General features: G+C 48.8%; 1 protein-coding gene, 1 long non-coding RNA gene and 1 pseudogene across 2 annotated transcripts in view; all 3 read right to left on the bottom strand.

Moving 5' to 3' along the window:
* Window positions 1-18,719, bottom strand: part of LOC119461920 (cell division cycle 5-like protein) — a 137,334-nt gene extending 118,615 nt beyond the window's left edge. Inside the window, 1 exon segment of the mRNA XM_037723286.2 lies at window positions 18,211-18,719. Within this exon segment, the coding sequence (XP_037579214.2) occupies window positions 18,211-18,719 (509 nt within the window).
* On the bottom strand, window positions 8,434-8,543 carry LOC119462933 (U2 spliceosomal RNA; annotated as a pseudogene).
* A 36,095-nt stretch (window positions 18,720-54,814) lies between the features above and the next one.
* Window positions 54,815-183,562, bottom strand: LOC125939744 (uncharacterized). The gene is made up of 2 exons (XR_007463111.1): window positions 183,506-183,562; window positions 54,815-55,178 (listed from the first exon to the last, which is right to left on the bottom strand). It is a non-coding gene; the product is annotated as an uncharacterized LOC125939744 (long non-coding RNA).
* Window positions 183,563-288,358: the final 104,796 nt, after the last annotated feature.

Here is a 288,358-nt window from a genome sequence, read left to right as displayed (position 1 = left end):
TTCTCGTGTCGTCTCCTTCCACAGCTAGCTCGTTGGCGCCCCTTGGCGCAACCGCGCGCTCGTGCCACAGCTCGTCATTCCAGCGCAGAATTTCACTTCTGTCGTCGTGGAGGACACGTACGTTAAAACGGGGGTGTGAGCCATCGCTTAAGGGGGTATGAGTCATTCATTGTCTTTCGTGACGGACAGATTTAATTTTGAAGCAATTTAATTTCGAAGAAGCGCAAGCAGCAATGCGACAACGGCGGACTGCGGACATACCGTCAGTGACGTCGTTTTCTCCGTCGCAGCCGAACGTGTGTGTAACCTCATTAATACATACAAAAACGTAACCAGGTAGCACGAACCCATCTAGAAGACGTCTACATTTGGGCTTGTTCAAGCCAAGAGGTTGTCTACAATCCGGTTTGTACAAGCTAAGCAATAGCCTTAGAACTCTACAACCACTCCTGAAGCCAAGCTAATGCTCCCTCCGTATTCGTCTCGGGGAAGTCGTGGCAAGCTGTTCATTAGACTTTCGTTAGACTATGTGTAGAACTTGCGTATGAAGGCTTATTTTGCTTGCCAGATGAGATATGCAATCTGCCTTGAAAAAAAAAGTTTAACTAATGCAGATTGCTGGTACTCATGCTTCGAACCAGTCGTGTTATTCAGCATTTCTAGGAAATGTACATATATTGAATGCGACTGGCTTTAACTTCAAAACTAACACACACCAAAAGCTACTAAGCTGAAAAAGTTCAGTATTATGGTCTAAATGCACGCTTTTGCAAATGCATAAATATTAAAAGCAGCTGCATAGATTCCATAGTTTGTAATAAAATCTGTGAAGGTATAACATTGAAACGCCGTGTCTGACATGCAATTTTTAAAGCGCTGTTCACTTGCAAAGTGCAACAATGCTCTTGCGAGACTATTCATTTCTGAAGAATGTTATTTCGGTGCATAAACAACATTGTTGCCATATGTATATATACATGTTTGCATGTCGCAGATGGGCTCTCAACATTATACCTTCACAGATTTCATTACCAAACTATGGAATCTATGCAGCTTTCAATATTTATGACTTTGCAAAAGCATGTATTTAGCACATAATACTGAACTTCTTTGAGATTAGTACCTCTTCGTATTTTTAGTTTGAAGTTAAAGCCTGCCGCATTCAATATATGTACATTTCCTAGAAATCCTGAATCACACTACTGGTTCAAGAAAAGAATACCAGTAGCAGTGATCTACATTAGCACACAATTAATTTGGGTATACTACTAATATAAGCAAAATTCATCCAGCACACAAGGTGTTGAGTGAGGCACATTGAAAGACATCTTGTAAAATGCCTCTTCCAAAGCCAGCATTTCATAACAATGTTTAAGAGGCAGCAAAATCAGCAAAATACAAAATTTTATTTTTATAAATTATGTACATGTGCTTGCCTTGCTTTCATTCTGACTAAAAATGTACATAGGAAATGAATGGCATGCAATGCCTTGCACTGATTGACTAGACTGCATATATTATGGATGGCATGTCTAGAAAAACTGACCCCACATCTTAACAGGACTATGGTTCAGGACTAAGGAGGAAGAAAGGCATGTCAGCTGGCAGCAGGTCCAGTATCCTTAGAAGAATCTGCGCCAGTCAAAAAAAGAAAAGGAAAAAAAGACCTGACTCACTCAGAGTAAGACCAGTAAAATCTGAGTGCTTAGCATAAACATGACTGAGAAATAATCTCTACATATTAGAAAAATTAGCAAAGACACTTTGTAAAATATACTTTTCTCTCGGTGACTACTGTCAAGGATATATAACTATAGTTTCTGTAATGCACACACCACTTTCAAGCATTATAGGACTGAAGCCATGCTTGTTCAACATGCCAGTTATGAAATTACAATATTTTAGGACCTCAATTAGCACTCATGATGCATAGTTACTTGTTTTAAGCCTGGCCTTTCAGTGGCTGTCCTCACAAGACTGAACAATGGCATAAAAGAAACAAATACAACACATAAAAAACTGCATAAAAACTGCAGGCATAAGCGTAGTGCCAGAAGACAGGTATAATTGACTCTACAATTTAAAATGCCTATTCATGTTTACCTAAAGCATCTCCCATGCCCTTTAGCTACCTGGAAGTAAATAGTTATTATAGCTTTCTTTTACATTGCATCTTGTAAGAAAGTGGCCCTTAACACCAATTACAACAGCAATAACTGCATGTCATACTCTACTTGGGGTTCCCAAAATTTATTGTATAAAGTAGAATTCATCAGAATGTATACAAGTTTCCCTATGACCACAGTAAAGCATGATGTCATAACAGCATGCATAGATGGTCCTTGTGAGTTATCTGGCCATTGTGAACAGGTATTTGAAGATCACATGTAACAGTTGATGTAAGTAGAGTTTATAACCCCAAGACAAAATGTTAATCCCATACATACCATGCACTTCTGATATAGAATCAACAGTCGATTTTGTCAAGATGTAAACCTGCTACATGATGCTGACTCAGTTAATAACGTAAGTGTATTTTAAATTTCTGTATAAGAACTACCTGAACACTAAGCTTAACGTAACATGCTGACTTTTTACCCCCTCACAAACTGCAATTCTTCAACCAGGCAGCTGCTGCTTGGCGAATGGCATGGGTCATCACATTTTCCCACCTGGTATTGCTTTGAATGGCTTCTGGAATACCAAACCATCTAGTCAAACAATGCAAGTAGCAAATGTACACGGTATCAGCAGTTGTGGCTGATATCCGAATCACTGCTACATACGAACAGATCTGCAACCCATAAATAAAATTTGTGGAACATCAGTTCTATGGAACTGCAAGGGGGAGGAACGCTCATAAAAGACAAAAAATATCTACGCGACTCAGCTACACTGGGTGGATAATTTTCTATTTCAAATGTGTCCATCTGTTTTTATAGGTTTTTTTTTCATTCCAAATGGCTTTTGTAAGAGTCACGGCACTTATGTCCAGTAAAACAGCAGCCCTCTAAACTTACTTTCCATGACACTGTAGACATGCATGTCCCTGAAGCTCTTTTTGCGCCGCTGCCTGCCCTCGAGTGTAGCTAAAATTTCCCCCCAAGCTGTCTGAAAATAGTGGGTAGGATGCGAACAGTAAAGCTTCTTAAGTCCCGACCCCCCATAACAGAGAGCCGTTGTGTCTGAAAGAAAAAAAAAAAGAACATTTTGCACGAGGAGAGAAGGGATCCAAAACCGAAAACACCAATGGCTGCATGAAGGCGGGTATGAAATCCCCAGAAAAGGTAAGGCAGCACAGCAAATGACACTGGATGATTATACGTTCAGGCAGAAATTATTTCTGCAGCAATATGTGCACACAAAAACTCCAAGATGTAAACAGCCATAGTATAGAAAAGTATTAGCTGAAACTATAGTTTTCAATAAAATTTCAATAAAACAATGAAATCACTTTAACATGCATGCAATTAAAAGGCATTAGTTACATCTGGCATGAGTTATTTATAAAAATGTGCTCATGTAGTTAATTCATAAGCTTTTACTTACGAGGTGTCATCAAAAAGCAGGATTGGAGCTCCGCTCGAATTCTAATGCGGTCACGGTTTCCTTGTTCTCCTAAGGGCAGCTTGTAATCAGGCACTGCCATTCTGCCAGTTTCGTTGGGGTAACTGAAAGCTGCTAGGAGCCTTTCATCTTGACGTCTTATAGTCTTTCCATGTCTGTCATTAGTATGTGCATGTCTGAAAGCACGTAAAAAAGACAGACAAGAGTCATGCACATTCTGAGGTGCAACCTGTCTCGAAATTATGTCAATATAGTTGCTATTCTTCGCTGAAATGATGGCCTCACTGCCCCACGGGTAGCATTCATCTGGAGGAGCGCTTGCATTGGGCAGGCTGTCATACTTTTGCTGTTCAAGGCCTTGAGTACTACAAAAATGCATCAAAGCATATCTTATAGAACGGGCAACTAACGGAGTTCGCACCAAGTCTAATTATTTTCTTCTTGTGCGCCGCTTTGCCTTTGGATAACGTAGATACAGCGTAACAATTTTTGGAAGGAAACAATGAGACAGGAAAGCACGCTGGTACAGCGTACTAGATAACGTAGGTACAGCGTTCTTTCTTGTCTTCGTTTCCTTACAAAAAGTGTTGCGCCGTACCTACGTTATTCAGTATGAACGAACTCGCCCAAATCAAGCTGTTGTTGCTTTGTTTTTTGTTCTTCACAAAATGAATGCAGCGGACGTATATAAAACGCACGTGCTCACGTCTCCATGCAATCAGTCAGAGCGACGCAGATATATTATTCGCATCGTGATGCAGTTTTAAGACCGGCAACGAAGTAATATAAGACAATAAGCGGCATAGCTCGCGTTTATATAGTTACAGCACCAGCTTATTAAAGAATTCGCAACCTTCGACCACGAGGAAACTAGGCGGCGACTCCGCGAGAAGCGGTTCCCGATGTAACAATTTGGCACGGACAATCGATTCTAACGGCAGCGCATGATACCACACTAACCAAAAAAGTTGTCGCAGTTTCACCTGAAAGGCGAAGCATCAATTGCGATAGCAAATTTGAAGAGAGCTATACGGAGTAATGATAGCAGCTTTATCAGCTGTATAAACTTGGATATGCAGCAGCACCGGCAACACGCAGAACTGTTGTCGACGCCGCCGGCGTTTTGCCCGCGTTCGCTCAAAATGCGTGCGGCGTTGGTGACTGTTGCCGGAGCCTCTGATATAAATAGGCACTTGGTGCCGCAGCTAAACGTCGCCTCCCTTCCCTGCCCCTCCCCCCCCCTCCCCCACAGCCTTTCGCGCGTCGGAAGAAGGTACGTTTACTCTACATATATGGTGATTGTAGAGGAGGAAAGAGACGCCTACTTCTGCAGCCCTCAAGGGAGCACAGCGCAGAACGCGCGTTTGTTTTTCGCCGTGCGTTCACTCCCCGTGAAAGCGCGCGTCCCTCGCGCTCTTTCACTCGCACATACAGCGTTCGGCGGTGCGCGGCGACGATTTCATCTCCATTGACGTCATACGGAACCTCACGGCGACGGCGACGGCGACGCCGACGGCAGAAATCTGCTTTTGAGTGTCCATATAATTGCCTATCGCAATAAAATGCAATCCCACCAACCTGACGAGCTTATACATTGAGTCCGTAACCTCGACCGTGCAGCGAGGAAATTCGAAACAACAGCCGTTGCATGTGAAACAATCAACCAATCGTGCCACAGAGCTTTAAGAAGAGAGAAAAACTTTGATCACTTACCAAAATGAAGCTGCGCCATCAACGCAGAAACACAGAGAGAATGCGATGTGCGCACGAAACCGGCCCGTTGAATCCGTTGCAAAGCGCGGCTACGGTGGCGTAGCGGCGCGGCAGCAAGCGCGAACGGAGAGACGCGGGAGACAACCATTCTTTAGGAAATACCCTACGTCATACCCTACTTTATCCTACACAATTCTTTATTACCCTACATTTTACCCTACGCCTAAAATAGCACAGTGCAATAATAATAAGTTACAGACTATACTTCACAATACGACGTGATAGATGTGCGGTGGCGTTAAAGTCGGTAGCGACGGTCATCGAAATAATTAGCAAAAAAAAAAAAAAAGCGCATATCAAAAGCGAGCATATGTGCCTTAGCGCACATCGTCTTCCAGAAGTGGAAGGGAGCGAGAGAGAGATTAAAGTCTTTATTGATCAAAAGATTGTAGTGTGGCTTGCTAGTCCGGTGTGGGTTGTTGTGTTGCATATAAGAAAAGGCAATAATAAAACGTAGCAAATCAATGTAAGCAGAACAAGACCACAGAATCGGCGCGCCGCGCAATTAGACAGCTCCGATTCTAACGGCTCCTAAACTGTACTCATATAAAGGAAAGTAATTAAAAGGTGGGCGAGGTGGTTTGGTGTCATGATGTAAAAGACAGTGCAAACAAACCAGGGATGAAGTGAAGAACTACACAATAAAATGCAGTTGCGAGTTCAGTGCCCGTCTTGATCTTTCTGACGAGTGAGTGAGTGAGTACGAATAACAATGCTATATCACAGAGATATGTGAGGTCTGATCTTCGACTGTGCCTTATGCTGGTGAGACGTCAATTAAAACAGCTCCTATTTTATACAAAGAAAGATTTAGTTTTCGGATCTGTGTCGAGAATAGTACTGTCAGAGATCTCGCATCGATTGGCTAGCTTTTAAAGTCACTTGTCAACGGTTCATTTTTCGCTGATCGTTGACGAGCAAAAAGTTCTTTCTGGGGTTTGATGTGCCAAAACCAGTTCTGATTATGAGGCACGCCGTAGTGGAGGGCTCCAGATTAATTTTGACCACCTGGGGTTCTTTAACGTGCACTACAACGCAAGCACATGGGCGTTTTTGCAAAACGTGAAAATTACCCTACGCCTGGCTAAGAAAATCGCATTACCGCCCTACTACCCTACGCTGCCCGAAAAATTTCGGAAATGCCCTACAAGTAGGGTAATTACCCTACGGTTGGCAACACTGCAGTAGCGCACAGAACACCCATACCATAGAGTTTCTCACTATAGTGTGAAACTCTATGACCCATGCAAACTAGGCTAGCGTTCGAAGAGGCCAAGCCGTAGTAGCGCACCAACTGTTGCTCCACGCCATGTTATACTAGCCTGTGAAACTCCCTTCAATATGCTTTTATTAAAGCTTTTACGAATTCAGTAATAACGGCACACAGTTTTATTGAAAGTTTTTGTTGTATTTCCATCACGGTCACCCGAAACTATGGCCCGGCTTGCAGTTTGAGCTGACGCGGTAGGTTTGAATTGGCTGATATTGGTACGCGCGCTGTCACCGTCTAACTAGTATACATATAGTCTATACGAAATAGTACTCGAGCATATACCTTGCAGTACACTGGTTGTACACTGTATTGTGCGGAGCGCTGTTATATGACGATAGCATAACGATGTAATCATTCCAGTGATGGTGCTGTCGAGGAATCGTTGCAAGCTCGTGGTAAAAATGTAGGCAAATTTTGCTTGCAAGACTTGGAGATCGACTTTAAAAACGTATACCATAAAAACGTATACGGCTCCACCAGGTCTTACAGCAGAAGTCTTCAAGACATCTAATATAAGCTGTACAAAAGACGTCTAATTTAGAGCTTCACTTAGCACTAGTTGTGTCAAGCTGTATCAAGCCGAGTCAGGAACGCTTGTAGCCGACTTTATTGCAATAATTGAGAAAGGCTTTAATATACCGTCGGGATTAACCCAGTGGTAAACACCGGGGCCGCACGTTTCAGCTTCGCTGGTTAACCATCTGTAGGGAGTGCTTGGGCGGTGATTTTTTTCCATAATCCTATTGCTCTAATTTTTTTATGATTAGGCCTCAAGATTGTCACGTGACGCTCCCTCCTAGTTTTTTACTTTCCTTCATGGCAGGACGCTTGGAAACTCGACGGGAAGGACGAGACAGCCATTTCAGGAATCGCCCAACGTTTGTACGCAGGCGTGAGTAAAATAGGTGCGAGAGCGGGTGCTCCTTGAACGAGCAAAGAAACTTCTCCGTAGTACCTAGGCGAAGTCAGATATTCAAGGAGCCCCCAGATTTTCTCTCTCGCACCGGCGTTTACAGGCGCCTGCGCACAAGCATCGGGTGATTCCTGAAATGAGCGTCTCGTGACGGGAAGGTCGTGTGCGTACAAGAAAACGATGCCCTAAACGTAAGTCACATCGTGTTTTACAGGGAAGCTGTACAGGTATATGGCTAATTTAAAGCGGATCGATGTCCGTAGACCAAAAATCCCGAAGAAAGTGAAATACCGGTCCAACCCGCGGCAGAGGTGAAGCAGGCGGAGTGCTTGAAGAGTGCTTGAAGCATTCAAGCACTCCGCCAACTTGCAAAAAAATTACACCATCTTCCCGTAGGGGAACCCTGAATAGTATGCGAAGCAGCCATGGGGTCGACTCAAGGTAGTTTTATCAGCTGTATAAACTTGGACATGCAGCAGCACCAGCAACGCGTAGAACTGTTGTCGACGCCGTCGGCGTTTTGCCCGCGTTCGCACCGAACGCGCACAGCGTTGGTGACTGTTGCCGGCAGCGTTACTAGATTATCTAGTAACGTTGATTACCTCTTAATTACGTTGGTTGCCGGTGCCACTGGGGCGCCTACCGTCGCGTCTCTAACCTAAGCTGCTTCGCATTATCGCGCGCGGAGCCGTAGGTGTTGCCATTCGTTGCGCAATCCGGAGAGGAGAGGAGCGTCGGAGAGGAGAGAAGGAATGCCGAGAAGGAGGAGATGAGACAAAGAGAGGAGGGGGAGGGAGGAGAGGAGATGAGACAAGGAGAGGAGAGGAGGGGGAAGAGGATGTGCATGCGCAGTAGGGGTGTGGACGCCGTACGGCGGATGGAGGGAGGGAGTGACATAGCCCCGACCATAAGCTGCTTCGCATCTAAAATAAATTTAATACCTTGGGTCCAAATACAACCCGTATCAATTATTAAGCTGATAAGTACAGATACTACACTTTAACTCGCGTCAGCCATGTATACGTTCGCACCATCCCGCGTATTCAAACTAGTGCATGCCGACCAATCTGAGTGTCTTCTGTTTCCTGACGTCATGCTCTACGTAGACTCCTTTCCTCAGTTCTGCTCTGACTGTGAAATGGGTAGGTCACGTGTTGTACAGTCTGAAGAAGAACAGCGTGTCTACCAAGAACGACGGCGTGAACTGAAAAGGGAATGGGCGCGGCGGCGGCGGAAGGAGACCGCCGACGACGAGAGGGCCGCGGAAAGCGTGCAGCCCGCCAGGACCGCGAGGCGGAAAGAAATGCCAACCGTCCATGTGGCCCCGATCCCGCAAACTTGGAACGTTTAACCGAAGCAACGGTCAATCACCACATACACAGCTTCGCTGGTCATCCAGCTTCACATAGTGGAATGGCGCACTGAATTTTTTTGCTGGGTTCGCAGGCGCAAGAACTTCAATACAGAAAAAATGTGCGCTTTTCGTAACTTCTTTTTTTTTCTAGTCGCCGCAATGTGGCGTCACGTCGCTGAAGCTAACGGAACATTAAAGATGTGTGACGGCTAAAGGTAGCAGAGCTGTGATGAAAAATACGTGGAGTTACAATAGGTACGAAGAGGGATTTGGAAAGAGGTGATGGTTTGAATTTCGGCAATGCGGTCCTGTGCATGCGATCAGAGGTTCGAGCAAGGTTGGAAGTTAAGCAGCGAGGGGTAGGTAGGCTTGCTTTGGGAGCACACGGAAATACACCAAATTAGGGGGGTACAGGGTGACATGGGATTGACATTATTCGAGGGCAGGGAAGCTATAGCAGCAAGATAGAATTGGAGGAGCGATTGAGAGAAAGGCGGTGAGCTAGGAAAGTTTGCAGTTACTGGTACATGAGGAATGTTGAGACATAATGGAGGAAACAAACCAGAAAATTGTCAAGCAAATATTTGGACAGCAGCAGGGGACCCCCCCCCCCCCGGGTGGAAGATATATCGGCCAAGCAAATAGAAAAAAAAAACTTAGAGGGGTTTGTGGAACATAGGAGTGAGACAAAATCGAGTACCCTGTCGAGTCAAGTACCAAGGGATAGACACGTTGTGCGGTGCGTGTGGACAGGAGAAAGAAACGGCTGAACGACTGATACTTTTAGGGGCGAAGCTCCTTAGGGTGTGGGTCGTTCCCTCCTCTGTAGTAGTAGTAGTAGTAGTATGTAGCCACCTGTAGTTTTATGAAGTGTTCACTAGATGGCGTTCCGGTTCCGCTTCCACTTCCGGTTCCGCTTCCACTTCCTGTTCCACTTCGCGCGTTCGGTGCGAACGCGGGCAAAACGCCGACGGCGTCGACAACAGTTCTGCGCGTTGCTGGTGCTGCTGCATGTCCAAGTTTATGCAGCTGATAAAACTACCTTGAGTCTCTCGTTCCCGACATGCGCTCTCTTTATGTCTCGTCCGTAGCTGTGGTTTACCCGAATGATCCCCCGGTGCTTCGCCCACTCATCATCATTCACTTCGTGGATATGCTGTGATTTTTTTCTGTAAAGGGCTTCGCTCTGAATTTCAAAGCAATTAACGGGGCTGCTTTTTTCAAAGCATTGGGGTTTAGGGAAAGTGGAGGTAAAATAGACTTTAGGCGGGTAGAAATAACCAAACGGAGGTCATCTGATTGGTGGATTAAATCAAGGCCACCCGATTTAAAGAGTTCAGCCTCGTCCGTCCAGTCCAACTACGCTATACCGCGCACGAGACAGAAAACTGTCCTCATGGGAACTTCCTTTTTCCTTCTTCAGCGGTTGTGAAACTATGCAAGGGGAACCTCCTCGACATAACAAGGGGAATTGGTGGATAAAATCCCACCCGATTTAAAGGGTTCCTCGTCCGTCCACACACTTACCGCGCACGAGACAGAAAAAGTTGTCGCAAACCTCGGAGTAATACACGGAGTAAGACGCTTAAGAAAGAATGTTGTCGAGGCGGCGTTTTGCCCGCGTTCGCAACGTGCGGCGTTGGTGACTGTTGCCGGAGCCTCTGAAACGCGCAATCGCCTCCCTTCCCTCCCCATTGTTGAGTGATCTTGACCGCACAACTTTGTTCTCCGCCGTGCGTTCACTCCCCGTGAAAGCGCGCGTGGCCCTTTCACTCGTACAGCGTCGGCGGCGCGCGGCGATCATCTCCATTGGCAAATGGCGACGGCGACGGCGACGGCGACGCCGACGGCAGAAATTGCTTTGGATACTTAACGCGGAACTTCCTTTTTTCCTTCTTCAGCGGTTGTGAATGCAAAACCTCCTCGACACACTTATAACATTTAAGAAAGAATCCGCACAACTAGTTGGCGGTCATCAAGGCAAATGTTATACTTAACGCGGAAAAATGCAAAGTTATAACATTTATCCGGAAACGATCGATTTCAGACTACTTTTACTCCCTCAACTACATCATATAAATACCTCCGAGTGCATCTCACAGTAATGCTAACCTAGGCAACTCATATCGATAAGTTTACTGCGAACGCAACGTGCACAGCACACCGTCTTTCACTCGGAAAATTGCATATTAGTCATTTGTTCGACCGCTACTCGAATACGCTTCTCCTACATGGTCCCCTCATCAGCAATATTTAATACAATCTCTTGAATCCGCTCAGAACCACGCCGCACGTTTTATTGGCAAGAAATGCGACAGAAGAAATTCCGGTGTCCCTCGTATCAAATAATCTTTGTTCCTCCCTTCCTGAGAATCACGCAGAACCCACCTTCGCTTCTTTCCAGCGAACAAGCAACAATTCCTCCCCCTTTTCAGACCGCGTCTCGCGCGTCATGTCATTTACATAATCATTCACTCGCCTTTTTGGCCGCATGCCAGTGAACTATGGAACCGTTTACCTGATGACGATTCGTGAGAACGAGAAGTTGACACATGAATCCATTGATGACTAGCAGACCGTGATCGCCGGGTATACGCCCGTTCCTGCGTTAAGCGTCGGGGTTGTCCCTCAGCGTTGAAGAATGAAAGAGCGAACGCGGACGGGTGATGAAAGACTGCGAGTTTGTTTACTTCGGACAATCATGTATTCCGTGGACGCTGGCGAAAAGGCGAATAAATGCCTGACAAAGCGCCAGCTACCCATAAGCACAACACGGAGTGAGAATAACAAAAAAAAAAAAAGAACAGTCATCACTAGATACAGAAGCAAAAAAAAAAAAACCTCATAGTGTAAAAAGTAATATATATATCCCCACCCAAGCACTCCGCATAGATGGCTAACCAGCGAAGCTGAAACGTGCGGCCCCGGTGTTTATGACTGGGTTAATTCCGATGGTACATTAATGTCTTCCTCAATTATTGGTTACGTTTTTGTATGTATTAATGAGTTTACACACACGTTCGGCTGCGACGGAGAAAACGACGTCACTGACAGTATGCCCGCAGTCCACCGTTGTCGCCATTGCTGCTTGCGATTCTTCGAAATTAAAACTGCTTCAAAATTAAGTCTGTCCGTCACGTAAGACAATGAATGGCTCATACCCCGTTAAGCGATGGCTCACACCCCCGTAAACGTACGTGTCCTCCACGACGACAGAAGTGAAATTCTGCGCTGGAATGATGAGCGGCAACTGTGGCACGGGCGCGCCAACGAGCTATAGCTGTGGAAGCAATGATAAATATGTAATAAATAAATAGATGCGGGTGACTTCCACGCGACAACGCCGCAGCTCCAACTGCTTTGGCCATGACATGGCCTCTTAGGGGTGGGTGGATGTTCCCCACGCACCCTGTTCCTCGGACTGAGCTCAGTGCGACTTTTTTCTTGAAGGTGGAGGTCCCACTCCGGCGGCACGAGCCCCCCGTTTTCAGTACTTTTGGAGCAACCGTGGCGGCGGCTCTTCTACTTAGGATATGAAGTTGTCGTATAAACCAGAAAAAGCTTAATTCTTGTATATTCCAACTATATATAATATAAAGAAATTGATTAATATGATTTAGAAATAAATGTTCAAGAACATGCATGAGATACATGAGGTACATGAATGAAATTTTGCATCCTACAATGGAAATTCCTTGAACTCTCACTTATCCAAAATTTAGCGTCCTTGAGCGTGTAGTTGCCATGCTGTTTACAACAGAAGTTTGCGATATTTGGCAATCTTCAAAAGCAAATTATTGAAAAAGTAAAAACTCAAAATTATTTTGCTGCATCTAGGAAATAGATAAATATGTCCTAAAGCTACAGAGCAAGCCGCAATGCTGTAAATGCAGGAGTTTCTTCTAAATATGGTCACAACTTAAACACAGTTCGCAAAACCCATGTATCTCAAGCTTGCTCTTGAACATTTATTTCTAAATCACATTAATCAATTTCTTTATATTATATATAGTTGGAATTTACAAGGATTAAGCTTTTTTATGGTATATACCACCACTTTGGTATATACCACCAGCGTGTGTGTGTTTTTAATCTTCTCCTGTTTTGTAATCTTTTCTGCGCTTAAACCATCCCCCCGTGCAGAGTAGCCAACCGGACACTTAACCTATCTGCCTTTCGCCTCTTATATTCCCTCCTTCCTTCCTTCACTTCACGTCCGAACCCATTCCAGTGGCGTTTGAGTGGTAATCTGCTTTCGCGGAGTCATTGTCATTTTTGCTGGGTCATGCTCATGACTATAACTTCTACCATCCTCCTTTAGTGTTTCCTTCATTTAGTACCCACGTCAGAACCCATTTCAGTGGCGTTTGAGTGGTAATCTGTTTTCGCTGAGTCATTTTCATTTTCGCTGAGTCATGCTCATGACTATGACTTCTACAATCATCCTTTAGTGTTTCCTCCACTTAGTACCCACATCCGAACCTATTTCAGTGGTTTTTGAGTGTTCAGTTTTTTTCTCGGGGTCATTGTCATGATCTACATGACACGAATGTCATGACCTATCATTTATGTTCGTCATACACTCCTGTCATACTATGCCAATTTTGGTACCTACCAAGTTAACGAAACGACCGTGAGAGCACCAAGACCTAGGCGGCTGTTTCATGTCCTACAATTTACGTTCATCATACACTATTGTCATACTGTGGCAATTTTGGTACATACCAAGTTAACGAAACGACCATGAGAGGACAAAGACGTATGTGGCTAGATAGATAGATAGATAGATAGATAGATAGATAGATAGATAGATAGATAGATAGATAGATAGATAGATAGATAGATAGATAGATAGATAGATAGATAGACACTGTCAAAGTGGCAAATGCTCGCCAAGAAATGCTTCGCATGTAATACAATAAAGGAAGGAGACATATCCTGGTGCACGAGGTGAAGATAGATTCGCAGGGGACATTCAATAGCATTAGGCTGCTCCCATATTTGCTTCGAAAAGTGGGAGAAAAGGTTTGACAAGCGTATTGACTCGGTGATCATTTTGATGAGAACTAAGTGTTCTTTGTCCTACATGATTTTTTTTAATCGATTCCCCCTCGTATCCTGAAGCGTGGACCACTCGCTGGCGCAGACAACCACTGAGGAAGTCAGTGGCCGCCACTTTGAGGGCCATAAGTCAGTGTGCTTGAGCCAGCCTTCGGGTTTGTGCGCTGACACCGAACTCGCAATTGCGGGATTCCCCATCTATAGGCACCGTTACACGACGCATCGAGCGCAGCGCGGCCGCTTCCTTCCATCGCCGCGAACAAAGGAGCCGGCAGGCGGCACTTTCGTCGCCAGTGCGCCCCGTCGCAAATGCGACTGTTTGCGAAGCCTTTCCCTCATCGCCGGAGCGTTTTACAGAAACGGTGAACACTCAGAAGCGGGGAGCAAACACGGGCGCGAATGGGACTCCACCTCGTTCCACTTTTCGGAACCGCGCGCCTAGACAACTGTTCGACTTGCCTAGTGCCCGCTCATTCGGCGTCTCGCTTCTACCGCGTCTCTCCTGAATAGAGCCACGACAGCGCTTCCACGCATGCGACGTAGGCGAAAGGCTTGCCTATATATAGCGCTGTATTATACGTGTGAGACCGGACTCATAGCGCAAGAGTGTTCATTCGAAACATATGGCACCTTGCGATATGTCGGAAGGGGCCTTCCAGACACGTTGCCACGGAATGAGTTTTGTCGGCTGTCCATTGGCCGGGCTCGAATCGCATATTTGTGCAGCTGCTGCCGCTACAGAGACCGTCCAATGAACTCACGAGCGTTTATAGGCATACTAGAAACATGCCCTTCCCCTGCCGAGAAAGTGGGGGTAGGCGAAGCTTGTCGTGTGTGTATCTGACCTTCGTGGTGAAGATCTTTCTCTCTTCCTTTATCCGTTTCTCTTTCTTTCTCTCGTTCTTTCTTTCCTTCTCTCTTTCTCTCTCTCTCACTTTCTCTCTGTTTTTGGTCCCTGGTATGTGCCATTGAGCTTGGACCCTTTCTGCACTATCGCCAGGATCGGCCCACTTTTCAACGTGACACCACCACCACCGCCGACACTTGTGAGCCTATAAAGCTTCGCTTAAAAAGAAGTAGTGAGGCTGTAATCGTCAAGAAGAGAAAGTGGCTTTGCGTGGTATAATGCTAAAATGGAGCTGCCGTTTTAGTTTTGTTCTATTTGTTCACGTTATGCCTACTGTATAGTAGAGATGGGTCGCTCAGGAGTGAGCCGGATCTTGTGAGCGGCTCTTTTTAAAGAGCGAGTGAGCGGTGGTTCAGTAAAAATGAGCGGCGGTTCTTTTGGAGAAAGGGAGCCGGTTCTCTCGCGTTCAGAAAGCCGTGCCGATGCGTTCCGTCAGAGCCGTGTCTTCTGCTGGGCGCGACTTCTGCGCCATCTATTAGCGGTACGAGAAAGCAACTGCCCTCCCGCCCTTCCTCGCAAGAGTTGCCTTCACCCCCTCGCCTTCGGCTGAAGAACGAAAGAACCGCCGCTCACTTACTGAACCACCGCTCTCTTCAAAAGAGCGGCTCAAAAGATCCGGCTCGCTCCTGAGCGCTCACCGCTCTTTTCGCCACGGCTCCCTCGCTCTTCAAGAGATCCGGCGCCGCTCTTTTGAAGAGCGAGGGAGCTGTGGTTCAGTAAGTGAGCGGCGGTTCTTTCGGAGAGAGGAAGCCGGATGGGCTCTTTCTCTCGTTCAGTGAGCGTGAAGAACCGTTCCTAGAAAGCGCTCAGGAACGAGCCGGATCTTTTGAGCCGTTCTTTTGAAGAGTGATTGAGCCGTGGTTCAGTAAGTGAGCGGCGTTCGGAGTTAGGAAGCCGGTTCGCTCTCCTTGAATGAGCCGTGCTGAACCGTTCCGTCAGAGCTGGGTCTTCTGCTGGGTTTCGATTTCTGACCGACGAATGGTGGCCGGTGTGGGCAGGCTCGCGCTACTGGTACTCGCTCGCAGTGTGTGGTGTGAGCAGCACTCCCTTTGGTTTTTTGTGCGTCCTATGGTGTGGCACCCAATTCCACCGAGGGGAGAAGTAAAGAAGTCTTAATTGGCAAAGGATGGTACCGTTCGTTTCCTGCTGCTATTCGAACGATGTCTCACGACTCTCACCAATCGCACATCGTGCGCTGGTCCAATAACACGTCGAAGGTGGTCTTCCGTGTCTTTAAAGACAACAGGTGAACGTACAGTTTACGTCCTGGTCTTCATTTGTGCTAATTAGTGTAGTCATGAAAATGTCGCCTATGACATCCACTTCAGTGCATTTTCTGAGCGTGTATCATTAGCACGTCATTAAAACGAGGTCAATGATCTCTTGTGTTGTAATAGAACTTCATTTCTTCTTTTTTTTGTCCTGGCGTATGATGGCATGATCGCCAGTATCGCGCGTGCACTCAAGAGAAAAAAAAAAAAAAAACGAAAGGTACGTGCGGCAGTTTTGTGGATCTTTCGTATGATTTTTGTATATTACTTCAAGAAATGATTTCTACATTCATTTTGCATGGCATTACAGCTTCCTCATATTATAGTGAACGTACGTATGTGAATACATGAATAAAGTTGAAACATAATGTACAATCATTGTGTGTATTTATTTTGACAAAAGTTGATTTTAAAGTACCACGAAAACAGACAAGCTTCTGTAATGACGATGAAGTTACATTTTTTTTCTGAAAAAAGTACGCCGCATTCTGCCTGTCACAGTATCATAAGCATTTTATCCCCAATATCAGAAAAGAAAGTTTCATTACAACTAAAAATTCACGCTCTTAATATATGTAAAAATATTCTCTAAACATAGCGAAAATACCAATAACACGGTTATTAAATTATGCACATATAGTTTTTTTTTCAAAGCCAGATACCTATGGAATATGCATAACACAGGTTACACGTTTATGTGAACTGGTGAGCCGTTCAAATGAACCGGTTCATTTCAGTGAGCTGAGCCGTTTCGAGCCGCTCACTGAAGTGAGCCGTTTTGCCCATCTGAACTGTATAGTTACTTTTTCACAATGTGGGAGCAAGCATTCATGGGAAGCGATAAACGAAAATACATTCCCGTTATATGTATATGGGCTCAAGAAAACCGTGAAAATCTGTTAATCTTCACACAACAGTGATCCCAAGAACTCTAAATTTACTGTTCCTGGCGTACCCAGATATTCATGATAAAATTATAGATAAGACAGCATTCAAACTAAAAGGCAGATATAAAAAGAGACATTTGTTGCAAATTGACTGATACAAAATATTTTTTTTTTTGGGGGGGGGGGGTATTTCTCTTAAGCAGTACGTGTCATACGAAGTAAGGTGAGCGGTTTTGGTAGCAATATGAATTGTAGTAAACATGAGCTGATTAAGTAAGCAGGTGTTCTGCGGCGTAAGTAGACCGACATGAAGAGAGACTCGATGACCACGAGAAGGCGCGTGTGAAACGGTGGTGTTGATGAGAAGCGCTTCCCATGGGCAGCGCGTGCGAAGGGACACACGTGTAGCGCTGCACTGCCGATCCGGGCAGCATTGCATGTGTAGCGTGCGTTGGAAAATGTGGCCTGACTAACTGAATGAACAAGCGTGTTGTGAATGCGCACAAACAAACATGAATAGATCACACCGAATGACTGCAGACGACTGTCAAAACGCTGGCAGCAAGCGCATACGCCGCAGCGGGCGAAGGTACGTGCGGTCTATCGCTTCGACGGAAATTGAGCGGCGAATGCACAGCGCATACAAAGGTCAAAGCCGTGTGGAGATAAGAGACGGTGCGGGCGAGCGACGAGCGCGGTTGTTGGCAAAGTAGAAGTCCCCCCCCCCCCCCCCCCCCCCTCCCCCCGCTCCCTCCGGCGCTGGCTTCCCGCTTCCTTGCTTGCGCGTGGGAGATTGCGTGCGTTCGCTCTCCGTGATAGCGCGCGTCCCCGCACGCTTCCGCTCGGGCATACCGGCGACGGCGAAGACGACGGCGACGGCAGAAATCCAGTTGCAGTGTCCATATAATTGCTATCGCAATAAAAAAAAAAGCCCAGCTGGTAAGAAGGGAAGGCGGCACGACTTACAGCCGTGAGGAGAGGTTTGTGTCCTCCAAGTATTCGAGTAGCGCCGAGAAGGCGCGCCTGGCAATGGATAAAGGAGTTGCCGGGAACAAGAGTGCCCGTGTGCTGTCGGACGGCAGCTCGAGGCGACGGTACGTGGTGGCAAGTGCGCCGCGTTCGGCTGCGTGCGCGGGGCACTGCAGAAGAACACGGTCGAGGGTCTCAACGTCGGCGCACCTGACTCAGAATGGCGAGCCGCTACCCGAGAGTCGGTGTATCCTCTCCGCCGTCCGGCAGCAGCCGATGCGGAAGCGCAGGAGCAGAACTCGATCTTGACGGCTCAAGCCCCTGCGCGGCAGCAGCTTCGGGGGATTGCCGCCAGCGACGCGCGGGTCGGGGTGCCGTGTCCGGAAGGTAGCCAGCCATGGAGTGGCGGGCGAAGTCGAAGGGCGTCACCACGAGCGACAGGGGCACTGGCGAGGTGGGGGCCTCCCTTGCGAGCCGGTCGTTCCCGGGCAGGCCAACGTGGGAAGGCACCCACTGGAAAACGAGGTCAAATCCCCGCTCGCAAACATCGTCCAGCTTGCGGTGGAGCCGCTGGATAAGCGTGTGGCCGTGGTCATCTCTGGCCAGCATGCACAGAGCCGACAATACTCTCGAGGATCCATTGTTGTAACTGTAAGTAGAGGGCCGAACACTGCGCAACCGAGCCTCGTCAACTGTGGCGTGCACACCCGTACCGGCGAGTGAACAGAGTAGGCTCCAAGCCATGGAGGAAGGAAAGCGTAGGAGACGCCCCGGTCAGCAGGGACGTGTTGGAGAAGGTGTGGCGGAAGTCACGTGCTGTTTTTAGCAAAGGAGCACTGGGACAGGTTCCCCCAAACGTAAACGTTGTCATAGCAACCGCGCTTCTGAAGCTCTCGCTGCTGCTCTCGGTCTCTGAAAAGTGACAAGATTTTGCCGCCGGTGTTATTCTCGCAGCACATTTTGTTCGCTAGAAATGCTGACTTTGGAGTGTGGTGTGTAAGATTAAAATTTGTGTTTTGGGTCTGTGAGTGTGAGTGTCAGCCAGCAACAGATACACTCAAGCAATCACGGAGCGGCTCTTCGTCGTCTTCTTCAACGTGCCACGGGAAAGCACAGAGCGCGTCTACTTCGCTAAAACTGCTAGTTTCGTAGGCTTTGTTTTCGTAGGCTTTGTTTCGTAGGCTTTGTTTTGACGCGCGTCAGCCGCACACACTTCCGGCGGCTGGTAACAATGCAAGCTCAAATATTTTAGGGACCATAGTTCAAAGCTCACGCCCTGCTCGCGCCTATCTGCTCCGGCGAGCTGATTGGAGCAATACCACCTGGATTAGTAAACTTATCCAGGTGGTGTTGATTGGAGGCGCAAAGGGCAATGGCACAGCAATATGGCATCACTTCCGGCTTCAATAACGTGACGTCAGGGCCTCTCCTATTTTGTTTCCTTCCTTCAAGCTAACATAGCGGCGTGCCAGCGGGCGCGTCGAGGTGCACGCGCCTCGGCGACAAACTGCGTGACCTTGGGCGTTTGACTTTGGCTCTGCCTGGGCAAAGAAATGCTTCGCATTGAAAACAGCAGAAGTCTGATTCAGGTCTGCCGGAAATGGTGTCACGTTGCCCGTGAATAATAGAACCGCAACGCACATTTCACACTTGAAAACTGCACTCGGACGAAGCGAGACTAAACTGATTGGTTACTCCTTTGAAAGGAGAATTAATGTACTTGACGAAGCTGAATTTATAAGTGTTACGGACAGGCGAATAGGTCACGCAATTTTTTCTCTGTAAACTTGCCCGTAATGGCAAAGTGAATGGATTGCGTCATCGAGATGTTTACGAAATGGGCAAACCGCAAAGAGAGGTGTGGAAGCCTGACGCTGGAAGCAACGCGCGCAACGCACCGCAACATGTCTCAGCGCCTCAGAGTGAACCACACACACACACACACGCTAGAAAAACAAAAGACTAGAAATAATCAAGAAGGCGGAGAGGAAGCATTGGCAGCAGAATGCAAGCGCAGAAGAAAAGACACACGTGCCTTTATACAGCAAACACAATAAATCCAACTTTAGGTAATACAACACCCAACTAAGTGTTTATAAATAGCCCTGTCATCATCGTCATCATCGGCCTATATTTATGTCCACTGCCGGACGATGGCCTCTCCCTGAGACTTCCGAAAACCCCTGTCTTGCGCTCGCTGATTCCAACTTGCGCCTGCAAATTTCCGACCTTCATCACCCCACCTAGTTTTCTGCCGTCCCCGACTTCCCTTCCCTTCCCTTGACACCCATTCTGTAACTCTAATGGTCCACCGGTTATCTACCCTACACATTACATGGCCTGTCCAGCTCCATTTGTTTTCTCCTATTGTCAATTACAATATCGGCTATCCCCGTTTGCTCTCTGATCCACACCGCTCTCTTCCTGTCTCGTGACGTTAGGCCTAACATTTCATCAATTATATGGACACTCCAAGCGGAATTTCTACCGCCGGCGTCGTCGTCGTCGCCGTGAGGTTCCGTATGAAGTCCAACTGGCGCTGAAATCGTCGCCGCGCGCCGTATGCTGTATGTGCGAGTGAAAGAGCGCGAGCGACGCGCGCTTTCACGGGGAGCTGCGCACGGCGGAGAGCAAACGCGACTTCTTCCGTCGTGCGAAAGACCATGGGGGGACGGGAGGGAGGGAGGGGAGGCGACGTTTAGCCGCGGCACCAAATGCGTATTTATATAAAAACGTTGCGAGGCGAGAAAGTGGTAAAGACTTCCGACGCTGCTCGACGAGTGTCCCGTTATGATCTCGTCGAAAACTTCCGAGCCGCCGCCAGAGGCACCGGCAACAGTCACCAACGCCGCGCGCGTTCGGTGCGAATGTGGGCAAAACGCCGAAGGCGTCGATATCAATTCTGCGCGGTGCTTGTGCTGCTGCATGTCCAAGTTTATACAGCCGATAAAAATACTATCCTTACTCCGTATAGCTCTCTAATAATTTGCTGTCGCAATTCATGCTTCGCCTTTCGGGTGAAACTGCGACATTTTTTTCGTTCCGTCCCACTTTGTGCGGTCCTTAACTTGTTCTCAAGCTTCTTTGTTAACCTCCAAGTTTCTGTCCCATATGTTAGCACCAGTAGAATGCAAAGATTGTACACTTTTCTTTTCAACGACAGTGGTAATCTCCCAGTCAGGATTTGGTAATGCCTGCCGTATGCACTCTAACCCATTTTTATTCTTCTGTAAATTTCCTTCTCATGATCAGGGTCCCCTGCGAGTAATTGACCTAGATAAACGTACAGACACTGGAAGGCTGACTGGCGATACTGAATTCTTGTTCCCTTGCCAGGCTATTGGACATTATCTTTCTCCTCTGTATATTAATCAACCCCACGCTTACACTTTCTCGGTTAAGGTCCTCAATCATTTGGCGTAATTCATCCTCATTGTTGCTGAACAGGACAATGTCGTCTGCAAACCGAAGGTTGCCGAGATATTCGCAGTTGATCCTCACTCCTAAGCCTTCCCAGTCTAAGAGCTTGAATACTTCTACTAAGCATGCAGTGAATAGCATTGGAGAGATTGAGTCTACTTGCCTGACCCCTTTCTTGATACGTAACTTCCTACTTTTCTTGTGGAGAACCAAGGTAGCTGTGGAATCCTTGTAGATATTTGCCAATATATTCACGTATGCCTCTGTACTCCTTGATTACGCAATGCCCTGTGACTGCTGGCATATCCACTGAATCAAATGCCTTTTCATAATCTATGAAATCCATACAGAGAAGTTGATTGTACTCCGCAAATTTCTCAATTACCTGATTGATGACATGGATATGATCCATCGTAGAATATCCCTTCCTGAAGCCAGCCTGTTCTCTTGGTTGATTGAAGTCAAAAGTGTTGCCATGATTCTATTGGCAATTATCTGGGTGAATATTTTATGCAATAATGCCAGCATATCATATGTGAAATGACTCATGCAGTTTTAGACAGAACACGTTAATTATCAATTGTCAATTTTCCTTGTCAAGTAGATTGGTAAGACAGCAACGAAGAGTTTTACATAGGAACTGAAAAATGCTCACTAAGTCCCGTGGCATGACATTGCAAGAACTTTATTTTGGTCCAGAGAAACTAGGGCCCGAGGGCAAAAGCCCCCAGGCAAAGTCGGTGGCTCCGCCCACATAGGCACCGGTAGGCCAAAGGCTTTCCCGATGTCGTAAGCTCTCCGGACGGTCAGGAGTTGATCTTGGAGGACTTCGCTTCATAAGCGTAGACTCCAGTGCTCCTTACTGTTGAGGTCCGAAGCCCTTTGGTTGGGGCACAGCCAGCCCATTTGCTTTCGTTGCCACCGCATAGGCCACGTCGCTCGCCACTGCCGCACCTCCTGGACATCGCCGTATTCGAGCTACTTTTCCCCGTCTCCTCTCCCATATGCCGACCCTCGCCCCTACTCGCCTCGCCGTATGCCTTCTAGCTCTCACGTATCCATCGATGACAGTCGTCCCACTCGCTCACCGTCACCTCAGCGCCGTCGGTACCCGTCGCCCCAGCCACGCCGCTATTCGTCGCCGACCAATTATGGACCCTCCCGGACGGAAAGCTAGGCCATGCAGCTCTTGGAGGTAGTGCTGCATCACGTTCGTCCTGTCCAAATCCTCCGTTGACGCTCCTCACGAACACGAACCTAATTGAAGTAGATGTAGATGGTGTCCCGTTGACGGCATTGATTGATACTGGAGCGCAAGTGTCCATAGTGAGCGCTAACCTATGTCGTCGCCTCAAAAAAGTTCTTACGCCTGCCGTCACTCGAGCCGTACGCGTCGTCAATGGCGCCACTGTTGCCGTCTGTGGTATGCGCACTGCTCGCGTAGGAATTGCTGGCCGCCAAGTTACCGTCCTGTTCTCCGTGCTGACCAGTTGCCCTCACGACGTCATCTTCGGGCTCGACTTTCTGACGACGCATTCTGCCCTCATCGACTGTTCCACCGGTAGGCTGTGCCTCGAGCTTCCTCTTGTTTCCGACGTTCGCCCCGAACAACCGCACACCCTATGCACTACAGCGTTTGTTCGGTTACCTTCAAAAGCCCTAACCTTCGTCGAATTGGCCTCGACGGCAACCGTGCCTGATGGCGACTATGTCGTCGCCCCTATTCGTGATGTCCTCCTGGCGCGCGACATCTCTGTGCCACACTCCGTCGTTACCCTTGCCGCTAATCGGATGTGTCTCCCCGTTGTCAATTTTGGCTTGACGAAGCAAGTGTTACCTGAAGGCATAGCGGTGGCCACGCTCCGGTCAGTGACAGACGACCACGTCACTGCTTTTGCAGCCGACGCGTCTCCAGATCCTCCTGATAACCCGCAGGATGCCTTGAACCTCGACGGCCCATTACGTCCCATGGTCGCTCCGGACCTCGCCCCTGGCCAAGCAGCCGCCCTATATCGCCTTTTGCTTTCCTATCGCGACATATTTGACACTGACAATCGCCCACTTGGTCAGACGTCCCTTGTTAAGCATCGGATAAACACTGGTGATGCTGTTCCCATTCATCGCCGACCGTATCGCGTGTCCACGGCAGAGCGGCAAGTTATTCAGCAGGAAGTCAACAAGATGCTCGCCAAAAGGCATTGTTGAGCCCTCGTCGAGCCCTTGGGCGTCGCCGGTGGTGCTCGTCAAAAAGAAAGATGGCACGTGGCGTTTCTGTGTTGATTACCGCCACCTAAACCGAATCACTAAAAAGGACGTTTACCCGTTACCACGAATTGACGACGCTCTTGATTGTCTTCACGGTGCCAAATACTTTTCGTCCATTGACCATCGATCTGGTTATTGGCAGATTTCCGTCGATGACCAAGACCAAGAAAAGACCGCTTTCGTCACTCCAGATGGCCTCTACCAATTTAAGGTTATGCCGTTTGGTTTATGCAATGCCCCCGCCACGTTCGAACGGATGATTGACTCTCTGCTTCAAGGTTTCAAATGGTCAACTTGCCTTTGTTACCTCGACGACGTCCTTGTGTTTTCTCCTACGTTTGAGACGCACCTTGAGCGCGTCGCAGCTAGCTATCCTTGACGTCATCCGCAAGGCTGGGCTCCAATTAAACTAATCGAAGTGCCACTTCGGGCGCCGACAGATTACAGTGCTCGGCCATCTCGTCGATGCTTCCGGAGTACAACCCGACCCGGAGAAGGTTCGAGCAGTAACAGCTTTTCCTGTACCTCAGTCTGTCAAAGACGTCCGGAGTTTTGTGGGGCTCTGTTCTTATTTCAGACGGTTTGTGAAAGATTTCGCAGCAATCGCTCGACCACTCACTGAACTTCTGAAGAAAGACGTGCCTTTTACGTGGGGTTCCCCTCAGGCTGCCGCATTTTCACGCCTTATCACGATTCTGACCAATCCACCGATCTTGGCCCACTTTGACCCGTCCGCACCTACAGAGGTCCGAACCGATGCCAGTGGTTATGGGATCGGCGCAGTCTTAGCGCAACGACAACACGGACACGACCGCGTTATAGCCTACGCTAGCCGGCTCCTGACAACTGCAGAGCGCAACTATTCGATTACCGAGCGCGAATGTCTTGCTCTCGTCTGGGCTGTTTCAAGTTCCGCCCATATTTATATGGCAAGCCCTCCTCAGTAATCACAGACCATCATGCGCTGTGTTGGCTTTCGTCGCTCAAGGATCCTACTGGTAGGCTCGGTCGTTGGGCTCTCCGACTACAAGAATATCCCTACACAGTGACGTACAAGTCGGGACGCCAACACCAGGACGCAGATTGCCTCTCTCGCTACCCAGTCCAAGACCCGACCTCTACTTCTGATACTGACACTGACGCCTGCGTTCTCTCTGTTTTTCCACTGGTCCATGTCGCCGACGAGCAGCGCCGTGACCCGTCCTTGCGTGTCATCATTGACCGCCTGGAATCGTCACTTGCCGACAGCTCCCTTCGCTTATTCACACTTCAAGATGGCGTACTCTACCGCCACAACGTTCACCCCGACGGCCCAGCATTACTCCTTGTGAATCCCTAAACACCTTCGCTCGGCTGTTCTCCACGAACTTCACGACCTCTCCACTGCCGGTCACCTCGGTGTGTCACGTACCTACGACCGGATCCGCCGACGCTTCTTTTGGCCAGGGCTTGCTCGCTCCGTTCGAAGATACGTAGCTGCGTGTGAGAAATGCCAGCGACGCAAGACACCGTCGACGCTCCCTGCTGGGTACCTTCAACCAATTGACATTCCCGCGGAACCATTCTTTCGGGTTGGTTTAGATTTACTTGGTCCTTTTCCTCTTTCTACCTCTAGGAACAGGTGGATCGCTGTGGCCACAGAAAACGCCACGTGCTACGCCATCACCCGAGCGCTCCCTACAAGCTGCGCCACAGATGTTGCCGATTTTCTTCTACGCGACGTGATTTTATTACATGGAGCTCCGCGACAACTTCTCACAGACCGTGGCCGGATATTCCTGTCAAAAGTTATCGCGGACATCCTGCAGTCCTGTGCCACGAGGCACAAGCTATCCTCGTCATACCATCCGCAAACGAATGGCCTCACGGAGCGTCTTAATCGCACTCTCACAGACATGCTCGCGAAGTATGTGTCTTCCGACCACACTGACTGGTACCTCGCTCTACCGTTTGTCACCTTTGCGTATAATTCCTCGCGCCACGACACAGCCGGTTATTCGCCATTTTTCCTTCTGTTCGGCCGAGAACCAGCACTGCCCCTCGACACAACTCTCCCTGTTCACGCAGCACCCACCAGTGAATATGCACTTGACGCCGTCGCCCGCGCTGCCCACGCAAGGGAAATTGCCCGTGGCCGCCTTCTGCACTCCCAAGAGAGTCAACGGCATTTGTACGACCAGCGACACCGCGACGTGCACTTCCCGCCTGGTTCTTTGGTGCTTCTATGGTCTCCGCCGCGTCAGGTCGGCCTGTCAGAAAAACTGCTGTCTCGTTACACATGGCCCCTACCGAGTGATTCGTGCCGTGACTCCCGTCACCTACGAGATCGCCCCTGACGCCCCATCTGCTTCCCAGTCCAGTGATATCGTGCACGTTACACGACTGAAGCAGTATCACCCTCCCAGTGATGACATTTAGACGCTCCGGGACGTCGCTTCTGCCGCCGGGGGATTATGCTACACGCGTGTGGTATTTGGTTGTTTGAACGAGGCGCGCGGGCGCCTAGACGAAGAAGACGAACTGCTCTGGGCTCTCGAGCTATCGGCTGATCTGGCCAGCGCTGCAGCTATCTTTTGTAAATATACTTGTAAATAGTCTCCTGTACTTAATTCATTCGTTCGCGTAACAATATGATCAAATAGACTAGGAGTGTGTCCACAACTTTTACATTCCGCGGGAAACTCCTGGTCAATTTTGTTTAGCACGAAATGTGTAGATAAGATTTAGTTTGAATCATTATTAATGTGACTGCCTGAGCTCAGTTCAGTTTCTGATGAGGGGGGAGGAAAAAACCTCCTGCCGTCCTTATAGTGTGAGGTGATCTCGTGAAAAGTACTAAGTGGGCCTTTGTAGGAGTCGCAGTCATCCATGAACAGTGCCTGATCTGATGCGCAACATGAGAGATCACGCACAGCAGAGTGAGCTTGCTCGTTAGGATTGCAGCCATTGGGGCTGACCGAGTGGCCCTGATGAGCCGGAAACCAGGCTAGGTGTGAGCTATCCAGTTGCTCGTAATTAATACTGTGTATAAGTAACTTGTGTGCTTCCATTGAGACGAAGCCAGCGGAGTAGTTCCTAATAGCTGTACGAGAATCGGAGAAAATCGCTTCTCCTCATTGTAATTGCAAGTGCTATGCTTGCTTCTTCGGCGGCATGAACTGAGCTCGTTCTTAGTGACGCCGCGCTTATTAATTTACCGTTCTCATCGACCACGGCAATAGCGTAGCGGTTGCCCGATCCATGGACAAAAAGAGCTGATCTTTGTTGTTGGTGCAATTTACCCAGAATGCATTTGGCCCTGGCGCCCCTTCTGCCCCTGTTGTGGACAGAATGAATATTTCTAGGTATGGGGTCCACAAGTAATTGTGTCTCCACCTCCTTGGGTAGTTTGAACTTAGAGACGTTTCTTCCTCGAGGCAGAATTCCGACTTCATCTAGAATTTTCCGCCCTGACTTGGTGTTGGATAGTCTTGCAATTTGTGACATCGAATGCGCCTCGATGAGCTCATCTATAGTGTTGCGAAGTCCTAACTTGTTGAGGAGTTCGGTACTCGTTCCGTGCGGGAGCCCCAGAGCCCTTTTGAGTCCGGAGCGTATAAGTGCGTTCAGTAGCCTTCTCTCCTTTCCCCCAGTTCAGATATGATGCAATGTACGTTACATGACTGATGAAGAATGCCTGATATGCTCTGATGAGATTGTCCTCCTTGAGACCTGCATTTCGATTTGAGACCCTGCTCGGGAGCCTTAAAGTACTGTTGGCCTGCCCTGTGGGACGGTTTAGAGCCGTAGCATTACAGCTCCTTGCGTCAGTGAGAAGACCCAGAATTTTAATTGCGTCTACTCTGGGTATGACCCGTCCTGTGTTGACTGTGATTTTAATTGGCAGAGTTTCTAAAGGCGCAAGGTTCCTAACACCCTGTCTCCCCTGTCTAAAGAGCAGCAGCTCAGATTTACTAGGTGATAGCCTGAGTCCGGTGCCCTTAAGGAAAGATTCTGTGCTGTCTACGGCTGCCTGTAGTGTCTGCTCTAGTGCAGCGAGTGACCTCCTGGGGACCCACACTGTGATAGCGTCAGCGTAGATGACGTGCCCCAAGCTCGGGATTTTGGCCAATTACTCCGAGAGCCTGTGCATAGCAATGTTAAAGAGGAGTGGGAACAATGCCGAACCTTGTGGTGTGCCGCTGTTGCCTAAATTGTATGGACCGCCTGTGACTGTCCCGAGTTTGACCCGAGCTGTCCGATTAGCTAGAAAGGACCTCATATAATTGTAAAAATTGCTTCCCAGGTTGAAGATTGAGATTTCATGCAGGATATATATATATATATGTTTATGTGCCACCGTATCAAATGCTTTGATAAGATCCAGACCCAAGGGGCCTTTTACGTCCCTGCTAGGGTCGTCAATAATAGCACGTTTGATCATAAGCATGTCCTTTGTGGATAATGCCTTCCGAAAACCTATGAGATTGTGCCTGAAAAGCTCCTGGTTTTCTGTGCGTTCTACTGTCCTGTTATGAATAGCATGTTCGGCTACCTTGCCAATACATGACATAAGTGATATGGGTCTGAGGTTCTCCTTTGTTAGTGGTTTTCCGGGTTTCGGTATAAACGTCACCGTGGCCTCCCTCCATTCCGGTGGGACCATGCCGAATCTCCAGTGACTTAATTTTGACCGTGATTATGTCTATGGCATCATCGTCCAGGTTTCGCAAAAGCTTATTTGTGATGCCATCCGGACCCGGGGCAGATCTGCCATTTAAATTAAAGAGTACGTGCCTTATCTCAGCTGCAGTGAACTCACTGTCCAAGTCCGGTTGCGATATTCCGGAGTAAGGTGCGCTTATTCCTTCTTCGTTCTCATATTCATTTTTAAGTGGCAGGTACATGTGTGCGAGGTCGTTTGCGACCTCTCTTGCTATCCGCCCTATAGTTGCTTGCTTATTGACGAGTCTGTTTACGGCGAGGTTTGTAGTACCTCTGAAGAGCTTGTCATTAAGGAGGCTCTTCAATAGATTCCATTTGCCGCCTCTGCGCAATCTGCCGTCTGTTTCCGAGCAAGCTTCGTCCCATTGTTGACGTGAGAGTTGAGCCGCGTAGGTTTCAATATCACGATTAACTTGGGCGATCTTGGCTCTAAGTCTTCTATTAGGTCTGTTATTCTTCATCTGATTAGAAGGGAATTCTTTGCCTCCAGCATGTGAGCTAGCTTGGAGTCCATTTTCGGGACTTCGATTTCTGTAGAGACTGTTTTAGTAACTTTTTAAACCGTTACCTTTAGTTGATCTAAAAGCTCTTCGTAAGATTCGCCATCTATACTGGTTTCCTTACGCAACTTACGAAAGAGATCCCAGCTCCATGTACTCGTATTTCCTTAGTGGTGGTGGTTGCGTCTGTAAGATGACTTCAATTATGTAATGATCACTTCCTAAATTCTCCTGCAGATTGTCCCACGAGCCTTCAATTCCCCGAAGGAATGTTAGATCCGGGAATGTTAGCTACTAAGTCCGGTAGCCTTCAGAAATCGCAGCAATGCTTTTGTGGCTTATCGTAACTGCGATTTGTGTGGCCAAGATCTTGCTCAATGTGAAAGGTTTCGCATTGGAAGGAAGCCTGTGAGACTGGCTTCCTTTTGTAGTACACGACCTAGTTCTTGTGCCACATAGGCCGGCGAAGTAAACTGAACTCCCTGAAACTCACTCAAAATATATCTTTAGCATCATCATCATCATCATCATCATCATCATCATCATCATCATCATCATCAGCCTATATTTATGTCCACTGCAGGACGAAGGCCTCTCCCTGCGATCTCCAATTACTCCTGTCTTGCGCTAGCGTATTCCAACTTGCGCCTGCGAATTTCCTAACCTCATCATCCCACCTGACTTTCTGCCGTCCTCGACTGCGCTTCCCTTCTCTTGGTATCCATTCTGTAACCCTAATGGTCCACCGGTTATCCATCCTACGTATTACATGGCCTGCCCAGCTCCATTTCTTCCGCTTAATGTCAGTGAGCATAGGCTCACAAAAATCAGATTCAGCCTTGCTCACTCGCATTCACACTCACCGGATATCTGACTAAACCTGCTATCTAGGTAGAGCGGTGGCCAAACGATTTATTCCTGCTGTAATGACGAAGTTAGCACAAGCGTCGCTGTGGTCGCATGGCTTCTTAAGTGAGGAAGAGAAACACAAAAGGGATCGGTGTCGCTGGCTTTGCCTGGCGCTGGCGTTTGGCTGGAACTGCTCGGGTGCTCTTTGCGCTGGACCTAACGGGATTAAACGCCAATAAACCCCATATAACTGCACAGAAGTACCGAAGCATGCCAGCCTTACAATGTACATGGGAAGGTTATCAACAGCAAGTGGTGCCATCGCGTACATGACAACGCCGGCTCACTCCGCGAACTAGACTCCTGGACAGACACAAAAAGCAAACCCAGCCAGACTTACTCGAACGTAGACTAACAATTGTCATTCAACACCACCAACTCAAATATATCCCTGACTGCTTTATGTTGCCACAAAAATGCGCTAAAATAACACACAACATACGAGGCTTCACAAACAAGTGCAAGCAATAATTTGCAGCCGTAAGTAGAGGAGCGTTCTTGTAGAAGTACAACGAGGAATAAGTACGCAAGTACGTCTTGTCCTGGCAAAAAAATACTTGACGTGGTAAAGAGGCGGCACAAACAATATTAGATATCTGTAAGGATTTTTGCGAGGCACTGCACAAATATTCCCCTGAGAACCTCGTTGTTACAACACGAACTGAGAAATTGACTTGGCTCATAATCTACCGCAGAGGGGGTCTGAGAAAAATTAAGCGACATGTTGGATAAAAGCACTGAGTCGTGCAATAACAAGTATCAGGCTGACCGGCAGGAACGCTCTGACTGCAGGAGAGCTGTCACGAAAACAAACAAGTGTGATCGAACCAGTTTCTACACATGCGTGCACAAATCAATATGATGAACGCTTGTGCCTGTGCCCCACGTGCGCGGCCCCCTTGCGGTGGACGGGAAGCGTCACGTGGTCAAAGCTGCAGCACGGTTGAAACCACACTGACTTTAAGCACATCCATCATCAGTATTGCCCAGTGGAAGAATTCGCTCGTGACTTGATCCCTATAGCAGTGGGTAGCAAGGCCGCTCGACTTTAATGCCTTCTTTTATTGTGTGCGACATAGGCAAGAATAAGCGATATGAGTGGAAGAACACGCGTAAAAATGCCAACACGTTTTGCTTCTCGCTATACGGGCCCCCGAGCAGTGGCTCGTTGCGGTTGGTGCCCGCTTGATCGCACCATCGCAATGCCCCTGGTCTATAGGCAACAAATCCTGTTGCACGCCCTCTTTCCATCGATGTCGAGTGATTGCTGCTGCTTTCGCGCGCGGCTCCCCGGTCTCTCGCCGTGGTCAACCGAGCACGGTTTGTTGGCAGTAGCAGAAGGCACGCGTCGCGATTCCTGATTACCACTGGGGCCCGGCCAATCAACGCCCGAGTTGGGCCGCGGGCTATTCTGATGACACCAGGGCGCCAGCACAATGGCCTTTCCTTCGCGCCGAAAATCTACCATTCGCGGCTTTCTCCCTATGGGGGAATCGCTCTGTGTAATTCCTTCAACCGCCTTTGCTTTCGTGCTATGCCGATCTCATTTTAAGAGAACTGTCCCTGAGACGGGACAGGTGATGTCTGGCCTGTGCCTTTCAAAGCGCACGCCACATCGAATGTCACGTCTCACTTGTGCCCTCCTGTCAGGTCGCGCGTCGTCTTACTATATAGCGTTCTTTTTACTGTTACTAGGTGTTAACGTAAATATTTCAAGACAGGCTAGCAACTGCTTTCGAAAGGGATCATTCCACACCAAACGCACCATACACTGAGCTCGACCATTATCTGTCGATTCCCCCCCCCCCCCCCCCCCCCCCAAAAAAAAAAAATCTTGATTGATCTCGCTACAGCTATAAGGTTCCCGTCGTGTATGTACGGCAAAAAAAAAAAAAAAATAAAACCGTTCGGCTTCTGGCTGCCATTTTGTTTTCGCGGATGCGGTGAAAACGTCACTCGGAAAAAAATAGTAAAGAATCAATTTCTTCCTGTATCCATATAACATTTTCTTGCACGATTGATAAATGACCATTTGTTGAGATGTCATTTGCTGTATGAGTATTGTTTAATTTTCTATCTGTTTACACCAGCTAGAAAAAGCGAAAAATAAACAAAGCTTGTAATTTTGAATAAACCTTTCTGTTGTCTACAAAGTGTATTTGTTATTTTTCACCGTTATGTATAATGCGAACAAGAGAACAAAAATATTTCGCTGCTCGAGAGCAAATGAAAGTGCACACGAACAATCTTTACAATCACCAATAATAGCGCAGTCGTCTCATGTTTCGCAGCATTAGCCAGAAAAATGAACATATATTTCTGACAGTTTATTCAAAAGACTTTATGTTTTAGGTGAGACATGATCACTGGCGCATCTACCCGGCGTGTTTGCGCAACGTTACCAACTAACTCCGTCGAAATAGCGGAAGGCAGAAGAGGACTGCGTGGTTGACATTCCTTTAGCTATCATCTGCCACATTGTAAATAAACGCGACCCATTCACAGTTGTGGTGCGGTGTAAGCCACTGAATAACATGGCCGCTCGATAAAAACGCAATAGCAATGTGCCCTGTATTTAGCGCATGGTCGTTTGTTTAGACGTGTCGCGTAGTTGAATCGTACAGTGACATCCGCCGTGTTAGCTTAGCGGTAAGTGCATACGTGTAGCGTCGCTAAGCTCGACGACGCGAGCTCGATTCCCGGCCATGGCGGCGACATTTCGATGGGGGCGAAATGCAAGAATACAGTTCTTACCATGTACTTAGATTTTTGTGCACGTTAAAGAACCCCTGTTGGTCAAAGTTATTCCTGAGACCCTCCATTACAGCGTGCCTTATAATGATGCCTCATTACAGCGTGCCTCATAACGTAAAACCCACGAATTTAATTGATTGTACTGTTCGTTCACTCGCGATCGGCAAAGACGAGCTCAAGATAATTATATACTTTTTCGAAACGCTGCAACTTAAATTCCTAGTTGTGCAGGCAACAAAAGGGGCCGCACGTTACTTGTCTTTTGTGTGGTGGCAATCCGCATTTAATGCAAGCTGCGGTCATCACGTGCGTCGGTAAGCGGCAGATTGGAAAGCAGCTGCCCGAGACGCGCGCATTATGTTTGTTGCTTGGCCATGCTTTCTAGGTTCACAATATCCAAGCATACTTTAAAGTAATTGCCACCTTGCACATTCTTCCTGCTTCACTCTTCCTGCCAAGAATCTTCGTTTCGCGTAGTAGCCAGTCATTGGTGTGAGCTTACTTTAGCTGCAGCGGTGCATTCGCCTGACGATAAAGTAGATTTGCTTTGATGAGGCATGTATCGATATCGCTAATTCTTGCGCTCGTGCTATGGTCCCAATGTAATCGCTGGTTACCGTGACCTGGGTTCATTTCGCGGAGCAGTTTGTACGAGTGATTTCTCATGACCAGTGAAAAGATACCTTGCTCAATAATGCAATGAGTTGTCATGACTCTAACGTCTGCATTGAATAAGGCATGATATACATTAAATATTTCTACAGCATGATATAAGGCATTATGCACATATGTAGAACTTACATCGTTGATTAATTTCATTGGCTTATTGGTGCCTAATGCATGTGTTCTTTCTGTGCTGACAGTGCTGATGCCACTCCCTAGGAGCCAAAATGAGAGCAGCCGTGCGTGCGCACCCAGATGCCAACGAAACCAACGGCAATCGTCACCGTCTCTGCACATCTCTGCAAGCATGCATGACCGCTTTGTGACTGCACCATCGAGAAATAAAAGTGACTAAATTACTGAACTCGGTGTATACCTCTAAGTCGATGTCGTATACAATCTTGTTGGACAACTCCGACATGCACTTGGCTTTCACTGACACATCACCGCCCACAATTTGTTCAACACCACACACGTGTGGAAGCAGACGCTCCCCTTTCTTGAGGTTGCCGCCACGAAAAAAAGCTGTTGGCGTCGGCAACCGTCTTAAAACCGCATTGCAGTCTTTGCATCGCTGTTCAGCAAGCAGGCGATCTGCCGCCGTCGAAAACGGAGCGCCGTGAGCATGAGCAGCGAAGGAAAGCGCGGGCGAAACAAAGTAAACAAAGCGGAGACTGCACCACGGCGCGACCGCGCTGCATTGAAATTTCCACATTGGGGGCGCTGTCAGGAGGCGCAGTAGTAGGGTGCCTCGACGCCAGCGCTGGCGCTGGGCATCGAGGCACCCTAGCGCAGTAGCGCCCAGCCTTGCTGCGCTGCCTCAACGTGCTGGCTTGAGGTCAAAGATGAGCACATTTAACTCTCGAACCTGTGCTGCTCGTAGTGGGGTAGTGAATTTATCCAGCGCGCCTGACGCTCCGCTGCGTGAGGCCTTGAAGGAAAACGCTAGAATCTGATGTTGGGATTCAGGCCTTCTTGCTCTTGGCAGCCCACGACGCAGCAGTAACGACGGTGACGCTTTTTTGAGGCTGAGTTAGGTCTCTCCGGATCAGCGTCGCCGATTCCTTCTGCTTCCAGCATTACGTCCCACGGCACACGGGGAGTCCGTTTTCGTAAAACTAGGCTGCGGCCAGCTCGCGGCATGGTCTGTCAGAAGTGATAGGGCAGAAAAAAATGTCACAGTTTCGCCCTAAGGGCGAAGCGATGAATGCGATAGCAACACAGCAATGTCATACGAAGTAAGGTGAGCGGCTTTGGTAGCAATATGAATTGTAGTAAACATGAGCTGATTAAGTAAGCAGGTGTGCTGCGGCGCAAGTAGACCGACATGAAGAGAGACTCGATGACCACGAGAAGGCGCGTGTGAAACGGTGGTGTTGATGAGAAGCGCTTCCCGTGGGCAGCGCGTGCGAAGGGACACACCTGTAGCGCTGCACTGCCGACCCGGGCAGCATTGCATGTGTAGCGTGCGTTGGAAAATGTGGCCCGACTATTACTAACTGATTGAACAAGCGTGGTGTGAGCGCGCACAAACAAACATGAATAGATCACACTGAATGACTGCAGACAACGACTGTCAAAACGCTGGCAGCAAGCGCATATATACGCCGCAGCAACGGGCGAAGGTACGTGCTGTCTATCGCTGCAACGGAAACTGAGCGACGAATGCACGGCGCATAAAGGTCAGAGCCGTGTGGAGATAAGAGACGGTGCGGTCGAACGAACGACGAGCGCGGTTGTGGGCAGCGAAGTGCCCCCCCCCCCCTGCTCCCTCCGGCGCTGGCTTTCCGCTTCCTTGCTTGCGCGTGGGAGATTGAGTGCGTTCGCTCTCCGTGATAGCGCGCGTCCCCGCACGCTGCCTCTGGGGCATACGTTGCGCGGCGAAGATTTTATCTATACGGAACCTCACGGCGACGGCGACGCCGACGGCAGAAATCCGGTTGAAGTGTCCATATAATTGCTATCGCAATAAAAACAGCGAATCAACGCAAAATTCGGGCTAGAAACGTGATTCGCCACAGCCAGGGCTCAATACTATATACCCAAGCTGGTACTATCCAGCTAACTTTTCTCGCCGCCACCAGGCGCCGCTACTATACCTCAAACTCCAGCGCCAGAGGCCCATCGCATTAATAATACTACGAGCTCTGCTGATCACAACCATACTAACCGCGTGCCGCGGCTCGGGCCCCAATTGCTTTTTTTATTGAAATTAAAATAAAAGAAAGAGTTGTAGTCACCCTATAATGGTGACAGCTACTCCTTTTCGCATAGCAGAATCAACAATATAAGAACCAATGTCGCTATGGGCGATGTACTAGCGGATGTCACCTTCCATTTTCGACCACCAATATCACTGCACTGTCTTTCGGAACGTGTCTCGCCTACCGTTGTGTCCCCCATCGTGAGTAGCGTGGGTGGTGTTCAAAACGCGGTAATCGAGGGATTACGATGACTTGCCTTCCGTTTGTTCTTGCTCCAGAGGCGACGGAAGAAAATCTCACCTTCTTGAACAAATTTTGACTGCTTGCCTGCTTCATCGAGGTGTGCAAAAATAACAGCAAGTCCGTGTCTTCTACTTGGGCATAGGACACGCTCTCTTTAAAGAATAAGTTCCAGGACCCACTGTTTTGCGACATGTTGCAATCGATCAAGTCCTGTGACCTAGCTTCGGCGGTATGGGTGACATTTTCGCCGTGGTGGCAGTTAAATTGCTCACCCTCCGGGCTCTTGGTTGAGGTAAAACCCCTCCATCCACGCGCCACCGCCGCTTTTGCTAAGTAGCGACAACCTTTGATGTGCGCCGATGTTGCCTGATTCGTCGCTCAAACTAGTTCCACTTCCGCAATTTCCGCTACCGGGGGTTTCCGGTTTCGCTGCTTCCGGGATTTCCGGTTCCAGAATTTTTGCTTGTTGCGTTGTGTGTGGCCACGTGTGTGTATAAATCTGCTCTGTGATGTGGAATAAACCTTAGTTGTGAGTCGGCGCTTGTGTTCGTGTGTTCTTTCGTCTGTCGTCTTCCTTGTTGCGCCGTTCTGAAACCATGCATCCGTACCAACTCGCCCAATTGTCAGTGCTACTCGCACGCACAGAGTTTCTCACTATAACACCTAGACGGTAAACTGGCGCCACCGCCTATGCGAGTTTCTTAAAGGGCTGCCGTGCCCTCATGGGAATGACGGGATATGTATCTGCGAGGCTTGTGTTGGCTGGTGTTGTACGAGGCTTCGTCTAAAACGTGGATATGGCTACACAAATAACGCGTTCTTAGAATAAAATCTACATAAAAGGCTTTCATTCACCCATTTTACATCTCTCAATAAAGTTTACTCACATACAATGCAGCATCAAGCGAAGAAAAGCAAGAACAGATGACAAGTTGTTCCAAAGCGAGCGAGAATCTTGTCGTCTGCCCTCCAACTTTAGCGTCCAGCTGATACTTTTTACGTTTCATAGAATTGTGCATCCAATAGTATGTCTTCAAAATTAAACAAAACATGTTTTTTGTGTAATAATAAAGCTAACGTAGTTTTTTACGTCCTGTTTTATAAGGAAAATAATCATTGTGACAGACAGAACGGTGCTAGCCAGGCGCGTCTTCAAGGCGTTCTGGCTCTCCAAGAACGATGCCAATCCGAATCCACAATATACCGGCATTCCCATAGATACCACAGCGCAGCAGCGCCACATTTCTCTCTAGGTTTTATAGTGTGAAACTCTATGGTTGCACGCTCGCACCTCTGCACAGTAGTGACGTCGCTTCCGCTTAAAAACAGAAGCTGGGCTACGTAGGTCCCGCTTCACGCCGGAAACTGAGGGTTGAGCGAGCTGAGTTGGATACGCTCCTGTGAAATGGTGATCACGGCATCATCGTGTAGCAAATAGTCGCTCCCCAAGATGACGTCAGCAGTAGGGTTCTAGAAGACTGGCACGGCAGGGATGAACGTGCTGTCAGTAGCTGTTCGTATCGTTAAAGCTAACGTACCTACTGGTAGGACCCTGTCTCCGATATAATGCGATGCGGGCTGTGTCCAAGATTGAAGTGTGGGTGGAGCATGGCGTCGAAATATTGTGGACCGTTCGACGCCTGTGTTCACAAGAGCAGAAAGGTCACCGATTCCAGCGACATGAACTTGTAGAAAGGGAAACGAGTCTGTTCTGTGTAGCTGCGAACGCATGCAGTTGATGTAGCTGTGAGTATAACTGTCGCAGAAGGAGCTGGTGTGTTGGTGCACTTGCGATGAACCAGCTGCCGGCACAGCGGCAATCATACGGCGACTTGCGTTGAGCTCTAGCTCTGTGGCGTTAAGGGCAAAGACATCTGATGTTGCTTCTGCATGATGGGATGCCAAGATGGCAGCGTGAGCAGAATCCAGCAATCCATCCACGACGTACGTATTGCCTAGCATCTCGAGAGCGCCATGTAAGGTGACATTCGTCTAGGAGTCTCAGTTTGTCGTAAACGTATGTAGTTACGTCTTCCTGTGGGACCTTGATGTCGAGATCGCATGCATGTGAAGTGATCGTCATCAGTGAAAAAAAAAAAAAGGGGGGGGGGGGGAAGCCGCTGAAGGCACTTACGAGAGATATACTCCATTCTGCCCACATACAGTAGGTGCTACCCTCGTACAGACTTTGGCGGCATCCCGAAGTTTCCGTTGGGCGACCAATATCTTGACGTCCTCGGACCAAGCACAACGCTCACCTAAGGAGTCAACGGTCCACATATCCACAGCATAGGGTTGTCCTGGAATCCGTGAAATTCGGGAACTGTCGTCTCGACCGGCAGGGGTTGTAATAGTTGGGTGACCAACGGCTGAAGTAAAACAGCTGTCCATATCTTGCCGCTAGTTGTGACAGCTCAGAGACCGCTTGGGTAACGGCCACAGCGTTGTCCAAACCGAAAGCCGCCGTGGATGCCCTCCCCGGGCGCGGGTTCCTGCGATGGTGGGTGCGAGTAGTGCAGCACTCGTTCACTTGCGAATCCGGCGGAGGACAACGTCCGCGAGCCGGTCAGTAGCGTGTTTCTGGGAATACATGGCCAGGGTAGCGGGCACTACTTCCATCCGTGGAATCACGGTGGGGTCCCTCACGTCCTGGGGCGGTATTCTGTAAGAGTCCAATTAGTGGACCGTCCATTTAGGCTTTCGCTGATTGGCTGCTGCTTCACGTGCAGGAAGGTGCCAGCCAGCCTCCTTCCTGCGCGTGAAGCAGCAGCCAATCAGCGACAGCCGAAATGGACAGTCTGCTAATTAGACTCTTACAGAATACCACCCCTGGTGACAGAGTAGGAAGACGCTTCCGAAGCTCCGTGCTTAAGAAAAGGCTGGTTCGCCTTATTCCTGCTGTTCGCCGACTACGCCATTGTAATGAAGAAACGAGACGGCGCACTGATGATGATGATGCCTTATTAAATGGCACAAACCCACTGTGGGGATAGGCTACGAATCGATCGGTAACACGACTAAAAAAAAATGGGAAAGTAAAAAAATAATCGAAGAGGAGAAAGAAACTGATAAAAAATAAAATAAAATAGTGTATAATAAGGTAGTCAGCCTTGCACAGACAGATTGAGTAACATGAACGTAATATTAAAAATACCTAAAGTAACGGGTCGACGTAAAGCACTGTTCCCTCTTAAAGTTGTGTTTACTCTTCTTCCTCGTCGTCTTTCAGTCCCTGTTCAGTCATCGGTAAGCGGGCTTCCTGTTACGCGCGAGAGGTGTCCAAAGTAGACGGCAGTTCGGCCGGCGCACCGCCCACCGCACGACCGACGGTCCAATCGACGACCGTGAAGCTGCGCGCCTACGGGCCACCGCCGACGCAAACATCGGCTACAGCTTCTGTTCCAAACGAAATAATTTCCCCTAGATAAAGTAATGCGTAAATTGTACATTTTATGAAAAACGATATCCACTGTCAAACGTGAAACACGAACGAGAGCTCCGACACTTGTCGAGTTCAGCTGCAGTGCACGGCTACCGACGGCAGACTGACCGGCTCATGTGTGCTCGCATCGCAGCCGACGGCACCGCTAATATCAGCGTATTAACGCGACAGTGTTTAGGGCCCCGTGTCGCAGAAAATCCGGCGTCGGTAACCGGCGTGTGATCGTGGGTGGCGGAGAATATCATCCAACCACATCGACCGCGCAGGCCCTTCACGTGGTGCAAGGTTTTAGTGAACAAAAATTTGATTTCTCAGTGAAATCCGTTAGAAAAATGGTACAGTACGACTTTACCATTCGGCGTCGGATTGTAATTTAAATGTACGAGAAAACCTAATTCTGCTACGAGGAAACTCGAACATTTGTACCAGACCTGCGCGCGTCGGGGCAATAGCAAACAATTAATAAAATAATAAAAAAGGTGCTAGGGCCTTCACATTTTATAAGACCACTTATATTGCCCCTGGAAAAACGTCTTTCCAGCAATGCATTTCAGTTTAAAAGTGAAGCCGACTTTAAGGGGATCAGTGTAAGCAGTGGTCTTTGTAAGCTGGCTTTCCCTCGTTCAGTGTTGAAGCGAATGAAGTCTAGCTTGCCGTATGCGAACGATGCGATGCGAACGAGTCCCGATAACGCTATCGCGTTCTACTCTTAAAGGCGAAGCTTAAGCGTCTTCCAGGTTTTTTTTTCTTCTTTGTGTACAATTATTACGAAGAGCGACAACAACGGTAAGAAAATAATGCGGCGTGTGAGCGTCGGCGATTCATTCCGAAGCGCCGTTCGCTTTAGCTTTGAAGTGAACCGGAGAAGGCCTAGCGGCGATATCGGCGCCGTCGAGCGATCGGCGGCGGTGGCGGTGAGGCTGCCGCACAAATGGGTCCCGGTATCATCCTCTCTACGGCAAGGAAATCTCGCCGTTCGCGAGGAAAACCGCCGTCGAACGGCGGCCCGCGAATGGCAAACGGCGTGCGGCGAGTTACCGTGACGGTAACGTGGACGGGCCTTATTAGCCGCGACTCAGCGCTTCTCGGCTACCCGCTGTTGCTGCCGTGCCGGCCCGTGCTCACTGCGAAACGTGCCGCTATGGACCATGTGTTGCGCGCACCTCTGTAAAGGCCAACACAGTCGCAATCTGTTCGCGCAGCTAATCAGACCGCTATGCACGACTGTATTGGAGCGTGACTGATTTGGCAATTGCGTTGCGGGCTGTAATTACCGATTCGCAAGTGCGCACACGCGAGCAACACGACGAGGAAGAGCAGGGGGCGCGCGTACCTGCTAGCAGACAAACCGGAAGTCGTAGGTTCTTGTTCGACCAATGGGCATCGTCAGCGCCGTTGACATCACAAGATGCACCCTGCTGACATCGTGACGACCGCTGGGGATAGCGGAAAGGACAGGAGAAGAGGACGGCATTGTTTTAGATGCGAAGCATCTTATGCGCGGGGCTGTCACTCCCTCCCTCCATACCTCCCTCCATCCATCCAACCGCCGTGCGTCCACATCCCTACTGCGCATGCGCATCCTCTTCGCCCTCCTCTACTCTCCTTGTCTCATCTCCTCTCCTCTCGGTTCTAACTCAGAATATTCTAACTCAGAAGGTTCTAACTCAGAATAGTCACGGCTATATCTACGACCTGAGACCTGTGTTAAGGTAGGACGTAATAAGACAGCCTCAAATGCCATAACGATCGAGTTTTTAGATGCGAAGCATCTTATGGTCGGGGCTATGTCACTCCCTCCCTCCCTGCCTCCGCCGTGCGGCGTCCACACCCCTACTGTGCATCCTCCTCCCCTCCTCTCCTCTCCTTGTCGCATCTCCTCTCCTCTCGGCATTCCTCCTCTCCTCTCCGGATTGCGCAACGAATGGCAACACCTGCGGCTCCGCGCGCGATAATGCGAAGCAGCTTAGGTTAGAGACGCGACGGTAGGCGCCCCAGAGGCACCGGCAACAGTCACCGACGCCGCGCGCGTTTGGTGCGAACGCGGGCAAAACGCTGACGGCGTCGACAACAGTTCTGCGCGTTGCTGGTGCTGCTGCATGTCCAAGTTTATACAGCTCATAAAACTACCTTGAGTCGACCCCATGGCTGCTTCGCATACTACTCAGGGTTCCCCTACGGGAAGATGGTGTATTTTTCTATATATTTTTTTGATCTTGTGGCTCGCCCGCGGCGCGTAGCGCTGCAACGTTTGATGGTGACGGCATTCTGAACTCGGTGCGCGTGTTTACTTGAAATGTTCAAAAAATATCTGAGGTGGTTTAGGCGGCCTTTAGGGGTGAAGCTTACGCGTCCTCCAATTTTTTTCGAGGATCGGTTAACATTTTTCGGCGACGAAATTGACCGTTACGCTATGGGTACCGGGAGGAAGCGACGGACACATCGAGACAACGCTGCAAGAAGCGGTCAATGACATCGAGGAGCAGCTGGACGGGTCTGGACTCGTCTGCTCTCCGGCCAAGTCAGAGCTGCTGGTGATTCCACCGAAAGGAGCGGGCAGGAAAAGAAAGAATATGGAATTCAAGTACGAGCATCCCAAGATCACGATCAAGACGGCGGGAGGACAAGTAATACCGGAAGTCGAGAAGATTCGAGTGCTCGGGCTGCTCATCGAGCGAAATCGAGTCAACGGTGAAACGGTGAACAAGCTCGCGGGCAAAGCGGCCGCGGCAATGAGACTCATCAAGAGGGTGTCCAACAGAAGAGCGAGGATGAAGGAGGAGAGCCTGACTAGGCTCGTTCAATCCTTTGCAGTTAGCCACATAACGTACGTCGCCGCCTTCCACAACTGGAGGCCGAGTGAACGTAACAAGATAGACGCCACCATACGCAAAGCGTATAAGGCGGCACTCGGTCTCCTCGGGAGCACGAGCACCGAAAAATTCATGGCGCTGGGAGTCCACAACGCGCTCGACGAAATAGCCGAGGCACATAGAACGGCGCAACTCGAACATCTCTCTGAAACGAGAACCGGAAGACAGATACTGCGGGACCTTGACCTCGAGCCGAGGGAAGGCAAGCAGCAGAACAACGTACCTATACCGGATAGCATCAATAGAAAGCTCAGGGTCTGCCCGATCCCGAAGAACGTCTACCCCGAGCACAACAAGGAGCGGAGGTTGGCGAGGGCCAGGGCTCTCGTGGACCTCCATGCCAGAGAAGAAGACGCTGTCTACGTGGACGCGGCGGAGTATCGAGGCAGCAGCGACGCATACGCGGCTGTGGTCGTCGGAGCATCGACGGGTGCAACGAAGACCGCAGCGAGCGTCCGGACTCGAGAAGCGCACCAAGCGGAGGAGGTGGCTATCGCCTTGGCCGTCTGCGACCCCGGATGCACTACAGTGCTGTGTGACTCTAGAACGGCACTGAAGAACTATGCCAAGGGTATGGTATGTAGTGAGGCCGCGCGCATACTGCGCAAGGTCGAAGACATCGGGCGCAAAAGTGCTGCTGTGATCAAGTGGTTTCCGGCCCACATGGGCAGTGACGTGTCGGAACGCGGGAACGCGAACCACAACGAGACGGCCAACGCGGCCGCGCGAGGACTAACCAACCGCGCGGCTGCGAACACGGCCGACTCGGAGTGTTGGTCGCGGTAAAGTGCCAAGGACAAAATGACCACCTTCAACGAAATAGTGAAATGGTACAGATTGAACAGACAGACTATGCCCCCACCTCACCCAGGGCTTACCCGGAAGGAGGCAGTGTTATACAGACAATTACAGACAGGGTCCCTGCTCACCCCGGTGCTAGCTAAGTACGTGTGTCGGAGTGTGTACACGAGTGACGTGTGTAGACTGTGTGCGAAGGAGAGAGCTACCGCGGCTCACAGCCTTTGGGACTGTGGTGTAAATCCGAGAGAAGCCAGTGAGAAGACGACGATCCCGCCGCAGCTAGAGGCTGCAACGAGGATCTACGATCAAGAGACACAACTCAAGGCCGTCCAGCAGGTCTCGGCAGCTCTAGGAAGGCAGCGACCTAGCGAAACTGAGGATAAGGGGGGCGGCACCCCCAGGAAGGGGGCGGCGGCCCTCTCGGACCCGCGGAAGTAGCGAGGGAGCAAGACCTCGAGGAGCATAACGCACGAGACTGACGTAGTGGCCACGTCGCGATGAAAGCTCGTCCTCCCTGCGTGGAGGGAGCCTAATCGACTCTGCAGGCATTCTCAATAAAGTTATTCTCTCTCTCTCACGAAATTGACGCGTCCTTGCGCAAGACCTAGCTACGCGGCTTTGGCTCCGACTGAGCACATAAATGCTTCGCGTTGAAAACAAAACACTCTTTATGGAACAGTGGTCTAGTGTTTCAGTGCAAGCACACAAGCGACAGTTAGTTGATTATGGCCCGAAATATATTTTCTGCCCACATGATTTAAGGGAAAGGGTAGCCGAAAGTATTTTGTCGAAGAGGGAGAGACGAAACTTTATTTTAAGGGGGCACGGAGAAGCGTCGATCTCCGTGGTGGGTGGAGCCTTCAGTCCAGGGCCCCAGAGGCGGTGGCAGCACTTTCGGCTCTGGCGATTAGCTTTCGCTGATCCTCCAGTGCCGAGCTGGTCAGCACCATCTCCCACTGCTCGCGCGTTATGTTTCGATTTGGGGAGTTATTGGGAATATTTTGGCATGCCCATGCGGTGTGGTAGAGGGTAGCTCACTCTGTACAGAAAGGACAAAGGGGCTGATAAAGGGCGATAAGCGTGAGGTGAGGATAGGTGTTGGTCTGGAGTTGACTCCAGGTCGTGGCTTGAGCTCTAGTGAGGGATGGGTGCGGTGGCGGCATCGTTCTTCTCGAAAGGCGGTAGTGCTGCAGTATATCGTAATCGTAGTAGGTGTTTAGCGTTTCTGGAAGAAGAGAAACTTTGGAAAGTACATCTTCGGCAGTTCGGAGCTTAAGCTAGCTGCTCAATTTCTTGCGGGATTGTGGAGCATGCGCACCGGAGGGTGACGTCAATACAATATCTCATGAAACACAGCAAACCGAAGACAATAAATGCCACACTTCAAAAAAGACATATGTAGGGCAATCACAACACTCACGCGATATGAAAAACACACTCAAACATCGTAGACGTTCGCTAGCTGTTCGTATGAAGCTGTTCTCGGTATTATGTTTTCTTTACTTGCCAGTTGTCGGCACTCGTTGCAGCGTCGTCGGCAATTGTATGTTAAAGCATGACCTATTCAATCAGAGACCCTGACCCTGATCATGAGAAGGAAACTTACAGAAGAATAAAATTGGGTCGGGCATTGCCAAATCCCGACTGGGAGCTTACCAATGTCCGTTGAAAAGAAAAGTGTACAATCACTGCGTTCTACCCGTGCTAACATATGGGGCAGAAACTTGGAGGTTAACAAAGAAGCTCGAGAGCAAGCTAAGGACCGTACAAAGAGTGATGGAACGAAACATGTTCGGCCTAAAGTTAAGAGACCGGAAGAGAGCGGTGTGGATCAGAGAGCAAACTGGCGATAGCCGATATTCTAATGGACCTTAAGAGAAAAAAAAATGGAGCTGAGCAGGCCATGTAATGCGTAGGATGAAAAACCGGTGGAGTTACAGAATGGCCACCAAGGGAAGGAAAGCGCAGTCGAGGTCGGCAGAAAACGAGCTGGGGTGATGAAGTTGGAATCAGCGAGCGCAAGAATTGGAGGCCTCGGGGAGAGGCCTTCGTCCTGCAGTAGGCTGATGATAATGACGATTCCAACACTTAGCACAATAAGATGGAAAATTGGGCGAGTTGGTGAAGCTACAGCGAGCAGACGGGAACACAATATGGCGCTGACTTACAAGTGAAGTTTATTGGAAGAAAATAACGAACACAGTATAACACGCATCACATGGCCAACACCCGGCCTCCGTGGATGCCCATAGCACATCGTTTGGAGCTATGAAAAAAAATCGTTATCAACACCGGCTGACTGTTTGAAGTATGTATTTAGCAAGAGTGACACCTTCATGACTGACCCAGACGTCAGCCATAGGCGGTTTTTAATCGACCTCAGATAATTATGAAGCAACATCACCGGTAGCGGTGAAAAAGAAACAAATTGAACTGGTAAAGTCTCGCCAACAATTTGGTACTCTCGGTCGTAGGCATGCCGTTTGTTATAGGAGACTGGTGATCGAGCGATGCTTTCTTTTTCTGGCAGGGGGAACTTGCAAAGCTCGAGGTCGGCTTTATCCCCTCATTCTATGCTGATAATGTTTGTACTCGACGTGGTGAAATAAAAAGCAGCCCTAATTATATACCTGAGCCTCGCAGTCTACTGCTGAACTTAAATGTAAAGAAATTGAGACCCAGAACAACGCCACCTACAGAGGCGCTGCGTTCTCGCACTGTGACCGGAAGATAGCCTGTTCTGTGGAAACCGAATGACTGACAGAGAATCGGAAAAAAAAAGCAGGACTGTGTGTTACTGCTTAGAAAAGCAAAACGATGAAAAATGGGTATCATTTACGGGCGCGCTTATATTTTTAAATATTCTGGCGTGCCAAAATCACGATCTGATAATGAGGCACGCCGTAGTGGGGATTAATTTTGACCATCTTTAACGTGCCCCCAATGCAAGGGCGCATTTGAGCCCGTCGAAAAGCGGCCGCTGCAACGCCGCTAAGCCAAACTTCGAGGACGCCTTGCAGTCCGTGGCCTGGCCGGAAGATGGAGAGGGGGCATTCACCTCCATTTGTCTGCATTAACGCCTGGACCCGCCATTAACATGTTGATGAACTGCTTGAGCACGAACCAAGAACTGTGTGGCCGCACTCATTAATTCAACGCGCATATTACGGTGCTTTCTCCTGACTCTTAAACGACATTTGATTACACCGTAATCATTTGATAAATGGGGCTAGACGAACGCTGGACACTATGCCTCTTTATGCTAATACTCCCCGAGGAATCCAAAATTCATTAATCACTTTCTGCGGTTTTGTTGTCTTGGACGCGCATCTGCAAGCGATTCGGATACGGTGATACGCATCGGTTTGGCACTTTCACACCTCACGCAGAGAGGTAATTGACCGCGCCAAGCAGAAAGGCGCACTCCATCCACAAGGCATTACGCCGTCCGTTCATTCATGCTATTCAAGTTTCCCGAATGACGTCACGTAGATTAAAGCAAGACAGCATTTCAGTAAGCGTTCGCTCGTGTGCTCGGGTAAGTCAGGGCCTACTGCGTCCTTGCTGGAACGGTGTGCAGGCAGGGCTCCTTCGCATTACTGCATCGGCTTGAATCTTGGGCCGCTCTGAATGCTGGGATGATAAGCAAGGCTGAGTCACAAGGCGCGTCTACATACTGAGCATGCATTTTTCTTCTCCCCGCTGCCGGGGAGATGGCACGTGGCGGCAGCCGGCGACAAACGATCGAAGCGCGGCATCCATCGATCGCCTCGCTTGTTCGCAGCCGCCGATCACGGCAACACAGGCGAGTGGAGAGCAACGCCAAACAAATGATCCCGGTGCGGCTACGTCTTGCTACCGCTCTGGAAACTCGTCTGTGCTCCATTCGCGGAGGGCAGCGGTGGAATCGGTTTATTTCCGCGGAGTTTGCGAGACGGCGCATTCCCCTCCGACGCGGCCAAGTGCATCCCAAGTTGGGGAGGGAGCGAAGAAACGAATAACCGCTGTTCGCTCGGCGTGCGTGCTCTTGTTTTGGTGCCCGCGTAGATTGATTTATAAGTTGTATTTCCAAATCGAGTGAAGAGATGAACAATCCGGGAGCACGACGGGAGGATGCGATGAAAACTGCTACCGTGGCCGACAGAGAAAAGAAATGAACAAGGTGATGGCCACCAGGAGAGAAAGGTGTCGGCAAATGTGGGAACTTGAACAGAAGCCGCCGGAGGCATGCGAGGCAAGTGGTTTCTGCGGGCGGCATAAATTTCCCAGTGATCGGGGCACGTTGTGGCCACAGCAATGGACGCAGGCGGCGAAGCTTTTTACCACGGTGGGACTAGATCGTGAACCCTCTCTGCCGTTCTGCGAGCGCCAACATTAGGTCGGTTTCTGTGGCTGATGAGGGCGCGCCACCGCGCGTGATTAGTTTGCCCTATGTGTCTTACACCCTTCGGATTCTCTGGCGATGCCTCTTTGCTGCAAGGGCTCCAGTTTCTTGCCTCTGTTCTGGGCCGAGAGATGATCTCGCTTCAGAAAAGAAGTAAAACGAGGGAGGAGAAATGTCGGCCTAAAGTTTTCTTCTGCTCAGCAACCCACCATCGGGGCGGGGTGTCCAGATGCGGCGCCCCGGGTATAAACGTGCGGGGACGGTAGTGTGGCTCCACGTGTCCAAATTGAGAGCTCTTGGTGGGCGTCGCGGCTGCAACGTCACTTCTACCGGGCATTCTTCCCAAGTTCTCGGCAGTTCTGCACCCTGATTTCGCACGTTTCGCAGGCCACTGCATGCATGTCTTACGGATGTGCGACTTGGGGCCGAGAGAATTAAGGCATCGTCCACAGTTCCAATCTTTTGTTTGTCCCGAAATAGCTGAAGCTGTACCGTTGACAGCCATTGCAAGGACTATGGCAGGCCTGATAACGATAACGACAATGACAGCATGATATTCTATTTTCGCTGCGTTGTATATAGTTGCAAAGCCTTCACGCCGCTTTGAATACGTTCACAACTTTTCCAAGAAGAGCACAATGCTCATCTGTGCTCTGTGGTTCTTAGCTAAATTATTGTATAATAAAATGTGACGAATCAAAGAGAGGGAGAGATAATTATTAAAAATCAAACATAAAGGCATAAATTTCGCATTCCTACGAAGCAATGCAAAGCAGAATCGACGGATGAAACCAGTGCAAACGCTTGGAATTCTGGGCACTTGCGTGCCAAACCCAGACTCTAATTATGCGGCACGCCGTGACGGTAAACACTGGACTAATTTTCACCACCCCACATCTTTTAACGCTCACCTAAATCTAAGCATAGGATTTCATGTCGCCGCATTCGAAATACGGCCGCAGCTGCCGGGATCAAACCCGCAAAGCTCCAACGCCAAAGCCACTAAGCTACGCGTGGCGCGTCATTCCAAGGAAAGCGTTACCGGCTGAGACATCGCTGTCACCATTGAGCTGTGAGTCTGCGCACGCAATTACTGCCCAACCACCTAGATGCCAGACTCCGTCGATGTCGGGTCCCGCGTCATTGAAAAAAGTAGGTTGGCCTGATGCATTGAATGCAGCCGATTTGAGTCTCTTTTCAATTCAAATCCAGCGCTAATGCAGCTCCACTAACGTGAAACCAGGGGAAGCAGTGATGCGCCGGTGCTGGAGAAGCGCTGCGCTAATGCAATGGTAAAGTGGGCGGTAATCCAGTTCCACTCAACGTGAAAGCTGGGAAATTGAGGAGCAGTGACTCGCCAGTGTTTCCCTTGTGCTTTCCTCGTGCTTATCTTGTGTTTAGCAATCCATCATCCGTTTGGCACCTGTGCTAAGGCGCAACTGGTGGGAAACCGCCACGCACATGGAGCCAAAGTATTTGCTAATGATAGAAGCGATTTTAACAAATTTCTGTTAATTAATGCGCTTAATGCTTGATTATTCCTGTCTTTTAAATTATTCTGAATCCTGTTAGTTTATTATGAACCGCTTTTGATAAATTCTGCACTTGTTCTGACCCTGTTTTGAGCACTTGTTTTCGAGCGTGATCAAGCGGTAGACGCCGACGCCGACAGCCCGGGCCCCTAAAAGTGCTTCGCACTTAAAAAAGGAAAGTATATATAGATAGGTAGGCCTACAAAAGGAAGGATAAATATCAGGAGAGGAAGGACGTGCATCCGGTAACGGTCTATCTAAAGCCTCGAGTACAGACCGGTGTTCTGCAAACAGTCCAAAACAGCAGTCGTAGTTGCTTTTGCAGCGGTACGGTCACATCCAGGATAGCCGCTTCCGATGTTCGCCTTGCCTATGCTTGCCAGCGTAGAGGCAGACGCAGTGTCTACCACTATCGAGAGTAGACAGGGCAATGCAAAAGACCTGAGTCTCATAGAGCATTACAGACTAGCAAGGGCTAGATACCCGGCAGCACATTGCTCGTTAAACAAGCGGCAATCGGTGGCTTGGCGACTAATACAAACCAACACATTCCCCAACCCCATTGCCTTCAGTCACTATCACCCAGACGTATACACAGACATATGTAAGCATTGTAACAACCGAGCAGAAATTGAACACATAATCTGAGCATGCCCAAAGAAACAATATAATAGCAATAACTGGTCAAAAACACAACCAAGTTTAATAATAACAAATGAGGAGCAATGGGAGACCGTGCTGCTCAGCTAGGACCCGGATGTTCAAGCAAGAGTAGTCCAAATTGCTGATGACGCCGCCGTCTAAAGGGGGGAGGCTTCTAGTCATTACCCCCTCCTCTAACCACATTTTGGGCAAAATAAAGTTATTTCTCTTGACAGTTCGGGTGGTCCTCACGGACAGTGGTGACAGGCGCCGACTACCTCCCAGTCCGAAGTGTTATTAAGTTCCGCCTAGGCCCGGGGCATGATATGACAAGAACTTTATGTGAGTCCTGAGGTCTAGGCGAGCCGAAGGAAGTCGGTGTCTCCGCCCACGATCAGTCGCTCAATATATGTGTCAGGTCTGCTTTATGGGCGTCGCAGATCTTGCATTTAGGTGAGAAGCAGCCCGGATATATTAGCGAACATGACAATGACAATGACTTTATTTCCAACAAACATTTTAGGGGTCCTCCAGGCGAAAAGCTGCGACATACAGCTTGAATGTGCCTGAAGGCATCGCAGCAGTAAGTCTCTTATACATACAACATATCAAACACTCTTTTGTTAGGATATACAATTACAGTGTAGCAGAACAAAAATGAAACATGTAGTGCAACATTCATCTTTTCAGATAATTATATAGCTTTTATAAAAAATAAATTACGCTGAGTGAACACCAAAGCTAAGATGCATATTGTATTACACATCCCAAATGATGTCTATCAAATTTCAAAAAGTAAGCCCAACAGTCAACGTGTCTAGGATGCACCACATTATGATACATTGGATTATGAAACACAGTGCAAGCGGATATTACATACAGTAAAGAATGTAAAATAGAAATTACGTTTCTCTTTATTTATTGTGGTATTCAGCCCAGTTTGCAAGAATGCGCTCTAATTTGTTTTCGAGTCAAGGTACTTACGATAACATTTTCTTTCCCTAATTTATTTACCACTGCAGGTAGGGTGTGTCTTAGTGACTGCAGGAGCTCATTTGTGCGCCTGTATGGTACCTGCCTTGGCTGCGGTCACGCGCGTCACCTTTTTCGCGTTCAAGTCGTGACGTATGTTTAAAAAGGTTCTACAATTTTCGGAGCAGAAGGAAAAAGAATGCAGTAGCCGGTATTCATATAGATTAGTTACGCGTATTATGTTATATTTATAAAAACGTTGCGCAGTAGAATGGAAATAACGTAGATTCGCTATGTGTCGAAGTGCTCGTTTCTGAAGTTGCACGAAGAGCTTGCTTCGTGGTGGTAGCCCACACAAGCGCACAATAATTCAGATGCGATTCAAACAAGGCATGATGTATTTGCAACTTCACTTTCTCTGAAAAAAAAAAAAATGACGGTAACGGGATAATACACCTGCGGCAGATGACAGTAATTTCATAACTAGTTCAATGTGATATGTCCAGTTCAAATCTTCGGAAAGTGTTACACCCAATACTTGGTTTGTATTTGCTCAACGCGCGCCGTCCAAGAATAATTCTTGATTTAAACAAGACTACTGTAGGAAGAACGTGACGGCGGCGAACGAGCCGTGCCGTCGTTCCTACTGAGAAGGCGGCCAGCCGAGCGGAGGCCGCCACGACCAGCGTCTCAAGCTCCTGGAACAACACTGCGCGTGCCGAGCTTGCGCTTCGAGCACGCGCTGCATTTCTTTTTATTGTTTACTTCCTTGACAGTCGGCGCGAAGGCACTGGTTGGGACCGCCGACCAAAGCGCCGCGCGTTGCAGCGTCGGTGGGCGCTACAGGGCTCCCCGCCCAGACGGAACGTCGATGAAGGAAGTGAGAGAAGCTAAGTTGGATCTTTGTACGCCAGCCTGCATCTTAGGTGTACCTGTGGCTGGCGCACGCACAGACGTCCTTGAGGCAAGCGGCTCCGGCAGTGTGGCATTCGCTGTTGGCCTTGCAGGGCTGTCCAATACGTTTCCGGCGGTGGTCTGTACCTTGTCGCAGGTCTTGCCGTCCAGCGAGCGGACCAACTCGAGAGCACAGTCACCGATCAGGTGGTCCGTGCAGACGCCGTTCAGCAGGGCGAAGACGCACTGCTCGGAGTAGTCGCAGGGCTAGCCGAGGCCGGTGGCGGTGCGGCAGGTCAGGTGCTTGGACTTAGGCTCACGGGCTCGGATAGCTTGTAGAGGTAGCGGCCCTCGCTGCGCGAGGCCCCGCGAGGCTCGCGCTGGGCGTTGCTCGTGCACGTGTCCTCGAAGATGGAACCAAGCGCGATGGTTGCCGTGGTGACCGGCACGTCGATAGGGCCGTGCATACAAAGACAAACTTGCCGTTGTCGGAGCGAAGCCTCTCCCGTTGGTTGATGGCGATCTTGGAGATCTTAACGGGGACGTCGTTCTTCACGGTGTTCAGGGTAGGGCGGTTGATGAAGTTCTCCAGGAGACGGTCGTGTACGGTCCAGGTGATTGTGGCGTAGTACTTGTACAGGCGCGAGAGCTGTGGGCCCCTGAGAGGAGGTTACCAGTGTGCGGGATTGCGCGCGCTGTGGGCAGCGCATCGATGCATCACTCGAGGTTGAGCCGCGCAGGCCGGGTTGTATGTAACCACCTTTGCAGGCTGAAGGGTTGTTCGAAAGTAATCCCCCGAGGGGGACGGCGGGGTTAGCGGAGCTTCTCCCAAGCGAGCACCCCTGAAGAAAGCCGGGCGTCTGGCCGGGGGTCGCTTGTGCTCGATTTGTATTCCGGTGGGTAACCGGCGGCCGCCTGGTTTCGAACCCGCGAACTCCCGCAGCCGAGGCGGGCACTCCACGACGAGGTCACGGCTGCGGTGACTTACGGCGCTGCAGCTTTCCAATATCGAACACGGCGCCGGATCATTGGTAGGACTAGTGAGGCTTAGCTGCTGCACGGGCGCCCGATGGAACGGTCTCTCGAGCAGAGCCCGCTGACGGTCCGCATCGTAACGGGCCGCGGACCGTAGGCTGTTGGCGTTCCCGAGCCGAAACTGGTCCTCGTAGAAGTCGCCTGAACCATCAGGGCTAGGGTCAGGCCAGTCAGCGCTAGGCGCCGGGCCATGATCCGAGGAGTGAGAGTAGCTGACGTGTCACCGCTCCGCGTGGCCGGCGTGTTCGTACCGTGACCGCGTGCTCGTACCGTGGCCGGCGTGCTCGTACCGTGGCCGGCGTTCTCGTACCGTGGCCGGCGTGCTCGTACCGTGGCCCGGTGAGCGCCGTGGCCGGTGAGCGCCGTGGCCTGGTGAGCGCCGTGGCTTGGTGAGCGCCGTGGCCGGTGCGCGTCGTGGCCGATCACGTCCGGGTCACCATTGTAGGAAGAACGTGACGGCGGCGAACGAGCCGTGCCGTCGTTCCTACTGAGAAGGCGGCCAGCCGAGCGGAGGCCGCCACGACCAGCGTCTCAAGCTCCTGGAACAACACTGCGCGTGCCGAGCTTGCGCTTCGAGCACGCGCTGCATTTCTTTTTATTGTTTACTTCCTTGACAGTCGGCGCGAAGGCACTGGTTGGGACCGCCGACCAAAGCGCCGCGCGTTGCAGCGTCGGTGGGCGCTACACTACCTTCCTCTTGCCTTGAACAAGATGGCATTTTATTTGGCGATTTTGATTTTGTTAGAGCGTTATTACGAGAGAAGCCGACAAATTGCAGAGAATACTGCGAGATCTCAGTAACAGACCATCAACATCACGGCCAGAGGCAAACAGGCTCGTATCGTCAGCGATTTCATTGATATCGTTTACATAGATATTAAACAAAATCGGGCCCACCACGCTACCCTGTGGCACCCCTGATTAAATTTCCCTATACGAAGAGTAGTATTTTTCGATAGCGACGCACTGCGTCCGCCCAGACAGATAAGATAGAAACAAGTTTGCCACGCCACGGATACCATATCCTTCTAGTTTACGTATTAAAATTTGATGATTTAAACGATCAAATGCCTTGCTATAATCAATAAAAATACCCAACGTTAGTTTTCCCACAGCAAAGTTAGTAATTATTAGCTCCTTTTGAAATAACAAGGCTGTTTCGGTTGACCTGCATGCCCGGGTGCAATCCGTGTTGACACTCAGAAAGAATGTTATTATTTGCAAAGAAATCGTTAATACGAGCAGAAATCAACTTTTCTAAACCCTTAGAAAATGCCGATAACATAGTTCCCCAAGTCATTTCGGTTACCACCTTTGAAAATAAGTGACACCCTTGCTTTGTTCATAGCTGTTGGAAAATGACCAGATTCCAGCACAAGGTTAAACACAAACGCATTTGACACCATCTGTCATAACAGTCTTTCTTACAAGTTAGAAGCTCTGGGCATTCGAGGCCCTAGCTCTTACGCTCATCCGCAGTTATTTGACTAACACAACACAAGTTGTAAATTTCGGAGGTTCACTATCACGTACTAAATCAGTCACTAAGGGTGTCCCACAAGGCTCGCTTTTAGGTCCTTTACTTTTCCTGGTGTACATTAATGGTCTTCCTCACTGTTTAACCAGAACTTCATCTATACTGCATGTTGACGACACCACTATATTTACTAATAGCAAATGCATAAATACCGTAATAGACCGACTAAATTCTGACCTAAGCAACTTGTCAGCGTGGTGCACAAGTAACAAACTTCACATCAACCCTTCGAAAACTCAGTTTATGCTTTTTCATAAACGTATCATCGCGCCCGCGCCACGACTCGTCTTACAAACTCATGTTCTCTCACCTGCACATGAATTTGTCTTCCTTGGCGTCAAACTTGACCCCCAACTTAAGTTTAACTTGCATGCTGACATGGTGTCAAAAAAATTGCCTTTGGAATAAGAGTACTAATTCTAACGCGTTCGTATTTTCCACAAAACGTAAGAACTTCACTTTATTACGCATTTATTCAGTGCCACTTGCAATACTGCCTCTCAGTTTGAGGAAACACATATTGCTCGCACATAACACATCTGCAACATTTACAAAATCAAGCCTTGAGGATCATCAATTTCTCCAGTTACATGTCACATGCAGTACTAATTTTCAGTACCTTAAAATACTACCATTACGTTACATACTCCAGCTCAAATTGGTTTTACTAATATACCGCACACTAAATCATGAAATCATTTTAGATACATTTAATAGGTCTGCTCTTACCAACACTAACAATACGAGATTTTCCGCTAACAACAATTTTTTACTCCCTTGAATAAACACTAATTATGGAATGTTTACTGCTCTTTTTACGGCCATTAAATACTGGAACAAACTACCACCCCATATTAAAGCCTACCGCACAACATTAATATTTAAGAGAGATACGAAGAAATATTTACTAACGACACTACTGGCTACAGACTCATTACTATGAGTCTATATTGTGTACAGAATTATGTTCCAGTTTTCAATGTTTCTGCGTTTATCTAATGTATTGATAGTTTTTATTTATTTGTTATTCTATATCTCCCTTTGTCTTCCTTTCTTTTTCGCCTTCTTTTTAGACGTTTGGAATTTTTTGTCCCATAGTCTATATAACACTTGTACTTTGCGTATTGTGAGCATATATTTGTTTCTAATTATCTGCTACATTAACCTCGTGTTCTTTGATATATGTCATTCCTATGTTTCCATAACGTGTCAATTACTACTTATTTATTTATTCATATGCGGTATGTATTTCATTTGCTTGTATTTTGAACTTCAATTATTGTAAGCACCTTTCTTGTATTTGATTATTTGCTCCACTAACTTCGTGTATTCTGATGTCTGTTGCTGTTATGTTGCCATAATGTATTAATTACTGCATTGTTAAATTACTAATAGGAGGTCCCCCTGACAGTTCTTGTAACTCCGGGACCTCTTTCTGTACTAATGATGAATGATGAAATAAATGAAAATGAAATACAAAAAAAATGCAAGATTGACTGCGATGACGTCAATTACACATTTTATAGGTTTGATTTGAATATCATCTGCCTCAACAGCATTGCTGTTTTTTTTAAGCTAAGAAATGTACGACAAATTTCAGCATCGTCAGTCGTCTCGAGAAATATGCTATGCACACATCTTTAAACAGCAGTGCCCGTGACCGCGTTGTCTGATGATGCCATCATGTTCACGAAGTGTTTATTGAAACATTCAGTTAAAGGGACGCCCGACATCTTTTCATTGTTAACGATTATTTCATGAAAACTGCGGTTCACATTTCTTTGTCTGATTGCATCATTGATAATTTTCCAAGTCTTTTCTTGATTTTTTTTTTCTCTGCACAGCTGCAAGAAGGCTCTCGTAATAAACCTTTCGCAGTTCTTTATTTACTAGATTCCTTAACATCCTAAATGCAGCAAGATCACTTTGCTCACGCGTGCGCGGAAATTTATTGAACAGCCTGATCTTTTTTGTTAATCATTCTAACATACTGAGGCTGCACCCAAGGCTTTCTAATGCGTTGTTTTACCTTTCCCATTTTAAGCGGTAAAGACAAGTTGTATAGGCGACTGAATATGGAAATAAATTCGTCGTACGCGTCACTAGCATCTTTTTTATTATACACAGAAGACCAATCTGTGCGCAGAACAAGTGCGCGAAAGTGTTCCATACTTTCGCCCGACAGACATCTGTAGGTGAACGTGGTATCCTAGCTGATAGTCCCGGCGGTGAAAATTTCAGCACCAGCGTTAACAATGAAATTGTCGAGAGCATACGGACAAGTTGGTGTCACGCGAGTAGGCGTTGTAGTAACGCTGCAGAAACAGGAATAATTGATTACATTACTTATTGCACGAGTCGACGCGCTGTCATCAAGCATGTTAATGTTGAAGTCCCCACCCAGAAGCACTTTGTAATTGCATGTGAAAAGTAGCATGCTCTAAAAGTTTTTCAATAAATTCCAAGAAATTAGTTATATCACCAGTAGGTGGTCGGCCGGTACATCACAACAAACAGGTTGTTGTCAGATTTAACGCTTAGCACTTCGTAATGTGGCGTGAATTCCTCAAGCATATGCCGCGCTTAACATGCAGTGTGACACCGCTCCCACCTTTGAAAGCACGATCAATAAAATGTGTGTAGCCGTCTATGATCAGCATTTCACTGTGTTACTGATACCACGTTTCAGAGAACATAATAATATGTCAAACGAAAAAGTAAACTTGGAAAGAAAAGCAGTAAGTATGTCTTGCTCATGTGAACGTCATGTCGTCGAAAGTAAACAAAATTCAACTTCTTTAGACCCCGTAATTCAGGCGATTTTTCGAAGTCTGAGGTAATGTGGATGGCCTCAGTCTTGCGACTTTCCCATTTCGTGTCCACACAAAGCGCCATTGACGTTCGCGCTTTCTTGCTAATGCCAGCGAAAGAAGACGCTTCAAAGTTGGACAGAGGTGCTCATTACCCAGGCATCATCAGGAATTCCAACCTGGTTGTTTCACACCCTAGCCTTCCACGCTTTTTCGAGAACACTGTCCCTCTTCTGTCTGCTCCTAAACTGGACAACTACGTTAGATTTGCCAGCTTCTCGGGTGGGCACACGGTGGCAAACTTGGATGTCAGAAGAAGTTATGGGCTCACCTTGTACATCGCCAATTTTCCCAACTAGTTCAGCAACGCGTTCATTGTCCTGTTGTACAAGTCCCTTAATTTTTATATTGGACCTGCGTGAGTATTGCTCAGATTGAACAACTCTCTTCTGAAGTTGTTGAATAACGTTTTCATTTTCCTTGCACTTAGCACTTAACTCTTCATTAGACTTTCTCAAGGCTTCCCTTTCTTCTGTGGCTTCTCTGAGCCTCTTCTTCATGTACTCAAATTCATCGCTCATAAATTTAACGCTGTCTGTTAGAGACTTCATTTGAGCACGAAGTTCCCGGATTTCGCCTCGGCTTTCTCTGTCAGTCATTGATTTGGCCCTGTCTTTGCAAATCGATAACAATACCAGTGGACAGAAGATATAACAAATAAACAAGAGATACACAGCAATACAGAAAGGCAGTAGCGACAGCATAAACTATCTGATTACAAGGCATGTATAATTTGTGCACCAGTACAGGTTTTCAGCGGTGCGCCGATCAGCTGTCACTGCGGCCAAGTGTCGGTCCAGCGAAGGCTTTTGTACCACTCGTCCCGATGACGTCCCCAGCGGAAGCACGGCCACGGAAGCGACGCAAGCAGACCAAGGCTCCCGGCGTGGGAATCCAGCAAGAGTCGTGATATCTGCAGTACAGGATAGCGGTGCACCGATGAACTGTCACTGACTGGCAAATGAGCCACTTTGCAACTGTCTCCAGGTCACTTATTTATTTATTTATTTATTTATTTATTTATTTATTTATTTATTTATTTATTTATTTATTTATTTATTTATTTATTTATTTATTTATTTATTTATTTATTTATTTATTTATTTACAAATACTGCATGCTGTCTCTATTTCGAGACATAGCAGGAGTGGGTACAAGATTTTAGTACAAACAAACGAACAAACACTAAGATTAAACAAACAGACTGACAGGCGATATGGTTAGGTAATTGTTCAATGAACTCGGCAAAAGGCAGAGTTCATTGTTGCAGTTTATCCAGTGATTTATGTGGAGGGGAGTATTTTGTCTACCTTCGCGGTAGTGCATAGTAATTTCGTAGAACGTCATCATGCGATCCCTCGCTGAACCCAGGTTGAGGCCTCCCACCACCCGGCTGACGAAACCTTGGGCATAATTGTGGGCAGCCTCGTTTCCTGGGTGTGAGGAATGTGCCGGGACCCAGATGATTTGGATCTGACGATCAGGTGATGGATATGTGTTTAGAGTTTGCATGGCCAGTTTGTGGATATTGCCACTGGCAAAGTTTCTAACTGCAGTTTTGGAATCGCTAAAAGTGATTTCCGCGGTGGTGCCATTTACAGCCAGGGCTATAGCTGCCTCTTCTGCTTCCTCTGCATGCATGCAACTAATTGTTGCTGTGGAGCGGGCCTGACCTTGATTGTTGACTATGCCTATAGAGAATGCATCTCGACTTGGGTATTCCACAACGTCGACGTGGACTATAGGCCCGAGTAGCGTTTATGTAGAGCTTTAGATCTTGCTCTCCTTCTGCCCTTGTGATGTTCAGGGAGCATGTTTTTTTGGTATTGGGTCTGTTGGAACTTCGTCTTTCATACGTCTAGCAGACGATCGTTCATCATCATCGTTTTGCGCCTCACGAGCTCCGCTCGCTCGAGGACATGAAGCCATTTTTTTCATAATTCGCTGTTCCACTAAAAGAAGAGTACGCGCTTAAGATGTGCCGTCTCTGTTTCATCAAGACAGCGTGGTAGCCAGCGGACCTTGAGGTCCAATAACATGGTGCCCCCTGGGATCTTCTGAACGATGTCAACCTCATCGATTCACGGTATCGTGCTGCGATACCTGTGCATTTGGCGAAGAGTTCCCGGCTGCCAACTGACTCATGGAACGGCTACTCCGACGACGCCAGTGCCTATACGCTCGCAATTGGACGACATCCTCAAAGAAGCGGAAGGCATTCTACGAGAACAGCAAGAGCCACCAACATCACAGGTCAACGTTTTACATGACCGGATTAACGGACTCTACCTGCAGATAGCCAAAACAGATGAGAGCATTTTAAACGAGACGCCTGACGATCTAATTGAGAGCGAGACGTTAGACGTGAGCAAATATGGAGACAAGGTTGTAACAATGACATCAAAACTTCGTTTCGAGCTTCAAAACAGCCGTACGTCCCAAGCTTCGCGCCAGATGAGCAGCCCAATTTCACTCAGTGTCAAGTCTAGACTGCCGCAGTTGGAACTGATGAAATTCGATGGCAACCGAAAGAAATGCCACCATTTTTGCACACAGTTTTCGACGGCAGTGCACAATAATGAAGAGCTTAGCACTGCTGACAAGTTCAATTACCTGAGCACCCTACTCAGTGGAGCAGCCGCTTCGGCCATATCTGGACTCCAGGCAACGGAAGAGTGCTACAAGGACGCGATAGATATTCTCAAGAAACGCTTCGGAGATGAAATTATAATAGTTCAAGACCACATTCGAAGCCTTTTAGATTTGAGACCTATCTCGTCGTCCTTCGAACTTCGAGATCTCTATGACCAAGTACAGTAAGGAGCCTCAAAGCTCTTGGAACGAGCCCTTCAACGTACTGTTCCATGCTACGGGAGATTCTTTTACGAGTCTTACCGTCAGACTTAGTGCTTAAATTTCATGAGCTTTACAAGCCGACGAAAGCGTCCACAGCGGTATCAACAAATGAAGCGGAAGTTGACTCAGAGCACCGGATGACAAAAGCAGAGAAAGAGTTACAGAGACTTCTGGAGTACTTAGATCATCAACTTCAGTGCCTAGAAGCTGTGACAACATATACGTCTGGGAAAACGCCAGAAGTCGTCCAGAAAAATAGAGAGACATCGCGAACTGTTCAGCATCGCAACGTGTCATCAACAGCGGCTCTACAAAATGTGTTGGAGAAGCCTGACCTGTGCCTGTTTTGAAAATCATCTAGACATAGAGCTGAAGTCTGCGACAACAAAGAAGTGAACTTAACAAACAAGAAACAGATTCTCACCAAGACCGGACGATGTTTTGGTTGTCTAAAACAAGGTGCAAGGGACTGTAGAGGAAGACGGAGATGTGATCGATGTTCTCGACGTCATGTCAGCTCGATGACAAGAAGAAAGAGAATCAGGCTTCTGCGACAGCAGTTAACCTTCTTTCTCAACAAGCGAGCCCCGTTATATTATTGCAGTGTTTGACGGCGAGAGTGGCAGGCACGGCAACTTCAAAGCATTACAGGATACTCTTCGACGGCGGAAGCCAGCGCAGCTTTATTACTATAGATGCATCACGCACACTCGGCTGTCAGTTTCTGGAAGAGGAAACGGTGAATGTAGGAGTTTTCGGAGGACGGAACACTCAGAAAACAATGAGAAGAGTTCGCGTGATGGTCTTCCCAGAAAAGACAGATAAACCTATTGGAATCGAAGCCTTAGAAGTGGAAGACATCTGTAGCGATCACATTCCCATTCCAGATGAAGTTATTAAGAAGATGGAAGAAACTGGATTGGATACACGAGCCCTCTCTTTAGGTGGAGATAACGGAAATTCTGTAGATATACTTATAGGTTCAGACTACTACTGGCAACTTGTTACTGGCGACGTGAAAACCGTGTGGAAGAAATGGAAGGATCTAAAAGCTGTGCCCACTAAATTAGGATGGAGTGTGCAAGGGCCACTTCCTTTCCCAGGCAGCATTGTTCACTGTTCCAGCGTCATTGTGCTCCGAACATGCGTAGAAGAGGACACTGTCTCAGGAGGTTCACTCGAGATTTTGGGACCTGGAAAGTCTAGGTGTCCGAGCTGATGAGCAAAGCCTGCTTGATAGTGAACTGACGCTACAAGAGTTCGAGAAAAATATAACTAAAAGAGACGGTCGCCATCAAGTTAGACTTCCTTAGAAGAAAACGGTGAACTTGGCAGACAGTTTCTCTGTGGCCACTAAACATCTTGGCAATTTGATGCGCAAACTCAGTAAGGACTGCAGCCTATTGGAAAGGTACGACAAGACTATTCGTGGATATCTGGAAGAAGGATCAGCAGAAAGAGTTTCCTATTCAAGTTCCACGAACAAATTTCGAATTTACTACATGCCGCATCGAGTGGTGATCAAAGAAGACCGGACTACTACAAAGATTCGCATCGTTTTCGACGCATCCTCGCATGAACGTGGAGCGAAGTCATTGAACGAAAATTTGGAATCCGGGCCGAGCTTAAACCCAGACGCAGCCGCATTACTTTTGCGTTTCCGGCGATACAAGGTAGCTATGACAGCAGATGTTGAAAAGGCCTTCCTTCAAATCGGCCTGCCAGAGGAGGACAGAGATTCACTGCGATTCCTCTGGTTTACAGAGCTTCCTCGGACAAACCAACCTTTACCAGAAATCTGGAGGATGACCAGAGTGCCATTTGGAGCCACTTGAAGTCCTTTTCTTTTGATGACCACGTTGCAACATCATTTTCGGTGCGCCGAGGATAACTACAAAACGACAGCTTTACTGCTTCAGAAATCCATGTACATGGACGACCTTCTGATTGGAGCTGACACAACAGAAGATGCCATTAGGATGCATGAAGAAATAATTAACATATTCAGAGATGCTTCTATGAACATAAAGAAGTGGAAAAGCAATGATCCTACTGTGACTGCCAATTTGAAAGATTCAATCGCGTCACAGGAACAAGCACTTTGTTCACCATCAGGAACACTGGATTGTCCTGGAATACGGAAGTTTTTTCTTCCATCCAGTGAACATCTTGCACTTTATTTTACAGCATGAAGTGACCAAGCGTATCGCCCTGCAAGCAGTGGCAAGATTTTATGACCCCTTAGGTCTATTGTCTCTTTTTGTTGTGAGAGCAAAGATATTTTTGCAAGACCTTTGGAGGGCCAATTTCCGATGGGATGAACCTTTACCATCCCATCTAGCGGACGCATGGATAAAATGGAGTCAAGAAATATCTCAACTTCAAGACTTGAACATTCCCAGATTTTTGAGCGCCGGAAATTTCTGCGGTATATTAGGGGTACATATTGAGGTATGTGTGGATCCATATCGGATCCCCCAGATCCTCCAGTAGCGTCTTCCGACTTCAGTTTTGGATAGCCACTCCAGCTGGGCTAGCCTGTGTGCTTCGACCAGCTCCTCTAGGGTATTGTGAATTCCCAATTCTAAGAGCTTCTCTTTAGCCGTGTATCTAGGGAGGTGAAGGGCTGATTTGTACATTTGTTGCAGCACGCACTATATGCCGCACGAGAGTCTCTGACGTATGGCCATTTTTGCAAGTCTCTAGCTCGACAGTGATGTGGCAATGAAGCTTACATACCACGCGGATTGTTGGATGCGAGAAACGGCTTTGCATTTTCTCCCTTTTTCGACAACAAGCGTCATGACCAGCACCATGGTACATGGCTGCGGAAACCTTAAGCCTTAACAGGTTGCCAATCATTGTGTTCCACATCTATATTCCAGGACGAGTATGCTGCTGCAAAATATGCACGACAGCTTCTTCAGAGCTGAATGAGCACAATATCCAGCAATATAGGCAACAAGCTCCATGCCGTGCTTCGGGCTGGAAATTTCGTCATTAGAGATGTGAACCGAGAAGTTGTGAAAATTCTGTGTCATTCTCGCTGTTGCTGTGTGGCTTTTGCAGCCGGATTTTCTTTTCAGATTCTAGAAGCTGCCACACGGAGAGATGATACTGTGCGTCAGCCAGCTGACGGTAGCGACCGAAGCGATCTTCAACTGTGGCTGTTTAAAATTTTGCTAGCAGAACATGCTTGAATTTGAGCTCTTCTAAGCAGTACCGCGACAACTCGACAAGAAAGTAGCAAATTAGTCTCAACGCAAAATGGGTTTCCCTCGTCAAGCAGCCACTGTTGATGCTGACGCTGTCCCAAGCGTCCAGCCAGTCTACTATACCATTAAAAAAAAAAAAAAAAACGGTTGTTGATCCACTGTGGAATTCACTGGATTTTGCAAGGTGTCGTTCAGTCGGCGACCTTTGGAAGGGGTTGTGCGATTTTCCACCACGTCGTTATAATGTTGATGAAGAGGGCTGTTGAACTAGCACATGTGGTTTTGAGGGCTTCACCACGCATCTCAAGAGCGTTTGAGACAAACGGATTCATGACGCTTAACACCAATTTTACATTTTCTCTCTCCATAGGTGTTGGATTGATGGATTTAGAATTTAGCTTATAGTCAAGCTTGAGAAGCGATGTCTGCTCCAATGAATATAGCTGCCGTACGGCTTCAAATGATGCAGCTTTCATTCTGGGCGGCCCATTGGGCAATATTCCAGACAGGCTCATTTCAGGAAAGTAGAAGCATGTTCCTTGGTTTTTCTGGGGCCGTATTCTGAAACATTCCACTTCGGCGATATTTCGCTTTTCGCTTTTAGGCGCGCGCTGATTGGCTGGTTGAGTAAAATTGAATGACGTCGGGCTCAACCAGCCAATCAGCTCATCCAATTTTGCTAAAACAGCCAATCAGCGCGCGCCTGAAAGCGAAAAGCGATATATCGCCGAAGTGGAACGTTTCAGAATACGTCCCCTAATATATCAAGTTGTTCCTAATGCCTTTAAATATGTGCACAGGGTCGACGACATAAAAAAGAGGATGATTTTTGTCGGCTGGATGAGAATACACAATGCTTACTTCATGGTTCTCTGCGAAAACGACATTTTGTGGTTGAGTGAATTGTTGTCAGTAACCACGCCAATGACCCTGAGGCTCATAGATTCTACTTGTAAAATTATCTTCTTGCAGAACTCATGTAAGATTTAGGCGGTTATTTTAGATATGGGAAGAATGTGAAGCACATCTTTGTTGGATGACAGGAGCGACTGAGCCATGAAAACATGAGCTGTTGTGGCTGCCTCTTGAGAATTGGCTGCAGATCCTGCTACCAGGCCGCTCGGTGAAACGCACGATCGAGCGGCCGTGCTACTATGCTGCAACCTTTATAATCAAAGTGATATAGATTTCATCTCTTTTCGTGCGGCTGAATGCACCTTTCTCGAATGAAGCAAAGGAAGTTGGCTTTGTTTTGCTCCTTTAGTGGATCGCCTCCATACTTGGGACAAACGCGGCGCAGAGTTGCAGGATGTGGTAACGTCAACGCTGATCTAGCAAAGTTATAGGCGTGAGGAGAACTTGAGTTCAGGATGCTAGAAAACACTAATGTTTCAGCACTGTAGCGACGAATGGGGGCAGCCAGTGCGAGAACAATTTGCTCATTTAGCAGACGAAACAACGCACAGTGTTCGTCTGTCGTGTCACTGTGTTGTAACAGTTCATTCAGCAAGGCGCCAACACTGTCGCTGTTTTCAACGCACTTGCAACTCCTGGGGTCTCTATCATGTGGTTTTCTAGCTGCCGGAGCAGTAAGGATGTCACGCACTGCGTCTGGAACTGCGCAAGGTAATGAAACCAGCGTGATCATACCTGCTGAGACTGCAAGTGAGGAACACCGTGACGGAAAACCTCACATGCGGTGAACGATTATCCTCGATGCGGAGAAACTTTACACAACGATCGTTGCCCTTGATGGTCCAGAAATCACAACTGCAGACAGCAGGAAGCTTGCCTCTGGAACTGCGGTTTGTCCGCAGTTCGGGGAAAAGAATGCATGGGCGCGACGCGTCAACACCACCTAGCCTATTGGACACGTCCGTCGCGTTTGTCGGGACGCGCGACGCGTCCCCACGAGACGCATCCCAATCGGACAACTAGTGGCGTATGCCGTCTGGAGAGAGGGGTATGAATGGGCCTTGTCGATAATCTGGGTGGTGTTGCTCCATCTCGCTCCGATTTTCTATTTCCCTCTCCCCAGCATTGCGTGCGCCGCGCGCATGCTCTCCAACCCTCTCCTTAACGTCCCATGTCAAGGCAACGTGTGCACGGCACGGAGAGGAGGCGAGACACACGCCGCTCCACGAGGTGGTTGCCAGGCAACGCAGTGACGTCATAGCTCGGCGAGGTTTTGCGACAGCAGGCGCAACTTTTTACGGTTAGCTAGAACAGCTTCGCTGTTAAGAAAAAGAATCGGCAGAAGCCATCTCACTTTTTCTTTTCTTTATAGGGTGTTTTTACCTGCCAAAACCAGTTGTGATTATAAAGCACGCCGTAGTTGAAGGCTCCGGATTAATTTGGGCCACCTGGAGTTCTTAAACGTACACTACAACGCAAGCAGACGGGCATTTTTGCATTTCGCCTCCATCTAAATGCGGCCGCCGCGGCCGGGATTCGATCCCGGGACCTCGTGCTCAGCAACGGAACGCCTTAGCTAATTGAGCCACCGCGGCGGGTACCCGTCTCACGATGACTGTACACATTAATGCACTTAGCATCGAAGCAATGCAGCGACACAACGTATCGCTACCGTCGAAACGAATAATCTAAGGTGCAGCGGGACGGCTCTTTCGCGCTAAGAAACACTCGGCTCCATCTAGCGAAGCCTGCGCATGCCCTCCGGAGTGCATGGCGCGCGTGCGAACGCTCAGAAACGCGCCATGCAGCCGCCGGGCTCTCGCGCTTCTTTAACATACATGCGAGCACAGCGCTTGCATGTAGGCTCCCTATTCTTTCTAAACGCGTTATGCCATCTATAGTGGCGCTGCCGAGAGGTCCGCGCGTGACCTCAGAGACGGTGCGTGCGAATGCTGAGAATTGTTCACTCGCTTGCCGCCCAACCACCCATGTTGGTTCATCGAAGAGCGGCACATGGCATTCGTGGCGCAGCTCGCTAAAGAGTTGGCGTGAAACAACTTGATTGAAACACTGAATTTGGGGTGCGGCATGCTTATGCGCTTGAGGAACCCTAGTGACGTGGGTTCGGTGCCGCTCGGCATCGGAGAATCCTTTTCGTAGTTGGCATCAACGAGTTCATTTAAAGACCACTGCGGTAGGCGTCAAATAGTTTCTTCGAACAGCGGTGTCTACCCAGTTCCGCATCGACCCATGTCGGTGGGAAAGAGCTTCGTTGAGAGCCGCACATAGAGAGAGAGAGAAGACAGGGAGGTTAATCTCCGGTTGGCTACCCTGTACCGGGGGAGGGGGATGCGACAGGAGAGAGTTGGTCCAGCGGTTGGTTTCGAACCCTCAGCACTGCAGCCCGGTGCCATTCGACCATGGAGTGACCCAGGTTAGCTAGATACAAACATACATAGTTAGCATCCGTGTTAATAAATAAATAATTAACCTCGAACTAAGATGACATGACGCAGCAATATAAAATGTGGTTAGTACATAAGGAGAGCAGCATGCTGAAACAATGAAATCACCTGTGCATGACGTATTCGATACGTCGTCACTTGCCGAGAAAATACTGCACATGATCCGTGAACGCGAATCATGTAAAGCTAAGCGGTGATATAATTTCGACCGGGTGAGGTGGGTCGTCACCGCAGGAATCAGGAAACGACGATGAAGGCGGGCATAGTGATGATGAAAAATAGAAAACATTGTATTCACTTCATTGGTACATGGTTTTGACTCTATCTGAGTCTCGAGCGGTTCTGATTAACACGGGGGCCAGGACGGCCTTAAATCCCCTCGTGGTGGCCGGCGTTTCCTTCGTGGAAGTCCTCTCTCCGGTGGTCAAGTTGACGACCTCCTCGCCCTCGGGTCCCCCTTCTTGGTAGCTCGCCGTTTTCGTCTACTCCGTAGAGGTGAGAGCTCTCTCGGGGCTGAAGGGGATTATCTCGTCACGGGAAAAGCGCTGGGGCTTGCTTCCCACATTGGAGAGATACAGATTCCAGGCATAACCTGGCGATGACACCTTCGGGGAACTTGTGGAAGTGTCAGACATCTGTCGGGCGGTCAAGTTGGCGACCTCCTCTCCCTCGGGTCTTCCTTCTTGGTAGCTCGCTGTTAGCGTCTGCTCCGTAGAGGTCAGACGCTCTCTCGGGGACGAAAGAGGATTATCTCGTCACGGGAAAGGCGCTCGAGCTTGATTCCCACATTTCACAGGTGCAGTTCCAAGCCGATCATAACAGCGGCTTCAAAATAACGTCGAAGAACGCTTCCTGGCATTCCGAGTACGCACGTTGCCTACTTCAATACTACCCTGTTTTAATACTATGCAGTTGCTCGTACAGTGAATAAAATATATTGTCACGAGCGGCGATCCTGTGGTCGGTGCTTGGACGATGACGACGACGACGGGTGGTTTTTCTGGTGTGCACGCGCTCCCCTGAACGATTGCTGCAGCGTTGTGCGCCTTACCCTGTAAATATATCCATTCTATATATATTCTCCCCGTAACATCTTTGGTGGAGGCGCGGGGTAGTCTACACAGAATCTCCAGCTCCAGCTGCGTACCATCCCTTGTCGGCTTCACAGGTCAAACAAAAATGTCTCTATGACCGCCGACACCGGGAGGTGAACTTCCCTCCAGGATCGCTCGTCTTGCTGTGGTTCCCGTCACGTCGCGTTGGCCTATGCGAAAAACTTCTCTCCCGTTATGCTGGCCCTTACCGCGTCGTACGCAAAGTCACTAATGTGACCTATGAAATCGCTCCGCTAAATCCTACGTCGGCCTCTGCAACAATCGCGAGTGACATAGTCCATGTCACGCGTCTAAAACCGTACCACTCTCAGCCCGGGCCCTAATTGCACCGGGACGGTGCTTCTGCCGCCGACGGGTAATGTCACGAGCGGCGATCCTGTGGTCGGTGCTTGGACGATGACGACGACGACGGGTGGTTTTTCTGGTGTGCACGCGCTCCCCTGAACGATTGCTGCAGCGTTGTGCGCCTTACCCTGTAAATATATCCATTCTATATATATTCTCCCCGTAACAATATCATCTACAAAAAGAGAAAGAAAGGTCACAGTACATAAGTGGTAAATGATAGTGGATAAAAGCTGCGTTACAGCAACTTGGCTAGGCCAGCTCTCTCATTCACTGTCTGTTACTGCAACTTCCTCCCCGACACTTCAGTGCAGGGGCGTCGGCTATCTGCAGGAACTCTGAGTTTCTTATTTTTCACCGTGTGCCACTTGAACACTTCAGTTCCCGCACAAAATAACACTTATGGTAGTTTAATGTTATTATTCAGTTATGCATACGAACATAAACCGATTTGAACTGGTTTGAACCGTTATGTTCTCGCTCCGTTCTCAAACCGAAAGTAAACCATAATCATCGAACCAGAACAGAAGCCGGAACAAGATAATTTTTGGTTCGGCACCCTCGTCCTAGGGCGAGAGTTGCCAAAAGTGATCAGTGGTGAGACCCGCTTCTTCTGCGTGTCGCTAGGCGGCCGACCTGGGTGAAATAAAATAAGCAAAGTACACGACCGCGCTTGGGTTATCATCTTGGTGGCGTTGTGAACTTCAAAACTTGTGCGGCCATCGATCCATCAGCATCACCGAGGACAACGCGATGCGCCGGCGACTGGCCAGGTCTTGAGAAAAAACAATTAAAAACTAACGGAGAACTACGAAGATACACAGGAGCAAACCTTGAATTGAAGCGATTCAAGGACAACGAAACAGAAATCTCTTAAACTGCACGATACAACAAACAAGTGGAGGGTTCTTCATGTCGGCTTGCAAAGAAGACGGAAGACTTTGCATCATTTATCGACTCTTTCGCGTGTTTAAGAGCTTCAGGGAAACATAAAAAAGGCAGGAAGCGGGAGCGGATACTTCTTAAGGGATTACGTCGAGGGATTCGAGTTGAAGGGATCTTCCACATCGAGGCCCCGCGGACAGGTACCCGCTTTGGTCGATGGAGGTGAAAAGTAAAGACTGAGCCTCGTCTCGTATTTTTTTTTTCAAATTGGTGCTCGCTGAGAAAATAAAGAAAATATTAATTGCTTTGTCATTAATCCCCCGGAAGCTGTCTCTATAAGTAGTCGATGACCCCCCCCCCCCCCCTCAGGAAGTTCTCTAATGCGCAATCGTGTTCGGGAGGAAAATCACACAGGAAAAGCAAATGATGTTTAAAAACATTCCAAAACTAATTGCTTTAACTAGGAATCGATTGCAACAAAACATGCACTGTTTCAAACACAGTGTAGAGGTAGTTCAGCCGTACAGCGTTGTGTTGCACACAAAGCTGTGCATGCTACTGCAGCGAACTACAAGGATCACACGACAACTTCTATGAAGTTGTCGCGGGTCTTGCCCAAGAACATATCCAGCGTCCGGCACCAGAGCTTGCCCATGATTTTACTTCCGGTGATGCGGCGCCGTCCTTTTCAGAAATCCTTGCCATTTTCAAAACGGCACGGAAAGAACGTCGGTCTGCCTGCTTTGGCGCTGGACAGAGCGGGGGCGTATCGGTTGTCAAAAGCGAACGGCGCCCAAAATATATTTTTAAAGCGAAGCTTTCTCTGTCTCCGTGCGTTTTCGGCGTGAGCGCCGAAAACACACTGTAGGAAAGGCAACTTACACAATGGAACTATCTGCGCATCTGCGCACACAATAGAACAACGGCTGCGCATCTGCGCACACAACGGAACAACGACGCACGACATACGTATCGTAGAACACCACAGTTTACACTCGCAGTTGTAACGATAAGAACGATGGGAAATGCAACGCCATGCTACCCAGACGAACTGTACATTAGATGCGAAGCATCTTATGGTCGGGGCTATGCCGCTCCCTCCCTCCATCCATCCATGCATCCGCCCTGCGGCGTCCACAACCCTACTGCACATGCGCATTCTCCTCCCCCTCCTCTCCTTGTCTCCTCTCGGCATTCCTCCTTTCCGACGCTCCACTCCTCTCCGGATTGCGCAACGAATGGCAACACCTGCGGCTCCGCGCGCGATAATGCGAAGCAGCTTAGGTTAGAGGCGCGACGGTAGGCGCCGCATAGCTCGCGGTATAGTGACGCGCGTGCGCGCTCCGCTCCTCTCATTCTCCTCCCGCAACGCCAGAGACATCAGCAACAGTCACCAACGCCGCGCGCGTTCGGAGCGAACGCGGGCCAAACGCCGACGGCGTCGACAACAGTTCTGCGCGTTGCTGGTGCTGCTGCATGTCCAAGTTTATACAGCTGATAAAACGACGAACTGAAAACTAATGGGAACTTGAGTCGAACCCCATGGCTGCTTCGCATACTACTCAGGGTTCCCCTACGGGAAGATGGTGCAATTTTTATTTGCATTGCATTACGCGCGTCACGCAATGAATTGCCCGGCCGTCACCATGGGTAGGCCGCGGGTGCAGTGTACGGCAGAAGAGGCTGCCGTATGCGAACGTAAGCGCGAGCGCGATCGTGCCCGTAAGGCCGTTACCGTGTATCGGCAACGGCAGAGCCTCTGACCGTCTACCACAGCGATCACAAGGCAATACTGTGCAAGTGTAGAGTCGTCCGTGAAAGTGTGAGTGTGTACTCAGCGGCTACATGATATAAAATAAAGGCTATGCAACTTAACGAAATGTGTCTTCACTCAACTTCAACGTTCAAAAAAATACAATCCTAAAAAAGCAATCAAATCCCATATGCATCGCATCAGGTCGCTCAGCATTTCTTAGGTTCGTTGCGTGGCCGTTGGCTTTGGACTTTGACTGATTCAGTTTGCATGGGAGAAAGCTTCGCGTTCAACCATCTTTCTTTAAGAAAGGGGCTTTGATTTTTTGTGTCAAGGTTCGCTCCTTTCAACTTCGGAGCACCACCCTTTGCCTGCAAACACCTCAAGACCAATCATGAATCGTATGCCTCACGTCTGCGCCGATGAAAAATTCCCAGATGTCCTTAGCTATCGCCTAAGAAACGCGAAGGCGAAAGCATTGTAAAGCCTACTGTAATTCTCCCTAATCTTCCTTAATGTACATTATTCTACCTTAATCCACCATAATCCTCCTTAATACACCTGAATTGACCCTAATCCACCTTAATCAACTTTGATCCTCCGTAATCGACCTTAACCCACCCTAATCCTTCCTAATATATCTTAATCGAGCTTAATCCACCTTCCACCTTAATCCAATCACTAATAAATTGTTCATTTACTTTTCTAATAAAAAAATTATGGGGTTTTACGTGCCAAAACCACGATGTGATTATGAGGCATGCCGTAGTGGGGGACTCCGAAAATTTGGACCACCTGGGGTTCTTTAACGTGCACCTAAATCTACGTACACGGATGTTTTCGCATTTCGCCCCCATCGAAATGCGGCCGCCGTGGCCGGGATGCGATCCCGCGACCTCGTTATCTTTGCTAATCATTAATCATGTCTTATACACGGCTGGGCATGCTTTGGTTCGTTTCTGGCCTTCCTTGGGTCACGTGACTCTCTGTACGTTACAACGCGACCTTGAAATAAGCACATCTAAGGTTTTCGCCTTAAACATTTCAACGCCTGCAGGACCCCTCCATGTGGCCAAGAAACTGCTCATCTAAGATTGGGAGGACCTCTCCGCGAAAGTGCTTCATGCAGCCGAGAGCGAGATCCTGGTCAAGGTCAGTCAAGCAACGACGGCAGTCCCGGTCGAGATTCGGGTCCCGCCCTCACACAAACCAGGACGTAGTGCGGACCCAGGAATTTTATTGCGATAGCAATTATATAGACACTTCAACCGGATTTTTGCCGTCGGCGTCGCCGTCGCCATGAGGTTCCCTATAGATAAAATATTCGCCGCGCGCCGTATGCCCGAGCGGAAGCGTGCGGGGACGCGCGCTATCACGGAGAGCGAACGCACTCAATCTCCCACGCGCAAGCAAGGAAGCGGGAAGCCAGGCCGGAGGGGGCGCTCTTCTACTCTCCCAACAACCGCGCTCGTCGCTCCGCCCGCACCGTCTCTTATCTCCCCCCTTCTGCGACTCCAAGGCAGCCCTCCTCGGCCTGCAGAGGCCAGAAAACGCCAGTCTTGGAGTCGCACTGCTGTCCACCCGGCTGACAGCGCTGCAGGACGCAGGCCACCCAGTGTCCCTGCACTGGATCCCCGCCCACGTAGGGATCCCGGGCAACGAGGCAGCCGACACCCTGGCGAAGGACGCCCACCACATCACTGTGCCCCTCAGTCGGGCCGTGACGGAGGGCGACTTCACAGGACTGAGGCTGCGGCGACACCTGGCGACCCACCACCCAGACAAACGGGTGGCACTGGGATGCCCCCCACGTCCACTCCCCCAGCGAGGCCTGGCTCGCAGGGAGACCTCGCTCCTTCTCCGGCTCCGCATCGGCTGCAGCTGGACGGCAGCACGCAGCCACCGACTAGGACGAGCGACGTCCCCGGCCTGCTCTTCCTGCGGGGAGCCGGAGACCATCGAGCATCTCCTGCTGGCCTGCCCAGCGTACCTCCAGCAGCGGGGCCCACTCCTGCAGGAGTTCCGCCGCCTGGGCCTCCCCTCTGGCAAGGAGGAAGACCTCCTCTTCCCCGGCCGACACCATCTTCCTGCACTTCGAGGCGTCGTGGAGTACCTTGACTCGTCAGGGCTCTCCGCACGCCTCTAAGACATCATTTCTGCAAGCGGGACGGCCTCGCGGCCTCCCATCCCACCCCGGGCCTAACAGGCCCGGAACAACACCCCCTGCAGTCTCTGCAGCACACCAAGGCCTTCCATCCCGGCCTGATACGTGCCGCCACAGCCTGCCGGTTTTGCTTCGCCCAGCCATGGCGACTCCACCCTATCCTCCTTTCTCCCCCACTTACCCCTTCCCGTTGGCGCTGAGCCGTGCTCCCTCAAGGGCTGCAGAAGATAGCGTCAACATTTACCTTTCCACATGAACCACTTACTGCTACTACTCTCCCCACGGCTCTGACCTTTATGCGCCGTGCATTCGCCGCGCAGTTTCCGTTGAAGCGATAGACCGCACGTACCTTCGCCGCTGCGGCGTATGCCCTTGCTGCCAGCGTTTTGACAGTCGTTGTCTGCAGTCATTCAGTGTGATCTATTCATGTTTGTTTGTGCGCGCTCACACCACGCTTGTTCATTCAGTTAGTAATAGTCGGGCCACATTTTCCAACGCACGCCACACATGCAATGCTGCCCGGATCGGCAGTGCAGCGCTACAGGTGTGTCCCTTCGCACGTGCTGCCCACGGGAAGCGCTTCTCATCAACACCACCGTTTCACACGCGCCTTCTCGTGGTCATCGAGTCTCTCTTCATGTCGGTCTACTTACGCCGCAGCACACCTGCTTACTTAATCAGCTCATGTTTACTACAATTGATATTATTGCGATAGCAATTATATGGACACTATAACCAGATTTCTGCCATCGGCGTCGCCGTCGCCGTCGCCGTGTGGTTCCCTATAGATAAAATCTTCGCCACGCACCGTATGCCCGAGCGGAAGCGTGCGGGGACGCGCGCTATCACGGAGAGCGAACGCACTCAATCCCCCACGCGCAAGCAAGGCAGCGAGAAGCCAGCGCCGGAGGGAGTGGGGGGGGGGGGGGGCGCACTTTTACTCTGCCAACAACCGCGCTCGTCGCTCGCCCGCACCGTATCTTATCTCCACATGGCTCTGACCTTTGTATGGGCTGTGCATTCGCCGCTCAGTTTCCGTTGAAGCGATAGACCGCACGTACCTTCGCCCGCTGCGGCGTATGCGCTTGCTGCCAGCGTTTTGACAGTCGTTGTCTGCAGTAATTCAGTGTGATCTATTCATGTTTGTTTGTGGGCGCTCACACCACGCTTGTTCATTCAGTTAGTAATAGTCGGGCCACATTTTCGAACGCACGCTACACATGCAATGCTGCCCGGATCGGCAGTCCCTTCGCACGCGCTACCCACGGGAAGCCTCATCATCGATCCCCAGGAGCGGATGGTGAAGCTGCGGCTTCACTGGCTATTTTATGGCGTCGAGGACGATGATGTGAAGACGCGTTTGCGGCCTTTGACAAGGTGCGAAAGTAGAGCGCTGGCGCGTCGAAGGCGTCAGTGACAAAGGCTCCACGACGAGGTCTGTGTTGTTGAACTTCAAGAGCGGTGTCACCGTGGTTCACCTGCCTCATCAGATCCAGGTCGCCGGAGAGCTGGCTCTCGTAGTCGCCCCTGGATGCTGATGCAGCGCTTGCGCTCCGAAGGAAACGGCCACGTACGTCACGACTGCAAAAAGCGCCCCGATGCTCACTCTGCAGACCAGTAGTGCACCCAGGATCTCTGCCAGGGGGGGGGGGGGGGGGGGGGTTAAATTTTTGTGTCGGGAGGAGCAAACACTTTGCATAATATGCAATTTCCTTACTTTAGCCAGAGGAATCCAACAGCAAATACAATTTCTAATAATTATAATAATGGCACCAAGAATGATGACGATGTTTTATTTCTTCAGCGTTCTACTCAAAGTAATGTAAGAGTGAATCATTAAATACGAGACAGTGATGGAGTGTTTTTGTAAATCCGGAAAATTCGACCTCAAGCCACCTCCTGAATTGTAATGACAATGTGAACATAGCGCTGAAGGTACACGTTGGTCTGGTGGAGCTGGGCGCGGGGGGGCCTCCGTCGGTGCGGCATTGCTGCAGACATTTCGGACATGCTGACTCCAAGTGTGAGTGGTCTTACGCCGCAGTGGTTGGCCAGGCGGAGAGTGACAAAGCATCAGAGCAAACCATGGACGTGGTTGAGGCCAAGGACGCGGTCAGGGCACAGAAGACGCAGCGAGCCTAGAGGAGGTGACCACCACAGTGGCACTTGCCGAGAAGGAAGAACATGGGACGCCTAAACCTGCGACTAAATCAACGACACCGGCAACGGAAGAAGACGTCGCGAAAGAGAACCATCTTCCTCAAGTTGCTGCGGTCGGCGCTCCGACCGCCAAGACCATACAACGTACGGGACCACCCATACGCCAGTTGCTGGTGCGGTTGTCAAGTGACCGATGGAGAAGGAAGAAGACCTCAACGGTACCACTGAGGCAAGCAAGACGGACGGGCCACCCGCATAGCGCCTCTGGGTAGGCGTTCTGGCTACAAGCCAATGTCCAACTTCGCGACAGGGAGGCAGACGGGGACAAACCGGCGTCGCAGCAAAACGACACCGGGCAACCGGACAAGCACGGTGACGCCTAGCTATGTGCTAGACGTTACAGGTAAGCACCACGCTTCGGGTTCTCTTCTAAGACTGTTAGTGAGCGATGGCTTCGAACCAGCCTTTGAGTTTCTGTCTCAGATCTCGGGGGCGCGGATGTTTAAGAGATGGACTAAGAGACGTATGACGGCGCCAGCGCAGAGGATTTAATAAAAGCAAACCAAAAAGCAAAGATCCCCACTAAAAAGCAACCAAGAATAATAAATAAACTAAGTATAACATGTACAAGTGGTTCTAACACATAGCCAAAACTAGCGGCAAATTAAGCTGTCCTTTAAGCCAGTCTTAATCCCTGCACTCCTAACATTCGGACATCTCTAGCCTATCGGCCAGCGTCGCTGCTTACGTGGAATGTTCTCAACGTTTTGACGCTGACTCATGTGGATCTTCGTCCAAGTCGCGTCGCGTCTCTTCCGGAGTCGCTACTCCCGACGATCCTGAGGGTTTCGCCGCCTTGGTAGACGCCTGTGTATCTCGGTCGCCATCGCTGACGCGGCAGAGGCTCCCGATGAGTTAGGCCTAGCGACGGGTTCGGCTGCTGCTTCCGTCCGGCGCCTTACTCAACAGGGGCGGCGCCAGAGGGGGGCACGGGAGGGCAGCAGCCCCCCCAGAATTTTCGCCTGCCCCCCCAAGAGCACCGAAAAGCTGACCCAAGGTAGGCGGTAAGAGACAAAATGTCACTTTTGATGTCTTACAACTTGGAGGCAGATGCATGAGAGCAGCGCTGCTTACAAAGGACGGCCTTGTTTAAGCATAACAATTTAGTACACAAAATTTCTGATCACAAGTAATTACCCTCTCGCTTTTGATAGAATAGGCGCTTGAAATACAGCGCGAACTGCCGCAATAAGATAAAAATGGTTCCAACGGTTCTAAATAGATTTAAAAATAGGCTACACTTCTTCGTTGTTCGGTGGTGGTGGTGGTGATGTTGAAGCCGGCGGGGTTAGCCTAGCATATATACATATCCGGCAATTGTTCCGCCTGATCCTCCTTCGAGTTGAGATCGGTGGTGGTGGTGGTGGTGAATTGTAGCAACAGGCGGGTTTAGCCTGGCGATCAAGGCCGGCAATTGCTCCGCCTGAGCGTCTCTTACAATATCGCTGAATGGTTTCACCATATGTCCATCAAACCAGTCTCTCTTAAGAATTCCATAAGGAGACGTGAAGTTTCGTCTGCTTGCGTGAACGGGCAAGTTCGTGCCTCGGATGCAATATGCTCTTTTTCAGGCGCCTTCCGCTCACAGGCCTCTTCGGCAGAGAATAAGCTTCACCCTGCTGAGGTCGCATAACCGCGAGTGCCGTGTAACCGAAGGCAGCGCACGCATACCATGCGGGATACACGTGTCGTCTTTATGCCGCGCATAAGCGGCAGAACACAAGCACAGCAAACAGTGTCCGCTCGAAACTATAGATGTTCACATATGGAGATGGTTTCAATACCTTTTCATGCGAACTCCGCTCGGCTACTGGGCAGAGTTGAACCTTGACCATGCGGAGATCCCAGTCACATCGCTGAAGCGCATAAACTAGCGTTCCACGAACTGCACAAGCTAGGTGTTTTCGCCGTGACGATACCGGAATCGTCATCATCTCGCGAGCGCACGTTTTCGTGCCTTCGAAGATTGAAGACTTATCCTCGCAGCAAGATGACGAATAACCGTCTGAGCGACCTAGCTGGGCTTGCGGTCGAACGATCTTTTGCCAATAAGATATATATAAGGTCGATTCACATAGGTCGCGAAGCTTCGGGCGAAAAGCGGTTCAGAACAAATTGTCACCGACATCAGCAAGGGTGGTTATGGGAGCAGCGATTGAAGCGCGACTATGTTTGGGGGGAACAAACATTCTGAAAGAAAAAAGCGTGTTATAAATGAAGAGATACAGAGATAGATTCATTCAACGAAGATAAAGTTCCTAATCAATTTTATATACGCGTGTAAAAAGAAGAGACAATTCTGTTTTAGTTGATCATTATCAATAAATACCTTTTTTCAAAGCCCACCGTAAGAGCGCCCACCGATAGCGGCGGGCGTTCACGCCGCTATCACTTGCAATGCAATGCAGCTCTTGAAGTGTGCAGAAAGGCGCGCTCGCAAAGTTCACCTGTTACAATACGCCCCCCTCACATGTTGTGTTGTTTTGCTTGCCGACGTTTGTCTGAATTTGGTGACGCGGATAGTTTCATTGTTTCTTAACCTGTTCAGTCCAAAGCAGTAAGTTGCGACCGCCAAATAATTGTTTAATTTAGTTGTTTTCGTGCGACAGCGCTGGCTGATGGGCTTGGCGTCCGACGAAAGGACGAGCACTCTACGCCCAAAGCGTTCGTCGGCCTCCAAAGAAAGTATGTTACGTGCAGCGATGCGATTTCGACACCCGTACGACTGAATTTTTCCTGCATCGCTTTTCGCGCTGAAAGCTCGGAACGCCCAGCAAGTCGTATGGTGGGGCATTTGAATATACAGCTGTACCGGCAGGCCTCCGAAAACAAATTTCGCGCCTTTGAGAACAAAATGACGTCACTTCTGTTTTAACGGATGTGACGTCACATTATTTTTTCTTACGCCGGAAGTGTTCCCTCCTCACACAGATGGCGCTAAGCCCCATGAACCGCCGATGAACCGCCATGTTTTGAACGTATGGGCTTCTATGGAAGCTTCGCTACCAGGTATATCTACCTTGATATATATTCAGCGTGTTCTCGGCATGTTTGATGCTGCGCACAGTAATCGACGTATACGTCTGCACTAGTATGCCGGTATAATAATACCCCATCGTATCTCTGCGGCGCTTTCGCGGGAAAATTGTGCGGGCACGGGCGTAGGACCCAAACCTGTATCAGAACATCCGCTTCACCGTCGAATAAATCCCGGCTATATGTTTTGTCTTTTACTGTCACAGCGCAGGCACTCACATTTGTGGTTGTGCCGAAACCTTCGAGCACTTCATCTGTCCCCATCATCGCTTTGAAAGACACTCCATAGGGTGCTGTCCGAGGCGACGTCTGTGCCCTAGCTAGTGTAGTGCGTTTGTGAAACCTGCTGTAGTGTATGGCCAAAATTGACATTGACTGACATGCATGCCTACTGCGTCCTCTATTTTTGCAGTTCTCTCCTCTATTTGCTTTTGTTATTTATTTCCCGTATATCTCCTTGTCATTATTTTCTTATTTCCAGCGTTTAGAATCACCAACCGGCGCCACAAGGCTGTTTAATATATATATATTTTTTTTGTAATCTAGCGCGTCTTTACCAAAGTTGGAATTGATATGCACATTGCTTAGTGGTGTTCTCTCTCCTGCTGTGAAATTACTCTTTTGAAGCAATATTATGATCTAGTTAACTGATGTTATTTTGTTGCTGCTGGTTACCTGGTTTTTTTCATTACTTAATACTGTTTTTTTTTATATGTGCGCTGTACGATGTACCATACAAATTTTCGTTTTCTTAGCAAGAGCACTGCTGTGTAAACGTGATAATTTTTAATTTATATCTTACTGCGTTGCTGTAATAGCTTATTTAGACTGCAGTATGTATTTAGAACGCCTTCAGCCCATTAACGCTGCTGTTAAATGATTTTAGACATCGAGCAATTTGCATCCGTATCGCAACCCTGTTGTGCTATCGGATGAGTGTGTTGAACATACCTAAATAAATGTTTACTTTTTTTTCACCTGCTTTCATTCTTAAATGACGCAAAGAAAGCACGCCAAATAACTACAAAGTTCAGATCATTCAGTTTAAAAAGTATAAGAAAATAAGAAACACGTTCAGAAATAGTGGGAGAATTTGTACTGCACAGAAGCGTTGGGCTGAGCAATGATTGACATCTTTTGAACACGCGCGCAGCCTGGATATCTACTCTAAGCAGAACACCGTGTATGTTTATTGGAGTCTTGAGCGGCTGAACGAAGCGTAGGTGCCATGCAACAAGATTTATCTCGGACTTGCAATTGATTGATTTGAACATTGATAAAGTAAGAGGAAAGTATAATGGAGATAGTAAAAACACAACGCATGAGTTCACTGAAGTGCCGACGTCGCGTCCCGGGGACACGTTGCCGCTCAAGTGGAGTGCCTTCCTCGGAGAGGCCGGTACTGCCGTGAGAGCAGGTCTAAGGAGCTTCGCTCGAACGCCTCCTGGACGGCCAGCGTGACGGACTCCTCCATGGCTCCCGTCGATGCAGGCGCCACAACCTTGTTGGCCCAGAGCCGCGTCGACAATGACAGCTTTTCTCGCGGCTCGGGTGACGCGCTTCGTGCACCGCGTGCTCGCTTCCGCGTGTGTTCGTGACAGTTTCGCCATGGGCGAGGACTGGCCGCCAAGAAAAAACAGGTCTACCGGCTTTTGGTGGACCAGCACCTAGACGTGTTGGCAGTACAAGAAACTAAAGTGGCAGGGGAGCATGCGGCTTCGTTTCACGTCCAAGTATTTTGTTGTTGTTAGCCGTGTCGTTGGAACATCCGCGGGCTGCATTATTTTTGTTAGAAAGTTACAGGGCCTTGTGATACAATATAATTTTTCATGTGTGTCGGGTAGGATTGTGTCATACGATTTTTCGTTTGGCGAGCGTGACTGGCGGGTCATTTGTGTTTATGCGCCAAACGCGGTTAACGACCGAGTCAGTTTCTTCAAGTTTCGGAAATTAAGAAACATTTCAAGGTTACGAAACAACTGGTTTTGCTAGGGGATTTCAGCTGCGTACTTAGTGGGAGAGACAGAACGACAAAAATTGGACCGAACGATATGAGCGCCGCATTTCTGAAGGAACTGATATACGAGCATGAAATTGTCAACGTTGCCGAATGTCTCGAAGGGGAACGCGAGGTGCAGTACACGCATTTTAGGGCTCTAGTCATGCTCGCCTAGACAGTATTTACGTGTGCCTTCAAATCATACCTAAATGTAACATTTACAATGTATTACCTGTTTCTTTGTCGGACCAGTGCTTAGTCTAATGCGATGTGGGCGTTAAAAAAAGTAATAGTTTTAACTGGGACCTATGGCAGCGCAATGCTCTTACGGGAGAGGCCTTTTATCAATTTTGTGTCTGAAGCAATGCACGATGTTAAACTGAACGATAACAATCCCATAGGTGTATGGACTGGGAACTACTAAAACAAAGCTTTGAAATAAAGGCAATCGAAAGAAGCAGCGTGTTAAAATACCGAGAAAAGATGAGAGAGAGTGCGTTGAAAGCAACATTGCAGAAAATAACTGCACTGAAAAGCAAGCAGCCTGGTATGTTTAAATATGACCTAATCCATATAAAACAACAGCTGGAGCACATCGAGGATCGCGGCGCTCTCGTTCGAGCCAGAGCATGGGCCGTGGGTGAAACGCCCACGAAACGTGCGCTAGGCATATCGAGAAGACGCATGCACGCCGCAACGAAGTAGAAGTGATGACCAAGGGTGACCGAGAGATGCGCTTTTCACCGATATTACAAGCCGGTGGATATCGAAGGGTAAAGAGAAAACTATCTCTCACGTATGCCTCCACTATCAGCCAAAGCGAAGTCACTTCTAGAAGCACCCACTACCCCTGCCGAAATTGAAAACGCTATAGATAATCTGAGTCCTAATAAGTCGCCAGGTCCGGATGGTCTTAGTGCAGATTTTTATAACGCGTTCAAGAACGGGTTGGTGCCTTTGTTGACAGCGGTGTTTGACGAGGCATTTGCGACCAGCGCATTGTCACCGTCATTCTCGGAAGCACATACCGTCCTTATTCATAAGGCGGACCAAAAACCCCAGGATATTTGATGGGACATTTCCACATGATATGGGAGATATCTGCTGTCTGGACAGGGCAGAAGCGACACTTGGGTGTCAGGTATGTGTCGGGAAAGAATAAGTGCAAAGTGCGTGGGGTAAGAAAAGTGCGAGTTTGTAGTTGGCGCCACAATATTTCTCTCTGGCGCGTGCTCGACACAGAGAGAGGTGGATACGTTAGGCGTTGGTGTTTGTAATGTGTGCAAATTTCATGGAATATGATGAGTGCGTCTTTATTGGTGTGTTGTTGGGAGTCATTGGGTTTTAGGGTAAGGCCCACCTTTCCGTCCACTCGGTCCGTGAATCCTCGAGCAGCGGCATGAGCCATTTCGTTGCCTGGTAGTCCTTGATGTGCTGGAGTCCAGATGAGAGCGATGTAGTTTTTCCGCGGGTGAGCGACTAGTAGAGAGTGCGCGAGGTTTGTAATGTAGCCGCTACTGAAGTTCCGGATAGCAGTCTTCGAGTCACTGATGATGACATCGCAATCAGGTAGCCCCGATGCGAGTGCAAGGCCAGCTCTTCTGCGTCGCCCGCTAAGGTGCTCTTGACTGATGCTGAACGAACAGTGTTGCCCTGCTTGTCTACGACCGCTAGAGCATAACGATGTTTAGTGTTATAGGCTGCGGCGTCCACATAGTAGACTCCTTCCGCCTGTCCATAGCTACGTTGTAGCGCCTTGGCTCGAAGTTTCCGGCGTTCGACGTGAAATTCGGGGTACATGTTTCTGGGTAGGGGTTGGATGTGATATTGGCCGTGTATGTTCGGAGGAAGTTGATGTCGCTTGTTCTCGTTGAGTGGTGGAGCGTAGTGAAGTTGTCTCAGGATCTCACGCCCAGCTTCAGTGGTGGAGAGTCTGGAGTATTGCGATGATACATGTACTTTGGTTAATACTTCAAGGGTATTAATTGTGGCTGTGGCCATCATCCTTTGTGTGGATGCTCTAATCGGAACACCAAGAGCGACTTTGTGTATCCTGCAGATCAAGCAGTTTACAGTATCCGCTTCATTCCTAGAGAGTGAGAGATATGGTAGTGCGAAGGTGAATTTGCTTAGGACAAAAGCTTGGATGAGCTGAATCAGTTCCTTCTCTCGAAGCCCTCCGTGTTTATTGGAGATCCTTCCTATGAAGCGTCGCGTGTTATCTGCTGTTGTTTGTAGCGCTTGCAAGGTACGCTGATTTGCTCGGCTGCCTTGGAGGTGAAGTCTCCTGTCTACCTGGGGTATGGAGTGCGCTTCAACCGTGAGTTAGATATTCGGGGGCGATATCCTGAAGCGTCTCGTGGGGGGCCGGAGGAGAAGCTTTAATTTGGTGGGGGAGCACCGAAGATTCAAGTCGTGACCTACTTGTTCGATCTGGTCAATGGCTGCTTGGAGGGTGTCTTGGATGTGCCCGCCAGAACCTCCGGTCATCCACAGCGTAATATCGTCTGCGTACAGTGTGAATCGGAGGTCGGGAATCTTCTTGAGAGTGAAAGCTAAAAGTCGCATAGCCAAATTGAAGAGGAGAGGGGAGAGTAGTGCCCCTTGGGGTGTACCAGTGCTTCCTAAACGTATTTGACCAGATTGTTCGCTGCCTAATTGGAGCGTTGCAGTGCGCTTCGTGAGGAAGCTGCATATATAGCGGTAGATTCGGTAAAGAAGAAGGATGGCACTCTCCGCTTCTGTGTTTATTACAGAAAAATCATCAAAGCCACAAGGAAAGACGTTTATCCGTTGCCGCGCATAGATGACTCGCTCGACCGGCTTAGGCTAGCCAAATATTTTTCCTCCCTTGACTTGAAAAGTGGGTATTGGCAGATTGAGGTAGACTAGCATGACCGGGAAAAAACAGCCTTTGTCACTCCGGATGGACTTTACGAGTGCCGAGTACTTCCGTTCGGGTTGTGCTCTGCTCCGGCAACTTTCCAACGGATGATGCGCACTGTGCTTGCCGACCTAAACTGGCAAACCTGTCTCGTCTACCTGGATGATGTGGTCGCATTTTCATGCAGCTTCTCCGGACATCTGAAGCGACTGCGGAAAGTGATCGAGGCAATCCGATCGGCTCCTCAGAAATGTCACTTCGGTTATGAAGAACTGAATTTCCTTGGACAAGTCGTGAGCGCGGAAAGCGTCCGTCCCGATGCCGAGAAAACTGCTGTTGTAGCTGCTTTTCTGACTCCTACCGACAAGAAAAGCATGCGACACTTCCTGGGACTGGGAGCATATTATCGGCGCTTTATACGCAATTTCTTCTAAAATTGCTGAACTACTTACTCGTCTCACTAAAGACGACACGCCGTTCATCTGGAGCTCTGAACAAGCAGCAGCTTTCACCAAGCTTCGACACCGCCTGGCACCAATTATTCCTAGGAGCAAGCTCATAGATTTTGTACCGTCTCTCACACCATCTTCACAGATGTATGCCTATTTGAAAAGGCGTGTACATCAAGCTTGCCTCCGTTTTTTCTTTTAATAATTGGCTTACCTTTAAAATTTCTTTGGGATGCTGATGCAACCCCCTTTTTTTTTATTTCTCAATTGGCATCCATGCCTGCTGTACCTACCTGGTGGTGCAGGCTTCCCCACTTTATTTTTCTTTATTTTACATATTTGGGGGCACAAAAAAAAAAGAAGAGCCTGGCATCGTCCCCTGTTCTTGGGCATTTCGACGAGGAAGCCGAAACGGAAATTCATACCGACGCCAGAGACGTCGGTCTGGGTTCTGTGCTCGTACAGCGGCAGCAGAACGGCGAAAGGGCTTACGCCAGTCGCCCCCTTTCACAACCTGAGTCCAATTGCACTGCCACGGAGAAAGAATTCTCTTGTCGTCGTATGGGCACTTGCCGAGTTTCGACCTTACCTCTATGGCCGCCCATTCAAGGTCGTGACGGATCATCACTCCTTATGCTGGTTGGCAAATCTAAGAGACCCTTCTGGACGACTGGCATGGTGGAGCCTGCGCCTGCCCGAATACAACATGACCATTGTGTGCAAGTTAGGCCGCACGCACGGCGATGCCGACACACTGTCGCGCGCGCCTGTTGAACCTACCGACGTCGAAGACGACAGCGGCGTTTCTTGGCGCCATAAGCACGGCAGCGAGCAGACTCTGAATTGCGACCTATAATTCAACATCTAGAAGGCCGCAACGTATACCTCTGCCCCTGCAAATTGCTCGCGGATTGTCGTCGTTTTGTTTACGATAGGGCTTCTTATACAAGAAGAATTCTGCTGCCAGCAACAAAACCTATCTTTTGGTCGTACCAGCAGAGCTTTGTGACGAAATGCTGTTCGCATGCCACGACGAGCCTGCGCCTGGCCACTTGAGCTTCCCTCGCACCCTTGATAGGGTATGGACTACTGGCCGAAACTCGCCACTTCTGTTAAAATATACGTCCAAGACTGCCGTCAATGCCAGCGCCTAAAGTCGCCGAGTGTGAAGCCTGCGGGATTGCTGAATCCCATCGAGCCGCCTCGAGGGCACTTGGATTAGGTCGGCATGGACCTCTGGGCCCGTGTCCGTTGTCCGGAAAAAAAGTGGATAACCGGACTATTTACCCGCTATGCTGAAACAAAGGCTCTTCCCAAAGGCACAACTTCTAAAGTTGCGCAGTTTTAACAGCGGAGCTGTTTAAGCTTTTCGTGTACCCGCGTAGCGTTGGCAAAAACTCGCCTATAGCGATGACGTCACTGCGACCAGTTGCGCCTCGCTTCGCCTAGCCACTATAGTGCAATCTACGCTAATTTTTTCGTAGCACGTCATGGCGCCCCATCCTGTGTCATCACAGATCGAGGAGCGGCGGCAAAGCTGCTTGAAGAAATTTTTCAACTGAGTTACGCCACGCACCGGAAGACGACTGCCTCAATTACATGGTTTGACCAAAAGGCTTAACAAAACGATGACCGACATGCTGTCGATGTACATAGACGTGCAGCATAAGACGCGGGATGAGGTACTACTGTACGTCACATTTGCGTACGACACCGCTTTTCTTTCTTTTTTTTCTTCAACTGCGAGGCTTTGCTTTCGAGGAACCCGTATGGGTTTCCTTTGTAGCAATTTCTACGATTGGGTGGATGTCTCATTTTCCCTTTAATTACTTCTCTCCACCGGGCGGGTTTCCGCTGAACTATTACGTCGAACACTTTGCTTCAAGTTGTTGATAAATTCGACTTCGCCTGCCATTCCTGAACACTCGCTCACTTCAAGGGAAAAGTTACCATAAATGGAGAAACGCTGCGCGAGGAAAGATGCCATGAATACTCACTTTATTAACGCCTATGTTTTTTCTTGTGAAACAGAATACGATGATGGCGCTCTCGATGCAAATACAATATTTCAATCTATCTGCATGATCCCTACAGACCCAGAAGAAATATCAAATGTAATAAAACAATTAAAGAATAATGTAGCGCCAGGGATCGATGAAATATGCCCAGCTGAAATAAAATTCATTGCGCCGTTAATTTGTGGGGTACTTAGTCACATCGTTAATCTTTCTCTGTAAAAAGACGTTTATCCGAGCCAGTTAAAGAAGGCGAAAGTTACTGCGATCTATAAAGGTGGGGGTGTAAACAACTTGTCGAACTATCGTCCCATATCTGTATTTTCCACAATATCAAAAATTTCTGAAGCCGTGATTTATGAAAGACTCCTGGTATTCTTTGAAAAAACATCGACTAATAGCCGAAAATCAATATGGTTCTCGAAAGCACAAATCAACTGAGCAGGCTCTAGTAAATATCAAAAACAAAATAATCGAAAACATTGAGGCAATATACGTTTGGTTTGTTTTTAGACCTCAGGAAAGCCTTTGACTTTATACAATTCGATTTATTACTAAACAAATTACCCAGCTATGGAGTCGGAGGCATTGCTCTTGATCTTCTGATAAGCTGCTTATCTTATCGTTTTCAATTTGTAAAAAATAACCGAGTATTTTCCACAGAAATGAAAATAAAACAAGGCGTCCCTCAGGGCTCCATACTTGGGCTACTATTATTTATCATCTTTATAAAGACATTGTTTCTATCCCTGGTACCTCTGACGTCATCTTGTGTGCAGATGACACAAATATATTTTTTTCCTCCCATAACCTTGCAACATTTGATTGAATGCGATGCCAACGCATATCTTTTTCATCTATCCAAATGGCTAAAACGGAACAAGCTGACATGACATCCCTCCAAAACTACAGACATAATATTTCGTCCTACCAACAAACCATTACACAGAAACGTTATGCTAAAATTTGAAGAAAGCCTAATTAAACATGTTTAAGAACAAAAATTTCTCGAGGTATGGTTTCAAGACAAACTAAGTTCGACTACACATATAAACTACCTCATTTCAGATTTAGCACGTACCGTTGGATGTTTGTACAGGATAACCCACCTTATACCACTTTGGCTAAAGCGAACTCTTTATTATTCTCTTTTCTATTCCAAACTTACATATAGGCTGCGATCGCGCAAACAGCTCGCTTTCCGCACGTTCGGTTTGACTGCTGCGTCACAAAGTGGGAAAGCTGCTCTACCGCCCCGCTGTCTCTGACGGCCGCTGACGCAATCCTGACCGATCACGCGAAGGAACGGAAAAGCGAGCTGCGATCGCACTTGTCTGGGGTACCACTACAAAAACAAATTACAACAAGCTTGTTATACTTAAGAAAAAACACAGATTTTACGGTCTTTTGAAAATTATTATGGTAAAGTGCAAGATTTAAGAACAGCTCCCTTATTTATAAAACATGGTATACTGCGGGCAGACCAGTTATATTGTTTCAAGCTATGGCAATTAATACACAAAAACAAAGCTCTACACAAAAGATGAAAAAATCCCTAGCTAATGTCTCAGATTCCAAAAACGACGCACTCCCAAAATACGAACTGAATACGGAGACAGAAAATGGAATATCATGTAGCTTATGTATTAAATGAGCTCGATGAAACATTGAATTTCCGTACCCCTATAAATATTTTCAAAAATAACATAAAAAATTTAATAATCATTTCTGAATTAAAATACTCTCAGCAATAATGTTTGCTATGGTTCTTTATCCACTTCCTTTCTGATTTTTTTTTGGTGTGTGTAAATATACGAATGCGTGCAATATGTATGAATGTACACAAATATCTTCGTATGCATAATAATAATAAAAAACACGCACGTGTAATGTATGTTTAACGTATATATGTACTTCATACAGTATGTCAGTAATATAGACATGGATAGACATTGATACGTTTTTATAGAAGTGTAAAATGGTTATGTTCGGTGTGTTCTTTCTGCATTTTTTGTGATGAAAGCGTGACTGTCATCTTTGCCTAAAACCGCTTACCAAATTGTAAAGGGTCAGAGGCCTTTGTCAGGCATTTTAAGCCTTTAGCCTCTGGCCCTCTAGTAGGCTCTGTATTAGATCTGTTGAAAATAAAGGTGAAATCAAAATCTGCTAGCCGCCTGGTTAGCTCAGATTGTAGAGCGGCTGCCCCGGAAATGCGGTGGTCCCGGGTTCGAGTCCCGGACCAGGACGAATTTTTCTTCAACTGCGAGGCTTTCTTTCAAGGAACCCGTATGGGTTTCCTTTGTAGCAATTGCTACGATTGGGTGGATGTCTCATTTTCCCTTTAAGAGACCACACGCTTCACGCCGTTTTCTCTTGTTTACGATCGTGAAGTTCAGACGATGTTAGAGGCCATGTTACCCTGTGACACTTCTGACAATCTTGATGAAGACACCGAGCGTTTCGTGCAGCGTGCCGAGGAAGTACGCCAACTGGCTCGCGTGAACATCAGGAAACAATAGTGTATTGACGCGCGACACTACCACCTCCGCCACCGACGAGTACCAACCGGGTGACCAAGTGCTATATAGTTTGGACCTTTCGGAAGGCCTTTTGGAAAACTTCTTAGTGTGTACTTCGGCCCTTACAAAGTGCTTGGGCGAGTGAGTGACCTCAATTATGAAGTTCTTCCGGACGGCACCCAACCAGCACGACACCGACAACCACTGCCCGAGATTGTGCACGTCGTGCGGTTAAAACCATATCGCACACCATAGCAGTCATGGTTTCCGGGCATTACGTTTGTCTTGGGAGAAGTCTTCCTGCATGTCAATGCTCCCACGAGAGCACCGACTAGATGATGTCCTGGGTTAATGCCAGGCGCTTGTGCCACCTCAGAAGAAGACCATGACGGCTCGCGCCTTCGTCTTTTGTCGGTGCTGCGCTGCCCTTGACGACTCGCATTTTAACGTCCTCTTGTAGACTACCACCACGCCTATTGAACGTGACAACATTATGCAGTCTGTGCTGCAAATCGTTTCAAGAATGCATTGGAATTCCATCTGTACCCGCGCTCCTTTTGTCGTTTAATTTACGTAGCACAGACAGAACATCGTCACTTGTTATCAGTAGTATATCCGACTTGGGAAATTCCTTCTGTGTGACATAGATGTCCTTAGAAAAACAAGAACACGCAGTGTTAAAGTACAGGTTAAATGCGTGCGCCATATCAGCTGCATTAGTTATAAGCTGATCGTGTATTGAAAATTTTCCAATACCTTCTTTTGTCTGCCCGTGCTTACGCCAGAATTTTGAAGGATCCGTTGTACAGCGAAGCTGTATACCTCTACCCCCCAATGTATTTGTCGTGTCCGTGGTCGAAAATTGAACCAATCAGCGGGAGGCGTGCGCCGATAGTTTCCTTGCAGCACCACGAGATGGCGCTCGCCTCCGCGCATTCGCGGAGTGGACAGTCGTGTTGGACGGACGTATTTCTCCGTGGTGGCGACGGTGCATTCTTTGCGCTTGCTTCGGTTGTTAGATTCGCTGGTTTTTTTAAGCCTTTATATAGGTTGGAAGCGGCAGGGCTATCAGATAACTTTTGTTTCCTTCTTCGTGTGTGTATCAGGTGTATTTCGTTTTTTAGGACAGTCAGAACGTCGTTTCCTGACACGTCTTTCAACACGTGCGACCGCGTGGTACGTTAAGTCCTTTAGTCTTGAAATAGTAGGTTGGAAGTCTCAGGGATATTAGCCATTAGTGTTTTTAGCGTGTGTGTATTTGTATCGAGAATATTGCTTTTGTAGGGCAGTCAGAGCGTGGCCACGTGTCCGAACACGTGCGAGCGTTTGTCATGAACTAAGGTTGCTCGACATTTTGTGCTGATACATTGTGATTAATTGCGGATAAATAAATTCTGGCATTTTAAGGTTTTAGGTTCTGTGCGTATCGACCTTTTGTAGGTACGTGCTTCGGAAAGTTCGCTGATAGCATTTGAGAACGCCAAGTGCAACATATGGCGAAAAATGCGGGAAAGAGAGCAGGGTGCGGGGGGTAGACCGATGAGAATAGCGTGGAAACTGAGCCAATCGACAGACACTGTGATGTCAATGATAGGCTAAAGAAAATGGAGGATGCCCAGATTTAGCTTGTGAATCGGATCGCAGAGCTGCGAAATGAACTCAATATGGAACGTGATGCACGGAAGGCAGTGGAAGAAAGACTGCAAGCAGCCGAGGAACAATTGAACAGGGCCGCCATTGCGAACGAAAACGGTAGCGACGATGAAACACCGGCTCCCAGCGAGACAGGACCGGAAGTGCCCAGAAAGCACGTAGACATGCGTGGAACATGCTGGAAGGAGGGTCACCTAGAGTGACGCTGCAGCGAAGGGAAAGCAGGGGTCAATGCCCTCTGTCAAATCCGAATCAAGGAGGACAAAGGGAAGCAGGGTGAGACCTCGTCAGGAGGGGAGAGTGAAAAGGTCATAATCACCGGTGACTCAAATCTGTCGAGGTGCTCAGGCAATTGTGGAGCGGGTGAAAGGCGACAAAAGAGTGGTGGTAGGGACGTTCCCAGGGAGGACATTGGCCGATGTCATGGAGCGAGCTAAAGAAAAGCTCGCGGAGAATGCGCAGGCACGCAACCTTGTCATAGTAGCGGGCGGCCTAAATGACGTGCTGAGCAGGAAAGGGGCGGGAATTGCCCAGCATTTGGCAAAGGGTGTAGACGACCCACGCGAGGTGTCTCCACGGGCGCAGATTGTGGTATGCACTATGCCGGAGGTATCTGTACGTGACACTAACGTACAAAGAGCAGTTGTGGCCACTAATGAGGCGATTTGGCAAGTGAGCCGAGAGAAAGGTTTTGAGGTTGCGGAAGTCAACAGGGAAGTGAGAAGGTATGCATGGTGGCTTTCAAAGAGACGGAATCCACTTCGATCACAGGCTTGGACGTGAAGTGGGCTCGCGACTCGCTGGTCGTGCAGTTGATTTTCTTTTTTTTTTTTTTTTTGGGGGGGGGGGGGGGGGCACGGGCGCTAAGGAGGCCAGGCTAAGTAGTAATTAAGAAGGTTCCTCAGGGGAACCTCAATAACAGCACCGGTAGCAAGAGAATAAGGAGAAAGAAAAGAGCTCGCTGTACAATAGGTTATATAAACATGCAAGGCGGTAGAAGAAAAGTGGTTAGAGATTGAGGAGCAGTTAAATAGAGAACAAATAGGTGTGTACGCGTTTACAGAAAGGCACCTTAGAGACTTAGAAGAGCCAAAAATGATTGAGAATTATGTTTGGGAAGGGTGCTACCGAATCAAATTGGAAAGGAAGGGAGGGGAGTTGGAATGCTCATACATCAGGGGGCCAAGTGGGAAAAAGTAAATTCAAAGTGTCAAGAGCATCTTAGGCTATCAGGCACAGTCAGTGGAAAGAAAACTTAGCTGGGAGTGACGTATTTATGGACAGCGAAAAATTGCAAAGAATAGAATCAAGAGTTAGTGAAATGCCTAAGTGCGGATATTAAGAGTTTCGGGATGGAGGTTATACAGTTGGTTATACTGACAACAACGGGATATTAATGTTAGATCTCTGTGAGCAACATGCCCTCGTTATCGCGAACACGGGGCCAAAATGTGATGGCCAGATCACATGGGAAGGCGGAAACAGACAATCGGCCATCGATTACTGTCTGATGACAGAAGGAATTTATGATAAGTTGAAAGAAATGGCCATTGGCGAGGAAGGGGATATCAGCATAGGGAGTGATCATAAACGCATCATATTGAAAATGGGATATGTAGTTGGGAGAGAGAGCAAGGAACGAAGAATGACCACGCGGCCCAAATTTGAAAGATGAACAAATCGCAAATATAGCCACAAGAGTCGAGAAATAACTTGACAAATGCCTAAACAAGGAGTGGGTATATGGTGAGCTTTTAAGTGTAATGACGAAAGAAATGAGGAAAGAGAAGCAACACGCTTGTTGGTAAGGAAAAAGGAAGCCGAAAAGCTGGTGGCACAGGGAGATACGGGAAGCGATCGACGAACGAAAGAAAGCATCACGAGAACACAGACAGGCAAAAAATTCACACTTGCCGCAGGATGCAATAGACAGAAAATGGGAAATATACCGCGGGGGAAAAAAAACATGGTTGAAATATTAGTTCAAGCAAAGATGAAGATGAAAGTGAACGTGTCAGAAATACGTGAGAAAAAGAAGGCCGCACCTAGAATATTTTGGAACCACATTAACGTATTATGCAGGAAGTTGGGAACAGTACAGCAACATATCCTTGACGAAGATGGAAATAAACTGGAAGGGGACGCGGCGTTAAAGTATGTTCGAAAATTAACAGCCGAATCATTTCAGGGCAATGGCGAGGTGGTTTCTGAGGAAAAAGAGAGAATGAACGAAAACCAGACGGGAAAGGAGTTGGTGCTGAGTAATTTCAACTGGAAGAAAGCTGAAGAGAAAATTCCTAAGCGCACAGCCATAGGTTTAGACGAGGTTCCTGTTAGACTGATTAATGAGCTAGGACCAAAAAGTAAGGAAGCTCTGTTGAAAGCAGTAGCAAAATGCTTACAACATAGGCGAATACCAGACAGTTGGAGACAAAGTAGGATGAAATTAATTTATAAAGGTAAGGGGGGAAAAGATAAAATTCACTCTTATCGACCGCTGACCATTACATCGGTAATGTACAGGTTAGCAATGCAGGCGAATAAATTGAAGCTGCAGGCATGGGCAGAGCATATTGGCATATTGGGAGAACTTCAGAATGACTTCAGAATCGGTAAGCGGCTCGACGATAATTTATTTGTCCTTACTCAGTGTATTGAAATATCCAGAAGAGAAAGGAGACCACTATATGTGACTTTTCTAGACATTACCGGAGCGTATGACAACGTAGATCGCAGCATTTTATGGAATATTCTAGAAGGGGAAGGTATAGGCAACGACTGTATGCAGCTATTGAGGGAGATTTACCGAGAAAATACTGTTTGCGTTGAATGGGAAGGGATGACGAGCGAGGATAAAGTTGATATCAATAACGGACTAAGACAGGGCTGCCCTTTATCCCCGCTGCTGTTTATGATGTACATGGGAATGATGGAGAGCGCGCTAGAAGGAATCAATATCGGGTTTAACCTCTCATACAAACAAGCTGGCACAACAGTTGAGTAGCAGCTTCCAGGTTTATTTTATGCGGACGACATTGTGTTGCTTGCTAACAAGCAAAGTGATATGCAACGTCTGGCTGATATCTGTGGAGAAGAATGTGAGAAGTTAGGATTAAAATTTAGCTTTAATAAATCAGCTGTTAGGGTATTCAATGAAAAGAGTGAACAGACACAGGCAGTGTTGATTCAGGGCCAGGAAATACCTCGGGTAAAAGAATACAAATACCTTGGTATATGGATAAACGAAGGCGATAGATATCTCGAGACACAGGAGAAAACAATAACAGCAAAAGGGAAGAGAAATGCGGCCATAATGAAACACAGAGCGCTATGGGGATACAATAGGTACGAGGTGCTCCGGGGTATGTGGAAATATGTAATGGTTACAAGACTTACATTTGGATATGCGGTTGTTTGCTTGAAGTCAGGAGTACAATCAGGACTCGATGGCAACCAAAGGTCAGTGGGACGCCTCGCATTGGGCGCTCACGGGAAGACTACTAATGAAGCTGTGCAGGGTGATATGAGCTGGAAAATTTTGAAGCAAGGGAGGCTCAGAGTAAAATTGATTTTGAAGAACGACTGAGGAAAATGGAAGAAAGTAGATGGGGTGCAAGACTGTTCAGGTATTTGTACAGGCAAAGCATTGACTCACAGTGGAGGAATAGAACTAGGAAGCTTACCAGCAAATATGTGACCGGTATGGCCAGCAACACGGCGACAAAGAACGTCAAACGCAAAGTGAGCGAGGCTTAGACAAGGTTATGGGTGACGGCAATGGAAAAGAAACCTGCTATGACTAACTACCTCAAAGGAAAAAAGGAAATCAGGAAAGAAATAATTTATGAAAACTCAAAGGGAAGCTCCTTACTTTTCGAAGCGAGATCAGGATGCCTTAGAACGCGCAGTTCTAAAGCGAAGTACACCAAGGACGAAGCCGCGTGTGTTTGCTGTGGTAAAGCTAGAGAAACGGTGGAACATGTTTTATTGGAATGTGAAGAAATCTACCCAGCTGAAAGTCTAGGCTCCTCTGATCTCCTTGAAGTCCTTGGGTTCAGGGATAGCATGGGCAAAGTAAACATGTCAGCTGTGGAAATTAGTAAGAGGCGGTTGTAGGTTTGGTGGCAGAAAAGTCGGGAGACCACAAACAACGGAGACGTACAGAAACAGAGTTCCCAGTAATGGTTCAAAAAGGTTTATGCTTGGCATTCTTTGTATTTGTGCGTTTCTCAAAAATAAAGGTAGGACATTAGGCAAAATAATAACAAGAGCTCGGTGGCGCAACCCACCACCCCGTTTCAAAGAGGACGTTCATAGCATCCATCCATCCATCCATCCATCCATCGCGGCCGCGCCGGCAGTGCGGGGGAAATAAAAAAAGAAAGAACCAGAAAGCTCGGCTTCGCGCATAGCGTTCGCCGCAAGCGTTTCCCGGTAAAGATTACTGTTGCATAAGTTGCAGTTGCCGGGAAGCGGCAACTATAGCACACGAAGGAGGGAGTGACGTCACTACACTTTCGTATGTAAAAGAAGCGTCGTGACAGTGCTATGAAGTGCTGGTGACAGTGCTATGATATTTGTGTTGTGACAGTGTTATATGGGACGGCCACGTATAGCGAGGACTCCTGAAGAGCAGCGTGCGTACGAGGTGCGGCGAAAGTGGGGTTAAGTGTATATCTCTGGCGTTGCAGGTGCACAGCGGCGCAAGCCAAGGCCATTGAAACGGCTAATAATTGGCGAATCTGGCTATGTGAGTAATTCCAAGCTACGTCGCAATGGGTCTCGATGTCGTTTACATGTCCAACCAGCTTCACAGCGTGCATTGGAAACCACATTTTTTTATCAGTTCAGGAAGCGTAGAATTGAAATAACGACACTTAGACTGTTGCATTTTGGTTAACAAATTATTTTTCAATTCAATGACAGTGTTCACGCACATGTTCTTCTTTCTCATTCGTTTTAATTTACGCTTGATGTGTATTATTTCATGACTAACTCACGGGTTATTGCGTTTTTTAGTAACCCTTCTCATAGGTACATATTTTTAGTACAGGAAAAGACAACTTCTTTAAATTGAAATGATGAGTTATGAATATATTCAGAACATTGATATAAATTGTTTTCTCCAAGTAGGCAATAACTGATATCTTACGTTCAACATTCCTAAACGTCGGTCAAATTACACTGAGTGCATTTTGCACCACAGTTACATGACCAAGAGATAGATAGCTTAGGGTCCAACCACTGGCATGCGTCGGCACGCTACAAGCCAACTTCGCGCCGGTTGGAGAAAAAGGGCACGCAACACAAGCTCTGACGCGCGCCGACGCTCGCTCCTCGGCCGCGGTGCACTGTTGCTTGACATTTTGTCTTCAACCGTCCAAGTCCGGCCCAAAGCAGCCTTTCACTTTCACTTTATTTCCTTAAAGATCCCTGTTCGCGGTATTACATAAGGGGTGGGTTACAAAATATGAGATACAAAGAGTAAAAAAAAAAAAAAATGTTACAAGGCATAATGCGAGGCAATTTCTTCTATGAAGGCAGATGAGCAGGGTATGTTGTGCGCAAGGAGCCTTTGGCTGTTCGAGGGAAAAAAGAAGATGCAAAAGTACGCGCACGTGGACGAGCTACGTCCTATGCGATGGGATATGCGTGACGGTGGCAAGATATATGGTGCACGATTGAGTACGCTGTGGTAGAATTTGTGAAATAATGATAAGCTAGCAATTAGACGGCGGTGGGAAAGAGTTTGTATGCCCGATTCCGCTTTTAACGAAGTTACACTGACACCGTATGAAAAGGCGGAGTGAATGAACCGGATGGCCCGATTCTCAAGTGCCTCAGCTTGAACTGAGGCTGCTGTAAACTGAGCTTGAAACAATAAGTTAGTGATCTGTATGCTCTTTTAGATATATGAAACACGTTTGATTAATGAATGTACGCCTGCCGCAACACTTTCTTTTTACCTTTGAAGTGACAATAGCGCACAGGATATCGACATCAGCGCTTGCGCTCGCTGACGGCGTCGTCTGTCTACAAGATCGCTTTGCTAACACCTGCACGACCACGCCATATCATATGAAACGCTGTAGTACGATTTCGTTTCTTGTAGTTCATTGCCCAGCGAACTATGTATGAATTATGTGTGCAAAGTATCAATGAAATATCTTTACTAATAATATAATTATGCTTGTGGTGTATAATAGAAACGCGAGAACGTGGGTTCTGAGAAAATCAGCAAAAAAGAATTCATACACCTGTAAGCGCTCACAAAATATTTATAACAGCTAAAATTTGTCAAATTCGTACCTTATCCCCTGATTCGTGTTTCTGTCTAATCCGTGGAGCATCTAATTTATTTTTCTAGGTTGTTTTGAAGCATCAACACCGCTTTCGGACGCCTTCACATTGAGCGGCATTGTGTGTATTGCTAGGAAAGTTTTCACTGGGTAAAGGCCATGTTCTATTATAACAGGTTTCAACATGTCAAGTCTGTTTTTCTCGACATTAATAAAGTTACATGCCATCAGATGCTACAGACTTGAGAATCGAAGGGTTCTAATAGGTTTCTTTCGTCGCCCTTTGCCAAGTCGTACTGTTGAAGCACTTATTCAAATGGATGGGGGCAACTCAGTTGCATAATATAAAAAAATATAAATAGGTGATTTTCACAATTTATACACGTCACGTCTCCACACAAAAAATAAGAAATACCAGTTTGTTTTCAGCCTACTATGACGTTTTGATAAAGACATTAAATTTGTTCTGTGAGGCACGTAATAATTGCTGTGTGATATTATTTTATTGCACAACACTGGACATTGTAGCCAACTTTTATTAAACCTCAGATGAAATTATTAGCACAATGTATATGATCAGGCAAATAGCGTTTTATTGCACTTATATGATGGTTTAAAAAACTGTCACACTATGACAATATTGGACAAAATCTACTGAACTGAAATAATATAATAGTAAATATTAAAAAACAATTTTATACTACAATAATACTAATAATCAATCAATAAATAAATAAAATATTTGTTATATTGTCCAGGAACAGCTAGAGAGCCTTCGTACTGGTGCACTTAAAAAGCAATATGCGAGACAAAATGTACAGCGATCGCAAATGTGGTAGACAAAACAAGGCGAGATAAAGAAACAAATATTGGGGAAAAAAACAAGGAAGCATAAAAGGACAGTTAATTTTACAACATGATTATCTACACATATACAAAACACAGGAAATCAACTCTGAAATATGTCAATACAGGCACAATTCTTATATTTTTGGGGGGAGTCGAGCCTTATATAGGACAGTGTTTAATGCAACAAGGCTAGGCAGAGAATGCGGAATGTTGCCTGATATACTGTTGCAGAACGAAAAATTGCACATGATCAAGAAGCCTTGGGGAATGTATAATGCCATGGACCACCTTATACAGGAACAAAAGGTCTGATTTAATAAGCCTTCAGTCTAGAGGTGTGAGTTGAAGTATATTTGAGAGGGCTGGACTATGGTCACCAGAATGGCAAAAGTGGTGCTTGAAGATAGATATCAATTTATTCTGAACGCGTACATTGAGGTCAGAATTAGATTTGCACGTTGCACCCCAATCTACAGAGACATACCCTAGTACTGGAAGCCACACAGCAGAATACGATTTCAGAAACAGAACAGGTGAGTGGAAATCATGCAATATACGTAGTGTTGTTCGTTTTCGGGTAGAACCTGATTTTACCCGATTTTTACACCCCGAACATGTTTCAGGAGAATCAGGTGAAACCCGATTTCTCCCCGAATTCCAAAACCGCATACGAACCTATTAACTACCGACCTCTCTTGATTTCCGTGACCGACGACGTGGATTCGCTTCACGACGAGTTTGCTTGCTGGAAGCAAGCCCCACTGACAGCTGTCGAACTCACTGAGCCTGACCCCTGGCTGGCAAGTGCTGCACTGACATTGCTGTGTCTAGCTAGGCACAACAACCCTACGTATATTGCAGGATTTCCACTCACCTGTTCTGTTTCTGAAATCGTATTCTGCTTTGTGGCTTCCAGTACTAGAGTATGTCTCTGTAGATTGGGGTGCAACAATGTGACGTGAGATACGTGATGCGAACTTATCTCAGCTGAGATACGTTCAAACATCGCACAGGTCTGGGATGGAGATAATTTATTAGAAAGGCAGAGAGCTCGGCATGAGACTGGCCTGCTACTGACCTACATGTTGCGCATGCAGATGATAAGGTATGTTAACAAGGATGTGATGACCAGCTTTTCGTGAATAAATTGTTTAATTTTCTAGAAGTTATCGTTGTTCTGTACTGTCATTATTACTTATTAATTTCCAAACAAACGCCGAACTTCGTAGTATTTGCTAGCAAACCCTGATGTCCCCCCGATTACCAACTTGAAACAGATCCTTAGTTTTAATGAGTAAGCGTTAAGGAGCTCGGGATACCCTCCGGTGCGTGATGCATTACTTAGTACATTTCTAAATTTAACCCGAAAAAAAAACGAAATTTAGAAATGGTTCCACAAAAAGACCGATTTCTCCCGGATTATCAGCTTGAAAAATAGCACCTGATTTTTACCCCCCGAATTAAAAAACAACTTTAAAACCCGAAAACAAACAACCCTAAATATACGACATACAATTCTAAGAGCGTGAATGGCACGTTGTGCATATTTAACGGGGGAACAGAAGCTTAGCGTTTTGTCGAAGTACGCACGAAGATCTTTTATTTCATAGACCCTGGGCAGTGGAGCAACCCGAAGGGTGTATGAAAATTGCACATGGCGTGTTTTGCACGTATAAACTAATAGGATAGTTTTGGAGCATTTAGGAGCACCTTATTGTTTCTGCACCAGTTTGAGAGTAAAAAAATGTCTTTTTGGAGGTCAATGCAGTCTGGAACGCTGTGGACAGTCTTAAATAGCTTTAAGTCGTCGGCATGCAAAGCCATGCTGTTATTAAACTAACAGAAAGCAGGGAATGCAAGACCGATTCAAACACTTTTGACGCAGCGGAGTAGATAGATATAAGCAGGAAGTTAGTAACTGCACTTATAGCACCCAATTTGTGCACGGGCAATATCCCTGCTACCTTCCAAGTGCTAGAAAACATACTAGACTTTAGGGAACTACGGAATATGCTTGTGAGAACAGGGAAATGTCCTCTTCGATACGTATTAGACAGGTGGGAGGAATACCATCAGCACCAGAAAAACGGGAAGGTTTGAGGCGCTTCATACACCTGAAAACTAGGTCTCCATTGACTGATAGCGTACACACCGTGTCAGACCGAGAAGGAAGGTTACTTGAAGCATCCTTTACGGAACCATATACAGAACGGAAATGTTCTCCAAAGGCGTCAGCAGTGATCAAGACAACATCACCATTTGCATTAAGACATACATCTTCGGCGCTTTCTTCGGAAGAATGACTGCTCACGAAGCTCCAGAAATATTTTGAATTACGTGTCATGCTGGCTTCAACACATTCCATTCAAAGTGGTCGTAGGGATCATAATGATGATGATGATGATGATGATGATGATGATGATGATGATGATGATGATGATGATGATGATGATGTAGAGAGGTTTATTGGGCGAGTCCAACAAACAGGCGGTAGCTCGGAACAGTACGCAGGGAGAACAAGATGGTGGTGTTCGAACGCAGCTCTCGTGCCTTCTCCTCGTGATGATGATCGCTCAGCCCGGGATGTCATTCTCTTCATTTATTCATTATATTAACACTAAGCTTAGGGTTCAGAAGACATGCGCTCACACCTGCTCACTCGCAGAGCACGTCACACACACTTATAGGGCAACAACTGGGCAGTCGACAGGTGCACAACGCGCAGGAGCGCCGATTCAAGGAAGGGGAGTCCGAATGGCCAGGGGGGTGGAGAGAAAGCTCTGTATGCCTGGGTCAGGCTGTCCTGACAGCTTGTTCAAACGGACTGAAGAAGAAAGATGAGTGCTGTCCGGAGAGCACCCTGCAGAATAGATGGACTAGTGCTATGTTGCGCTGGTATTGCAGGGTGTGCTACTTTTGAGGCGATCCTCGTAGGCTGGCATGAGCTTGCGACGACCGAAAAGACGGGAGTACAGGGTTCGTGTTGCCCGGCGCTGAACAACCTCGAGTTTGTCAGAGTCGATACGGGGACTATACTGATGAACAGTACTCAAGCTGTAGCAGAATGAGAGATGTGTAGAGTGCTCTGAAAACCTCAGGTCCACAGGGAAGGGAGACACGGGTCACGAACTCCAGAATACAGTGCTGGTGACACGTGTGGAAAAGTCCAGAGAAGGGCTGAATATTACACCCAGAATGTGAAGGTCCCAAAAGGTCTTCATAGGGGTAAATCGCAGCACCGTAGGGGTGCCTCCGAGGAAGTAAGTTGGGCTCGCAGCAGTTTTGTTGTGGCTGATACTCAGCGCAGCACTTTTTTCAATGCTAATACAAAGTTTGCTATTGCGAGTCCAGTCGTTAACCTTTACAAAACGTATTTATATCAAGCGCATATGCTGCACATTAGCATAATGTTAGAGTGCAAGTGCTAACGTGTTAATTAAACACATTCCGCGAAGATGCATTAGAATTTGGTTTTGAGTAGACTTTTTCCTGACTGCTGTTTATAGTACCACAGCGAGAAACATTTTAGTGCAAGCTGAAGAGATTTGGGCAGCTCAAGCAAAGCGACTGTGCAAAGCTCTGATGACACCCTTTACCCTTCCCTGCAATGCACTGACACCATCCGCTCTTTCCATAAAAAGAAAAGAAAAAAGAGATCAACAGCCAACTACAGTTTCATTGACTAAGTATGTGCTGCTTCTCAAGCAGGCATCGAAGCAACCCTGGTATACGCGGCTGCATGCATAGGTCTTGTATGATGCAGGTCCTCCTATGCATTGCACACGGTTCAGATATTGCAAACGGATCAGTCTTTAACAGCGAAGTTGTTTAAGCTGGAGGTAGTCCGGTGGTGTACGCCCGAAATGTGGGCCGATCTAGGAGGTCCAAGCGCAATGGCACATACCATTGTGAACTAGTGAAGCTGGGTAAGCTCGAGGATGATCCGTCGAGTGCACGCCGCAAAACCTCCGCCTGGCGATGACGTCACCATGCGTCGCCTAGCAACGCTTCGCCCCAGCTGAGCCGACCGCACCGAGCCTCGCCACATCTGCGTGAGCCGTCACGTCATCGCGCGCGCTGCCTCGCTTTGCCTTGGCTTTGCCGAGCCATGACGTCACCGCGCCGTGCGGAGTGGTTGCCCCACATGGCCGCGAAGATGGGTCGGTCGAAGAGCGTCACTCCCGAAGAAGAGGAAGCGCTGCGCGAATGCCGCTACTCGAGTGAGACGACTTCGGTTTGATCCCGAGTATCGCGCCGCCGAAGCAGCGGCGAAACGTCGGCGATTCGCAGAAGATCCGGAGTTATGAGCCCGCGAAACCGAGCAAAAGCGTTTGAGCATCCAGATATACTTTAATGACTGAGTGTTCGTTGCTCCTTGGGTTGTCGATGGTTCCGGGATGATCTTGCGCAAAACGCGGCCGAGTCTCGAAGCATAACCTCGCAAAAACTTGGCCGAACCGAGATAAAGCTAGGTGGGGTCGCCAGCTTCGCTGTTTGTTCCGTCTTCGCCCCACTAGTGTAAAGCTGCCCGTAAATTTTTTTGTAGTGCTCTAGCACAGGGACGCACAGACTCAAACATGACAGCGCTGTGTCACATTTCTTTCAGTGCGTTCATGAGTGCTGCACGAACGATTTACCCCCAACTAGCCCTTAAGACGCCTGCACTCGAAAGACGCCAGTGAAGGAGTAACTTGTATTGAACATGCCGAATAGAAGAGCGCACTGCGAGCTGGCTAAAGATTGTTAGGCTACTTTCGCTTTCGAAAGTTATATTTGCCGCTGGAAACAGCGCAGAGCTCGCCCGTTAAGCTTGAGTCACCTGAGGCCACAAATTCACACACGAAACACGCCACCCGAAGTTCCACACAGTTCATTCACCTCACCACACGAAATCAGGAGTGCCATATCTCAAATCGCTGCAACGCCAAATGGAACTGAAAATTAATTTCCTTCGGCAGAGTTTCTCAGCTGGGCTCGTTCACCACCGATTACGAACTCGACGGACGCGCTAGGCCTACGCGTAATGTAAACATCGGCGGTAGGCGAGTGCTTATTATCCAGACCGGACTTCGTGAGCATGTTTCCATTCGTTTCGGGCACAACAAAATATACATACAACAAGCACAGGCGTTGCCGCAATCGTGATTCGGTTGGATGTTTTAGCAGACGATCGCATTCAGACCGGCGGTACCCGGCGGGCCGGCAGCTTGTATTTGTCGGCGTCGTTCGAACTCGGCACAAATTCTCGTTGCACTTTCGCCACTCACGGTCGTCGGTCGTGTCGTTGTCAGCCTAGTATCACAACACTGTCTTTAAGGAGCGCTGTCGCGCGCGTCGTGCGTCGAAAGAACTCGGACGATCATTGGTGTCGGAGTCTTCGCATCGGCGGCCGTCATCAGGCTTGATCACGCGTAGCAGCCAGAGGCATCGCGGCCTTTCATGGTGGACATCACGTCGCCCCGTGTCGCCGATTTTCTAGCATCGGCAGCCGGCAAAATCCGCGCGTCCGGACGCGTCACCCTGTTCGCGACTGACGCTTTTGACGCATTGGCGCGTGTCGACGCTTGCCGAAGCGTGCCAGTGGTTGGGCCTTTATGCTTCGAAATACCCGGCTCATCAGCAACAAACCCAGCTTCTGCGCATCGTAACTTGGCATAACGCTTAGCCGATTTCGTCCCAGCTTCTGCGTGACGCATAGCAGGGACCACCTGACGCTGAGCCCGCTTCGCTTCAGCCACTGACCGACGTTGGCGATCTGCAGCATGCTTCCGGCGCTTTGCTGCATCCAAACGAGCTTTACGGGCTTCCTCTGATTCCGCCTGCCGTCGCATCTCCTCGGTCTCACTTCGGCAACGTTGCTCACATCATATGGACGACCCGAGTGGGAGACAATAGTTGGCTGCTGGCGTTCGCATTCTTGTTTGCAGCGTGAACTTAATACACACACACAGAAAGAAACAAGTAGACTGGACCAGCGCTTGTCCGGTCTACTTGTTTCTTTCAGTCGGAGAACAACAGCAGATCCTCGAGCACGCAACGGACACTGCCCAACAGTACGCCAGGCAGACTGGCTTACAATGCTCGTCATCAGGCAGATGCAGAGACACCACACATCAACCTCCTTCTAGGTTGGCAGCCCGAAGCTCACCAGCTCCGCATCCTCGGCCTCCAACACAATGGTGGCGGCGATACAGCCATCCAACGTATAACCGTGTCGCAAGTGATGAAAATGTTCGGCACATTCACATCACGCTGACACGGCCTCCAAGGAAGAAGACATACTATGTCTCATATTATCCTTAGTCAAGTGGCCTCATACCTGCCACTCACACCGGGGGAGCTGGAGAAAGCTTCTTTGTAAAGCCTATAAACAAGCTCTCGTACTTCCACCAGGCAACTGGACGCCCTGGGGTTCCATAACATCGTCAGATAAATTATACTAGTAGAAGCCGTCTTAACCAGTCAATGGGAATGCCTGGTCCTCACCTCACCAGACTGGCAAGTACTCCTGGGAATACTCAACACAAGGCTCCGGACATGCAAGCACCCCCCTTTTAATGATTGTCCCCAATGGTGAAGCACTGGTAGCGATAGCAAAGTACTAGACAACTACAGAAAGTAAGGTTCGTAGTTTTACTGGTCGTATAAATTGCACTAAACATCGCTTACTAATAAATTACCAACCATGGTGCCACGCGCGCACCGGCAAGCATTAACAGATCTTGCTCGATGACCGCAAACACTCGCTGTCAGGACACTGGCGTGTTGAAGAGCTCCAGCAGCGGTGAGAGATCGCCTCGCGCTGCCTCCCGCTCGTCTCCGAAACTTGAGACTGAGCGACCCCCAACTCAAGGCACGCGGGAAGACAGTAGACGTGAAGCCACCAGCCATCTCGGTTCGGCCAGTGTTTGCACCTGCCACAGATTACTTCCAAGACGGGGTGCGCGGGCGGCGTATACGCTTAGTCGCGCCATGCGCAGCCACGGGCAGGATAGAAAAAGAGACGCGTGCTTGCCTGCCTTCCCCTAATTGCTTCTATAGCGCGCTCCTCACAACGTAAGCAAACCCACTAGCGCGCCTCCAACACTGAGAAGCGCGCGGGAAGCCACCATCCAAGCCGCCTTACATAGAAACGTCAGAAAGGAAACGAGAACACCGCTTACTGTGTAGCGTTATGCAGGCCGAACCTATTGATATGCACCAGCTAGCCCAGCAGAACACTCTGGAGTAAGCTCGTTGACAGATTGGGCTCCGCGAGTACAACGGACGCCGCGTATCCTCGGCGGCGAGGCAGGTCGTTGCTCTGTTCACAAGAAAGTCTATCTTTTAAGCGCTGTATACGGAATTCCCGAAGCGTGGCATAAGTAAAACGCCACCCACACTGAAACACCATATTGTTGCTAAATCATAGTTTCTTATATTATGGCTCAGTGCAGGGGCACCGTTCTGCTTTTACTGCGTTTCGCGCCTTGCTGGAGTAATGAACAGCAACATCTGCGTCTGTATTCATTACTGCGTGCAGATACTACATGCTAGTGCTTGAAACATACTCTTGGCGCCGTCGGTGACGAATAAGAATAGAGAGAGGGGGAAAAAAACCAAGGGCGATTTAGCGGCAAATGCGAGAGAAATACGTTAGTATTACGTCACACCTTGAGATCCCGGACCCATGGTTTAAACCGCGTTCACCACATTGCAAAGTGTTGTTCAGGAGCTCACTGCCTCTTCGAGAGAGGGAGAGATAAAACTTTATTGTGTCCATGGTGGCGTCTGGGGCGGCGGCGGTTGGGAGACTAACCCCCGCAAAGTGCAACTGACGGTGGTCCGGACCAGTTGCGCTATATAAATAAATAAATAAGAAAACACACTCTCCTCAGATCTGCCTCTCTGCTTCTACCACGTGAACGGCCTCCCACGGTTCACCACACAGGTACACTTTTCCCCCCACTTTGACACCCCTAATGCCGGCGCATTCTAGAAACGCTCACAGTGACGAGCTCGGTACGCCTTCCTGAGTGCACTTGGGCGCAGGAGCAACAGCAATTATCGTACAAACCGAAAATTTTCGAGAACGCGCCTCACGGCAAAGTCTTCCTATTTAATGGCACGTTGCCGCACTGCATGGGCGCCGCTCGGTTCCACCAGGCATGGCGTTTCCGCACGCGACGAGAATCACGCTCGGGGCCCGGAAAAAAGAGTAAAGGGCCGGGACAGTACAAGTGCAATTCGTATTCTTGCCTCGCTGGTCCATCGCTCGCTCTTTTTTTTTTCACATCGCAATCACTTTTTTTTTAATTGCTTGTTTCTCCGTACGAAGGGACACTCACTGTTTTCCTGGCAGGCATGATAGTCTGCCTGGGCAAGTGTGGCGGCGCCGCTGGGCTACACAGACGCCTTCCGGTGCTCCACTCAGCCGCGTGCAACCGCAGCCACGCATTTTTTAAGCACCTTCTTCGTTTAACGTTTCTCTGCTTATGCTCGTTACGGATGTTAATTGCACCACTTTTTTGCCCAAGGCAAAGATGTGGGACGTTAAGAATTCTCTAAGCGATATGAAAAGACGGCAGCGAGTGACTCATTGGGGAAAATTAAATTGCGGGTAATAAGATTTTTTCTCGAATGATTGCTGGTGCAAGAAAAAGGCGATCGATCGGGCGTGGAAGAACTTCATTAGCGCACGCATTCCGCGCCAGTGCGTTTCAAATGAGTCTGCTTCGGCTAACCAGGAAATATATACATTCTTATCTGTCTAGCATTTTGCCAATATCTCCTGAATATTTTCCAACTTCCCTAAAGCTTCTATATCTACCTTGAACAGTTATATATAGGCTTGCGACAGAGCCAGTTCCATCAGTCCCTGCTTTTTTTCCACCAATACATTAAACGTATTTTGCTTATCTCGACTGCTGACCGGTTGATGCTTCCGTCCGCTTAAATCCCAGAGTTTCTGGAAGGCGAACGGATTCGGAGAACGCGGTCTTGCGCGCACTGGGTTCCACCGATGGTCATAATAGGTCCACGCAGACAAACCTCGAGTGCTGTACGCGGCGTTAAGGCTTCCGAGTCCCCCTGCTGGCTAGAGACGGCGCCGAGGTTTATGGCCTAGCAGTGTTGACCACATGTTGCGCGTACGGAGCGGGGGTCCACTCCCCTACGCGTCCGGGCGGCAACCACGCGTGTCTTGCTTTGAGCGCTGATGAAAGCCCGCGTGGTGTCGAGTGACAACTTGCAGTGCGCGCCGTAGTGGCGCGGTGCGCATGCGAAGATCGCGTTCGGAGAACGTCGTCTTGAGAACACCGAGTCCGTATGCCGCCAACGGTCATTATTTTTCCACGGGGAAAAACCTTGAGGGGGGACTGTGGTACGCGGTGTTGTGACACCAGCGCCCGAGGCCCCTGCTGGCTAGAAACGCCGCTGAGGTTCGAGATGGTCTCAATAAATCGTGCGTGCCTGGCGTGTTTGCTGAGGCCATCACTGACCACGTGGAAATAGGAGAGGGAAACGAAGTTGTGGGAAGAAGGAAAACAGGGTTGTTTTCCAATACATTTACTTTTGAAAGTAAGCCCATCCCTTTGGGCTGTGGCTCAACAAACTTTCAACACTCATTGGCAACTGCTTCTGTGGGATGGGCCAACGGTCCTACCGCCATTTTTCTTTGTCTATTTCACCTATAACAATCCAGACGAGGTGCTTGATCCCCAGTCTAGGCTGTAATCACTAAACCTGATAGACCAGTAAGACTTCGTACGATGCAACGCTAGTCTGGGCCGTAACCACTTGGTGGTAGAACAGTGAGACTCGGTTCGTCGTATGTAGTGACAGTTGTCCTAGGCTTTAACTTAAGAAAAAGTAGAAGAGTAAGGCGCTGTTTACTTGTGCGTTTTGCATCAGCGTTGTTTTGCGAACTCTGAATCTGACTGTGTAAATATTTTCCTTGCAATATATCTCCATGTTCGGTTACCTCTAACCTGCCTCCTGCTTCATCAACGACGATAATCACCTTGAAGAAACTTTCATCGACTTCAAGGACAAAGAATAAACTTAACTACCCCCTTTCCTCCACGACCCCCCCCCCCCCCCCTAAAAAATTACTTATAAATAAATCGAGCAGAGAAGAGCATGTGCTTGTTATACGCGTAATTACGTTTATACAACTAAATGAGTATATTTATTGCTTCATTTCTTTTTAAGGGCTTTGTCCACAATTGCTTGTTGAGGAAAGGTACACATACTGGACGTTGCCGCTAGAGCGTCGATGCACTACAACAATGATAATTTGATTCATTTTTAAGGATAGAATTTCGTGATCTGTATTTACGCTGGAAAAATCGGGCTATATTTAACCCAGCAGGTGATTTGCACCAAAGGGGACACACCAACACTTGGACTGTTTGTCCAGTATAAATGAAAATTATTACACTCATCTAATTTGAAAACATCACTGTCATCAACGTAACAAGTTTCTCTCAACATGATGATATCAAATGCGTCCTGTAATTCGGTGAATAACAACTCCAACTGTGCAGTCTTGTTCTTTGCAGACTGGACATTTAGGTGAAAGATTTTAAGTCAACTGGAACATTGTTCCCGGGAAGGACGTTACAAAAAAGTCACAGTTTCACCCGAAAGGCGAAGCATCGATTGCGATAGCAAATTAGTAGACAGCTATACGAAGTAAGTATAGTAGTTTTATCGGCCGTTTAAACTTGGAAACATTCGCTTACTAAGTTAACAAGCATGGCGACAGTGCACACAGGCAAACATGAGCACATGACACTATCACCGCGGACACTCGCTGTCAAAACGCTGGCTTGAGCAATCGCGGCAGTAGCAGCGAGCGAAGTGACCTTCGTGCTGTCTTGAACGCAATGAGCGGCGAGAACAAAGCACGCACAAAGGTACGAGCCTTCTGCAGATCGCTCTCAATAGACGGCGCGCGGGGCTGCGCAAAGTTGGTGCAGGAGTAGAACGCCGCCCGCCCTCCCGCACTGCCTCCCCGCTTTTCTCGCTCGAGATTAAGCCGCGATCATCGGTTCCCCTTCACTCGCACATGCAGCGTACGGAGCGCGGCGACGGTGTAATCACGGCAGAAACGCGCCTGGCATACAATTGCTATCGCAATAAAATCGGCACGTAATCTCCTTTGGCTATGGTTCACGGAAGACGCAAACAAAACAGACAATACATAATGCCACGAGCTATGCATCCAGATCCCTTTCAACGCGCACAGTGATCGCTTTGTCCTTTTCTGATCTATATGCTTTCATGCCTATGCCAAATATACTAAAAATCGCGCACCCCTGCCCATTCTTTTGTTGCTGCAAACAACGCCCTGTTTCTCTTTGTCAAATTTTCAAGCATGTAGAAACGATTTTTCGATCCGTAAAATCGCCCCCTTCTTTTGCTCAAAAAGGCGTCTTTTATTGATTACCTTGCAAATCGGGCAATAATATCGGGCACACTACCTCTCGTGGCAGGCAGTCTTTGAACGGAAACATAATTTTCAGCCAGCTCTGGCAAATTATTTTCCTAGCTATGTCACTTACCCTTGAAAGCAAAATTTTGTTTGCGTCCGCCGTGGTTGCTCAGTGGCTATGGTGTTGCGCTGCTGAGCACGAGGTCGCGGGATCGAATCCCGGCCACGGCGGCCGCATTTCGATGGGGGCGAAATGCGAACACACCCGTGTACTTAAGGCCCAACCACAGGCACGCTTCGCCACGCGCCGGCACGCGCAAATGCGTCAAATGCGTCAAAAGCGTCAGTCGCGAACGGGGAGACGCGTGCCGGCGCGCGGAGATTTTGCCAGCTGCCGATGCTAGAAAACCAGCGGCGCGAGCCGACGCGACGCCGGCGTCCACCAATCAGAGCCTGCAAACCGTCGCCGGCGTCCACCAATCAGAGTCCGCGAAGCCTCTGGCTGCTACGCCTGATGATGGCCGCCGATGCGAAGGCGCCGACACCAACGATCGTCCGAGTGCTTCGGACGCACGACGCGCGCGACAGTGTTTCTGAAAGACAGTGTTGTGATACTAGGCCGACACGACCCACGACCGTGGGTGGTGGAAGTGCGACGAGAACTTGTGCCGCGTTCGAACGACGCCGCCGAACACAACCTGCCGGCCCGCTGGATTCCGCCGATCTCAGTGCGATCGTCTGCTAAAACATCCAACCTAATCACGATTGCAGACGATTGCGGCAACGCCTGTGCTTGTTGTATGTATATTTTCTTGTGCTCGAAACGAATGGGAACTTGCTTTCGAAGTGCGAAGTCTGGATAATCAGCACTCGTCTACCGCCGATGTTGTTTACATTACGCGTAGGCCTAGCGCGTCCGTCGAGTTCGACCGGCGGTGAACGAGCCCAGCTGAGAAACTCTGCCGAAGGAAATGAAATTTCAGTTACGTTTTGCGCTGCTGTGATTTGAAATATGGCTCTCCTGACTTCGTGCTGTGTGTGGTGTGGTGTAAATGAACCGTGTGGAACTTCAGGTGGTGAACCGCGGCGTGTTTCGTGTGTGAATTATGTGGTCTCGGGACTCTGGTTTAACGGGCGAGCTCTGCGCTGTTTCCAGCGGCAAAGATAACTTGCGAAAGCGAAAGACACTAGTAGCCGAGCAATGGGAAATACGCGTACATCTTCAGCCATGCCATTCGTTTAGTTGAAAGTGCACTCTTCGATTCGGCGTGTGAAATCTAGTTCACTACAAGTTCACAGTACTCCTTCACTCACTTCTTTCAAGTGCAGGTGTCTTATGGGCTAGTTGGCGATAAATCGCTCGTGCTGCGCTCAAGAACGCTGACACACTGTAGGAAACGTGATACAACACTGTCATGTGTTCTTGTAGTTGAGCACTTGGAAAAAAAAAAATCTGTTTGCACTATGTGCACCGTGTGCAATGCATAGGAGGACCTGCGTCATAAGGAGGACCTTATGCATGCTGCTGCGTATACCAGGATTGCTTCGATGCCTGCTTGACAAGCAGCACGTACTGAGTCAGTGAAACTGCAATTGGCTTTTGATATATCTTTGTTTTGTTTATGAAAAGAGCAGGTGGTGTGAGTGCATGCATTGCAGGGAAGGGGTAAAGGTGTCATCAGTGCATTTCGCAGTCTGTATGCTTAAGCTGCCCAAATCTCTTCAGCTTGCACTAAAATACTTCAGCTTGCGCTGTGATACTATAAACTGTAGTCGGGAAAAAGATTAACTCAAAACCAAGTTCCTAATGCATCTTCGCAGAATGTGTTTAATTCACTAGTTAACACTTGCACTGCAACATTATGCCAATACGCAGTGCAGCATATGCGCTTGAAATAAATACATTTTGTAAAGGGTGGACGACTGGGCCTACAATAACAAACTGTGTTAGCACTGAAATAAGTACTGCCATGCATATCAGCCACACCACAACCTCTGTGCACCCAACCTACTTCCTCAGTGGCACCCCCATGAAGACCGTTCGGACCCTTCCCACCCTGGGTGTAATATTCAGCCCTTCTCTCGACTTTTCCGCACAAGTCACTAGGCTCGTCGCATTCTGGGATTTGTGACCTGTCTCTCCCTTCCCTGGGGACCTGAGGTTTTCAGAGCACTCTACACTTCTCTCGTACCACCACAGCTTGAGTACTGCTCATCAGTTTAGTCCCCTTACCAAACTCATCTCGCTGACAAACTTGAGCTTGTTCAGCGCCGGGCAATGCACACCCTCTACTCCCATCTTTTCGATCGTCGCAAGCTCATGCCAGCCTACAAGGATCACCTCAAAGCCCTTAAGTGGCGCACCCTGCAATACCAGCGCAAAATTGCACTTGTCCGTCTATTCTGCAGGGCGCTGTGTGGCTCTCTGGAAACACTTATATTTCTTGTTCTGTCCGTCTGTCCGTCTGAACAAGCCATCAGGACAGCCTGAGCCCCATCACACCTGTACAGTCCAACGCCGCAACTCCATTCTTATACAGAGCTTTCTCTCCATTAGGACTCCCGTTCCTTGCGACCGTAGTGAAACGGCACTCCTGTGCATTGTGCACCGTCGACTTCCCAGTTATTGGCTTGTATGTGCGTGTGATGTGTTCTGCAAGTGAGCAAGCGTGTTTGTTTAAATTAAAAAATTAAATTATGGGGTTTTACGTGCCAAAACCACGATTTGATTATGAGGCACGCCGTAGTGGGGGACTCCGGAAATTTTGACCACCTGGGGTTCTTTAACGTGCACCTAAATCTAAATACACGGGTGTTTTCGCATTTCGCCCCCATCGAAATGCGGCCGCCGTGGCCGGGATTCGATCCCGCGACCTCGTGCTCAGCAGCCCAACACCATAGCCACTGAGCAACCACGGCGGGTGCGTGTTTGTTTGTTTGTGTGTGTGTGTGTGAGCGAGCGAGCGAGCGAGCGAGCGCGTCATCTAGAGCAAATTCCTGCTCTAGATGGCTGACTATCACGCTCTAGCGTGCAGGCATGAGCCTTACTTTTGCGAGCTGTCTAGAGTGCCATGGTACTGCTAAGGTTATTATTATTATTATTATTATTGTTGTTGTTGTTATTATTATAGTTATAATGATCCCTACAACCACATTGGTGGTGTTGAAGCCAGCATGACACATAATTCAAAATATTTTTGGAGCTTCGTGCGCTGTCATTCTTCTAAAGAGAGCACCAAAGAGGTGTCTTCTTGATGAAAATGGTGATGATGTCTTGAACACTGGTGATGCCTTTGCAGAACATTTCTGTTGTGTCTATTGTGTAAAGGATGCTTCAAGTAACCTTCCTTCTCAGCCTGGCACAGTGTTTATGCTATCAGTCAATGAAGACCTTGTTTTCAAGTGTATGAAGTGCCTCAAACCTTCCCTTTCTTGTGGTGTTGATGGTATTCCTCCCACATTGCTTAAGACGTATAGAAGCGTCCCTGTTGTCGCAAGCATCTTCCATAGTTCCCTGAAGTCTAGCACATTTTTCAGCACTTGGGTAGGTAGCATGGATATTGCCCGTGCACAAATCGGGTGCTGCGAGTGCAGTTACTAACTACCAGCCTATATCTATCTGCTGCATTGAGTCAAAAGTGTTTGAATCAGTATTGCATTCCCTGCTTTCTGTTAGTGCTAAGAACATGGACAGCATGGCTTTGTATGCAGACGACTTAAGGATATTTAAGACTGTCAACAGTGTTCACGACTGCATTGACCTCCAAAAAGACATTTTCTCACTCTCAAGCTGGTGCAGAAACAATAATGGTATGTACTCTTAAATGCTTCCAAAACCATGGCATTAAGTTACACGTGCAAAGCATACCATGTACAATTTTCATACGCCCTTCGGGATGCTCCACTGTCCAGTGTCGATGAAATCAAAGATCTTGGTGTGTACTTCGACAAAACACTAAGCTTCTGTTCACACATTAAATATGCACAAAGTGCCCTTCACTCTCTTGGAATTGTATGCCGTATATTGCATGATGACCACTCACCTGTTCTGTTTCTGAAATCGTATGCTGCTGTGTGCCTTCCACTACTAGAGTATGTCTCTGTAGATTGAGGTACAACATGCAAATCTAATTCTGACATCACTGCATGCATCCAGAATAAATTGATATCTGTCTTCCAACACCACTTTTGCCATTCTGGCAACCATAGTCCAGCACTCTCAAATGTACCTCAACTCACACCTCTAGACTCCCTTACACCTCACCCCTTCGATTAATGAAGTTGTTAGTCACTCATCCAAGACTTATTAAATCATGCCTTTTCATTCCTGTATAAGGTGGTCCGTGGCATTATACTTTCTCAAAGCTGCGCAATTTGTCGTGCTGCAACAGTATACCAGGTAACATTCCGCATTCTCTGCCTGGCCTTGTTCCAATAAAGACTGTCCTATATATGGCTCGACTCCAAAAAACATGATAGGAATTGTGCCTGCATTGACATATTTCAGAGTTCATTTCCTATGTATTGTATATATGTAGATAATCATGTTGTATGATTAACTGCAGTTTATGCTTCCTTGTTTTCTTTTCCCTTATATGTTTCTCTATCTCGCATTGTTTTGTCTTCCACATTTGTGTTCTCTGTACATTTTGTCTCGCATATTGCTTTTTAAGTGCACCAGTCAGAGGCCCTCTAGCTGTTTCAGGGCCCTATAATAAACATTTGATTGATTGGTTATTGTTACTGTAATATGAAATTGATCTTTAAATATGTATTAGTATATTAGTTTAGTTCAGTAGCTTTTGTGCAATATTATTATAGTGTGACAGTTTTTTAAAGCATCCATTAAGTGTAATAAAACGCTGTTTGCTGGATCATATGCATTGTGCCATTAATTTCTTCTGGGGCTTAATAATGGTTGGCTGCCATGTCCAGTATTGTGCAATATATGGCACAGCAATTGTTACATGCCTCACATAACAAATTGAATGTCTCTCATTCGAAACATCATTGTAGGCTGAAAACAATAAACAAACTGGTATTTCTTTCCGTTTTTTTTTTTTTTTTTTTTTTTGTGGGGACTTGAAGTGTATAAATTTTAAAAATAACCTGTTTACATATATTTTTTTCATATTATGCAAATGAGCTGCCCATACATTTGAATAAGTGCTTCAAGAGTACGAATAAGTGCTGCAAGGCCTCCCGATGCGGTGTTGATGCTTCAAAACAACCTAGAAAAATTAAAGGTTCCATGGGAAAGATTAGACAAACAAGAATCAGGGGACAAGCTACGAAACTGGTAAACTTTGGCTGTTTGAAATGTCTCTTTGTGAGCGCCACAAGTGTTTCAATTATTTATTTATTTATTTATTTTGCTAATTTTCTCAGAACCCACTTACGCGTTTCATTCATGCACCAACAAGCATAATTATATTTATAACACAGATTTTTCACTGATACTTTGCGTAGTTCCTACGTAGTTCTTAGGTAATTCTTACATAGTTGGCTGTGCAACGAACTACAAAAAAAAAAAAAAAAAAAAAAAAAGATCGTACGAGAGCTATTGATGTGACATGCCATGCTCGTGCAGGTGTTTGCAAAGTGATCTTGCAGACGACAACGCGAACGCAATCGCTGATGTCGATAGCTTGTGCAGTTATGTTCAAGGAAACCGTTGCGGCCGGCGTACATTCATTAATCAAACGTGTTTTTTTATATCTAAAATAGCATACAGATCACTGACTTATTGTTTCAAGCTCAGTTTACAGACGGCTGTTTTAGGCCGCACTTAGACGGTTGAAGACAAAATGGTCAAGCAACAGTGCACCGCAGCCGAGAAGCGAGCGCCGGCACGCGTCAGAGCTAGTATCCTGTGGTTGCGCGCCCTTTTCCTCCAGCCGACGCGAAGCGGCGCGTTCGCTTGTCGGCGCGCGCGGAAGCGTGCCGACGCATGCCTGTGGTTGGGGCTTTAGATTTAGGTGCACGTTAAAGAACCCCAGGTGGTCCAGATTTCCGGAGTCCCCTACTACGGTGCGCCTTATAATCGGATGGTGGTTTTGGCACGTAAAACTAAAAAAAAATGAGTTTGCCTTAAGCGGTATGCCAAGAAACACTATAGGTTAAGTTTTCTAATCGGCCATTCAAGGCCTTCAACTTGTTTCATGACCTGACCGGTTTCATTAGCCCTTTTCGCGATTTTCAATGCTCGTGACCTTTCTTTTTTTTTTTCAGCTCATTAATTTCTGTGTTGTCCTGACGGCACATACGTGCCAGTATTTCATCATACTGGCTCGGAATCATCTGAACGAATCTTTCTATATTTTCAAAGTTCAAGATTGCGTCTAGCTTTTCATTGAGCGTTATGAGCAGGCCTGCAAGGTTAGTCTTCATTCACGGGTTTACTCTAGAGAGCCTCTTGCTTTGCTAAGAAAACCACCCGTATAAACGTGAAAATAATGGTAATAGTTGCCGTAATGCCAATTGTATCCATGCTTTCAACCATTGAATAAAGAAGAGAGCGGTGGAATGGATTCAATGTGAGTAGTGCTGAGGTGTATGTCATACTTGAAGGAAAAAATAAAAGATGGTGTTCAATTTCGGACGCAGAGATATAATAAGGCATTCATTGTGTGAGCTTGGAATACTAAAGTTTACTTTGTGCGAAAGACGCCATTCTTCGGACTGCTGGTGAGGACAAAGGTGAGAATCGTTGTGCAGTCAAGCTGTTTTGAAGCCTCGAAATTTGCTCAGACAAAGATAGATTGCTAGCAGTGGAGATGTCGAAGTATAATAAATGATGCGCAAATTTTTGAGACATTCCGGGGCTTTGGTCTGTGTACGAAGGTTCACGGAAAGCCACTCTCTGTGCCATCGCAGCGAGTGATTTCATTCGAGAGGCTGTTGTTCCGTGGATATCTGCCAGAGCGTATGACTTCCCGCCACCTTACTTGCCGAGTCGCTAGCTACGCGACGAGGAGCGCCCTCCTATACGAAGGGCCAGACGCAACAGCCGTGAGTTTCCGGACGGCGGTGATCGGTTACGGCCAGTAATTACATTGGAGTCTCTATCGAATTAAAAGCCGTAAGCGAGGGTGGCCACGTCGCACTGGATGAATGGAGCGGCCGTTCTTTCCTGGCGCGCGAATATTCATGAGCACATAATTGACTGCCAATTAACAGCCCCGTTGGGGAGGAGGAGAACGCGGCCTGTTTCCTTCGCCGCGGCTCCGAGTTGAGTTTGAAGAACTACGAGCGAAGGCGGGCATCGAGTGACAACGACACCGGCATGCCCGTATTCACTGACTTGCCGACTTATCGTGCAGGGCTGGCAATGTCGGCCACTCCGCAATAATTGATGGGGGAAATGGTGGGGGATAGAACCCAGCACATGACGGACATTGGTTTTTGGGAACCACCCCGCGAGGCGGCCGTGTACGGCCGGTTCATTTGATTTCGGGGGCTAGAGGTTACACAATATAAAAAGGGTGTCACAGCTAGCGTTGGCAAGGTTAGAAACACCTGTGCAATCTAAGCAGATTAGGCTATGCGATGTTTCTCGCAGTTGACTTGCGCAATTCAGCATATATTTTAAACCAAATAAATTTGTGACAGTTAATTAAGGCACTCATTTCATATTATCGGTGTGAGCTATATTTAAATGGGACAGTTTCAGACTATAGCCGTAAATATGAAAGCAAATTGATTCTTCACTGCTCCCTCTGGCGTCTTCTGCGTTGAAAAGATGGCGAGGAATTTTACCTCATGTGTCAATATTACAATCTTGGTGCAGGACACATTTGAATGCGTAAGCATTTCTATGTCTACCCAACGAAGAAACCCGTCCGTCACGTAGGACGATCGCTTTCAAGATAGGTCCCTCAACAGCGAACGACCTTCGTGCTGCCTCTCGCTTCAACTAAGCGGCGAGAACACAGCGCACTCTGTCCCCATCGCAGGTAGCTTTCAAGACCGGAGTACAGTTGATCACGGTTCATAATGGTTATCGCTAAAGAGCGATGACGGCGTATAATGACGTCGTGAGCGATCCTGCAGATACGGTAGTTTGCTTGCGTCATCAATTCACCTTGCGCAGCCGTCCGCAGCAGTTCGTGTCGCAGTAGCGCAGTGGTTTGTACTCGCCGGATCATTTAAGTCTCATAACACTGATAGTGACACCGGGCTGCGTGGAGATGAGTAAGTGGCGCAATGCTTACGCATACTTAGACAACTAGTTTCTGCGTCAACTTATTTTGGGCGTCTACTAGTCACAACGCCCGAATTTTTTTGTGACTGCAATGAAAAGAAGAAAAACTTATTTGTTGCTTAATTTGCAACAAATAGAAAAACAGGATGGTGTCACGGATGTGCGGCATTTTCTGCGCGGAACGCACAAAGCTGCAGAACAGACAGGAACGAGAAGATGCTTGTTTTGGCAACGAAATACGCCCGCGCCCTGTGGTCCACAAGCGCGTCAAGTGGAGCGGCAACCAGCGTTGCCGCAATGCTTGCCCCGTGAGGCGTCTCATGCATGCTTTCTCGGTCAGGTATATATATATATTTCTTACCGACCAAAGAAAGGCTAAAAACGAGGTCATGCGAGAACGAAAAACACCAAGAGATGAGCGACTCGAAAGGTCCTATACATGTATATCATCTGCTGGCCTCGCAAGGCACCACGTGATCTCCAACGGCAGCCGGTGAGCTTTAACAACGACGAAGGCGTTTCAGCGAGCGCATGGTGTTCACGCGAGAGCACGAATCATGATGAGGATGATTATTGGCGCCATGTGCGGCCAAAGAGAGCCAAGGCAAGAAGCGATCGCAGCAGGATAAGTGGGACAACTCGCACGGAAAGAAGGCGCAGAAAAGCACGCACTTCTTGCGCTGCACGTGCAGTGCAACGCTATCAGCAACGGGACAAAGTGGAATCGATCGGTTGGCACAACGAGCGCGGAGGAAGCGTGGTGAGGAAGGCCGGCCAGAACGCCGCCGCCGTCTGCCCGTGCTGCCAAGCCTTCCTGGGCATAGCCACTCTGCCCAATCGTCAACTGCTCCCCGAGACCGGTGAGCTTCTGTTCCCGTGGGCAGAACGTGAGCTGTCGGGTCCGAGTTCCACGACCAGCTGCGCGGCCAGAACGCCGCCGCCGTGTGCCCGTGTTACCAAGCCGCCTGCCCTCCAAGCCAGAGTTACCACGCTCTGGTAGCCGGTCCAACACAGCGACCTTTTGGTGAGACCGCTTCTCTCGTCGTCTCATCTCCGTTTCGCCGCGTCGAGACTACAGTGCGCACTCACACCCGCTGCCTGCCCGAACTTGACTGTTACTAATATCATCCTAGCCATAAGTGCGTTTCGGGCCGTCATAGTCTTTTTGAGTGTTTGTTTTATGGGTTACTTTTCGTTGCAGTTTTAATAAATGTTTGTGTGCGTTCTCAACAAACGGCTTTGTCCTCAATTGGGTTCTGGGAGGCTCCGCCTCAGAGAACCGTCTGAAACCATTAAACGAAAGAATCTGTCATCACAGGCATACCCCTCTTCGTCTGGAGAAAAGCACACAAGTAGTCTTTTCTGCATTGAATCGGAACCCATTTTCATCTGCCCATTTGGCGAGCCGATTAACACTTAACTGTATCTGCCGTTCACATATGGACAGGTTGCAAGATTTGAAACTTTTCGATGTCGATGTCGTCCACATAGACAGAGTAAGATATCGTAGGTGGTATAACAAAGCGGAGAGTTCATTTTAATTATAAAAAAGTGTGCAGCTTAGCACTCCTCCCTGTGGTACACCATTTTCCTGAACAAACGTGCGCGAGTACAGTGCCAATTCTTACGCGGAACTTCCTTTCAGATAGGTAATTTTGCCGAATGTTCAGCATACTACCACAAATTCCATAGGACGACAGGTCTTGCAGAATACCGAATCGCCAGGCAGTATCATATGTCTTCTCAAGATCAAAGAATACTGATAGACAGTATTGGTTGTGTACAAATGCATCACGTATATACGACTCAAGGAGAACAAGATTATCGGCTGTAGACCTTGCTCTTCGAAAGCCAGATTGGTGAGGGTCCAATATACCATTATATTCCAAAAAGTAAAGAAGGCGGCGGTTAATCAGTTTCTTCAAATACCTTAAGTAAACAGCTAGTGAGTGCAATTGGTCTGTAACTGTTAACTAAGGAAGGGTCTTTGCTGTGTTTGAGTATTGGTAAGACCATTGCCTCTTTCCAAGATGAAGGTATATGACCAGTTCCAAAAATCTTGTTGTAAAGACCTAAGATACAGTTTAGGGTCTCATCAGGCAGATTGTTGATTATTTCATATGTTATTGTGTCAGAACCTGGAGCCGAGCTGCCACAAGAGCCTAGGGCAAGCTTTAGTTCATGGAATGTTAGTGGTTTGTTGTATACTTCTGATGAAGACTTGCTTGGACGTAGAGGAATATTTTCAGCTAATCTTTTAGGTACGTGTAAGAACTTTTCGGAATAATTTTCTGAGCTTGATACCCTCTCAAAGTGCTCACCGAGAGTGTTTGCTTGATCTTTTGTTGTATCACCAGAGCCAGTGACGAGAGGAAAATAATTTGGGCGTTGTCCTTTTAGTTTACGCACCCTACTATATACTTTGCTCGCATCCGTGTATGAGCTTATTGAGGATACGTAACGAGTACAGCTTTCTCTTTTGGATATTCGGCGGATATACGGCGGCCATTCGCTTTGCACCGCTTAAAATTTATTAGATTGTCTGTTGTTGGGTAGCGTGAAAATCTGCTCCATGCTCTGTTCTGGCGTTTCTTTGCAATTTCACAATCTTTGTTCCACCACGGTTTCGGATTGACTTTATCTGTACAGGGCTCACGTATGCAGTCTTGAACAGAGCAGAGGATATGTTCAGTGATGTAGCTGGTCAGTTCCACTACACCTAGGTGGTCCACATCTTCCGGGCGCAGTGTACATAAGTTTATAAATTTCGACCAGTCTGCACTATGAGGTCTCCATTTTTTGGGGTAAGCTGGTCCATCGTGCCACTTTGTTGTTTCTAAGAGTGTTGAGAAGTGATCGCTCCCATATGGATTACTAATAACTCTCCATTCCAGGTATGGAAGAAGTGATGCTGACCCTATGGCTAAATCTATCCATGAATACGTATTGTGTATAGAACTGTAGAAAGTTGGCTCTGTCTTGTTAAACAGACAGGCTCCAGATGAAAGAATGAACTTTTCTATAGCCTCTCACGTCACATCTTGAGTCACCCCAGAATGTGGTGTGGGCATTAAAATCTCTTATTGCTGTATAGCGTTAAGGAAGCTGGTCAATCAGCTTGTCAAATTCTGCTGTATCAAGCCGTTCATCAGGCGATCAGGATATATATATATATATATATATATATATATTATAAGACCGAGACCGACCGAGCTGTCAAGCGCTTTTTATTCCAAAAAGCAAACGCCCCAGCTCATGCGCGAAGAAGTAGAAGAACAGGGAAGGTGATGATGGCTATGTACAAATGAAAAGGACGAAGTACGTTAATAGTGCTTACACTAACTTCCCCCCGTCATGGAAGCGGCCAGCCTGGCCGCAGATTACAGATTATCTAAACGGGGAGTGAAGGGCTTCATCCGCGAGACGTGAACAATTTCGGCATTCCGGCGGCGCCGGTCAGTGACGGAGTGTACTGGGCGCACGAGATAGTTCACTGCAGATGTTTGCTGCACAACGGTGTATGGGCCAATATAGCGTTGAAGGAACTTCTCACAGAGGCCTGGAGTTCGGGCTGGAGTCCAAAGCAGGACTTGGTCTCCAGGGTGAAAGCGGAGGTCACGGCGTTTGTTGTCGCAGCGACGTTTGCGCTCAGCTTGGGTAGCTTCCGTGCTTTGCCGGGCGATTTGACGCCAATGTGCAACTCTGGCAGCAAAATCTTCTGGAAGGGACGTGTTAGGTGAAGAAGGTGCTGAAAAGAATTCTCTGCCGAATATGGTGAAAGGAGATCTTCCATATACAAGGAAGAAAGGGCTGTAACCGGTAGTCCGTTCAATAGCAGTATTATAGGCGAATGTCACAAAAGGAAGAATTTTATCCCAGTTAGTGTGGTCAGGCCGGATGTACATGGAAATCATGTCAGACAGCGTACGGTGGAAGCGCTCAGTGAGGCCATTAGTTTGCGGATGATAGGTAGAAGTAGATTTGTGCATGGTATCAGCGGCCCGAAGAACTTCCTCGAGAACTTGGGAAATAAACGCCTTGCACAGTCACTCAGAAGAACGCGAGGAGCCCCGTGGCGCAAAACGATGGAGCGCAAGAAAAAGTCAGCGACCTCAGCACGGTACGGGATCGCAGAGGGGCAGTCTCAGCATATCTGGTTAAATGGTCGACCGAAGTGACAATCCAACGGTGACCAGAGGGTGTCAAAGGCAAGGGACCATATAAATCAATGCCAACAAATTCAAAAGGTGCGTCCGGGCAAGGCAGAGGTTGTAGTAAACCGGCAGGAGGGGAAGTCGAGCGTTTTCGGTGCTGACATGACGCACAGGAGGCAATATATTTGGCCACCGTTGTGGATAGGCCAGGCCAGAAGCAGCGGGTCTTGATGCGGTCGTAAGTCTTGTGGAAGCCTAAGTGGCCAGCCGATGCGTCGTCGTGAAGTGCCTTTAATACGCGCCGGCGAAGGCAGCGAGGTAGAACTGGGACCCACCGGTGACCTGTTGGGTGATAAACGTAGCGGTGTAGCACGCCACTTTGCAGGCGAAATTGTCGAAGTTGGCGTCGCAAGCGGCTGTTGGGTGGTTCGGCGAATCCACTAAGGCGATCCATGAGAGTTCGACAGTAGGAGTCGGCCCGCTGAAGCAAGACGAGATCAGAGCGTGATGAAAGCGTAGCTAGGTCCAGGGGCGTTATCGAGAGCTGGTGTGAGGCAGGCGTAGCAACGGAACGACGTGGTGGGGAAGGCGACGGCGCGTTACCGGGAGAGAGCGAGAGTGGGCAGCGAGACAATGCGTCTGCATCATGATGACTTTTTCCAGACTTGTACATTATTGCAAAGTCATATTCCTGCAAGCGGAGTATCCAGCGTCCTAAGCGTCCTGACATGTTTTTCATTGATGACAGCCAACACAGAGCATGATGGTCGGTGACGATGGTGAAGTGGCGGCCGTAAAGGTATGGGCGAAATTTCTGAATCGACCAGACGATAGCCAGGCACTCTTGCTCTGTAATGGTGTAGTTCCGCTCAGCTGGAGAAAGTGTTCGGCTGGCATATGCGATGACTTGCTCTTTAGAGGCTGCATTACGTTGCAGAAGTACTGCGCCAATACCTTGTGCGCTTGCGTCAGTATGGAGTATGGTGGGGGCTCGATCATCGAAGTGGCGAAGCACTGGTCCGGAAGTAAGATGTTGCTTAAGAGCTTGAAAAGCCGACTTGCATTCGTTAGTCCATGTGAAAGAGGCACCGGTAACCAGTAGCTTGTGTAGAGGAGCTGCTATGGCAGCAAAGTTGCCTATAAATCGACGAAAATATGAAGCCAAGCCGAGGAAACTACGTAGATCTTTCTGCTGCTGGGGCCGAGGAAAGTGGAGAACAGCACTAATCTTTTCGGGGTCTGGCTGGATGCCATCTTTTGAGACGACGTGGCCCAATACTTTTATAGTCTTGCTTGCAAATTTGCATTTTTTTTGTATTGATCTGGAGACCAGCATTTGCAAGGCACTTGAGAACTTCGTCTAATCGATGAAGATGTTGGCTGAAGTTAGACGAAAAGATGACAATATCGTCCAGAAAACAGAGGCAGGTCTTCCATTTTAGTCCACGAAGTACGTTATCTATCATGCGCTCAAATGTGGCGGGAGCGTTACAAAGACCAAAAGGCATCACGTTAAATTCACAAAGTCCGTCTGGTGTAGCGAATGCGGTCTTTTCTTTGTCAGTCTCGTTCATCGGAATTTGCCAATAGCCTGATCGAAGATCAAGGCTGGAGAAATATTCCACCCCTTGCAGTGTGTCCAAAGCGTCGTCGATTCGAGGTATTGGATATACGTCCTTGCGTGTGATCTTATTGAGCGCTCGATAGTCGACGCAAAAGCGAACGGAGCCATCCTTTTTCTTTACCAGAACCACGGGAGAAGCCCAGGAACTAGATGAAGGTCTAATTATCTTCCGCGCAAGCATGTCAGCAACCTGTTGTTCAATGACCCTCCGTTCGGACGGCGAGACACGATAGGGGCGTCGTCGTATGATAGCGGAACCATCGGTTTCGATGCGGTGTGAAGCCACAGAAGTTTGGCTCAACACAGGGGAACAGCTATCGAAACAGGCTTTGTGCTTCGCTAAGACCGCCAGTAAGGCTTCGGACTGCGCGGCGGTTAGGTCAGAACCAAGAACGGCTGGGGGAGGGAAGGAATCATCCAAACCCGAGGTAGGTGCTGGCGATGAAGAAGGGCAAAGCGTGACTATAGAGATAGGTTGAGTGTCGGCGAGGGTTGCCACAGTCATCCCTTTGGGCAGCATCACAGGATCTGGGGTCGTGTTGCAGGCAGACAGAAGGGCGCGGCCACGTGAAAACCGGACGAGACAGGCGGCAATGAGGATTCCACGAGAAGTACAGCGGGAAGAAGGGGAGACTAGAGCGTCTCCGTCGGCGATCTGCCGGGATGTTACGGATACAACGTCTTCGTGACCAGGACGCAGGACGTAGTCTTCATCAATGGCCAAGTTCACGCATGAAGGTGAAGAATCTAACAGGTGCAAGCGCTGTATCCGCGATGTGGACAACTTCCTCTCTACGTGAAATGACGGCTGAAGCAGAATGTAGGAAGTCCCAACCCAAGATAAGTTCATGGATACACGTTGGAAGCACGATAAACTCAATGTGGTGGCGAATGCCGTCGATGAAAACACGAGCAGTACACTGTCCGTCGGGGTGTATGAATGCATTATTAGCACCACGCAAAATAGGTCCAAGATAAGGCGTTTTCACTTTCCGGAGCCGTGAACACAGATCACTACGAAGAACAGAAACGGCGGCACCGGTATCGATGAGAGCAGACGCGGGAACACCTTCAACAGTTACATAAAGCATGTTGGCCGGGCGAACAGGAGGAATTGTTGAAGACCGATAGGAAGCAGTTTCCCCTCCAAAAACTGCAACAGTTAGTTTTCCGAGTGCTGGTCGGCAAGATGAGAAGTGGGACGAAGTGGCGATGTAGAGCGCCGGTAAGGCGAAGGAGAACGACGTCTGGCCGAACGGGAACTATGAGGCAGATTGGGAGCAACTGGAGGAGACGGTGAACGCCGCTGAGGGAACGAGTACGAACCGGGATAGTAGGAGTCTGGTCGGCGAGTGCGGTCTCTCTCGTGCTCAGCATAGCCTCGTCTTTCATCCTGCTGGCGACGGCGGCAAAAGCGAGATATATGGCCGCGTATACCACAGTAAAAACAAACCGGACGAGGTGGACGCCACTGAGGGTAGGATGGCGCAGCAAGTGCTCTGGTTCCCATCGAGGCCAAATGGTCATAGGTAACGTCAGGAGGCACGGAGGTCACGGTAGGGGTGGGGAGCGAAGCAACATCCGCGTAGGTAGGTGAGGGGCGCGCTACCGGAGCAAGATGCGTCGTGGGCGTAGTCATCGCTGTCAACTCCTGCTTTACGACCTCGCGCAAGTCGAAGGTGGGGGTTGGGGCACAGGCAGTAGGTGAACGCCTCAGGTCTAATATTTGAAGCTCCTCGCGGATGATGGTGCGGATGAGAGCACGGAGATCTGAAGAATGGGGAACCTGAGGATCGCTACTGTCATGTTGAAGACGAAGAGACTGCATCTCGTCCAGGCGCTGACACGTAGCAGTGATGTCTTGGACAGAAGCCGGATTTTGCACGATTAAGGCGTTGAACGCGACAGACCCAATGCCTTTTAATATGTGTCGCACGCGTTCGGCTTCCGTCATGCTAGGGTTCGCACGGCGGCACAGAGCCAAGACATCCTCTATGTATGAGGTGTACGACTCTTGCGGAAGTTGGAGACGCGTGCCCAGCTTCTGCTTGGCGACTTCTACACGGCTAGACGAGGAAGCGAAGACTTGCCGCAGCTTGGCGGTAAACGTGGACCAATCCGCGATGTCGGATTCATGATTGAAATACCACGTCTGTGCAACACCGGTCAAGTAGAATGCGACGTGCCTCAATTTCTGGGTATCGGTCCACTTATTGCAAGAACTCACGCGGTCGTAGTTGTCGATCCAATCGTCGACGTCATCACCGCGGCGTCCCGCAAAGGCAGGGGGATCGCGTTGAGGGCACGTCACAGTCCAAGAGGGAACCGCAGGCGGAGTCGTTTGTGCGGTAGGGTTAGAGGCGCCGGAAGAGCCGGGGTTGGAAGTGTCCATCATAGTAGGGGTAACCGGGCGCAGGCGGTGACCGGAACGTAGCTCCAGGGAGGACGGGAACGCGAGAGGACGTCGGGGTCTTTACGTACCTCCACCACTTTATAAGACCGAGACCGACCGAGCTGTCAAGCGCTTTTTATTCCAAAAAAGTTGTCGCAGTTTCACCCGAAAGGCGAAGCATCAATTGCGATAGCAACTTAGTAGAGAGCTATACGGAGTAAGGATAGTAGTTTTATCCGCTGTACAAACTTGGACATGCAGCAGCACCGGCAACACACAGCACTGTTGTCGACGCCGTCGGCGTTTTGCCCGCGTTCGCACAAAATGCGTGCGGCGTTGGTGACTGTTGCCGGAGCCTCTGATATAAATAGGCACTTGGTGCCGCAGCTAAACGTCGCCTCCCTTCCCTGCCCCCCCCCCCCCCCCCCCACGGCCTTTCGTGCGTCAGAAGAAGGCGCGTTTGCTCTACATATATGGTGATTGTAAAGGAGGAAAGAGACGCCTACTTCTGCAGCCCTTGAGGGAGCACGGCACAGAACGCGCGTTTGTTCTCCGCCGTGCGTTCACTCCCCGTGAAAGCGCGCGTCCCTCGCGCCCTTTCACTCGCACATACAGCGTTCGGCGGTGCGCGGCGACGATTTCATCTCCATTGACGTCATACGGAACCTCACGGCGACGGCGACGGCGACGGCGACGCCGACGGCAGAAATCTGCTTTGGAGTGTCCATATAATTGCTATCGCAATAAAAGCAAACGCCCCAGCTCATGCGCGAAGAAGTAGAAGAACAGGGAAGGTGATGATGGCTATGTACAAATGAAAAGGGCCAAGTACGTTAATAGTGCTTACAATATATATATATATATATATATATATATATATATATATATATATATATATATATATACATGAAGCAAACAGTTATAAGTTGATTGAACAATATAGCCCGAACAGCCACTGCCTCGAATGAAGTCTGGAGTGATACATGCTGGCATGCTACTGACTTTTGGGCTATAATTGCCACACCACCGGAAGAGGAATTAGCATTATTTCGATCTTTACGGAAAACTATGTATTGTCTTAAGAAGTTCTTGTGTGTGGACTTTAATTGTGTTTCTTGAACACAGAACAGTCGTGGCTGATATTCCTTTAGTAGATCTTTGACATCATCTAGATTGCGATATACGCCTCTGGCATTCCACTGAAATATTTGTGTAGCCATATTGAGGAAGAGTTGTGTTGTCTGTGTTCAAGAGCACGGGGTAAGGATAGATAAATATGTATATAAGGACGGTAACCGTTTAGGTCCCTTTCTCGGCGCATTTACAGGAAGTTCGTCCTTCTTAGCGCGCCCCAGAGAGCGCTGTTCTTTTGGCATCGATGGCGCCGGGCTTATTGGATCGACCTCCATAACCTCCGAGGCGCTGGAGGATCGAGCGCTGAAACTCGCGTCTGAGGCCGTGAAGTTCGGTTAAGCTTTGGGACCTGCGGAACCGAGGTGTGCAGGCCCAGCTTTGATGATGATGGAGCAGCACTTGCTGCTGCCATCAGGGGAGCGGGCGGAGTGATTACCGGACCACTGTCAGTGACCGCGGTAGACTCCCGAGGCATTTGTGACGCTGCCCCCCGTCGCGCCACCTCGGAAAAGCTGGTGTGATCCAAGTATGAAAGGCGTTTCCTTGCTTCGGGAAATGTTATATTTTTTTTAACCTCTAGTGCAATGATTTCTCTTTCTTTCTTCCATTTAGGGCACGTCCTAGAGTAGGCTGGATGGCTTCCATCACAGTTCACACAATGTGGAGATGAGTCGCAAGTGTCTGACGGATGATCATTTCGCGCAAGTGTGCTTTCCTCGGCATGTTTGAGATCCGTGCCCATACCTCTGAAGCACCGTCGAGGATTTGGAATGTGCGACCTCACACGGAATTTGATGTAGCATGCTTCTAGTGTACAAGGGAGCACACTAGTTCCAAAGGTTAGTACAATGTGCTTTGTTCGAATTTGTTCATTATTCCTGCGGATAAGGATTCTCTGTACTTTGATGACATTTTGGTCCTGAAAACCTTCAAGCATCTCTTCGTCACGAAGGTCCAAGAAGTCGTCTTCCAGAATTACTCCACGGCTCGTGTTCATGGTTCGATGTGCTGACACAGTGACTGCTACATCGCCAATGCATTTCAAGTCATTCAATTTCTCAAATTGTGTTCTGTCTTTTAATTCAAAGAGCAGGTCTCCAATGGTCATCTTTGTGGCTTTGTAGCCAGGTCCTATCGTGCTTGCGAGGCATTTCGCCACCATGAAAGGGGAAAATTTACGCACGCTCGTGCTGCCTTCACTGCGGATGACATGGTACTTAGGAAAGTGTTCTTCGTTGTTTTTCAAAAAGAATTGAAAAGTTACATCGGTGCACCCTCTTTTCAAAGGGCGATCAAGGGAAAGCGGTTTACGGGAAGCCATAATATAGGGATCATGAGTTCGGCAGCAGCGCCAACCGCCCACCACCGTGCCCAACATGGGGACGGAGCAAATCTTGCGAGCAATTCAAGCCCTCGCCAGTTGTACGGTGCTACTACAACCCAATCTGGAGTACCCAAGGTTGGCCACCCACACAAGGTTAACCTTCGCTGCCTGGAAAGTCGGAAGTAAATAGAAGAGAGGAGAAGACAGGATAGATTGAAAGGAAGAGAGAAAGACGCAGATTGGAGAGGGGGACAGGAAAAGGCAACTATACCGATCAGTCCGGGGGTGCCGTCTATGTGAAGCAGAGGCCAAAGGGGCGTGTTGCCTCCGCCGAGGGGCCATAAAGGTCCGAACACCCGGCATCGGCTCAACCCCTAGGATCCTCTTTTCCCCGGACCCGGCTAAGACGCGCACGGCTACACGCGGGAGGGTCCAAACCTCGTGTGCTCGGGTACGTGGTGTCGCAACACATCAAACGCCTGCTGACGCAGACGCCCCTGCGGGGAGTAAGCGTTGCATACGTCTCTGAACAAATACTATGGACGTCTGCAAGAGAAGATAAGAGCATAAAAGCCAAGTTCGTGCAGCTGTGAGAAAGTTGTTTTTGGTCTGGCTTATTGTAAAATGAGCGGTCACTGCGGCTCTGTACGCTACTTTCTTGTCTTACGTCGTTGTTTCCAAAAACTGAAGTTGTGGTGAGGCGAACCGAACGAATCGAGAAAAAAAAAGGGGGGGGGGGAAGCGAAGTAACTTAAGTATAGAGCGATGACCGGGTGCAGCTACAGCGGACGTCTAAAAAGACGTGCCCTGTAAATTACACTGCGACGCAACAAAGTAAATTTCAGTCGACAATCAGACATGCAGCGTAGTGCTGCGTCTTCGACGAAAAACTGGCATTTCTTTGAGGTCACTGGCTACTGGCATCCTTGGTACTTCATTGAAGGCGCGAGCCACGCCCTTCTTAGAGCTGACACTGTACATGTAAAAACCACGTGTGGGCTAAAGTAAATAAGATAGCTAGCTGGTTTTGTGGGCCCGGATGTTCTACACAACTGCTTGGCTACGAGATAAACCTTCCTTGAAATATACTGAATACTGTCAAGTTGCTATGTTGCACATTCATGAATATAAACATTGAACTTGTTATGCCACGCTTGCACGTCATAGATACAGGTTGGCGGTGAAGCACCTCTGCTCTAGCTTTATACACTCTCTTGGTCGGTTTTGAAGAGAAACCCTTCTTTGGCGAGTTCAGATTGATTTGGTTCGTGGATGGAACCCGGGCATCTAACCATGTGCACTTTTATCTCCTAAATTAGACAACTAGAGGCTTTCCATTGCATTTGAGAAAACAAGTATAAGGCGTCAAAGTGAAGCTTTCTTGAAAAGAAGAGGACGCACCAAGGTAGCATTGAACTATGTACGGAGCAGTAATAATGCCTAATTAACGAAAAAAAGGTTGAAATAAGACACGCGCGCGCACGCACGCACCCGCACGCACGCACACAAAATCAGCAAGCAGACTCCCACAGAGCAGCTGCCATTGGCCGCATATACGTAGTTTCCTAAAAGCCTATAGTTTACATCAATCAAGAAACGTGTTTGGATCAGTGCGCTTCTTGCTGCTGTTACTGCGTGTATTTATTGACGCAGTTTACTCAATAGGATGAAATAATCGAAAATGTGCGTCTAGAATTTCGATAAGAATTACGACAAACTACCGACAGATTACCACTGTCGCTGAAAAGAAAAGTGTACAATCATTGCATTCTACCGGTGCTAACATATGGGGCAGAAACTTGGAGGTTAACAAAGAAGCTCGAGAACAAGTTAAGGACCGCACAAAGAGCGATGGAACGAAAAATGTTAGGCCTAAAGTTAAGAGACAGGAAGAGAGCGGTGTGGATCAGAGAGCAAACGGGGATAGCCGATATTCTAGCTGACATCAAGAGAACGAAATGGAGCTGGGCAGGCCATGTAATGCGTAGGGTAGATAATAGGTGAACCGTCAGAGTTACAGAATGGGTGCCAAGAGAAGGGAAGCGCAGTCGAGGACGGCAGAAAACAAGGTGTGATGATGAAGTTAGGAAATTTGCAGGCCAGATTGAAATCAGCTATGGCAAGACAGGGGTAATTGGAGATCACAGGGAGAGACCTTCGTCCTCAAGTGGACATAATATAGGCTGATGAAGATGATGATGATTGACAGACTATGGTCGTTAGCAGACGGTAGTCTGCTCACGCCCGGCCCGACGACGAAGCCTGCTCTTTCCTTCGAAAAGGCTTTCGCCTTTACACTATACTTGAAGCCCAATCAGCAACCTAAGTTTCTAAAAGCAAGAAACGTGCCGTTCGCTTTGCAGAAAGCTGTTGAGACTGAGCTATCCAAGATGTAAAAAATGGGCATTATAACACCGGTCGTCGGAGCAGACGCCTGTTGTACCTGTAATCAAGAGGCATAGGCCTCTGTGGTGATTATACGATGACCCTTGTCACACGGTATCGAAGGTCGATCATTTCTGTGCCGCGCTTTCTGGAGGCGTACATTATTCAAAAATCAACCTGAACCACGGCAGGTGGTTATGTCAGAGGCGTCGAAACAATACCTAACATTGAATACACACAAGAGGTTGTTTGTCGTCAACCGACTACCTTTTGCAAGTTCTTCCGCGCCCGGGAATTTCCAAAATATTATGGATACGATGCTAAAGGGCCTCAATGGCGTGTGCTGCTACCTGGACGACATTCTGGTCACGGATAAAACAGCATAAGACCGTTTAGACAATCTAGAAGAGCTATTGGAGCGTCTGCTACACCATAGCGTGAGAGTGAAAAAAGAGAAATGCTCATTTTTGCAGAACGAGCTTCACTATCTGGGCCACAAAATCAGCGCTGACGGTGTCTCTACAGCATCAGATAAATCCGACGCACTGCTCCAGGCTCCGGAGCCGAGGTCAAAGAAACAGCTTCAATCTTTCTTGGGCGTCGTGAATTATAACGGAAAGTTCGTTGCCCAGTTGGCAACAATTGCTCAATCATTTTGCAAACTTCTGCGGAAAAAAATTAGCACTGGCTTAGCTCGGCTATGCCAGGATATAGGTTGCGTGAGCTAAGTCGGCCACCTCGTTCAGAACCGGTAGGCCTGGTTGCATGGGCGGGTAACGATATCCATTGGTAACGCTAAAGAGTGGAATCTTCTGCTTAACAAGAAAGTTCTTACAAACCCGCGCCATGGTTTCACCCCACTCAGGCGGCGCATATCAACGTTTCACGCATGGCACTAGTTACCGGCATCAAGTCTTTCATGTGCCACAGTCTTTCACACACGTCGCACACATATCTAAACGGATTGTTTACGAAGTCCGTCTCGAAGGTCCGAGTCGCACTGGTGCTTTCGCTAAATTTCATCGTATAGTCAGTCAATCGGCGAGCCTTGACGCCATCGACGGCGTCTTGTTGTTGTTGCTGCTGCTGAGATGGTCGGGCACGTCGCTCAGCCTCCTGGCGACGCCGCTTTGCTAGATGTTCCTCTCTTTGCTCCGCTGTCTCCGCAGCACGTTTAGCCTTCTTCTGTTCGTTCTTCCTACGCTCAACCGCTAATTGCCAGGCAACTACTTCGGGATCCGATGAGTTAAGCTTCTGCGCTCTTCTGCGCCGCTAAGCAGAAATTTCGCTCTCCTTCTGCATGGCAATACCACACTGGCAAACGCCCAGCGCAAACGATCAAACGCCCAGCGCAAATGCCGGGCAAACGCCCGGCGCGCCAGCTGTGCGCCGTGTGACGTCACTGCTTCTCGCGCATGCGCAGCACGGCTCTCCAGGAGCCACGCGAAACTGCTCAACCTCGGCCAGTGTAGCTCACGCAACAAAATGTAGCATGGAACTAGGACGAGCATTCTCAAGAAGCGTTTAGCAAAGTTAAAGCTCTATTGGCATCACCACCTACGCTCGCAAACTACGACCCCGAAAGACAGCTCAAACAGTCATGCGACGCCTCACAGTATGGCGTTGGGGCAGTTCTTTTTCATGTTTTTAAGGATGGTAGGGCACGGCCCATCGCTTACGCTTCAAGAACAACAACCAAAATACGGTCAACTTGAGAAAGAAGCGTTAGCCATCACCTTTGGAATAAAGAAATTCCACTACTACATACACGGTCGCACCTTCACCTTGGTCACGGACCACAAGCCCCTTCAGACAATCTTGGGCCCGACAACCGGAATTCCAGCGGTCGCGGCTAAGCGTTTGCAACGTTGGGCCGTGACGTTGTCAGCGTACTCGTACAATTTTATATTGAAGAAATCGAGCGAGAACGCGGAAGCTGATTTCTGCTCGCGTCTGCCGCTGCTGCATGTTGAAGATAGGCAACTGAGGAGGAGGAGGAGGAGGAGGAGGAGGGAGGAGGAGGAGGAGGAAATAACTTTATTGAGTCCTGAGTAACCCCTGCCCACCCACTCTTGGTTTAGTGGTCGGCAGGGGTCGCGGGCCGCACCCACGTTGGGACGGGAAGCCCGTGAGCCTCCACCCTTTCGTGAGCCCTCTGGACGGCCCGGAGCTGGGTCTGGTGGTCGTCGCTTCGCAGGGCGTCCTCCCAGTCTTCTTCTTTCCTGAACTCGGTGCCGCTTAACGCGGAGTATTGCCAGAGCATGTGCGCTAGCGAGCAGCCACAATCCGGACATTGCGGTTCTATACCTCTGGTGAAAAAAGGCTCAGTCTGCCTCTCGAGGGGAACGACCCTGTCTGAAGCATTCTGAATATCGGTGACTGTGGTCTATTGAGTGGGGGAGCGGGAAGGCCCTCCTCGACAGCTGATAGTGCGTTGTTATTTCGTTGAAGGTGAGCAGCGGGTCTCGGTGCTCCCCTCCCTCCCCGCCACTTCGCTCGCCACGATCGCCGCGGTGCGTGAGTCCTCGCGAGCGGCCGTGCGCCAGCTCGTTGGCGTTGGGAATGTCGGGGTGCACGTTGGCCCCCATGTGGGCCGGAAACAATTTGACGATGTGATGACCCCCGCTTCCCTCGTTGCCGAGGACGGCCGCCGCTTCCCGCGATATCGAGCCCGAGGCGAATGCTCTGGCCGCCGATCGCGAATCTGTGTACACGTAAGGACGTCCGGGGTCCCTCATTGCCATGGTTATTGCCACCTGTTCGGCCACTTCGGACGCTACTTTGGAGCGTATCGAGACGGCCGCGTACCGGTCGCTGCGCCCGGTACGCGACGGGTCTTTCTTTGTCAAATGACGGAATTCACGATTGTCGGATGGCCTGCGTCTGACACTGTCGAAGAGATGAAAGCTTTCCTTTCACCGGCGCGACGAACTTACAGTGCACCAAGGATGCGTCATACTTGGCACAAAGGTGGTTGTGCCTAGAAAGCTGCTGAGTTTAATTCTGGACGAACTCCACGACGGCCACCCCGGCATCGTACGCAGCAAAAAACTAGCGCGTAGTTACGTGCGGTGGCGATCCCTTGAATCAGACCCGGAACGCCGCGTTAGTAGTGGCACAAATTCTCAAGAGAAACGTCACGCTCCAGTGAATGCACCCCTTCACCCGTGTTCATGGCCAACATCGCCTGGGTAACGTGTGCACATCGACTTTGCCAGGCCTTTTCAGCTATCAATGTTTCTAGTTGTGGTAGACGGGCATTCGAAGTGGCCAGAGGCTTTCGAATTGCGATCGAAAACTTCGGAAAGCACGATTCGTTGTCTGACGGAGCTTTTCGCTCGTTTCGGGTTTCCAGAAACAATTGTTTCTGATAATGGACCGAAGTTTATTAACAGCGAAGCTGTTTAAGCCAGCCGTAATTTGTGGTTCATGATTCGTATCAAGAAATAAAAGAAAACAAAATTTCTTGCCGAGGCGGGATTTGAGCCCGCGTACCCCCGGTCCCAAGGCGAGCGTCGTAAGCACTAGCACAGCCGCTAGATAAAAAGGTGCGGTCTGCCGCGTGCATCGAAAATGGCGTGATCCGCCGCGGCGCCACAGGCTGTTGTCTGGCATCGGCATAGCAAATGCGTCAGGAACGCGCTTGGAACGCCGTTGCGCGTGCAAGCCGATGCGTTCCATCCCCCTCAGCAGCGCCGTTCGGCCCAGCCAAGCGGCCGACAATGCAACTACGGCCGTCACGTTCGCTCCCATAGCAGCGCGCCCGACGCGGCAGGCCGCACTTTTTTTTTCTTTTTTTTTTTATCCAGCGGCCGTGGCACTAGGCTATACAGCCACTTTATTTTTTCTTTATTGACAGCTATACAGCCACGCTTGGAGAACATGCATTTATGCGAACCATATGATTGCGTTCGAGCGTCGTCGTCTTCGTTCACAGCTGCCGCGTTCGCACGCTCGTGCTCTGCGATGATGATAAGTGGTTCTTGAGGGAAAGGGAAAGGTTGGCGCTATCTTCTGCAGCCCTTGAGGGAGCACGGCTCAGCGCCAAGAGGTGAAGAGGTTTTGCGCGCTATGAGAGCGAGAGAGAGACGCATTCACGGAGCGGGTCTGCTGGAACGCGTTGTCGGCATTGCAACGCGGTGTCGGTGTTGCAAGCTGCGCTATGCAACGCGCAGTGACGGCCGTCAGTCCGAGACGCGCGAAAAGAAATTATCTTCATCATCAGTAAATGCAGGGCTACGATCGCCCAGCTTCGCTGTTGCAAGCGTTGCGCGGCCGAGTGCAATGTGAAGCGTTTTTTTTTTTCTTTTTTACAGGACTTCAAGCGCTTCGTGCAGGCAATGGGCTCGCGGCACGTGCTCACGGCTCCCTATCCCCCGAGCTCCAATGGTCTCGCAGAACGCTTCATTCAAACCCTGAAGAACGCCCTCTGTAAAGACGGCGCAGGAGAGACACTGCAGGTAAAGCTGCATAAATGTTTGCTGCCATATCGCAACTCGCCTCATACTACTCCCATGAATCACCAGCGGCATTGCTTCTGGGGCGACGTTTGCGCAGTCGGCTAGATGCCATGAAGCCTCCGGTGGGAGAAAGAGTAGCCGACAAACAGTTCACTCAGGTACTAACTCGCCCCTGTCGCGAACGTCACTACGTCGGCGGTAATTATTCGGGGAAGCCAAAGTTGGTTCCCGCTGTGAATGTTGCTCAATCTCTTTCAAAGTTCGTGCAACCACTCCCAGGGGCACCTTCACCTGGCGTCGCCACCAGGACCAGCTTCTGCGAAGTCATGCAGAGGACGTGGAACCACTCGCGAAGCTGCTGCCGGCGAGTTCCCCACAACTGGCTGCGCACAAGCTCTTCCCACCACCGTCCATGGCCACTCCGGGTACGCCTCTAGCAACTCAAGCACCCGGGTCAAGACGTTACGCCGCACGAGATCGGCACCCGCCAGACAGATTCCAAGCCGGTCTTTAATTGGGCTGCGTGTAATTAAACGGGGAGGAAGAGCGAAGATCCACCGCCATAGCGATGAGAGTGGCCGCCATTTTTATGCCTTCTGTAACGATCGACCCTGCCTCCGACGGTGCCACAAAATTATGCCTCATGCTGCGCATAATGAGTGCGTCAACGCCAATTTGATGTTTCGGGTTTTTGGGGCTTCCTGACGCCGCGTGACTGACAGACAAAATGGGCGCGGCCCGGTCATTTTCGACCAATGGCAGCGGGGTGATGGCAGCAAAAGGCATAAAAAAGTAACAAAATTCCCATAAAACCGCACCCCCGGCTACATACAAAAAATAAAATAGACTGGTCGCCAAACAGGCAAACGCTCACATGCGCAGCCGGCCTCGCTCGCTGCGGTGGCGTGTCGGTAGGTGACGCAAAGCGAGTAAAGCATCGCTTGGCATGTGCACTCTCAGAGTGCGCCTTCCCCCAAGGGCACGAGATAACGCACGCGTCGATACCACGTCGTGTCGTTTCTGATCAGGTGACGTGGCTTTGCTTGTCAATTTAGAGTGTAAAACTTCACCAGGCCCTGATATTATCCAAAATGAATTTCTGTGTCGACATGCCGAGATGATTACCAGGTTTCTTGTAATCATCTTTCGTGCTTCTCTACGTTCATCTAACACTCCCAGCGACTGGAAAACAGCGCAAGTCATGCCAGTATTCAAAACAGGGGATAAATCATTGGTCTCAAATTATCGCCCCCATATCTCTGACTTCTTGTTGCAAAATCCTTGAATATGTCATAGCCAACAATATAACTGACCTTCAAAACAAAAGGAATATATTAACCCCTTTGCAACACGGTTTCAGGAAAGGTTTTTCTAATGTTACTCAATTGGTCTCAGTCGTACATACTTTCGCATCCATTCTAGATAAATCTGGGCAAATTGATGCCATTTTCTTGGACTTCAAGAAAGCTTTTCATTTAGTTCCTCACGCTAAACTTATTTTCCAACTTAAAAATACCGGGGTTCCAAATTTTATTGTGTATTGGGTTTCTGCTTACTTATCTAATTGCGCACAGTTCGTTAAAATAGACGGCTACTTCTCATCCAAACTTCCGGTTACATCAGGGAAGTGTTTTAGGACCACTGTCGGAGGACGCCATCCTCGGCCCATGGCCTGACACTGCAGTTCGGGCAGTGACACTGCAATTCGGGCAACTAAAGCGCTGTTTAAGTTTCTGCAGGGCACGAAGCTAGACGAGCGGCTCTAGTAGTAGGGCTAAGCACTCGTCACTCCTCTTTTCAACATCATCATCCACCACAGCACTTTCACTCTCCTTCCCTCTTCCCCAGTACAGAGTAGCTCAGGTCAACCTCTCCGTCTTCCCTATCAATAAAATCTATCTATCTAAAGTTATCCCTGAACCTGTCGAAATAAGACTATTCGCTGACCAATGTGTCATGTTTAAGGAAATTGCTGCGTACACGATCAACTGCTCCTATATACTTGCCTTAGGAACGTTTATCAATAGTGCAACCAATGTGGCATGAAACTAAACTCCGACAACACAGTGTACATGAAGGTAACCAGAATGAAAAATTATTTCTCGTTTCCATGTACCTTGGTATAACGATAACAAATAATGTCAGTTAGAATAAACACGTATCTAAGATATGCGCATCTGCCTTCCACAAGTTATGCTTCCTCAGATATAAACTCCGACAAGCTCCTCTGTTCGTCAAGCTGTTGGCCTATAATTAAATTATTAGACTTACCCTCGAATGTGCATGCTTCAGTTGGGACACAAAGAAAAACTTGATGCTCTAGAAACGATCCAACGTAAATCCATTCGATTTATCTTTTCTAAATACCGCATGGCGGACTCTCCAAATTTTATGATGCATCAAAATAAAATCCAGGAACTTAAGCTGCGTCACAAAATTCTGAGATTGGTTTCTTTTTCACTTGAAAATCAGCCATCTTGCATTAGACCCTGCTACGTACATCCAACCTTTGACTTCACGGCTAACTCGAAATATCATCATATTGAATCGATAACACCTCTTAGAGCACGTACTACCACATTCAAGTTTTCATTTTCTCCACAAACGAATACAGATTGGCCGCTATGTATGCTTCATTCAGAACAGTGACTCATTCGACGCATGAACGTCATAATATGAAGCACTTTTTTTTTGCCGCCAATGGTAGGTTGTTTTGGCCTAACGTTGCAATGTTTAAATTGTTTGGACCATTATTGTCACTGTCATAAGCTGTGCATTGATGTATCATGGTGTATATATATACATATATATATACAATAATTCCTCACAGCACATGAACAGCAAGAAAATACACATTATATATACATATATATATATATATATATATATATATATATATATATATATATATATTGTAATGCAATAACGGAGACACAGAGACACAGCACCCGTTCACTGGGCCGGCGGTTCTATTAACTTCTCGTCGTCTTTTTCTTCTAGCGCTCCAGCGCCCGCCTTGCAAGCGCTCGCGGCCAAGTTCACTTTACACTCGGCCACGCTGCAACTGAGTTTCCGGCGCGCTTGCAACAAAGAAACTTGTCCAGGGTGTGAGGTCGTCGTTGGTGAGCCATCCAGCGCGCAACCAGCTTCTCTGGTGGGTGGCACTGGCTGTTGCGCGCTGGTCGCAGGCCTTGCCGACTGTTCTTGGAAAAGGATGACCACACATTGTCCGATAATGTAGACCTGAACATATTGAGCAGCACGGGTGCCAGGGCCATCGGCTCCGCTTTGTTGCGGAGGCCACCATGCCTTGGGCGCCGCACTGACTCTGAATGGCGCACCTTCACTCCTGCGTGGATGTTGCGCTTAACGGCGATAGCACCGATAGGGGCAGCAGGGGTGTTCTCGGAAATAGAGGACCGTGGTAATGGGTCATTCTGGCAAATGGTCTTGTCGGCCGCTGACCCTTGTTTGAACGCCAAACCCTGATATCCTGTAGCAGGAATCGGAACTGAAGGACGGCCACCGTCACTGCAGCTGGAACCACGAGGGGTTGGCGTTGGTTGCAGCTGAACACTGGAAGACACCGAAATGCTGCCACTGCTCCCCTGGTGCGGTGGTGGCCCCGGGCAACAGACATCCCGCAGTGAAGGCTGCCCCGTGATGCCTCCCCTGCGACCCGGTACAAGTGAAACTTCCGAAAACGAGCACGAGGACGGCACCGGGTGGAGGGGGCCTGCAAGCGGCTGCTGCTGCAGCCCAGGGATGAGTGGTACAGGGCTCTGCACCATTCGGTCCAGGCCCTGGTCGGGTTCTCGCTGCTTGCGACGTAAGTCGAACACCGCCTCGTAGACGGGCTGGCGGGCCACCTCGTTGATGGATGGCGCCCCCTTTGGGGCAGGAGTGGGGCTTTTGCGATGATCCTCGGCCCTCAGCAGCCGTAGAGCCACGGCGGCTGGGTCCCAAGGGTCGCCGTACTGCTGATTGCCCGCATCGTCGCCGCATGCGTCTGCTTCCGCCGCCGCTGCGGATGCAGCTTCATCTGCTGTCTTGGAGGCCATGCTGCCGAGTACGCTGTGAAAAGCGGTGGACGCCGACGTGGGGATGCTCGAACCGGAGGTCTGTGATTGATGCGGGGGCGGCTGAGGGATCGACTCGCTGCCGCTGTTCCTGAACCGTTGGTTCTCGGCCGCGATCTTCGACGACGACGAGCCGCATCTGATGCTCGGGATGTAGGGGCAGCGCAGGCATAAGGGAGCGGGCGGAAAGCAGCTATAAGAGCTGCACTCCATTCAAGCCAGGACCCCTGCTTGATGCCGTCGTACTTGTCCCAAGCCTTGGCGGCACCGCAAAGACGGTTTGCCGCAACCAGCCATCTTGCGTGGTCGGGCCAGGCATGACGGTCACCCAAGGCATTGATGTTGCGGAGCCAAAGGGTGACGCCGTCTGGAAATCCGCGAAATGTCGGTATTTGTATGAAATCCGGCTGCTGGAAGTCGCAGCGTATCATCTCCACCAGGCTACCTGTCCATCGGCCTGAGGAACCAGGGCCGGTGTCCACGGACAGTGGGGTCGTTGTGGTTGTCGCGGCAGTCGGTTCTACCGCAAAGGAAGCATCAACGGCATACCTTGGTGGCTGAAGAGTCGAAGAAGTGCCGGGAATGATATTTTCGCCAAGGGAAGCGTGGACGGCGTTCCCAGGCAAGGCAGGTCCAAGCCGGAGGGCCCGAAGCGCTGTCCCACTGCCTTCGGTAGAGCCGAGGACGACAGCCGGTGAGCCGGCACCTACGGCGGGGCAGCCTGTGGCTGTTGAGGCGTTGCTCGGCACAGCTGCCGCAGGACCGAAGCGGTAGCTCTCCGGAGCGCCGTGCGCAGAACTGTGCTGGTCGGACTCACCGCAGGCATAGGGAAGCGGGCCGAAAGCAGCTATCAGAGCTGCGCTCCATGCAGACCAGGAAAGCTGCTTGATGCCTTCATAGCTTTCCCATGCCTTGGCGGCACCGCATAGTCGTTGTGCTGCAGCCAGCCATCTCGTATGGTCGGGCCAGGCATGACGATCACCCAAGGCATTGATGTTGAGGAGCCAAAGGGTGACGTCGTCTGGAAAGCCGCGAAGCGTTGGTATTTCCACGAACGCCGGCGGCAGGGAAGCGTGGACGGCGTTCCCAGGCAGGATGAAACCGCCGACGGACGCGAACGCGGTCGTCATGCCCTGGAGCTGTTGTGTCAGCTCGGCGATGGCGTGGACGAGGGCATCAGTACATCCCTGTCCGAGAGCCGCCGAGAAGGCTTGGACGCCGTCCCCGGACGGTGCAGTGGGTACCTGCGACGGTAGGGTGGCGGGCTCCATACCGGGGGAAGCATGAACGGCGTTCCTGGGAAGGAGGGACCCGGCACTCCGAAGCACCGTGCGAGGAACACTGGAGGCTGGAACACCTTAAGTCAAGTCCATTGTAGTCGGCTGCGCCATTGTAATGCAATAACGGAGACAGAGACACAGCACCCGTTCACTGGGCCGGCTGTTGATGATGATGATGATGATGACCTTTTCTTTGGCGCATACCCACTCACGGGGATCGGCCAAGAGTCGGGCAGATTTTATATACGTGCTAAGTGAATAAATTTAGCAAATGTCTAATTTTGGTAAATGTTCTATTAACTCCTCGTCGTCTTTTTCTTCTAGCGCTCCAGCGCCCACCTTGCGAGCGCTCGCGGCCAAGTTCACTTCGTCTTTACAATATATATATATATATATATATATATATATATATATATATATATATACAGGGTGTTTCAGCGAACACTTTCAAAAATTCTTAAAGGTTGCTTGTGGCAGATAGCACAACAATTCTAGTTCATGAGCTGGTACTTGCACAAGAAATTGAAATGCATAATCGACTAATTAACGAAAATTCACTAATTAAGTTTTTAATTAATTACCAGATGGCCCATATTGCAATTTACAAATTGTAGCCGTGGAGTTTGCAAGGCGGATCCACTTGGAATTCATTCTCGGGATGACACCAGTTTCGAGATATTAATTCCCGAACTTTGCGGAGAAATGCATTGGCGTTCCAGTTAGTTCCTTAACAAAATGTCGCTTTATGCATTGAAGCATGAAATTAACTGGAACGCCAATGCACTTCTCCGCAAAGTTCGGGAAATATTATCTCGAAACTAGTGTCATCCCGAGAATGAATTCCAAGTGGATCCGCCTTGCGAATTCCACGGCTACAATTTGTAAATTGCAATATGGGCCATCAAGTAATTAGTTAAAAACTTAATTAGTGACTTTTTGTTAATTATTCTATTATGTATTTCCAATTTTTGTGCAAGTAATGTCCGCCTCTTCGAGTAGACCAGATCATTAACTAGAATTGGCCTATCTGCCACATGCAACCTTAAATAAATTTTGAAAGTGTTCGCTGAAACACCCTGTATATATATATATGTTTTGTTTCTCTTCGTGTGCTGTGAGGCATCACTGTATCGCTGTTTGTTGTACCAGTGGTTGTGTACAACCCTTCATACATCTCCTCCTTGGGCCCTAAGTCAGGCCTGCAGTATTAAAAAAAAAAAAACGCGCTAGGCAGAAGTTCATTTATACCCAAAACTTTTTTTTAGCTTTATCGGGAAAGAATAAAAAAAATAAATAAAACGTGTGTTAACTTCATTTTACATTCTTTTTTTTTTTTTCGATGCTCGCGTCAGCTAACGGCGGCATCAATGCTAGCGTGACGTATTTCCTTTTGCCAGTTTTCGCCGAGTGTCTGCTCTTGTTGAATTTCTCCATGGAATTGGTCCGATATGCAACGAAAGCGCCGTCTGAAACAACGCGAGTCTACCGATCCCGAACTCGTCGCTGAACGGGCCGAACGTGCTCGGCAATACATTCGAGGTACACGTGCCCAGAAGTTCGAAACCTATGTTGGTAACAGTGCCACCAGCTGAACCTTACTGAGCCTAGTGAATATAAGTCAGTGCATCTCATTCCTTGTCCTCACAGACGACGTACTTTGTGCGGCACCTATAGCGACAAAGCCAAACGGCGCATACGTGCGAGGGCATAAAGGAGGCTCCTGAGCCGTTTTTCTTTAAATATCGCACAATCCTTCCAAGCGTATATTGAGCGATCGATCATTGCCAGTGGGGCCTTGAATGAAACTTGTGAAGCAACAGAAGGCCTCCTCGAATGGAGCAACGCAAATATTTACACAGAGCGACATGCCGCCGTGAATGGGAGCCTTCGTCATGCTTCACGAATCAGCATGCAAAGAAGCTGCTCGATTTCATCGCTTGGAAGTAAAGACCCACTGGGCATCGTTCTCAGCTTGATCTGACAGAACTTATGCGCTTTTAGGCAAGCTGCTCGGCAGGCATAGTTATGCATTGGCATACGTGCAATACACACCTCTCTTTGAATATGGGCTCTGCCGAGCAGCCAATCTCTAAGCGTCGGTTGGCGTTGGGGAATTACGGGAAACGATGTTCTAACCGTGCAGCAGTCGTTGCGTGGCAATGAATGAAAAGAAAGGACAAGGCCCGCACCGATGCAAAAAATAGGGCTCACGAGGGACCCGGGTGGGTGACTGACAGCGGAGATAATTTACATATCTGCCTTTGTTCCATGATGCGTCACCGTGGTGTTTGACGCTACTGTTGCGCAAAGAAGGGAGGACGCAGAGAAGGTCCCATTGTTCGAGCGAAGACACGTTTCTCTGAGCGGCGAACGATAATTTCACACACAAGGAGCGGGGTCCTGCTTACATAGAATGCTGTGCTCGTGAAAGAAGGAACAATCTCACAGTTCTGTGTGCATGTTAAGCAAGAAACAGCCGCTTTATATTGCCTGTTATTCTTGCTTCTTATTATTGTCATCACTGCTTTTTGGTTTTCAGACCCACGCTGACTAGCGAAAAGCTGCGAAGGAATAGCAGGAGTTTCCATGACTACCCGGGTGTTGAAGACCTGTCATCCGTGAGCTTGAAGGTCGTGTCCCTCTTTACTTAGATCAATAACGAGCGCTGTGGTGTAGGATATGAAGAATATCTTACCACGAGTACAGATATCGCTTGCGCAAGCTTCAAGTATGAGTGCAAGCTTCGCGCCACAGAGGTGCACGCATTAGATTTTGTGCCTATAGTGTGAGCATATGTATCTGCCGTCAGATTAACTTCTCGAGCAATCTATTCTTCGGTTGGAAAGAAAGGTTGCTGCATTACTCAAGTGGAGCTTTCTTTGCCCGCTCAAACTAGTTTGCAAGTGCCTTCTCACCAAGAGAGGCAAGAATAAAAAGTGGACAACATAGCGCCTCAGGTGGTCTTCGCACAAACTGAAGAATCATTTGAATGCACGCATTATTTGCGGTACGCGAGAGCACCTCTATGATGACATCTACAAGAACGACGCGAAACGTTTCTTCATAATATAATAAATAGAACATGACAAAATCATTCAATGAGTCTAGCGATAAATGTGGTCACTGTGACAGACGCGCCTTACAGCGGGACGAAAAATCTGTTATTAGAGTTTTCCCTCCTGGACTTGACTGTCCATCCTCAATTTCATAGCCGTATTTCTGGCTGAATTCCTAGCGCTGCCACGCGCATATAGCATTGTTCTAGCGGCGCGTTCTGCTGGCCGAACACAGCCCGACGTGTTAATAACGGATCGTTCGTCCTTACGTTCACTGCTCACAACTAACGGTGTCTCTTACCTTTTACGGACATTTTCTAGTGCTTGCTCCTTTAAACTTAATTAAATTGTTTAGGGTTGCCCGGTCATAGACTTATACGTGAACGAAATGACTTGCAGCCTGGTGGCCCTCAGGGGTCCTGTTCAATCGATACTTATTACGTCAACACACATACCTACTGCCAAGTCAGGCATGTAGTTATCCAAGACTTCTTTAACCCAGCTACAGCTAATTTCGTTGAGTACCGACACCTTCTAATCCCTTGGCTGAAAAGTACGTTGTCGGGGAAACCTGCCCCAAACGTTTATCGGGCAGCTTTGGGTGTCTCTTCGCATTCCGTTCATGCGGACAGTTCGGCATCGTCGGGTAAATCTTGAACGTGGCGATGGATGAGCCAAATGGTGATAACGTGCAATGTGTGACGACGCGTTCATTTATGTCCACTGGAAGAAGAGGCGAGCTCTAAAAGCGGAGCCTGTATCGACGGTATACACGGCGCCAGACTTCCATCGCTGCATGGACGGGCTGGAAGAAGCCGACGGTTTCGATTGGTGAACGCAGTTGCTGACCTCGCGCCAACTGCGGGAAGAGTTCGTGGAGATGCGGCCACGTGATCGTTCAACAGCTCCGAATTAGACGGATTCTTCGATGCATTTGAATTTTTTTATTTAGCCATTCAGTATGTGCCACTGGGCGTGTGCCCATTCTAGGCTAATCCTCCAGATTGGGCCACTGTGACGTAAGAGGTACATCAAGTCAAGTGTGTCCTAACTAGTCTAGACATCTTCCCTTGACGTCGTCTTCCTGGCATGGCTGCGTCTCACACCGTGCATGTTTGGTGTTTGCATTGCGGCATGGCTTGTGAATGGTGGAGTGCACAGATACGCACTACACTGCCGTTCGTTGTATATAATTTCAATTAACTGCTTTACCAAAGCATCGCTTCACATCGGTTCCAACATGTGTATTTGATCTGCATAGATAATTTATTTGAAGGAAGGCAGAGACGTCGGCCTGAGCTAGCATGCTCTAGCCTGCTACTCTGCACAGGGGGAGGGGGGAACGGGGACATAAAGGCTGGATGAGGGGTGATGATGACATAGAAGAAGGATGTACAACGGTAAAGGCAAGTTCAGCATCCTCATAATTTTTAGTTCTCTCTCCGCAATCTGCTACTGTATAGATAATCTCGCACGATAATGGCTTCCTTGTACATTTATTTACATGTGTTTTGAACGCTGTTAGGCCTTGAGGTCTTTGTGTTTTATTACAAGGTATTATCGTATTGTTGCATCATTAGCAAAGTCATCAGGTGTAGACATACAGTTTTTGAAAGACATTCTAGCAGCTAGCTGCCATCAACGGGGGCGCAACGCCCACCTGGCAGGAAGCGGATGGACCAGAGAACTCTTAAAGGCAGAGTAATACAAAATGAGAAATGCCGGTAGATATGTAAAAAAAAAAAAAATGTGCAGGTCTAACATACATTATGGAATGTATGTGAAGACGTCAATGACAATGCTGTAAATTTCTTTCCGGCGTCTTGGGCGTAAACGAAACTGGCGCCGTGCTACGCAATGATATATATATTATGTTGCCTTGCATTTGTCTATTTCTTCCTATTTATTTTAAATTTGCTACCCACCTCTTTTGTGGGTACGTGTCATAGTTTGTAAGCCATCATCATCTCAAAGAGGTAGTCGACGTTGGCATGATAAAATTGTGGCCTAATGGTTAAGAAAGTAGGCATAGAAAGGCTAGAAATGGTTGCTTTATTAAATGATTTGTGCCTTCGATGGTGTTGGAATGAGGATATTTAGGTAGCATTTGTTTTATCACTGAGTGATTTCATACAAAACAAGGCCATCAGCCTGGACACCTATCTGTTATATGTGAAATATACTTTCAGATAGTTGGCTTATATGCTTTAACATAGTTCAGGATGGCTCTGATGTGAATGGTGCCGACTTGATGAAACTTTAGGCCGAGAAAGTATTATGCGGAATTAGAATAAGTACAAAACGCCCATTTGCGCAAAAAACAAGTTTCTGGTCGTTGACATAAGTGCTGAGCCATGTAAGATTAGTTAGGGCAAAATTCAGCAACTGCGAAATTTTTTCCTGCCCATTTTACCGCTTCGAATTTACGGCTGTTGCCGCATTCCTAGCTGCACAATCGTTCAGCAAATGAGAAAAAACCGGGAGGTAACTTTTCTTGCTTTGAGGACACGGCCACAAACAGCGAACACACAACAGAAGCGCGAGGATTAGGGTGCGGCTATACAGGGCATTCGGGGGATTATAAGTGAAGCATTATGAAGGCTTCATGGGCGACTTCGGGGCAAAGCCAGACAACCCTCATTGGCTATCGTGCCAGTCGCTTATGTAACACGCGATACTGCCACGCGTGCGTTTGCTTTTTGCAAGTGACCAGTTTCCCCCGCTTGTCACTATTATCGAGTTATCGGTCAGCACAAGACTCGCCAACTGAACGCAAAATTTCTTGAAGGCTGTCGCCAATTCTATCGACCATTTGAGTGTTTACACACAGAAGAGGGCATACCGTAACGCTATTTGTAATGCCAAAAATAGGTTCTTCTCAAATGACTTACCATCCCTTATCAAAAACAACCCCGGGAAGCAGCGTGTTCATTTGGGCTGCTTCCTTGGTGAACATGAAAGTTTTGGAAGTTTTGGCAAACAATTGGAACACTCGGGATAACATTGCATTTTTAGATGATACTGGGACCCTGTTGCACAAGAGAACCGTTCGAACGCGCTCAATAACCATTTCACTGCTGTGTTTACTAAGACCATTCCAGCTAGCATGCCATTGCCACCTGAAGTAAACTACCAATTCATCGAAGCAATTCACATTACATCCCATGGTGTTTCCTCACTGACTAACTTAAACCATCGACCAGTTCCGGCGTGGATGGTGTCAACACGAAGGTTTTGAAGGACACTGTTAACATTTCCAGCATCATTTTGTGTCACATTTTCTAACACTATTTATCCACTGGTAATATACCAGATAACTGAAAGAGCGGGAAAGTAATTTCTCTCTTTAAAACCCGAGATAAAAGCGCAGTCACGAACTGCAGACCCATAGCACTAGCAAGCGTCCCATGCAAAACGCCCGAGCGCGTCACAGTTTCTAACATCGCTCAATTTCTAGAAAATAACAGGTTCTTGTTTGCACATCAGCATGGCTTCAGGAGAGGGTTTTCATGCGAGACACAGCTCATTTAATTTACTCACGAACCATTCCAGAATATGGACGATGATTTTCAGACTGGTTGTATAATCATCAACTTCTCTAAAACTTTCGATGGTGTCGCTCATTGCCGCCTAATAGCAAAATTATAATCTCTGCACTTAGCTTCCTTCACCACGTCATGGATTAGGAACTTTCTATCATTTCGCAAGCAGTTAACTGTCGCAGGTAACCATTCATCCAGGTTAAGTGACGTGACATCTCGTGTTCCACAGAGAAGCGTTTTAGGCTTATTTTTGTTATTAATTGTCATCAACGACTTCTCAACAGGAATCACATCAATATTACACCATTCGCGGATGACTGTGTAGTCGATCGTAAAATTTGCTCAACAACTGACCACATCAAGATACAACCGCATCTTAAACAAATGAATAAGTAAAGATCATCCTGGCAAACGGAATCTAACACCGTTAAATGTAAATTCCTTACCTTTAGCCGGAAACGCCCCAATTCTACGTTTAGCTACTCACTTAATAGCAGTTCAGCAATAGCGACATCTACATACAAATACCTGGGCATTCATTGAACACCTTGGTCCGACTATATCGGCAAGAAGGCATCGTGCATTGTTGGTTATTTAAAACGGAAGGTGCTCGTCAACTGCACCCAAGGCTTGCGTGCCTACCATGTGCTCGAATTCGCATCGTCCGTAGGGTCACCTCACCCAGAATTACTAATCCGGTCCCTCGAAGTCATTCATAACCGCGCGGTGCGTTCCATCATCAGTGACTACCAACTACATTCAAGTGTGACCGGTGTCCAGTCAAGGCTTCCTTCCCTGGAGTCACGTAGGATCCTTGCGCTCTTGACTTTTCCACAAGATATTTTACGGCCATCGCACTTCTGCGCGGCCACTTGCTCCTTCGCATCTTACACTTCGTCGTCTTCATAACCACTAAAGCTTGCTACGTCTGTATGGCCGAACAAAATCTTTTGATTCAACATGATTGGGGGTTTGCTTTTAATCCATCGACATTGCCTAGCGCCTGTTCCAGATGGCGTTGTTGACATGCATGATCCAGACGCTTTAAAGCAGGAACTACACATCGTGTTTTCGTAGTTTTATCTTTATCTCGCATGCTACATATTTTTTCCTGTAGGCCTTATTTATAGCAAAATAATTCCGAATAGCCATTGTTTAACGTCGCTTAGATTTTTTTATTTCTTTGTGTGGAGTTTGATAGTAGCCATTATCTGCTAATTTGCTCATTTGTTTTTCTTGCTTAAATCAGTACTTATTCTGGATAGCGTGTGCTCCTTACATTTTGTTTGTGTTTTAAAGTCCATTGTTTATTTGGCATTCGCAAACGGACCAATCATCGGCTCCATGTTCTCCAATTCATTTGGACGTACACCCTCCCTCAGTCAATGTTCCAGTAGGAACCTGTGAGGTATTTGAATAGATCAATTCAATCGACCTTATTAATGTTTGCATACAGAGGTCCCAAAGGACTTGCGGTTCTGACCTCTGTAACAATCCACTAATTCTGACGGGCAACGTAGAGAATAACAAGTTGCAAAAGCTTGCAATTATCTATGAGTGGAAAACTGGCAACAACTTTGAGTATACGAGTTAAACATACCTTGATAAACGAATTTTACATTGAAATGCAAAAGAAAGCTACACGAGGTTGACACATCAGGCTTGTTACTCATGATGAAGAACGGCTGAATCGGCGAGTGTATTTGAACGCCTTAGGAACATGTACTTATATTCGAGCACAGTGCAGTAAACTTGTTTTCTTGGATGGCGCAAATATGCGACCGGAAGGTTTCTTGGGTCACGAGCCCGCTGCTGCCACAGCGCACAGAAAGGGGACCATGGAAAATGAGACTCGTCTAATCAGATGGCGCGCGCTCGTACCAGCTCGAATGTACCACTCTGACATGTGTGCGGCGACATAAATAGCGGACGGGCAGAGGAGTCTCACCGATAGCGTTTTTTTTTTTTTTTTTTTTTTTTTTGCTTGGCCCTTTCAGTCTCTTGCAACCAAAAGGCAAGAGCTGCCAGCGCGACGGAGCTGCGTCATCGGTCATCGCAAGTCGACGAAGACGATAGGTTTGCTACCGTATACAAACCCTGCCTCCGCCCCACACACTCGAACAGTGGGCGGCTGTGCTGTCCAGCTCGGACCCGCGTGACCACCAGTGTGGCGGGCCCGGGATGCAACAAAAGCCGCAGGAGTCCTGCCTCAAGGACTCATGCTTAAGGGCGTTTATTGTGTTTCTGGTACAACAAAGTTATTGCCTTCCCTCCTTTACGAATAAGTGCGATTTTAAATGTATTTATGGAAAGCTATTCTAGACAAGTTCACGCATGTAGGCCAGGTGGCACTGCAGATTAGACGCAACCTTGACTAAAGGATTGTTGGCGGATTATGATTTATGAATAATCATACAATAAAGTGGAACTTTTTGGAATCCCTGTTAAGCAAAGCTTTCTGAGGCGTTTCAATGAAATTATATGCGAAAATGCGCAAAATGCACCCAATGTTTTTTATTTCCAACTACACGCAAGCGCGGATGGAGGGGAGTGCATACGCTTTCAAAACGCTCGAAAAGCTCGATTGGTGAGCCTTCCGAGTGCAGTGGCAAGAGTCGCATTCAGAATGATGGTGTACACATTTTAAGGCGAAGCTTTGTTTGCCTACCCCCCTCTCCATTTATTCGTGTGCCAAGTAGAGGGGGCGAATACAGGAGACCCATGTGCTGATTTGGTTTGTATACGTCATCCTGAAGGCTTTTACGTGCAGCGTAACTGCGTCAGACGCCGAGAAGAGTCTCTTTGCGCTACACGGAAACGCCTTCAAGAATGCAGGAGTAGTAAAATGGGTCTATACCGGAGACGGTGTCATCAAAACTTGGCACATCCTGGAGACTGTGCGATCGAAGATGGTTACCAAGTGTCCTTACATCAGTGCGAAATACGTGTCCGCTGAAAGGTTTTTAATGTGTTTGCAACGCGAATCAATCCTGAAGGCAATGCGATTCTGGTACTCCTAGTAATTCTATCACACCGCAGTTGTACAAGTGTTGCGTTTGGGCCTAGCTTGCTAGCCTGTTTTTTTTTTTTTTTTTTTTTTTTTTTGAGGAGGAAACACTTTATTAAAGACCCGAAATGAATGCGCAAAACACTGTTTGGACCGATAGCTTAATAGCTAGTAGCCGGTCCAATATTGACTTTGCATACAGGTTATGTACAAGGAGAAAAACAAGCAACGCTCACATGTAACATGTCCTTGAAATGTAAGCATAAAGTGTTACTTAAAAACACACTATACCAAATTCTAACAACCACAGATTCATACTTATGCAATTGAACAATTCTCTGAAGGAAACAAACATTTCACAACCCAAATCAAAGAGGAAAAACAAAGAAAAACAAAAATACGAAAAAGAAAGAACAATTACGCAGCAGTAACAAGACATTTCACCGTTCTGTTTGGTTAGATAAGTAATACAGTTTGCAACTCATCTCAAAATCTCTAGCTACTTTTATTTCTATTGGTAGCTCATTCCAAACTTTGGCGCCGGCAAACTGAATTAGCCGTTCACCGTACAAGTTACTACATTTTGGTAGGTTAAAATTGAGATTAAAAGCATGCCTAGTATCACGGTTTGGGAAAAAGAAAATGCCCGACGGTAATGGAGAATTAGTTTGAATAATGTTGTTTATCGTGATGCAGATCTTATAACTTCGCAATGACATAAAAGATAAAATACGAAGCTCTTCAAAACAATTTATGCTTGATAGGCAGAATGCGCTGGAGCTAATAATCCGTAATGCCCGTTTTTGAAGACGCAGTAAAGGCGATAAGTATGTCACATATGTAAGTCCCCAAGATTCAATGCAATAGCTAATGTGAGAGTGACAGAACGAAAAGTACAGAGATCTAAGCACGGAAGATATAAAATACTGCTTGGCTTTTATCAGAGTGTAGCACCCGAACGCTAATTTCTTACATACATTGTTGACGTGGTCCTTCCAATGTAAATGATTATCGAAAAGAAGCCCTAAGTATTTAAACGAGAATACTTGCTCAATTAAAGTGGCGTCTAAACTCCAGGTTTGGTTGTCTGATCGATCAAATGGCCATCAGCGGTGTTAAACTGCTAAAAATACATCGCTCTAGTTAATACTTCTCTGTACATACATCTCCGTTCACAATGATTTGTTCAACGCTCGTAGAAAGTTGCATGTCGCTAGCTGCATCCACATCGTACGTCACTAAGGCATGCGAACTCGTGTTTGCATTTGAATAGCAGATGTAAACGATTATAATCAGTTTAAAGTGAAACAATTGCGCGCATAATATGCCTCTTCGCATAGCATTTATTTTAAACGATTCAAGACAGCTTTGCTTGACTTGGATTCTGACAAATGCGTTGGATCTCCTTCCGTGTTCGCACTTGCTATCGTTATTTGCTTCTGGTGCGCGAGTATGCAAATGACCGTGTGCCTTTGTACTCACTGTCACTTGCTGGTACGATATAACCGGCTCTGGAATGGTGAATTTGAAAATAGGCACGCGAGTGTTTCATGCACCCTCGACCATACATAGCTCAGCTCGGCAGGAAGCGTTGTCCGGAAGAGGAGCCATGTGCTTTGAGAACGACTCGCAACGCTCCCCAGAAGGAAAGAGGGGAGACGAAGGAGGAGAAAAAGTACAGTGACGTAGCACAAGAGAACACCCGACAGCTGGCGCTTTCCCTTATATGAAGTAAAATTCGTATGCTTCACTCATTTGTTCGCGCCCTTCTGTGTCGATTTTCTTTATCTTCTTTTCCTCCTACTGTACAATTGCTTACTATCGGTGTGTTTGATCATGAAAACACTGAAAAAATAAGTTTTTATTCTTGAATAAAAGCTTGCTCTCACGCAAATCACGTTCACAAGTTCTCTGCCCACTTAACGTGTCGCTTGAGCAGTCGCCGGGGCGTGGAGGGGCATTGTTCTGTTGGCATGTGCACTGGCTGAGCTTTTTTCTCTCTTTCTCCTTCAGCTCCCATGCTTACAAAATTGAGTTGTGCTACTGGCTGCGTGATGTTATGGAATTACCAGCGAGACATATGGATAGAGAATGCAAGAAATGCAATAGACAACAGGGGACTAAACTCACCGGCCACAGCGGAAGGCGATCGAACCTGCGTCCTTGCTCTGAGCAGCGCCACACCACAGCCAATGAGCCACCGTGGTGGTAGACGAAATAAACCTGAAACAACGCATAAGCCTTTGTGATCATCGCTTATATTGAGTTGTATGTTCGCATGAAATTGGGAGTCATACAGTGGACCGTGGTGTCACCGGCTTCCCTATACAGGCGTGAGCGATTGAAGGGACTTGAGACTTGATTAAATACACGGGTTTGATTATTTGAAAGGATGCCACATCAATTTACTAAATATCACCAAAACCAACGCGCACTTCAGCACGTAGGACAACGAGCGAACGTGTATACCGCTCCAACAATACCCCGTGGTGCCCCACTGCAAGTCGGCCTGGCGACAAAGCTTTAAGAAAGGCGGTCTCAGCACGGGCTGGAGCCGAGACCTGCACGGGCGCAAGGCTGAAGACCATTCGATGTCGTCATCGCACGCGAGCTTCTGAAGAGTGTGCCCAGTGGATCGCTAATTGGGTTAGATGAGGGGGAAGCCGCTAAGAGCGAAGTTCGAACGACGCACGCCAAGCACGACATCTCGACATTTGCTGGCGCGCTCTAGTTCCCGGTAAGAGATGCGCTGTAGAACAGTTTACAAGGTAACAAAATGCCTGCAGAGCATACCAATACAAATGAGGCCACGCTTAACACTGAGTTGTCGTTGTTGCTTCAGTTGACAGGTGCAGAGAAACGCCGCTGGCCGAACGTCTTCCTCGGTGAGCCGGTTCGCTTCATTGTCCTAGTGTTTCGTAAAGAAGAAAATAAAGGGGAGCGGGTACACGCTATATAAGGCTGAAGTATACAATAGCAGATTGGCGATATTTGATGAGTGCCCAGAAATTCGGCATGCCTTGTCGCAGCAGGGAGCCAGAGAGATAATTTATAAGAAAGGCATAGAAGCCGGCCTGAGCTAGCATGCTCCCGCCTGCTACTCTGTACAGGCGACTAAGAGGAGTGAGGAGAGATGATGAGGAGGACAGGAAGAAGGGATGCATATATACACTAACACAGTAGTTTCCTTAAAGCCTTGCGTCTAGTGCGGTGATCTTCAAGTTGTCCAGAGCAGTCCTTGTAACTATTGATGCTACTGTATGGTCACACATTGCGGACAAAATAGTACTTTCAGACAATGTTTGCCTGCCAATGCCTGTTAGCGCAGAAGCCAACGTCTCCCGCTGTGATGCGTAGAGATTTGTCGCAAAACAGATGTTGGAGCGTCTCAGACACTTGGCAGCGTTCGCAGTTTGGGCTGTTGGCACGGCCGGTAAGATGTGCATAGCGTCGAGTGAAGGCAACGCCCTGGCGAACCCGGTGAAGCATGCTTGTTTGGCATCGCTTGACTGTAGCCGAGAGGCGCAAAGTCCCGCCAAAGTGTATTTCCCGCAGGCGCCTGTACCGATGGTCTGGTTGAGCCCAGTAGTCTTCTGTGCAATCTCGCATGAGCGCAGTCAAAAAAGAGTTTACATAACTTCGCGAGTGTGGAATCTTTACGTCGACGGCTTTAGAAACAGCGGTTCTTGCTTCCACATCAGCTAGCTCGTTGCTGGCCAAGCCACAGTGACGAGATACCCACTTTAAGGTAATTGAGTGACCGTTCCTCTGAGCAAGATCAAATATATGTAAGACGTGTACTGCTAGCATGTAATGATGGCCTCTCCTCGCGAGAGAATCGATGGCTTGCAGTGCTGATTTTTTGTCAGGATGTATAGTCCATGTACGTGGTGTCAGGCAGGCGACAAAACGGACAGCTTCCCATATTGCAACCAGTTTTGCAGCTGTTGAAGACGATTTGTGGTCCAATTTGCATTGGCGGGATGTGCACAGCTGAGGGATCACAAAGGCCGTGGTCGAGGTGCATGAAGTAACGGATCCGCCTGTGCATATGTGAACAGAGCCGCCGTATAGCCCAGCCAAATGGGCCAAGGTCAGTCGTTTAGGGCCAGTCGAAGGGACACGCGACTTCTTCGAAATCTCAGGTATGTGAAGGCGCACCATTGGTCTATGTAGTGTCAACGATGACACTTCAGAGATGACGGTAGGTGCGAAGCCTCAGGGAATGATACGTGTGTGAGTAATAAGACATCTTGAGAAAGTCAAGCTTGGGCGGTTTCCTTGAATTGAAGGCAAGGGATGGTGCGTCTGTCGAGTCAGCAGTCGGGCGTGAACTCGAAGTGGCTCACAAGACATGTAAACTTCAATTAGGTCCGTGATTCGTCTATGGTGCCGGAAGTCGATGTAAACTGTGGCAGGCCTAGGCATGTTCGCAGAGCTTGGTCCTGAAGGCTTTCCAACGACCGAAGACCAGTTGGACGTATATTGGAAAGCACAGACATGCTGTGTCGTAGGTAGTTCACAAACAACACCTTATATAAGTGCAGAAGACTTTGTTCAGAGGATCTTAGTCCAGCTAGAACACGAAGAACGTGCTTAGAATTGGATAGTTTGGTCTGCAGTGCACTGATGTGCTTCGACTAAGATAGGCTGCGGTCAATGACGACGCCTAAATATCTGTAGTGCATGGCAGCAGGGGTCACTGCTCCATCAGTGACTATCGAATACCGCGTCATTGATTTCGTTGTAAATGCAATTGCAGCACATGTTGATGTGGAAAGTTGCAGGCCTTCACGGCGCGGTTATTTCGATGTTATATGGTTGTGGCCCGTTGTAGTCTTGCACGCATTTGCGGACGCGTTACTGCAGATGCGTATATACATATATCGTCCGCATATGCGCTGATGTTAACATTGTCAGTGAGCTCAGCTCCAAGGCCTATGAGCGTGATGTTGAATCGAGGACCGGGCCTTATGAAACCCCAACATGGTATCTGCCCATTTCACCGTCAGCCGTGGACGCAAAAATGGCACGTCCGTTAACGTAGCTGAAGACCCACGCGTACCGTCGACCACCTATGCTAAGGTCTTCAAGCGCATCAAGAATGGCCTCATGAAGGACGTTACTATAAGCGCCTTTTACGCCCCAAAAATTGCGCCCACTAATCGCCGTCGTTGTTTTTCCTGGTCTACGCATGAAACGAGGTCGATAACGCCGTCTATAGCTGACCGTCCCTTCCAATCTTGTCGGCACCATGTGTTCCATTACTTTGCCAACGCTGCTGGTTAGAGCCGCATCAAATGCGCAAGAACGCACAATAGAAGGGAACTTGAAAGGGTCTGAAGGCGAGCTCATTGGTATGCATTGATGGCGTAGAAAAACAGCGCTAAAAACACGGACAGCGTTCGTTCTGTGTTTTTCCTTCTGTCCGTGTTTTCAGCGCTGTTTTTCTACACCATGAATAGAAGGGAGATGATATGAGATAAATAGTAATATACCTACTCATGTCATAATAATGCTCCATATGGTGAAACTAGCATGGCGATAATCTGTGTTAAAGAACGTAAGAGACGCGCGCTGTGGAAGTCAGTTTCCTTTGAAATCTAACCCGATCGGTGTAGATGAGACAGAATGCAAATGCTTTTCCATAACATTACTGGTGGCCTCAGCGGGACCGCACTGCAGTTTTCAAACAGGGACAAAAAAAAATCACGTGCCATTCCACTGCTGTGAAGGTGGATTACCAGCGAAACAGTTTAGCACACGACATACACAGAATTTATATCAAAGGTATGAGCAGATTTTATTTCTCTTGAGTGGAGAAAGACACACGCACACACACTTTTATTTTGATCGGTGGTCTGGATTGGCGGCATACATTTGCGTGGAACACTACAGCCACCTCGGGGAGCCGAAGGAAACTATAGACCGCTTCCGCTATCCCGGACCGCGACGCCGGGATAGCGGAAGGAAACTAGGCACGCAAGCGCTTGGAACGACGTAAAGAGAGGGCGGCGCGAGCGTACACATGGACGACGCGGGTCGCACAGCGGCAAATCTTTGAGAACCCCTTATTGTCTACCTCAGAGTATACTGATGTTGAAAATGGTGCCTATTGATAACTCTTCTACTGAAAACACATATCCAAGGGATGAGACGTATAAGCTTGTCCACAGAATGAAGCGACCTTGCATCTAATTCGGGAGCTGACTTCTTGTGCACACAGATCTGTTGACGGACACGAAAAATGCATAGAACCCTAGCTATAGACAGCTTCGCTGTAAAAACAGGGACACGCGCCAGACTTGCCGCCGACAACAGTCGGTGTCTTAGCTTTTGTTGACCAAGATTCATTAGGTGGAACGCGTTTACCTTGGTAAGATTTCATGCATTTCGAGCACTTTAAAGAAATAGGAAAAATTAAGAGAAGAAAGCCGAAAGACAGCATTCCAACTAGCCCAGCTGTCCGCTTCAAACCCTGGTATAAGTTTTCATTGATGTAAATTGGGGAATAAGCGGCGCCAACAGTTGTATCACCACGATGACTGGCCGAGGCGCATTGCCTGCTAGGCAGGTTAATTAGCTTGCTTCAATTTCCATGTTGGCCCATGGGGTGTTTAGAGGGCAGTGACATTTGCAGGAAAATAAATGGCATAGAAACAGCAGGACCGACAGGTCCCGCTTAGATCATAGCGATGCGCGCTGCGATAACCGTTGACCTAGGTTTGTACTGAGCTACAAACCGAGCGGCCGACGCCATTCCTTCCACCATCGCAGAAACTCTCTCGAGAGCTATGGTCATGAGCAGCTGCATACCGGTATCAATGTATCTAGTATGCGACACACGTGTAACAATTAGTAGATCGGGTTTTCCTTCTGATGATTGCAACATGGTTACAAAGACCAGATACTTGCCTGGTGCTAGAAAACAACAAAACCAGGAATAAGGTCCAGCAAAGTGTTAACGTTTCCAAGAAGCGCCTTCTGTACGGGACAGAAGCGAGCAGGGCACGTACAACAAGCAAGGCACTTGCATCTTATTCAGCATAACATACACATTGAAGTGCCACGGCTTCTGCGGTGACGAGGCCTGCTATGCGCTCTAGGGTGAACACGTTGGTCGTCCTCAATATCACGTCTATGGCCAGGCCGGTATGCCCGCTCGTCGCTGTGCAGCCGCCACCACATAGGTTAGAGAACAATAATGCAACATTTTGTGCCCAGGTGCTTTATGTAGCACACACATCGGTATATGTATAACTGCGCTATGCTTTCAAGAAACATTTGTTGGAAATCAGTGCCTTCTTTATACGTGTACACTTCGCTCTTCTCACCTCATGAGCTCGCTGTTGTCAGATTAGGCATGTAAACGCAACATGATGGTTTCCTGAATTGAGGCCGCCGACATGAATGTGTGTCACACGCTGTGCAGGTATTGTATTGCAATATGCATATTTTATTGCGATATCAATTATATGGACACTCCAAGCGGATTTCTGCCGTCGTCGTCGCCGTTGCTATTGCCGTCGCTGTCGCCGTGAGGTTCCGTATAAAGTCCGACGGCGATTAAATCGTCGCCGCGCGCAGTATGCTGTATGTGCGAGTGAAAGCGCGCGAGGGACGCGCGCTTTCACGGGAGCGAACGCCCGGCGGAGAGCAAGCGCGACTTCTTTTGTCGCGCGAAAAGCCGTGGGGGGACGGGAGGCAGGGAGCGGAGGCGACGTTTAGCTGCGGCACCAAATGCGTATTTTTATTTAAAAAAAACGTTGCGAGGCGAGAAGGTGGCAACCCTAGTCTTCCGGACTCTACAATCCTGCCGTTGATAATGCAAGGCGTGACTTACGAATCGCGAAGAGATGTTTGTGCACACTGTCCAACCACGGATGACTTTCTTGCCTTAAGTATGTGTCTTGCGATTGTGTAATGGGTGGTCCCCTCAAAAGGCGTCATACTTTATTACTCAGTACTGATGCACATGGTTAAACGGTAGAATATTTGAATACCGAGTCTGATCATTGTGAAAACATGGAAAATGTATACCTTTTGAAATCAAACCTCTATATGTTAAAAGGATGGTAAATGGAAAAAGTGTGGACTCCCTGGTAGATACTGAAGCATCCGCAAGCATGGTAAATCAGGAACTTGTCCAAGCGAGCAAGGTGTATAAAGGAAGAATAGTTAGTATTCAAAGCTATGATTGCAACACTAGAAGATTGCAACACTGGACGGAAGTGGAAGTTGGACTTGTTGGGCATCTCCTGAAAGTGGAAGCCCTTGTCATGCAGGGTGTTGACTTCGTGTTTATTTTACCTAGACCTGATATGAAGCGATTGAAGATGAATATTTTTTGAAGAGGCGAAGTGACCATTGATGGATCAGTTAAGCCTAATTTGTGTGGAATTGCAAATTCACATCGAAGAGTTAAAAGTGCTGATAAGGTACTGGCAAATTTTCCTGAACTTATTTGTGTTGAGACGTACCCGCCAGCAGAACATGTACTTAAGGTACCTTTTAAGCTTCGTGACGTTAGAGGAGGGCGTAAAATACCGTACAGTCTATCCCACGAGGAAAAGATCTGGCTAAACGCCGAACTCCAGCAAATGCTAAATGCCGGTATTATGAGGCCTTCAACATCTCCATTTACATCACCAATCACCATAGTAGCGAAAGACGATGGTTCATTTCGCCTTTGCACAGATTACCGGCAAATAAACGGGCAGATTTATCTGTTTCCTTTTTCTATATCCCGAATAGACGAGATCATAAATGAAACTGGTGGATACAATTTTTTTTTCTCTCGGATTGACCTGTGTAAAGGATACTGACAGGTACCACTACAAGAAGACTACAAGCAGTACACTGCTTTTGTAACGCCTTTCGATGTGTACGAGGGCAACCGCATTCGGTTGGAAGAATTCTGGAGCTTGGTTTCAGAAAATTATTAATGGCATTCTCGATGAGTTCCTGGAAAACGTTTCTAACGTATACATTCACGAAATCATCATATACTCACGTACAAGCGAAGAACATGAAAAACACCTTTCGTTCATATTAGAAGCCCTCAGCAAGTCAAAGCTATAAAAACGTGGGCAGCTTGCACTAGTGGTGCAAGGCTGGAGTAAACAGTGGAGCTGGTGATCAACCTAGCTTCTTCCAGGTTTTACTAGGCTTGGCTAAGTTTTGCTAGGAAATGCTAAGTGCTGCTATGCACGGTGTGCCGATTCGGCTCGCCGCCGACGCGCAGATTCTCCCTTGGCCGCGCGACGCGCTTCAAGACGAGCGGCTTCTTCTTTGGGTGTCCGGATGTTCTTTGGTCGTCCCAGGTCAAGGGTACATGTACTCGCCACAGAGTCAACGAGAGTTCTGCCAGCGTCGCGGCGGCTCGGAGCTTTATCTCCCCGGTAACGTCACGGTCAAGCTGCGCCTCCACAAGCTGCGCCTCGGGAGGCCGAAACCTCCCGAGCCGCCGCCAGAGGCGCCTGCTGCAGCCACGGACTAGGGTGCCTAGGGTGCCTCGATGCCCAGCGCCGCAGTCCAGGGTGGAGACAACCCCGCTGGCGCCGCCATATTGAGTCACACGAGCTGAGACTCAGCTACGCTTGCGTTCATAAATAGTGTTACTCGCGGCGCACTTCCGAGTGCTTTGCCTTGATGAGGATTTTATTGCGATAGCAATTATATGGACGCTTCAACCAGATTTCTGCCGTCGCCGTCGCCGTCGCCGTGAGGTTCCCTATAGATAAAATCTTCGCCGCGCGCCGTATGCCCGAACGGAAGCGTGCGGGGACGCGCGCTATCACGGAGAGCCAACGCACTCAATCACCCACGCGCAAGCAAGGAAGCGGGAAGCCAGCGCCGGAAGGAGCGCGGGCGGGGGGAGGGGGGGGGGGGGGCGGACTTCCACTCTGCCAACAACCGCGCTCGTCGTTCGCTCGCCCGCACAGTCTCTTATCTCCACACGGCTCTGACCTTTCTGCGCCGTGCATTCGCCGCTCAGTTTCCGTTGAAGCGATAGACCGCACGTACCTTCGCCCGCTGCGCGGCGTATGCGCTCGCTGCCAGCGTTTTGACAGTCGTTGTCTGCAGTCATTCCGTGTGATCTATTCATGTTTGTTTGTGCGCGCTCACACCACATTTGTTCATTCAGTTAGTAATAGTCGGGCCACATGTTCCAACGCACGTTACACATGCAATGCTGCCCAGATCGGCAGTGCAGCACTACAGGTGTGTCCCTTCGCACGCGCTGCCCACGGGAAGCGCTTCTCATCAACACCACCGTTTCACACGCGCCTTCTCGTGGTCATCGAGTCTCTCTTCATGTCGGTCTACTTACGCCGCAGCACACCTGCTTACTTAATCAGCTCATGTTTACTACAATTCATATTGCTACCAATGCCGCTCATCTTACTTCGTATGACATTGCTGTGTTGCTATCGCATTCATTGCTTCGCCCTTAGGGCGAAACTGTGACATTTTTTTTATCGGTATCGCATCTGCACATCTTTATAACCAATAGCCGTTAACTCGTCGAAGGTCCAAGACGTAAATGTATGGCGCCGGGAACATGCCCCAAGTTGCCTAATTCAATTTACATTTAACATGCCGTGTGTATGTTTGAAATACGCAGTATTTTTTTTTTGCGCTTCGATGCTTTGTATATAAGGTTTGCGACCCCCAGTGTGTGGAAGTTTTTCTTTTTCGCTGTTGTATTTTGGTTTACACGTCACGCCTCCTTTACCGTAGCCAGCCACTCGCGCACGGCGGTTAGTTTCCCTTGCGTTGCGCGTGCTCTTCGCGTTCGTTGCAATTATTTGACGATATCTACGCGCAATTTTGCTTTTTTTTTGCCCACAAAACTGTGTGCTGACAGGATTAAGCTGGTGTAAAAATAACTGCGATGTGAAAATAAGGTTTAGTTAGTGTTGTAGAGAAACATGCAACGTAACTTGTCTGTGTCAATCTTGCGTAGTACATACAAGAAACCAAACGATGCACAAAATACATTTACTTATAATGTCTAGTACAATCAATCATGAAAGAGATATGTACATGAAAAATTATATGCACTGTGTGGCGCCTGAAGGTTATGTTGAAAGACGAGTTAAAAAAAAATTCGCAAGGTAGGCTCGACGCACAATTCGGGATAGTGAGCGTTTTTTTTTTAATTTATTCATTACATGGGGGGGGGGGGGGGTTCAAGTGAGTACATCAACCTTATTACACACAATATAAATCGAAATTAAGAAAGCGCAAGCGCGGGTAATGTTAATCAAGATATCCAGCCGAATACATCAGCTACCATCGAATACGTCGCATCAGCCAAACACATCGATGGCGAGTACAACACATTTTATAAATAACCATTAGAACACTGATAACTACATTGCAAAAATAAACAACACTGCATACTTATCGCGTACAAAAACCGTAAATGAAACTAAGACAGTCAAATACAGATTAGCAATGTTTTTCACTTCGAAAATATAGTCCATGATGATGTAGGGCTGTTGACTTTAACAGACGGCGCCCATCCTGTCCATACTGCTCCTCTTCAAAGTGTTTCTAAGTACAAGTAAAACAACAAAAGTGATTATTGATATGAAAAGTTGCCTTGTAAATACAGAGAACCCATTACAGTGCTTAAAAATAAATTTTCGCAGAAGTAATGCTGTATTACCTCGCTTCACACGTTTCGAAGAAATGCACAGGCTACAACAGACACCATGCCAGAAAGCGCCGAAACATTTTGGTCCCATGATGCCCCTTAACTCTACTACACCTGGGCATACCGTGCACAAGCATTTAAAGACCGTCACAGTACCCACTACGATCGGGAATGAGCACGAATTACCATCTGCTTACGAGAACCACGCTACAAATATATTCGTCTAAAAAATCAGCTATATAACGTAACAACCTGAGACCCGCTAGATATCTGCTGACAAATCGGAGAAAATCACAATGCTTCGCTTACCACGTACACAACAGCCGCTCTCCCCAGAAGAAGCACTGCGTTCTTTTGTCCCAAATAACCAGTAGCGAAAAAAGAAACTGAGGAAAAAAAAAGAGAAACAAGAGACACACGATGTGTCCTTCCCGTGAAAAAGTAAAATAGGTGGTTTACATGACGATTTGTAGCTAAAGTAAGGCTATTTCGCGGCGCAGCATTTTCGTCAGTTCTTAAAATAAGGGTACTACTCGCATAGACTGCGCTGATCAAAACGGCAAAAGCCTATGCGACGCGCGCTCGCTCAGACAGCATCGGTGCAGTGCTTAGTTCGTGAGTGAACGTAGGTACGTGAGTGAGGATCAGAGAATACTTTCTTATTTAAATGAAAAACACGGTGCGATAGTCTAAACTTTCTTCACATTTACCTCGCAAATGTAGGAGCTATCCGTTGCCTTCCAGTGATACCGCTTTACTTGGGCTTCCCATCTCTTCCTTCGCTCTGGGTCCCGGGGAAGCGTAAACAACGAAGCCCTTTACGCGTCGATCCGGTGCACTTGGGAACACAACAGCCCGTCATGTCGACTCGATGCACTTGACAAGCTTGTCATTCATGCGGCTGAACACTGTCCAGCAAGTAGAAGCGTCAGCGAAGCATCCGCGCGCACTGCGCGCAAGGGGAAACGCGAACGACGTCGGCAGCAGCTCTGCGCGTTGCCTCGTTGGTGCTGCTACAATTGCTTTCTCTCTCTCTTGCTCTCGTTTTCTCTTTCTCTCTCCCGAGCATAGCGCGCGCCACGTGCATGCTCTCCTTCCCTCTCCTTAACGTCCCATGTCAAGGCAACATCTGCACGGCGCGGAGAGGAGGCGAAGCACACGCCGCTCCGCGAGGTCATGGTCACCTGGGTTGCCTGGCAACCATGACCTAGATAAGTGGTTCTTGAGGGAAAGGGAAAGGTTGAAGATAGCGCCAACCTTTCCCTTTCCCTCAAGAACCACTTATCTAGGTCATGGTTGCCAGGCAACCCAGGTGACTCATCGCTCAGCGATGTTTTTTCGATCGACGAGCACGGTTTTACGGATAGCTTAAACAGCTTCAGTGTTAAAATTAACGAGAAGAATAGTGCATTTTTTCAGACGAATGTTGTCTTTCTGGGAAGAGTTTTTGACGGTAAAACTAAAACAACAAAAGAAGAATCTGAACAATGGGTGAAGAAGCTCGTCAAGCCATACGACCGTCACTCCCTCCGTGTTTTCTTTCGACTCGCCCGTCATTTCCGTGCGTTCATTGAGGATTATGCTGCAAAGACACGATGCCTCACTAAGCTGACGCAAAAGGATGTGCCCTTTGGGTGGAATGATGAGTGCGAGAAGGCGTACCAGTACCTGGTTGAAGCTACATCGTCAGATCCTGTACTTGTGCTACCTGACTTTAGCAAGCCTTTCGAACTGTGCACCGACGCTTCACAACACGGTACAGGGGCCGTTCTATATCAACGAGACACTTTAGAGCAGCAAGGACGGCAACTCAAAGTGATTGGATTATTCATCCGCGTTCTCAAAAGCTCAAGAACATTATACGACCACAGAAAAAGAGGCTCTGGCTGTTGTGATGGTACTCCGGTATTTCAGAGGCTACATAGACGGCCGCCACTTTTGGCTTTTCGCTGACAACCAAGCGTTAACCTACCTATATTGATTAACCTAACTTAGGGCAGGGTGGTGCGTGGGATCACTGAAATACAACAGTTTACTTTCGATGTAAGCCCGGTGATAAGCTCCCTGACGCAGATGCTCTTTCCCGGGACCAGATTACAGAAGTGAACACATCTGCTCATGGACACGTTTACATACAAGGCACCGAAGACTTGCGATAATGACAAGTTCTGTGTGCCAGGAAGCTTGGTGCCAAAGGTTTTGAAGCTGTACCATGACAGTCCAGAGTCAGGAAGGCACGATGGATTCTGGGAAACTTATTGGAAGATAAAAAGTGGAGTCACAAAGAAAAATATGAAAGACGATATCACGAACTACGTGCTTACCTGTCACCATGGTGTCCGATTATCAAGGCCAAGTATCGTTCTAGAGGGAATCAAATGGTCATCGCTAATCATTCCCAAGTACCATTTGAAGTAATTCATCTACATTTTGCCGAGATCAAATAGCGCGGGCGAGGGAGTCAGTAAGACTCAAGCATTGCTTGTTGCCATAGATGAATACACACGCATGGCAGCTGCAAAGCCAGGAAAGGAAGATGCCAATTCTGTTGTGGCGTTTCTGGAGCGCAATATGTTCAAGAACACCAAGGTGCTGGTGTCCGACAACGGGCCAGCTTTGCGCAGTAAGAAACTCCAAGAATGGGCCCGTGAAAGAGGAATTACACTTAGATGTACCGCACCTTGCCACCCCGAAGAAAACGGTTTAGCTGAGAGGCTCATTCGGGACTTGAAAACATTCATCGCAATATACCCCGATTTCCGTGGTGGATGGAAGTGCGCCTTGGAAGCGGCAGTTAGGCAACGTAACCTTTCTCAAACCATGGGATTAGGATGCACGCTTAACTTTGCTGAATCAGGCGAAACCAGTTGGCTGCCGGCGGACTACGACCTTGGAATCACTGGAAAAGAAGAGCTACAGGAAAAACGCAAGACGGAAGAGGAGCTCCTACGCTACAGATAAACCATGAAGAGGCATCACGATCTGGGACATAGCTGCAAGACGCCTTAAATAAAGCGCGGACATACAGTTTTAGTTGGAAGAAGTTTAGGTGGACCAAAGTCAAGATTTTGTGATCCATACACAGTGATAAAGACCATCAAACAGCAAGGAATTCTAAAATCGCTACACTTTTTGGGACCGGACGCAAAAACTGAAATAGCATCAGCGGGAAACGTTGTACCCAATCATCCCAGGAAGGATGAAAACCGAAGCCCACGAGGATGTGATATTGTGGTGAAGAAGAGAACTGACGAGACAAGAGGGACACGAGGAGGAAGAAGAGAGGGAAGCGATCAAGTTGTGTAAATAAATGAGTGCATTTTAACTCGTACTTCATAACACTTTTATGTTTTAGGAGCAGATTTCACGCTTCTTCTTGGCTAGTTTAGAATACATAGATAGCCCCCGGAAAGTACGTGAAGTGCCCGAAGAATGGTAACGCATGAAAATACGTCCCTTAAATTTATCCACTGCTGAGCGGAATCGAGCCCACGTCACCAGGGTTCCTCACATGGACAGGAACATGACGATTTAGGAGGCTGCGCCACAAATGCGCTGGGTATGTGCGGCTTTTATTTGAACGCCTTTCACGTCAACGCTTTAGCGAGCTGCGCCATGAATGCACTGGTTATGTCGATGAACCAGTGGCGTAGCCATAAATTTTGTTCGGGGGGGGGGGGGGGGGGGGGGCTCAGGTTGCAGCGCGGCCTCCTCCTTATATCGAGGGATCAAATACATGAATAATACCTGCTTTGCCAATGCCATTGTATGTTAGATGCTGCAAACGAATTATTGACCGCGATGCACTGTGAATACAAGTAAAATATGTATTTCTTTCATAAAAAAATATATTCGTATGTCTCCAAAATTGTGGCAGAAATAATTGATATGCTTCCGCGTTTTTTTTTTGTCTATTTATTAAGTACAGAAAATATCACACGAACTTTACAACTATATCAGTTCGAAACCAGCAAAGCAGTGCATGCAGCTGATATGAAACACGTAAAGGCAATGAAATGAATAAGTTGAGGACAAATATTTTGATGAATCCCTGTCATTCAAGAACCTTGTTTACAGTTTTGTACATATGCAACGGCCAGCGAAAAACCTTGATGACGCTGTCCTTCGTTGCAATAGATTGCGCAGGAGCAGCTGTTACCGCTCGTGTATTGTGAGTAATTTCGCCGATATTATAGTCGCAACAGTGAGTACATATAAAAAGCAAGAGTTCTGCAAAATATAGATTAGAAATGCGAAGATAGAATGGAATATACAAATGCCAAGATACAACTCGCTAAAGGGCAAAAAAGTGTCGCTGGAAACAATGTTCACTGCTTGTATACACAAAACCTCGTAACAAGATATTCAAATGAACGTCTAAGTCTCCAATAAATCTACGTATTTAAGCAAACGTCACTGTATATAACGCGTCAAACAAGACAAATAAACATGTTGCTCAGTCACAGATAGTAAACTTTACGCATAGAAAGACAGACGATCCAGGTAAGAACAATACTATGATCGCAGAAATCGTGATATGTACTTGGGCCATGCTGCAGTCGCAACAGCACCATATGGGTAGAACAATAGAGGAATAATGCAGAAATCAGTACGGAAATGTGTAATTTAAGTTAACTGCCCGCAGAGCGGCAACAAATATTTTGCACCCAAAATTAAAGAAGAATATTGCTTCGGTTCAAAAAAGAAGTAAGAGCAGGTAGCTAAAATGGAAAGAAAAGGCCAAACGAAAGCCGCAGATGATGCGGCAAGTTGAACTACCGAATATCCGACTATGTTTGTTATGAAACGCTGCGTGGGCTGGGCTTTCAATGAGCAAGGTCGGTCAAAATTGGTTATTGATGTCCTCGTAATTTTCGTATTCGCATGATAATTTTGATCATGACGGTAACTGTTACAATTAATGGTGAAAATTTCTGTGGTTTTAAAAGCTAATGAACAATCATCATCATCATCATCATCATCAGCCTATATTTTATGTCCACTGCAGGACGAAGGCCTCTCCCTGCGATCTCCAATTACCCCTGTCTTGCGCAAGCGTATTCCAACTTGCCCCTGCAAATTTCCTAACTTCATCATCCCATCTGGTTTTCTGCCGACCTCGACTGCGCTTCCCTTCTCTTGGTATCCATTCTGTAACCCTAATGGTCCACCGGTTATCCATCCTACGCATTACATAGCCTGCCCAGCTCCATTTGTTCCGCTTAATGTCAACTATAATATCGGCTATCCCCGTTTGTTCTTTGATCCACACCGCTCTCTTCCTGTCTATTAACGTTAGTCCTAAGATTTTTCGTTCCATCGCTCTTTGTGCGGTTCTTAACTTGTTCTCGAGCTTCTTTGTTAACCTCCAAGTTTCTGCCCCATATGTTAGCACCGGTAGAATGCAATGATTGTACACTTTTCTTTTCAATGAACAATCATACGTTTTCATAATTACGAGTTTATGGACCTGAAGGCACAGATCTTTTTACTTGAGTTGATTTTTGCGGCTTCGCTGTCTAAAGGACAAACTTCACTCGGCGGGGAAGTTTAGCGAAGCGGTGAATGACTTCGGACACGTTGACGCCGACGTCTCTGTGGGCGTATAAAAGATCCAGCCTAACCATGCGTTCCTCAGGCAGTGCAGAGCGCAAGTAGTTTTTTAGTGATCTCATGTCTGAAAATATTTCCTCTGGGCTTCCAGTGGTCAGGAGAAGGGTGACCAGAATCTTCAGCAGTTTGTGTACATTTACATAGAACCTCCAGTCGCAATGAGAGGCCATCTATTCTGGTACTAAAACCTAAATACACTTCTTCGATATCGTTGGCATCCTGGTTTAGGTACCTTGCACAAACAGAATGCTTCAATTCGTCAGTGGAATGTGAGAGGCCTGATATCACGCATTTCTGATTTTCGCCAATTTGTATATGTAAATCGGTTTCCGGTGCTAGTCATCTGTGAACCAAACGTGAAAAATATCCTCAGGTTATCAGGATACGAAGCTTTTACCTCCGCCACATGTGACGAAATCAACAAGGTCCTCGTTTATGTTCGCAAAGAGCTCACCTACGTGGCCCAGGCCGTGCCTCCTCATGACGACAACCAGTATGTGTGCCTTAGCATAAAGAAGAAGAGTCTCTCCTTCACACTCGTCGCAGGCTACATTTCCCCATCAAGCCGTTTGGACTACACAAGGCTTGGAAATGTTTTGACGTCGACCTCCAGTCCTTGGATCATCACAGGAGATTTTAATGCCCATCACCCACTTTGGGTAAGTACAAGAAGCAATTCAAGAGGTCAGACTCTTGTATCTTTTGCTTCGGACCATGACCTCTGCCTTTTGAACGAATGCAGGACAACATTCTTGAAAGGGTCGTCGTATAGCGGCTGCCTAGACCTTACTTTTGTGTCGCGATGCCTAACTTCGAGCGTCTACTGGTTTACTGACTTGGAAACGCGCGGAAGTGACCATATTTCTACTTACGTTGCCATCAAAGGTCTAAGCCATATGTTTTCCCCTATGGCCTCTCGAACAATTGATTGGCCCGCATTTCAAGCCTCGGTGAACGCCGAATGCCAGAGAGGCCTTGCACGTAGCATAGAGCTTGTGATTGCGGACGCGATGCATGCTGCAACGCGCTGTTTCTCATGGTCACCTGCTCGCTCTGACTTCGACATTGAATTAGAAAGGCTTCGTGCAGTACGTCGGCGTGCCGAGAAGAGATACAGACGCACAAAGTCGATTCTAGACCTTAGGGAGGCCAGGCGCACGCCGAAGAAAATATGTCGTCGCATGGACAAACTAGGCAAGGAACGATGGCATTCATTCTGTAACTCGTTGGACCCCCGCAAAGCACTCTCTCGCGTATGGCGAACTCTCCAGGGCCTTCGCTCTTCTCCTCAGCAACGCCACCCCTTTAAGGCACTGGTGCTCCACCAAGGCTGTCGAGAGTGGATGTTGGAGAAGGCTTTCGTGCGGAAATTGCAAGCGGCAGAATGCTACAAAAGGATCTTGAATTGTACGAAGTTCCCCTCATGCAAGTTTCAGCAATGGACGAACTTTTCTCCATAGAAGAAATGGAGGCTGCTTTAGCCATTTGCAGGCGTTCCTCTTCGCCCGGACCCGACAACGTAACATATGCTGCTCTCCGCCACCTTGATCATGAAGCACGAGAGATCCTGCTGCATCATCTCAATGTCTCATGGAGTGACGGTGTTGTTCCCCCTGAGTGGAAGCGTAGCCGTCTTGTACCAATCTTAAAGCAAGCAAAGTCTCCCCTTGAACTGAAATCCTATCGGCCTATTGCTCTCGCCAGCTGCGTTGGCAAGTTGATGGAAAGGATGATCCTCACGCGCCTCGAGTGGTTTCTTGAACATTACAATGTTTATCCAGACGCGATGACAGGTTTTCGACGTGGTCGTTCGTCGGTTGACAACGTCATTGATCTCGTGTCGTCGATTCAACAACAAAAATCATCCATACGCATCTCGGTAGCGCAATTTTTAGACGTGAGGGGGGCTTATGATAATGTCTCCCATGAAGCAATTCTTGACGCGCTCGTGGCTGCTGAAATCGGAGGCCGCACTTTTCGGTGGATTCGTAGCTACCTGATCCAAAGGAGCTTCTTTGTAATCACTGAAGATGGTCAAACTACCGGCCACTATACCAACCGTGGGGTTCCACAAGGTGGCGTTTTGAGCCCAGTTTTGTTCAACCTGGCTCTGATTGGGCTGGCGGAATCCTTGCCACAGCCTGTCAGTCTATTAATTTACGCAGATGACATCTGCATCTGGCCTTCTGGAGTAACTCGCCCGCAAGTTCGCGCAAGGTTACAAAAGGCTGCAACGATGACGTCTACTTATCTTCAGAGACAAGGGATCGGCGTTTCAACAGAAAAATGCGCGTTAGTCGCCTTCACGCGAAAATCGATGGCCGAATATCCTGTGTCTATTAATGGCCAGCCTATTTTGTACAAAAAGAACCATCGGTTTTTAGGTATCACTGTTCACCGCGACCTCTCCTGGAGCCCCCATGTATCCTACCTAAGGAAAAGACTCCTCTCGATCAGTCACCTCTTCAATGCCATCGCCGGAAAAGCATGGGGACCATCGGTGCGTTCTATGCCGCAACTATACAAAGTGCTTTTTAGGGGTTTCTTGCGCTACAGCACCCCGGTGTTGTCAAGCGCCCAGAGGACTAACCTCAGAGTGTTTGAGAGCATGCAATCTCAAGCACTTAGAACTTGTCTTGGCCTACCGCGATGCGCCTCAACAGCTGCAACAATTGCCATCGCCAGGGAACATCCCATCAGAACGTATGTCGCCACAGACACCCTTCGAAATCATCTTCGACACCTTTCCCGACTACAGTCTCAACGCCTTGCTTCTCTCTCGGAAAGTAGACCAGATGCAACTTTTTCGGGCATTGTAACCTCCTATCGATCTTCTCTTCCATCGGACTTCACGCCTGCCACAATACCACCTTGCCCTTTGTGGTGTCTCCGGCAGCCACAAGTGCGGCTCTCCATTCCAGGAGTTACAAAGAAGTCCGACTTGCCAACTTGTGCCCTCAATCAAGCTGCTCTACATATGCTGCATGATTCCTACTCTGATCGAATTCACATTTATACAGATGGCTCTTCGACTCTCACCAGCTCTACTGGTGTGGTAGTTATTCCGTCGGCATCATTCTGCAAGAAGTTCAAGATCAGCCACGTCACAACATGGACAGGGTCTGAACTTGCCGCCCTCCGTAGCGCAGTGCTTTATGTGCAAGAACAATCACCAAATAATTGGGCTATATTCTGTGACTCAAAGGCAGCTCTACAGTCACTTTTATCAGCTCTGCGCCGCAGCCCACATGAACAATTGGCAGCAGAGATACGAGTACGCTACCATCAAGCGGTGGTCAGAGGCCCCGACATTGTATTTCAGTGGCTACCTGGGCACTGCAACATCACTGACAATGAATGTGCCGACAAATCTGCCCGTGAAGTACATGACGAATATGAAAGAATCCCAATACCATTTTCAAGAACGGATGCAGCGCGGCACCTCAGCAGTCTTGCCCATACTATAACTTCAAGAAAATGGCATACCAACCGAGTTTACCAACCGGCGCCTATATGCCATGGACCCACAGATGCAATTACGACTTTTACCCGGTTTTAAACGACATGAAGAAACCTTACTGTGCCGCCTGCGATTAGGAGTTTCTTTTACGAACTCCTATTCATTCCTAATTGGAATGGCGGACAGTGTCAAATGCAGCACATGTGGTGTTGAAACCACCAGACATCCCTTATGTGACTGCCCTAGATACGAAGAAGGAAAGATTGCCCTTCGGACTGCTTTGGGGCACTTAGACGACAGGCCTTTTACGGAAGAGAAGATCTTGGGCCCGTGGCCTCGTGCGTCTTCTATATACAGGGCTACAAAGGCGCTGCTGCGCTTTTTGAAGTGCACGAGCCTGCATGACCGCCTGTGACGAAACTTAGCGATGAACGCTTGACTGTAAATGTGCAAGGTGTGAACTATGAACTTCTCTCTTCCTTCTCTTCTTTCAATCCCTTCTCCCATTTTCTCAGTGCAGGGTAGCCTACCGGGCTCAGCCTGGTTAACCTCCCTGCATTTCCCTTATGACTTTTCTCTCTCTCTCTCTGTTGCACACAGTAAGCAGTTTGATTCCAGCAAGAGAGAGAGAAAGCGAAGAGAGGAAAGGCAGGGAGGTCAACCAGATGAACGTTCGGTTTGCTACCCTACACAAGGGGTAAGGGAAAGGGGGAATAAAAAGAGGAAAAGAGGAAGAGGGTGAGCATTGTGTGGGCAGCTAAGCACCATGACACCAAAGTCCCATAGCTGGTGATGTGCGTTGACGACATCTGACATGAACCAAGGTCCAGCAATATACGTCGTTTCGTCAGCAAGTACGGAGAAATAGCTGCAGCGTTTACTTTTGCATCTAGGCTTTCTTTGAAAATTGCACCACAAATTTCTATAATTTGGTTTTGTACATCTGGGCTTAAATACGAAGCATTACTGGGGCAACTTTCCAAATGGTTCTTCAGATATGTATCTCCACAATCAGCTCGCATGCGAACATGGAGGAAAGAAACAAAACAGGAGACGCCCTGACGTCTTGTTTTTGAAGCCGGAAGTGCAGCCATGTTGGTGTGACATCTCCTTTTGCGCCTCCAATCAGGGGTTCTGCAGCTCGCCGGAGCACATGGGTGCGAACTTTGAACTTGCATTGTTATGAGCCGCCGGAAGTGTGTGCTGCCGACGCGCGTCAAAACAAAGCCTACGAAACTTCTGTAGCAGATTTAGTGAAGCAGACGCGCTCCTGTGTTTCTCCGTGCCACATTGAAGACGACGACAAAGACCCGCGCCGTGATTGCTTGAGTGTATTTGTTGCTGGCTGACACTCACACTCACAGACCCAAAACACATCTTTGAAGCTTACACACCACACTCCAAAGTCAGCTTTTCTCGTGAACAAAAGGTGCTGCGAGAAAGACACCGGTGGAAAAATCTCATCTCACTTTTCAGGGACCGAGAGCAGCAGCGAAAGCTTCAAGAGCGCGGCTGCTATGGCAACGTTGACATTTGGGGTACCCGTCCCAGTGCTCCTTTGCGAAAAACAGCGCGTGACTTCCGCCACACCTTCTCCAATACATCCGTGCTGGCCGGGGCCTCCCCTGGGTTTCCTTCCTCCATGCATGCGAAGAAGCGCTTTGAAAATACCAGTATTTCCAGCCGGGGCTTTGCTTTAATTCATAGGACCACTGTCCCTATGGCCACGGAGAGCTAGACTTTGTCACCCGCACAAAAGAACTGTCTCAATAATAGGCCCCTAACTTTCTTCTGTTTTCTCTTATTTTACTTTGCCTGCCCTGGTCCAGCTGATCAATCACATTAGGCGCGCTTCCTGAAAATGTTTGGAGAAATTTATTAGCTGACAGTCACGGTGATATTTAGTATTTTTGTGTATGTAATATTGCGAGCGCGTGCTTCCATCTGTTGAACGGCATGAATACGAGGGCTCCAGTGCGCGCTTGTTGACCCAAGTTTACAAGAACATTAAACCCATAAAGTTCCAGAATTGAAAATCTAGAGCACGCCTTTGGAAATGTCAGTGCACCTTTCGCGTCAAATGTTTATGCGAACTTTATACCCACAAAGTTTCGGAATTGAAATCCATGCGCTCCTAGATCCCACGGCCGCTGCGAGATGTCGCGACGCGCACGCTCACTATCGAAAAGCCCTTGAAACTTTGTGCTCGGATGGGGCTCCTTGTGTTATGTGACTCCAAGCGCAGAAGCGTTGCCACGAAATCCAGCCCGATTTCGCAATGTTCGTGGCGAAATATCCTGCGTGAAAAATACATTGTAGACAAAATCCAGAATGATGCCCGGCGCCGGTGGTTGTTTTGGTCAGCGCTAAGAAAAAATTTCAGGGGGGGGGGGGGCTGAAGCCCCATAAGACCCCCTAGCTACGCCCCTGCAATGAACCTCTTGCCAACTTGGATGTGCGGCAAGCGAAGGAACAATTGTCAGAGTTGGCAGGCACTGGCACGACACGCGCGGACTTCTCGGCGGCACCACTAGATGGCGCAGCGTGTCCAAAAATGTTGCAGTTTCTCCCGAAAGGCGAAGCATCGATTGCGTTTGCAAGTTAGTAGACAGCTATACGATAGCAGCTTTATAAGCCGTATAATCTCGTAAACATTCCGTTACTAGCCAAATTAATAAGCATGGGATCACGCGCTCACAGACTAACATAAACGCATCTCACTCGATGAGCGTGGACACTCGCGCTGTCAAAACGCGTGCGTGAGAAAGAGCGGCAGCAGTAGCGACCTTCGCGCTGCCTCTCGCTTCAGCGCGAACTAAGCGACGAGAACACAGCGCACATCAGCCCTCGGTGCACCTGGACTCTGTACTCATCGCGGATCGCTTTCGAGATAGGGCCCGCGCGGTTGCGCGCTCAGTCACTCCATACGCAGCCGCCGCCGGTGCAGAACGCACCCCCTCCCCCGGTGCCTTGCACGAGGTGGAAGACAGCGTGCACCCTCCCAAACTTCCTCGCTTGCACGCCCGTGATAAAGCCATCGTCTTCGGCTCATCCTAGCGCGCTTTCACTCGCACCTACATCATACGGCGCGCGGCCACGATGCTATCGCACTTGGACTTTATACGGAACATCACGGCGACGCCGACGGCGATGACGAGGGTGGGAATGCGTCCATATAATTGATGTCGCCATAAAAGAAGCACGAGAGAGGAGCCCGGTTGCCGTACGACGCGTTCCTGAGCGTTCGCACGCACCGTCGCGAAATGCATTTCGGAGGCGACGCGCAGGCTACGCGGTGCCAGCGCTAAATGACGCCTGGTGTTCATAGGGAAGTGCGAAAGAGGTAGTACACGTTGTAGTATGTATGTATGTATGTATGTATGTATGTATGTATGTATGTATGTATGTATGTATGTATGTATGTATGTATGTATGTATGTATGTATGTATGTATGTATGTATGTATGTATGTGTGTGTGTGTGTGTGTGTGTGTGTGTGTGTGTGTGTGTGTGTGTGTGTGTGTGTGTGTATGTATGTATGTAACTCTTTGTAGTTATGTATGAGGCGTGTACTATGTTGTAGTACACGCCTCATACATAACTCGGTTTGACGACGGCAATACGTTGTTATTCAATGCTGAACGCATTACCGTCGACAGTCATCGTGAGACGGTTGCTACCGATTTTAGTCTTTGCCGAAATAGAGACTGACAACCAGACAGAACAAAGGAGAAATGTAAAATTTGCTGTGAAATTGGGCGAGAATGGTGCTAAAATTCATTAAATGTTGCAAAAGGCCTATAGAAAGGATTCCCTAAAGGGCTAACTGTGGACAAGTGTGTCTAGCGTTTGCGGGAAAGCTGTGAATACTCTAAGGAGGATGCGCCTCTACCTCATGCGAAGATGAAAACATAAATCGTGTGCGTTATCTTGTTCTTATTGACGCCCAATGACTATTAGAATAGGATGAGAAGCTCCTAGTTCGGTAAAGTCGTCCTTTCACAGGAGTTTGAGTGAAAATTCATCAAAGAAAAAGCTTACTCCTGAGCGTAAGTGGCAACAAAAATAGTGTCGGATTGACGTGGAAACTTGAGTTAACAACGATGAATTCTCGTAAAAGGTCGCCACCGGCGACGTATTGTAACATAGAGCTAATGAATGAAGCCGTAACTAGGCTGATTTCAGAAGCAGCAATTGAAGTGGGAGGTAAGGCACCAAGGCAACCAGTAGGTAAGCTCTCCCAAGTAAGAAAGCACCTAATAAAGAAACAACAAAACATGAAAATGTTCAACTCAAGAGATCATATAGAATTCGCTCAACTGTCAAAACTGATCAACAAGAAGAAAGTAAGGGATATTCGAAATTATAAAGTGGGAAAGTGTCACAAAAGAGCGCGTAATCCAAGCGCGCGCCGCGAGTCACGCAAGCCAGCGAAAGAACACGCCGGCCCCGCGGCAACTACAACAGAGGGGGAGAGCACATACGCCTCAAACAACAACGCGAACAACGGCGCCGAAACGTCTAGAAGAACCTCGACGAAGCGACGTTAACCTGAGAGAGAGAGAGAGAGAGCCCACGCGCGCGCCGAGACACCTTCTCACCCGGCGAGTCGAGAGAGATAACTACAGCGTGAGCGTGCGCCAAGAGCATGAGTCATCACCTCCGCCCCCCCCCCCCCCCTTCCCTCGACAAAGCTCCGGCAGCAGCGGTCGACGGTACAAGAAAAGACTCGACGGTTCCCAAGCTTTGGCCATGCTACGAGATCACGACTCCCATAGGAATGTTCGAGAACGCCTGAGACGGCTATATAACCGCCGTGCGAGAATCGTCAGTGGGAGTTCGAGAGTTCAGTCCGCACCGGTGAAGTGATGTAACGTGAAGACCGAGTGTCTGCGGAAGAAGGGGATTCCCCGGCAAGCTAGTCGACGGGTTCATCGAGCGTCTGCATTTCCGGAAGAAGTTCTTCGAGATTTGCCCCGAGTTACGCCGAGATCGTCTGACTTCAAGACCAACACTGGTGAATACGATTGAAAACTTAGTGTTCCTTTTTATTTTGTGTTTTACGTGTTGGACTCTTAGTGCTTGTCGTTATTTTCTTGTGGTTGTTAATACCCATCTGATTTGTATTGTGTTGTGTCTAGCCTAAGTGTGCAAGTGTGTGTGTAACTCCCTTGTGTGAAGAATATATTTTGTTGTGTTTTGACAACTCTGGGCTCTGACTCGGTCTTTGGACAGAAACCGGCGTTCGCTGGCGCACCAGAGGGCCCACTCTTAATTGTCCTTGCTTTCGTGGGATTATTTTCGGAAGCTGATAAGTCGGCTTTGGAATTTGGTCCGGCGTCTGCGCCTCGTTCACGGGGTCTGTGACAAAGATTGAGGAAGCCGTAAAATATGGACGCAGCATGAAATCAGTGAGAAGAAAACTTGGCATAGGACAAGGCAAAATGTATGCACTGAAATATAAGCAGGGTAAAATAATCAGCAATTTCGATGACATAGTAAAAGCAGCGGAATAATTCTATACTAAGCTGTACAGTACCCAGAGCAGCCAAGCTACTTTCATTCGAAGTAGTGATGGACAGGATACAGAGTCAGAGACTCCTTCTTTAACTAGCGATGAAGTTAGAAGGGCCTGGGAAGACATGACCAGGGGAAAAGCTGTTGCAGAAGATGAAATACCAGTCGATTTAATCAAGGATGGAGGAGATGTCATGCTTGAAAAACTTGCGGCCCTTTAAACGCAATGCCTCACGACTTGAAGTGTACCAGAGAGCTGGAAGAACGCCAACATTAAACTAATACATAAGAAGGGAGACGTTAAAGAATTGAAGAAGTATAGACCCATTAGCTTGTTATCAGTAATGTATAAAATATTACCAAGATAATTTCCCATAGAATCAGGGAAACACTTGACTTCAGTCAGTCAAGTAAAGAGGCTGGCTTCAGGAAGGGATATTCTACGATGGATCATATCCATGTCATCAGCCAGGTAATAGAGAAATCTGCGGAGTACAATCAACCTCTCTATATGGCTTTCATAGATTATGAAAAGGCATTTGATTCAGTAGAGATACCAGCAGTCATAGAGGCATTGCGTAATCAAGGAGTACAGGAGGCATACGTGAATATCTTGGGAAATATCTACAAAGATTCCACAGCTACCTTGGTTCTCTATAAAAAAAAAAGCTGAAAGTTGCCTATCAAGAAAGGGTTCCTCGAGGTTACTCCTTGAGGAAAACTTAGGCAGCGACCACTACATCCTATGCACGACGGTGAACACGGCAAAGGTCCGCCTAGCCTTAGGGACGGCCAGGCTGACGGACTGGAAGAAATACCGAGAACGCCAGCAGACACCCACTACGGCAGAAGGATGGAGGAATTTCCTAAAGGAACTCTATAATGCCACCACTAAAGAGCTCCAAACCACACCAGACACGCTGGCTATAGACAACCAACCACCTAGCCCATCTCTGGGAAGCTCGACAGGGAGAGGTCTTCGTCCTGCAGTGGACCTAAATATAGGCTGATGATGATGATGATGATCATAATCCTGCGAGCAAAGTTGTATAGCAGACGAGAAAGAGGACGAGCTGTGCCCCGGCCCTCCATCTTTGTTGTTCTGGCGCCACTCACTGTCGTTATGTAAATATTGTAAAAGCCTCGAGCGGCCAGTCGTGCGGCAATTCTGCGTGTATTCGCGGGCTTCTTTCACACTCGGAAAAACACATTTATGTAGCACGTATTCAGTAACAGAAACCTGTATCGGGAGTTTTTCATGTTGCTCTACAACTCTCTCATTGACACTTTCGTAATTAGGACAGTACTACTCGAGTTAGATAATTAATTACAATTACCTAGTTAAATCTCAGTAACGAAAAAAATACTGGCGGCTACTCCACTGTACTGGAAACAATACGCACTAGGTTTGCTTCGCGTAACGCCGTTCCTCTTTTATTTTTAAAGCGTGCTGCGTGATAGCTGGGACACCCTGTGTATATATATATATATATATATATATATATATATATATATATATATATGGTTGCTGCTAGGTCTTAACTTGGTTTAACTTAACTACGCTTGTAGGAAGGTATTCTGGAGCGATCATTTTCGGAGGTACCTTCCCTTTCGCGACATTTCACGTGACTAGCGCTGGACGCGTCGGCGCCTACGAGCGACAGCGTTCCTGGCATGCCACAAAAGCAGGTAGGAGGGCCGAGCCTTGTCCCTCGTAGTTGTCCGTTGTCCCTAGCTCTGGTTTGCATGTATACTGTGTATACCAGAGCATGTACTGTACATGTGTTTTGCACACATGTACAGTATATATATATATATATATATATATATATATATATATATATATATATATATGTATGTATGCCAAGCTCCGGCTTCCGGTTCCCGAAGCCGGCTTCCGCAGAAGGCTTCCGGCGTTTTGCCCGAATGATCCCCCGGTCCTTCGCCCACTCCTCATCATTCACTTCGTGGATTTGCGGTGTTTCTTTTCTTTTCTTTTTTTTTTTTTCCTCCTGGCTCAGCGCACCGCGGAGAGGTGAGAGGCAGGGGTCGGGAAGGCAGGGAGGAGACCGCGTGCATGCGGTCTCCTCCTCTTTCGGGTTGCCATGGCTACCACCGGTATGCACCACAAATTACGGCTGGCTTAAACAGCTTCGCTGTTCAAAAAACAACAGTTCGAAATCCAACGCAGTTGGAGCTGGGTCTTCATCGCATTAGCTCCGACAGATTTGGGTTTCTGCACACGCTGCGCGGCATCTTCCTTGGCGGGCGCTGCACGCGGAGCGAGCTGTGGCCTGTGGCCCAAGCCAAGGGGCGCTACAACTTCTTAAAATTAAAATCCTGAAATGTGTTACACCTATATCCTCCTTCGTGTAATGTGACGAGCAATTTGGGCTACAAGTATGCGCAATCGCTATAGCAATTGTGCAGCCAATCTGTTTTGCTGAAGGCGCTTTTCTTTAGATAACGCAGATTACATAGCCAGCGCATTATTTTGAGACCGAATCCCCACTGCTCTGCGTAGCTACTTCTTTCGTTTGCCTAGCACACTGAAGTAGACATCGAGCGCGCCTTTTCCTTCGAGAGTTCAGATGCACCACAGATTTCCATCATTTCCGGTTCCACTCAGCTGACATAATTGAAAAGAGCGAAAAGACCCAGGCAGCGTGTACCTTTTTTTTTTTTTTTTTCGCACGCACACGCAGTGAACGCGCGTTCGCGGATGAGTCATCTGGGCGAGGGTCGCGGGCAGATGCGAGCGCCGCAGAAAAGAAGCTCGCTCGGAACACCTGCCGTCGCAGCCGGTTGCAGATGGCCTTGACGGGGGCGACTATTATCGATTGGACGCGACGTGATGACGCAATGGAAAGACGGCAGCTGCAGTGCCGCTGCACCGAACTCTGGTTGTCTCTCGCGGCTTGCTCGATCCGTTGCCTCGAGCGCTCAGTCGGTGTGCGGCTACTACAATGCAGCGCACTGTCGAACGTTCGTATTTCGGATACCTTCGTGCTTTGGCGGTACGCGCGCAATATAAGCTCCAAAGCGAAGGCTCTCGTGTCATTTTCGGAAGAACTGACTCAGCATCCCCTGCTGTGCGCACACACAAGCTGAGACGTCTGACAAAATGAGTGCAGTCATAAGCAGCGTGTCGAACCAAGCCCGAACCGGAATTCTAGCCGGAACTGAACCCGAAACAAACCTGTACCGGAACTATAACAACGGTTGCCGGTTCGGCACGAATCACGGTTCAAGCATATAGGGCGCCAACGGATGCTCAATGCAAAAGTGATTCTTCCAACTACTCTGCAGTCGGTGCGCCCCACGAAAACATCGTTGCAAACATCGTTGCAAACATCGTGTGCTGCGAGAATAGGGGTGGAAGGTGGGTGCGTGCTGCTCACCCGATTCACTCGGCCCTGCCAGTTGTGTACCGTCACCGAGGCAATCACTATTTCTGTCGAAGCTCCCACTTGGGACGCTAGACCAGCTCGTTACTATTACGCGATAAACCGTAAAACGCACACGCCAGGACAGACGCAGCGCAGAAAAGACCTTGAAAGAAGGAAGCAACTAGGTCATCAGAACGGCTTTTTCGCAGTATTCATAAAAAAAAAATAAACAGAAAAAAAAAAACCCACTTAACCTTGCACTCGGCCGCACAAGGCTTGAAACAGCGAAGCTGGGCGATCGTAGCCCAGCATTTTCCGGAAGTGCGCCTCTTATTACTGGTGATGATGATAATTTCTTTTCGCGCGTCTCGGACTAACGGCCGTCACTGCGCGCCCGCCCCGGCGATGCCGAGGCATGCCCCTCCCCACTGGGCAACTTGTCATTACCAGAGTTCTGTTACCTGCATCATTTGAGGTTTCTTTAGAGTTGCCTCTACCCTTTCACTTAAAATGTTATTGTGGTTGAAAGCTTACTGCATTAGTGTAGGCAATTGAGCGTCATTTTCTTCTTCAATAAAATCACTACTACTACTAGGCGCGGACGTGCGCGGCTTTTAATTCATTATTTTGCTTTACTTCTGCAAATCCCGAGAGTAGGACGACAAGCGCACTAGAAGCGCCAGCGGCGGCTACCTCATCCGTATTTCAACATTTTTTTTTAAATTACGGCTGTGAACACTATACACACACACAATATATTTAAATATATACACAGCAATAAGTTTGTTATATTTTTTAAAGAGATGGATGTAGCCAACTAACTATTATTTCTAATAGTACGGATAGGTTATGCCTAGAGAATGAATACGTTGCTCTATGTTCACCTCTCTTCAAATTGCTTTGCGTGCTTTTTTGACCCTGAAAAAAAAAAAAAAAAAAAAAAAAAACTGCAGTCCCCAGTGGCCCCTTCGGCAGAGTTTTTTATACCAACGGCGCGTGAAATGCACATGAATGTTGTGTGTCTCAGTATTGCTACTCTGCCCAGTAGGCAATGCTAACGACTCACGAAAAATAAAACCCCAAAAAAGACTGTTCTAAAAATGTACAGCATTTATTAGGGATGGGAACATCCCCATATGCACGAAGCGGTCGTAATTAAATATAATGTACTCAGTAACCGAAGTGAGGCTATGCCGGATTCACTCGAAATCCGAATCAATAGCCGCCATGTGCAGCAGCCCTTATACGCGTGCTCAACGTAAAAAAAGAGGCGCCGTGTCGAACGGCGAAGCATCGATTGCAATGGAAAATTAGTAGACAGCTATACGAAGTAAGCATAGGAGATTTATAGGAGACATTGGTGCACATTGTTAATTAGACAGTGCTTCGTCATGGATGTTTTAATGACTCTGAAAGTGATATCTCTTCACACTGCACAACTCGCTTCTCCTTTCCCCCAACTGTTGTGAAAATACGATGCCTATGTCTACTCCTCGTCTTCCACATAACATCATGCTGCTTCAGTAGATATTGAAATTTAGTGGCATATTTTAATTAAATATTACTAGGAAAAACAAATTTTTGTAGCTGTGGCATCACAGAAGTTTGTAATAGCTGGATTATAACTCTTAAGAATGAGGGGTAATACTGACCTTGGTTCTACTGAGGACTTGTGATTAAAGCAATTGTTTTTTTGCTGGAATAGCGCCTCCGCAAACATGAACAAGGGATTTGTTCTGTTCTGGATTTGTTCACCATACACAGTTGTGGGTTGAAAACAATGCGCTCTTACTGCAAACAGTATTTTGTTGTATGCAATAATCTGACATTGGTTATGAGTATGGCAGCGCAATACAGGTCGAGGAAGCAAGCTGGGTGGGCACCCTTCCTTATACTTGTCTTGTTTTGCTCTACCACACTTTTCATGAATCATTACCAACTAGCCTGGATGTCAATTCTATTGTCTGTAATTTCTAGTACCGCGGGCGCTTTCATGTGTGCTAACCTTTATTAGCACCCGTCCTGCTTACTGTCTTGTTCTCATCATGCGTTGCGCTACCGTACTCGTAATGAATCATTACCAACTAGCAAAGTTATCAGTTCTATTATATGAAATTGGTTTCGGTAAACAACGCGAACATTACGCTCACTGCTCGATCTGCTCATTTATTTGAACTTGTTTAGAGATGAAGTAGCCACGGTATTACAGGTGTGCTTGTTTTGTTTTGTTCCACAGGAAGTGCAGCAACTGATGACCTGTCAGGAGGTCCAGCAATAAAGCACCATCGACAATCTCGTGGCTCCTCTTCTGTAAATGGTATGTAAGCACTTTCAGCTCGTTACAATAACTACTCTATTACTAATTGCAGGACTATTTTTAGTCTGTACTTTCCTGAAGAAGAAGAACGTAACCTTTATTATCAAATCGATAAGATTTGAGTCCGGCGAGTGGGTCTGGGCACCCGCCGCGGACGCGGTTCCGAGACCTTGTCTCGAAAGTTTTGCCTGAAAGTTTTGCTTATTAAAAAAGCAGTGAAGTCACTTGCTTCTGTATGTCCTTGGCTACGTCGTTTTTGGTTGTATTTACTAATGAAACACGTACAGCCACATAAAAGTGGACAAGAGCAAGCCAGCTGCAGTAATTTCCTAATCATTCCAACATCAGCTTGCTGGTGCTGCCTAGAATGTAAAACATTGTTATCACATTGCAATGCATCGTATGCAGATGAAAGAACAAAAAAAAACTGTGAAGACATTGTAGCAGTAAAATTTTTCTGTCAATATTAATTGATGTAGCAGAATGCAACCAATTGACTAAATCATCATAACTGTCACCATCTCATCTCTGCTGCCTTGATAAAAGCATTTAAAAAAAAGCTTGAGATGCAATATGTGTCACAGTAATAATTACGAAGCCATTGCATGTCCACTGCAAGGCCTATCGCTGTCGCACGTATTGTGCCATGCAACTGATGTCGGTGTATCCTTGCAAATATCCGATACTCGTCATACCTAATTTTCTGCCATCCTCAACATCTTTGCCTTGATGACCATCTGCTGTGCAGATTACATGGCCTGCAAACTCCACTTCTGCCTTTTAATGTCAACAAAAAATAGGCTACAAACGGTTTGTCTCGAAATACAGTCTAGTTAACCTGTTCTTAAAATTCCCCCTATCGTTTTCACTTCATTGCTTATGGCTAGATACTCAGTTTTTGCACTTCTTTGACTCAAACAAACTTTAATTGCATAAACGTTGTTCGTATTACAATTTTTCTCCAAAAGCAAAATATTAAAAACGGCACTAAACAGAAACAGAGTAGGCTAGATTTATTAGCTACACTACTGGAATACCGAAGGGTCCATGTCACCTTGAGTGGAGCCGTGGAAAAGTCAGAAAATATGCAAAAACAAATGTCTGCTGGTAACGTCACCTTGGAAGTTCTAATACAAGCTCCTCAACCTGAGTCTTGACGGCATCTGCTCAGGATTAGTTCCCTGTTTATTTACAAGCACGAACACATTACTAAAAGGAAATGTTCAGCCTAGAATTCGCTCACTTCTTGTAGACCAACTTTTTCCTGATTTCCTGAAGAATTACCATCTGCTGTGAGATATTCTATTCTATCTAATGCGCAGTTCAGTTTTCGCCGCTTTAGGGCTCCAGCAGATGCACTAATTAAAAAAATAATATTGCTGGGATTTGAATGTAAACTAATCACAGTTGGCATATTTATACATTTTTTCTAACGGTTTCGATAGACGTAACTATCTTACATTGCCATCAATACTTGAACAATGTGGTGTCTGTGGTACAGCTGAAAACTTAATGCGAAATTACCTAATCGTCACTTCCACTTTATAGTAATCAACGAAACCAACTCTGAGCTCCTATTAAGCAATGGAGGAGTGTGTCGAGGTGCCATATTAGGTCCGCTATTGTTCAATCTTTATATCAACACTTTTATAATAAATGCAGCATTGACATTTCTTACATAGGCAACACTGGTATTTTTCTGAATGCAGCTACTATCAATGAATTTTCTAGTCTAGGAGTGCCACTTTAAAATGCCTGCTAGCTGTAGCATTGCCAAATGACTTTTAATTAACACACAGAAAAGTAAAGCTGTTGTCTTCAGAATTAGAAATGCAATATTGACATGAATGCTAAACCTATTTTTTTGTTAATACAAGCATCCCACATGTAAGTGAGATAAATTGTGCGAGAGCCGTATCTCTATCACAGAATTCACAAGTCTTTGCAATCCCAGGTAAACAGACTGCTTGTTTACAACGGCCTTTTTTCCAGTCACCTTGATGCGTTCATCTTGCATGGTGCACCGCTGCAGTTGCTTAGCTTAATGCAGCTTTTGCAAAGGAAAGAAATTCGCATCGTAACCAACATTTATTATGGCTAACAGTAATCCCTTCCTCCAAGAGTTCAGGATGATTCATTTAAAATATTTATATCAATACGTAAATGACCCCGACAGAAATGGTGCACTACTAATGAGGACCGCTAAACTAATCAAAATCCAAACACATGCCACCTCCGTTGTTCTCCACCTTGGCACATTATTTTTCTTGTGTTATAGACGTATACACAGTATACTTTTTCTCTCTCACTATCTTCTACTTTATGGTATTGTATTTCCATTGTTCCCACGTTATTTACACATTGTATATTTTCTAGTGAACTTGCCTCACTTTAAGTTTATAGTACCCTCTGTTAGTACCTGATAGTTGCGTTACCTACATTGCAGTAACTTACATTCCAGCTCAAATTGGTTTTACTAATATACCGCACACTAAATCATGAAATCATTTTAGATACATTTAATAGGCCTGCTCTTACCAACACTAACAATACGAGATTTTCCGCTAACAACAATTTTTTACTCCCTCGAATAAACACTAATTATGGAATGTTTACTGCTCTTTTTACGGCCATTAAATACTGGAACAAACTACCCCCCCCCATATTAAAGCCTGCCGCACAACATTAACATTCAAGAGAGATACGAAGAAATATTTACTAACGACACTACTGGCCACAGACTCATTACTATGAGTCTATATTGTATACAGAATTATTTTCCAGTTTTCAATGTTTTTGTATTTATCTAATGTATTGATTGCTTTTATTTATTTTTATTCTGTATCTTCCTTTGCCTTCTTTTTTTTCTCCTTCTCTTTAGTTGTTTTATATTTTTTTTGTCACATAGTCTATATAACACTTGTACTTTGCGTATTGTGAGCATATATTTGTTTCTAATTATCTGTTAAATTAACCTCGTGTTCTTTGATATGTGTCATTCCTATGTTTCCATAACGTGTCAATTTATTTATCTATTCATACGCTGTATGTATATAATTTGCCTATATTTTGAACTTCAATTATTGTAAGCACCTTTCTTGTATTTGATTATTTGCTTCACTAACTTTGTGTATTCTTATGTCTGTTGCTGTTATGTTGCCATAATGTATTAATTATTGCATTGTTAAATTACCAATAGGAGGTCCCCCTGACAGTTCTTGTAACTCCGGGACCTCCTTCTGTACTAATGATGAATGATGAAATAAATAAATAATCAAAAAAAAAAAACTGCCACTGCTCGGGATGCGTGAAAATGGGACAGGATGCCCGTCAAGTCAGCATGATTGTTGACATTTTCACTCACTCCTCTTAAGACGTGAAATAAAGTTAGTCTTCAGAACACTTCCTTTAAAAAACTGCTGTAATGTGTGAAACCACTTTGAACACAGCTTAGTCTCCCTCGCGTGCTGACACCATCTCCAGATGCATAATTCCTTTAGGGAAACGTTAGACTGCATTCTTCATCTATCAACCAACGATTTTCTGCAAAACCCATGCACATACCCTTGCATACAACACTTCAGTCTAAAATGTTGCTCTTTAGTGTTACTTTGTATTCGTTCCATTACCACCTCAATACTTAACATCTCCCTTGTATCCTTGTTCAGGAAGGTAAGGCAGCAGTGATGCGCTATTCGTCTTCATTAAGAGCAGCATTATGTAATGGTGCTCTTCGGTAACTTCTCTCGGTTCAAGGCAGTCTGGAGGTGCACCTTACAGAATATTGTAACAGTGTCCTACACCTAGTCAATTCGTATTACAAATTTTAGCTGTACATTTGACCTTTTGTGCAACAAACTTTGTTTTATACAATGGTTCCTTTACGACTGTGATTGGCACTTGTCTGTTACTTTATCTGAAACGTTTTCCGTCTTATTTAGTTACCTGGAGCGATGGATAGACAAAGCTGCTGCTTGGTTATTATGCCAAGTATGCGCCATCTGTGGGGCCAATGAAGAAGTTTAAATGCAAGAGGGAAATGTTCGAGCTAATTGGCCGTGATATGTTTGTTTTATTCAATGTTGCTGCAAGCTAGTATTCAGTGCGAGACTCGTTTTAAGAGCATTTAGAAACGCAATGAGGATCGCAACAATCGCACGTCTGGCCATTCACGCTGCAATGTGGTGTTTGAGGAAGAGTTTGCAGCGGTTCGAGCTATAGATGACAGCCTAGAACCAGACGTTCTTCGGGGAGTTAAAGTGACGTACAAGAGGGTACCTTCTGCTGTACATGCCACTGCACAGGACCCAAACCGAGAGTCATCAGTATCATCAAACCAAGATGACAATAACATCAACACAGCACTTCCAGAGAAAGCGGAAAATGGCAGGCTTCATTGTGATGGTACTACACCCAAAGGAAGACCTGAGCGCCCAAGAAATCAACGGCCAAGTACTGACCGCATGAAGCATCATCATCATCAGCCTATATTTATGTCCACTGTAGGACGAAGGACTCTCCTTGTGATCTACAACTACTCCTGTCTTGCGCTAGCTGATTCCAACTTGCGCCTGCAAATTTCTTAACTTTATCACCCCACCTAGTTTTCTGCCGTCCTCGACTGCGCTTCCGTTCTCTTGGTATCCATTCTGTAACTCTAACGGTCCACCGGTTATGCATCTTACACATTACATGGCCTGCCCAGCTCCATTTTTTCCCTCTTAATGTCAACTAGAATATCGGCTATCCCTGTTTGCTCTCTGATCTACACCGCCCTCTTCCTGTCTCTTAACGTTAGGCCTAACATTTTTCGTTCCATCGCTCTTTGAGCGGTCCTTAAATTGTTCTCGAACTTCTTTGTTAACCTCCAAGTTTCTGCCCCATATGTTAGCACCGGTAGAATGCAATGATTGTACACTTTTCAACGACAGTGGTAATCTCCCAGTCACTATTTGACAATGCCTGCCGTATGCACTCCAACTGAATTTTATTCTTCTGTAAATTTCTTTATCATGATCAGGGTCCCCTGAGAGTAACTGACCTAGATAAACGTACTTCTTTACAGACTCTAGAGGCTCACTGACGATCCTGAATTCCCGATAGTGACCGCATGAAGCATATGAAGATGTTTTTTTTTGATGAGATGTACAAAATGAATGAACAGTGCGAAGCTCGAAAAGAAGAAAGAGAAAGAAAGCGCGAGGAAGCACGTGCACGGTGACATCAAGAAATCCTCCAAGCACGTGCAGATTGCTGAAGTAAAGCGCCAAACAGACGACACAAGAAGAGAGACACGGATGAGCGCTTACTAACAACTGATGTTTTATTGACAGAAACACACAATACATACGGAAATCTGGCGGCGTAACTCACACGTTTTTTTCACACGTGCATTTCAGAGGTCACGCACGGGGTTTGCGGCAACGGCCCCAGATGGCGCCGAATAGAGTTGCACCTCTGTTTTCCGCGCGCCGCCTCCAGAGATTCTAGCGCCACTATTCGCCTAGCGCCATCACGTGGTCAAAATGCTACAGTGACGTTTCACTTCGTAAACACACGTTACGCGCAAGCGCATGGACGCCGCGAACATGCACGGCGTCGTCGAAGCACAAACGGAAAGGGCGTGCACGTGGTCGCTTGACGGTGCAACGGCTGATGGGCCACAAGGAAATCGCATATTGCTACACACGCAAAGCGGAGACGCCGCGAGCACCGCGCTGTCGAAGCACGAACGAAAAGGGCGTGCACGTGGTCGCTTGACGGTGCAACGGCTGATGGGCCACAAGGAAATCGCATATTGCTACACACGCAAAGCGGAGACGCCGCGAGCACGGCGTCGTCGAAGCACAAACGGAAAGGGCGTGCACGTGGTCGCTTGACGGTGCAACGGCTGATGGGCCACAAGGAAATCGCATATTGCTACACACGCAAAGCGGAGACGCCGCGAGCACCGCGCTGTCGAAGCACGAACGAAAAGGGCGTGCACGTGGTCACTTGACGGTGCAACGGCTGATGGGCCACAAGGAAATCGCATATTGCTACACACGCAAAGCGGAGACGCCGCGAGCACGGCGTCGTCGAAGCACAAACGGAAAGGGCGTGCACGTGGTCGCTTGACGGTGCAACTGGGCCACAAGGAAATCGCATATTGCTACACACGCAAAGCGGAGACGCCGCGAGCACCGCGCTGTCGAAGCACAAACGAAAAGGGCGTGCACGTGGTCGCTTGACGGTGCAACGGCTGATGGGCCACAAGGAAATCGCATATTGCTACACACGCAAAGCGGAGACGCCGCGAGCACGGCGTCGTCGAAGCACAAACGGAAAGGGCGTGCACGTGGTCGCTTGACGGTGCAACTGGGCCACAAGGAAATCGCATATTGCTACACACGCAAAGCGGAGACGCCGCGAGCACCGCGCTGTCGAAGCACAAACGAAAAGGGCGTGCACGTGGTCGCTTGACGGTGCAACGGCTGATGGGCCACAAGGAAATCGCATATTGCTACACACGCAAAGCGGAGACGCCGCGAGCACGGCGTCGTCGAAGCACAAACGGAAAGGGCGTGCACGTGGTCGCTTGACGGTGCAAGCTGGGCCACAAGGAAATCGCATATTGCTACACACGCAAAGCGGAGACGCCGCGAGCACCGGCGCTGTCGAAGCACAAACGAAAAAGGCGTGCACGTGGTCACTTGACGGTGCAACGGCTGATGGGCCACAAGGAAATCGCATATTGCTACACACGCAAAGCGGAGACGCCGCGAGCACGGCGTCGTCGAAGCACAAACAGGAAAGGGCGTGCACGTGGTCGCTTGACGGTGCAACTGGGCCACAAGGAAATCGCATATTGCTACACACGCAAAGCGGAGACGCCGCGAGCACCGCGCTGTCGAAGCACGAACGAAAAGGGCGTGCACGTGGTCGCTTGACGGTGCAACGGCTGATGGGCCACAAGGAAATCGCATATTGCTACACACGCAAAGCGGAGACGCCGCGAGCACGGCGTCGTCGAAGCACAAACGGAAAGGGCGTGCACGTGGTCGCTTGACGGTGCAACGGCTGATGGGCCACAAGGAAATCGCATATTGCTACACACGCAAAGCGGAGACGCCGCGAGCACGGCGTCGTCGAAGCACAAACGGAAAGGGCGTGCACGTGGTCGCTTGACGGTGCAACGGCTGATGGGCCACAAGGAAATCGCATATTGCTACACACGCAAAGCGGAGACGCCGCGAGCACGGCGTCGTCGAAGCACAAACGGAAAGGGCGTGCACGTGGTCGCTTGACGGTGCAACGGCTGATGGGCCACAAGGAAATCGCATATTGCTACACACGCAAAGCGGAGACGCCGCGAGCACGGCGTCGTCGAAGCACAAACGGAAAGGGCGTGCACGTGGTCGCTTGACGGTGCAACGGCTGATGGGCCACAAGGAAATCGCATATTGCTACACACGCAAAGCGGAGACGCCGCGAGCACGGCGTCGTCGAAGCACAAACGGAAAGGGCGTGCACGTGGTCGCTTGACGGTGCAACGGCTGATGGGCCACAAGGAAATCGCATATTGCTACACACGCAAAGCGGAGACGCCGCGAGCACGGCGTCGTCGAAGCACAAACGGAAAGGGCGTGCACGTGGTCGCTTGACGGTGCAACGGCTGATGGGCCACAAGGAAATCGCATATTGCTACACACGCAAAGCGGAGACGCCGCGAGCACGGCGTCGTCGAAGCACAAACGGAAAGGGCGTGCACGTGGTCGCTTGACGGTGCAACGGCTGATGGGCCACAAGGAAATCGCATATTGCTACACACGCAAAGCGGAGACGCCGCGAGCACGGCGTCGTCGAAGCACAAACGAAAAGGGCGTGCACGTGGTCGCTTGACGGTGCAACGGCTGATGGGCCACAAGGAAATCGCATATTGCTACACACGCAAAGCGGAGACGCCGCGAGCACGGCGTCGTCGAAGCACAAACGGAAAGGGCGTGCACGTGGTCGCTTGACGGTGCAACGGCTGATGGGCCACAAGGAAATCGCATATTGCTACACACGCAAAGCGGAGACGCCGCGAGCACGGCGTCGTCGAAGCACAAACGGAAAGGGCGTGCACGTGGTCGCTTGACGGTGCAACGGCTGATGGGCCACAAGGAAATCGCATATTGCTACACACGCAAAGCGGAGACGCCGCGAGCACGGCGTCGTCGAAGCACAAACGGAAAGGGCGTGCACGTGGTCGCTTGACGGTGCAACGGCTGATGGGCCACAAGGAAATCGCATATTGCTACACACGCAAAGCGGAGACGCCGCGAGCACGGCGTCGTCGAAGCACAAACGAAAAGGGCGTGCACGTGGTCGCTTGACGGTGCAACGGCTGATGGGCCACAAGGAAATCGCATATTGCTACACACGCAAAGCGGAGACGCCGCGAGCACGGCGTCGTCGAAGCACAAACGGAAAGGGCGTGCACGTGGTCGCTGGCGGTGCAACGGCTGATGGGCCACAAGGAAATCGCATATTGCTACACACGCAAAGCGGAGACGCCGCGAGCACGGCGTCGTCGAAGCACAAACGGAAAGGGCGTGCACGTGGTCGCTTGACGGTGCAACGGCTGATGGGCCACAAGGAAATCGCATATTGCTACACACGCAAAGCGGAGACGCCGCGAGCACGGCGTCGTCGAAGCACAAACGGAAAGGGCGTGCACGTGGTCGCTTGACGGTGCAACGGCTGATGGGCCACAAGGAAATCGCATATTGCTACACACGCAAAGCGGAGACGCCGCGAGCACGGCGTCGTCGAAGCACAAACGGAAAAGGGCGTGCACGTGGTCGCTTGACGGTGCAACGGCTGATGGGCCACAAGGAAATCGCATATTGCTACACACGCAAAGCGGAGACGCCGCGAGCACGGCGTCGTCGAAGCACAAACGAAAGGGCGTGCACGTGGTCGCTTGACGGTGCAACGGCTGATGGGCCACAAGGAAATCGCATATTGCTACACACGCAAAGCGGAGACGCCGCGAGCACGGCGTCGTCGAAGCACAAACGGAAAGGGCGTGCACGTGGTCGCTTGACGGTGCAACGGCTGATGGGCCACAAGGAAATCGCATATTGCTACACACGCAAAGCGGAGACGCCGCGAGCACGGCGTCGTCGAAGCACAAACGGAAAGGGCGTGCACGTGGTCGCTTGACGGTGCAACGGCTGATGGGCCACAAGGAAATCGCATATTGCTACACACGCAAAGCGGAGACGCCGCGAGCACGGCGTCGTCGAAGCACAAACGGAAAGGGCGTGCACGTGGTCGCTTGACGGTGCAACGGCTGATGGGCCACAAGGAAATCGCATATTGCTACACACGCAAAGCGGAGACGCCGCGAGCACGGCGTCGTCGAAGCACAAACGAAAAGGGCGTGCACGTGGTCGCTTGACGGTGCAACGGCTGATGGGCCACAAGGAAATCGCATATTGCTACACACGCAAAGCGGAGACGCCGCGAGCACGGCGTCGTCGAAGCACAAACGGAAAGGGCGTGCACGTGGTCGCTTGACGGTGCAACGGCTGATGGGCCACAAGGAAATCGCATATTGCTACACACGCAAAGCGGAGACGCCGCGAGCACGGCGTCGTCGAAGCACAAACGGAAAGGGCGTGCACGTGGTCGCTTGACGGTGCAACGGCTGATGGGCCACAAGGAAATCGCATATTGCTACACACGCAAAGCGGAGACGCCGCGAGCACGGCGTCGTCGAAGCACAAACGAAAGGGCGTGCACGTGGTCGCTTGACGGTGCAACGGCTGATGGGCCACAAGGAAATCGCATATTGCTACACACGCAAAGCGGAGACGCCGCGAGCACGGCGTCGTCGAAGCACAAACGGAAAGGGCGTGCACGTGGTCGCTTGACGGTGCAACGGCTGATGGGCCACAAGGAAATCGCATATTGCTACACACGCAAAGCGGAGACGCCGCGAGCACGGCGTCGTCGAAGCACAAACGGAAAGGGCGTGCACGTGGTCGCTTGACGGTGCAACGGCTGATGGGCCACAAGGAAATCGCATATTGCTACACACGCAAAGCGGAGACGCCGCGAGCACGGCGTCGTCGAAGCACAAACGGAAAGGGCGTGCACGTGGTCGCTTGACGGTGCAACGGCTGATGGGCCACAAGGAAATCGCATATTGCTACACACGCAAAGCGGAGACGCCGCGAGCACGGCGTCGTCGAAGCACAAACGGAAAGGGCGTGCACGTGGTCGCTTGACGGTGCAACGGCTGATGGGCCACAAGGAAATCGCATATTGCTACACACGCAAAGCGGAGACGCCGCGAGCACGGCGTCGTCGAAGCACAAACGAAAAGGGCGTGCACGTGGTCGCTTGACGGTGCAACGGCTGATGGGCCACAAGGAAATCGCATATTGCTACACACGCAAAGCGGAGACGCCGCGAGCACGGCGTCGTCGAAGCACAAACGGAAAGGGCGTGCACGTGGTCGCTTGACGGTGCAACGGCTGATGGGCCACAAGGAAATCGCATATTGCTACACACGCAAAGCGGAGACGCCGCGAGCACGGCGTCGTCGAAGCACAAACGGAAAGGGCGTGCACGTGGTCGCTTGACGGTGCAACGGCTGATGGGCCACAAGGAAATCGCATATTGCTACACACGCAAAGCGGAGACGCCGCGAGCACGGCGTCGTCGAAGCACAAACGAAAAGGGCGTGCACGTGGTCGCTTGACGGTGCAACGGCTGATGGGCCACAAGGAAATCGCATATTGCTACACACGCAAAGCGGAGACGCCGCGAGCACGGCGTCGTCGAAGCACAAACGGAAAGGGCGTGCACGTGGTCGCTTGACGGTGCAACGGCTGATGGGCCACAAGGAAATCGCATATTGCTACACACGCAAAGCGGAGACGCCGCGAGCACCGCGCTGTCGAAGCACAAACGAAATGGGCGCGAATTCTTCTCCACCTCCGGCGCTCGCTTCCCTCGCGGCGACAAACACAATTTCGCCAATTTGACAGGCGCTTGCGCCTAAAACGTTGTCCACTGCGTTGCGGCGAAACCAACACTCCGCAGGAACGGGCCGACCAAGCGCAATAGACATGTTTTAAGGCGAAGCTGGCTAGCCGATTCGTCCGTCTGCCGCCTGTACGCCAAAAACTATCATCATCAGCAAGGCGTCGTCTTCTTCCACAGCTGGCTCCGCTCATCATTCCAGCGTAGAATTTCACTTCTGTCGTCGTAATGGGGAGGCCGCGTTTACGGGGACCATTGCTTAAGGGGGTATGAGCCGTTCATTGTCTTACGTGATGGACCGATTTAATTTGGAAGAATCGCAAACTACAATGCGACAACGGCGGACTGCAGACATATACAGTCAATGACGTCGTTCGCTACGTCGCAGCCGAACGTGTGTGTAACCTCATTAAGAAACACAAAGACGTAACCAATAATTGAGAAATACTTTAATGAACCGCCGGGATTAACCCGGTGATAAACACCGGGGCCGCACGCTTCACCTTCGCTGGTTAACCATCTGTGCGGAGTGCTTGGGCGGTGATTTTAATTTTTACGGGCAAGGTGAAACTCCACATCGGTGTCTGCGCCACCGTGCCGAGGCTTCTTATTGACGTTCTTGTAACTGGACGGTGACCCGCTAGCTGGTCGGCAAACAGAGCAGCGACTCCCCTCAATTGCAAAAGCGACAAACGCTGACAGCGCAGTGTGCTAAGAGCTTTCAGGTTAAGCAGTTAAAGCGACTCCAACAAACTGTTTCGGAATTAAAATATTATACTTTGAGCAAGAAAGACAACATTTTGAGATACTAACAGACAACTCATTAAAATGAAACAGGGCTGGTCGGAGTTAAGGAATTTCCAAGCCAACATTTTTGCGCATTCGCGTTTGCTGCTGCATTATATAGATCTATAATAAGAATTTGCGAATGTATCGAAGTATCTTAAGATACAAATGGAATGCATCTTATCGGATACAATAATTGCGGCAGTATCTTGCATTTGTATCTCAAATACTTGTTGCTCAAGTATCTTGTATCGTATCCTGATACAGTGGCAAAGTACCTTTGCCCAGCCCTGGTCACTGGTATAAATGACTAAGAAAAAGACTTCTTGAAATTCCACTTGCAAAACTAGAGGTAAACTTAACATCAGAAATAGTACAAACTTTCGGTGACTCAGTACTGAGTTTTAGCCACAGGGGCGCCTTTGATGCCGCTTGCGGTTTCATTCAATCCACGATTAGGATTTTAAATTCCTACTTTTATCAATTCTAATATAGTGATAATTGTATGTTAAATTCTAGCATTACTATTATAAATTGTTCTGTTTAGGAATATTGTTAATCTGTCTGTTTTTATTACTCAATTGCACATTACTTGTAGTTTCTTGAAATATGTAAAAATTCAGGCGCCCAATTCTTCGGCTAATCCCCCAGGGTGGGTGTGAGCTATATAATAGGGACATCATCATCATCATCACAGTCGCGCTACTGCTTCGCTTCCTAGTCGTTGATTTTTGCATCTGTTCAACGTTTTGTCAACCGGCGAAGACATCGGACGAATCCCTACCGGAGGCCGAAGGGGGGGGGGGGGGAGGCCTTCACCCCCCGCCGCTTTGAAAGGAGCTTGCAGGAGAGTAGGATCTGGTAGCTGCGTCAGATCCATTTTTACTATGCCTGATCTGACACCGGGACAGAGGCAACCAACTGTCTCTGAGAGCAACCATGCACGTAAGCGAAATACGGAAAGAGGCGTCGAGTCTACGCTGTTGATGACGGTGATATAGCTGACATTACAGATCTGGACGATGAAGGCTTAAGACTTGTGCGCGACTGCAAAGAGAGGCTCATCGAAATCCCTGTGATAATAACACCGGTCACGCAAGGATCGGGCATGAAAAAAGTCAATCCTATTGCTCAGTCCAGAGACAGTGAAGAAATGCTTGGCGCATTGCCGGTTAGGAGACAATTTACTGCTTAAGGGGCGCTGTATTTAGATATCTAGACGGAAGAGCACGTGAACGCAGTTCGATGGCAAGTCCGTCTCGGCGTTTGCAATATCAGCACGAGTGCTAAATTCTTACACAATTCTGCCCAATCAATGCATGCAGTATAATGTAAATAAATAATTAAACAAGAAACACTCGTATTATTAGAGGGGTGACGAAGTGCTTCACTGCCGAGGCTGCCTGAAGCCGTGGCACAAGGGGTTGATCATGCAAAGAGAGTACGCGACGCGTCCAATATTCTGAAGCCGAGTGGGAGTCCAGGCAAACAAACACCGTGGCTCTGACGTTCGCTCCGAACAAAAGGACCGTCCAGAGAATTATAGAACACGAGAGCACTGACTGCGTAGAGACACCACCTCGGTGCTTGAAGTGCCAGCGCTGTGGCCAAATACGGCTGTGGTGAGCAGCAATGTCAGAGCGTGATTTCAAAACGTGCGCGTGCAACGAGAACTTTCTTTGCGCAAATTGTAGTGGTGACCACCCAGCTATAGTTTTAGCAAGTGTCCTACGCGCGCAGCTGCAATGGAGCGAAAGAAAACGTTTATTTTGGGACTAAAGGCAAAGAATCATAAGAATACGACGAACAAGAAGACGGAGAGTCGCAGAGAGTCAGATAACATCACATGAACCTCAAGGAGTGATATAGATTCAGATCAATTACTGCGCATGTCCCACATGGAAACCAAAGTATTCCGACGAGTCGCAAACTATGTATCAGACATGAAATACCACACTTCGTCCCATCAGTTCAAAACCTTTGCAGTAGTACTTTGGAGGTCACTGCTGTACAAGTGTGGTTGTGTCACCTTTACTTGGGAGTGTGGAGAGTTGCGTGCATGCGCTACTCTCGATGGAGGAGAGACACGACTGGCGGCACAGCAAACGAGGATTTAATATTTACAAGAACGGTAGAAGCACGCGGCACACAACACTGAAACTGAAACTCAAACTAACGGCACGCAAAACTAAAACTATGATTTAACAAAAATCTTCACTCAAACTTAAATAACAAACTCAGATTAAATAGCAGCTACTGAAAAAAGGACTATCTCAGTTCCGGAGCCTAGCTCCGCCTTAGAAGTCTCTAGGTCAGTCCTAGCGCGGGTTCGTTAGAGTCTAGCCACCCTGCATCCGGCCTAGCTGCGTCGCAATCGGAAACGTGGGCTTACAGATCGTCGTCGCGAAGTTCTTGTCGAACTTGCGTCGGGCTCGTCCGCAGCATTGAGGGTGTCGTAGGTGTCGACGCCTCGTGTTGTTTCTTTTGACGGTGGTGAGCTCGTCGGTATCTGGTCAGTGATGAGCTCGTTAGCGATGGCGTTCGGCGCTGCTTAGGCCCACCTGCCTAGGCCTAGCGTCGGGATGCGTCGCAACTTCTTCAAGAGTGCCGACGTGGCGTCCCGAGGAGAATCAAACGTGCCGGTCTGCCGCAGAAGGGGGAGCCTCTCTGGGGTGCCTGGTCCTGCCGTGAGAAGTTGCAGCTCGTCCAGGAGCCTCGCCCGAACTTGCCGAGGTCGACGGCCACACCTTGGACGGCCAGCGTCGCGGACTCAACCAGACCCCCAAGTCTCCCGTCGCCAGAACGTAGCTGGAGATGCGACCTTCCTGACCCGGTGCCACGTTGAAACTCTACGGACAGCGCCGTTCATCCCTCGACTATGCCTCGGTTCGTGCGCCTCGCGCGCTCGCGCCGTTCGGAACACAGGGCATCGCGTGCTCCTCTTCTTTTTCGCGCCACAGGCGGCCTCTTACATGTGACATAGGCCCCCTCTTCAAGAGTTTTTTCCCAAAAAACTGCTTACTCTTGGCCTTCTCTGTTGGGAACTGAACTCTTCTTCTTGCACTTGCGTACTTCTTTTTGTGCACTCATGGCTCACTCGTCACCACACTTCACTGCACTGCCGCGCACCATTCACCAGATGCACTGTTTACCGCGTTTAAGAGTTCACTTTATGCACATTTCATCACATAATGCACTTCACTAAATTGTCCACAATGTTCACTAGTTCAATGTTTTGAAACACTCTACATGAATAAACTTTGGGCCTAAACATATTTTGCAATACTCTACATGCCCTATATATGCGTAGGTACTGTTACTGTGTATTCCTTTCTATACACATTTCTGAATCCCGCAGTCTTCCGCATGCCATTCGTAAATGTTTTTCCTTTTGGTTCCGACCATCGCGTCTGCCCTATTTATTCCATCTCTTGCGGATTTTCTTTCTACGCTTACGCGTTACACGTCTAGGGCTATTCGGGTATATATCTCCTTCGTCCTTTTTCTCGGAGTCCCAATGTCTCATCATGTCTAGCGCCTGGTACTCCCTGGACTCGACGTCTCTTATCGATCTCCTATCTTTCCGAGGTGAAACCACTTCTTCCACTCTCTTCCGCTCTTCGGGTATATAAACCTTGATCAGGATGTTGTCCATCCTCTTCTCCCGGTTAACCTGAACCAAGGGCTCTCCGGTCTTGAGTTTCTTTACGGCGTCATGGGCACTATCTAGTCTGCCTGTGTCCTTCCCTTCAGCAATCGTGCACACACTCATATTCTCGTTTTTCTCCTTAGCCATAGTCTTTTGACATACGTCGCATGACCTGACGTATCTCCTCACGTCGCTCTGTACCCCGATCCAAAAGAAATATTCTGTTATTTTTTCTAAAGTGTCTTTTATTCCCTGGTGGCCTGCCGTTACGTTATCGTGCCCTAATTTCAGTACTTTATTCCTCAGTTCCTTCGGGACCATCAACTGTAATACTTCCCTACCTGAACTGAATATACATTTCCGGTACAATGAATCATTCTTCTTTATAAACTCTGCTACTGTCCGACTCTTTTTCCTTTGTACCCGTTCCCCTATCTTCTGTACGCACTTCTGCAATTATTCGTCTTTCTCCTGTAATTCCTTGAACTCAGCGACCGTTATGTTCACCCCTTTAATGTTCGTGACCGGTAATGGTTTTAAGGGCTTAGTACTCTTACTCCTGGCTGGCGTTTGTACTGCCGCTGCTACCTCTACCTCAGGTGACTCCTCTTCTGGCGCTTCTGGCTTATTCTTCTCCTCTAAATCTTCTGTCCTCTTCCAGTTAGGGTCTGGGTCATCCGCCCTTCTCACCCCTGATACATTCCCCAAAATCAAGTCAAACAGAGGATCTTCTACACACCTAGCTGTGACCAATCCCGTAAAAAATGGTGTCGAAACTTGAATTTGCGCCTCTGGCAAATACTTAACCGACCTGTCCGCCAAAATGACTGGTTTGAAATAGCCGGTCATGTTCTCGGATGGTACCAGACTTTCCCTTACTAAGACTGTGTTCGCCCCCGTGTCTCTCAATACCGTGGCCCTGCGTCCTTGAACTTCTCCCTCTACCACGGGCATGTTCTTTTCTCTCGGCCCATCCTCTTTGCCTTTCATCATACATGCAGCTTTGTCTGCGTATCCTGATCTGCATTCGTGCGCTCCATGCCCTCTCTTTTGACATAGCTGGCAAACCACTGGTGGACCACGTCGACTATCTTTCACCCGACAGTTCATTGCTATATGTCCCAGCCGGTTACAAAGAAAACATCTTTGGGGCGTCCCTTGCCTGTTCATTGGACCCCGATTCCTCGTCTCACCTGCAGCTGCCATCGGCGCGTCCTTGCCACTCTTTCCTAAATTTCTTAGACCCTGCGTCTCTACAAACTGATCTGAGTGCGCTGCCATTTCCTATACTGTTTTTAATTTCCTCTCCTTGAGGAATATCGCCAGACTGTCGCTGCACCTGGCGAGAAATTGTTCTCCTACGACCTTGTCTCGCACCCCTTCGTATGTCTTGTCGGCCTCTGACAACTCCATCCATCTCTCAAAGTAGTTTGTCAATCTACATGCAAACTGTTTTCCAGTTTCCGCGTCTTCCGGCTTGCATGACCTGAACTTTTCGCGGAAACCCTCAGCAGTTAGCCGAAATCTTTGCAATAAAGTGTTTTTCACTTTGTCATAGTCTAAGCTCTCTTCGGCGGGCATCCGTCCAAACACACTCAAAGCCTCACCAACTAGACACAGGCTTAAGGCGCTAGCCCACTCATTCTTTGCCCAGCCTTGCCCGACCGCTATTCTCTCAAAGCGAAGCAAATACGCATCTAAATCATCTCTGCGCTCATCAAAGGGAGCCATCAATTTCCTTGGGCAAATCTGTTTGGGCCTGGGCGAAGTCGAGTCGGATGACGCCGACCTGGGGGAAATCGATCCCTCGCGAGACCCGGAGTTCATCTCTGGAAACTTTAACTTCAACTCTAAAATTTCCTTCTCGCGCTCATGATTTTCGCGTGCTTGTTGCTGCTGCTTATCCCGTTCTTGCCGAGCATATTCAAAGAATGTCATCGCCTCCTCCTTAGTCATGTTCAAATCCTTTGCTACTGCCGCCAATCGCTCCAACTCCATCTTTACAACTCCCGACTATCGGTGACTGGGCCGTATCAATCCTGGCAGGCTCGCCAATATTTGTCACCTTTACTTGGGAGTGTGGAGAGTTGCGTGCATGCGCTACTCTCGATGGAGGAGAGACACGACTGGCGGCACAGCAAACGAGGATTCAATATTTACAAGAACGGTAGAAGCACGCGGCACACAACACTGAAACTGAAACTCAAACTAACGGCACGCAAAACTAAAACTATGATTTAACAAAAATCTTCACTCGAACTTAAATAACAAACTCAGATTAAATAGCAGCTACTGAAAAAAGGACTATCTCAGTTCCGGAGCCTAGCTCCGCCTTAGAAGTCTCTAGGTCAGTCCTAGCGCGGGTTCGTTAGAGTCTTGCCACCCTGCATCCGGCCTAGCTGCGTCGCAATCGGAAACGTGGGCTTACAGATCGTCGTCGCCATAGAGTTTCATATTACTATAACTAGAGGGCAATGTGGCGCTGCGATCGTTCAACTATCATGGGAATGATGGGAAGTACAGGCTACGGATTGGTATTCTGTTGACTGGCGAACTAGTCTACAGGTATTTTTGTCAGTTTTGGTTTCGCTAGTTTTGTTCCAAGCGCAGTTGCTACAATCCACAGTGGGGCAGTGCGGCGCAAAACTCTCGAGCTCTCTGTATTTGTTTGGTCGCTCGAAGTAGCGATAGGGTTCTTTATTCTATGGCGATAGTGTGCTGAGCTAGCGGCTGGAACGATGCTTGTGTCGCGGCTTGTTGACGAAGCCCTGACGAGAAAGCGACTGCTGACTGCTTGCATAAAGCATTTTGTTTGCTACATAGTTGCTCTTCTACTGGCTTGACAATCAAATTTGATTGAGGGCTTCATTGCACATTACTCGTTTATGTGTTCATTGAAATGGTTGTTTCAGGACATTTGAGAACACAAACTTACTTGTGGTAGGAAAGGTTGCTGCTTCCAGGCTGTAGTCTGCTGTCGCAAAACGGGTAAGCGCAAAGCCACGACATAACAGTTGCTGGCGCACACTTCAGAAGAAGCGGTACGTCAACATAAAATATAGTGAAGCATGCTCGTAAGAGGCCACAAGCGTCCAAGATAGCACTGCAGCAGATGTGTTTAAAAGTACTCGAAGACGTTCATCAATCGTGACAGCCGATGCAGCCTTTCGAAAGAGCGAGAGAGTTCGCAAGTGCGTCTTCGCAGACGCAAGTGCGTCTGCGAGAAAAGTTCACTTTCCTCGCGTTCGCAGCGAGCAGGCGTCGTAGCAGACGACACTTGTAACATTTCTCTCAAAGGCGCAACACTTTTCTCATAATACAAAATTTTTATTCCCACAAATATTTGATGAGTATTTTTTATATAAGCACATGCACGGTTGTTATTGCTGTTGTGAAAGTAAATAAATAATTATTCAATGGCGCTAAATCAGGCAGAACGATGCATACCCTGGTGGTAAACCATGCTTCAATCTCAAAGTCATACAAACTTTATTCAATGTATTATGCATTATATAAAACACAACATAAATAAAATTAATTTTTGCACGAAAATGTTTTAATACAGCTTCGTTTACTGCGCCGCATGCAAACGCCACCAGTTTCAAGACAGAAGTCAATCCGAAGCCTGTACTTCCCATCATTCCCATGTAGGTTGAGGTATAGTGCCTAGAATATACTTACATGTATATTCTAGGCACTATAGTTGAGGCGACGTTCAGGAGAACCCCCGTAGACACTAGCGCCACTTTTCCCTCTAGGTTTTTTATTTAGAAACTCTATGGTCGTCGCGAAGTTCTTGTCGAACCTGCGTCGGGCTCGTCCGCAGCATTGAGGGTGTCGTAGGTGTCGACGCCTCGCGTGGTTTCTTTTGACGGCGGTGAGCTCGTCGGTATCTGGTCAGTGATGAGCTCGTTAGCGATGGCGTTCGGCGCTGCTTAGGCCCACCTGCCTAGGCCTAGCGTCGGGATGCGTCGCAACTTCTTCAAGAGTGCCGACGTGGCGTCCCGAGGAGAATCAAACGTGCCGGTCTGCCGCAGAAGGGGGAGCCTCTCTGGGGTGCCTGGTCCTGCCGTGAGAAGCTGCAGCTCGTCCAGGAGCCTCGCCCGAACTTGCCGAGGTTGACGGCCACACCTTGGACGGCCAGCGTCGCGGACTCAACCAGACCCCCAAGTCTCCCGTCGCCAGAACATAGCTGGAGATGCGACTTCCTGACCCGGTGCCACGTTGAAACTCTACGGACAGCGCCGTTAATCCCTCGACTATGCCTCGGTTCGTGCGCCTCGCGCGCTCGCGCCGTTCGGAACACCGGGCATCGCGTGCTCCTCTTCTTTTTCGCGCCACAGGCGGCCTCTTACATGTGACAGGTTGGGAAACCGAAGCCTCCGCGTGTCGTCCGCATATGGGAACTCCCGTGAGAAGGTCTCGATGGGAGACATCGAAAGAAACCCCTACAGCCGCTGCCCTGCTCTGAGGTTTATACTCGGGGACTTTAACGCACCATACTCTCTGGGGTGACAAGGTGAGTGATGCTCGTGGGAAGCAATTGTTAGTGCCTTAGACACTGAGGGGCTCTGTGTGGCGAATAACAGTGTATGAGTGCCTACAATTCCTCGCGTCGTTCACCTGGATCGTAATTAGCTTCTCTACTTTACACACACAAAGAATGTTGGAAGCGACAGCGCTGTTTTCTGAATACGCGCATTCACGTCTTTTAGCTGTCGCGAGCCGTGATCCCACGCATGCCTAACAAGAATTATAGACAATCTAGGAAAACTTAGCATTTTATTGGACGCTTTGCATATCAAGTGGAAAAGATCACGGTCGTTGCAACCATGCGCCGGTGTATGTGTTCGTCACACGCTGCCTTTTCCGCAATCATTAGATATGTAATACCGCGTGAGGGGTCTTTAAAGGACAATAAACATGATGATGATGATGATCATGATGATGAGGCACGCAAGCGTAAAATTCAGGCTCGTAACCACGAGGTGAGCGATCGACTTGTACTCGCAAAATCAAAAATCAAAAGAAAGCGACAAAAAAAGAAAGAAAAATTGCCGCTGGCAATGCCACGCGAGCACGGCTTCTAAGCGTACGCATAAGTTCGGAGCCCAAGATGGCGTACCTTGGCGCAACTCTGGCTCCCTAAACGGAGCTTATTCGCGACTACAAGTGAATGCTCGCTTTCGAGCGGCCGCGTCGAGAAACAGCCGATCCAGCTTAAGGTTTGAAGCGAAAGAGGCTGCCCTATCACTGCATGCGCTGAATGCCTCGTAGTTCTGAAATCGTCGCGAAAAAAAAAAAAAAGACGGATGTCGAAATACTTTTGTTGTGTATGCATGTCATCGCGGTGAAAAGACACAAATGTATGATTTCATCTTTTCTAGATAGAAGCAGACGACGCGCCTCGGAGAGCGACAAGGATATGAAAATTTCGCATTGGGAAAACTATTATACCGGTTTGTTCGAAACATTTCACTCGGGTCGGCTTCTTTATTCCCGGCGAATAGGCCATTACATTCATTTTGTTTATTTGAAATATCTTGCTGGCATTTCAAATCGCCGAGTGTACTTTGTTTGCGCAGGCGCTTCTATAAATTATAGTGATGTATACGCTTAAGCTTCACTTGGTTTTTGTTCGTTTATAGTTTTCTGCCCTAGCATTAGTGTTAATAATGCTTTAAGCGGCAGAAATATTCTCGCTAATGTGCTTTTGTCTGCAGGCACATTAGCAGGAATGATAATTGCCTCGAAAGGTCTGAAGTTGATCATAACTCATGTTATGCCGCGAAGCGACAGATCATTTTCACAGCATGTTTTAGTTTAGCAGTGCAAGCAGAAGGTGCTGTTTTCTCATTCAACGCGGTGGGTTGTTAGTTTATTTGCTCGCAAAAAAATTTAGAAGCTACTGCAAACAGCGCTCGTTCTAGCTTTGGAGCGTTCGACCTGCGCACAGCGCCTCTAGTTGTTTTGCGACACTGTGCACACACTAAATGCCATTATGCAAATGGTTGAATTCGTTTCCAGTTGATGCAGTTACACTAATACAATTGAATTTGCCAATAGAAAATCCTCGCTAAATTTGGACCCCTGTTGGAAGAAACTCAACTTGGTCCTATTGGTTGTTATTCACGTTTCACCGGAGTTTGATCAATTCCTACGGGCGGCAGGTGTCTGCCGTGTTCCCGGGCCCTACTCGAACGCAGCGTACTGTGAGCACGAACAAGCTCCAGTCATCCGACGCAGACGACCTTACCGCACGTTCAAGAGCAAGGTGCACCCAGACTCGCAAAGGGAATTCTCGTTAGTTTTTATAACAAGACACACTGACCTGTTTTTAGCCCCGTTCTATTAGTGCAGAATGTCCGTATTTAGCTTCTGAAAGCGCGACAGACGGTACTGCTTATTTCTTGTGAGAGGTGAAGTATCGTAGCACTGGAGCAAGTGCTTTCCGAGAGGCCTGCTACGCACAAACACTTTTTACAGCGAAGCTGGCTAGCCGATTCGTCCGTCTGCCGCCTGTACGCCAAAAACTATCATCATCAGCAAGGCGTCGTCTTCTTCCACAGCTGGCTCCGCTCATCCTTCCAGCGTAGAATTTCACTTCTCTTCTGTCGTCGTAATGGGGAGGCCGCGTTTACGGGGGCCATTGCTTAAAGGGGTTGAGGCACCAAATTTTGATAAAAAGCCTGCTGTAGGCTTCCTCTGTATGCAAGGACACTCAACATGACGTGTTGGGCACAGCAAACGTTTAACATTGATTTCAATTCGCTTCCAAGGAGTGCCTAAATGCTCCTTCTCGCGATCGAGACACCGACATTACTGTGCCGGAAGCGTAACGAAAGCTTTAGTGATGTCATACCACATTACAGTGACGTACAATGAGCGGTTACCCACAGCACCGCCTAGAGAGCCTCGAGTCTAGAGTGCAGTGAGCCGCATCGGAAGCAGACGTATAGAGTCGGAATCGGAGCTGCCGCAGCTAGCCATGACAACTGTCGGCGTGGTTTTGTTTGGCTGCGCTGGTACAGAACGTGTGTGCGAGAGCAGACGACGCAGCAGTACGTGCGTCACAGCTTTGTGGGCCCATGTGACCAAGCTTCCTAGACAGTGACGTCACTGTCCAACTTGGCGCCCAGAACCCAAAACCGAAAATCGGTCACATAAATAATGCGATATTAAATTATTTACCGAGAATACGCGTATATGAATCTTCGAGCGTGTATCATGCCTCCTGGAACAATAAGAAACGTTTGAAACAAAGAACGCACAAGCCACAAATTTGATGTATCAACCCCTTTAAAGGGTTATGAGCCATTCATTGTGTTACGTGACGGACAGATTTAAGTTTGAAGCTATTTAATTTCGAAGAATCGCAAGCGGCAATGCGACAACGGTGGACTGCGGGCAGTGACGTCGTTCTCTCCATCACAGCCGAACGTGGGTGCAAGCTCTTTAAGAAACACAAAGACGTAACCAATAATTGAGGAAGACCTTAATGAACCATCGGGATTAACCCAGTGATAAACACCGGGGCCGCATGTTTCAGCTTCGCTGGTTAACTTGGGCGGGGATTTTTAAGCTCCGGCTAGGAAAGCTAGGAAGGTAGGAAAGGCTCTTTGTCTCTAAAAAAATCTGATGGGGCTCGCTGAGCAGGCTAGGCGTTTGCACGCACAGAGCAACTATTTCCGTGATTACGTGGCTCAAATCGTTGAGACCTATCAAAATAAGGTGATCGGCAGCAAGGACTCTTTCTGCTCCCACGAAACACCTCGATTCGACGCCACAGAAGAGAAACGTAAGCACAGCACCAAGCGAAAGAGCCACCGTGAACCTGGATGTCGTAGCCATCTTTGTTTATTTGGACAGTGTTGTCAGCACTCTACGATAGAAGCGCGAAAGAAGTATGTACTGGTGGAGTACACACACCTTATCAGTCGTTTCGACGGTGGCAGTGCGTTGTTGTGTAGCTATATGTATAGGGTGTCCCCCGTAACTTGAGCCAAAATTTGAAAATATGTGCAAAGACAGAACCAAGGTTATGTTGTTTGCTGTCGCTTGGAGATACTCATATTTTTTTGCATTCCGCCTAATTACATAATTAGTCTAAATTAGTTAATCAACTTCTCAAATATTATAATTATACGAAAAGCCTCCACGGTGTTACACGCAAAGTGCCTCGAGTGGCCAGTCACACGGCAATGTTGCGTGCATTCGCGGGCTTCTATCACGCTCGGAAAAATGGTTTCATATAGCACGTACTGAGCAACAGAAAGCCGTATCGGAAGTTTTGCATGTCGCTCTACAATTTTATCATTGACACTCTTCATCTAATTATAATATTTCAGGAGTTGAATTGAATTGAGTTTATTCTGCAACACCAAAAAGGTTGCGAGTATGACGAGGCAAAATGCTGCAAGTAGCAGCTTGAGGGGAACCTGGACACGTCATACACAGGGCAGCTTCACAGCGGTTAAACAAAAGCAGCTGTTATACATAATGCATAACCTTCATACTAAAGGAAAGAACAACCACGGTCATAATTAATAAACAAAAGTATCGTGGAAACATTTCGCACAGCTTTAAGAGAAAAAAAAAGGCATAGTGATAAAACAAAGACAAAGAAGAATAATAGCATGAACTCACTGCGGCAGCAAACGCCATCAGAGAAATATATCGCGTAGCTTTGTTAAAGGCAGAATAGATATACAGTCTTCTTTCTGTATTCGATTTAACAGTGTCGGCAAACAGAACTGTACCATTTGATCGGCGTAGTTAGTTCTGCTCGTGTTAACATTCCAAGGTTATAGTTGACGTAATTTATAAAAAGAATTATGCTGCCGTAAGGATGCCAGTTTTGTTAATGTGTCATCATTCTTCATTTTTCTAATTCTATATAAGCGACAAAGCCTATATCTGTACAAGGTTTCGAGTTTTATAGCTCTAAGCTTTGAAAACAAAGGAGCGGTGTGGCAGAGATATGGTGCATGGGAGACAAGGCGTATTGCTCTTTTTTGCAATACTGTCAGTTTATGCATGCTCTCCTCTGAAGTCGTACCCAAGACAAGAATACCATACAGAATTAAAGAAAAAAACATTGAATTATATAAAAGCATATTAATAGATGTAGGAAGGTAATTACAATGGCGACGCATAGTACCGATTGCTCTAGGCAATCTACTAAGTGATTTACTTGGCAATCCCATGACATTGATTCGGAAAAATATCCACCAAGTGATTTTAAAGACGATACTATTTCTATTTCAGCATTGTTTAAAATAATAGGGGAGAGTTGAAACTGTTTGTTACGTGGGTGAAAAAGCACTGCCTTTGTTTTTTCTACGTTAATCTTAAGACAATTCCTTGTCGCCCACGCGTGTATCTTTGCAAGACTTTTATTTGCTCGATTTCCCATTTCAGAACCTTAGTCAATCTAAAAAAAAAAAGGAGGATGGTGTCATCTGCGTAAATTACGCACTTTGCAGGCGCATCAACATTGACTATTTAGGAAAATTATAACTGCGCTAAAACGAGACACGAGAACGAAGTGGACAGGACGATCGCAGACTAACAACTGGTTTATTGGAAAAGTACACCACCCTTTTTGAAACAAACTTATAAGTTATAATTTTCCTAAATGTCTTACCAACTAGCCCCCCATCAAACGCTTCTCGAGAACATTGACTATGTTGGTTGCTGGCGCGGGCGAAGAGCAATGAGACCGTGAGCGATGAGTTCCAAACAAAGACTCTACTTTTATTGCGATAGCAATTATATGGACACTTCAACCGGATTTATGCCGTCGCCGTGAGGTTCCCTATAGATAAAATCTTCGCCGCGTGCCGTATGCCCGAGCGGAAGCGTGCGGAGACGCGCGCTATCACGGAGAGCGAACGCACTCAATCTCCCACGCGCAAGAAAGGAAGCGGGAAGCCAGCGCCGGAGGGAGCGGGGGGGGGGCGCACTTCCACTCTGCCAACAACCGCGCTCGTCGCTCGCTCGCACCGTCTCTTATCTCCACACGGCTCTGGCCTTTATGCGCCGTGCATTCGCCGCTCAGTTTCCGTTGAAGCGATAGACCGCACGTACCTTCGCCGCTGCGGCGTTTGCGCTTGCTGCCAGCGATTTGACAGTCGTTGTCTGCAGTCATTCAGTGTGATCTATTCATGTTTGTTTGTGCGCGCTCACACCACGCTAGTTCATTGAGTTAGTAATAATCGGGCCACATTTTCCAACGCACGCTACACATGCAATGCTGCCCGGATCGGCAGTGCAGCGCTACAGGTGTGTCCCTTCGCATGCGCTGCCCACGGGAAGCGCTTCTCATCAACACCACCGTTTCACACGCACCTTCTCGTGGTCATCGAGTCTCTCTTCATGTCGGTCTACTTACGCCGCAGCACACCTGCTTACTTAATCAGCTCATGTTTACTACAATTCATATTGCTACCAAAGCCGCTCACCTTACTTCGTATGAGATTGCTGTGTTGCTATCGCATTCATTGCTTCGCCCTTAGGGCAAAACTGTGACATTTTTTTTGTTTTCTCCCACGAGACACGGGTAGGCGCGTGCGCCAACAGACTTGCGTTTCAGGTGCTTGACGTGGTGTCCTTGAGTGGCGCTATAAACTAGCCATTTAAACGCGGGCCATTTGTAGCGGCGCGCGGATGGCGTTCACTCCCTCCCCAGTGAGTTGCCGAACGTTAAATGTCCAGTACAACGGAAGGAGTGGTTGTTTCCGCACTTGTTTCTTTCATTGCTCTAACAAGAGTCGGGACAGCGCGGGACCTTCAGAGTTCTCCATGTGAGCCGGTTTCACGCGGTCAGTAGAGACTACTTCACGTCGACCGCGAATGTCCACAGTGAATTGCTTGTTTGTATGATGGATGACCTTGAAAGGGCCGTCATACGGTGGTTGAAGAGGTCGTCATGCCGCACAAACACATGGGAGCAGGACCACAACTGTGAGTGCATGTGGACGGGTCGCGGCGCTGGCTGACGCGGTGGTGTGGCGCGAAGCTTGCCCATGATGTCGCGCAGCCGGCTTGCGTAGTGGCCAGTATAGCTACAGGGCTTTCATCTCCACAGTGTGTAAAAAATTCGCCAGGCAGTCGCACTGTTGTTCCATACACCAGCTCGGCGGCGCTGCAGCCAATGTCGGCTTTCAGCGTTGTGCGGATACCAAGAAGGACGAACGGTAGTGCTTCGGTCCAACTGTGCCCTTCCGTCGTCGTGAGAGCCACTTTCAACTGGCGGTGGAAGCGCTCCACCATACCGTTGCTCTGAGGATGGCAGGCAGTAGTTCTGATGCGAGAGGTGCCGATCAGCCGTGTTATGCTGGCAAAAAGAGCCGACTCGAACTGTCTGCCGCGGTCAGTCGTAACTGTGGACGGCGCGCCGAAGCGAGCCACCCAGTTGTACAGAAAAGCATGGGCGATTGTGTCAGCGGTGATGTCTGCGATAGGCACAGCTTCAACCCAGCGTGCAAATCTGTCCACGCAAGTAAGTAAATATGACTGACCATTACAAAATGGTAGCGGTACGACATTGTCCAAGTGCACATGCTCAAATCGTGCGTCTGGCGCTGGGAACCTCGCCAATGGCGTCACGGTGTGGCGCTGGACTTTGGAGCGCTGACAGGCGATGCACTCTCGCGTCCACTGCCGGACGTCTCGATTTATACATGGCCAGACGTACCATGCCGTCACTAGTTTTTGTGTCGCCCGAACTCCCGGGTGTGCAGCGACTGAAAGACGGTACGACGAAGGCCAGAAGGAACGAAAGGACGAGGGTTGTCCGTTGATACGTCGCAGCACACTCGGTCTTTTGAGCCAGACACAGATAGCCATTGCAACTTCAGCGCGGTTGTTGTTGTCAGCAACTGACCGAGTTCTTGATAAGCTTGCTGAGCTGCCACCAGCTGAGTCAAATCAGTTCCTTGGGAAAGGCTAAGGGCGTGACAAGGCGTCTGCGACCACATTGTTGACGCCGCTCACATGCCGAATGTCTGTAGTGAACTCGGATATGTAAGACATCTGACGTAGCTCACGGGCTGTGTGCGTTCCTCTGTCCGATGTCGGGAGAATCAGGGCGTACGTCAGAGGTTTGTGGTCTGTAAGCACAAAGAAATACACGCCTTCTAGGTAGTGACGAAAATGTCGGATGGCGGCATAGATAGCAAGCAGCTCTCGGCCGAAAGTGCTGTAGTGCTCTTCTGCAGGGGTCAGCTTTCTCGAGAAGAAAGCTGTCGGGAGCCAGATTCCGTTGCTCAGCTGCTATAATACTGCGCCGATGGCTGTGTCTGAGGCATCGACCATTATGCACTGTGGTATGCCTGGTTGCGGATACACGAGCAAAGCACCGTTTGCCAAAGCCTCCTTGACTCGATGAAAAGCGTTGCATGCTTCGCCAGTCCAAGTGAGGGTGCCCGCTTTGCTCTCCGCAGTTGTTAATAGTCTGTGCAGAGGGTGCAAGATAGCTGCGCAGTGAGGTACAAAACGGCGATAGAAGTTCACCAGTTCAAGGAACTCGCGGAGCTGCCGCTTAGTGTTAGGTTTCGGGAATTCTCGCACAGCTTTTACCTTTTCCGGGTGGGGGCGAATTCCGGCACACGATATGGTATGGCCCAGGAATGTCAGCTCGGGAACACCGAGCTGGCATTTTGCTGCATTGACGACGATGCCATGTGCAGAGAGACGTCGAAAAACGGTTCGCAGGTGTTCCTCGTGTTCAGATGGAGTGGCGCTAGCGATAAGCAGATCGTCTAGGTAAACGTCGCAAAAATCTAGGCCGCGTAAGACACCGTCCATAAACCGCTGAAATGTCTGTCCAGAGTTGCGAAGTCCGAATGGCATTCGAAGAAATTCAAATAGGCCGAAAGGTGTTGCTATCGCGGTCTTCGGTATGTCCTCTGGTGCCACTGGTATCTGATGGTATGCCTTCACGAGGTCCAGCTTGGAAAATATTTTAGCACCGTGCAAGTTCGTTGTAATATCATGAATGTGTGGCACGGGGTAGCGGTCTGGTACAGTTGCTCGATTGAGTGCCCGGTAATCGCCACATGGTCGCCAGTCATTTGATGCCGGTTTTGGTACCATGTGAAGCGGAGACGCCCAAGGGCTTGACGAGGGCCGAATGATACCAAGCTCGAGCATATGATCGAACGCTTGGCGTGCCAAACGGAGCTTCTCAGGGGACATGCGACGCGGTATGGCATGGACGGGAGGACCAGTCGTAGTTATATGATGGAGCACGTCATGCTGAGCCACAGTGTCCGCCTTTGCTTGGCGCATAAGCTCGGGAAACTCGTTCAGTATTGCTACAAAGCGAAATGTTCCGGCTGGTCCGACCAAGGTAGGGCTTAACGGAGGGTGTCTTGAGGGCTTGCCTTGCACTGTTGCTTGAGACACAGGATCATATAGGCGTCGGTTGCGCACGTCTACCAAAAGACCAAAGTGACGGAGGAAATCGGCGCCGAGGATTGCAAATTTCACATCAGCAAGTATAAAAATCCAACGAAATGTTCTTTTTAGGTCTAGGTTGAGAGATAGCGAGCGATGTCCGTAAGTAGCGATCGTTGTATTGTTGACTGCTTGCAATGGAGATGAGCTCGGGCGCTTACAGTCGGCTTGAGACGCAGGGATAACGCTCACCTCTGCGCCTGTGTCCACAAGGAAACGGACGCCACCACTGCGTTCGGTGATGAAGAACACTGAGGGGCGACTTTCCGTCGATATTGCAGCATTGGTCGCCCTCAATGCTGGCCTCTGGCGTTTCCCGGATAGCCACAGGGCGCAGCACATTTGCGCGCAGCACCGCCATGTTTCCTGTGGTACCAGCACCAGCGGAGTCGCGGCTGGTGTGGTTGTGCACTGCGCTGCTCCAAAGGGCGCGAGGCGCGTGCTTGCAAAGCTGCCACTGTTTCGGTGAGACGCGCGATCTCTTCGCGAAGCTCGAGGAATTCGTTGGGAGAGGGGGGCAGAAACACTCTCCACTTGCACGTTAGCGACGGAGGCGGAGGGGTTTGCCGCTGCCATGATGGCGTCAGCGATGGCGGCCATCTTGCCGATATCCTCATAGAGAAAGAAAAAAAAGTTAAGAGAGGACACTCCGCGAAATCTGGCCTCAGGAAGTACGTCACGACCACGTAACAAACTAGTGTTCTCACCAAACGCCAGAGGACGCAAGTGCGAAAAACAAAAAGTTATCATCAACTCCAGCCAACTCTAGCGATGTATGCGTTGTCTGTGTTCTCACTCTATTTGTTAGAATTTATTTGTAAGTCTAGATGCATTTGTTGTCTACTTTGCATTTCTGTGCGATGTTCTTCTCATTTTGTGCTTTTTATATGCTCAGCCTCTACCTTGCCTTGGAATAAAAACATTGCGGGTACTCTGTCTCTTTGATTGATATATAGATTGACCGCTTGTTCCAAAAGAAAAGCGCGATGAATAAAGCCGTAGTGAATTATGATTACCTGCATATCTTTCTATTATAACTTAGTCGAAATAAAGATTACGTCATGACCTCAATTCGCACGCACAGTTTTGAGCTAAAACAAATAGGTAATCGCTAAATCAAAACGACAAACAATAGCATTGCTATTTGTGCGGAGAAAAGTGGTCTGAAATCATTAACTTTCGCCATAGCCAAACGTCGGTTGCGCACAGTAATCCAAAATTCGCGCCAGTGAAACCGAAACGGGAAGCGCAGGCCAGTTGCTCTCACCAACCACCAGGTGCGCTAGAGTCGATTGGGCCGCCAGGGTCTATGGGAGTGCCCACTCTTTAACTTTTTTTTCTTTCTCTATGATATCCTTTTCAGCCACCGTAGCAAGCACCACGCGCACGTTGCTGGGGAGACGCTGAAGAAATATCTCGCGCAGCAGCGTGCTGTCGAGACCTGTAACGCTTCTGACAAGACGCTGCATGTGGCGCAGTAGTTGAGATGGCGTGCGGTCGCCAAGGTCCGTGTCGTTCAGGAGCTGCCGTAACCTTTCAGGTTCGGATGGTGTGAGGCGTCGAATGAGTGTCTCCTTCAAAGTTTGGTAGGTGTTTTCCGCAGGTGGGGCGAGAAGCAAATCGCGGACCTCGCTGGCTGTAGCTGGCGGCAAGCTACTCACGATGTGATGGTAGCGCGTGAGGTCGGCTGTGATGCGCCGGGCGGCGAATTGTGCCTCGACTTGAATGAACCGGGGTTCGGGGTCGGCGGGCCAAAAGGGGGGCAGCTTCAATTCGACTGCAGACACGGTAGTCGCGTCGATGTCGCTGTGCGTGTTCATGATGGGTCACCACTGTTGGTTGCTCGCGCGGGCGAAGAGCAATGAGACCGTGAGCGATGAGTTCCAAACACGGGGAGCACGGGGAGGCGCCAACAGATTTGCGTTTCAGGTGCTTGACGTGGTGTCCTTGAGTGGAGCTATAAACTAGCCATTTGAACGCGGGCCATTTGTAGCGGCGCGCGGATGGCGTTCACTGCAACTATTTCATTCATGTATAAAATGAAAAGATACGCACCCAGCATGCTCCCTTGCGGGACGCCTGTTTTTAAAGGTTCTAACTCAGAATAGTCCCGGCTATATCTACGACCTGAGACCTGTGTTGAAGGTAGGACGTAATAAGACAGCCTCGAATGCCATAACGATCGAGTTTTTAGATGCGAAACATCTTATGGTCGGGGCTATGTCACTCCCTCCCTCCCTGCCTCCGCCGTGCGGCGTCCACACCCCTACTGTGCATCCTCCTCCCCTCCTCTCCTCTCCTTGTCGCATCTCCTCTCCTCTCGGCATTCCTCCTCTCCTCTCCGGATTGCGCAACGAATGCAACACCTGCGGCTCCGAACGCGATAATGCGAAGCAGCTTAGGTTAGAGACGCGACGGTAGGCGCCCCAGAGGCACCGGCAACAGTCACCGACGCCGCGCGCGTTTGGTGCGAACGTGGGCAAAACGCCGACGGCGTCGACAACAGTTCTGCGCGTTGCTGGTGCTGCTGCATGTCCAAGTTTATACAGCTGATAAAACTACCTTGAGTCGACCCCATGCTGCTTCGCATACTACTCAGTGTTCCCCTACGGGAAGATGGTGTAATTTTTTAAAGTAGAACGTTGTGACTGATCCGGTCGAAAGCTTCGGAAAAATCAAGAAAAATTCCAAGCACCATTTTCTTTCCCGCAAATTTTAGTAATATAAGTTCTTTTTGGGTCAGCAGGGCTAAGCCAGTCGACCTATTTTTACAAAAACCAAACTGTGGAAGACTTGTGATATTAAATCTGTAAATGAACAAAACCGTGTTAAAATCACCTTCTCTAAGCAATTTGAAGAAAACTGGCAGCGCTGATACAGGTCGGTAGTTTGAAAGATCATTCTTATTGCCTTTTTTGAATATTACTGTGACCTTTGTCGTGTGCATGCCACGTGGGAAAACGCCTGAAGATAAACACAGGTTAAAAATGTACTCTAAACAAGGCGCTGTTGTGTCAATAACTAATTTTACCGGCGCTATTTGAATACCGAATGCGTCAGTAGATATACTGTTACTTAAAGATAAGGATGAAACCTCTTGCTTTGTAACCCCCCCTTAGGAATATTGACTGACTATTAGGTGAGTTCATATACGAGAGGTCGATATTACCTGATACCTGAGCAAGGGACAGAAAGAATTCGTTAAAAGCGTTAGCAAGATCAATCCCCTTTATTTCGATGCCATCTTTTAAAAGTGTAGTCGCGTTCGTTCTATATAGCGTGGTCCCAGTTATCGAAGCGAGTGTCCTCCTAATTTTATCAGGGCGTCCTGCCGATGAGCTGAAGAGGTTAAAGTGATGTTTCTTAGAAACTCTGAATTGTTTTGTGACGTAATTTCTGTATTCCTTAAATGCTTTCAATTCCTCCGGCGATTTACTTTGCATGAATGAGCTGTAGAACCTGTCTCTTTTATTTATAAGCTTAAGCAGGTGCTTATCTATCCATGGCTTGTGACATTGTTTCGTAGGCTTGAACGTTTTCACCGCAAAACATGCATAGTGTATTTCCATAAATGTTTGCGTGACCATGTTATAAGCCGCATCTGCGTTTTTTTTTTTCCTTACACACATCATCCCAAAAAACACTGACAAGATAGTCTCGGAAAGTACGCGTAGACAACGTACTAGAATTTATGACCCTGTAAGAAAACACTTGATGGGGTTGTTCTTGTTTTTCAACTGCAGTGGCAATCGATATGAACACAGGTAAGTGATCGCTAATTGCGTATAGTAAAACACCGGGTTTTACAGAAGACATGTCAAAGGCAGTTATGAAGAAGTCCAATGCAGTCTCACATGCTGCCGTAATTCGCGTAGGCGACGTAATGACGTTTTGACAGACATGGATATTTAACAGGGATTCCAATTCAAGTTTCATGTTATTCTGAGCAATCATATTTATATTTAAGTCATCGCCAAGAACTATTTTATAATTGTTGATGTCAACGAATTCTAACAGTGAATCTAAATACGATAAAAGCAGCAAATAATTCCCTGATGGTGGCCGGTAGCAAACACAGAAAATTAGATTACTGCATTTAACAACAGTTTCGTAGTGCTGATTAGTGCAACAGAATTCACAGAGAAGCTCAGGGTTAAATAAATTTGAAACAAGCATTGAAAAACCTCCGCCACGTTGATCACGGCGGTTTGTGTAAAAAAATTTGTAACCAGGAAAATTATACACATCGTCTTCCGAAACAAACCATGTTTCCGAAAACATGACAATATTAAATCGGCATTCCAACTTGAAAAAAAAAATGAAAGAAACAGTGAAGTTCGTCTCTCTTGTTTCTGCCAGACCTAAGGTAAAAATGTATACAACTCCTGCAATTCGAAGCGTGGCTTCGGATAACTGTATCTAAGTCAGATAAATTTACTCGGTCCATGAAAAACAACACAGATGAATAAATATGTTAGCTATACAATTGAAATGCTGCACAGTTTATCGAGGTCAGCCGTGCAGCGAATGACAACCAAAGATTCATTCTTTCTTTCGAACATACTTTTTCCGTTCGCATGCCACGCGAAGCGATAATCATTTGCACTCGCCCATTCCCTCACGCGATGCAGCAGCTGTCGGTTCTGTGCGGTCATGTTTTCACGATTGAAATATTTGAGCTCATATGTTTCTTAAAACTTTGCGCTTTTCAATCCATCTGTCTCGCAGAGAAGGCTGTGAAAATCGCACGACGATTCCGGGGTATACTTTGTCTTGTCTCGAAGGCAACGTACAGGGTTTGTCCGAAAAGTAATGTCAGTGGTTATATTGTGAAGCGACTATACGTCGCAGTGCGCTAGGACCGGGTGGGATTAGTAGCTTACGCACGCGCGGTCGCTCTACCGTCTCCTACGATCTGGAGAGTAAGGACAGGTTTTTCCGTGAATCTCGTTTTCATTTCCCGTGCAAGCAGCAATGCAGCGCTCGTTGGAACTAAGGATTGCCTTCAAGATTTTTATTTATTTATTTATTTATTTATTTATTTATTTATTTATTTATTTATTTATTTATTTATTTATTTATTTATTTATTTATTTATTTATTTATTTATTTATTTATTTATTTATTTATACATACTGTCAATCCCAATAGGGATTATAACAGGAGGGCAAAAGGAGACAGGGATTTTTGTGAAACTCAGCGAGTCCGCAGTGGAAATATTTTCTATGATAAAGACGGCCTTTGGTGATAATTGTTTGTCAGAACATCGTCTACCAGTGGCGCTTGAAAGCTTCCATGAAAGGACATCATTTCGGGACAGTTTACAATGTCAAAGAGGCTAGCACCACCACGGCTAGCAAAGACATTCCGGAGGAGGCCTCACGTGATGCCTTCGATGCCTGGAAATCTCGCTATAGACGCAGGGGGAGCCTATTTTGAAACCTGTGTTGTACTGATCTGATCAATAACTATTTTTTATTCGACTCACTCACATTACTTTTCGGACATACCCTGTATGTACGGCCTCAACGTCACTCGCGGTCAGCTCTGACAAGCTCACCGATTTTGCCACATCATTCAGCTTTGTTAGTAGGTGTTCCATGCACTTGAACATTCAACTTCCTGCTGCGCCATTTAAGGTCGTTTACTGAGGTTCTGAGTTGCTGAATGTCGCTGGGGATTGCATCGTGCTCGAGTTTGGAGACCTTTTTCTTCAAGCTGGTTATTTCCTTTTTCTGGGCAATTTGACGACTCAAGAGCTGAATTGAAGCATTCACTTCTACTTGCCCTGGCAAGCTAGCAAACATGTCTAGTTTGCGAGTAAGTTCTCCCAGAAAGACCGAGAGGTCCATCGCCTGTTCTTTTGCTGCGTTAGCTTTTGGCACGCCGAACATCGCCACGCCCGCCTTTGCTTTTCCACGTTGCTTCACTGCAGCCGGAACAATCACCGAGCCGCACTCACATTCGGAGCATTTCAAGAAGCGTCCATCTGCGGGGAGAAAGTCGTTGCAGAAACGGCATTGCCTCTTCATGGTGCATACATTGTGCAAACAGCACCAAACGACACTTGACACCAAAAGTAGCGTATATCAAGCGACACGGGGGCAACGGAGGTGGCGGCGGCTGAAATACGAGGCAAAATAAGTATTAACTTGAGTTTACCAAGCTGCAAAGGGTCGAATGCAAGGGGGCGTCCTTCTGCCACCGCCGTCACCGCCCGTGTGAGCTGGATGATCGCCACGACCAGCACAGCTAAGATAGTCCGTGACGTCAGTGTAGGCAAGAAACCTTGAAGACGGCGCAGCACTTTCCGTGTTGAATTGGTCTGCAAAGGGTAGAATAAAGATGTAGGGGGGCCACCGCCGTCACCACCAGTTGAATAATTAATACTATTTATGTAGTTAAGCGGAATGCAAAAAATAATCTGAGTATTTCCAAGCGACGGCAAACAATATTACCTTGGTTCTGCCCAGTTAAGTGGCATTCGTATGTTTTTAATGTTTGGCTCGAGTTACGTGGGACACCCGGTAGATTCAATGCTAAACGACAGAGATGGATTACACAGAATTTTATCTGATGGCTAGAGATATCCAAGTGTTCGGCTAGTTAGAAGGGTTGTCATCTCGAGAGGGAGCCCTATAGAGTTAAAAATGTCGCAGTTTCGCCCGAAAGGCGAAGCATCAATTGCGATAGCAAATTAGTAGAGAGCTATACGGAGTAAGGATAGTGGTTTTATCAGCTGTATAAACTTAGACATGCAGAACCACCGGCAACGTGCAGAACTGTTGTCGACGCCGTCGGTGTTTTGCCCGCGTTCGCACCGAACGCGCGCGGCGTTGGTGACTCTTGCCGGTGCCTCTGGGGGCGGCTCGGAGGTTTTCGACGATATCAGAATGGGACGCTCGTCGAGCAACTTCTCGCCTCGCAACGTTTTGATATAAATACGCATTTGGTGCCGCAGCTGAACGTCGCCTCCCCTCCCTCCTTTGCCTCTCTTGTTGCCCACCTAAAATTTTTGCGAACAAAGAACAACATTTGGCTTGGCTTGGACAACATTGATCGATGTCTCTGTTCCAATTCATAGATTCCGACAAAGGTACTTACATTCCGGTACTTTTGAGAGTGCAATATCGCTTTGTATGTATACTGAAATATAGGAAATTTTTCATTTAATAAATTCGCTGAGGTTTAGCTCTTGTAAACCTGTTTGGCTTGGTTTTGCAAAGACTGTGCACACAGTGTTTCATTAATGCACGTTTCGGCGCTTGGTAAGCTTCTATATAGCGTGCTAATCTGGCCTCCCTTTGCTCCGGTGTTTCAGCAGCCAACTTTGCCTTTGCTTGAGATTTCGCAGCCTACCATCTAGCTATACCTACTGGATGATTGGATTCAGTCGTTTGCGCTGAAGCGCACGCACAGACGGCCCCAGCCGGCGCGCCATCCATGGCGAGACTGAGCGACCAAGCGCCGGCGAAGCAGCCGTTAAACCCTCGCCTAGCCACGTGGTACCGCAACGGTGAGGCTCCGAGCGAGCGCAGCTGCGACGCCTCTCCGCAGCAAATCACGTGGCGTGACGTCACACCTGACACACTTGCGCTCCGGCGGTTCGCGCTCCGGCCGTCCAAGGCCATTGCGACGCGATGAATGACCTTGCGAGACATGGGGTAAAAAAAATATCGCAGTTTCGCCCGAAAGGCGAAGCATGGATTGCGATAGCAAATTAGTAGAGGGCAATTCGGAGTAGGGATAGTAGTTTTATCGGCTGCATAAACTTATACACATTGGCTTACTAACTGAATTAACAATCGTGGTGTCAGCGCGCACAAGCAAACATGAATAGATCACACTGAATGACCGCAGCCAACGACTGTCAAAACGCTGGCAGCAAGCGCAGGTTCGCGCGGTCTATCGCTTCAACGGAAACTGAGCGGCGAATACACATAGCATACAGAGGTCAGAGCCGTGTGGAGATAAGAGACGGTGCGGGCGACCGGCACCGCCAGGCAAAGGAGAAGTTGTTGGCAGAGGAGAAGCTGCCCCCTCTTCCCGTTTCTTGGTTTCGCGTGGGAGATTGAGTGGCAAGATACGCCTTTGGTGCCGGAGCACAGCGCCTCCCCGCCTCCCTCCCTCCCATACTCCCACAGCCTTTCGGGCGACGGTTGCGTTTGCTTTCCACCGTGCGTTCGCTCTCCGTTATAGCGCGCGGGGGAGTTCGCCTTCCGTGATAGCGCGTGTCCCCCGCGCTCTTTCGCTGGCGCATACGGCGCGCGGCGACGATTTTATCGCCCTTGGAATCTATACGGAACCTCACGGCGACGACGACGGCGACGACGACGGCGAAGCCAACGGCAGAAATACGGTTGAAGTGTCCATATAATTGCTATCGCAATAAAACGTGTGCAGAACCAACGCACTGTGAGAATCAATGTTATGCGAAGCATTTTGCAGGCTATCCAGCATAGTTCCGTAAAGCGGGGCCACGTGGACCAACGCGTTCCTGTAAATTGAGTAGCCATGCGTGTGTGACGTGAGCAGCACGACGACCACGTTGTAGACGACGGCAATGGCATCATTTCTACACAGGCCGCTCGACGCCAGCCTACGACGTGGCGTTTCTTGGCTTCTGCATAGATAGTCGGAACACGGAGTCTGTCATAAGCAAGACGCGCTAGTTCATGCTATTTGCTGTGGTGTATATGTGAAAACGGCGATGGCATTTGTACTTCGGCGGAAAAATGTTCAATCTTGATTAACTTAGGCGATCATCAAGTCTGTACAAAGACGCATAGTCTCTCCGTAGCGTAAACTGCTACGAGGAGAGTACTGGGCAAAGTGGTCCGGTCCCGGAGATAGTGCATTCTAGCACGCACCTCGAAGCGCGAGCTGTCCCAAGGAAAGAAAGCGGCAACGTGGCACGGGGTGCACGCGCCGAGTGTTTAGATGAGCTGGCTGGCTTTGGAACTAGAGAAACATGCGTTTTGGCCGCTATGTAAATAACTTACGCTCGTATGTTTTATGTTTGTAATAAGTACAATGAAAGAAAAAAAAGTTGCGATCATGGGCTAATGGCTAGAGCAGCCGGCTGATGTACTCGACTGCAGAGGTGCGATTGCCACATAACTCACACATTAATTCATTTTTCTTAAATCAAGGCGAAACAGGAACCTGCCTACGTACCAATAAGTGCCAAGAATGAGGCCAAGAATGCTTCGCATGAAAATAAATAGCAGACCCAGAACGCTAGCTTGCGGTACGCCCGAGGTCACGCTTACGTACGATGACTTTTCGGCATTTAAAACGGCACACTGTTCACGACTACTTAAATAATTACGAATCCAATTCTGTACTATAGCGTTTATGTCTTGTACTGATCCTGGATGATCAGAGAGCGAAGAGGACAAAGATGATGAAGAAGAGGAGAACGAAGACAACGCGTAAATTAGAGATTACACTAACGAGGCTACGTTGCCGCATCCCGACACTAAATTTCTATACACACAGGGCTGGTTTGGCGGCATCTCCTTTGTGTATACAGTGCGGCGAACCAGAAACTATTGATCACTTTCTCCTTGCTTGCCGACGATTCTCCTCAATAAGGAAAAGGGTGCTTGAGGACCCTTTAAACAAACTTGGCCTCAGCATGAACGCCCCCGTCTTGGTTTCGTTTGGAGCTTCCACATTGGGGTACAGCCACCAGAATGTTTGCACTGCGAAGCAAAACTTTATCATTGATTCGAATCGGCTGCCTTGCTAAAACTGACAATTGTAATAATTAATTAGCACACCTAGCAGAATTTATCTTCCTTTTTCTTTCTTTCTTTCTTTTTTCAAATTTTTTATCCATTTTCTCCAAACAGCCCAATTCTCGGCCGATCCCACACATTGGGTATGTGCCATTTGTACAGAGGATCACCATCATCAGAACGAAGACATGGAGGACCGGAATGGCAGCAGACTAGTATAATTAAAATCTTGAAGGCTTTTATCGTGTGTTGGAACTTTATATTTGGCGCAGTCGACAACAGCAACCAGATGTGGGTGACATTCTACCTCGCAAGACGGGACGGCCACCCCCTCGTCACGGGCTATGCTTTGGAAGGTGAGAACTTCGTTGGAGCGCCGGAAGAACTGACTACACCTGGCCTACTTGAAACCATCACCAACAAAGCCAAGGCCCTGATTAGCGACGTCACCGAAAGAGGTACCGTGAAAATTGATATGGAACTCGCAGAATTTGAATATATGAGGAAACAAATCGCAAATAATTATGATTATGATATTTGGTGTATTGTGGCGCAAGGGCCAAGTGTGTCCAAAGAGCGCCAAGACAATGAATGGTATGTTTGCCATGATCACTGAGTTCCGATGACAGGATGCAATGTGGCTGTAAAGGGGCCTAAGAACAAATCGCGGTATTGAAGCGTAAAACATATATCGAATAGAATTATGGCAGTGACGTGTGGAATGATCTATGGGTAGTGAATGGATGAGAAAAGGTCACGGTGCTTAGAGTATTAAAAGAGTATAAAAGTAGCACCACGCCTACCGGAGGCCTTTGTAGACAAAGACCAGGAGGCACGTGCTTTCTTTAATAAAATACCACAGCAGCGGCCTCTCCAGAGAGGCCGTGCTACAAGTCACCTGGATATATAACACGAACGTTAGGTATATCCTTTAAAAACGTGATAACGGATTGGTATTTTAAAAGAGGTTCATCGCCCAAAAACATACAGGGATGCAATGGTAGATTCTGCCGTGATGGTAATGGAAAATGTCTTTTCCTCTGAGGCTCCAGTTCAGGGGATTGCAGGAGGACGTGAAGTACACTGAGTGGCTCGCCACGTACATCACAGACAGGCGGATCGCCACCGGACAATAAGTATGCGTGTGTACTGTATGTGTGTCCTATTCTGAGTCTGCAAAGTGTAACCTCTGTGCGGCATGTCTTCGATTCCGGAGGCCAATAAGCGAGATGAGGCTTGATAGTGTGTAATTTGTTCCTCGTTTCTCTGTCCCACAGACGCTGCCAGTAGGCCCTGACCTTTTTCTTGAGAAAGGGGTTTAGGTCCATTACAGGGACAGCTATGGGTGAAGTGGCAGCGTCTGTGCGAACGGATGTGGCTAGCTTGTCGGCCAACTCATTCCATTCGATCTCGCGGTGCCCTGGCACCCAGCAGAGCACAATTTACTGCTTCAATACATACGCGGTGCAAATGGTGGAATAAAGAGCTATAATTACGGGGTTTCTGTGCCTACTTAGAGTTTTTAAACATTTCAATACGCTCAAAGAGTCAGTATAAATGACTGCCTTGGGTATGTCTAACTCTTTGATGTGTTTAACCGCCGCCAGGATGGCGTAGGCCTCCGCTGTAAAGATGGTTGTGTTTGGGTGTAGAGCTCCCGCAGCCGAAAAGGATGGACCGACCGCCGCGTAAGATACGCCAGAGTATGACTTTGAAGCGTCAGTAAAATATTCCGGGCAAAAGTACTTGTGCTGCAATTCGAGGAAGTGCATACGGATATGTACGACCGGCGCATGCTTTGTAACCTCAATGAAGGACAGATCACAGTCAATCAGCTGCCATTGCCATGGCGGCAGCTGTACAGGAGGGGGCATGACATCGTGCTCGTGGAGCAACACATCCATTTCTTCGGCAAGACTTCTTACTCGCAGTGCGTAGGGCCTTCTCACGGAAGGGCGGTTCTGAAAGATTTGGGCACTGGACAGATCATTTATGGTTGTGTAGGTAGGGTGCGTATTGTTTGAGTTCACTTTTAGGAAATATGCAAAGGATAAGTACGTTCTCTGCAGATGGAGCGATCATTCATTTGATTCAGCGTAGAGGCTTTCTACGGGGCTTGTTCTGAACGCACCCGTAGAAAGGCGGATACCCAGATGGTGGACAGGGTCCAACATCTTCAAGGCGCTCAGCGTCGCAGAGTGATATATAATGGAACCGTAGTCTATAGGGGATCGGATGAGGCTCTTATAGAGATTCAATAGACATCTTGTGTCACTACCCCACGCAGTGCGAGACAACACTTTCAAGATGTTCATTGTTTTCATGCACTTGTTTCTTAGGTACTTTAGATGTGGGATAAATCTTAGCTTCGCGTCTAGAATTACGCCCAAGATTTTGTGTTCCGTTTTTACAGCTAGACCCTCACCCTGCACCTCGATGTTGGGATCAGGGTGCAGACCTCTTTTTCTGGAAAAGAGGACGCATGTGGACTTTTGTGGGTTAAGCCTAAACCCATTCTCGTCTGACCACTTAGACAGCTTGTTCAGACCAAGTTGAACCTGTCGTTCACAGATTGCAAGGTTACATGAGGTGAACCCTAGCTGTACATCGTCGACATATACTGAATAAAATATGTTGCGTGGGATGTACAGACGCAGAGAGTTCATTTTTATAATAAAAAGGGTGCAACTGAGCACACCACCCTGTGGTACTCCAGTTTCCTGCACATATGGTACTGATAAGGCATTACCCACACGAACACGGAATCTACGGTTGGACAGGTAACTTTCAATGATATTCAGCATATTTCCACGTATTCCAAAGTGTGCGAGGTCTCTCAGTATTCCGAACCGCCACGTGGTATTGTATGCTTTTTTCTTATCGAGGAAAACAGACAGGAAGAATTGCTTGTTGACAAAAGCCTCACGGATCTGAGCCTCTATGCGTATAAGATGGTCAGTGGTGGATCCGCCATCGCGAAACCCACATTGGTATGGGTCAAGCAGCTTATTTGATTCTAGGAAATGTATGAGACGTCGGTTTATCATCTTCTCGAAGACTTTGCAGATGCAGCTTGTTAGAGCTATGGGACGATAACTCGATACGGACGGTGGATCCTTGCCCTGCTTCAGGATAGGGATCACCATGGCCTCTTTCCAGGCAGAGGGGATCTCGCCGGAGGTCTATATAGAGTTATAGAGACAAATGGTGAATTCCACTGGGAGAACAGGAGCACTCAAAAGCACGCTGAAAGTGCTCGTTCCAGAGGCGACGTGTTTCAGTGGTCGAACATGAGTGGGAGAGCCGTCATCCAGTGGTAGAACAAGAGCAGTTTCGCTGCGCCGAGAGCAGCCGGGAGCAGTCCGGACTGCTCTCGCCTGAAAAGCGGAGTACGGAGGAAGTCACGCGACTTACACCGTCATATCCTCCTCATTTCTTTTATTGCGATAGCAATTATATGGACACTTCTACCGGATTTCTGCCGTCGCCGTCGTCGTCGCCGTCGCCGTGAGGTTCCCTATAGATAAAATCTTCGCCGCGCGCCGTACGCCCGAGCGGAAGCGTGCGGGGACGCGCGCTATCACGGAGAGCGAACGCACTCAATCACTTACGCGCAAGCAAGGAAGCGGGAAGCCAGCGCCGGAGGGAGCGCGGGGGGGGGGGGGGGGGGCGCACTTCTACTCTGCCAACAACCGCGCTCGTCGCTCGTCCGGACCGTCGCTTATCTCCACACGGCTCTGACCTTTATGCGCCGTGCATTCGCCGCTCAGTTTCCGTTGAAGCGATAGACCGCACGTACCTTCGCCCGCTGCGGCGTATGGGCTCGCTGCCAGCGTTTTGACAGTCGTTGTCTGCAGTCATTCAGTGTGATCTATTCATGTTTGTTTGTGCGCGCTCACACCACGCTTGTTCATTCAGTTATTAATAGTCGGGCCACATTTTCCAACGCACGCTACACATGCAATGCTGCCCGGATCGGCAGTGCAGCACTACAGGTCTGTCCCTTCGCACGCGCTGCCCACGGGAAGCGCTTCTCATCAACACCACCGTTTCACACGCGCCTTCTCGTGGTCATCGAGTCTCTCTTCATGTCGGTCTACTTACGCCGCAGCACACCTGCTTACTTATTCAGCTCATGTTTACTACAATTCATATTGCTACCAAAGCCGCTCACCTTACTTCGTATGACATTGCTGTGTTGCTATCACATTCATTGCTTCGCCCTTAGGGCGAAACTGTGACATTTTTTTATTTTGCTTCAGCCGGCGCGCGCGGCGGCAATGGCGGCAGCCAAGTGTAGTTGGTGTTTTGGTACCGCTGTTTTTGATGTCGGTGATACGAGCGAGCTTCGCAGCGATTTAGCGACAGATCCTGCCATTTCTAGTCCGCCTTGCTTCTCGTTGGATGCGCGGGAGACAGCGGCAGCAAAGCGTCGTCGCCTTGCTGAAGTGCTTGAGACGGTGACAGCAGCGAAAGCTGCTGGAGCTCAACTTCAGATTCAAGTTGCAGTTTCAGATGATCTTCGCAGGCGGACACATTGTGGGATGCGTCGGCGCTGCACAAAAGTATGTAGTACGTGGCCGCAAACGGTAACATGGTTACGCCCGACAGATTACAAGACGATCACGCGTGTTTTGCCGCTCTCCTGCAGATAATGGGACGTTGATTGCTTTAGTCACATGGTGCATTTCTCCTCACACGTCCCCCTCCCACCTGCTCTCCGAATGCATGCCGTATTCCAGTGGCGGGTCGAGTGTGCCTGCTCTCACTGTGCTGTCGCCCGCCTCCGCACTGCGCGGCGCCCTGCTCCTGTTCTCCCAATGGAATTCGCCAAAAGAAGGGTTTTCTTCGTTTCAGAGGACAGGTTTTTCAATATTTCGTATAGTATGCGGTCAGAGCCTGGGGCAGATTGTTTGCAACAGGTGAGTGATGCATGCAGCTCTGCAAGAGAGAAAGGTAAGTTGTATTGCTCGTTCCCGGTGCTCTTTCGGTCTAGTTTTTGTTTTTCTATTGCTCTTTTGTATTTTATAAATGCTGGAGAATAGTGTGACGAACTGGACACATGTTCAAAATGTGCACCCAGATGGTTCGCTTGGTCCTCCAGGCTGTCTCCCTGCGTGTGTACCAGGGGAGGCGGATGTGTTTGTCGTCCTTTTACTCTATTGACCCTGTTCCAAACCTTGGCCTCATCCGTGTACGAATTGATGCTTGATAATAATTTTTGCCAGCTGTCTCTTCTGGCTTGTCTGCGCGTTCTCCTACCTTGGGACTTGATTTTCTAGAAATTGACAAGGTTTTCAGCAATAGGATAATCGCGAAGCTGCCTCCATGCTTTGTTCTGCTGCCTACGTGCGTTCCGGCATTGTTCATTCCACCACGGAACACGGCATTTGCTAGGAAGTCCATTTGGGGAATACACTTAAAAGCTGCATCAATTATGAAATTAGTAAAATATTCGACGGCACCGTCTATTCCGAGCGATGAAATGTCAGCCCACGAGAGCGTACTGGTAAGTGTTTGGAATTTCTCCCAGTCCGCTGCATCGACCTTCCACCGGGGAGTGTGTGGTGGAGATTCGTATTGTCTTGGTGTTCTCAGCAGTATTGGGAAATGGTCGCTCCCGTAAGAGCTTTTTATAACTTCCCATTCAAGTTCAGGAAATATGGATGGAGAAGCTATGCTGAGATGTATAGAAGAAAAAGATTTGTTTGCAAGACAATAATATGTAGGTTCTTTTTTGTTCAGCAGACACGCACCGGATGAGAAAAGAAAGCCTTCAATTAGACGGCCTCGCGCATCGATCCTAGAGTCGCCCCACAGACCGCTGTGTGCATTGAGATCCCCAAGAACAAGATAAGGTTCTGGCAATTCGTCTATAAAGGACTGAAATTCATGTGTGTGTATTTGGTAATGTGGGCATATGTAAAGCGAGCAAATGGTGACGAGTTTGTTTAGGAGAACAAGTTGAACTGCCACTGCTTCAAGTGGCGTTTGCAGCTTTAAACGTTGACACGCTATGCGTTTGTGAATGATAACGGCAACACCGCCTGAAGATGCAAGAGCATCATCGCGGTCTTTACGAAACGTAACATACTGTCGGAGAAAGTTTGTATGTTCCGATTTTAAGTGAGTTTCCTATACACACAACACTTTTGGATTGTGTTCGTGGAGAAGTTCTTGCACATCATCGAGGTTCCTAAGAAGGCCTCTGACGTTCCATTGTATGATTTGTGTATCCATACTGAAAGTAAATTGGTGCTGTGTGTACTAAAAAAAAGGAAGTGTTGCCTTAGATTACAGAGCCCTTTCCAGGCCCTGTAACGCGGGATTTGTCCTTTCTGAAGCGGTCGAGGGAGCCTCGCCGCTCCTTAGGCGCTTGGTGCGCCGTCGGAATGGGTGTAGTGTCCATTGCCTCATGTGGGGCGCCGGACACGCGCTCTTGCGAGCGAGAAATTTCGCGAGAAAGTCTCGCCGCGAAGGACGAGATCTTTGCGCCCACCAGCCCGGAGGTTGATGGGGCTGCCTTTGGGCCTGTCTTCGTCTTCGCTTGTCTTCGTTTCTTCTCGTGTCCGTGTTTTCATGCGCTTCCAGATTACCATTCCATGATGAGCTGCGCCGGCTGTTGCCAGCGGCAGCAGGGGCCGGAGAGGGTGAGGCAGCCTTGACTGCACCCACCGTGGGCGCTGCTGGCGGTCCTGCGGGTTCGCTACGCGAAGCGCAGGCTGCCGCCGTGGACTGTTGTGGTGCCGGTAACCCTAGGGTAACCGGGCTTGTTTGCTGGTTGGGTGGGGTAGGCTTAGCTCCTTCCACCCCGGGGGCAGGGACCACAAGCGACAGCTCGCTGCGTGCGGGCTGGGCAGGTGGCAGTGGCCGCTGCGACGCTGCCCCCCGACGTGCCGCATCAGCATAAGTAGTGCTGTGGAAAAGTGAGCACCTCTTACGGGCTTCCTTGAAATAAATATTTTCTTTCACTTTTAGGGTGATTATGTCCTTTTCTTTTTTCCAGTTTGGACAGGAACGTGAGTAGGATGCGTGGTCACCACTGCAGTTCACACAGTGAGGAGTGCCACTACAGTTGTCGGAGGAGTGGCCCTGTACTCCACACCTTGCAGTTATTTGACCACGACAGCTCTGTGAGCCATGGCCGAATGCTTTGGCATTGGAAGCAGCGTTTAGGGTTAGGGTTAGGGACATATGGTCGAACAGTTAACTTAATGTATCCTGTTTCGTTGGTTTCAGGCAGAACGCTAGATCCAAATGTGAGGACAAGATGTTTGGTGGGGGTTTCTGTGTTGTCCCGTCTGATGATGATACGTTTTACATTGGTGACATTTTGATCTTTCCACCCTTCCAGGAGTTCTGCTTCTGATAATTCTAGGAGGTCTGCTTCTGATACGACTCCATGTGAGCTATTCATTGATCGGTGTGGTGATACAGAAATTGGTATGTTGCCGAACGTCACAAGGTTGCCGAGTTTCTCGTACTGATGTTTCTGAGGGACCTCAATAAGAAGGTCTCCGCTAGCCATTTTGATCACTTTGTAACCTGACCCTAAAGCTTCCGTCAGAGATTTCGCAACTATGAATGGAGAAATGGATCTGGCTGGTTTTGCAGCGTTTTCACTGTGTACAACGTGGTATTTCGGATAGATTTCTTTTGGTCGGTTGGAATACAGGCTAAGTTCATCGGTGCGTCCCCTCTTTAGAGGGTGACGATCAAGTAGGCGGGGAAATGCTGGTGTTCCCATAACGGTTTGTTTTATTTCGGCGGCAATGGCGGCCACCCACCACAGAGCCCAACTAGGGGACGCTGCAGCGCTTAACGCGTAAGCAGGCGCCAACCGTACATTGCCACTATAACCTAATATATTATACCCAAGGGAGGGCACATACACAAGGTTACCCCAAGCCGCCTATGAAAATTAGGAAGTGACAGAAGAGATGATAGGATAGTTAAAGAAAGGAGACAGGAAAGTAAAAGGTTGGAGAGGGGGATAGGAAAAGGCGACCACCGATTTCCCCCGGGTGGGTCAGTCTGGGAGTGCCGTCTACGTGAAGCCGAGGCCAAAAGGGTGTGTTGCCTCCACCAAGGGGCCATAAAGGTCCAAGCACTCAGCATTGGCTCAACCCCCAGGACCCTCTTTCCCCGGACACGGCTAAGCCGCGCACGGTTAGACGCGGGAGGGTCTAACCCTCGTGTGCTCGGGTACGTGGTGTCGCAACACACCAAACGCCTGCTTACGCAGACGCCCCTGCGGGAAATCGCAAATAAGTGTGACGCTCAAGGCGATACAGATAGGAACGCACGGCCGCCTCTGCAATGCATAATAAGTGCGATGGCACAATTAACGCAAACGCAAATGCAACATCAGCAAGCATTTCTAAATATACTTGCCGCTGGTGCGATACGTCGAGAGACAGTGAAGCCAGAAATGTTTGATGTATGGTGCCGTTTTCTGGCTGGATTTTTTCCAGTACGCGTGCGAGCAGAACCACTGGTTAAGTGACTCCGATCGGATATTTCACATGCGCCCGTACCTATGTGGCAACGCTAAAAAATAGTCTGATCTGCGCGTCACAGAACATATGAAAGAATCACAGGACACGTGGAAAAACAGCTTTGTTCTGGCATTTCCAATGAACCCAGTCCACTTGTGGGACCAAGCAATTTTTACAAGCAGAGAGACGGCAATTTGCTGGACAATGAGAAGAGGTGCCTACTGCGATTATAGGATCCCACGCTTCCAGATTCGTCTGTCGTGCCACTAGTGATACACGGGATGACAAAATATTGCCAGAGACAAGTGCAGGTTAAAGCACCGTCCACTTCCGAGGAGCTTCTTTACTGCCTAATATATGTGTCGTTCGAGTCCTGGCCTCGCGAGGTGCAACACAAATAGAAAAGTACCGTATCGAATGCTTTGCGGAAATCAAGGAACAAAGTATCAACAAAATTGTTATTGTCAAGTGCCTTTAGTATATCGTGTTGAAATTCTGCTAGTTGCTTTATGCATGAGTAAGCCCGCCGAAATCCATGCTGTGAATTAGTGAAAACGTCTTAGGTTCAAGATATTTAAATAATGCGCTGTAAAAAAACCCGATCTAATAATTTACAACATATTGAGGATAAGGCTATAGGACGATAATTCTGTACTAAATTTTTACTGCGAGCCTTAGGCACAGGGACGACATTTGCTGTCTTCGAAACCAACCCAGTTTCAAGAGACAACGGATAAGTATTGAGCAACATTAGTGTGGCAAGTACACATAGGGTGATGTCCACTGTGGCCATGTAGCCCTTTTTGGAAATGCCCAGACTACGAAACAAATGATGCAAGCCAGTAAAGTCATCACCAAGTTTCTTAGCAGATAGCGCCGGGGAGTGTCGAGTCCTTTCAGTGGACGTTAAATGTTTCCGCCTTTTCTGTGTCGTCCGTTGTGATTTTATCGGCAGCTGTTAAATCGGGGAGAGCTGTTACGCTTAAGGTCTATTTTAAGCTTGGTACAAAAGAGAATGTCTTGCCTGTTTCAGATTTACCTTTAAGTGGCTGTTCGCACAATTTATTTATTTATTTATTATTTATTTATTTATTTATTTATTTATTATTTATTTATTTATTATTTATTTATTTATTTATTTAATTTATTTATTTATTTATTTATTTATTTATTTATTTATTATTTATTTATTATTTATTTATTTATTATTTATTTATTTATTTATTTATTATTTATTTATTTATTTATTTATTTATTTATTTAGATACCCTAAGGGCCCACAAGGGCATTACATAGCGGGGCAACATCAAAGCAGAACACAATTTTCACAAATGAAGGAGCAACGCAGGTGGTAAATACAGCACTTTGGGGTACAGCAAGTCCTGAAAGATATTAACAAGGTAAATATTCTTACAAAATTCATACTCAACGAAGCAGGAACAAAATAGCGAAAGCGAATAAGTGCTCTGGGAGATAAAAAAATGTTACTAAAAGTGCTAGGATTGTAAATACGTTAGTAATGCTAACTGAAATAAAGAAGACTGTGTATAAAGAAGACTCTTAAGCTTTATGTCATTAACGATTGTTTCGTTTTTAAGAAAATTTATAGGGGTTAGCTACAATTTTGATAAGTTTGCGTATCTCGGTTTGTGCCTCTTTCTGCCTTTTAGACACCTCGTGGGCACACCCGTTCCGTTACACTGTTACGGAAAGTCCCCTACCTCCGAGCGACACCGGAAAGTTGGACAAAACAAGGCCTACTCGTTCATCAAAGTTCCCCTTTTCGTATATGACACTGCGTGGTGGTCGCGTAAGTACTACACAATCATTCGATTCTGCAACTGCAAAGTGGCCGCTAAGTACAGCACATGTATGAACAATAACATTTTTATCATTGATCAATAAGATATTCTGAATTGCATTAAGCGTAGCTGGATCGTGTACATATTGTTGCAAACCATAAACGCTTATTAATTCTTAAAAGGCAGAGTAAGCTACAGTTTTATGTTCAGCGACGTAATGAGCATCCCATTTGACGCGTGGCAAATTCAAGTGCCCTGCGAATATTACGCTTTCATGAATATGTGTAATCACATTGGCGCGTTGAATCTATTTTGACAGGTGGGCGGTAAAATGTGACAATAACCATGTTGTTCTCCTGTGGATATCGAACGCGGGACCACACTGATTCAGCTCCGTGTTTTTGAAAAACAATTTCTTGGTTTGGAAGGATATTTGAGAGTAAAAGAAACACGCGACCACCGTGCGTATTTCTGTCTCGGTGGTATAGTGTAAATCCAGGCAGGAACACTTGGCCATTTCATACCGTCTCATCGAGCCATGACTAATATTGCAAAATCATCGACTTAATTTTTTTATGCTACGCAGGACGGCGTGGGTCTTGTCCAGGGAGTGTCCTGTCGGCACGAGGGATAGTGTCGAGCCGAAAGCACAGCCCGCTTACGCGTGGTCGAAGGGCGGATTCCGGTCGCAGAATCCCTCGGGCAACAAAGCTTCTCGGCGCGTATCTTGCAAGAGCGCTCTCCAACTGCGGAATATTTGCCCCCGCATTCGATGCCGAGGCCTCGACGCATGTGTGCCTATATGCAGATTTGGCCGCTGCCCGCACATGCGCTATAGAACAACGCGCGAGAAAGCTCCATACCGGTGACGTGCAGGGCGCTGCGCTGAATTGATTATAAGCCCGAGCGAGTCAGTATTGTTTAAACTCTTCCTCGAAAGCTTCTCACTAGCTTGTTGGCTTCCCGGTCGCCGCGGCGGTCTTGTGTTGGCTCACTGGCGCTCAAGAAGAGTGCACACACCGCCGTCATCCATATGCGACGCTGTTCTCGCGAAAGCCACCTCGGCCGGTAAAAAAAAGTGCAGAAACCGCGTAGCACCGACGCCGAATTTTATTTCATGCTGTCTTTCTGTGAGATGGGTTCCCTGCTCGATGAATATTTCATGGTTTAGACAGTGTTTTAAAAAGAAAGACATCTTTCTGGAGCACCGTGTTCTGTAGGGGGCAAATTAAACATACTGGTTTGCCGCTATGAAACCTCCCCTCCCACCCTCTAGTAAAGAAAACTTTTACCTTAGGTGCGGCAGTTATTACACTGCAGTTAATTATGCAAGGCGAAACCGCAGCTTTCATTCTTCTCGCGGTATTCCTTGCGGCGTACAGCGCCGTCTGGCGCCACACGCTGTTTCCTAGGTGCACTATGTGTATGCGAATCTCCATCCCGGATACGCAAGGTTGTTGGACGCTGCTCACAAAACGGTGTAACATACGAGACAGCGAGCTGACAGTGAGCTGACACTCCTCACGGGAAGAGCGGCTCTGCTATATGGTCTCGTATTACAGGCTTCCCAACAAAAATGTCGGTCCCGGCTGGGGTTTAATTAAGCGACTCTGAGGCCAGAACGTTTGCTGCGACTGATGTCACGAGTGGAATGACACTTTTTTCCAAATGACATGTGCAGTGCTGCTATATCGGGCACTTGACCGCTGTCAATCCTGTAAGCTGCTATGCGAATAACTATGAGGCACTGTAGCGACGACGTTGCTGTTCCCACTGGCTATGTTCTCGACAACGATTTCCACCAGCCTACTGATTTCTGGCGCATCCTGTATTGTGTGTACGCGCAATGTTTCAGGATTATCGTCATCATCATTGTCATGTGCGTCACTTTTGTGCTGCCGACATTGTTTTCACGAGCATTACGACGAATAATTCTACACGAACAGATAGGGATATTGTCAAGAACATGCGATGCACAAGTCATCCGCGTCTCGGCCACGAAATGCACGGCCAGATGCTTGCACCGCTCTCACAATGCGCGTATATAGGCCTTGCAATAATTGCCTAGAGCTGTTCTTGCGCGCTAGCGCAGTATAGTTAGCATGCCCGACTTGCAAATGAACACTGCTGCCATGACACGGGTTTGAATCTCGGTAGTGGACGTTCCGACTTACGGGTGTCTTTATTACCCATAATTCACAAGGTACGCTCGATATGTATGGTCTCATAGCCAAAGGCTATAGTACGGGGATAAATATTTATATTATTATATATTTATATTATATAAATATTTTATTAGCTCGACATGGTCAAAAAATCGCCGGAGTTGCCCTTTAAGCTTCGCTTTTAAGAGTGGAATGCGATAGCATTCAACGATCCCGGACTGCTTCTCCCGCTTCCCGACAACTGCAGCTTAAGCAACCGTAATGGTTACCGGGAAACACTGGCGGCGAACGCTATGCACGAAGGCGAGCTTTCTGGTAGAAACGCGGCCTCTTGCGTGGGGCGATACCGGAGATATTGCACAGCCACGCCAAAAAAATTGCAAAATTTTCAGGTTTCCGTTTCGTACTTTTAATATTTCAGTCTGAGAATATTTAACATAAAAGGCATGCGCTGTGGGTGTTTTGTTTCATGACATTTGTATGTGAATTGTCATTCTCAAAATTCCGAGGAATAGCTTTGCCAAGAATGTAAGACAAGGTATGAGCAACATTATGATAGAATGGTGTGGCATACCTAAATATATTTGGAGGGCCTGCGTGGTTGGGGATGCTTTTCTCGGCCGCGCGCGCCAAAGCCGACGCCGGATTTTCTGCGACACGGGGCCCTTAAGGCTATCGATTTGAAAAAATATCAATACAGTAATAGAACGAAGACAAATATTGCGTATAAATGACTATGCAATATAGGTGAATAGCCGGAATGTTATTCGCTTTATTAAAAGGAATTCTGACTGCTTTTATTTGTTTAAGGCGAGTACATTTAGATAGCGCTCGTTGTTTCAGTGCGTAATCGTGTAGAGAATGCACACCGATAATTAGACACGCGCGAGCGGCGGCGCGGTATACACGCGACCGCCGTGTCTCGCCAGCTCTGCTATTCCACGTGGGGTCGCTCCGCATCGACGCTCACGTGCGTCTTCACCGCGTTGCACAGTGGACGCACCGCACAACTCGGTTGCGCGAGAGCCCGTTGCATCGGCGCCTTTCTATCGCCGGCCACGAAAACGGGCGAGAAAATAATTTTGCGTGGCTCTGCTACCGCAAACACCAGAGACCAGCGGAGCTGGGGAAAGCCTAGTGGCAAACCACACACGTAGTTTATTGGCGCTCAGGACTTCTTCGCGAGGTTCTGCGTAGTATCGCGATGAATTCAACCGGCCACGTTCACAAGCCTCCGGATCTTTATTTCTTAGCCTACGCGAACTCTCGGCTTCCCTCAATCTAAACTCGGGATGTTCTCTTCTGCGACGCTTGGTTTCAGCTTCCCTAGCTCTAGCTTCAGTCTTTCGGAAGCAACTCGTGTCCAGTTCTCTGGTCGAAACCTGCCGAGCCGCCGCCAGAGGCATCGGCTGCAGTCACGAACACCATGCAGGCGCGTTCGGCACGAACGCGGGCAAACGCGCTATCCGTCGGCAGCAGCTCTACGCGTCCCACTACCACATGCCTCATTCCTCCTCTCCACCTCACATCCTCTATGCTGCGCGATGCTTTAACAGCCAAGCTGTTAAAGCCAGCCGTAATTTGTGGTTCGTGGTTCGTATCAATTAAGAAACTGCCGTGCCGTAGCCATGGCAATCAGGAGGGTGGATGAGGGCGGCGCGGCGCATGCGGTCTCCTCCTCGCCAGCTCCCTCCCTTCCCGATCCCCGCCTCTCTTCTCTCCGCGGCGCGCTGAGCCAGGAGAAAAAAAAAAAAACCACAGCATATAAACGAAGTGAATGATGATGAGTGGGCGAAGCACCGGGGGGATCATTCGGGTAAGCCACAGCTACAGACGAGAGATAAAGAGAGCGCGCGTCGGGAACCAGAGACAAAATTACACCACCTTCCCGTAGGGGAAACCTGAATAGTATGCGAAGCAGCCATGGGGTCGACTCAAGCATACCCTCCTATATTTTTATATAGGAGGCTATGACTCAACGTAGTTTTATCAGCTGTATAAACTTGGACATGCAGCAGCACCAGCAACGCGCAGAACTGTTTTCGACGCCGTCGGCGTTTTGCCCGCGTTCGCACCGAACGCGCGCAAAGTGGAACCGGAACCGGAAGTGGAACCGGAACCAGAAGTGGAACCGGAACGCCATCTAGTGAACACTTCATAAAACTACAGGTGGCAACGGACACACAACGTCATCTATTGAGCAATTCATAAACTAGAGGTGGCTACATACTACTACTACTACAGAGGAGGGAACGACCCACACCCTAAGGAGCTTCGCCCCTAAAAAGACGAAAGCTTGCACTAGGCCGCGCAAAGCTCAAGACACAGCGAAACTGACCGATTGAAATCGAGCGGCTAGCCTCCAACGCGTTCGGCGTTGGCAAGCAACAGCGTTCTTGACACTGTGCCAACCTTGGTTAGCCTGCCTGCGCTTGTGGCCTGCCAGGAACGCTGTCGCTCGTAGGCGCCGACGCGTCCAGCGCTAGTCACTCAAAATGTCACCAACGCGTTCGGCGTCGGCAAGCAACAGCGTTCTTGGCACTGTGCCAACCTTGGTTAGCCTGCCTGCGTTTGTGGCATGCCAGGAACGCTGTCGCTCGTAGGCGCCGACGCGTCCAGCGCTAGTCACGTGAAATCTCGCGAAAGGGAAGGTACCTCCGAAAATGATCGTTCGGGAATACCTTCCTACATGCGTAGTTAAGTTAAACCAAGTTAAGACCTAGTAGCAACCAAGTTAATACCTAGCAGTAGCAGCCAGTGAGACTTGAGGATCGACAGTTTCGCTGTGCCTAAGCTTTGCACGACCGAGTGAAAACTTGCCCGTTTTACAGCGTAAGCTGTTATGGGCTCATTCCAATAGCCGCTTCGGTTAGCGTCGTTGTCCGCCGTGGCCGCCGCGTAACCGGTATCGCCCGAAATGCGAAAAAAGTACCCGCTCTCAGCCGGGATCGAACCCAGGCCCGTTGCGTGGGAGGCGGATACTTGTGGGTTCTCGGTGTCTCACAGGAGACCAAACCTACGCGGGTTCGAGCTTAGCGAGCCACAGGGCCGCGTCAGCCGTCGCCTCCAGCACCGCTCGCGCGCGAGCTCAGAGGCCGCAAGGGGCTACCGAGCGACGCAAGCGAAAACACAGTAAAAGTCCTGAGTTGACGGAAACCGTTTATTATTGCGATGGCAATTATATGGACACTTCAACCGGATTTCTGCCGTCGGCGTCGCCGTCGCCGTGAGGTTCCGTATAGATAAAATCTTCGCCGCGCGCCGTATGCCCCAGCGGAAGCGTGCGGGGACGCGCGCCATCACGGAGAGCGAACGCACTCAATCTCCCACGCGCAAGCAAGGAAGCGGAAAGCCAGCGCCCGAGGGAGCAGGGGGGGGGGGGGGGGCACTTCTCTGCCAACAACCGCGCTCGTCGCTCGTCCACACAGTCTCTTATCTCTCCCACGCGCAAGCAAGGAAGCGGGAAGCCAGCGCCGGAGGGAGCGGTGGGGGGGGGGGGGGGGGGGGCGCACTTCTACGCTGCCAACAACCGCGCTCGTCGTTCGTTCGACCGCACCGTCTCTTATCTCCACACGGCTCTGACCTTTATGCGCCGTGCATTCGCCGCTCAGTTTCCGTTGAACCGATAGACCGCACGTACCTTCGCCCGCTGCGCGGCGTATGCGCCCACTGCCAGCGTTTTGACAGTCGTTGGCTGCAGTCATTCAGTGTGATCTATTCATGTTTGTGCGCGCTCACACCACGCTTGTTCATTCCGTTAGTAATAGTCGGGCCACATTTTCCAACGCACGCTACACATGCAATGCTGCCCAGATCGGCAGTGCAGCACTACAGGTGTGTCCCTTCGCACGCGCTGCCCACGGTAAGCGCTTCTCATCAACACCACCGTTTCACACGCGCCTTCTCGTGGTCATCGAGTCTCTCTTCATGTCGGTCTACTTACGCCGCAGCACACCTGCTTACTTAATCAGCTCATGTTTACTACAATTCATATTGCTACCAAGGCCGATCACATTCCTTCTTATGACATTGCTGTGTTGCTATCGCATTCATTGCTTTGCCCTTAGGGCGAAACTGTGACATTTTTGAATCCGTCGGCACCAGCACTGCACAAACGCCCGCGCGGCGGGGAACCAAAGGGCGCACCAAATGCGAAAATAACAGGCGCCTATAGCAAGTCGCAGGCAGTCGACCTGAGGCGGTTGCACACAGGCACTTTCACCAACCCCTACCACCTGCACCGCCTGTGGCCCGCGCGGCACCCATCGCCCGGCTGCCCCTGGTGCGAGCACGAACGGGCTGATATGGCCCATATGCTTTGGGAATGTCAACGCCATGAGCAAGAAGCACCAAGAGGAAGGCAGAAGACAACATCAGGACCCTCTGAAGGCGGGCGCCTCACAGAGAGATGGCAAGCCGCCCTCCTCAGCGAGGCACCCGAAGACCAGGAGTGGGCCGTCCAGCGGGCCATGGCTATTGCCGAGGATCTCGAGAGATTTTTCTCCGGCGATGAACCCCTGGCAGCCTAGCCCCGGGCACCAACAGCCATAACCGCTGGACATATAAAGTTTATTCCTATCCTATCCTAGCAAGTCGCGGCGAGAGCACAGGCTCAAGCTGGGACACGCCGCTAGGAAAAGTCCCGGCGGCTATGCTACTTGCTCTGGCGATAACCAATGGGCCAACTCGCGAAAGCTCGGGCAATATCCTTCGGCTTAGGCTTTCGGCAACTGCAGCTCGGCGAGGTACGACCTCGCGCGAGCACCAGGTACCGCTCGTCGGCTTAAGGGCGAGACACACGATGCCATTTTGCATGCGATCCGTCGTACGACGCGCCGCATCGGCCGCCGCACTCAACAAGTTCTCAACGCATTCTGCCGCATGCGACCAACCTGTTGGATATAGTCGTACGACTGCCCGATCGGTCGGACGGCCGCAGCCAATGACAGCGCCGCCAGCGTGTACGTCATGGTGACGTGGTAAAGCCGGCGGGGCGGGGCCGGCGAGCAAGCGCTCCGATCGTCCCGGTGCTTTTTTTTTTCCTGGTCGAGACGCTGGCCTCTTTGCCGCTGACGGCGATACAAAAAATGTCACAGTTTCGCCCTAAGGGCGAAGCAATGAATGCAATAGCAACACAGCAATGTCATACGAAGTAAGGTGAGCGGCTTTGGTAGCAATATGAATTGTAGTAAACATGAGCTGATTAAGTAAGCAGGTGTGCTGCGGCGTAAGTAGACCGACATTAAGAGAGACTCGATGACCACGAGAAGGCTCGTGTGAAACGGTGGTGTTGATGAGAAGCGCTTCACGTGGGCAGCGCGTGCGAAGGGACACACCTGTAGCGCTGCACTGCCGATCCGGGCAGCATTGCATGTGTAGCGTGCGTTGGAAAATGTGGCCCGACTATTACTAACTGAATGAACAAGCGTGATGTGAGCGCGGACAAACAAACATGAATATATCACACTGAATGACTGCAGACAACGACGGTCAAAACGCTGGCAGCAAGCGCATACGCCGCAGCGGCGAAGGTACGTGTGGTCTATCGCTTCAACGGAAACTGAGCGGCGAATGCACGGCGCATAAAGGTCAGAGCCGTGGGGAGATAAGAGACGGTGCGGGCGGAGCGACGAGCGCGGTTGTTGGCAGAGTAGAAGTGCCCCCCCCCCCCCCCCCACGCTCCCTCCGGCGCTGGCTTCCCGCTTCCTTGCTTTCGCGTGGGAGATTGAGTGCGTTCGCTCTCCGTGATAGCGCGCGTCCCCGCACGCTTCCGCTCGGGCATACGGCGCGCGGCGAAGATTTTATCTATAGGGAACCTCACGGCGACGGCGACGCCGACGGCAGAAAGTTGCCATATAGTTGCTATCGCAAAAAAGCGAGTACACTTTGTTTCTGACACGAAATAACTGTTAGAATTAAGTGAACTCAAAGTTGTGCATGTTATAAAACGTTGCGCGAAGTAGTAAATCGTTGCCGTTGTATCGGTTCGGAAGCGGTCAGCGCAGACGCCGCAGCATTCGTCTAATCGAAGCGGCTCGTCTGGGCGTGTTTTCTCATCGCTACCAACGGCGGCGGGAAAACTAATTGTATTGCCACTTATGAGTGACATAAATGTTCAGACGTTGATTGTGCTGACGAATATAGGCGCTTTATAACGAGCTGCGGATGGATCGCAAGGGCTGTCGACCCCGAATCCGACGGCCAGCTAGCTAGGCCTATAATATATACCGTCTCCCAGCTATCGCAAGCTCGCCTGGCTTGCTCGTTCGCTTCCATCCGCGCTGATAAAATGAAATGTATTGCAATTTAAGCGCGAGGTAACTGTGTACACGTTGTGCTGACCAACGTAGGAGGTTTATTACGAGCTACAAGCGGTCGTGTCGCAAGCGACACCGGTCTCGGATTCGACAGCCCAGCGAGCTAGGCCTGGCAGCTCCTAGCCATCGGCATCGAACCAGGGACCCCTCGCTTCCGAGCGCGCGGCGTTAGCCCACTACGCCACGAAGCGGACATAGACACACGCACCACGATGGCAATAAATGCCCAACATTAACGAAAGGCCGCGTTTCTAGCGCGTTTCTAACGCGTTTGTGCTAGCGCGTTACGGCCCGTGTAAGAAGCTGGTGTAAGACGCTGTGGCCTCTCCGCCTTACCTTCAACGCGTTTCGAACGCGCTGCCCAAAGCGGTGGCAAGTCAAGTTCAAGTCGAGGAGCGTTTATGAATACGGGGGGTATACTCTCTCAGCAGTCATGTGATGGCGTCGGCAAACGCGGTGCACGTTCCGGCATGTGTAAATGGCTGCGTAAGACACTGTGGCCGCTCCCCCTTACTAGAGAGTGCTGCACGTTTCTAACGCGTTTGTGCTAGCGTCCCCTTAAGCGGCAGATCCAATGATTCCCTCCGGAGCTTCGCCCACTCATCATCATTCACCCCGTGGATATGCTGTGATTTTTTATTTTGATCGTTTGTGCGACACTAGAGGACTGTGCAAAGACGTTTGTTTTCACTTTGCGAAGTTACGCATTATTCGAGCGTCCATGCAGGGCCACCGGTTGTGGGCGGAGCTACGCATCGCACGCGGTTCGTACCATGTGTCACGAATCGTCGTATGCGGCAAGTCGGACTCCGACGAGCCACGCTCCGCTGCTAGCAGCCGACGCGGCTGCGTAGTGGCGTCAGCGCCCCGCCCTCACCGCGAACCACCGCGTGCGGAGCGCCACCGCTAGAACCGTTTGGGCGCGGACGGGGAAAAACGGCGAGGGATGGCAGAACACCGGCGCCTCCCTCAATCCCCACATACTCTACCACTGAGCCACAGTGGTAGAGTATGTGCAAAACGACACAGACAGAACCTCAACAAGATCACCCACACTTACGCGGGAACCGACGACGAACTCATTCGCGACATACAGAACAGATACATAGGAAGCGTTACGCGAGAACCACAGAATGCGTACACGGGCAGGGAAAACCGCGTATTGGACGAGGTGATCACGGAGGCCGAGGCGAGGGCCAAAATACTCAGGCTACGCACAAAGTCGGCACCGGGCCCAGATGGCATCACGAACAAGATTCTCCAAAACCTGAATGACGAATCCATCATGGCAATAACAAAGTACATGAACGCGTGCTGGGAACGGGGCGCAATACCGCCGCAGTGGAAAACTGCGCACGTGGTGATGATCTCCAAACCCGGGAAGAAATTACTGATTGAGATACTCAGGCCCATCTCTCTAACCTCGTGCGTGGGGAAGCTTATGGAGCACGTCGTTCTCACTAGATTAAGCAACTACGTGGAGTACAGAGGCCTGTATCCGCTCACGATGATCGGGTTCAGGCCGAGACTGTCCACGCAGGACGTCCTGCTCCAAATCAAACATCAAATCCTTGACGCGCGGGGCAGTGGAACGGGACTGAAAGCCATCTTAGGGCTGGAGCTCACCAAGGCCTTCGATAATATTACGCACAAAGCGGTCCTATAGCGAACCTCCAGGACTTGGGGGTAGGTCGCAAGGCCTACACCTACGTCCGGGACTGCCTCTCGAAGCGCACAGCTCAAATCACGATAGGAGAAATCAAGTCGGACGACATAGAACTGGGTAGTAGGGGAACGCCACAAGGCTCGGTATTGTCCCCCTTTCTCTTCAACGTGGCCATGATCGGCCTGCCGAAAATCCTCAGCAGGATCCGCGGCTTCAACCATAGCCTGTGCGCCGACGACATAACGTTGTGGGTGACAGGCGGCAGCGAACGCCAAATCGAGGAAACCCTCCAACGGGCCACGGAGGCCGTCGAACGCTACGCGGCAGAGAAGGGGCTCGGCTGCTCCTCTCATAAGTCCGAACTCCTTCTGGTGTACTCTACGACCAGGAAACAATACGGAGGAACACCGAACATTAACATCAAGGTGAACGGGGGCCCGATACCTATCGTAGACCAAATCAAAGTTCTAGGACTCCGGTTGCGTGCGGAAGGCAGAAACATCAGTACCATCAAGGCGCGAGAGAACAGCGCACAGCAAACACTAAGGCTAATCAAACGGATTGCCAATAGACACTACGGCATGATGGAGGTCAGCCTAATTCGTTTAGTGCAGGCCTTCATCATAAGCCGCGTCGTCTATGTGGCACCGTACCTAACGTTTGGTGTGGCAGAAAAAAACAAGATGGAATGCATCATCAGACGAGCTTTCAAACAGGCAATTGGCGTCCCAGTCACAACACCCAACGACAAACTCTTGGAGTTGGGGCTACACAACACGCTTGACGAACTAATCGAGGTGCACACTACCGCCCAATACGAAAGACTCACGCAAACCCCAACGAGGCGACACATTCTACAGAAACTCAAAATTCGATATGAAGCGCACCACGGCACAGCTCAGACCAGCAAGACCACGGCCGGTATTTTGTAGCGATGCCTTTAAAGTAATAATGCCTTTTCGCGCTTATCGCGCTTTGTCAGTGGTCAGAGCGACGGTCCGCTCACGATATCAACGTTGATAACGCGAGCAGACCGTCGCTCTGACCACTGACAAAGCGCGATAAGCGCGAAAAGGCATTATTACTTTAAAGGCATCGCTACAAAATAGCGGCCCAGGTCTGGGCCGTCCAGCTAGCCGAGGCAGCCGCTGAGACCCAGGGGATCTCGGCCGCCTGCTAGGCGGAGGGAGGCTGCGTCCGCCCTCGTGAATTGCTGGCACCAATAAAAGTTGAATCTCTCTCTGCGGCTTAGCTCATCTAACCCTGGATATGCAAAGCGAAAGCTTGGTTTAGCCTGGTTAAGTCAAGGTTTCACTTGGTTAACCTTTGATTTAGCTGTAATTACTATACTTAGGTATAGACTCATCGTTAAGTCAGGTATAATTTATAAGCCGACAAGTCCAAGTGCTTTGCGTGCTTCCTCAGTCTCCGACGCTAGCTTCGCGCGCTTGGCATTCCGGACCCTCTCCAGTGAAGCAGTTCGCCGGGCGGTATCCGCGGGGTGGTCAGACGCCGGCGGAGCTCGGCGCGGCGAGTCACATGAAGCCGGAACCCTATGGCGCGATTTCAGGCGCGATTGACGCGCGGATGTTGGGACGCGCGCGTCATTCTGCCGCGTGCCCAGCAGGATCCATCACGAAATTGCGCCGCCGCGCGCTTCTACTCGGAGTAGAAAAAAACGCCTCACGCGGCGCGTCGCGTGCGCGTCGGCCAATCAGAGTTCAGAGTGCAGTCACGTGGCATTTTTTTTTTTTTTGGTTTCGCCACGTGACAAAGTTTTTGGTTTCGCCAAAATGGACAAAGCAAGCTTCAACGAGGCCCTAAATAGTAGCAATCGCCTCCTCTGCTCGGTAGTCAGCGGCCAACACTCGATTTTCTGCGTTAAGCTGTAAACAAGCAGCGGCCGCTTAGCATGTGGAAGGTACATAGCCACAGTTTCGCACACAATTTTGCTCTTTGAAATGAAGCTTAATAAAGTAACTTTGGAAAAATTGTCGCTGCCTAATTACACGAAGGTTATTTTTATTGTAGTGTTGTGTAATTCTAAGGGCATATTATATATGCGGTAACAGAGACAATTCATGTCGTTGGGAGTTAAGTTGTCTGGCAATCCGGAAAACGCGGCGCGAAAGCGCCGCTCCATTTTTTCGTGCGGGTGCTCGCGCGTCGGCGGCAACGCGGGCGTTCGCCGCGCGTCGCGTTTCTCGCTCGCGAAAAATGCTCCATGCGGTTCCAGCTTGATGCGTTGCCAAGGCTACAACGCAGCTGCGGTCAAATGAATATCAAATTGCTGTTGACGGCAAAACTCGGCTCGACTAGGTTAGTAAAGCTTTCGCTTGAAAAATTTCGAGGACGCGTAAGCTTCGCCTTCAAGAGTGGAACGCGATAGCATTCAAAGATATCTGACTACTTCTCACGCTTCCCGGCAACTGCAGCTTATGTAACCGTATTGTTTACCGGGAAACGCTGGCGGCGTACCCTATGCACGAACGCGAGCTTTCTGCATGGTAGAAACACGGCCTCTTGCATGGGCCGATCTTCTGTTATTGTTTCGCACTTCAGTCTGAGAAGGTTTAACATAAAACGCAAGCGCTCTCGGTGTTCTGTTTCGTGACATTGGTTTGTGGGCTGTCATTCTCAAAATTCCGAGGAATAACTTTGTCGAGAATGTAAGGCAAAGTGTGTATACTCCGTTTCATACATCAGGTGCAACGCTGCGGAGGCTACGCAAGAAGTGCGGTCCCCAAAATGTATCACTCCGCGCGTTCCGTCTATCTTCGCTCTGCGCCAGCGGCGTTCGCTCGCACGAGCATGCACGTGAGGCTGCCGCGACGGGCTGCAAATAAAGAAAAACGAAAAGCAAATCGATCTAAAACAACACGTTAGCAGCCGTATGAGTACATGGTTTGTTGTTTCTAAGGATACTGCCACGGAATATGACTGCCACGGGATATCGTTGCTAAATTGCTGACTTCGCGAGTATGACAACGTTGTGTGCGCGTTCTTCAGTTTCCGAACAACAAGATCAATCAATAGCTGCCTTCTCCGCAGTAGTCGAAGAGGTCGAACGATCAGAAAATGTAGCACCGAGAGACGGGATCCAATATGAAGCGGCAAAGCTATCACAATCGACCTTGACACAGTCAATGGAATCGCAGTTTGGGCACCGCAGTTTATTTGTCTGCGAGGGCGCACACGCCACCTTCTGCTTTGAGGCCGAGCTAATAAATTCTCATGTGATGTGTTTGACTTTCTGCGGCTGGAAGCATTCCAGACTCGGGATTAGTAATTGCCACCTGGAGATCTTTAACGTGCACCCAATGTAAAGTCGCAGCGGAAAAAGATTAGCACAAGTGACTCGTGGACGCAGCGCCAAAATCGTAATACGCGGCGCTGTTGTTCCCGAGCGCGCGATAGCGAGAGTGCCAGGCACATTCCATTTTCGAAAGCAGGGGTGGCCGGCAGAAAGTGACTTATCTTGAAGCCCGCCTGTTAAAGGATATCTTACGCGGTACCTTAAGGCAGAATCGTGCGCTACCGTAGCTGCGCACATGAACCCGTTTTTTTTTTCTACCCCCTCCCCCCCCCCTTTTTTTTTTTTTTGCTCTAGCATTGCGAGCAACGGTATTTTTTACCGCAGTTTTCTCTAAAAGCGACAATCTGCTATGCGATGCACTGTAAAAGGCCATTTGCGACAGTGCCTACTTCCGAGGGCAGCAATATTTTAACAGCACGTGTAGATCGCATGAATTCTCCGAAAACGAAATGGATGCCGCAAATTGACTAGGCGACAAGAGTTCAGGGGACAGATGCTCTTTGCCATTGCTCTTTGCCATTGGCTGGCCGCCTTAGATAACAATATCTCTCGCATCCGGATTGGCTGAAATTCTTTCCGACGAACAATTCCTGCGTAAGAAGTTTTTGTGAATTCGGGCCCAGATCCTGACTCTTGTTCAAGAAGGGAGGACAAGGAGGAGCATTGCTGCAGAGGTCGAGTGAGGAAGCGTATCTCGAATTATTCGTGCTCTTCGCGAAGAGGGAAGACGCTGCTCCTGATTGACCACAGAAGAAGAAGACAGGTGGATTGTGGCCGCAGCCTACTGCGATCCTTTTATTACGGCCCAGGAGGTACGAGCGTAACCACAGTGCCAGAGGCCCCTTTTGACGGGACAGCACAACAGGCTTAGACTGGAGTTTGCCGCTAGGCACCTTTTGTGGACAGCTCAACACTGGATGAACGTAGTGTTCACGGATGAATCGACCTTTTCCAGCAAGTGGGACCAACAGCGCCGTCCCACTTTTGGTTGGTTTGCAGTATGACAGGAGCCCCACAGACACAAGCAGGTATAATGTCTTTTGACCCGCGCACTCCGCACAGAAGAGATATAAAATTTTTGCTGAGAATTAATCCATGGATGTCACGGAATGATGGTAGTGCATTCAGATGGAGGACTTTTTCTTTTCTTTTTTTAATAAGACCGTTACCGTGCTACCGATGCTTTCTGGTGCTTATGAACTTATGATTGCGGTCACTAAACTGTTTTTTGTTTGCTTTCACTTCATTCCAAAGTAGTTTTAGCAGCTCCTTCAAAGAATCATTTCATATTAAAAAAAATCATTGCTCTCGTGCGGTCTCTTAAGAAAGTAATTCACCACGAGGCGTAGTACACACAATGGCGTTAGGTTTTATTTCTTGTAGCCACGTAACATCAGCGAGCTATTCCTTACTGCAAGCTGAGCAAAAATTTGTCACAGACAGGAATCACATGATCCGTAACAAAAGGAGTGCGCGCACTGGCTGCGCACTGATACGCGACGTCACACCGGGTTTCGCGCGTCGCCTCTACGCCTCGCTGCCTGCGCGCGCACGCATTGTCGTGGCGGTTGACGGAGCGTTCGCTATATATAAATTAGCGCAGCTGCCTGCCGCAGCTTCTATTAGTTCATTGGCAGTTGTAAATCCACTATATATTCTTTAATACACGTGTAATGCTATTATGTTTTCTGAATTGCTTGTCATTAAACAAGATTAGAGAATTCAAAGTGTGCTGCGTTTATTTGTGGCAATGTAATAAACCGAACTTGGCAATGCGCAGATTCCTCTACGGTGGCTTGTATTTTCACTGCCACCCTTTAAAGTCTATCGTCCAGCAAACTGTCTGATTCGGGGGGAAAACTGAGATACAGAAACTACCATCGCTAATAACACCGGCGTATAAAAAAAATGTCACAGTTTCGCCCTAAGGGCGAAGCGATGAATGCGATAGCAACACAGCAATGTCATACGAAGTAAGGTGAGCGGCTTTGGTAGCAATATGAATTGTAGTAAACATGAGCTGATTAAGTAAGCAGGTGTGCTGCGGCGTAAGTAGACCGACATGAAGAGAGACTCGATGACCACGAGAAGGCGCGTGTGAAACGGTGGTGTTGATGAGAAGCGCTTCCCGTGGGCAGCGCGTGCGAAGGGACACACCTGTAGCGCTGCACTGCCGACCCGGGCAGCATTGCATGTGTAGCGTGCGTTGGAAAATGTGGCCCGACTATTACTAACTGATTGAAGAAGCGTGGTGTGAGCGCGCACAAACAAACATGAATAGATCACACTGAATGAGTGCAGACAACGACCGTCAAAACGCTGGCAGCGAGCGGATATATACGCCGCAGCAGGGGGCGAAGGTACGCGCGGTCTATCGCTTCAACGGAAACTGAGCGGCGAATGCGCATAAAGGTCAGAGCCGTGTGGAGATAAGAGACGGTGCGGTCGAACGAACGACGAGCGCGGTTGTTGGCAGCGTAGAAGTGCGCCCCCCCCCCCCCCCCCCTCCGCTCCTTCCGGCGCTGGCTTCCCGCTTCCTTACTTGCGCGTGGGAGAGATAAGAGACTGTGCGGACGAGCGACGAGCGCGGTTGTTGGCAGAGAAGTGCTCCCCCCCCCCCCCCCCCCTGCTCCCTCCGGCGCTGGCTTTCCGCTTTCTTGCTTGCGCGTGGGAGATTGAGTGCGTTCGCTCTCCGTGATAGCGCGCGTCCCCGCACGCTGCCTCTGGGGCATACGGCGCGCGGCGAAGATTTTATCTATACGGAACCTCACGGCGACGCCGACGGCGACGCCGACGGCAGAAATCCGGTTGAAGTGTCCATATAATTGCTATCGCAATAAAATTTGCGTAGCTTGCACTGGAGGCGCAATGCTAAAGAGACAGCGGAGCTGATGGGCACCTAGCTAGTCCTGGCCTTTGGGCTAGGCCACGGTGTAAGATATATACTCTTTAGGTGAGGACACTCGCCAGACTCGATCGACCAGATAAAGTAGCAAAGGCGCGCGCCGATCGGCCCGGTGACGGCAGCGGATACCTATCGGCAGTACGACGCAACTTCAACGCAGAAAGCTCTTTATTGGTTTAATCTGCCGTTGTTATAGCAACCGGCGGTTCGCGGGAAATCCGAAATGATTGAGTGACGCACGAAAGTAGGTCACCGGGGAGAGGGCATGCGCGGCGCGTTCCTTGTCGGCGCACGCTCTCGCCTGCGTTCTAACTGAAGTTGCGTCGTTCCGCCGATAGGTATCCGCTGCCGTCACCGCCCCGATAGACGCGCGCCCTTGCTACTTTATCTGGTCGATCGCGTCTAGCAAGCAAGCCGAGAAGTGTCCCCACCTAAAGACTATATATCTTACACCGTGGGCTAGGCTAAGCACCACCAAGTCATCCCCTGCATTTTCCGGAATTTATTGATTATTGATAGATTATCGATTAGCTATTTCTTGGATATAAATTGGCTATCGATGACTAACCGCTTAAGGAGTCCCAACCATACTTAGCCAGGATCTGCTTCGCTAGTTTACAGGGGTATGGACCCTTTCTGCACTACCGCCAGGATCGGCCCACAACCCACTTTTTTTCTCTTAACGTGCTACAAATTACGGCCGGCTTAAACAGCTCCGCTGTTAAAAATAAATAAACGGGCTCGCGGGCGCAGCCTCGTTGGCGCATAGCTTGACCAAAGAGAGAGGCATCCGATACCTTTCTAAATGCGGGCTTTCACATGGGTCGGTTTCTACCAGCCACCCCTGCTTCGAAAAATGGAATGTGCCTGCCACTCTCGCTATGCTCGGGAACAACAGCGCCGCGAATGACGATTTTGTCGCTGTGGCGACGAGTCTAATCTTTTTTTCGTTGCGACTGTGCGTCGCCTTCTCGCATGTCGCCCCCAACGAAATGCGGCCGCCACCTCGGGCTCAGCAGCGCAACGCCGCCACCACTGCGGGTTACCACATTTGTGGTGCTCACAGATCGGAGCCATTCCTTACGGGAAATTCACCTGGTACATGCAAGAAATCAATGCTAAAACGCGTTGATATGCTTTGAGTTCAGTCATTCAACATGATTTGTAGTGTTTGAGAATACACAATATTAGGAACGTTTATGTAAACAAATAGATATCTGGTTTGCCTTGTTTTCTAAAATTGTTGGTGAACCGCACCACGCTTCCAACGCTGCCTGAATGAAAGCCTAACGATGCCAGAAACCATGACAAAACAAGAAAGCGCTGGGACACTAATAACATCGTATGTTAAACAGACGCGTGTACAAACTTCGCTCTCGTCGTTACTGCTTCGGTGCCTTCTGTCCGATCCCTGCTGCGCAAAAACTGACGCCTTCATAATTGCCGCGTCCAAGTGCATTCCCACGTTGCGAGCGGCAGGCGTTAATTTGGATGGAGTCAAGTGCGATGTCATGTAATAACCTAATTAGTTTCGTAATTCCCAGCAGTGGCCGCTAAGTGGGTTTAGGAAAGTGCGACTTGACAACTGTTAGACATCTCTTCGCACCCTTCCGTCTCACAATAATAAAAGAAAAAGCAAATAAATGTACGAAATATCAGAGGATCGGCCAGAGGATAACACACAAAAAAGAGACCAACGCTTTGGTAGGCCACTTGCATCGTACGTTGCGTCCAAACGAACAATGGCGAATCCGTCTTTTTCTTCTACCATTTGTTTAAAAATTGTACTTGTGTGATGATACAATATAGCTTTTTTAGGGCGCACTTGCTGCGCACAGCTAAGGCAGTAGCAATGAAACTGTGCAAACGCTTAGGATTCCTTTCACTTGTAAAGCAAATCCTGGAAATGAAAAAAAAAAAACCTTCTTTAGATATGTTTTTTTTTTTCGACAAAGACTCATAAGGATAGCTGTCCCCTTCGTGTTATTATTTCAGAGAAGGGAACATGGCAGAAATGTTTAGCTGTTTTTCTGCAAGATTAGCTGACCATGCTTAAAATTGAAGACCAATTCCTAGTAAAGAATTCCACGCAGGTTGCTGAATACTTGCTGCAGCATAAGAATGCAAATGTCTCTGCCTTTTCTATAGATATAAAAGACCTTTTCTACTCTTTACCGCAAGAGCCACTAATATTGTGTGTTGAGCAGGCTAATGACAGGTTAGGTGCCGTTTCATTTCAAAACACTTGTGGAGTCGGCGCTCTTTTCACTCGGTCTCTATCGTCGTCCCTTTCTTGTTATTTTTCGCGCTGTTACACAAGTTGCAATGAACCAACTAGCCCAGCAAGCTACTACATGTTCATTTGTTGCTCAAAAAATTGTCTCTCGTTGCGGTACGCGGGGCATTCTGGTAATATGCGCTCCATTGTCTCTAAGTTGCCACAGTTATCCAAGTAGGGGTTAGTGGTACGCCCTATGCGGTATAGATAATTGTTCGTGTATCCACGTCCAGCCGAAGACGATAGTACAATGTCTCGAAATGTCGAGGAAGTGGTCGTGGAATTTTCGATCTCATTTCTGGGTCAATATAACGCAGAAATTTATCTTGGTGAAGCGGCAGATTCCAGAGGCGGTCTTTTTCTTGATAGGCATATTTTGTTTTCATGTTTGATGCCTCTGCTTTGGTAAATAATGTTCTTCTGAAATTGCGGCATAGGAGTCCATTTCGGGCAGCTTCATGAGCTTTTTCATTTCCCGAAATACCGGCATGGCCAGGTATCCATTGGAACTTGATGCAATGCCCAGCAATCTTAGCCTTGTGGTGAAGATAAGCAATGTCAAGTGCTGCAGGTTGGTTATTACCTCGCTCGTGTCTGTTCCACATACTTTGTAGGGCTGCTTTGGAATCCGTGAAGATCACCCATTTCTTTGGCGGCTGCTGTCGAAGTACATACATAGGGCCTCCTTAATGCCATATAGCTCTGCTGAAGTAGATGATGTCGGTCGCTCCAGACGAAATGAGAATTGTTGCCCTGTAGAGGGCACAGAAAGTCCGCACGATGAGTGATGTGGAGTTGTAGAGCCATCTGTGAAAATGGGCGTTGCGGCCGCGTATTCTTATTGCATACATTCCAAAGCTACCTGATAAGTCGCTGCTTGAGGCATTTTCTTTTTCGCACTGATTCCAGGGATATATGGCACGATTTACAGTGGTGACAGTGTCCATGGTGAAATGTTTCGTGGCATAATTTGTGACGCCTGTGCAGGAATCGAAATAGATATGCTTCCGACAGCCTGCCCAAAGCTAGATGTAGCACGGGTTCTAGAAATATACGTTAACAAGTGAGTCTTCGTATGAATGACGTGTCTGAGGTGAATCCGAAGTGCTCCTGCGAAGATAGCACTTTAAGAGGCAGGCATCGAGCTTCTGCTGCAGTTCCTGAGCGGGACGACCCTTTCGGAAGCCCAAGACATACTCGAAGGCAGTTGTTCCGTGCTTCCTGAAGTTTTCTCTTGCTTGTGGGAGACATTTTGTGCAGGATCGGGAGGCAATACCGTAGTGTTCCGTCGACGTAGGCCTTACGGAGGAGCACCATTGATCGACAGTTGCTGCCCCACTGTTATCCGGCTAAAATCCAGAATACGTGCGACGCCGAGGCAATCTTCTCACTCAGTTTCATTGCGATAGCAATTATATGGACACTGAAAGAGGATTTCTGCCGTCGGCGTCGCCTTCGCCGTGAGGTTCCGTATGACGTCAACGGTGATGAAATCGTCGCCGCGCACCGGACGCTGTATGTGCGAGTGAAAGGGCGCGGGGGGAGCGAACGCACGGCGGAGAACAAACGCGTGTTCTGCGCCTCGCGACCGTCGCGCGAGGCTTAGAGCGGGACACCGGTATGGACGAACACGGATCGTTCGAGCGCGCCACCGTTCGCGTGACCGTACACGTGAACGACTAGGCGATGGTGTCATAGCATGGGGCGAACGTATTCGCTCGCTATCGGGTCGCGGTGAGTCGGACTTCCTTGATTTGTCGCGCGCCCGTGTGAATGTTCTATTGGTTGTAATTCGGCTAGTATGTATTAGTGTATGAAAGGTGCAATAAATGCCCTTTTGATTGTTTGCACTACTATGTGTCGTTCCTTTGTCCCAAGAGCACATGTGAGATCCCACATCTGGCGCCCAACGTGGGGCTCTTGGGGCATCGGACGATAATTTTAACAGTTTTGCTCGGTTCGAGATGTTTCAACCGAAGCGTAGTCCTAGCGTGGATTTTGATCGCTAGTGTCGGCGGTGTGCTTTCTTGAGCGAGGTGACAGTTGCTGTAGCGTGTTTGAACTTTTCAACATGCTAAGCCTTTTCGCGAGTGTTTTGAAGTACACTCGTCGGTACGAGAGCCACGTGGTCTGCATCCTGGGAGAGCGAGGCCTAGCGCCCGCGGAGCATTGGCAAGCCTGAAGCGAGTGAGTACGGAAGCCTCGTGGGTGGTCCGAATTTCTTATGTAAATAGCTTCTTCTATATCTTTGACTTCGGAAGTCGAGGCTCAGGGAGCCGGGTGGCCGCGGGCCACGGGTGCCGCTACGGGCTGACTGGTATTGCGGCCTGGCACCGGGCGCTCCGACACCGTCTGGGACGGTGGGCGCCGTCAACTCGGATGCTGTGTGCACCGAGCGGAGTAGGACCACCTCACAGAGCTAACGTCTCCTCGCGGCTGCCTGTTCTTGTGCCCATTTTGGGTGTTGTTGTTTTTTTTTTTGTTTTTTGGATGCCGGTTGTCAAAGTAGCGACGCATTAGGCCTAAGGCTTAACAAAGCCGCCTGTCGCACGTTGAGGGACACAACCTGGTGGACCGTGGTGTTGAGGTATCGCACATTGCTTCCCTCATTAGTTCGCCTCGCACGAATTGAAATTACTCGTTCGACTCAAGAAAGTAAGCTTTGTTCACGTGAACTTAGCATCTGCTATGCCGCCCGAAATTTTGCTAGCCGAATTGAACATCGTACCACGTGGGCGATGCGTATGCCGAATTCCTCTCCCTTGCACTACTTTAGTGTTTGTCGAGTGCGTTGAGTGTACGCAGCGTGAGCGGAGTCACTCCTGGTTTGCTGTCACCTGCACATCGTCAGCGCTGCTGCCCCGGACTACAATCGAGCTACCCCAGGCTTTGGAGATGCCTGTGGTCAACGTCGGCGCAGCGACTTCAGCGGCCGCCAATGTCCGGCTCGCAACCCTCGGCGGCTGGGAAAAGAGCCGGCAGTCACCAACGGCTACTGCGGCTCTAGTCAGCAGGGCGCGAGCGACGCTTGCTCGTGCCGACTTCTGCGTCGCCGTTTCCGGAGTCCTGGGCTGGAGTCGTGCCATCGAATCTGCAGACGTGGTGCTGTGACCAACGGATGCCAGCGGTGAACCCCAGAGTCAATGTCGGCTCGCACGTTGTGGATAATGCGTGGACATTTACTCGGCGGCGCCACTGTCGCATGTACTAACTTTTGTTCGCGACGCGCGCGTTGATAGGCCTTGTGACATGTTTCGCCGGCGTATGTGTAGTGATTTAAGGTTGGGGGGATGTGGGAATGCGCGACTCTCACGCGTCCCCTGATGTTGTTTTCCCCGCATGTCTCCTGTAGTCCGGCTTCTCTGCGTGGCTACCGGCGGTGGTTGCGGCGCGTTGCGAGAGATGGCGCTAGTGTCGCGATGCTAACGCCACCGAAACGCCGGGGTCAATTGGGAGAAAAAGGTCGAGGGCTCTCTCTTTGGCTGGGGATCGGCGACCAACACGCACGAACGCTTCGCGCGTGCGCCGGCCCGCTTCGCGCGACCGTCGCGCGAGGCTTAGAGCGGGACACCGGTATGGACGAACACGGATCGTTCGAGCGCGCCACCGTTCGCGTGACCGTACACGTGAACGACTAGGCGATGGTGTCATAGCATGGGGCGAACGTATTCGCTCGCTATCGGGTCGCGGTGAGTCGGACTTCCTTGATTTGTCGCGCGCCCGTGTGAATGTTCTATTGGTTGTAATTCGGCTAGTATGTATTAGTGTATGAAAGGTGCAATAAATGCCCTTTTGATTGTTTGCACTACTATGTGTCGTTCCTTTGTCCCAAGAGCACATGTGAGATCCCACAGTGCGAGTGAAAGGGCGCGGGGGGAGCGAACGCACGGCGGAGAACAAACGCGTGTTCTGCGCCATGCTCCCTGAAGGGCTGCAGAATTAAGCGTCTCTTTCCTCCTTTACAATCACCATATAAATATATATATATAGTAGTGAAGAAGAGGGACGATGCAGTGGGGCATCCTTACCAGCGCTGTCTAGTGGGTCAGTCTCTCCAGCGCATCGCTCGGACTACGCCGCTCGCGCTCGCGGTTCCCTGAACTGATCGGACGGTCAGCCCTAACGCTTGCGTGCAATAAACGCCTTTACAAGTGGTGGAGAGTGCTACGCTCGAACGCATCCTGGAGCTTCGATCCCGTACCCTCTCTTCAAACATGTCTCAGGACGAATCTGGATCCTCCTGTTTTCAGCGGCACAGACGACAACGACGTGGAGGACTGGCTGTCCACGTACGAGCGAGTAAGCGCCGTCAATAAATGGGACGATGCCGCGAAACTAAGCAACGTGCTCTTTTACCTCGCCGGCGTGGCAAGCCTCTGGTACAACAACCACGAGACGGAAATTCCTACGTGGTCCGCGTTCAGGACCTCGTTAATAGCTGTGTTTAGTCGTCCTGCTGCGCGCAAGGTGCGAGCAGAATCCCGCTTGCGCGAACGAGCCCAACAGCCAGGAGAGTCCTTCCCTAGCTATATCGAAGATATCCTGGACTTGTGTAAGCGCGTGGACGCGACGATGTCGGAATCAGACCGAATCAGAAACGTTATGACGGGAATCGAGGACGCCGCTTTCAACATGCTGCTCGCCAAGAACCCACAATCCGTCACAGAGATTGTTACGTTATGCCAAAGTTACGAGGAGCTACGCAGGCAGCGTTCCTTGACTCGTCGGTCTTCCTCACGCGACGAACACATCGCTGGTCTGGCTACCACCTTCGACCAGACCGCAGTGCTTGCGGAAATGAAGGCATTCATTCGGGAGGAAGTAGCGCGCCAACTCTCCTTGGTACCCTTCGCTCAGCCGCCGCATGTGCCACAGCCCCCTTCGACTATCGTGCCTCCGCTCCGCCGCGCCATCGAGCAAGAAATCGCTGACGTATTGCCCAACCAACGCCACCATGTTCCTGCGCCTGTGCCACTGAGCTACACCGAGGTCGTGGCTCCACCTCAACAGTCTCTGGCACCAGCACCGCTCAGCTACGCTGAAGTCGTCGCGAGGCCCCACCCACTCTCTGCGCCTGTGCCCCTCACTTATGCCAACGTCGTGGCTCGGCCACCAGTGCAGCCCGCTATACAGTCATATCACCAGCCGCTCCATACAGGGCGTGCTCCGACGTGGCCGGGACCAGCCACAGCGAACCGGTGGCGTACGTCTGACAACCGGCCTATATGCTTTGCCTGCGGCTACGCCGGTCACGTGGCTCGTTTCTGTAATCGTGTGCAGCCGCCCAGCGTCGCATCATCCATGCCAAACCGTTCGCTCCGTCCATCTTACGACCCACCTTCCTCTGTGTCACCGACATACCGCCCGCCGCCGAACACCCGCCGTTCCCCATCTCCACGCCGGCGCTCGTTGTCGCCGATGCGACCTCGTGCCGCCCCTCGGGATGAGGAAAACTAACAGTCGCAGTCCACGAGGCAAGGGCTGCGACAACGTCGACGTGCACAAGTCCTCATTGCAGCCCTTCCAATGTGATAGGCGTGTTTGTCGACGGTGTCCGCGCGTCTGCACTCGTCGACACAGGCGCAGCCGAATGTGTTATGGACGCTACACTTTGCCGCTTACTTCGGAAAGTCACGACGCCCCTGTCCGGACTAGCCCTTCGCACAGCCAGTGCTCAGCATATTCGACCCTTGGCGTCTTGCACTGCTCGTGTAGAAATTCAGGACGTTGTCTACGCCATAGAATTCTTGATCCTTTCCTCCTGCTCTCACGATGTCATCCTCGGCTGGGATTTTCTCTCGCGCCACAATGCCGTTATCGATTGCGCACGAGCCGAAATAGAACTATCGCCGCTGCTAGATTTGACGCCCACTGACGCTCCGCCGCTTCCCAGGAAACTTATTGTCGAAGCCGACACTCAGGTTGCTCCCAACGCCTCAATGATCGTGTCTATGCACTGCAGTGGCCTCTCGGACGCCATTGCATTGCTTTCACCGTCTGGCCGTTTCCTCGCACGGAAGGGCCTGTTGCTACCGTTTGCGACCGTGGACATCAACAAGGGCACTAGCACAATTTTCGTTTGTAACCCGTGCCCATACCCTGTCATGCCGCTCCGAGGAGAATGTGTTGGTACCGTGGAAGCCATCGACGACGTGCAAGTTATCGACGTGACCGACTACCCGAATTGCGCCACCTACCATACACTCAGTGCTGTTTCTACATCTGACGCATTGCCCAGAGATGTATTTGGTTCTTCCATCGCTGGAACCCTTACAGCGGCCCAGCGTTCCCAGCTGCTGTCCCTCTTGGAAGAATTTCGTTCCTCTTTCGACGTCGGGCAAGCTTCCTTGGGTCGGACTTCAACTGTAACGCACCACATCGACACTGGCTCTCACCCACCATTGCGACAACGCCCGTATCGCCTTTCTGCCAGCGAACGTCGTGTGATTAACGAGCAAGTCGACGACATGCTTCGGCGCGAAGTAATTCGACCCTCGAAAAGTCCACGGGCTTCTCCTGTCGTACTCGTTACAAAGAAGGACGGCTCCGTAAGGTTTTGCGTCGATTATCGCCGGCTGAACAAGATCACTCGCACGAACGTCTATCCCCTGCCACGCATAGACGACGCAATTGACTGCCTGCAAGGAGCCTAGTTCTTTTCATCTCTGGATTTGCGCTCCGGGTATTGGCAAGTGCCTATGGAAGAAGTCGATCGACCGAAAACAGCCTTTATCACGCCCGACGGCTTGTACGAGTTTAACGTCATGCCTTTTGGACTCTGTAATGCGCCCGCGACATTCGAGCGCATGATGGACACAGTTCTGCGAGGCTTAAAGTGGCACACATGTTTGTGCTATCTTGACGACATTGTAGTTTTCGCGCCCGACTTCCCCACGCACCTCGAACGCCTCCGGCGTGTTTTGACGTGTTTATCGAACGCCGGCCTACAATTAAACATAAAGAAGTGCCGATTTGCTGCACGGCAACTCACGATACTTGGCTATGTCGTATCCAAGGACGGAATTCTCCCCGACCCCGACAAACTTCGCGCCGTTGCCGAATTCCCCAAGCCAACGTCCATCAAAGAATTGCGCAGTTTTATCGGTCTATGGTCATACTTCAGACGCTTCATTCGGAATTTCGCCGCCATCATATCTCCCCTGACGAAACTCCTAGGGAGCAACGGGCTCCTCAACTCGTGGTCATCAGAGTGCGACGAGGCGTTCACGAGTATTCGTCGTTTGCTGACTTCCCCGCCAATTTTGCGCCACTACGACCCGACGGCACCTACAGAGGTCCACACAGATGCCAGCGGTGTGGGCCTTGGCGCTGTCCTCGCGCAACGCAAGCAAGGGTTCCCCGAGTATGTCGTCGCTTATGCCAGCCGAACACTTACGAAAGCCGAGAGCAATTACACCGTGACAGAAAAAGAATGTCTCGCGATCATCTGGGCTCTTACTAAGTTCCGGCCATATTTGTATGGCCGCCCATTTGATGTCATCACGGACCACCACGCACTATGTTGGCTGGCGTCATTGAAAGATCCGTCCGGTCGTCTTGCACGTTGGGCACTTCGCCTGCAAGACTACGACATCCGCGTACTCTACCGCAGCGGACGACACCACTCGGACGCCGATGCCCTCTCGCGCTCTCCCTTGGCTGACAACAATATATCTCAGTTGACTGTGTCTTCCATCGACCTTCGCACCATCGCTTCCGAGCAGCGCAAGGACCCCTGGATTGCGTCACTTATAGGCTGGCTCTCTGATCCATCAACCACGTCAACAACCCACGCGTTGCACCGTCAAGCTCACCATTTCGCCATTCGCGACGACCTGCTTCACCGGCGCAATTACAGCTCCGACGGTCGCCAGTGGTTGTTAGTAGTGCCTCGCAGGCTGCGTTACAAAATATGTGCAGCTTTCCACGCCGATCCCCAGTCTGCCTATGCTGGCGTTTTCAAGACTTACCAGCGCCTTCAACAGCGGTACTACTGGCGAGGGATGTACAGCTACGTTCAAAAGTTCGTACGCTCTTGTCCCGATTGCCAGCGCCGGAAATATTCGCCTCGCCTCTCTCCAGCTGGGCTGCAACCTTTACCTTGCCCCACCCGGCCCTTTGGGCGCGTCGGTATAGATTTGTACGGGCCCCTTTCCATGACATCGGCTGGAAACCGCTGGGCCATTGTGGCGGTTGACCAACTTACGCGATACGCTGAAACTGCGGCGCTTCCGGCAGCTACAGCGCATGACGTTGCCTCCTTCCTGCTTCGTCGATTCATCCTACGTCATGGGCCACCCCAGGAGCTGCTCAGTGACCGCGGACGTGTCTTCCTTTCCGAAGTAGTTGAAGCTATTCTCAGAGTGCCACGTTGTTCATCGCACAACAACGGCGTACGATCCTCAAACCAATGGACTCACGGAACGGTTCAACCGTACGCTCGGCGACATGCTCTCAATGTACGTCTCCTCCGACCACACAAACTGGGACGCCATTCTGCCCTTCGTCACCTACGCGTACAATACCGCTACGCAGAACACTACTGGTTTTTCGCCATATTTCTTATTGTATGGCCGGCACCTATCGCACACCATCGACACAATGCTACCATACCGGCCCGACGCATCTGAATGTGCGCCCATTTCTGATATGGTGAGACATGCCGAAGAGTGCCGGGACCTCGCCCGGGCTTTTACCTCCAATGACCAAGAGCGGCAGAAGAACACTCGCGGTGACACCACCTCTGCGCCCACCTTTCTTCCTGGAGCGCTTGTGTGGCTCTCAGTTTCTTCCGCTGCACCTGGTCTGTCTTCCAAGCTAATGCCTAAGTATGAAGGTCCCTACCGCATCGTCGAGCGTGCATCACCCGTCAACTATGTGATTGAGCCCGTTGAACCATCTTCCGACATGCGCCGTCGCGGACGCGACATTGTCAACGTCGAGCGCCTCAAGCCGTATTATGATCCCCTAATAGTGACGAACTGTTAGGTCGCCGGACGGCTCCCTTTTTCGTCCCCGGGGTAATTGTAGTGAAGAAGAGGGACGATGCAGTGGGGCATCCTTACCAGCGCTGTCTAGTGGGTCAGTCTCCCCAGCGCATCGCTCGGACTACGCCGCTCGCGCTCGCGGTTCCCTGAACTGATCGGACGGTCAGCCCTAACGCTTGCGTGCAATAAACGCCTTTACAATATATATATATATATATATATATATATATATATATAGAGAGAGAGAGAGAGAGAGAGAGAGAGAGCAAACGCGACTTCTGTAGCACGAAAGGCCGTGGGGGGACGGGAGGGAGGGAGGGAGGAAGGGGAGGCGACGTTTAGCTGCGGCACCAAATGCGTGTTTATATAAAAACGTTGCGAGGCGAGAAGGTGGTAAAGACCTCCGACGCTGCTCGACGAGTTTCCCGTTCTGATCTCGTCGAAAACCCCTGAGCCGCCACCAGAGGCCCTGGCAACAGTCACCAACGCCGCGCGCGTTCGGTGCGAACGCGGGCAAAACGGCGACGGTGTCGACAACAGTTCGGCGCGTTGCTGGTGCTGCTGCATGTCCAAGTTTATACAGCTGATAAAACTACTATCCCTGCCTACTCCGAATAGCTCTCTAAGGGGTAGAAACATGGTTAGAGCTTCGCGATCGATTTTCGGCAAAATTCAACTCAGTCACTCAAAGCCGTAACTTAAATCTTATATTCATTGGTAGGAATGTGAATATTTTCAATTTGGCGCTTCGATATTGCGAACGATGCGCAATCATATTGAATTTTGTCAAGCCTATAGCTTGAAGAACAGCGAACGTTTTTGTAGTGTCGTGCAATAGCACCAGGTGCCGCCACTCATCTGCGATTATCTGTAGACGCCAAGATGTGGCGCCACACTCGATATAGTATGTATATATAGGACAGACATCCTTCAATAAAGGGCTCCCGTTCGTCTGGGCTACGATGTGTGGTGTGGTGCATCCGTTCGGCCGCACCGTCCGGCCGACATAACAAACTGGCGACGAGGATGCTACCCGGAATTTCGCCGCCGCCGCCGTTCCTCGTTTCACCAGGCACGCCCGCCATCCCCTGGCCGCGATGGCTGCGCCTGTTTGAAAACTTCACGCTCGCCTCTGGAGCGTCTGAGCTATCGGCGGCCCGCCGCCGAGCCCTCCTTCTGCACTGCCTCGGACCTGAAGGACAACGAATTTTCGACGCCCTGCCACCGCCACCACCATCGAACGCCCCAGACCACCCGCCCGCGCATCCGAGTGCGGGAACCGCCCCCCTTCAGACGGTTACGCCTTCTGCAACCACCGCTGCAGTTGGAACGACAGAGATCAAACAAGCCGATGCCGAGCTCGCACAGCCACCGGACGAGTACGACGCAGCTGTTCAAGCCCTGGCTCGACACTTTTCCGCTACTTGCAACGTACGCGTCGAGCGACATCGCTTCCGTGACCGTCGTCAACTGCACGGTGAGCCGATATCGGAGTTTGCTCTTGCGCTTCGCGAACTGGCTTCGTCATGCAACTTTGCCGCGCAAGCGGATACAAATCTGTGCGACCAGTTCGTCGCCGGGGTCACATGCCCGCGCCTACGGGAGCGGCTATTGCTCGAGGGTGACGCGCTCACGTTTGACCGCGCCGTGGAGATAGCGCTTCTTCGCGAGCAAGTGCTGCGCGAATCCGAAGCTCTCGGAACAGCCCCTGTGGATCGAGTAGTACCACAACATAACCGCGGACGCAACCCGACAGGCCGTCGCAGACATGTACGCCAGTCCAGCAGTACCGACCGACGTAGTACGCCTAGCTCTTCGCGCTCCGGCTTCGTTCGTCCGCCTGCGCCGGAGATTGCTAGCGCCGTCGTCCCGTACTCCGTAAACACAAACGTGTGCGGCAACTGCGGCGCACAAAACTGCCAGCCGTCAGCCTGTGCAGCCCGCGGTCGAGCCTGCTTCGCGTGCGGCCGCCGAGGCCACTTTCAACAGTACTGCCGAAATTCGCGTCGCGGACGTGGAAGACGCCCGGCTCGAGTTGCCGAAATCGTTTCAGAGGAAGACGCTGAGAGTGTCGTGAATATTTTTACTGTTCACGCTGAGAAGCGTACGGGCGTCTACGTTGATGTCGGGGTTCAACCTGTTGCTCTGGCATCACGCCCGTGCGTCATAACATTCTTAGTGGACACTGGCTCAGCTGTGTCGATAATGGGAGAACATAACTTTAGGAGCCGGTTCAGAGACCAAGTTGAGCTGAAAAAGTCGCAAATAACGTTGCTGGATTTTTCACGTCGGAAAATTCCTGTGCATGGCCAGTTCACCGCCCTCGTAACGTACAAATCAGAAACGGCTGTAGTAACGTTTCACGTTACACCAGGTGGAACATCACTCCTGGGTGTTGATGCTGTAAAAGCTCTTGGTCTCCAGATTGTAGGCACAGAATTGCGCTGCCTTAATATGGCCGTTGAACCGAACGTCGACACAAAAGGCCCCAAAATCCTACGCCCCGAAATGCATTCGCAGAACACAAACAAGTTGTCTCCGCCCACCACGAAGCCACCACTGGGTCCACCCAAGTTTGGTATGCCTACTTCATTATGGGCCAAGTTCGAACACTTGTTTTCACCAGAGCTAGGACTTGCCAAAGGTGTCCAGCATCGGGTCAAGCTCAAACAGTCGGTAGCTCCTGTCACGCAGAAGCTCAGACGCCTACCACTTTCAGTGCGAGAAGCAGTCAGCGACGAACTGAGGAACCTACTTTCTGCTGATGTCATTGAATGCGTAAATGCGTCAGAGTGGGTTTCCCCTATTGTTGCAGCTCGCAAGAAAGATGGCAGCATTCGCATCTGCGTGGACCTCCGCGAAGCTAACAAAGCTGTGGTGGTCGACAGCTTTCCCCTGCCACACACAGAAGAGTTGCTGCATGCCCTGAACGGTGCCCGTTACTTTTCTAAGTTGGATTTGGCCTCCGCATACTACCAGGTTCTGCTTCATCCAGACAGTAGAGATATTACAGCGTTCATAACGCACGATGGCCTTTTTTCGATTTAAGAGAGTATGTTTCGGCCTAGCCTCAGCACCAGCAGCATTCCAGCAACTCATGACGTCAATTCTACAGGGATGCAAAGGCGTTCTCTGCTACCTGGACGACGTCATCATCTTCGGCAAGTCGGAGAAAGAGCACATGCGGAACTTAGAGGAAGTCCTGCAACGAATTTCACACGCTGGGCTCAAGCTAAATGACAAATGTGTTTTCAACACATCCGAACTCTCGTTTCTTGGTCACCGCGTTAGCGCCGAAGGAGTAGCACCCCTTCAGACCAAAGTTGACGCCATTGTTCACGCTGCCACCCCTACAGATGCTGGCAAGCTCCGGTCGTTCCTGGGACTAGTAGAATACTATGCTAGATTTGTTCCACGCCTAGCAGAGGAAGTGGAGCCCATGCGCAGACTTCTTCGTAAGGACACTCCTTTTATCTGGGACACTGCTGCTGAGAACAGTCTTACAAGAGTAAAGAACCTCCTAGCCTCCCACAGGGTACTACAAATGTTCGATCCAGCACTTCCCGTCATTGTGGCCACCGATGCATCCGCATATGGTTTAGGTGCGGTACTGCAACAAGTTGATGGTCGGCACATTCGAACTGTGGCATTCGCGTCACGAACATTGACGGAAGCAGAACGGAAGTACTCGACTGGTGAACGTGAGGCTCTAGCTTGCTTGTGGGCTCTAGAGAAATGGCATGTGTACCTATGGGGTCGTCCAGTTACTCTGCAAACGGATCACCAAGCTCTAGTAGCCCTGCTTTCTTCTCAAGGCACAGGACAGCGACCACTCCGCATAGCAAGATGGACTGCACGGTTACTGCGGTACAACTTCACGATGCAGTACAGGCGTGGTGAGCACAACAAGGTAGCTGATGCCTTGTCCTGGCTACCTCTTCCAGACACTGAAGGTGGCCCCGAGTCAGAAGAAGAAATATTGTCTCTGGTAATGTGTGTACATCACGATGAACTGAAGCATGCAACCGCGGAGGATAGCACTCTCCAAGACGTTGCCCGTTACGTACAGACATCGTGGCCGCCACGCAAAAACCTGGCACTTAACCTGACTCCCTACTATGAAGTCCGAAAGGAGTTGACAGTGGTTGATGGCATACTCTTGCGTACTGAGCGCATCGTAGTCCCCGCCAAGCTCACAGCCACTTTTGTCCAGCTGGCTCACGAATCACACCCTGGTATCGTGAAAACCAAACAACGCCTACGAGAGAAGTATTGGTGGCCAGGGTTAGACAAACACGTTGAAACAACTATCCGCAGTTGTGCCATTTGTCAGAGCGCGGACAAAAGTGCCAAGAACTCGCCCACACCACTGCAGCCAATCCCTCTTCCTGACAAACCTTGGGACAAGATAGCTATTGACATTGTTGGTCCCTTCGAGCGTGCACCTACAGACTGCAGATTCGTCATTTCAGTAGTTGACTATTTCTCAAAATGGCCAGAAGTGGCTTTTTGTGCTGATGTTACCTCCCGCACGGTGACGAAGTTTCTACTCTCACTCTTCGCACGTGAGGGTTACCCGACAGAGATAGTGTCTGACCACGGCAGACAGTTCACATCGAGGGAATTTGAATCCTTCCTTGAAGACCGTGGAATCAGGCACATCTTTTCTGCCGTATACCACCCACAGGCAAATGGTCTAGTGGAAAGATTTAATCGGGTACTGAAGTCGTACATTCAACTGGCCCTGCTGGAGCAGCGCCCAGTGAAGGCAACTGTGACTGAATACTTGGGAGTATACAGAGCCACCCCTCACAGCACCACCGGTCTCTCACCGGCCGTTCTTCTACATGGCCGACACATGAGAACATCGCTGGATGTAATTGGTCAGCCTACGGCCGACTTCAGCACAAATCCATCGCGGGAGATGAGCGTGCTCAGGAAAAGAGTCGCAGAGCATCAACGGAAGAGCAAGGCCTACGCTGATCAACGGCGAGCTGCTAGGGTCCCCAAGTTCCAAGTGGGCACCTACGTACGAGTGAAAAAACCAATTCCCGGACCAAAGGGCACTCCAAGTTATGGACCACCATTGAAAATCCTCAAAAGAATCGGCCGCTGGTCTTTCTGTCTGGAAGACGGTCGAACCTGGAACGCTTCGCAGCTGTCAGCGGTACCAAAAGAGGCATCGCCAGAGCAAGGAACTAACATAGACATCTCTGGCGCGCACGACATGCCCCCGTTGACAGACTGTCACAGGAGAGATGTACCATCGAAGACTTGGATCACTACGCCTGCTGGTCCGCATCAAACGCAGGAAGCGAGTTCCGCTGATCAACTTGCGTCTCCCTCACGCCCTGTACCACTACCCGTGCCGCCGAGCCCACCACAGCCGCAAGGTTCGCAACCGCATACCCTGGCTTCAGGCTCTCGCACGGTGGAGTGCAGTGTACCGGTAGAAGGCAATGGACTCGATGCCGAGCCACCGCCTGACCGGCCAAGGAGAAATCGCAGACCTCCAGTGCGCTTCCAAGATTACGTGCAGTGATTTGACAGCAGTGAGTGTTCACACAGATAGTGACTGTTTTGTGATTTCTGTGTACAGACAGTGACTGCAATTGTGATTGCTTTGTGCGGACTGGACTTTCTAATGATTCATACGTTTCTTCCCGGGAGGGAAAGATGTAGTGTCGTGCAATAGCACCAGGTGCCGCCACTCATCTGCGATTATCTGTAGACGCCAAGATGTGGCGCCACACTCGATATACTATGTATATATAGGACAGACATCCTTCAATAAAGGGGTCCCGTTCGTCTGGGCTACGATGTGTGGTGTGGTGCATCCGTTCGGCCGCACCGTCCGGCCGACATAACAGTTTTGTTGTGTTCGCAAAGGTTCGATTGATTGTTTTTAGTTGATGAAGTATCGCAGACTGCTCCGTTGGATTATTAGTAGAGAAACCGGGATTGGTCTCAGTTGGATGATGGACTGTCTCTTGCGATTGTAGCCAGCGTGATGTCGGGCTTGCAAGCACCGAGCGGTGACAAAACCAAGGGGTTCGCAGAACTGGATGCGCAATCATCAAGAGAGTAAGTTCCGTCTGCGTACAGCACGTCCATCGACCCTCCGTTGTGACGTAGTGGCGTTGGCGTTGCGTTTCTATGCGCGGGTGAAATGCCAACCGTGGCGGCCGCATTTCGGTGGAGGTGAAATGCAAAACCAGAGTGTCACACGGATAATTGCTTGCTGCAGTTTAGCGAGGAGACAGAAGAATTCTTGCGCGTGCATCCACAGTAGCTAAGCTAAAATTGGAGGACGCTTAAGCTTCGCCTTTAAGAGTGGAACGCGATAGCGTTATGGGGCACCGTCCGCATCACATTTTTCTTTATGAGTAGGCTTCACTGCAACACATAACGTGGGGAAGCCAGCTTACAAAGATCAAGCTTACACTGATCCCCTTAATGGCGGCTTCACTGTTAGATATAAATGCATTGCTGGGAAGACATTTTTACAAGAGCAATTTAAGCCGTCTTATATCAAAGTGTGAAGGCCCTAGGACCTTTTTTATTATTTTATTAATTGTTTGCTGTTGCCCCGAAGCGCGCGCGTGTCCAAAATTTAGAGAGGCTCGGTTTTCAACATTACCCTCAATGTTGCCTAAAACCAAAGTACAACCAAACGTAACGTTGAACCAAACACCGTAGAACTGAAGGACGCTTAAGCTTCGCCTTTAAGAGTGGAAAGCGATAGCATTGAACGATCCCTGGTGGCTTTCCAGGCTTTTTTTCTCGTATATTCAAATAACAATCCGACGCTATCACGCCTGTAGGTTGTGGTTCAGTCGTAATTTACGATTTTTGACAGATTTTACTTTGAGAAATTCAATTTTATTCATTAATGCCTTGCGCCACGTGGAGGGCTTGTTTCGTCGGGGTGGTTCGGGACGATGTGGTTCGGCATGATTATTTCTGCCAGACGCCGATGCTTAATGCCGACGCCGGATTTTCTGCGACCTGGAGCCCAGGTCGCAGAGCCCAGGAGCCCTTAACGCTATCGCGTTAGAAACGCCCGTGTGTTGGGTGCACGTTAATGTAGATGTAGAACCTTGTGATATAGTGCCACGTACCCAACGTTAAAGAACCCCAGGCGGTCAAATTTAATCCGGAGTCCCCCCACTACAGCGTGCCTCATAATCATTTCGTGGTTTTGACACCTGAAACCGTAGAATTAAATTACTCTTTAGCACGTCCGTCGGTTCACGCAGTAACGGGACGGTGACACGACGTGCTGCCTAATGACGAGTTGACGGTAGGCCCAGAGACTGCGATGCGAAGAACAATACAGTAAGCAAGAATAAACAATCATTAACTTGAGTAGAATAATAAGTCGGTTCACAACCCGAGCAGCGCTCGTATTGTGAACCTTGCTACTTCGTCTACGCCGGTGTTAGCGCTGCTCTACGTGAAGTATTACCTCACAACTCCTACTATTGCCGCGTAATCTACGTCGAGATGGCCGAGAATACCACGTGTCTCCGACGTCCTGTGTCGAGACCATGCGCCATAATCATTCACGCGTTGTATTGCCAGCCTTTGCTGTGGGCGGCATTCCCCAGGTTGACACCTAGGTGTTGAAACGTCGAGTTAAATGCCGGATGCACCAACGCTCATGCCATACTCATGCCGGCCATTGATCGTAGTGACCATTAGTCGTCCCTCGTGGTATCCAAGTAGTCTGAGTATAAGACCCGAAAACAGCGGCATGAAATGATGCTCGACATACGTACGCTTTATATGGAGTGCATAACACATGCAGATTGAAGGCATTTGGCCACGTGATCAATGAACCATTCGCTTCTGCTTATCGGATACGCCGACACTAAAGTCCCTGCCACAAGCGCTAACACCAAGTGAACGCAGCGTTACCGAAGCTAAGCACTATACCTCAAATGCTTTGGGAACGCGGTGCATTAGTTTTACATCAAAGTAAGTATCGATTAACTTTTAATAATGCTTGACAACATGTTCGAGCTGCCGGACTCTCGATCGCACCTAGGCCGTCCGAGTCGGGAGAGGCGCTCGCCGGACGGTCGCCCCCCTCGGTAATTAGTGACGCGTTTGGCTTTGCGCCTCTCAAGACAGGCGTCGCCCGCAGGCGCCTCTCTCGCTGTTCCGACGCAGTCGATGCGTCGCACTCTAGTCTACTCGACGTCGCTGCTTTTCGGCAGCGCTAGACGAGATGTATTATTTTAATTTTTTAGTTTCCATAACCAAACTTTGACGAGAGTTTGACTTTTGCAACTATTTTTTCATTTGTCAAACAAGCCTAGCGAACCCTTTGATTTCTTTGTCTTCGCCGAGAGATGGCGGACGTGGCCATAATTATTGTCTAGAATGGTTAAAAAGTTGATTCCAGGTTTATTTTGGCTGTAAGAAAAGTCATCTACATTATTTTACATACTGCTCGCTGAAATACATTTCATCCTGCAGGACAATGTAACGAGACATAGATTTATTTTTTATATTATTACGGCAGTGACGTGGCGTAGTTCTTACAGCGCCTGGTTCACGAACGGTGGGTGCACATTGTCACAAGAGCTTGACGTATAAGATATTGTAAATACGGTTTCGATTATTTAAGTATGGCTAAGTGCTGGAGGAGTTGGTACGCATTGAGCAAGGAATTGTTCAATATATTAACAAGGGACACATTGAACAAGAAACAAGGCGTGAACCTTGCGGGTTTCTGTAAATAAAACGTCGCAGTTTCGCCCGAAAGGCGAAGCATCGATTGCGATAGCAAATTAGTCGACAGCTATACAAAGTAAGGATAGTAGTTTCATCGGCTGTATAAGATCGTAAACATACGCACAGTAACTAAATTGACAAGCATGGTGTGACGCGCGCACAAGCATTTCACTAGATGACCGCGGAAACTCCCTGTAAAAAGGCTGGAGTGAGGAAGCGCAGCAGCGACCGAGGCGCTCGCATCAACGGAATCTTAGCCGCGAAAACTCTCCCCCCTCCGCAGATGGCTTTCAAGGAAAAAAGAATCGACTGTTGAAAAATCAACTGTGCACTCCTTGCCTGTGCGTCTAGTTCGCTGGTTTAATTCCTTGTTCGATTATTTAGGTGTGCAAACATGATAAGCTGGAACCCGTTCGAATTAACACCTAGCAGCCGAACAATGCGGCTTGTCTGCGGTCCTTTCCAAAGGTTGATTGTGTGGCATGTCGCGGAGTCCTTCAGGGCGATACGACTCTTTCTCGATCAGAGCTGGCGTCTAAAGTTCCCTTCTCGAAGGCTTCAGGCGCAACACACTCGAGTCAGCGTCCTCAACTTGCTAAACTATTCAGCGAGAACTGCGTGGGGCCCCGGAAGCCCCTGTCGAGGGCCGGTGCGCGCGGCTGACAGAAGGGCCACGCGGGACAAGCGCGCGGATATTAACTCGCGGCCTCGTCAATGCGCGGCGAACCGAACGAGGCAGCCCCGTCGAGGCGTCTCGCAAAAAGTTCCGCGCGGTTTTAAAACCGCCTCGAGGAAAGAGCAGCTGCATCCCCTCCTGTCAAAGTTGCCGTGGCACCCTTCCCCCAAGTTGCAGGGAAGAGCTGCGGTCGCGAAACAAGTCGGCTTAATTACGTTCCTATGTAAGACGCAACACCCCTCCCTTTCACTGGAGAGGCTTCGGCTTGACTTCGATCGTCCGAGCGTCGCCAGGCCGTTGACGAGGCGAGGGTTGTGGCCGTCTCGAACGATGGGAGGGCTTAGCAAAGGGATGCGTCGTGTTAAAGCCTACCCAAATGACGCAAGGAGATCTGCCAAACAGGCGCTTTGCAGCTATCAGTGGAAACTCGTGTATCCCATTTGCTGTGACAGTCGTATCCCGCATTGCGGCTTCTATGAATAAAGCCTCATGGCACTATACCCTTATAATATAAACGCGCTGAATTGACAGCCCATTTTGGCTGTTTCTGTTTGGGTTTGCTCAGGCTGTAGATTACAGTTTTTTATGCAACTGATTCGAAATGGCGCCAACTTATCTATGCAAATTTTGAAATTTTAATCATGTCACACCTAATTACCGGTGGAAGGGATTCCTGTCAGTATTATAATGTTTGTATGAACTTGATCGTTTGTTATACATTTGGCTGGAGCAACCATTAGCGCATTAAACTTGCCTCTTTTCATTCTACCAGCTCTTGTTGCGAATACCTCACAAAAACTGAAACTGCCCAAGCTGTCTGTCCCATGCGGGAGCGAGAACTGTCGCCGTGTTTCATCATCTCCCGCATGTCATACTTACTGTCTGCACCCTATGTGGTAGTTAGGCCCAGTAGCAGTGGCACAAGATGCAGTACGAGCCTAAAGAGATAGAAAGATTGGTTGACAGAGAAATGGAAAGCCTGCTGACCACGCCACAAGCGATTCAGACGTGGTTGACACCTGAACATCGGTTGGAAGTGAGGACAAGGAGGGGCAGAAAGCAGTGTTGCCAGGTCCGACGAGGCGGCGTAGCCAAAAGCTAGACAAGTTGTAGCCCAAATGTAGCCAAACAGAAAAAAAGTGCAAAATATTTCGTAGCCAAGTATAGCGATTGTTATTTGCAATTTTATTTGTGTATAGAATTTCACATTCGACAACGGCTATCCTTTTTCTACAACCAGTCGTAACAAAATGTCCGTGCGCCGTGACGGTCGGCTCTTTACATCAACCACAGCGACATGATGCTTGCACAGAACACTTTTTGGTTGGCCGCAGTAGCTCTTAAGTTCCAGTGAATCGCTGCAGAGGGCGAAATAAGTGCTTTTATTTCATGACAGATAGTACTAAGTTATTACTTTTAGTTATTTACAGTAATATTAACTACGAACTCTGCTTTTTAGCTGTCGTGAACACAAAATAATGTTCAGCATCATCGATCTCTCACGTTATCTCTGCCTATACGGCATAGAACTTCACCTGTCCAGCGATCTGCGACGGCGACGTGCTCACGGCTTGTTTTTTGATGAGCTAAAACAAGCCTTTCCCGCTATGATATCTCGCGCTATTTCTCATCATCCTATTTTGTTTTCTCATTTTCTTGTTTTTGTTTGTCAATTAGCTTGGCCCTAGCTGGGACACACGCTATCTATATAGTGTCAATTTACATCAACCTGGCCGCCATATTAGGTTTTTAGCACGCCAAGAACATGTGTTAAGAAAAGGGACAGGCAACAGATGCCACTCACTGTCTGAATCGGTGTAAGCGGAGCTTTAAAAGATTACAGCGCAAACCGGCACATTAGTGTAAGAAGCGCGCAGTCGTTTTCGGAGACGAGCTCGTCCCGAACTAACTCGCTCGAAATGGTAAAAGCCGCGACGGCGTACAAAAAGCAATGGTAAACAACAAATTGATAACAGTGGTAATGCTGCGAAAAGTGGTTACTGTCAAAGAACAAACCATGTTGATGGCTAACAAAGTTTTAGAATAGGGGCCCCTAAAGTTTGGGGCCCCCAAGAGCTTTGCCGGTGTTAGCGTTGGGGCATGCAGGAATGAAAAGTTTTGGAATAGGCGTTTTGCGTTTGCGGATAGCGTGTCACGTTTGCAGCGTCACTACAGCGTTAAAAAAAGCTGTTATAAATAATAAAATAAAATATACAATTTTATAAGCAAAGTTATTTAGACTTTCGTGTTTTCGCCTTTAATTATAATTTAGAACTTATTCTATTAGCAGCATGCAACTTGTTGCGCTTAGTTTTGAGTAACCAACTTTACGCACCTTCACCCAGCCATGTCAATCCATGATAGGCCTAGGAGCCAAGAAATCGACAATTGAATTCGTAATCAGCGGCGTATAATGAATCAATCTTCATTAGATTATGGGGTTTTACGTGCCAAAACCAGTTCTGATTATGAGGCACGCCGTAGTGGGGGACTCCGGAAATTTGGACCACCTGGAGTTCTTTAACGTGCACCTAAATCTAAGTACACGGGTGTTTTCGCATTTCGCCCCCATCGAAATGCAGCCGCCGTGGCCGGGATTCGATCCCGCGACCTCGTGCTCAGCAGCCCAAATCAATCTTCATTACACATGTTAGTTGAGAGAAAGCGATAACCGCAATCACTTCTTCTAGCTTACGAACTTCACGCATTACCACGAATCGAGCCCAGTTTTGTGCTAAATAAGAGCCGTCGCTTCGATGGGCGCCGCCATGGTTGTTGACGAAAGCTTTTGGGGCTCCCGCTAAATCGATAAAATAGCGTGCCCGACGCAAAACCCAAACACACTTTCCGCCTTGCGCATGCGCAGTGGCTTCGACGCTATTTGTTTGGGGCCCCAATACGTTTGAGGCCCCCATTCTAAAGCTCTAATAATTGCTGGGGTTTTACGTGCCAAAACAACGATATGTTTGGGAGGCATGACGCAGTGGGGGACTCCGGAATAATTTGGCCACCTCAGGTTCTTTAACGTGCATCTAAGTACACGGGTGTTCCTGCATTTCGCCTTGATCGAAATGCGGCCGCCGTGGCCGGGAATCAAACCCGCGTCCTCGAGCCAGCAGCACGACACCTCACAAGTTAAGCTAACACGGTGGGTGAAGTTCATGTGACGTGGTGCACTGATGTCATCGTGGCAAACATGTTTCGATATTAGCTGAATGAGTATCTGCATCCATGACGTTACGGGCAAACCATCTAGAAGTAAAAGCACCAGAACCCACCTTTGGCTCGGGGTCTTGCTCCCATTCTTTTTTACGCGTTCTCGCATACTTGGCCCTCTTCCCCATGTTCGGATCCTCCTCTCTGAGGAGGGTCCGATCTTACGTCCAACCTATCGAAATGTATCTCGAATCTAAGCACGAAGAAAAATTCCTCTAGCAGGAAAAGGAAATGGCAGTAAAGGTTCGCTCCAGAAACATGGAGTAGGTCGAAAGCTGTGCCCGGCGCGATACTTCATCCGGAAGACATGGCCATGAACACACTGGAGCGTGTCATCCACCCGTGCTTCCCTTCTTTCATGTCGGCACCATGATCGCCCGACGGCCCCGACCCTATGTTACTGCTCTCCCTTCCTCAACATAGCAATGTTAATACAGTGTACTGTGAAAACCTACTAATTAGGTTCATTCCGACGCCCGGGGATCGGGTGCCCAACGGTCAAGCAGGGTGTATAGTTTAAGTGGATCAGAGATCCAAGCCACCGGCTCAGACAACGGCGCAGAGAGGGAAGTAAATGCGGGGGGGGGGGGGGGGGGGGGGGGTCATTTCGCGCTCGCGCATATGCACAGCCACGCGGCCGGCTCAACCAGTTATAACACAGCCTTCGATATTTGCTTCTGCCCGATCAGAACCACCTCTGGGGCGTGGATCAGGCTGCCACTTATAGCCCAAACACAGCCAAGTCGCAGATTTTCAGTAGCCCAAATATAGCCACATAGCCAACTCGTCCAAGTTGACGCCAAAAATTTTTTCCAGTAGCCCAATTTGGCTATATATAGCCACACCTGGCAACACTGGCAGAAAGATGACAGGAAGGATGAGAGTGCTCGGAGCTCTTCTGGCATAAGGCGCTCTGCGAATGCTACAATATTTTCTTTGTTTTTTTCGTTTGCCCTAAGGACAGGTTTTCTGACGGTCATGTAAGCACTTTATTAACGGTTGTTCACTTTAAGACGTAACACACAAACAGCAGCAAACATGGAGCAACAAAGACTGAACAGTGCTTTGCGACATTGCTATTGCCGATTTCGCCTGCTTCTTGCTAAGCGAGTACCCCTCTTGCGTTCGCTCGCCATCCGAAGATTTCTAACTAACTAGTTAATTAACTAACTAACTAACTAACTAACTAACTAACTAACTAACTAAACGAACGAACGAAAGAATGATCTATCTATCTATATATGTATCTATCTATCTATCTATCTATCTATCTATCTATCTATCTATCTATCTATCTATCTATCTATCTACCCAAGTTGCCTTCCAGCTAGGGTGAATATTATGTGATGATGGTCATGATGCCGTCGTGGTTATGCCATCGTCACCACTCCATCACCTGACTCTCGTCACGCCACCGTCATCACGCCTGTATACGTTGATCACGTGGCCTCAGTTGTCTCTCAGCTCGGGCCACTAGGCGCGTGGTCGTGATGCCGTCGCTGTGGTTACATCATCGTCATTCCAGCTTTGTCATCCGACTCTTGTCACGCCATCGTCGTCAAACAGACATCATGTATTCTTTGTCAGACGTGATGCCGTTGTGGTCTTTCTACTACAGCTGCCGACTCTCGCCGTGCCACTGCGTCGTCGTCATGCATTCGTTGTCATACCATCGTCGTGATGTCGTTCCATGTCATTCTAACTTCATCATGCGGCTTTCGTCATGCTGTCATCCCGCAGCCGTTGCCCTCATGGTCGGGATTCCATCACTGCATCATCGTCATTCGCGTCTTGTCATACTGCTGTCGTCACACCTTCTACGCCGACAGAGTGGCCTAAGTTTTCTAATAGCTCGTTGTCGTGATGCTGTCGCAGCTGTTACATCGCCGTATTCCAGCTTTGTCATTCGACTCTCGTCGTGATCACTCCAGCGTCGTTAGACAGTCATCATCGTGCATTCGTTGTCCTAACGTCACCGTGATTCGGTCCTTCCATTGTCGTCATGTGACTCGTGTCATGACGTCGTCGTTACGTCATCGATATGAACGCGTCGTCGTGGTCGTTCTAACTTCGCGATCTGACACTTGTCAGGCCGTCGTCGTCACTCCATTGTCATCGTGATGCTGCCGTCGACAATCATCGTCATCGTTTCAGAAAATTGAACCCGGCCATTGGCTGTCGTCATTTCACTGCCTACCATTGACTCTTCCTGAGGGATTCGATCGCAGGCATGCCATGTAATCGTGGTTATGCCAATCGTCGTCATTGCGTCGTATTCAGACAGTGCACCCATTGTCGTACTATCGCCGCCATTCCGTCGTGGCTGTGCCATCGTCATCAGAATCGAATCGTGACATGCGTAGTTGTCACTTGTGCCGCCGCGTAGCGTCGATACGTGCAAACTACGCGTGCCACGATTCGATGCTGATGATTATGTTGATTTATTGGCATCCCCTTTGAAACGGGGAGTCGACGAATAGTCACCTAGCCTGCTTAATTTAATGAGCTATGCCGTACATGTTTTTAATTTTAGCATTTTTTATACATCTCCTTAATCATTTTGTGCCTCCAACCATTTCTTGGCTCATCCCCCATAGTGTATAGGAACTTGGCGATAGCTGCGACGAACAACATCGCCAACCGAAACGGCTGTTGGAATGAGCCCATAACAGCTTGCGCTGCAGTAAACGTACCTTCAGCTGCACCACTGCGTTGCTTGAATGCTATTACCGCCGACAGTCATCGTGAGATGGGTTCGCAGTAATATTTTGTTTTCGGAAAGCTTCAGGCGGCATCCGTAGAATCGAAAACGATTCCAAATTCATAATCTTTAAGGAAAAATTCGGGAAAGTTGGCAGGTATGTTTAAAAAGAAGTTTATAGGTTAAAAATGGTCTTACTTGGGAAATACGTGCTATTGCACGGTGTTCACATTACAACAGTCATCCTATTGGAATAAATCAAAAAATTTTCATATATTATTAATAATACATTACGATTTTTAGGAAGGCAAGCGATGCGAGTCTAGAATGATGTCGTTCATCATATTGCAACCATTCCGGTGGCTGTACCTGAATCTGGAAGCTCCAAAGGCCATCTTGTTTGTATTTGCTGAATATTTTTCCCTTTCACTTCTTCATCCACATACACCTGTTTCCCATGGCGACTTCGTCTGTTGCTATTTTCCAGATACTGCAATATACTTTTGCTAATAATAGCGTGCTACATTATTTTGCAACGTTGACACGTTAGAGGTATGGGCTTGTACATGTCAAGAAGAAGCTTATTTCCACCTTTATGAATTGAAATAATTTTTACCCATAACCAGTCATCAATCACGGTAGCCGTATCGAGGGACATGGCGAAAATAGCATGGAGCAGCCTGCTCCGCGTACCGCCTAAGAAAAGGGGTTAGAGGTGTGGTCGACAATCTTTTTGATATAGAGTTCCAGTAACAGATTTAAGACAACCGAGTCCAGCCATTTCGCTGTTCCTGTCTACAAGGGGTGAGGTCGGTGCGGACGTGCGATTGTAAACAGATTGGAAGTTAAGGCTCTTCGCGACAGCGTGTGAGCTTCGTTTTCTGGTTTTGACAGGTGGCGCGAAAACTTCTGAGACCGCATCGTCAGAAAGTTTGGCGGTGTTGTAGAAAAGAAATCATTTTAGCATTCTCTTTCTCTGCTGTTAATTCCTGCGAAAACTCAGCAATGACAGCCGGATTATTTTTGTTCTTAAGCATGCATTCTAATCGCTTCTTGAAATGTCTGATACTACGAGTAATCCACGATGTTTTCTTTTTTGATCATTTCATTTCAGTGGGAATGAAAGCGTCTTCGCAATGTTCGATACATTCTTCCAGATACATTCATAAAGGTTGACGGTTATAAAAACTTAAGAGAAGTTTTTTTTACACAAATTGCAAGTAATCGATGACACCTTCATCGTCGGTTATCTTATCAAATGGGCTACTACTTCTGGCACTGACGGTACATAAATTAGGGAAAGTTAATAACATCCTATGATGAGAAATGTTATAGTGAACTCTGATTTCTGCATAGAGTGATTTCTGCTGAATCTAGCACAAAGGATGAGTTCCCTGTACTCTTAACAAGTTTCATAACTAGTTCTTTTAGTGAGAAACTGAACATCGTGTTTGAGAGCTGTATTTACTACCACGCCAGGAAAGAACAGGAGCAAGAGTTGATCCTAGTTATCTGATTTACTTGCAATGCTTCTCGCAAAGTAATTTTATTGGTAATGAATGCCATTGACGTCAAATGTTAGAGGAAGCGGTCGCCACCGCAGTTTCATGTTCCTTTCGAGGACTTGGAGGATTTCGTGTTCCTTTAATGAAGACTCTCTTATTGGCAGCGTAATCCTAGCTGCACAAGTCTTTGTTTATGAGTATTTTTAGCTTATCGGAAACCAGAGTAATCTACTCATGAAAGCTGCCATTGTTTGCGACGCTTATCACGCACAGCTTGTGAAAAGCCCGCTGACATAGACATCATCTTAGGCTAACTGTTGGCTAAGGGTTAACTCTTGGCTTTTCTTGCCAATGCGGTGAGTGCTACTTGATTGGACACCGAGCATAGTCTCAAAGACGTCATTTGTTAAGCTTTATTCAATCGCTTTTGCATTTGTCCTCTCTTGGCGCGCAATAATAATGCTGTCTACGAAGCTTCGGCTTTCTAGTTCACTTATCCTTATGCAAATTTGAAGAACTGGAGTAAGCTCGACATTGACAGCTTCTTATCCTTTCATTTATTGGTGGAGTTACGCAAGCGTAGTTTCTATAACATACAGTCATACCTTCACGCGGTGATACCAGGGCAAACTGTGAGCGCCCGACAATCGCACTTACATTCTCGGCAGGTTTCTCGGGGTCTTCAACATCTCCTCTCAGCTGCAGTAATAACCTTCTTGCTAGTAGACACCCATTACAACATAAGAGTACACTGTGTGGACTTGGTAGCACAGCCTGTATTGCTTTTCAGACAGATTCCAAATTACTTTTTCCACCAACCTGTGCGAAAAAAGCACACGTACTGCATTAACACGGTTCGTCGAGTGGTTTACGTTTTATTGCGATAGCAACTATATGGACACTTCAACCGGATTTCTGCCGTCGGCGTCGTCGTCGCCGTCACAGTCGCCGTGAGGTTCCGTATAAAGTCCAAGGGTGATAAAATCGTCGCCGCGCGCCGTATGCGCGAGCGAAATCACGGAGAGCTAACGCACGGCGGAAAGCAAACGCGACCGTCGCGCGAAAGGCCGTGGGGGTATTGGAGGGAGGGAGGCGGGGCGGCGCTATGCTTCGGCACCAAACGCGTATCTTGCAACCGGGCGCAAGGGGAACTTGCCACTCAATCTCCCACGCGAAAGCAAGAAAGCGGGAAGGCAGCGCGGGAGGGAGAGAGAGATAGAAGACGGTGCGGGCGACCGCACCGTCTCCTATCTCCCCACGGCTCTGACCTTTGTATGCCCTATGCATTCGCCGCTAAGTTTCCGTTGAAACTATAGACCGCACGAACCTTCGCCCGCTGCGGCCTTGCTGCTAGCGTTTTGACAGTCGTTGTCTGCGGCCCACGGTGTTAGAAGTAGCTGCGGCCATTCAGTGTGATCTATTCATGTTTGCTTGTGCGCGGTGACACCACGCTTGTTAATTCAGTTAGTAAGCGAAAGTGCCCAAGTTTATGCAGCCGATTAAACTACTATCCCTTCTCCGAGTAGCTCTCCACTAATTTGATATCGCAATTGATGCTTCGCCTTTCGGGCGAAACTGCAACATTTTTTTTTTACTGATGCTTGGTGATGTGGCGTAAAAAAGGCCCATCTACACGTGTGAGCATTTCCGGAATTCTAAATGTAATGCACTTTAGCAGTTCTAGGCAGCCGACGGCACTGAGAACAAGTTTTGCGAGAACTATCAGGTCACATCTTAGGTGCGTCGGCTGTCCAGAGACCGTAACACAGGTAGGCTGCGATATAATGGGACGTGTTATTTCAGTTGTTCTAAATAATGTGGTTACAGACAGAAATGTTGGCGGAGCTTTCGCAATTCGATGTTTATCGGATCAACAAGTGCCCTTCCGCACAACACGTGTGCGCTATACTCCAAAAGCGACCGCACAATGAGCTATGCAGCTAGATAAGGGCACTGGCCTGTTTTGCAGCTCTCGGAGAATGATGCGAGCGCCTGGTTATATTTAATTGAGTTCAACTATAATGTATTAAAATATTACTTCAATGGCACGCGATGTGCATCCTTGGCGTATAGTCGTCGGCAGCAGCTTGCACTTGCAGAAATGAATTATTCGGTAATCATGAATATATATCCTGTTTTTTTTTCCTTCCACGAGAGCCGTATGAAACACATCAACGTTTCTGACTCTGTCTGGCTGAGAAAAAAAAAAAAAAAATCCGCAAGACATCGCCATCAGCGTTGCTCATGTACTGATTGCGTCGGTGCCTCCAAAATTTTGCAAATTATACACACCAGCTAAAAATGTCTGCTGTTGGCAAATGTGAAACCATGCACGGTCAGCACTGCCACACTAAGGAGGCTCAGGATAGCCGGTGAAAATCAGGCGTAACCCAGAGTGGACACCGAGTGGCTATATTGGGCAATTGCTGGATACTCCGTACAATGTGGCAGTAAACACTGATGTTGGACAGTTTTAGCGAGCGTGTGTGCCTATGGCCGTTTCCGAGGGAGGAAAGAGAAAAACAGAAGGCGGGGAGGTTAATTGGCGACCCTACACCGGGCGAAATGGCCGTTTCGGACAAACACCAAGGATGCCAACGGCGGCAACGGTAGTGGCATCTCGTAGCGCTTTGTTCAGCCCTAACGCGTTATAATTGTTTTATTGCGATAGCAGTTATACGGACACCATAGGCGCATTTTTTCCGTTGGCGTCGCCGCGCGCCGTATGCTGTATGTGCCAGTGAAAGCGCGTGAGGGGAGCCGACGATCGCGGCTCAATCTGGCGGGCGCAGATAAGGAAAGCCGACAGCACGTCTTCCATCGCGTGAAAGGCCGTGGAGTACTGGGAGGGAGGGAGGTGGGGCGGCGTTGTTCTCCGGCAGCAACTGCGCATTTCGCGACCGCGCGCAAGGGGAACCGACGATCGCGGCGGCAGCTCAATCTCGCTCGCGCAGGGAGGAAAGCGGGGGGGGGGGGGGGGGGGGGGGGGGGGCGTTCTACCCCGGCACCAACTGCGTACTTTGGGCGGCCACGCGCGCCGTATCTTGAAAGCGATCTGCAGGTGGCTCATACCTTTGTGCGAGCTGTGTTCTCGCCGCTCAGTTCGCGTTAAAGCGATAGACAGCACCAAGTTCACTTCGTCGCTGCTCCGGCCGCGCTTCCTCCCTCCAGTGTTTTGAGAGCGAGTTTCCGCGGTCATCGAGTGTGATGCGTTCATGTTTGCCTGTGCACGCGTGCCACCGTGCTGGTTAAATTAGTAAGCGAATGTTTGCAAGTTTAAAGGGCCAATAAAACTAATATCGTTATTGGCCTTTGAATGCCTTTAAAGGCGAAGCTTATATGGCTGCATAATGTGCTTTATTTCTTTACAACCCGTGGTGGATAGCGCTTAACGAAATCGGCGAGGCATTGGGAGAACTGCGACTCGCGGGACACTATGGAACCGTGGCTGGCACCTAGTTGACTCAGCCACTTTGCACTGCTTGAAGAGGTCGACCGCTAGGGATATCCGAAACGGTGAAAACGATAACCGCAATCTCCGCAACAGTGCTTGAAGGGCATACTTTCCGTGTATCCTCTGCTGAGCCGCGGGGTGATGAAATAGTTCGGAAACATTTTTGTGCCCTTTATAGGACGTATAACCCTGTCTGTTATTACGTACAGCATGAAGCTCACACGACGTTTCTCATGAAGCATGCTATTTTCTTCATTCCCTTTTCGACAGAAAGCCCTTAATCTGCTTTTATTAGAGAGGGCGTTCTTATACTCCTCGCTGGTGCTCAGCATATTTTTTAGAAAACCATGTCTAGTTCTGCGTGCTCCGAAGTTAACTTAGCAGCGAGAAGCTTCTCAACGAGCTATTATGTCGCGCGATGCATCAGTTTCAGATCCAAACTAAGTGATCGCTTTGGCTCGGTAACATTGAAAGTATACGAGGGCATCGGGCGCACATACAACGCTCCCTCGCCGAAGCACACGAACAGGAACAGTTATTATTATTATTTGCGAACGGCTTACGCCTTCAGCAGGCGCGCGAGTGACAAACCCCCGTGTGTTGATTCAGGGGCGGGGTCGAGGCCTAAAAAGAAGCGTCTCCTTAATTACCCCGCTTTGCCGGAAGCCCCAAATAGGCGCAGAAACATGGAAACGCCCTCGGTATTATCCTGCACGCGATGTGCGAGCTCTCGCCTATATCGGCGTTAGCAGCGATCTTCGCGTCAAACAGCAAAAATCGACTGGCAGCTGCGAAGACCGCGCAAGTTTGACGGCGTGTCATGAGAAAGCTGCTGCCGCGATGCGTGCCTCATTTTCTGCGGGGAGGATCAAAAGTTGCGCCCACCCCGAGTTCCGCGGGTAGTTTTGTTTCGGGGAGCATGGAGTTCTAACTCAACTACAACCCGGAGTGTGAACCCGTCTTTTCTAGATGGCTTAACGTACGAAGGGCGGGAGATTAAAAAACGAACCTCTAAGTAGACTTAATAACCGGACGGCTCTGTCAGATGGCTGCTTTGTTTGTTTACATTCAAGGCTCTCGGGAAAATGGCGATGACATGTCGTGCGCGCATGCAATTGAGCTCAGTGGGAAGGGCGTGCGTATTCTGAGCACTTTCCACCGTGTTGGTGCTATTAAGTGAGGGTGAGAACACCATAGACAATGGAAATCAGCTGATATGCTATCCCTTGCATGTGTGCATTCTCTCTTATTGTTTGGCAGCATCATTCATATACTTAATTGCTTTCTTTATAGTGAGCTTACGGAGGCCTAAAATTTGTTCCTTGCAGTTCGTAATTGTATGTATACAAGTTGTGCGTTACAATGCAGTGAAATGCAATTATGAACTAAAGATTTTAAAAGCAGGATCTTTTTATTAATATCGCACTTTTTTTTTAAAGCATACAAGACTTTGTATAGGTATTGCGAGCGAACAGCACGGAGAGGAATAATGATTAGAGCAATTTTATTTCGATAGCTATTCTATGGACAATCCAAGTGGATTTCTGCCGTCAACGTCGCCGTCATCATCGCCGTCGTCGTCGCCGTCGCCGTGAGGTTCCGTGTAAAGTCCAAGGGCGATAAAATCATCGCCGCGCGCCGTATGCTGTATGTACAAGCGAAAGCGCGCCAGGGACGCGCGCTTTCACGGAGAGCGAACGCACGACGGAGAGCAAATGCGACGTCTTTCGTCGCGCCAAAGGCCGTAGAAAAATGGGAGGGAGGGAGGGAGGGGGGCGAAGTTGTGCGGCGGCACCAACTGCGTATCTTGCGACCGGGTGCATGGGGAACTGGCGACTCAATCTCGCACGCGAAAGGAGGAAAGCAGGCAGGCAGCGCGGGAGGGAGGTGTTGTGGCTTCTACTCTGCCAGCAACTGCGTACTTGTACTTTGCGCGGCTGCGGGCAGTCGTGCGCACTGTTTCTTTAAAGCGATCTGCACACGGCTCCTAACTTTGTATGCGCTGTGTTTTCGCAGCTCAGTTTCCGTTCAAGTGCTAGACCGCACGAACCTTCACTCGCTGCTACCGCCGCATTTGCTCACGCCAGCGTTTTGACAGTGGTTGTCTACGGTCATCGAGTGTGATCTATTCATGTTTGATTGTGCGCGCTGACACCATGCTTGTTAATTCAGTTAGTAAGCGAATGTGTCCAAGTTTTTACAGCCGATCAAACTACTATCCTTACTCCGTATAGCTCTCTACTAATTTGCTTTCGCAAGTGATGCTTCGCCTTTCGGGCGGAACTGCGACTTTTTATTGCGATAACAATTATATGGACACTTCAACCGGATTTCTGCCATCGGCGTCGCCGTCGCCGTGAGGTTCCGTATAGATAAAATCTTCGCCGCGCGCCGTATGCCCAAGCGGAAGCGTGCGGGGACGCACGCTATCACAGAGAGCGAACGCACTCAATCTCCCACGCGCAAGCAAGGAAGCGGGAAGCCAGCGCCGGAGGGGGCGCTCTTCTACTCTGCCAACAACCGCGCTTGTCGCTCGCCCGCACCGTCTCTTATCTCCACACGGCTCTGACCTTTATGCGCTGTGCATTCGCCGCTCAGTTTCCGTTGAAGCGATAGACCGCACGTACCTTCGCCCGCTGCTGCGGCGTATGCGCTTGCTGCCAGCGTTTTGACAGTCGTTGTCTGCTGTCATTCAGTGTGATCTATTCATGTTTGTTTGTGCGCGCTCACACCACGCTTGTTCATTCAGTTAGTCAGGCCACATTTTCCAACGCACGCTACACATGCAATGCTGCCCGGATCGGCAGCGCAGCGCTACAGGTGTGTCCCTTCGCACGCGCTGCCCACGGGAAGCGCTTCTCATCAACACCACCGTTTCACACGCGCCTTCTCGTGGTCATCGAGTCTCTCTTCATGTCGGTCTACTTACGCCGCAGCACACCTGCTTACTTAATCAGCTCATGTTTACTACAATTCATATTGCTACCAAAGCCGCTCACCTTATTTCGTACGACATTGCTCTGTTGCTATCCCATTCATTGCTTCGCCCTTAGGGCGAAACTGTGACATTTTTTATGAAGGTGGGCAATAGCGCTCGGCATAGGTCGGCAAAATAAGCGGAACTCACTCAGACTCTCTCACAAAATATCTTTCTTAGCATATGCCTTATAAGGCTTAAGGGGCTGTTGGTGTGTCAGTCACACATCGGCGGATATGTTTGCGGATAATACGAGGTTTATAATGCAGGGTGTTTTTTTAACAGCGAAGCTGTTTAAGCCAGCGGTAATGTGTGTTTCGTATCAAGAAACTGCCGCGCCGTAGCCATGGCAACCAGGAGGGCGGCGACACCCAGGAGGGCGGCGTGGGGCATGCGCACGCGGTCTCCTCCTCGCCAGCTCCCTCCCTTCCCAACCCCCTCTCTTCTCTCGCGGCGCGCTGAGCCAGGGGAGAAAAAAAAAGGCGAAAGCTTGCACAAGGCCGCGCAAAGCTCAAGACAGCGAAGCTGGCCGATTGATTGCGTCTCTTAGTTGTAGCTAGGTTGTACTTGGCTATGTCGAAGTTTAAACTTGGTTGTAGCTATGCCTATACTCGTGTACGTCATCTGTGCTAGTACTGGAAAGGTGCGCGGCGATAGCGCGACGGTTCGGAGGAGCATGACGTCATACCAGCTGTGGCGGCGGCGATAGCGCGGCGGTGCACGCACGTGTGCGGAAGTGAAGCACACATCCTCATTCTTCTAAGCCGTCCGCCAAGCGCAAGTGCCTTTTGGAACTAAATAATTGTTTGAAAATAAATTGCGTCAGAAAAGGCCTAAAGTACGACTTACACACAAACTCCAGACATGCCCACCCGTTGTTGTGGGTGAGCATTACAAGTGGACTGGACTATTGCGAGGGAACTGAAGTGATATTAGCATGCGTGACCTCGACACGACGGAGTCTGAAGGCGACGAAGTACAGATGATGCGGCGGTGCGCTGCGGCGGGGCACGCGAGGAGAGCGCGCGCTGGCGGTTGGCATTGGGACGGGCCGAAGAACGAGGACGGGCAGACGACGATTCGGTCGAGTGTTCCAGTAGGGGCCGAGCCGGCTACCGGTCCGCCTTGGTGCCTGCCTGTTCGTGGAACACCTATCGGCCGGGCAACGTACGAGCGGCTACTGGTCCGCTCTGCATGCAACCGTTCGAGTTCCAGCGGGACCGTTGACCAACTCCGGCGGCTGACGGTCTGCCCTGTTGGCCGTTCCTGAGGTCCCATCTGAGGCCCGCTGTCACAACCTAACAGCGCTGCAGCGCGCATGCCCGCCAGCAGCGCTTCGACAATGTTCGGAGCCAGTGCAGCTCGCCGTCAGCGGGCCAGTCCCGTACCACGAGCCCAGTGCGGTGAGCGTCTCCCCTTTCCTCGGTGCCGCCAACGCGGCATACAGTGGAGACATCGTCGCGGTACTGCAGCGTTACTAGATTACCTCTTTCTAGTAACGTTGCGTTCGGCTGGCACCGCTTGAATTGTCGGTGTTGATATCGTGCAGCGACAAAGCAGCACATAATTTATTCGGCACCTTGACGGCCAGACGAAGCTACAAGAAAGATGAACGCGCTGCTGAAGCGCGCGTACTGACAAAAACTGCGCCGTTAATCTGCAACCATACGGTGCCCGTGTGCCTGAGAGAAGCCCTTCGAAAGCGTCCAGAGACAAACGGAAGACGCGCTTGAACGCGAGTTTATATTTTTTGCCATCTTTTCACCAGCTTACGCGCCCGCATTGCAGCACCGTTATGCTGCTCAGTTTTGCTGTGCTGGCAAACAGACGCATCATTCTTGTGGCACAGCAGCAACGGATAAATACAAACACAGCACATGCTTGGCAATGCCAGCAACGAAAGGCGCGAGATGCGAATGAACAAGCAGAAGACCGGCACGAGGTCGTGGGATCGAATTCCGGCGGCCGCATTTCGATGGGGGCGAAGAACGCCTGTGTGCCGTGCACTGGGGACACGTTTAAGAATTCCTGGTGGTGATACGGACACTCGCACTATATGGCGAGCCTGACATCGTCGTTGTGGCACGTCAAAGCCTGCAGCATTCAATTCAAGACCGCTTTGGAATCGTTTCCAGAAGGTGTCGCGCTGCGGTTGCACTTGTGAATCGGCACTGTATACGAGTTTGGAACTGCACAGTGAACTCGTGCAAAAAGTGCAGGCGAATCGAACAGACCGCGTGTGAATTACGCACGCGTTCTTCGGCTGGCTCAGACATCGCATTGTCGTCAGCCCTGCATTGCAAGGAAAGAACGCCTTTTGTTCGGACATTTGGCGCCGTGGCAGGGCACGCCGGTCGAGAGCTGCTCTGCCTCGTGCTTGTTCAAACTGCTGCACACAAGCGGGGCTCGATCGGAAGCGGCCCTCCTTTCCTGCCGCCACGGGACGCCGAACCCCTTTTGGCGTTTTCCGGCGATCCGCCTTGATGCGAACAAAATGTGCAGCACCACGACCCGGAAAGAACAATGGTCGCAGACCAACCGCTCATTCGGGCATTTGACGCACTTGCGTGTTTCAAACAGAGAGATTGAGAAACACATGGGCAATGCACCGAGGCAATCGCGAAGAGCGCACTCCGATCTCCATATATATATATATATCGCAGTGCCTCAAGAAACATTGGCAGCTCTTAATTATTTCCTTTTTGTTTTACTCCTGTGAAGAGATGCAGGAACGACACAATTAAAGCGCGCAGATCGTGATAAATCATTCAGGTCTAAAGTTGCCGAGTAAACCCAATTTGTTCCCGCAGGGGAACATCGGCAGGACTGACGGTAAGGGGCCTCTCCAGTAGGGAGAGGGTCGAGACAGTGTGAATGGAACGAAGCGTCTCGGGACAGCTGCTTCTCTTCAATCGGAACACGTGCATGGTTTTTTTCTCCTCGCAAAAAAAAAAAGAAAAAAATACTGGCAGACTCAACTGTAGTTGGCGTCTACGAAATGCGAATCATTCATGATTATTTATTTATGTATTTATTTATTTGTTTAAAGATACCTTGCAGGCCCCTAGAGGCATTAATTGTGTAAGGGGGGAGAGTACAATCAAATATAACTTATACAATAATTACAATACAAGTGTAAATACCTATACAAAAATATGGGGTAAGAAATGCGCTAATATACAGTATTATAGTGTTACAATATGTCCAAGGAACAAACCGAACGCTTTTGAACACGACAGCTCATTCAACAAAATTTCGCACAGTAAAATATAATCAATAGAATTACAGAGTGAGCAAGACATAACTAGGCTATAACAAAACAGTACTTAACGCGCAGTTGCACATTAATAACGAGAAAGGCAAAGACGAAAATAATTAGTTAGGTTATGTAGGGTTGTCTGAAAGATGCGTTGTTAAAAGAAGCCGGAAGTGTTCTTGGTCACTCTCATAAACCGTGGAAGGTCGTTCCAAAGACGAATGACTCTTGGAAGACCGGAGTAGTTAAATGAATTAGTCTTTCCGTAGATGCGCATGAAATTGAACCGATTGTACAACCGCTGTGACCTGTAATGAGGAGTTTCAAGAAGCAGAACTAATGGCGCTGTGTTATGGACGTATATATTTATGAAATAAGGATAGCAGGGCTATATCACGACGACCATGCAAAGACTGTATAGGGAGTTTAATTTGTGTTATGCTTTTGTTATAGTCATAACAACGTGAAATAAAACGCGCGGCCCTATTCTGAATAGATTTGGATCTTTCGATCAAAAATTTCTGATGGGGATACCAGACGGATGCAGCGTATTCAAGCTGAAGTCTAAAAAAATGTTAAGTAAACAAGTTTACGAATATCTTCAGTAGAATTATGTAACTTGCGGCGTATGTACCCTAATGATCTCGAATAATTGGCGTATATGTATGCAATGTGCATTGACCACTAAAGAGTCGCAGTTAGGTTAACGCCAAGATATTTAATATTGAGTATCATGTAGTGATGTTATCTATGCGACAAAAAAAACGTAAAGTTATTATGCTTTCGGCTAAAAGAGATAATTTTACATTTAGAAACGTTAACCTTCATTAGCCAAGTGTTGCACTAAAGAGAAATAAGTTCAATATCTTTTTGAAGGTTGCATGGTCATCGTCAGTCTTAATGGAACGATAAGGAATGAAGTCGTCCGCAAAAATGCTCAGGTGTGAGGACATGTTATTCGGTAAGTCATTAATGTATATTAGAAATAGTAATGGTCCAAGAACGCTGCTTGTGGTACACCTGAAGTAACATGTGAAATATAGTAGGAAAAATTATTAACTGTTGTGAATTGCTGATGAATAGATAGGAAACTGCGAATCCATGTTGCTGTAAAAGAATCTAACTTAAGCATAGATAATTTCAAAATCAAACGGCATTGTGCTACAAGGTCAAACGCTTTCGAAAAATCTAGAAAAGCACAATCAGTTTGTACATCTTCTTCCATGTTAGTATGTAAATTAACCCGCCGCGGTTGCTCAGTGGCTATGGTGTTGGGCTGCTGAGCACGAGGTCGCGGGATCGAATCCAGGCCACGGCGGCCGTATTTCGATGGGGGCGAAATGCGAAAACACCCGTGTACTTAGATTTAGGTGCACGTTAAAGAACCCCAGGTGGTCCAAATTTCCGGAGTCCCCCACTACGGCGTGCCTCATAATCAGAACTGGTTTTGGCACGTAAAACCCCATAATTTAATTTTTTAGTATGTAAATTAGTTGTTAATTCGAATACCTGCGTCTCACATGAGAAATGTCTTCGAAATCCATGCTGATTAGTAAAGAAAATTTTGTTGGCTTCCATGTGGCTGTAGACATTTGAAGCAATTACATGTTCTAGCATTTTGCAGAACATAGATGTTAATGATATTGGATGGTAGTTTTCAGGCGTGTATTTATTACCAGACTTAAATATGGGTATAACATTTGCAATCTTCCAATCCGAGGGCAACAGGCCAGTCTCTAATGATTGCATGAAGATGTGAGAAAGAATTTTACCAGACACTGTTACGGTGTTTTTGAGAATTTCCGAATTAATGTCGTCGACGCCACATGATGAGGTTATAGCTTGAGGTTATTTATCAGGCATGTGGAATCTTCACCTGTTATTTCTATAGGTGACATATATCGGTAGTTTAATTGCGGTATATCCGGCAGATCAGACTGATCTTTTGTGGTGAATATCGAAGAAAAATAAGTATTGAAAGTAGAAGCGCAGTGAATATTTGGAAGGGGAGTGGTGTTATTGTTTTGTAAAGAAATGTTATTGTGGTCCTTATCTGGGCTTATAATGTTCCCGAACTTTCTGGGATTAGTTTTTAGAAGGAAAGTCGTGAGTGAAGCAGCTGAATTCAGGGCAGAACAGTAAACTTTTAAGCTTTCCTTGTATTTGTCACAAGCCGCTTGCGTGCGCAAGCGCTTAGCACTATCATGTAGTGGCGCTTCCTCCTGTTTCGCAGTAAGCATAGGGATCTGGTGAGTCATGGGTTAGATTTATCATTGGTTATCTTAATGAGAGAAACATACTAGTTAACTATGGCAGACATCCTATTCCTGAAAAGTATCCACTTTTCCTCCACCGACCGATTATGAAATGAAGGTAAAAACACGTGGGAAAATAATATATTGTGCGCGCTATTTGTGTATATCGTCATCGTCATTTATACATACGACTCGTCATCTTTTCGCTCGTGTGGGGCTTCGGCTCTGTCTCGGGCGGCTGCTCAGAAATAACGGCATCGCATCAGTCGACGTCTCATAAGTGGTGGAGTGTGCTTCGATCCCCACGTCCTCTTGCTATTCCGATTCCCCTGGAGCTCCGGTCCGGTCGTCGTTTGCTCTCGCCACACACGGTGATGGCAGAAACCAACCCATCCACCAGTGCTACTCTGCTCAGCCAGCTGGGCCTACCTGGACCGTGAACACCAAACAACGAGACCCTCCCGTATTTGCCGGCCTCCCCGGCGACCACGTGGAAGATTGGCTCGAGCAGAGCCAGCGACGTCAACCATTGGGACGACACGCACATTCTGCGGAATGTCGCCTTTTACCTCACCGAAGTTGCGAAGACGTGGTTCTTTAACCACGAAAGTGGCTTTTCGGACTGGCCATCATTCACCGAGCAATTTCGCCAGATATTCGACATGTCTTCTGGACGCTCCGAAGTCGCGAAACAGAAGCTGGCAACGCGCATACAAGAACCGGACGAGCACTATACATCCTACATTGAGGACGTCCTCGCTCTCTGCCGCCGTGCACAGAGTGACATGGCGGAAGCTGACCGCGTTCGCCACATACTGAAGGGCATCATCACAGTCACCTTCAATGCTCTCGTCATTCAGAGCCCAAACAGCGTTCGTAATATTATCACAGCATGCCAACGCGTTACCACGCTCCAGTCCATTCGCCTGCCACGCGCTTCTTGCGACACGTCTCATCGGTGATGCTGAGTTGCGGGCGCTGATACATACTCTCATCAGGGAGGAACTTCACGGACAACTTTTTGGATCTGCGACGCTTGCAACCGTTCTCCCCGCTCCTTTTAGACTGTGTGACATCATCAAGGACGAACTGGCGTCGATGACAAACGCAGAAATTGACAAGTCTACTGGACCATTTCGTCCGCCAACTTACACCGAAATTGCCTCCCGGCTTACCTCGAGCGTTCAGTTTCCACCTGCAAAGTTTACCGCGACCCCCTGATTTCGCTGGCAGCGAATACTGCTGCACAACCGTACTACTCTCCGTGGCGGTCGTGGCGCCCTGTTTGTTTCTACTGTGGTATTCGAGGCCACATTTCTCGCTACTGCCTTCGGCGTCAGCAAGATGAAAGGCGGGGCTACGCTACCTTTGAGCGAGACAAGGCACCAAGGTTTGATTTCTACGTTCCCGGATCATACACAACCTCTTCTGGTCGTTCTCCTTCACCTTCCAAGGATATGGCTCGATCTTTCCGCTCGCCCCGGCGTAGCTCTACTTCACCTTACCGCCGTTCCTCATCGCCCTTGCGTGCTGCTTCCTATGTTGTGGACACCCGTTCGGAAAACTAGAGGCTGCAGTTTTTGGAGGAGAAACTGCGTTGTATCGGACTGTCCCAATTCATCCTGCTCGACCCGCCAATTCACTCTCGATTTGTGTGGAAGGTGTTTCTGTCGACGCCCTTGTAGATACTGCAGCCGCTATTTCTGTTATCCATCGTGAACTGTGCTTTCGCCTGCGAAAAGTGCAAACGCCGTTTGTTGGTCCGGTCCTGTGTGGTGCCAATGACGTTCCCATCTATCCTACCGGACATTGCACAGCTCGCGTTCTGATAGACGGTGTTCGTGATCATGTACAACTTGCGGTGCTTTCGACGTGCGCTCATCAGGTGATATTAGAATGGGACTTGCTGTGCGCTGCTTCTGCACTAATTTCGTGCGGGGACCCAAGAATTCACATCAGTGACACCGAGACTTATGCCGTTTTCGATATCCCGTGTCTCAAACTGATTGCAGCAGCGGATATTATTATCCCACCAGACGAAGAACGTAGTCTTACCGTCGAGTCAAGAGACATTGTCGACAAAGACGCATTGGTTGTGCCTTCTCAGCGCTCCATTTCTCGAGGACACGCCATCGCTTCTTGCTTGGTCCGGTTCTCGAGCGGCTATGCTAGCCTCACAGCCTTTAATACGACTCCTGAGCCACTACTACTGCCGAAATGGTCTACCGTCGCCAAGCTCGCCGACGCTGCGCCGGTATGTGTCGTCAGTGTTTCGCCTGCCACATCTTCCGCGCATTGTACTCCCGCAGAAGGCCACACTAGTGCTATTAAGGCCACCTTGAGTGCAGATCTCAATCCGGCCCAGACGGATGCACTCCTCACCATTTTAATGAAGCATGGAGCTTGTTTTGATGTTTCTTCGCGAGCTTTGAGTCAGACCACTGTAACTATACTAATCGAATTGAAACAGACGGCTCTCGCATCATTCGCCGTCGCCCGTACCGTGTGTCACCTTCGAAGCGAAAAGTTATAGAAGAACAAGTGAACGACATGCTGACACGCAACGTTATAAGGCCTTCAGCAAGCCCTTGGTCTTCTCCTGTTGTGCTTGTTAAAAAAAAAGGATGGTTATAAAAAAAGGATAGTTATGTGCGCTTTTTCATCAATTATAGAGCGCTAAACAAAATTACCCGTAAGGATGTTTATCCAATG

This window comes from Dermacentor silvarum, chromosome 8 (genome assembly GCF_013339745.2).
Source record: "Dermacentor silvarum isolate Dsil-2018 chromosome 8, BIME_Dsil_1.4, whole genome shotgun sequence".
Lineage (NCBI taxonomy): Eukaryota > Metazoa > Arthropoda > Arachnida > Ixodida > Ixodidae > Dermacentor > Dermacentor silvarum.
The sequence above is the reverse complement of the archived record's forward strand: the minus strand, read 5'-3'. Positions and strand labels throughout refer to the sequence as shown.